The sequence below is a fragment of the Salvelinus alpinus genome, chromosome 6 (assembly GCF_045679555.1).
Source record: "Salvelinus alpinus chromosome 6, SLU_Salpinus.1, whole genome shotgun sequence".
Taxonomy (NCBI): domain Eukaryota; kingdom Metazoa; phylum Chordata; class Actinopteri; order Salmoniformes; family Salmonidae; genus Salvelinus; species Salvelinus alpinus.
Genome location: NC_092091.1, coordinates 59,833,154 through 60,121,511, shown reverse-complemented (window position 1 = coordinate 60,121,511; position 288,358 = coordinate 59,833,154). Strand labels below are relative to the sequence as shown.

Here is a 288,358-nt window from a genome sequence, read left to right as displayed (position 1 = left end):
GCTTTTCGGCGAAAGCAAACAATGCTATTATCTGAGGATAGCAACAGAGTAAACAAAGAGAGAGAAGCATATTTCAACCCTGCAGGCACGACACAAAACGCAGAAATAAAAATATAATTCATGCCTTACCTTTGACGAGCTTCTGTTGTTGGCACTCCAATATGTCCCATAAACATCACAAATGGTCCTTTTGTTCGATTAATTCCGTCGATATATATCCAAAAGGTCCATTTATTTGGCGCGTTTGATCCAGAAAAACACCGGTTCCAACTTGTGCAACGTGACTACAAAATATCTCAAAAGTTACCTGTAAACTTTGCCAAAACATTTCAAACTACTTTTGTAATACAACTTTAGGTATTTTATAACGTAAATAATCGATAAAATTGAAAACGGGATGATCTGTGTTCAATACAGGATTAAAACAAACTGTAGCTAGCTTTCTGGTCATGCGCCTCTAACAAACAGTACACTTCAAGTGACCCTCGTTCAAGATGGCCGTACTTCTTCATTACACAAAGGAAAAAACCTCAACCAATTTCTAAAGACTGTTGACATCCAGTGGAAGCGGTAGGAACTGCAAGAAGGTCAATTAGAAATCTGGATTCCCAATGAAAAATCATTGAAAAGAGAGTGACCTCAAAAAAGAAAAATCTGAATGGTTTGTCCTCGGGGTTTCGCCTGCTAAATAAGTTATGTTATACGCACAGACATGATTCAAACAGTTTTAGAAACTTCAGACTGTTTTCTATCCAAATCTACTAATAATATGCATATCTTATCTTCTGGGGATGAGTAGCTGGCAGTTGAATTTTGGTATGCTTTTCATCCAAACGTGAAAATGCTGCCCCCTATCCTAGAGAAGTTAATGGCGACAATGGCGTTCACTATGACCCTGTCCTTCACCACTTCTACCTGAAAACCGAGCCAGAGACCCGTGCACAGCATCCAGTCGAAGCTATCAACTGGCATTTCTCTCAGGAGTGCGGCATGAGTCCGCATGGAGAGAGATACCATCCAAACTTCTCTCATGCTGATGGTGTACTGGTTGGAAAATGGACAAAACCCAAAAAGGACATCTCAGTTTCAAGGTCTCAGCTTGGAGAGAAGAAGCCTTGTGCAGTATTGGTCGGTCACGTGCAGGAAACAAACGTTAATGATGAATAATAAATAATGTGAATCATGCAAATTTAACTTGTCTTTGTAAGCAGTATATAAAAGAACTAACGGGACTTAGCTCTCAACCGACGTGTACTACGGTGCATTAAGTTTGTTGGAACCTCTCCAGCTTGCTGATAAGAAAGAAGGATTAATTTAAGTTTGACTTTGAGTCCCTGCTGGTAATTTCCACGACACTGCTCCATTTTAGAATAGTTTTCTGTCAGTTCATTATGTATGTGTATATTACAAGCATAATAATATTATTCAATCCATCACAGTCTCTCTTTCTCTCTGTCTTTGTCACTTTCTCTCTCTTTTCTCCCTTTCCCACCCTCCTTTCTCTCCATCTTTTCCTTTGTATGTGTGTGTCCAGGTACTGATTGTCTCCTGCACTCCGTTCACCGTTGTGCTTGCGCTCAACTACCAGTGGGACTACACGGTGTGGGTCCTGCCCCTGCTCATCGTCTGCCTGTTCTCCTGTCTGTCTTTGAGATCGTGGTGGACATGCTCTTCCTCTGCTTTGCCGTGGACACCAAGCACAACGACGGCAGCTCCGGCTGAGAGTTCTACATGGACAAGTCCCTCATGTTGACGGAAAGGGAAGCGAGGCTGGGTGGGAGGCTATGGCTACGTCCTGATTCTCCACCAGTCATGGATTTAAAAGGAATGGATTGGTGTAATAATTGGCTAGTGGGAGTTTCCACCATTGTTAAATTGATGTCGTACATTCTTCGGTAGAAGGTGGAGAACCGGGAGGTAGCCTTATTTTGGTCTCTGTTCCATTATCCACACTAGCATTCCAATGTATCAGGCCATACATTCTAACTGGTATGCTAGTTTATACAATGAGTGGGTCTAATCCTGAATTCTGATTGGTTAAAACCGCATTCCAGCCGGTCTATTCCACAAGTTACTAAATCTATTACATTAAAATGCCTATTTAATCTGTTTCATCTGACTGCGCAATCCACTGTCTCATCAGCCCAGCCAAGCAATTTATAAACTTGATCTCCACTACAAAAAGCATCTCGACATTATCTCATATTTCTTTTAGACTAACATTTAGTTTTCAACAGCGGAGATTAGTGTAAACCTTGTCTCTCCGACATTTGCAATATTGTTTCAATATTCAAATTTGATCTCCAGCTGTCCCATAGTAATGAACGTGTCGGGACAAGACAAACAGGCAGACAGCGTTTCTCAGCCAGTCGAAATCATGAATCAGCTGCCATAATTTTAATGGATATACACAAAGAAATATCAATTGAAAAAAAGGTCAAACGAAGACGAAGTGCAGCTAGTTTGTAATCTTTCCAGCTTTAGTTTGAAGTGATTGTTATAGCTGTGTTGTTGGCTCCTCTGAACAACCGTGTTCTGACGAGAGAGCACATTTTCTATGCCATGCGAAATCGTGCCTCATTAGCTCTTTGTTATGGATGTATCCAAATAAATGTCACTAGAAAACCATTTATGCAAATGCAGCTACTTTGCTGTTATTCTGGCTACACTTTTTTGACGTGACTGTAAGTTAGCCTTCAGTTGGCTAGCTAACAAGTAAGGGATAATGTTGCCAGCCAGTATGGCAATGAAATATTTAGAACGAACGACTGGGTCACGTCCATAGATACAGAACAAAAAGACTGAACGACTGGGTCACGTCTCTAGGAAACGATGGGTAGCAACCCTAGATTTGTGTCTGGACTATATATTGTGGAAGGGTGAAATAGTATGAATCAATTAATCAAAATAACGTTTTTAATTAAAATATTTCAGTCTTTATTTGAATATGTTGGTAACCCGTTGTATAAAAGTGATAATGTCCCTCGAACACCGGCTTCTCGGGAGGTTACCACTTCAGTGGATAATGGAACATAGCCTTTGCTTTTACCCAGTGCTACTTTTACTACTTTTCTATATGGTAAACGGTGTTCATGCACATATTACACTAAATTAGACTTGCCCTCTATCATCTCTACACACACACACAGTCACTCTCTCTCTCTTTTTTAGGTGTTAAGCCTGTGGTAGCCCTTTACATTCGTACCCGTATACAGGTTGACAATTCCAGCACTGATAAGCACTTAAATTGGAACTCAGTGGCTGTACACTAACATGCTATAAATGGCGTCAGAGCTCAGGCTCTGCGCCTTGCAGTGCTGTACGGGTTTTGACTGACAGCCGTTCTGAAGTTCAACACCACACACGACAAGTAGTTGCCTCCATCCCTCCCGTTAATTGGGCAACTTTTGGTTATTTGTGTGAGGGAAATGCTGTAAATTAAGAGGACTCTATGAATTTTTGAAAGATGAGGCATTGAGGATTATAATATATACTTCTTTGATGTCATACAAACAAGCCAAACACCTGTAAATGTGCACTTTACATCTCCATATCCTACAACTCATGTCTATAGAGTGACAATGTTTATGATCACTATGTGTGATGTACAGTTACAGGATGACGTGGCGTCATACCCTGTTCTGAACAGAATCTATTTGTCTATTGTGAAGGAAATTCACAGCAGGAGAAGCACCTGAATGCACTCATGGCTCGTTTCTATGTTCACCAAAATGACAATCTGTTTCTCTGAATTGCCTTGCGAAAGCCTAACACTGCAAGATGATATTTTATAACCTAGCTAGTCATGTTGGCAGTAGAACAAGCTTTCTTTTTGGACTGCATAAACAACAACAGCAAGTGTGTGATGGTGGGGATGCAGAGTTGTGTTCCAAACAAAACAACTACTCTAGTTCCGCAATGGCACAGCTAGGAGAGCCTAAAAAAAGCACCTTATAGTTAAAGACTCTTCTTTGAGTCCTAAATATGCATTGGCAATACTTTGTAGATGTGTGTGGCCACTTGGAGACACCAGTTAGTCCTCTCTTTCAAACCCTTGTCATTTTTAATAATTGTGAAGACATCAACACTATGAAATAACACATATGGAATCATTTAGTAACCAAAAAAGTGTTAAACAAATCAAAAGAAATATATAAGAAGGAAAGAAAGTCTAACTATTTGAATCCAGGCTGCGTCACATCTGGCCGTGATTGGTAGTACCATAGGGCTGTGAACAATTTGGCCGGGGTAGGCCGTCATTGTAAATAAGAATTTGTTCTTAACTGACCTGCCTAGTAAAATAAAAAGCTGGTTGAGAGAATGCTAAGAATGTGCAAAGCTGTCATCAAGACAAAGGGTAGCTACTTTTGAATAATCTCAAATATGAAATATATGGATTTGATTAACACTTTTTTTGTTTAATACATGATTCAATATGTTATTTCATAGTGTTGTTGTCTTCACTATTATTCTACAATGTCAAAAATTGTCAAAATAAAGAAAAACCCTGGAATGAGTAGGTTTGTCCAAACTTTTGAATACTGCTGTAGATGCAACAAATTTTCCACCAACACACAAAACAGAATTAAAAAACACATCAAAAATGTATCTTTCATCTCTCTTAGTTTCTTAATTTTCCTTCAGTACGCAAGTGGCTGAATGTATCTAATCGGAGAAAGCATCTGAGCGAGCGAAACAGCGTCGCTCTGTCTCTATATGTGTAGGCCATCTATCTGATGCTGCCTGGTCCAAAAGAGTATGACATTGTTGCAGCCCGTAGCATCTAATGCAAGGGAAGCCAGTGAGCATTTGGCCTCCCTTGATAAAAAAAAGTATAAAATAATTGCCAATAAGTGTTGTGCTAAACTGAATGAGCTCAACTGTGAATGGTCCTGGAGCACCAAAAAAAAAGTGTCAAGGGAATCCTGTTTGGACTTGGCTTCTCTCCAATAAAATCGCATCGAGAGCATACGTCATTGACAGAAACAACTTGAATTCTTGCATCTCTTTGTGTTGTTGTCCTCCGGTGGCTAGCTAGCTAGCTAAAATTGTCACTTTCCTAAATTAACCATGGATGGAGATAGGGATTTGGACTTGTGGTTTTACTTAATTCTCCATACTGGACACTGATTATAACAGCGATTCTGATCCAACGATAAATTCATACATTGTGCCCATGGCCTGAGAGGATGGAAGTTCGATCTGTAGCTAGATATAGAAGGCTAATGTTACTGTAACTAGCTAACGTTGCCCATGAAATGAAGATAGGCTAGTGAGCAAGCATTTTAGCCAGGTTGCCAAGGACAACAAAACATAGTGTGTACTGTATGACAGAGTGATAAACCGCTTCGTCACAATGAAAGAGAGGTGTATGGCATTGGCATTTCTCTACAAGTAGGGTGAGTCAACAAGTTTTTTTCTACTTGCACGAACGTGCGCACGCACGCACACACACACACAGACACACATAAATCAGAACCACGGACAGCCACCTCATATTTAGCTTACGGTAATTGGACTAAATTGTTTTTGGTATCATTTAGTTGTCACTGTATTAGACTAAGCATAGGTGATGTTGAAATGTTGAAGTTGAAATGGAGCTGGAATAGTGGAGGCAGCTCCTGTTTTCTTTGCATCTTGCGGTAACTCTCCGTGGTTCTAAATCAGTAGTGGTCCCAAAATGTCAGAAACTTAACGTTTCTTTTTTTCTAGCTTGGCTTCCCCGGTGATTTACCGCACAGCTACTGTGCACCACTCAACCAAAAAACAAAGCATACTAACTTCGAGCACTTCAATATCATGGTATGCATTTTCAACAACAAAATAAATAGACTATGTCACTCTCAACAATCATAAAATACATCCCTTGCAACCTTGTAGGCTTACCCATTATTGAAGGCTTGGCTTGTTAATCTCTGAACGTTACGAAACTTTTAAGGTGTTTTGTAACAGATGTCTCTTTCTATTCATCAATTGGCCGCTGCACAGTTTGGATTGATTGATTCTATTTGTCAGTTTAAAAAATACATAAACAAAGATTTTTTTAAAGTGAGCGGGATTGAACAATAAAGTCAGGGACTTATTTCCATAAATACATGTACATATATAATGACATAGATACAGACATATTACAAAGATAGACAAAACATTTTCAACCTCCAGACAGGTAGGAGGGGGGAGTTTCCTACAAGCTTGTTTGGCTGGTAGCTTATTCTTTAGAAGTTTGGGGCTGCTGGTATTAGGGCATCTCTTTATGTCAAATGGCTACCGCGTCTGTTATACAGATATAGATGTAGAGAAGGAGGGTAATTCAAATATTTTCGATCCAATATTTTGTATAAAGTTGAGCATTATATTGTTAGATTATAGGAGTAACTCTGGTTGGCATGAAAGTCTTCCTCACCTCAAATTCAAATTGTCGAAATCAGTTGGAAAGCCGGGGCGCACTGCCATCACATCAAAGGCCTGCAGTAGCTAAAGCTTAATAATAGACAAACCATACCAAATTTCCCAAACGTTTCAAAACTTTATTAGGGTAATATCAAAAGTAAGTCATTGTTTATAGGGAGAATACGAGCAGAATGTGAATGTAAACCAGGAAAAAAATTGCACTACCCCCCCCCAAAAAAAAATAAAACACACATCCATCCCCAAAACAACAAAAAAGGTTTGACAACCCTCCCCTATTTCGGCCCACCTCTCCCCCAGTAATATTCAATCTGTCCCTAACAGAGTGAAGAAGTTTCCATTTTCATTTGATGATGAGATTTCAGAGGACATCCATGGAAAATATAATAATGTGTCATGTCGACTGACTGAATATAATAATTTCTAAATTGATATATTTAATGATTTATTAATGCAATTAATGAATTATCCATTCCCTTTCTGTTGTTTAATCAGTGTGTGCGATTGACAGGAGAGATGATGAGAGGGGCTGAGTTTTGACCATCATCATTATTAGAGGGGCCGAAGAATGGATAGAGTTTCTCTGTAAAAGTGCAGCCAGTGAAAGAGTAGATATGAGACTTGGCCTCCACATCATAAAAGGAGACCAGACCCTCCCCATAGTGCACAAAGACCCCAACCTTCCGGGGCTTCTTTCTCAGGGAGAGGAGGACAGGGGGGGTGGAACAGTTAAGGTACACATTCTCATCCCTTCGGGACACAGTCCAGAGTCCATCCTCAGGTCTCAGTGTGATAATCCCCTTCCTGTCAATGGACTCTCTGGCCACTCCTAAATTCCATCTAGCCTTCCCCTTAACAATCACCTCATAGTAAAATCTTCCTGAGGAGAAGCCATCCTTTCCAAGGACAAACGGATGACATTCAAACCTTTTTGAATTGTATAGAAGATTCTGTGGTGTGTCTCCATGTTTTACTTGTTTCCCATCTTCAGACAGGATGAGCCAGGGGTTTGCTGTATCAGGGTCCAGAGTCACATCCACTGCATACTGCTGAATCCTCTTCAGTTTGACTTCAGGCAGCTTCTCCATCTCTTTATTCAGTGTCTCCTCCAGGTGAGACACAGCTCTCCTCACAGTCCCCACACACAGATCACTGTGATCACTGATCTCAGACCAGGCCTTGGTGGGTGGACGTTTGTACGCTAGGGATATGAAGCTCTGGAGAAGTTGGAAGGGGTCCTCAGTGTGTGAGAGCTGCTTCAGATCAGTGCTTCTCCTCTTTAGCTCAGTGATTTCCTGCTCCAGTTCTTTAATGAACCCTTCAGCCTGCCTCTCTGCTGCTTTCTGCTTCTCCTCAATCACCTCAATCAGCTCAGCCTGGCTTTTCTTAATGGAGTGCACCAGAGCAGTGAAGACCTGCACGCTCTTTTCTATCTCTGTCTCTGCATCTCTCTTGCTGAGATCTACTGAGAGTCTGATCTTTTTAACCTTCTTCAGTCGCCCATTGATAATCTGCTGCATTTCTGCCTCAGTTTTCCCCAGCTGAGCCTTCCTCTCTCCACACTCTTCCTCTATAGGGACAGTGTCATGAGTCTTGTGGTCTGCCTCAGTGCAGAACTGACACACACATGTCTGGTCAGTCCTACAGAACAGCTCCAGGAGTCTTTCGTGCTTCTTACACATCCTGTCTTCTAGGTTCTCCACAGGGTCGATCAGTTTGTGTCTCTTTAAGGGTGGGGCTATCTGATGAGGATCCAGGTGAGTCTCACAGTAGGAAGCCAGACACACCAGGCAGGACTTCAGGGCCTTGCGCTTCGTCCCAGTGCAAACGTCACAGGCAACCTTTCCAGGTTTGGGAGGGGGCCCATCTCTACCTTTGTCTCTCATCTTTTTAAAATTCTCTACAACCTCTCTGAAAGTTGTGTTGACACGAAGCTTAGGTCGTCTGTAGAACTTCTCCTGACACAGTGGACATTGACACACGTCCTTTCTATCCCAGTACTTTGTGATACAGGCCATGCAGAAGTTGTGTCCACATGAAGTGGTGACTGGCTCAGTGAACACATCCAGACAGATAGAGCACAGGAACTGCTCTTCAGACAGGAGACTGCTGGATGAAGACATATCTAAACAGAGAAGGTGGGACTCTAAATTATTCCCTGGAATTATTCAGGTCTTGATAATTGTCAACACGGAAGAGTCATTGTCAACACGGAATTTAGAGACACCAAACAATGTTGATTCAAGATGTTTAACCGTACAACATAAATGATTCTAAGTACAAAATAAAGGTAAACATAGGTACTGTAGTCAAACACAGGATAAAAGAAAACCGGAGAATACAGGAATTCATTCAAATACAAGAATTCACACAGTAGCATTTATCTTCACCTGCCCTTGTAAATATGTACTCACCTGTATCTTTGTGTTTGGACAGAGGGTGGGGTGCTTTCTCAGATTTGTTGATTCTATATACTGTAGAATTAGAAAACGACTGTCTTAGCAGATTTTTCAGAAGAGTTTGAGACCGTTAGCTTGTGTGCGCACATATATAGTATGTCTATACACTTCAGTTTCATTTAAGTAAAGTGACGTTGACATGCTGCTCCCCACCCAGTGCAGCGCTGTGCTCTGGAACAGTTAACTCTTCACGTCTGATCTCTTTTCATTGTTGATACATTGTTGATACAAAAGAAGGAATTACTGCAGATGTAATGAAGGTTTTCTAAAGGCATCAACTACAATATAATTCACAGGGGATGAACAAATACTGTCAGTCGAGGTAGATTTGATCATTAATAACCTTTTACTGCAGTGGGCTAAATCAGGGTCACAGAGTCTTTCTTGTTAGTCTTTAACAAATCAATTTTGAAACGAAAGTATACACCTCACACACATGGCTATGGGCTTAACAAAAATAATACACTTATACCATGTCAGATATAGAGTTGAAATGTAATACATTTTGAGTTTACATAACAATATTACACTTTATATACATCAGAGAAGACTGAAATACAACAAAACTCTTTGACATAGCAACACTGGATTTTAGGCTTGTTGAAACATATGAATAACATTCCACCCATGAGGTCACGAGGTCATTTGACTTCCGGAAAGGGCTACATAAGGAGCAGGAAATATTATTTTCAGATAATTCCTTTAAACATACTCACTTTCAATTCTACCAAGTCATGTCAGACAATGGGTGGAGAACTAAAGCTGAATGTATTTTCTGTTTGTAGGAAACTGCCTGTGTTTGTTGAAATCCTGCATCTGCTGCTTGTGGTGCCTGAAGAAATGTCTAACGTACCTGAATGGTTTTACAGAATACCATTTTAATCTATTTCTATATGGTAAATAGTGTTCTTATGCACATATTACACTGAACTCGACTTGTTAGCATTTACGATACTTGACCCCTATTGTCTCAACAGCAACTCACATTCATGCTCTTTCTTCTTCTTCTCCATCCCTCTTTAGGAGTTCGTAGAGAACAGTAACAATATGGAGGGGAAGGGATCGGCCCGAGGCAGATGGAGACGGTGGTGAGATGAAGTCCATGGTGAGTTAACAGAACGTTTCCTACTGAGAATACCTTCATTTACCTCCATAATCTACAGCCATACTCCCAAAATGATGATAAAGACTCATGGAGGAGGGACTTTAACAGGTTTACCAAATCACTCTAGTCCCAGCAACTACAATATTTATGATAACCTGTTAATTCATTAATGGCACACTTTACATGAAAGCTTCTAAATACTGTTATTGTAGTTTGATTCTATTTTAAAGGTTGTAAAGTATGTTTTGTTTAGCCTCTTGTGGGTGAAAGTATTGTAAGAGATTATTCTAATGCGTTCCATGTCACCACTGTTATTAAGTATTATTACTGTACACTACAAGTGTTTGTACATCAAATGTATTTTTAGATTGTGGTAATGATGTTGCGTTGCTCCTTTTAGTACAATTTTGACAAATACAACTGACCTACATACCAGATGATTAACAGGCACTTCTCTGTCTGATAAAACTCCATTGTGCAAGGTGTTCTCCCACGCCTGCTAACAGGATCATGGTACTACGGTGGATCAAGTATGAAATATCCATTTACTCTAATAAGAATGTTTTATATTACTCTAATGTATGAAATGCAGGTCCTACAAGTACTGAGGTTGTCTTATGTTAAAGGCAACGCATGATCATAACTGACAATCCCTAAATTGTGGCAACATTGAGTCATTACTGCTTACTAAGTTTGTAATACTCTATTCATAGAGCACGGGATTCCTTATGACTGTATCTGTCACGAGAGACTAGGCGGGTGACGAAGGAATCAGGCGCAGAGAGTTCCACAGGGAAAAAAGGTGCACTTTAATAAGGCAACCAAAAAACCACAATCCCAAACACAGGGCGCGGTTAAATAAATTGGACCACCCAAAACACAGGGTGCAGGTCCAGAACATAAACACCACTACCTGACGAACACACGTAACACAAAACAATCCCGCACAAAACAAGGGCGGGGACACATACTATAAATAAGGAAGCTCATCAAACACATACAACAGGACACAGGTGAAACTAATAAGACACAACCAACAGACAACGAAAAAGGGATCGGTGGCGGCTAGTAGGCCGGTGACGACGACCGCCGAGCACCGACCGAAAAGGCAGGGGAGCCAACTTCGGCGGAAGTCGTGACAGTATCTCTATTCTCTTCATGAGTTTTTGTTATATAACAGAATTGTTATTTTTTTTTTAATGCATTTTAATAAAAGAAAACAAAAACAATCAATGTCCTCTTGTCTGTGTGAGATCTGTTGGGCAAGAGATGATCAGTGTCACGATCGTCGTAATGAGGCAGAGTGGACCAAGGCGCAGCGTCATAGAAAGACATCTTCTTTTATTATGAAGACGAACAAACGAACAAAAACAACAAACAGACGACCGTGAAGCTATATCAAACAAAATAGTGCTGACACTAAACACTTCACATAGACAATTACCCACAATAGCCTACTGCCTATGGCTGCCTTAAATATGGTTCCCAATCAGAGACAATGAATGACAGCTGTCTCTGATTGAGAACCATTCAGGCAACCATAGACTTACCTAGACACCTACACTCAACACAAACCCATACACTCTACCAAAACCCCCTATACCATACAACCACCCAAGACGAGACAAATACACACAAACATCCCCCCTGTCACACCCTGACCTAACCAAAATATTACAGAAAACAAAGATAACTAAGGCCAGGGCGTGACAATCAGTTCAATCTTGAACATGGGTTTGTGTCTGTATGTCACTAAGATATCCACTAAGAGGGAGAAACAATACAATAATATACCCAAATGTTAAAACAATAATGTATATTTACCCAACAATAAAAAAGTGTATTGAATTAAATTAAATGCTTGTGATTGTGATGTGTTGAAATGGAAATTGCCCTGTATCAGACCAGGGTTCAAAGTGTATTTTTTATTCTGTCTAGTACGTTAGCTGCACTGATTGAGCTTCCCTGGTGCATTATAACCAATAGAATAATCCCAAAAGTACAACCCCACCAATCTGGCACCATAGAAATATATTTTTTAAATGTCAATGTCTGGCACTCCATATACAGGCTCAATCAAATGCTCAAAGTATCTGAAAGAAAACAAATACTATTGGAATCCAGGTCTGTCCTGTATCAGTTCGACTATTTCCTAACTTCATTTTCCTCTACCCTGTGGTGGATATCAGGAATAAATCCCCGCTGACCCTGACCCCCATCCTGTCCTCTATGCTGCAACTGGCCCACTACCACCTGGGTACCGTGGCCATCCTTACCTAGATCCACAACCAAGTACCTCCTTTATCACATTCACCTACATCCACAACCATCTCAAAGGCTAAGGATGTGCCATATCATTAGCTTCCCTTTGAGAGAGAATAACGGTTGAGAGAAAAAAATACTATCACTTTCTGTCAAAGGTCAGCATTAGACCTAAATGATATTAATAATTAAAGCAAAATAACTTGGATTACTTTTTGATTTCATTTGAGTTGAATGAAGTGACTTGGTTTAGCAACTGCATGACAACGTGAATGTTCTAGAATCCCAAATCGCATTATGCATTTCCAGAATGTGCTGCTCGGTTTCCTTAACCATAATAAAGACAAAGAAAAACAATTTTACCTCATGAATCGAATTGTGCTACTGGCTAAATTTCATATTCATAAATGTAAATTCACTAATAAGAAAACACTCTTCTGTGTTTTCTATATGGAATTTCGAGCAGTACATTAAGACCATTCAACATTCTTCTGATAAGAAAGCTGTTAAAACAATCAATATGTGTGTTTTTTTAAGGTCTTTGTATAATCTGTCATTTGTTGTACCCCCTAGCATATGTTATCATTGTCTATTTGTGTACTTCTTGTACGTATACAGAGAATTCTAGAGTAGCTTTGATGACAGTTGTGTTTGTGATGCTAACATTATCTCACAAATGTCAGGATGTTTGAGATGGAAAAACATAAGCCGTTTATAATGAACAAGTCTCGTTCTTTCAACATTACATTGGCGACGATGTCTTGTATGTGTAACGATTGTCTGTGGTGGTAGAAGGATCGGACCAAAGGGCAGCGTGGTAAGTGTTCATGTCTTTAATATAAATCCAAAACTGAACACAGGAACAAAAACAATAAACTATGATCAAACGAAACAGTACCGTGTGACGACAAACACTGACACGGAAACACCCACAAACCAAAAGTGAAACCCAGGCTACCTAAGTATGATTCTCAATCAGGGACAACGATTGACAGCTGCCTCTGATTGAGAATCATACCAGGCCGAACACAAAACCCCAACATAGAAAAACACACATAGACTGCCCACCCCAACTCACGCCCTGACCATACTAAATAAAGACAAAACAATGGAAATAAAGGTCAGAACGTGACAATATGAATATAAACAAGTCAGAGGCACGCCATGCCAATGGTTAATTCTGCTGTCAATAAAGAAATGGGCAGGTTGTAGGTTGACTCTGATGCTATGATTAGATAGAGCACACTCAGTGCACCTTTTTTCCCATTCACCCTTCCCTTGTTACAATTCTCCCTAGGCATTACCATCCCGTGTTAGAGGCCCAGTAGGCATGACTGGGCATGATTGAAATCATACTCAATCCTCAAATTTCCAGGGAGCGTCATACATTTCCCAGAATCTCGCAAATCTCTGTTTTGAAAGATACTGACTTTATGACAAATTATCCTATGTACCCTTGGTAGTCAATTTTGGAATACTAATAAATGCCACATAGGCCGCTTTCAACCAGAGAAGTTGATTTTTTGGTTCAGCACCCCTTTGTGGGATAGTTTTCCTTCTGTCAAAGAAGGTCAGCATTATGGGTCGATGAAAAGCTATGATCCCTTATTGATATCACTTATTGAATCCACTTCAATCACTGTGGATGAAGGGGAGGAGACATGTTAAAGAAGGACTTTTAAGCCTTGAGACAGTTGAGACATGGATTGTGTACATTTTGCCATTCAGAGGGTGAATGGGAAAGACACAAGATTTCAGTGCCTTTGAACAGGGTATGGTAGTAGCTGCCAGGCGCAGAAAGGTTTTCATTTTAATTTCATTATAATATTTCAGAGGAGGCGTGGCAACAATCCTCACACTTAATTCGTGCAAATACGTACAAAAAGTATTTCAGCAGATTTTGTGCGTTTTCCTGTGTTTTTGTGCGGCTTAATTCGTGTGACAATTTATTTGTGCCACTTCATTCGTACGAAAATACACACAGTTTTGTGCTACGTCAATCATAGGGAAATACATTGTTTTGGGGAAAACATTGGAACATTTTTTTAATTGTTAAGTGATCTAGTGGTGGGAAGCGTTCTGAAAGTGATCTGTCCCTCTGAGTCTGTCTAATTTACGTAACTTACCAGTGTGGACCCAAAACAAACACATTCTACACATGTATAAGCAACCTGTTATTACAACCATGGTGTTATTTTGTTACTGAAGCTTATAGCTGACAACCTGACAATATTCCACATCATATGGGAAAGACAAATAATGTAAGTGTGTCATGCAGCAAAACGCAACTATCCTTTTTTTAGGATGCAAACCAGTAATATTAATTGCTGTTGATCCATCGAATGAAATGGATGTAGGATTTTTTAACGACCTTGAATCGAGGCCTTTCCCAGTCATGAAGGACGAAGCTAGGCCCCTCTTGGTTCTCATTGGTGAAGACTGAACTCAAGTTAGTTTTTATATGTCAGACTCTCCTAAACCACTTTGCCCAACATGTTATACCCCAGAGGTTGTAAATAAACCCTTTTTAAGGGGATATAACTTGTATCATTGTTATAGGGCTGTGAAGCCCATAGCCGAATGTCTTCAGACTGAACATTTCACTCTGGAAATTGCTGCTGACATTGAATATAGCTTAGGGTTGAGGGTATTTCATTGATTTCAGACTCTCCTAAACCACTATTCCCAACATCTTATACCCCATAGGTCGTAAATAAACCATTTTTTAACTGATATAACTTGTATAATTATTAGAAGGCTGTGAAGCCCATAGCCGAATGTCTTCAGACTGAGCATTTCTCATCTTTTATTTACGGAGAGCAATTTCCATTTTATAACAGGTAGTGTCCATTTATTGACAGTAGTGTGTTGATTAATTATTGCTTTATTCAGTAGAAAAACAGATTATGTATGAAAATGCCAAATATTACCAAAAGCTAAATCAAGCAGAGATGTACGACTATTTAGCCATCTTAATCATTACTGAAACATACAAACTACAAACATTTAAAACCAGTTAAAGATAATGAATGCATGACAACTAGAAACAAAGATTTTATGAAAAATTATTCATACAATAGTGATGAGTTGGCTATAACATGACTACACACAAAGTGAGTGTATGCATATGTGTGTAAGTGTTTGTGTGCTGGTGTGTGTGTATTATGGTGTGTATTATAATTTCCCATCATAAAAAAAATATATATCCCCATTCCCCAATCAAATACCTTCATCGATACCCCCCCCCCCCCGCCCCCCTTAAAAAATCCATATTTTTTCTCCATTCTGGCAACCCTCATCAAATTCGACATAGCCTTGTATAAAATGCATTTTGAAAGAAATGGTGTAATGTAAAAGAAAAAGTGGAGCCTTGTATTAAATGCATTATGAAGAAAATTGTATAATGTAGGCGCCACGAAATATGAATATATATTGTGAAGAAAATCCTTTAGGCCTAGTACTGCCTACACGAAAAAAGGGCCTTTCTGACTATCAGTATCCCAAAGTATTAAGTGAAAACAAGCATAGAAAACAGTATTGGCATTAATAATTTTAAAAAATACGTAAGGCTACAATTATATTATCATTATTTCGGTGAGAACTTGGTTGTTAACACGTTTAGTTTTTTTATATAAATAATTGTGGGCCATAAAAAAAGCCAGTGTAGAACACCATTGCCCATCATGCATTGCTTTAATAACTTTCAAAAGACTGTTGAGAAAGTTTTCCCCCCAAAAAATGTATTTTCCTATGAATGAAGTCACACAAAAATATGTCTTGTCCTACGAATGAAGTCGCACAATTTTTGGGGTCTTTTCACATGAATTAAGCCACAACAAAAACTCACAAAAACGCATGAAATCTGCTAAAATACTTTTTGTACATATTTGCACAAATTGAGTGTGAGATTGTGTTGCTTCTGTCGGATCTGACAATTAATCTTGATGGTTGTACTGTCGTCTCAAATGAAACTGTGAAGGAACCTGATCTCTCTTTTGACGAACATATCAAGACTATTTCAAAGACAGCTTTTTTCCATCTACGTAACATTACAAAAATCTGAAAGTGTCTGTCCAAAAATGACGCAGAAAAGTTAATCCATGCTTTTGTCACTTCTAAATTAGACTACAGCAATGGTCCATTTAATAATCTTCAGTTAGTGCTAAACACAGCTGCTAGAATCTTGACTAGAACCATATTTTTTTATCATACTACTCCAGTACAACCAATCTACACTGGCTTCCTCTTAAGGCTAGGGGTGATTTCAAGGTTTTACTGCAAACCTACAAAATATTACATGGGCTTGCTCCTACCTATCACTCCAATTTGATCCTGCTGTACATACCTACACGTACGCTACGGTCACAAGACGCAGGCCTCCTTACTGTCCCTAGAATTTCTAAGCAAACAGCTGGAGGTAGGGCTTTCTCTTATAGAGCTCCATTTTTATGGAATGGTCTGCCTATCCATGTGAGAGATGCAGACTCGGTCTCAACCTTTAAGTCTTTAATGAAGACTCATCTCTTCAGTAGGTCCTATGATTGAGTATTGTCTGGCCCAGGGGTGTGAAGGTGAACGGCCAGGCACTGGAGCGACGAACTGCCCTTGCTGTCTCTGCCTGGCCGGTAACCCCTCTCTCCACTTGGATTCTCTGCCTCTAACCCTCCACATCATAAAAGCAGACCAGACCCTCCTCATAGTCCACAAACACCCCCACCTTCTGGGGCTTCTCTCTCAGAGAGAGGAGGATAGAGTGGGAGGTACAGGCATGGTACACATTTCCATCCCTTAGTATCACAGTCCAGAGTCCATGTTCAGGGCTCAATATGATAATCCCCTTCCTGTCTATGGACTCTCTGGCCACTCCTAAAGTCCACTTAGTCATCCCCTTAACAATCACCTCATAGTAAAATCTTCCTGAGGAGAAGCCATCCTTTCCAAGGACAAATCGATGACGGTCAAACCTTTTGAATTGTCAGGAAGATTCTGTGGTATGTCTCCAGTTCTCACTTGTTTCCCATCTTCAGACAGGATGAGTTCAGGATGTGTTGTATCAGGGTCCAGAGTCACATCCACTGCATATTGCTGAATCATCTTCAGTTTGACTTCAGGCAGCTTCTCCATCACTTTATTCAGTATCTCCTCCAGGTGAGACACAGCTCTCCTCACAGTCCCCACACACAGATAACTGTGAACACTGATCTCAGACCAGTCCTTGGTGGGTTGAGGTGTGCACGCTATGGATAGGAAGCTCTGGAGAAGTTGGAGGTGGTCCTCAGTATGTGAGAGCTGCTTCAGATCAGTCCTTCTCCTCTTTAGCTCAGTGATTTCCTGCTCCAGCTCTTTAATGAACCCTTCAGCCTGCCTCTCTACTGCTTTCTGCTTCTCCTCAATCACCTCAATCAGCTCAGCCTGGCTTTTCTCAATGGAGCGCACCAGAGCAGTAAAGACTTGTACACTGTTTGCTATCTCTCTCTTTGCATCTCTCTTGCTGAGATCTACTGAGAGTTTGATGTCTTTAACCTTCTGCATTCGTTCCTGGATAATCTGCTGCACTTCCACCTCAGTTTTCCCCAGCTGAGCCTTCCTCTCTCCACACTCTTCCTCTATAGGGACAGTGTCATGAGTCTTGTGGTCTGCCTCAGTGCAGAACTGACACACACAAGTCTGGTCAGTCCTACAGAACAGCTCCAGGAGTCTGTCATGCTTCTTACACATCCTGTCTTCCAGGTTCTCCACAGGGTCAATCAGTTTGTGTCTCTTTAAGGGTGGGGCTATCTGATGAGGCTCCAGGTGAGTCTTACAGTAAGAGGTCTGACACACCAGGCAGGACTTCAGGGCCTTTTTGCTTCATCTCAGTGCAGACGTCACAGGCAACTTTTCCAGTGAACACATCCAGACATGTAGACCACAGGAACTGCTCTTCAGACAGGAGACTGCTGGGGGAATCCATATCTAGACAGAGAAGGTGGAACTATAAATGATTTCCTTGAATGAGTCAGCTCTCGATAGTTTCAGTGCCACTGTCAACGCTGCATTTAGAGACTCTAACCAATGTTAATTCAAGTTGTTTAACCATACAACAGACAGTATAAATTAGTCAATGTACAAAATAAAGTTCAACATAGGTACTGTAGTCGAAAACAGGAGAAAAGAAAACCGGTGAATAAAGGAATTCATTAGAATACAAGAACTCAGACTGTGGAATGCATCTTCACCGGCCCTTGTAAATCTGTACTCACCTGTATCTATGTGTGTAAAAGAGTGTGGGCGCTTTCTCCGATTTATTGGTACTGTAGTATAAAAAAACAGACTGAGTAGATGGATGTCTTAACAGATTTTCCAGAAGAGATTGAGACCATTTGCTTGTGTGGTCAATGTACAGTACGTTTTTACACTTCAGTGTCACTTCTGTAAAGTGACGTTGACATGCTGCTCCCCACCCAGTGCTGCTCTGTGCTCTGGAACAGAATTAACCCTTCACATGTCTGATCTCTCTTCATGCTTGATACATTCTTGATACAAAAGTGTGAATCAGAAATGTTAAACAAGGAAATACTGCAGATGTATTGAAGGTTTCCTAAAACCATCAACTACAATAGAATTCACAGGGGATGAACACATACTGTCAGTCTAGGTAGATTTGATCCTTAATTAACCTTTTATCGCATTGGGCTAAATCAGGGTCACATAGAGTCCTTTCTTGTTAGTCTTAAACAAATCCACTTTAAAACACAATTATACACCTCACACACATGGTATGGGCTCAATTAAAAAGAAGACACGTGTACCATGTCAGATATAGAGTTGAAATGTATTCCGTTTTTAGTTTGCATCCCAAAAATTAAACTTTATATACATCACAGAAGAGTTAAATATAACAAAACTGTTTGACATAGAAACATCGGATTTACGGCTTGTTTTTGGAAATAATGTTTATTATGAATTATGAAAGTATGGAAAATATGAATAACATTCCACCCATGAGGCCACTAGGTCATTTGACTGCAGGAAAGGGCTACATAAGCAGCAGGAAATATCCCAGATGTTGCCTTTAAACATATTCCCTTTCACTTCTCTTATGACAACTACCATTTTACCAAGTCAGGCCAGACAAAGGGTGGAGAACCAAAGCTGAATGTATTTTCTGTTGTAGGAACATGTCTGTGCACGCTGAATGCTGAAAGCCTGCATCTGCTATTTGTAGTGCCTGAAGAAGTGTCTAACGTACCTGAATCAAGAAAGGGTTTGATTAGAATCAGATTGATTGTCATCTGAGTTGTTGATTATCTTTACTATTACACGTAATATCATTGACAACAATCTATTTTACTATACAATGGAGTCTCGTTCCAAGATGACAGCAATCACACATTGTTATTGATGATACTTCTGTCTCTTTTTTTGTCTGTTTTCACCACAGAACGCGTACACGGCGACAGCGATCAACAGCACTAGTTTATGTACGTCGGCGCGTGACGTCTTCCTCATCCTAGTACAGAATGTCCTCAGAGTGGCCAACATCAACACCGTGAGGGACTTTGTCCTCTTCCTGGGAAAGGTAACAGCCGCACAGCGACGCCATTTTAGGATTGTTTATTGTCTGTTCATTATTTGTGTGAATCTATTTGTCTATTGTGAAGGAAATTCACAGCAAGAGAAGCACCTGAATGCACTCATGGCTCGTTTCTATGTTCACCAAAATGACAATCTGTTTCTCTGAATTGCCTTGCGAAAGCCTAACACTGCAAGATTATATTTTATAACCTAGCTAGTCATGTTGGCAGTAGAACAAGCTTCTTTTTGGACTGCATAGACAACAACAGTAATTGCATGATGGCAACGAAGCAGGGTTGCGTTCCAAAGAAAACAACTACAAGTGTACTTGCTCTAGTTCCTCAACGGCACAGCTAGGCGAGCTCAAAAAAGCACCTTATAGTTAAATACTTTTCTTTGTGTCCTATAAGTGCATTGAAATTACTTTGGAGATGTGTGTGGCCACTTAGAGACATCAATTAGTCCTCTCATTCAAACCCTTGTCATTTTTTTTGTCTTATGTTGCACCTACCCTACATTTCCAGGAATTTTCTTGTCATGATACTGAATGTAACAAATGAGGCGAAAAATACAGTAATATTTTATCGATGGCAATTTGAATGCACAGAGATACCGTGATGAGATCCTGAGGTCTACTGTCGTGCCATTCATCCACCGCCATGACCTCATATTCCAGCATCATAATGCACGGCCCCGTGTTGCAAGGATCTGAACAGAATTCCTGGAAGCTTAAAATCACAGTTCTTCCATGGCCTGCATACTCACCAGACATGTCACCCATTGAGCATGTTTGGGATGCTCTGGATTGACGTGTACAACAACGTGTTAAAGTTCCTGCCAATAGCCAGCAACTTCGCACAGCCATTGAAGAGAAGTGGGACAACATTCCACAGGCCACAATCAACAGCCTGATCAACTCTATGCAAAGGAGATGTTGCGCTGCATGAGGCAAATGGTGGTGTCATGGAAATACTACACGACATGTCGTGGAAATACTACACAACATGTCGTGGAAATGACCACCAGGGACCCTCAAAGTCAATCTTAAATGAATCATCTTTTATTATTAGCGTTCTGGAGAGGTTCCAACCTACTCTATGCACCACAATACACATGTCAATCAGGAGCTCTGCTGGGGCAGTTCCAGCAGTTGTCTTATACCCGGCTACACACAGACACGTTATATTTTGCATAATTAAGTCATCATTACCATTTTTTTTCATACATGTGACCGACCAAACTGGTTCATAACATGCAACAGACCAATACTGGCACGGATCCCTCCGGACCTTTCATTACGCACACTGGTTTCCAATTCCACTGATTAGTACTTGTATAAGTGTGCCCTTTGGTTTCCATTGGGCTGTCCAATATTGTTACAATGGCCGTTGGTGCGTGTGAGTACCTGTGCTGTGTGTTTTGGCTTTCGTGCCATTGTGGATTGCGCAGATGATTACGCTTCCCGTCCTGTGTGTTAATCATTGTGCTCATGTTTTTTATTTAAGGTACTCCTCGCTCTTTTGTTTTGGGTTTCTACCCTGTGTTTTGTTATGTGTTTGTTTGGTCTTTGTCCCCGTGCCTTTAATTTGGGCTTAATAAAAAAAACTATTACGCATTCCTGCGCCTGTCTCCCGAATCATTTATGCCAACGTGACAAATACCTTACAAGGCTTCTTCTCTTTAAGCTGAGATCTTGAATCTGAGATATATTTCGTTCTCAAAACAAAGTTCTTGGCGTACTGCCAAATTGAAGCTACTGATAGTGAGGATGTCACGATTGACCATGGGAGAGAGAGAGGACCAAGGCGCAGCGTGTAAAGAATACATCTTCTCTTTATTAAGGAGATGACCAAACGAAGCAAAACAACAAACTAGACGACCGTGAAGCTACAACCGAACAAAATGCAAACATGCAACCTAGACACAGACCTAGACAATGACCCAACAAAAACATGATGCCCATGGCTGCCTAAAATATGGCTCCCAATCAGAGACAAATGAAAGACATCTGTCTCTGATTGAGAACCACTCAGGCAACCATAGACATACCTAGAACATTCACTCAACCATAGACATACCTAGAAACATTCACTCAACACAAACCCATAAACTAAACCCAACACCCTCTTTTCCATATAACCAACCAAAACGAGACAAAACACAAACATTCACCATGTCACACCCTGACCTAACTAAAATAATAATGAAAACAAAGATAAGGGGGGACTTTTTCAGTCAGTCACTTACATGAACACAGAAAAAGGTTATTAGAAAAGCACATGAATAGAACACATAAATTAGTTATTAGAAAAGCACAAACATAAAAAATGTCCTGTCACGACTTCTGCCGAATTTGGTCCCTCTACTTGTTCGGGCGGCGTTCGGCGGTCGACGTCATCGGCTTTCTAGCCACTGTCAATACACTTTTCTTTTTCCATTTGTTCTGTCTGTCTTTTCACACCTGGTTTCACTCAACTAATTACTTGTTTATTATTTAACCCTCTGTTCCCCATGTGGTATTTTGTGAGTGGTTGTTTTATTGTCTTTTCGGTCTGTCATAGTGTGCGTGTATTTGTTACTTTGTATATTTGACATTTTGAGTAAAAGTACGTTGATTACTCATATCTGCTGTCCTGCGCCTGACTCTCTACACCAACTACACCTAGGACCCATTACATGTCCAGCACAGTGGTCACAACAGTAATTATTTATCATGAGAGGACAAACAATAACTAATAATGCTGCATACTCCAAGAAAGGTTCAAATCTAATTGGTAAAAATTATTATACATTGCTGAAGTATAGTCACTTTTGAGGACACAAGCTCAAATACACATGTCGTAACGTTGGTCATTATTCTGACGACTGATATTTATTGAATAATTCACTGTGTTTATAATTACGTGATTAGATTAATCAGGCAACCATGAGCTCAGTAACATGGGGCACCATGAGAAGAGTTTGTTTAATGAGTTAACGTTTCCCAAATTAACTCAACGAATATCAGAGTAACGATTTCATAGCAGTCAGCAATTAATTAATTTCCTCTTAAGTCTCGTTCTGGACGTTGCATAATTCTTAAATCTGCACAAACCCGGGTCTCACTAAATGATTATTTATTTACTAACAAGCTAAATAATAATATAAGATACACATACACAAACACACAGTCCAGGCTATTGACTAGAACTTAATACAATGAAACAGGTCCCTAGCGGACCAACACAATATGACATGTGTTACACAAGATGGGGATTTAGAAAGAGAGAGCGAGAGAGAGAGAGAGAGAGAGTGCACCAGAGAAAAGCACACTTGGATACATTTGTAAACTATGCTTAGTTTAGCCCTGACACCTTGCCCCGAACTGCCGCTCTTATGGGTCAGAATTATAATGATGTAATTACTTGTTGAAGGTCTCCGTTGAGTATCTCTTCGTGGACCGAGTTCTGCTTACTGGGCGGTTCGACGAGGCCTTCTCCGATGGAGGCGTCTCCTTCGTTACCAGGTGTAAGTCTCTGATTGTCCACATGATGTCAGTGTACTTCCTCTTAGTGGTCTGTTTCCTTGCACTCGTTTTGTGAGAGTGGACTTCTGAGGAGGATAATCAGCCGTGTCGTCGCTACCAGCTTGGGTAGAAGGGCCGTGTAGACAACCGATGATTTGAAGAGAAAAACAAGCTGGATCTTCTTGAATTCCCCTTTCTTAGATACAGTAATCAACCATAGCCTTGATTGTTTAGAGGTCCTTTGTCCTCTTGCGTTTGTGGGGTTATGACTATCTTAGATCAAGCTGCAGCTGTGGTCCGTTTTAGTCTGGTATGTCAATTCTTAACTCACATGTTTTATACCCCCGGGTCACAAAGGGGCATTTCTGTCTTTATGGCAAGTTATCTGGGGCATATCTAGTTACAAGGCAAGGTATCACAATGTACTATGCTCTCGTTAGACAACTAAAATAATAGTTAATTGTTACAAAAATATTCTCCTTGATCTGGATATTTTCAACACAACGCACAGTATGTAAACATGATGTACATATTATGAAAACTCTTCAAGTGACAATTTTCCCATTATAACGTTGTCATTTAACTCCCTTTCTACCTCTCCCCCTCTGCGGGAGTGTGGGGTGTCTCTGTAGGACTGTGATCCATGGTAACCTGACCTGAACAGGCCAGTCATGATGTGCAGGCATAATTAAACTGACAATGGACTAGTCTTTAGGGTGTCTATAGCTAGGTTTCCATCCAATTGGCCACAGATTTTCATGTGAATATTCTAAAATCTTCATAAAACAATATGCAAAATCAGAGTTTCCTTTAGGAAAACTTGGCGCCGGACAACATGACAGGAAAGATTTAAATTTACCGGACATTTGAGGAATTTTGCTACATCCAAATATTTTGTATAAAGATAAGCATTATATTGATAGATAAAGGAGTAACTCTGGTAGGCCTGAATCAGTCCTCCTCACCTCAAGTTCAACAGTTGAAGTCAGTTGGAGCGCCGGGGCTGTCACGGGTCCCCCTGGTGCTGCTGCTCATTCTGTGCACCAGTTCCGGAGGTCTACGTTGCCGGTCTCTAGGCTTCACTGAACTGTCTCATTAGGCACACCTGGTTCCCATTCCCCCTGATTAGTGATTGTTTGTATGTGCCATTTGTTCTCCATTGTCTTGGTCGATTAATGTTCCCATGTCCGTTGGTCTTGTGAGTACCTATGCTTTGTTGTTTCGGCTTTCATGCTGCGTGTAAGATGCACTTGTTATTTCGGGTTTCGTCCTGTGTATTTATTAGAGGTTTAACCTCGGTCTATTGTTTGGGTTACATCCCTGTGTTTTGTATAAGTGTGTGTTTTGGGGGTTACATCCCTGTGTTTTGTATAAGTGTGTGTTTTGGGCTTCGTCCCCGTGCCTTTTAGTGGCATGTTGTAATTTTGGGTGCAGTATTAAAAATTACGTATTCCTGCGCCTGTCTCCAATCATTTTTACAACGTGACAGGGGCGCACTGCCTTCATATCATTGGCCTGCAGTAGCTAAAGCTTAATAGCCACACCATACCAAACCTTCCCCAAATGTTTCTAAACTTAATTAGGGTAATATCAAAAGTAAGTCAAGACATTGTGTATTTAGAGACAATATGAGAAAAATGGCGAATGTAAACCAGGGACAAAATGCACTACCCTCCCCTGTGCCCTACCCAAAGAAAATAAAGGTTGGACAACCCTCCCCTATTTTGTGGCACCCCTCCCCCAGTAATATTCAATCTGTTCTTAAAGAGTAAAGAAGTTTCGATTTTAAATTCGTTATGAGATTTCAGAGGACATCCATGGAAATTCTAATCACATGTCATGTAAGCTGACTAAATATATTTAATGATTTGTGAATGTAATTAGTTAATTAACTGTTCCCTCTGCATTGTTTAATCAGTATGTATGATTGACAGGAGCGATGATGAGAGGGGCTGAGTTTTGACCATCATCATTATCAGATGGGCCGAAGAATGGAAAGAGTTTCTCTGTAAAGGTGCAGCCAGTGTAAGAGTAGATATGAGACTTGGCCTCCACATTGTAAAAGGAGACCAGACCCTCCTCATAGTCCACAAACACCCCCACCTTCTGTTGCTTCTTTCTCAAGGAGAGGATGAAAGGGGGGGAGATCCAGTTAACATTCTCATCCCTTCGGGTCACAGTCCAGAGTCCATCCTCAGGACTCAGTGTGATATTCCTCTTCCTGTCTATGGACTCTCTGGCCACTCCTAAATTCCATCTAGCCTTCCCCTTAACAATCACCTCATAGTAAAATCTTCCTGAGGAGAAGCCATCCTTTCCAAGGACAAATCGATGAACTTCAAACCTTTTTGAATTGTCAGGACGATTCTGTGGTATGGCTACAGTTCTTACTTGTTTCCCATCTTCAGACAGGATGAGAATGGAACATGCTGTATCAGGGTCCAGAGTCACATCCACAGCATACTGCTGAATCCTCTTCAGTTTGACTTCAGGCAGCTTCTCCATCTCTTTATTCAGTATCTCCTCCAGCTGAGACACAGCTCTCCTCGCAGTCTCCACACACAGATCACTGTGAACACTGATCTCAGACCAGTTCTTGGTTGGTGGAGGTTTGTATTCTAGGGATAGGAAGCTCTGGAGAAGTTGGAGGTGGTCCTCAGTGTGTGAGAGCTGCTTCAGATCAGTGCTTCTCCTCTTTAGCTCAGTGATTTCCTGATCCAGTTCTTTAATGAACCCTTCAGCCTGCCTCTCTACTGCTTTCTGCTTCTCCTCAATCACCTCAATCAGCTCAGCCTGGCTTTTCTTAATGTAGCGCACCAGAGCATTAAAGACTTGTACACTGTTTGCTATCTCTCTCTTTGCATCTCTCTTGCTGCGATTTACTGAGAGTCTGCTCTTTTTAAGCTTCTTCAGTCGCTCCTGGATAATCAGCTGCACTTTTGCCTCAGTTTTCCCCAGCTGAGCCTTCCTCTCTCCACACTCTTCCTCTATAGGGACAGTGTCATGAGTCTTGTGTTCTCCCTCAGTGCAGAACTGACACACACATGTCTGGTCAGTCCTACAGAACAACTCCAGGAGTCTGTCATGCTTCTTACACATCCTGTCTTCCAGGTTCTCCACAGGGTTGATCAGTTTGTGTTTCTTTAAGGGTGGGGCTATCTGATGAGGCTCCAGGTGAGTCTCACAGTAAGAGGTCTGACACACCAGGCAGGACTTCAGGGCCTTGCGCTTCATACCAGTGCAGACGTCACAGGCCACTTTTCCAGGTTTGGGAGGGGGCCCATCTCTATCTTTATCTCTCCTGTTTTTAAATGTCTCTACAACCTTTCTGAAAGTTGTGTTGACACGAAGCTTAGGTCGTCTGGAGAACTTCTCCTGACACAGTGGACATTGGCACAGGTCCTTGCTATCCCAGTACTTTGTGATACAGGCCTTGCAGAAGTTGTGTCCACATGAAGTGGTGACTGGCTCAGTGAACACATCCAGACAGATAGAGCACAGGAACTGCTCTTCAGTTAGGAGACTGCTGGAGGAAGCCATATCTAGACAGAGAAGGTGGAACTTTAAATTATTTAATGGAATGAGTCAGCTCTCGATAGTTTCAGTGCCACTGTCAACACGGCATTTAGAGAAGCTAACCAATGTTAATTCAAGTTGTTTAACCATACAACATACAGTATAAATTAATTAATGTATTAGTCAATGTACAAAATAAAGTAGAATGTAATGTAGAAGAAAACAGGAAAAAAGAAAACCGCAGAAAAAAGGAATTCATTAGAATACAAGAATTCACCCAGTAGAATGCATCTTCACCTGCCCTTGTAAATCTGTACTCACCTCTATCTGTGTGTAAAAGAGTGTGGGCGCTTTCTCCGATATATCGGTACTGTATACTGTAGTAAAAAATATATAGAGACTGCGTAGCTGTCTTAAAAGAATTTCCAGAAGAGTATGAGACCGTTTGTTTGTGTGCGCACATATATAGTATGTCTATACACTTCAGTTTCACTTTAGTAAAGTGACGTTGACATGCTGCTCCCCACCCAGTGCTGCTCTGTGCTCTGGAACAGAATTAATCCTTCACATGTCTGATCTCTCTTCATGCTTGATACAAAAGTGTGAATCAGAAATGTTAAACAAGGAAATACTGCAGATGTGTTGAAGGTTTCCTAAAACCATCAACTACAATAGAATTCACAGGGGATGAACAAATACTGTCAGTCGGTAGATTTGATCATTAATGAATAACCCTTTACTGCAGTGGGCTAAATCAGGTTCACAGAGTATTTCTTGTTAGTCTTTAACAAATCTACTTTGAAACAAAAGTCTACACCTCACACACATGGTTATGGGCTTAACACAAATACTACACATATACCATGTCAGATATAGAGTTGAAATGTAATACATTTTGAGTTTACATAACAATATTACACTTTATATACATCACAGAAGACTGAAATACAACAAAACTGTTTGGCACAGCAACACTGGATTTTAGGCTTGTTGAAACATATGAATAACATTCCACTCATGAGGTCATGAGGTCATTTTGACTTCCCGAAAGGGCTACATAAGGAGCAGGAAATATTATTTTCAGATAATTCCTTTAAACATACTCACTTTCAATTCTACCAAGTCATGTCAGACAATGGGTGGAGAACTAAAGCTGAATGTATTTTCTGTTTGTAGGAAACTGCCTGTGTTTGTTGAAATCCTGCATCTGCTGCTTGTGGTGCCTGAAGAAATGTCTAACGTACCTGAATGGTTTTACAGAATACCACTTTAATCTATTTCTATATGGTAAATAGTGTTCTTATGCACATATTACACTGAACTCACCTTGTTAGCGTTTACGATACTTGACCCCTATTGTCTCAACACCAACCCACATTCATGCTCTTTCTTCTTCCTATCCATCCCTCTTTAGGAGTTTGTAGAGAACAGTAAGTGTCACGATCGTCAAAGGGAGAGAGAGAGGACCAAGGCGCAGCGTGTGCAAAATACATCTTCTCTTTAATTTGAAGAAGAACAAATAAAACAACAAAATGACGAACGTGAAGCTATACAAGAACTAAGTGCAACACATGCAACATAGAACCTCAGCATAGACAATTCCCCACAAACAGCTAAAGCCTATGGTTGCCTTAAATATGGCTCCCAATCAGAGACAACAATAACCAGCTGTCTCTAATTGAGACCCAATTCAGGCAACCATAGACTTTCCTAGATACCTACACTCAACCATAGACACAGCTAGACTACTACATAAACCCAACTACTCTAATAAACCCCCTAAACCTTACAACCACCCTAGACACTACAAAAAACACATACATTCCCCATGTCACACCCTGACCTAACTAAAATAATTACGAAAACAAAGAATACTAAGGCCAGGGCGTGACAGTAAGAATATGGAGGGAAGGGATCGGCCCGGGCCAGATGGAGACGGTGGTGAGATGAAGTCCATGGTGAGTTAACAGAACGTTTCCTACAGAGAATACATTCATTTACCTCCATAATCTAGAGTCATACACACAAAATGATGATGCTGATGAAGACAATAGTAAAGTTTAACACTCCATTTGTTTATTGTTGTAGACTCATGCAGGAGGGACTTTTGCTTGACCAAACCAGAAGACGGAAACCAAAAGACATTCCAAGCGTTTTCTTTAATCCATGTGTAACAGGTTTACCATGATATCACTCCAGTCACAGAGACCACAATATTTTTGAAAACCTGTTTATTAATATATGGCACACTTTACATGAAAGCTTTGTTTTTCTTAAAAGCACAATGCCTTTTTGAAACACCTTTTATATATAACGAAAGTATTTCAGTCAAAAATACTGTTAGTGTAGTTTGGTTCTAGTTTCCAGGTTGTAAAGTATGTTTTGTTTAGCCTCTTGTGGGTGACAGTACTGTCAGAGATTATTCAAATAGTTCCATGTCACCACTGTTATTAAGCACTATTTCCATACACTACAAGTGTTTGAACATCAAATGTAGTTTTAGATTGTGGTAATGACGATCATGGTTGCTACTTGTGCTGTGTTGCTCCTTTTTAATACCATTTTGACAAATACAACTGACGAGCGTAACAGATGATTAACAGGCACTTTTCTGTCTGAAATAACTCCATCACACCTTGTTCAGTCTTCTTGCATGGACATTCTTTTTATTTTAAATTTGTGCAAGCTGTTTTCCCACGCCTGATAACAGGATCAGGTTACTACGGTGGATCAAATATGAACGAGCATCTTACTCTGAGGATGTTTTATATTACTATAATGTATTTAATGCAGGTCCGACAAGTACTGAAGTTGTCATGTCAGAGGCAATGCATGATCATAACTGACAATCCCTAAATTGTGGCAACATTGAGTCATTACTGCTTACTAAGTTTGTAATACTCTATCCATAGAAAACGGGATTCCCAATGACTGTGTCTCTATTCCCTTCATGAGTTTTTGTTACATAACAGAATTGTTATACATTTTTTTGCATATTAATTCAAGAAAACAAATAAATCAATGTCCTCTTGTCTTTGTGAGAGCTGTGGGGCAAGAGAGGATCAGTTTAATCTTGAATATGGGTTTGTGTATGTCACTAAGATATCCACTGAGGGAGAAACAATAAAACCATTTACCCAAATATAAAAACAATTTTATACCCAACAATAAAACCACATATTTGTAACGGCTGTCTTCCGATCCTCTGACGAGGACCAAGGTGCAGCGTGGTAAGTATTCATTATGCCTTTTAATGAAAACGAAACTCGAACGAAACAACAAAACTAATGATAAATGAGAATGACACGAAACGAAACAGTCCTGTCTGGTGACATACACAGACAGAAAATAAGCACCCACGAAACACAGGTGGAAAAAGGCTACCTAAGTATGATTCTCAATCAGAGACAACTAACGACACCTGCCTCTGATTGAGAATCCTACCAGGCCAAACGAAAAAACGAACATAGAAAAACGAACATAGATAACCCACCCAACACGCACTGACCATACAAAACAAAGAAATAACAAAAGAACTAAGGTCAGAACGTGACAATATTGAATGAAATGCTTGTGATTGATGTGGTGAACTGGAAATTGCCCTGCAGACCAGGGTTCAAAGTGTATTTTTTCTCTTCTGTCAAATGCATTAGCTGCACTGATTGAGCTTCCCTGGTGCATTATAACCAATAGAATCATCCCAAAAGTACAACCCCACCAATCTGGCACCATTGAAATATAATTTTTTAATGTCTGTCTGGCACTCCATATACAAGCTCAACCAAACGCACAAAGTATCTGAAAGAAAACAAATGCCATTTGAATCCAGGTCTGTCCTGTATCAGTTCGACTATTTCCTAAATCCATTTAAACTTTTTTTTGGGGTTACTACATGACTTCATGTGTTATTTAATAGTTTTGATGCCTTCACTATTATTCTACAACATAGAAAATAGTAAAAACAAAAACTTGAATGAGTAGCTGTTCTAAAACTTTTGACCAGTATTGTATGTGTATATATATATATCCATTGATTCTTGAAGAATAACTTATAAATGGCTCATGAGCTCAGTTCAATTGTCACACTCCACAAGAACCTAAAATATAAGCTTGTTTGCCTCCAATGTTTGTAAACATTGTAAATGTAAACAAACACTGTGTAGCCTCATATCATGGATAAAACAATCCTTTTTTTATATAATTGATGGTCAGTCCTTGTAACCATAGCTGTCGATTAATCTGAGAGTGTTTACATTTCTCCTTGCCCATCCCACAACTTTTTACCAAAACAGAGGCGGGGAATTCGTTTTGTTATTGTTTCATCTGTGGATTTCCCCTTTAAAGAGCTGCATATTATCAAGATATCAAAGTGGACTGAATCTAACCGTTAACCAGGTTGAGGCTATACAGTGTTTGTTTACGATTAATATAGTGTTTATTATTATATTATTTACAAACAATGGAGTAAAAAAATATATTCTGGGTTCCGATCAGGTACGACAGTTGAACAAAACTCACGAGGCATTTATGAGTTATATTCTTCAAGAATGAATGAGTATTTATACTTCATTTATTGCACCTTTAATGCACGTTGGTGAGTTAATTTACACTGTAAAGGGGTTGCTGAGAATTTGACAGTAACTTACAGGCAGCTGTGGAAAGTCAAATTCTGTAATATGAATACAGTATCAAAGCAAGTACTGTGTAATGACAGTACAATACCGTAACATTGATTATTATACTGCTAAAAAAGTGAATACTAGCGTAATCATAATGAATGATAAAAATGGTTTACTGTAATTACATGGGATTGGTGCAAGCAGGTTTGCTGCTAGGTAAACTGTTTACACATTACAGCATATTAATGAATATTTGGTGTCTTATAACACTTGCACTTCTGGGAGCGTCCAAACTGGCAGCGACTACAGGGGAAAACAGAGCAAAAGGACATGGCAAAATGTGCAACCATTTAAGGTTTAAGATGTGCCCCACTCCAATCTGTCCCCTATACATTTTAAATTGATGGGGCACTATAACCACATAGGACTTAAATTGGTACAGCATTCTCACTCACAGGTGCAATATAGCCTCTTACAAAGCACGCCTCAAATATGTTAATAAGCCAGAAACAACAATACCAATTTTGGAACTCCCAATGATACGGTAATGGTACTGTATTCTGTGGGGTGGAATTACAGTACCACTCAAAATAGAGCAATTATTTCCCCGCCCACAACATTTTCCCACAATGGCCCATCATTTACAGTATGCTACAGTAAAACGGAGTATTTTACTGTTGATAATACCCCAAATTACCGTATGAAGTAGTTTTATGTTACAGTGTAAATCTACTTTGTCTAACAGGTGAGCAGAAGTTCCATGTTATCAGTGAAACCAGGAATACGGTTGAGCTCCAGGACCACCCAGGAGATAACGGATACCGGGAGATCAATGGAAACAGCTGCAAACACTATGGGAATGTTGTCACCAATGGTTACATGGGTGAGTCACGCTTCACGGAAATTCAAAATGAGATGCAATATGTTTTTTCTTTATGTTTCTGTTAATCATACAGTGATTTATTTCATACACCAGAATACTCAACACATTACGTTTCTCTTGTATATACAGTTGGTGTTTCTGAAAATAAAGAAATAAAAGAAAACATTTCTAATGATGCGAAAATCTAGAATTTTCCTCACATTTACTGGATTTGACCCGAGTGGGGACTATGTGTACACTAAGGCGAGCCCTTACGGAGCTGAGAAGTGGATTCTCATGGTGGACGAGAGTGACCAGCGATATGAGAGAGCATTCATCCTCAAGAACAAACATTCTGGAAGGTTATTGGCTGTCCAAAATGGCTGCTTTGTTGGACTAATATGGTACATTGAAGATTGCAAAATGGTACTTAGAGTAAGGAGTACATTGAAAACCAAAAAGTATAGTAAAAATAAAAGCCAACTCGTTTTTGTGTGAATATTCTTCTTTAAAAAATTATGGGAGTTCTATTGATGGGAATATTGACAACAGAAATGAATGACTGTATTTTTTTGTTTGTTGCAAAACTAGAATCTTTTCCTCTTGAGGATCTCCGGTTTCCAGTTGATTGGGTGGCTTTCCTCAGTCTGAAAGAAAAAAACAATCCCATCTCAGTCAGAAACAAGAACTTATGAAGTACTCAAAGTAATACTACAGTTTCATTAGCTGAGCAATGTTTTAGTGACTGTCATTTTCCCTGACTGAATAAACATCCACTTTGTATGAGGTTGTAAATAACACATCCACTATTGAATCACATCTCAAATCAACAAAAACCTGTGTAGCTATACAGCACAGGATAAAAGTCTTTCCCTACCGCGGTGTCGTCCTCTTTGTACACCTTGATGGTCTTGTCGGCCTCGGCCGTGATCAGCCTGCTCTCCGAGTGGTCGAACATGCAGGCGAAGATCCCCGATTCGCTGTCCAGTGAGCCGGGCTGCACGGCGGCGTGGATACGCTGGAAGTTGTAGCCGGTCCGCCAGTCCCACAGGTGAATGGTGCCGTTGTCAGCTAACGAAGACAATAAAAAGATAGAAGGATTAGCTGTATCTAGATCAAGACGTCGGTATAGATAGACAGCAGTGTCTAGGATCTAGCCGTATATAGGATTTCCTATCACTTAGCCATTCAATATATTTGCTTCCAGCCTCTGCAGTTACAACTTCCCTTTCATTTGTTGCCCATCTTTAGTAGTGCGCTTTCGAAGCAACAAAGCCCTTCAGAGTCATTCAATGTACTATGACTAGAAAAAATCTCACCCAATCATCCTGACAGAGGCTCAAAACTGTCTATTTCAATCGCAAGATATTTTTTGTTCAAATTGTTTTTAAACCCATTTTCCTCCCCAATTTCGCTGTATCCAATTGGTAGTTACAGTCTTGTCTCATCGCTGCAACTCCCGTACGGACTTGGGAGAGGCGAAGGTCCTCAAACACAACCCAGCCAAGCCGCACTGCTTCTTGACACAATGCCCACTTAACCCGGAAGCCAGCCGCACCAATGTGTCGGAGGAAACACCGTACACCTGGCGACCGTGTCAGCGTGCACTGCGCCCGGCCCGCCACACGAGTCGCTAGTGCGCGATGGGACAAGGATATCCCTGTTGGAAAAAGTAAAGGACGTTTTCATACCTCCTGATACCAGCACACCGTCTGAGTTGACCGCCATTGCGTTGATGATGGCGTTGTGTCCAGAGAGGTTCTGGATGAAGTTGCCGTCTGGGAACGTCCACTGCTTGATGTTGTCGGCAGAGCCAGAGGCTAAGGTATACCTGTAACATTCAGCCAACGAATGGTTCAGTACCATAATACAAAACGCGGAAATAAAATGAGCGAGCCTATCAACCCTATCATTAACTACAACTAGATACCAGAAGATGACTAACTTGGGTGCAACATATGCACCACCGTTTACTACGTATGAGGAAGTGACGTACTGTCTGGGATGTAGGGCCAGTGCTCTGACAGACTTCTTGTGATTGGTGAGAGTGGCTCTGGTCTTCCCAGCTATCAGATCCCATAGCCTGATGGTAGAGTCGTGGCTCCCTGGAACGGAAAGAGCCGGGTCGTGTTCAGAAGGTCACACCGTAGCAAAATGTTTTGAAACTAACAATAAAACGCTGCGTTCTTATTTGGACAAGTTCAAGTGTTCTATCCTATTTTTTCCCTACTGAACATGACCCAGGAGAAAAGGTCAAAATTCAAAGGTCAAATTTCTCCTCGCGCCAGCTCATAATAGAACGTAACAAGACGATAAGCCATTGATGGTACTTTGGAGTGAGTCAACTAGCCAATATATGAACACAGCAAGGCAAAGCAGTTGTAACATATACTTGTCCGTACCTGTGATGATCTGCGGTTCGGCGGCCTGGCATCTGACTGTGGCCACTGTGTTGGTGTGTCCGGACAGGGTGTGCACGTTGGCTTTGCTCCTGATATCCCACACCTATAGACGTAGAGATTTCATATTGACCTCCCAATACACTCCAAAATGTTCCACTAAAATAACGTTTTTGAAAGTTAAGACAACTAGTCATTAGCAAGACTTACCCTGGCTGTGGCATCTCGACTGCATGTGACCAGCACGTCGATGGTTGGGTGCAGGTCCAAGTCGTACACGGCGCTGAGGTGGCCGTGGTAGTGCCTGATAACCTAAAAGATAAAATAAAAGTGAGGTAGAGCAGTAATGAGTGGGCGTAACTATACTAAATACTTAACTACATAAAAATGGACCAACAGTCCATTGAAACACATCATATAAAGTAAAGCAGAAATGAAAGGGTACTAGTATAATACCTTGTTGTACTCCAGATCCCAGCACTTGACCTGCTTGTCCTCGCCGCAGGAAAACAGGTAGGGGCTCCGGGTGCTCACGGCCACGCCGCGCACCGTGCTGATGTGTCCCGTCAGGGAGAGCTTTAGCTTCCCACTGGCCAGGTCCCAGATCTGTCAGGAGAATGAGAAACAATGGGGATTTGACGTCACGGTCGAACTTATAGCTGACGTATTACGAGATACATGACTAAATGCCACCAGTTGACAGACATTGAATAGATCAAATGGGTGTCCCAAAACCCTTATGATGTCACTTCTTATTATCATATCTACTGTTTCACTGGCTGCACCTTTACAGAGACAATCTTCCCATTCTTCAGTCCCTGTAGTGATGATAGTGATAACAACGTAGAACCAACGTCTCATCATCTCAAATCAAATCAAACAAATTGTCACATCCCTCCTGCCAATCACACACACTGATAAAACAAAGGACTTACTCTTCCTTTAAAGCTGCAATATGTAACTTTTTGGGGGGACCCGACCAAATTTACATATAAATGCTAGTTGTAGATTTCTCATTGAAAGCAAGTAGAAGAAGCGCTATTTCTATGCGTTCCATTCTTAAGTTTCATATTTGCGTCTTTTACTTTCGGTTTTGTACACAGCTTCAAAACCGCTGTTTAGAAGTTACAGATCTCTCGGTCTCTCTCTGTACTCACCTTAATGGTTCTGTCGCCAGCGCCGGTCACAAACCACTGGTTGCCGGGCTCTACGGCAATGGACCTCACCCAGCCAAGATGACCGCTGATGACCTGGAAGGGATAAAGCAAACCTGTATCAGTTACCACACGAAACAGGGAGCAAGTCAATACACCTGAAGTTATCTTAAAACGCATAGGCCTCACATGAAGATATTCTACGATTTTTGTAGTACGTTCGAAGGACTAGGGACAGTTCCTTACAACACATCCAAGCTTTTTGTAAGTGTGCCACGTGCATTTGATAAAGTGTGTGGACTGTAGAGGAAGTAAGTGTATTAAAGAAGCCCTTGACATGACAAAACGACATCCTTTACCCGAAACAGCTTCCATGGAGCGTGCCACTGGGGCTTGGGCATAGTAGGGGCTTTTCTGGCAACGAGGGACGAGTTTTTGGTGCCGCCTCCTTCCAAAAGAGACTAGAAAGAAGACAGAAAAGTATTATTATTGATAGTGGTAGCCTTATATCATACAAGACTGAATGGAATGTTGGTGCAGAAATGCATGCGAAGTGTTAGCAGACGCAAAAAAAGGTATGTAGTACTACTGATACATATCAGAGAGCGTTACCCCACCATAGCGTGTGAGTGAGGAGCAGGAGACCTCTCTGCCCCCCCTGCGTGTCTGTGAATGTCCCCGACACCGGCTGCAGTGCGACTGGCGTCCAGCCTGCAATTACACACACACAAAAAATGGTTGCTGGATGGTCTCAAAGTGCACTCTAAGATAGGCAACCCCGTTGTAGTCCCGTGTTGCTTGGATACATTAACACTTTGTTCATGTCTCTAACATCTGGGGTCCGTACAGGAGGTTGTGGTGCTACGGAATTGTGGGGAAGTACTGCGTCAAACAGTGTCTGATGTGGACTTTTGAATTCCGTTTGCTCTGGTGTCTTCTCACTTCGACACATCTACCGTGCATCATCTGAAGGAAGTACCTGGCTTGTGATGGCGGCAGGGCAAGAGCCATGGCTTGAACTCCCCCCTTACTGGGGTTCCTATGTATCTGAGTGTCTGCCGTCAGAGCCAGCCCTGTGGACGACAATACACAGCGCTATAAAAGTCACGTAACACCCCCGAGGACACAATATGAATGAATGTGGTTTTACATGCAACAGTAGCATTACATGGGGTTAGACCAGAGGGAGGGTTCTCCAAGTCTGGTCCTGGAGTGATACTGGGCGTGCAGGGTTTTGTTCCGGCCCATCATTTAACACACCAGATTCAAAACAGCATGATCTTCAGCCATGATTCGCTGAAATCAGGTGTGTTAGGATAGGGCTGGAACGAAAGCCTGCACCCCCAGTACCTCTCCAGGACCAGAGTAAGGGAACCCTGGGTAAGACTGTTGTAATTACCAGGTCCTGAGGGATATGCGTGGGTCCCAGTGATCAAGTACTCTGGATCATCACCTGGAAGACCAGAGGGTTATAAATGAGAAATACTTGGAGGTTTTGCTCTTATTTGTTGCTCATGAAATCAATAATGATTTGTCAACGATTGATGTTGAAGTGATGGCATTCTTACCAGGTTGGAGAGAGGTTTGATTGCCATGCATGTTGGAGCCCAGTGGTCTGTCCTTGCCCTCTTTTAGAACAGGCATGTGTAGAACGGCACTGTAGTCTGCCCTCAGCTTCGCCGCCATCTTCACCTTGTGACTACGAAGGGAAACGCTAGTTAACTCAATTGAACATATCAGAGCATGAAAGTAGGGGTGGGCGATATGGCCTAAAAATCATATATTGATCTTTCAAATGTATAGGTGATTCACAATATATATACACAGTACCAGCCAAAAGTTTGGACACACCTACTCATTCAAGGCTTTTTCTTTATTTTATACTAGTTTCTACTTTGTAGAATAATAGTGAAGACATCTTAACTATGATATAACACATATGGAATCATGTAGTAGCCAAGAAACTGTTAAACAAGTCAAAATATATTTCATATTTTAGATTCTTCAAAGTAGCCACGCTTTGCCTTGATGACAGCTTTGCACACTCTTGGCATTCTCTCAACCAGCTTTACCTAGAACGATTTTCCAACAGTCTTGAAGGAATTCCCACATATGCTGAGCACTTGTTGGCTGCTTTTCCTTCACTCTGCGGTCCAACTAATCCCAAACCATCTCAATTGGGTTAAAGTCGGGTGATTGTGGAGGCCAGGTCATCTGACGCTACACTCCATCACTCTCCTTCTTGGTCAAATAGCCCTTACACAGCCTGGAGGTGAATTATTTATTGAGTTATTGTCCTGTTGAAAAACAAATGATAGTCCCACTAAACCAAAACCAGATGGGATATCGCTGTAGAATGCTGTGGTAGTCATGCTGGTCAAGTGTACCTTGAATTCTAAATATTCACCAACAGTGTCACCAGCAAAGCACCATCACACCTCCTCCTTTATGCTTCACGGTGGGAACTACACATGCGGAGATCAAAAATCTCAAATTTGGACTCATCAGACCAAAGGACAGATTTCCACTGGTCTAATGTCCATTGCTCGTGTTTCTTTGTCCAAGCAAGTCTCTTCTTCTTATTGGTGTCCTTTAGTAGTGGTTTATTTGCAGCAAATCGACCATGAAGGCCTGATTCACACAGTCTCCTCTGAACAGTTGATGTTGAGATGTGTCTGTTACTTGAACTCTGTGTAGCATTTATTTGGGCTGCAATGTCTGAGGCTTGTAACTCTAATGAACTTACCCTCTGCAGCAGGGGTAACTCTGGGTGTTCCTTTCCTGTGGCGGTCCTCATTAGAAACAGTTTCATCATAGTGCTTGATGGTTTTTGCGAATGCACTTGAAGAAATGTTCAAAGTTCTTGACATTTTCCGGATTGACTGACCATGTCTTAAAGTAATGATGGACTGTCATTTTTCTTTGCTTATTTGAGCTGTTCTTGACCTAATATGGACTTAGTCTTTAACCAAATAGGGCTATCTTTTGTATACCACCCCTACCTTGTCACAACACAACTGATTGGCTCAAATGCATTAAGGAAAGAAATTCCACAAATTAACTTTTAACAAGGTACACCTGTTAATTGAAATGCATTCCAGATGACTACCTCATAAAGCTGGTTGAGAGAATGCCAAGAGTGTGCAAAGCTGTCATTAAGGCAAAGGTTGGCTACTTTGAAGAATCTCAAATCTTTTGGTTACTACATGATTGCATATGTGTTATTTCATAGATTTGAAAATAGTAAACATAAAGAAAAACCCTTGAACGCGTGTCCAAACTTTTGACTGGCACTGTATACTTTAAAAAAAAGCTTTGTCGTACAATTAAAGGTAAAATGTGTCGGCCAATCAGCTCCTATGTTGTTCAATGAGACGTGTCATTCCATAATGGCTGTGTGGCTACTGCTATCTAGCATGATGAAAACGTCAGTTTACTTAAAAACGAGTTGTTCAATCTTCTGCTCCCAAGTGGGGCAGCGGTCTAAGGCACTGCATCTCAGTGCTAGAGGCACCACTACAGACCCTAGTTCGATTCCAGGCTGTATCACAGCCGGCCACGACTGGGAGTTCCGTAGGCCGGCGCACAATTGGCCCAGCATGGTTCGGGTTAGGGTTTGGCCGGGGTAGGCCGTCATTATAAATAAGAATTTGTTCTTAACTGACTTTCCTAGTTAAATAAAGGTTCAATAAAAAATGTAACATTGTGTAACTCACATACGTAGTACACTGACACCCCAACACACATACTTGTTTTCACTAACTCCCCTATGAGCACACAGTGGACTCTACCTACACACTCCAACACATACATACACCCACACACATGCATACTGAACCACACACTTTCACACTCACCACTTACACTGCTGCTACTGTCTATTATCTATCCTTTCGCCTAGTCCCTACCTATATGTACATAGATCTCAACCACCTTGTATCCCTGCACATTCTACTCTGTACTGGTACTCCCTGTATATAGCCATGTTATTTTTACTCGTTATTGATATTCACTGTGTATTTATTCCTCGTGTTACTATTTCTATTTAATATTTATATCTTTAATTCTGCATTTTTGGAAAAGACCTGTAAATAAGACCTGTAAGTAAGCATTTCACTACACGTGTTGTTTACGAAGCATGTGACAAATAACACTGTATTTTATTGGATGATGGGACAATTCGGAGTAGAACGAATTTCTCATCCCTGGGTGGAGGCTCCCGGTATCTCAATATAAACATAAAGCCTGTCCGACCCCTGCGCAGCTGTAAGCAAGTGTAGGGTCGGAAACTTATGTCTATCCTGGACCCACCCACATACCGCTTATCTTTATCTCACACAGAAACGAGTAGCTAGATGGGAGAACAAAGACAGCATATTGTTTTACAAAACACGAGTACCTTGTTTCATCCAAGGAGACTGGTTTGGCATGGTCAGCTACAAACATATCATGAGTTCTCTTGAGGGACCTGAACACGAGCGTGTGCACAGAGTGCTTTTGCACATCCTGAAAAATGAAATGGACGGAAACATTACTTTCGACAACAGCAATATTTGTCATTACTAGTTACCTACTGTAGCTACATATTCATGATGCATGCTAGCTTGCCAAGTATATCTCAACTCCACGATACCACATCCACAGGATGTTACTTAGGCTAGATGTGTATATATAAAGTTGATCCGACTAATATTAATTTCACAAATGGAATTATTTTACGTGCGCTTCAAATAGGCTAGGCATAATTTAACGTTGCTAGCTATCATGCTAACGTTAGGTAGTGGCGCGTCAGCTACACCTATTGTTATTTCAGCTTTACTGACATAAAGAAGCACACACCTCAGTCATTTCTGACGTTATTTAGCCAGATACCTTGACGATCTGTAAAAAAAAAACTTTTGATAAAACAGGTGTAGAAATTTAGCTAGGTCCAGCTTTCTAAACAAACGCAGATGCTGTTCTGATGCACCGGATGTAAACAATACGGTTCAACGTGTTCATTTCCGGGTCAAATTTGTTTTTCTCCCCCTGACGATGAGCGCCACTCCATGGCCACATCTAGTAACATTTACGATACAAGTATTTGATGAATTCTGCAGCGCTGCTTAACCCTACATAACAATTCAGGCCTTATTTTCAAGATACATTTTAGGCCTTAATCACATGTAAAGCCCAGGCCCGTTGTTTTGTTGTTGCTTTCGGACACTTCAAATTGTCTATTTGGATTTCATCCTGACTTCAAATCAAATCAAATGTTATTGGTCACATACACGTGATTAGCAGATGTTATTGCGCTTCTAGCTCCAAAAGTGCAGCAATATCTAAGAAGTAATATCTAGCAAATTACTCAACATATACTCAATACACACAAATCTAAGTAGGAATGAATTAAGACTATATACTGTACAGTATATGGACGAGCGATGTCAGAGCGGAACGGACTAAGATACAGTAGAATGGTATAGAATACAGTATATACATATGAGATGAGTAATGCCAGATATGTAAACATTATTAAGTGAATGAGATACCGTAGAATAGTATAGAATACAGTATATACATATGAGATTAGTGAATAGTGTTCCAATCCTTAAAGTGGACAGTGATTTCTAGTCTGTGCCTATAGGCAGCAGCCTCTAATGTGCTAGTGATGGCTGTTTAACAGTCTGATGGCCTTGAGATAGAAGCTGTTTTTCAGCCTCTCGGTCCCAGCTTTGATGCACCTGTACTGACCTCACCTTCTGAATGATAGCGGGGTGAACAGGCAGTGGCTCGGGTGGTTGATCTTTTTGGCCTTCCTGTGACATCGTGTGCTTTATGTTCTGAATACGTCAACACTGCCTTTTGAAAACCTCTGGAAACTATTGTACTTGGACAATGTTTGCCAAGGAAAGTACACTGATTAATATGTGTCTAATACTCTCAATTCTAAATTACCCCCATTCAAGACCCACCTCTGCATTTGGCAATTTTCAATGTGTATTTCAAATCAAATCAAATGTCATTGGTACAATACACATATTTCGCAGATGTTATTGTGGGTGTAGCGAAATGCTTGTGTTCTTAGCTCCAACAGTGCAGTATTATCTATCAATTCACAACAATACACACAAATCTAAAAGTAAAAGAATGGAATTAAGAAAATATAAATATTAGATTGAGCAATGTCGGAGTGGCGTTCAGTAAAATACAGTAGAATAGAATACAATATATAAATATGAGATGAGTAAAGCAGTATGTAAACATTATTAAAGTGACTAGTGTTCCATTATTAAAGTGGCCAGGGATTCCAAGTCTATGTATAGGGCAGCAGCCTCTAAGGTGCAGGGTTGCATAACCGGGTGGAGGCCGGCTAGTGATGGCTATTTAACAGTCTGATGACCTTGAGATAGAAGCTGTTTTTCAGTCTCTCGGTCCCAGCTTTGATGCACCTGTACTTACCTCGCCTTCTGAATGATAGCGGGGTGAACAGGCCATGGCTCGGGTGGTTGTTGTCCTTCTTGTGACATCGGGTGCTGTATGTGTCCTGGAGGGCAGGTAGTATTTCGATCACAATCAAGAACCAAACAGAAATCTCTAAATCTCTACTGTAGATTCTAGCATATTTGTGTTATTTCCCTGCAGTCCAATGCTTCGAAAACATGATTAAGCATATTGCAGCTAACATATTTGACTCAATATGAGTAACAAGTATGAAATGTCTGTCAGAGACGTGGACTTCTATTCAACCAACATCGATACTACTATCCAAAAGTGTTCCCTAATCCCATTTATCTCCTGGATGGAAAAGTGATTGTAAATTGATGACAATTGCAGAAGTACGTTATGAAATACATTAATTTACAAATTTTTTGCTTTTGGTTGACTCCATAAAAATGCTGATTGGAAAATGCAATGCATGTTGGGTAATATTGACATAAAGAGTGTTCACATAGGGGACCTGTGCAATGTACAAACAAAGACAAATAAAAAACCACACATAGCCTACTTACCAGTCAGCAGAAACCCACCCACCCACCCACACACACACACCCACCCACCCACCCACCCACCCACCCACCCACACACCCACACACACACACACACACACACACACACACACACACACACACACACACACACACACACACACACACACACACACACACACACACACACACACACACACACACACACACACACACATAAGCAAACATGCACCCACCCACCCGTACACAAGGCCTTTCTGAGATCCCTATGATTAGACAGGAGAAAGAGAGAGAGCCTCAGAGTCTTTTTGGTCATAGTGTCATATCTACCGAATTACATCCAAATATGGTTTTGTCCATACACAGTCAAGTAAATCACGTGACAATGATTACAACATGTTCTTCTCAAAACATGTATGGACAACATTTGTCTTGATAATGCCACGCACCAATGGGACAACAACAGTATAGGTTCTAATTCCTGTACTGTTGGTGTTGTAGGAAAGAAAAGATTGACTGAGACGTATGTTCAGGTAGGTATTTATTTTGTAATAGAACAGCATAAAGGACATAACAGGATTTTTAATAGTTTCACTCTGTTTCAGAACGTTTTGTCCATACTGAACATGACCCTGGATTTGGTGGGCAAAACACACATACCCTCTTTAATACGGTAAATTCCTACTTAACATTCCTACCTAATAGCGTTAGTTTGTTTCCCCGTTGACACATCCTCTCAGAATTCAACCCAGGACATTTGAATATTGGTTCAAAGAACTTCCAATAGATGATTTCCAAGAACTTCTGATTAGCAGAATAATGAAAATAGCAGTGAATCAAAATAGCTTCTAAAAATCGTTGAACGAATTGATTGAGTTTGGTCCTCCCAGCACAGTGCCTTCCATTTAAAAGCCTTTCAATGCCGCCACCAACTTCCAAGGTTATTTAATTTATCATCCGATGCCTATGGGCAATTCATCATATACTGCTTGTTCGATTTCTAAATTAAATGTATATCATATAAATGTGGGTATCATTTATCCTATTTAGCACAATTACAAGTGGTACCAGGAATGGATATCAGGGAAAGTACAATAAAGAAATTGGCATGGTCACCTCTAACCGAGGTGATTCGGTACCTTGGTCTGAGACCTGAAGACTTGCGTTATGTCCCTGAGGTATTGGCTTTTAGCTTAGAGGGCTTACACAGTTTTATGGCTTTCAGACCACCCAGGTTCAAACCCTGTCTTAGATCATGTAGTCGGGGCAGGGGTATCTAAAACCAGCACAAAATACATCTTACATGTAGAAAAATACAACCTTTATTCATTGGTTAAACCAACCAGATCTAATAAATCTCATTAGACAGTAGATAAAGTTTGTTCTAACATGGTGCTAAATAGAAGAAGTCCAACCAATCTTCCAAGGTCCAACAACAGCGATTTGATCATAGACAATATTTTAGGCAAGAGGGCAAAAAACGAAATTGATCGAACCAATAAAAAAAAGTTACAAAACAGAGGGCCATTTTCCCAGACACAGATTAGGCCTAAAGTTAGTCCTGGACTACATGTTTAATAGAGATTCTCCATGTGCTTTTTAGGACTTGGCTTAATCTGTGCCCGGCAAAATTCAAGGAAGTTCTAGCTTCCTTGAACTTTCCCGGACACAGTATGTGTTTTAGTTGTCTCCCAGGCCTCCAAACTGTTTGACCCCTCCGGCCTGCTGTCCGTCTCCCGCCGCGATCCTGTTGGTGGGGATGATCATCATGGTAGTCTCCTTCATGGAGTACCAGCGGCTGTGCCACGTGGCCCAGATGATGCCATTGTCGTAGCCTGACTCGCCGGCGTCCTTCGCCGTGTACTTCCCACCTAGGGATGGAAAGATGGAAAGACAGAAGTGTCAATGAAAAGTTTGTTACAAGTAAGAAAATCACAGTGTTGGGCCTACTCCTAAATGTGGCCTTCTTGGAAAGGTAACAGTAAAAATGTCAGAGAACCCCCAAAACTGACATTGGTATAGGTTGGTAGTGACTTGCATAAATGTATAACTGCAGTATGGTTCATGTTACTTGGAGAGTAGTATTCTTTAAAAGAAAAACTGAAAAACACAAGAACGTGCATGTGTCTGTGTGTGAGAGTGCGCACGTGTCTGTGTACGTGTGTGTCCTTACCCTGGTAATATTTCCCGTTGAGGTGGGCGGCGTGGCATCGGTTCATCCACCAACCGGAGCCGTCCTGCTTAGCACAGTTACCCTGGAACTTGTCGTTGTCCTTGTCGCTGGTACTAAACTGCATGCCGTTGTGAGACGTGAAGAACTTGTCGCTGGGGTCATCTCCGAAGTCAAAGCCGTCGAACGCGTCGCCCGCGTCACCGCCGAAGTAGTAAGCGTAGGTCAGGCGGTACATGTCGACTTCCGGCCCCACTTTGAACGCGGCGTAGTCGGCATGCCTAAAGAAAGAAAAGAAATACATTCAATTTTTTACGCGTGTGGTTTTATTGAATAAATAAGACAAGAAAAGCAGGAGCGGCGCAGGTCAGAAAGGCATTTGAACCCATATCTACTGTGGTGTGTGTACCGGGGTCCGCTGCACAAAGCACTAGACCACACAGGCCACAAAGTATTCATTTAAAATGCAGCATACTAGCCTGACGGCTTGGGTCATGGCCTCCAAAACCAGTGACATGAAGTAGAATACGTTGTTTGCTTTGATTGTGGAGGTCAGTTCTTTCAGCTATGTAACTTGGCACCAGAAAATCTATTCCACAAACTAAAGTCCAGAGGTTTGAGATGTGTGGAAAAACATGCTATTTTGAAGTTAGACACCTCACCAAAGAAAAGGCTTACCCCTGCTTATTTCCACAATTCCTCATATAAAATAGCACTAAATGGCACTCCATTTTTCAGCACTAAATATATTAAAGGGGCGAATCCTAACTTCCACTTAAGTCGAATTTCAACTTAGTCTCTTATTGACATGAATGTCTAAGTGAAAATTTGACTTGCTGAAATATTTCATTAATTTAGTGCAGACAATTGCACAAGTAAATGTGTCATATAGGCAAGACCAATGATGCCAAGCCCCCAATACCTTTGAGGGGGAATTGATAATAGCAAAATCTGGTATTTATAGCATTTCTATAGCGTGAAACCTAGACACCACAGAATTGGATTGGTAAGCAATGATGCGTCAAGTTGGTTGCAATGATGTCATTATAACGTCCTTACAACGGGTTGCAGTGACATCACTAGAACCAGTTTTACCTGCTGGGATAAGACTTTGAGCTGTTCCCACTGCATTTTGAACACCATTTTCTATTCAGGAGGGGGGAATGTGGGCCCTAAGTGTTCACTAGTAGTAGCCTTAGTAGAGAATTTAGTAGTACGTACTTCTTGTTGCCCAACCAGTCGGTGAGCTCGATCCTCAACACGTATGGGATGGTGGCCTGGGTGGAGAGCAGGTGCATCTTCTCATTGCCCAGCCAGAACTCGGTGGTGTCATCTGGGCTCAGGTAGCCGAAGCCCTCCTTATACTGGATCCAGTCCTTGTTGAAGTCCACGTTGCCATTGCGTCTCTGTGGAGATATATGTTGGACGGTGGTTATGGTCATAATACAATATGTGGTTCCAATCGGGTTTGGGTCAATACCATTTCACTTTAGTCAATCCGGGAACTGAAATCCCAATTGGAATGTTTACTATCTGAAATAACTGAAATGGAATTGCCCCCAACCCTGGTTCCAACTTCCAATGTCTCAGTGGGTTGGAGCCTGGTGGGTTTGGAGGTTTGAATCACTGCATGGGCCAACCATGATGAATATACTACGTGTCACTTGCAAGGGAAGAACACACGTACCCGCTGCAGGACGGTGAAGCCGCGGCCGAAGCTGTCGATCTCGCAGTACACAAGGAACTGCTCCTTAGCCTTCAGTGGCTTCACGTAGTACAGACCGCTGGTTTTGGCACCCTTGTTGGCAATATCCTGGCAATCTAATACGGGGAAAAACGACATGCCATGACCATGTTGTTACGTGTTAATAACAAAGATTACTGTTCCCATAAGGCAATGCGCTATGCACAATGTTTTTGTAGTGTTTATAGCCTGTTCCTGGACTACAGATGGAAATGAGCTCTGGCTCTATTACCTTGCTGATTATGTTCTTATGATCTTGAGCATTGTTGATTTATTGTCCCTTGTACCTGGTAAAGATCCACTCTGTGGTATTTATTAACAGCCCTCTTTGATCATTTCAATGAAATTAAAGCTACAGTATACCTATTTATGGAAGAATCCCTTATAAATGCCAATAAATGATGTAAACTAATTCATTCAACTAATCTAAAGTGCATCCATATAACTGAATTGAGACAAATCGTCCCAGCCTCTATTGATTGATGCCATTGATTCGCTTCTGACTGAACAAGCAACAAGGGCAAATGATGGGTACGTAGAGCGAATTCTCCGGGAGCAGGAGTGAGCAACCTCTCTGATGAAATGGGGAACGACCTACAGAACGTCGTCGATTTTACCTTTCCCTGTAAGGGGTTTGATTTCCACAGTATCCTTGCAGGGATCTTGGCATTTCTGATCCAGCTGAATGGACATCTGTTTGAGGTCTAACATCCTCTTCTTATTGGATTCCAGCATCCCCTGGAGTTGACTGAGCAGAAGAGGGGAACAGAATGATAATGTTTCTTAGGTGATTTGGATATAAACTTAGATTGCGGTTTATATCGTAGGTCGGCGGGTGTATGACTTGACGATCAATGTGTTTGAAGTACACAGCATTTGACACTTGTACCCTTACTTAGTCCTGGTATTTCCAATTTTAGCAGGTAATTCGTCCCCAGCAGGGAATGATTGTTTGTAATGATGTCATTGAATGGTTTCAACCAGCTTAAGCCGCTGAGAGACACAAGCATCGGGGTCAATTCCAATTGAATCCCAATCAATTCCAGAAGTGAATTGCTCTACTAAGGAGAAGTTCCGAGTCCAATTGTAAGTGAATTTAGACCAAATTAGATTCTGATGTAAAAAAAAAAAAAAAAAATGGTTTAAAAGAAGGACTTACTATATTTGCTCCTCCTGGGAGACGATGGTCTTCTCAAAGCGCAGGACATCATCCAGTATGCTCGCTGACCTTTTGTAGTGGACGTCTGCGGAACAATCACAACACCTGCTTCAGTTACAGTAACCTACATGAATTACCAGAGTCTATTGTTCTTTTGAAATTAGCCCAACTCCTGGGTGTCTTCAGTAGGGCAAACTGTAGAAAGTTCAGACACTACCTCCCGGATTCACTATGTTTCAAAATGTTTTCTCCCTATTGAACACAACCCTGATGAAGGTTACAGACAAACTGTTTGTGAAGTGATATAAAATAAATCAAATAGCAATGAAAAGCGGAGTGTGCCACATTGATGTATTCCTTTAACGTTTCGACTTTTCTGCTACTGACTTCTCCCACTTCTTAGCACCACATCTAATAGTGTTGATTTGTCTTTTGCGTTAGCTAGTTTAACACAGTCAAGTAACCCAAGATACAGAGAAGTCAATTACCTCCGCCAGACTTCTGATGTTGCGTTGCTGAATCCTTCATATAGGTGACTTTCTCTGTGGCCCCCGTGGTAAGGTTGGTTATTCTATACAGGATATCCTCCATTTCATCAAGGTCCTTGTCCACCTTCGGCTTGTAGTTGTTTAGGTAGTCAGCCACGCCACATGTCGTTGGGCAGTACTTGCCCTACAACAGGCACAGAACACAGATGCTTTCATTTGAACACTCTGCGAGAGATGCGTCTGTGTCGCAAATGACACCCTATTCCCTTTATTGTGCGCCGACCTTTTGACCAGGGTGCATTGATCTTTGGTCAAAAGTAGAGCACTTTATATGGAATAGAGTGCCGTTGGGGACACATATTTACAATATATTGTTATATTGTTACAGTGGATGTGTGAGTATTGGAATACGTCATTGGATTCAAAGAAACTAGAAAATGTTTAATTACGTGTGTTCTTGAAGAGGCACCAACTAAATTGGTTGTAATACCCCAGAATTAACTACATATCATATGCGTGAGAGGAATATAATTTAGCAACAAATCCATCTAAATAACAATGTTAGTAAGTATACAGTACAAAGAGGATGAAATAGCAAGACGGGGAATTTCGTCCTGTACACACGCCGCTTAACGAGTTGAGTAGAGTACATAGGTGCGTCCATCTACAATCATACTTACAAATCCGTCCCTTGGTGTGCAGTCCTCGGAATAGTCTCCCCTCGTTTGCTGTGGAACAGAAGCAAAACAGCGCAGCCTGTTATCTTAGTAGATGCTACTGTGTCTCTTGTTGCCGCAGAACCCTGTTGATGAGAACGCGTTCAATTCAAACAGGCTCATTGAAATGTGACACTTACCGCAGAGGAGAGGGAGAATAGCAGAAGAACGCCTGCGGCTGTGGACAAAAGTGAAGGAGCCATGTTGCTAGCCTTTGGTACACCAGTCGTGGTGTCGTCCAGTTGGAGAATGAAGAGCCTCTGGTCCCCTGATGGTATATTTATCCGATCAAGGTCCTCCTTTTCGTAGCAGATAAGGGGTCCGCGTGTAAACAGAACCGGGTCATCCAACTCATGTCCTAGTAGATGACTCAATGTTGGGACAACGTTATGACTCAAATGTCCTACTACTTCTCATTTCCCAGATGTGACAGGGATTGATTGACAGGTTCGGTGTGGTTTCTTCCGTGGCTTTGTGATCACAGGGAAAGTCGTGGGCAGCAGGCTCGCGTGATGACCTTCGTTGGGGTCAAAACAACACTGGGTCAATCATGCCATATCATTACCTTGCAAATTCCAATCCAACCAGTATAAAACATACGACAAGATACTACATTAAATATTATATTAGAGTGTTTTCTAAATGAAAGGTCTATAATTAGTGCGTCCCCTTTAAGGTTCTTTTAGGACCGCAATCACGCCTCAAGTTACAGTCCTCTACCTTTTGGCTGTTTTTGTGGCGAGAGAGATGCACTATATACACAAAAGTATGTGGACACACCTTCAAATTAGTGGAATCAGCTATTTCAGCTACACCCGTTGCTGACAGCTGTATACAATCAAACACACAGCCATGCAATCTCCATAGACAAACATTGGCAGTAGAATGGCCTTACTGAAGAGCTCAGTGACTTTCAACGTGGCACCGTCATAGGATGCCACCTTTCCAACAAGTCAGTTCATAAAATTTCTGCCCTGCTAGAGCTGTCCCGGTCAACTGTAAGCGCTGTTATTGTGAAGTGGAAACGTCTAAGAGCAACAACGCGAAGTGGTAGGCCACACAAGCTCACAGAACGGGACCGCCGAGTGCTGTAGCGCGTAGTGAGTAAAAAATAATCTGTCCTCGGATGTAACACTCACTGACGATTTCCAAACTGCCTCTGGAAGCAATGTCAGCACAATAACTGTTCGCCAGGAGCTTTATGGAATGGGTTTCCATGGCCGAGCAGCCACACACAAGCCTAAGATCACTATGCGCAATGCCAGGCATTGGCTGGAGCGGTGTAAAGCTCGCCGCCTCTGGAGCAGTGGACACGCTTTCTCTGAAGTGATGAATCACGCTTCACAGTCCAATGGATGAATCGGGGTCTGGCAGATGCCAGGAGAACGCTACCTACCCCAACGCATAGTGCCAACTGTAAAGTTTGGTGGAAGAGGAATAATGGTCTGGGGCTGTTTTTCATGGTTCGGGCTAGGCCCATTAGTTCCAGTGAAGGGAAATCTTAATGCTACAGCATACAATGACATTCTAGATGATTCTGTGCTTCCAACTGCATGACAATGCCCCCGTGCACAGGCGAGGTCCTTTCAGAAATGGTTTGTCGAGATCGGTGTGGAAGAACTTGACTGGCCTTAGATGTTGGAATTAGATGTTCGACGAACAGGCGTCCACATACCTTTGGCCATGTGGTGTATAAGCTTTGTTTGTAAACAATGTGATTGTAAACAAAGGCTGTGTAACCTTAAAACATGGTTAAAACTATCATTTGGATATCATGAATGGTCAGTCCTTTCATCCATAGCTCTGTCTATGAACTTGAAAGTGCCAACATTTCGCCATGCCCGTCCCTCAGCTGTTTACTGAAACAGTGATGGCTTTGTTATCGTTTCATGTGCAGATTGCCCCTTTAACCCCAGATCCTTCCATTAAACATTAGGAGAGTAAAAGAAGACCTAGTCCTGGATCAGCAGTTGGGAACAACTTGATCCATCCTCCCCCAATACCAACAGAACTTGTGGGCACAAAGCCACTGTACTCTAGGCCGCCTCAAGCTAATGATTACCGCCGATGCAATATTTATTTTCCAAACATTGGAAGGTAGTGCCTGACTGTTCCTCTCGTCAAACCTTCCAACAAGATGTGAAAATGAAACGGAGAAACAGCAACTTCATTTGAAGAGAGTTCAACTTATAGTAGTTTCACTAGCACTAGTAAGACAAACTCTGTGACTGCGTTGTTACAACTGTTGTATAACAGCGATTGTCGTACAAGCGGCGTACATTTCAGACGTGCTCGTTTGTAACAGGCTGAAGTTGTTCTCTAGCGTTAATGGAGACTCATTTGTGTTAATATTACTAACCAAGTATAATCTGATAGGCAATGCTGAGGCAGACAGTTGGAGCAATGTTGCTGATGCTATTTTGTTTCTTGCTGATGATTGCAGGAGACATTGGTATGCATCAATGCTCTGGCATACCATAGGAGAATCTCAATTGGATACTTTTTGAGACTTCGGGCTTTCTGATCCAATGGGTTTTGAAAAGGAGCTGAGGAGAGTCGAAGTAGGAATTACTATTAACCACAGATCAGATTATCCTTGACCCCCCCCCCCCCCCTAATGGAAGGGGTCACTTCCCCCAATACTAATTTTAACAAATAGGGGGATGAAAGGTATCTGTAATGATGAATAATAACCAGAGGTGTAAAGTAACTAATTACAAATACTCTCGTTACTGTAATTGAGTAGCTTTTCCGAGTACTTGTTAAAAAAAAAATAATGTATTTTTCAAAGTCAGTCATTTTATTTCTAATTCAAGTAAAAGTACTACTTAAGTAGGATATTTCAGTACTCTTTCCACCCCTGGTGAGGGAGGGAGGGAGGGAGGGAGGGAGGGAGGGAGGGAGGGAGGGAGGGAGGGAGGGAGGGAGGGAGGGAGGGAGGGAGGGAGGGAGGGAGGGACTGTTAATGAGTGAGTGAATGTCAGCCGGTCACATGGACATGTAACAAGTAACAGAGAGATGAATGAGGGATTGAATGGTTGACATTTTAATTGAGTAAAATGTCATTAAAGTAACAGTACCTCTACTTGAGTAGGATATTTCAGTACTCTTTCCTCCCCTGGTAATGAGCCTCTGTCAGTAGTAGGGCGGGCAAATTTGTCCTATTCCAACCATGGCTGCATTTCTTAGGATAACCACCAGAGGGAGATGAGCTACCATGATCTGAGGAACAATTCAGCTGTTGGGTGAAGTTGCCTTCAGATGCTGATCTGGGGTCAGTTTAGCATTTTCCATACTAATGGTAAAGGTTAGGATTGAGGGAGAGAGAGCTGATCCTAGATCTGTACAGAGGGGAAACTTCACCCAGGAGCTACAATTTAAGACAACGGTGTCCATATTATAACAGCCTCAGTTTGGATCTCAGCTTCTTACAGACAGTTACAAAAAGAGGGAACATTCCTACATCCCTTCTTTCTACAGACATAGAAAAATAGGAAACATTACCACAAACATTCTTCTTACCGACACTGAAAAATAGTAAACGTTTTCACAACTATTCTCAGAAAATAGGAAACGTTCCCACAACCATTCTTTTTACAGCCAGTGAAAAAGAGGAAACGTTCCCACAACCATTCTTTTTACAGACAGTGAAAAAGAGGAAACGTTCCCACAACCATTCTTTTTATCAGACAGTGAAAAAGAGGAAACGTTCCCACAACCATTCTTTTTATCAGACAGTGAAAAAGAGGAAACGTTCCCACAACCATTCTTTTTACAGCCAGTGAAAAAGAGGAAACGTTCCCACAACCATTCTTTTTATCAGACAGTGAAAAAGAGGAAACGTTCCCACAACCATTAACAGGCCTGTGATTCACAGCATGACAGAGACATCTCTTTAACCAGTCAATCTATCTGAATGAGCGTTGTTAAGTCTATAAAGTGAATCAAACTTAATGAACAAACACAAATAATGTTTATGGTACTTCTGAAAAGACTTTTGTGTTCCGTTGAGACAGAACGAGGCGGGAAAAGACGGCACGGTCGGTGGTGATGCATGTCAACACAGTCTTCCACGTCAGTATCTCACTCTCATTAAATGATTGTTTTACGAGAGGGCCTTGAATTATAGTTTCAGTAACATGTGGGCATTAATTGTTAGTTTGGCTTCGGCCTGTTGGGCAAACACATTTCCATGTGTTGATGTTGCGCAAAAACCAAGCAGCTTTTTTGTTGTTGTTGAAGAGCTTAAAAGTTTTTATTTTGTATTCTTGAGACACTCTCACATAAACAATTAGGCTATTGGGACTTTGTGATTTGAATTGGAGCCTAGCAGGGCACGTAGGGGATAAATAGGGTAGAGAAAAGTAAGAATGGAGGCTACTTCCAATGCTGTACCCCCCCCCCCCTAAAAGACCTGCCTACGTACATTGCATGCAAATGTCCCCACTCGAAAGTCACAGGGACAATGCAGTACGTTCAAGAGTGCTTTTTTGACGTCAGTGAATTGTAGCAAAAGCATGCCTACTGGTAAGAGAGCGAAACGATAAGAGGTTTCTTTTGTTTCACAGTTAAGGTGAGCTACAGTCAGGTCCAAAATTATTGGCACCCTTGATAAAGATGTGCAAAAAAGACTGTAAAATAAATAATACACATACTGAGCTATATTGTATGCTCAACATTTTTGGAAAATTATATTATTAAGTAATGTTTTTTATTTTTTTAAGATAGAGTTCAAAATGATTGGCACCACTGTTTTCAATACCTTTCAATACTTCACCTTGAGAGGATAAAGACACTGAGCCTTTTTCTAAAATAGTTAATTGACCACAAAATCAACATTTTGCAAAGGCCATCTCAGTCTCCGGACTTGGACCCTATTGAAAACCTGTGGTTTGAATTGAAGAGGGCAGCCCATTGGCGCAAATGAAGGATATCAATGATCTGGAAAGATTCTGTATGGAGGACCTGTAGCACTCACGTCTGTAGCCATGAAGTGCTTTGAAAGGCTGGTCATGGCTCACATCAACACCATTATCCCAGAAACCCTAAACCCACTCCAATTTGCATACAGCCCAAACCGATCCACAGATGTTGCAATCTCTATTGCATTCAACACTGCCCTTTCCCACCTGGACAAAAGGAACACCTATGTGAGAATGCTATTCATTGACTACAGCTCAGTGTTCAACATCATAGTGCCCTCGAAGCTCATCACTAAGCTAAGGACCCTGGGACTAAACACCTCCCTCTGCAACTGGATCCTGGACTTCCTGACGGGCCGCCCCCAGGTGGTAGGGTAGGTAACAACACATTCACCACGCTGATCCTCAACACGGGGGCCCCTCAGGGGTGCGTGCTCAGTCCGCTCCTGTACTCCCTGTTCACTCATGACTGCATGGCCAGGCACGACTCCATCATCATCATCAAGTTTGCAGGTGACACAACAGTGGTAGGCCTGATCACCGACAACGATGAGACAGCCTATAGGGAGGAGGTCAGAGACCTGGCTGTGTAGTGCCAGGACAACAACCTCTCCCTCAACGTGATCAAGACAAAGGAGATGATTGTGGACTACAGGAAAAGGAAGACATAGCACACCCCCATTCTCATCGACGGGGCTATAGTGGAGCAGGTTGAGAGCTTCAAGTTTCTTTGTGTCCACATCACCAACAAACTATCATGGTCCAAACACATTAAGACAGTCATGAAGAGGGCACGACAAAGCCTATTCCCACTCAGGAGAGTGAAAAGATTTGGCATGGGTCCTCAGATCCTCAAAAGGTTCTACAGCTGCACCATCGAGAGCATCCTGACTGGCTGCATCACTACCTGGTATGGCAACTGCTCAGCTTCAACCTCAAGGCACAACAGAGGGTATTGCGTACGGCCCAGTACATCACTGGGGCCAAGCTTCCTGACATCCAGGACCTCTATACCAGGCGGTGTCAGAGGAAGGCCCTAAAAATTGTCACCCTAGTCATAGACCGTTCTCTCTGCTACCGCAAAGCAAGCGGTACCGGAGCGCCAAGTCTAGGTCCAAAAGACCTCTTAACAGCCTCTACCTCCAAGCCATAAGACTTGTGAACATCTAATCAAAGGGCTACCCAGACTATTTGCATTGCCCCCCCTTCTTTTACACTGCTGCTACTCTCTGTTTATTATCTATGCGTAGTCACTTTAACTCAACCTACATGTATATATTACCTCAATTACCTCGACTAACCAGTGCCCCCGCACATTGACTCTGTACCTGTACTCAGTATATAGCCTCGCTCTTGTTATTTTACTGTTGCTCTTTAATTATTTGTTACTTTCATTTTTCTATTTCTTACTTATCTATTTTTTACTTAACACTTTTTTTTCTTCAAACTGCATTGTTGGTTAAGGGCTTGTACGTTAGCGTTTCACTGTAAGGTCTACACCTGTTGTATTCGGCGCATGTGACAAATACAATTGGATTTGACGGGTCTAAGATCCCCTAAAACATTTGAGAAAAAGGATCAGTGCCGTTATCCTCGGAAGGTGAGGTCTCGTACGGTATTGAAAACAGAGGGGCCAAATTATTTTGACCCCAATCTTTTTGAGAGATTTAAAAAAAACTTGTTAATCAAAATCAATTCTTCTGAGCAACTGTATTAGTTTAAAGGTGAAATCCTTAATGGTGAAACAGCCACGTCTGTTTGCAATATTACCACAACAAAGAAGCTGCTGTAAACAACGAACACTGTTTTTTAGCATGCAGTATAGAAGAGCATACAGTAATACTTTTGACTATACAGTGCGACATCTCCACAGCTCGGCAACAAAAACAATAACAATGGTGGTGGGGCGGCCGTGGCGCTGTTTACTCCTACTGCGTATTCCATCTTTAAATAATGGAATCATACAGTAGCAGTCAAAAGTTGACACTATAGACACATGCTAAAACTTACACACTTTTGATAGTGTTAGGGCTGACGCTTTCCTCATCCTCAGATGAGGTGAGGAGAGAAGGATCTTCTAACCAAAATGCGGAGTCAGGGAAATATGCCATCTTTATTACAAATAAGACGTCGACTAAACAAAACAAAAACACTTTCAAAACTTACAAAATAACAAAACGTAACGAACGGAACCTGAACATAAACTTACATAGACAAACGTAAACTCACGAACAGGAACGTTACATCAAAACACACGAACAGCCAAACAGCTCCGAAAGTGAAAAACAAATCGACAACGACGAAGACATCACAGGAGACAATCACCCACAAACAAACAGTGAGAATGCCCTACCTAAATATGACTCTTGATTAGAGGAAAACGCAAACCACCTGCCTCTAATCAAGAGCCATACCAGGCAAACCAAAACCAACATAGAAACGAATAACATAGACTGCCCACCCAAAACACATGCCCTGACCATAAACACATAAAAACAACATAAAACAGGTCAGGACTGTTACAGTACCCCCCCCTCAAGATGCGCACGCCGGGCGCACAAGCACAAAGTCCAGGGGAGGGTCCGGGTGGGCAGTTGACCACGGTGGTGGTTCCGGCTCAGGACGCTGTCCCCATACCACCATAGTCACTCCCCTCTTCTGTCTACCCCTTCTACTGACCACCCTAACACTACCTTCCCCTAAATAAACAGCTAGCACCGGGACAAGGGGCAGCACCGGGACAAGGGGTAGCACCGGGACAAGGGGCAGCACCAGAACAAGGGGCAGCACCAGGATAAGGACCATCACCGGAATAAGGGGCAGCACCGGGACAAGGGGCAGCACCGGGACAAGGGGCAGCACCGGGACAAGGGGCAGCACCGGGACAAGGGGTAGCACCGGGACAAGGGGTAGCACCGGGACAAGGGGTAGCACCGGGACAAGGGGCAGATCCCAGCTGAAGGACTCTGGCAGGTCCTGTTTGGACGGCTCTGGCAGGTCCATGCAGGCTGACGGCTCTCGACGCTCATGGCAGACTGACGGCTCTCTACGCTCATGGCAGGCTGACGGCTCTCGACGCTCATGGCAGGCTGACGGCTCTCGACGCTCATGGCAGGCTGACGGCTCTCGACGCTCATGGCTCTCTGACGGCTCTGGCTGCTCATGGCTCTCTGACGGCTCTGGCTGCTCATGGCTCTCTGGCGGCTCTGGCTGCTCATGGCTCTCTGACGGCTCTGGCTGCTCATGGCTCTCTGACGGCTCTGGCTGCTCATGGCTCGCTGGCGGCTCTGGCAGATCCTGTCTGATTGGCGGCTCTGGCAGATCCTGTCTGGTTGGCGGCTCTGGCAGATCCTGTCTGGTTGGCGGCTCTGGCAGATCCTGTCTGGTTGGCGGCTCTGGCAGATCCTGTCTGGTTGGCGGCTCTGGCAGATCCTGTCTGGCGGGCGGCTCTAGCGGCTCCTGTCTGGCTGACGGCTCTAGCGGCTCCTGTCTGGCGGATGGCTCTGTAGGCTCATGGCAGACGGGCGGCTTTGCAGGCTCATGGCAGACGGGCGGCTTTGCAGGCTCCTGGCAGACGGATGGCTCAGATGGCGCTGGGGAGACGGATGGCTCAGATGGCGCTGGGGAGACGGATGGCTCAGATGGCGCTGGGGAGACGGATGGCTCAGATGGCGCTGGGGAGACAGATAGCTCTGTAGGAAGGAGAAGGAGAGACAGCCTGGTGCGTGGTCTAGGCACCGGCTGCGCTGGAGAGGAGGAAACAGCAGGAGAGAGAACCCGGAGAGACAGCCTGGTACGGGGGGCTGCCACCGGAGGACTGGTACATGGAGGTGGCACCGGGTATACCGGACCGTGAAGGAGGACACGTGCTCTTGAGCACCGAGCCTCCCCAACCCTACCAGGTTGAATGAACCCCGTAGCCCTGCCAGTGCGGCGAGGTGGAATAGCCCGCACTGGGCTATGCAGGCGAACCGGGGACACCACCTGTAAGGCTGGTGCCATGTACACCGGCCCGAGGAGACGTACTGGAGACCAGCTACGTTGGGCCGGCTTCATAGCACCCGGCTCGATGCCCAACCTAGCCCTCCCAGTGCGGCAAGGTGGAATAGCCCGCACTGGGCTAAGCACGCGTACTGGGGACACCGTGCGCTCTACCGCATAACACGGTCTCTTACCAGTACGACGCCTTCTACCTCCACGGTAAGCACGGGGAGTTGGCTCGGGTATCCTACCCGGCTTTGCCACACTCCTCGTGTGCCCCCCCCCAAGAAATTTTTGGGTCTTACTCACGGGCTCCCAACCGCGTCGTCGCGCTGCCTCCTCATACCAGCGCCGCTCAGCCTTCGCTGCTTCCAATTCCTCCTTTGGACGGCGATATTCCCCTGGTTGAGCCCAAGGTCCTCTACCGTCCAAGATCTCCTCCCAAGTCCAGAAGTCCTTATTGCTCCGTAGAGCATTCCCATACCGCTTGGTCATATTTTGTTGGTGGGTGATTCTGTTAGGGCTGACGCTTTCCTCATCCTCAGATGAGGTGAGGAGAGAAGGATCTTCTAACCAAAATGCGGAGTCAGGGAAATATGCCATCTTTATTACAAATAAGACGTCGACTAAACAAAACAAAAACACTTTCAAAACTTACAAAATAACAAAACGTAACGAACGGAACCTGAACATAAACTTACATAGACAAACGTAAACTCACGAACAGGAACGTTACATCAAAACACACGAACAGCCAAACAGCTCCGAAAGTGAAAAACACATCGACAACGACGAAGACATCACAGGAGACAATCACCCACAAACAAACAGTGAGAATGCCCTACCTAAATATGACTCTTGATTAGAGGAAAACGCAAACCACCTGCCTCTAATCAAGAGCCATACCAGGCAAACCAAAACCAACATAGAAACGAATAACATAGACTGCCCACCCAAAACACATGCCCTGACCATAAACACATAAAAACAACATAAAACAGGTCAGGACTGTTACAGATAGACTACTCATTCAAGGGTTTTTCTTTATTTTTACTATTTTCTACATTGTAGAATAATAGTGAAGACATCAAATCTATGAAATAACACATATGGAATCATGTAGTAACCAATAGATTGTTAAACAAATCAACATATATTTTACATTTTAGATTCTTCGAAGTAGCCACCCTTTGCCTTGATGACAGCTTTGCACACTCTTGGCATTCTCTCAACCAGCTTCACCTGGAAGGCTTTTCAACAGTCTTGAAGGAGTTCCCACATTTGCTGAGCACTTGTTGGCTGCTTTTTATTCACTCTGTGGTCCAACTCATTCCAAACCATTTCAATTGGATTGAGGTTGGGTGATTGTGGAGGCCAGGTCATCTGATGCAGCACTCCATCATTCTCCTTCTTGATCAAATAGCCCTTACACAGCCTGGAGGTGTGTTGGGTCATTGTCCTGTTGGAAAAAATTGTCCCACTAAGTGCAAACCAGATGGGATGGCATATCGCTGCAGAATGCTGTAATAACAATGCTGGTTAAGTGTGCTTTGAATTCTAAATAAATCACCAACTGTGTCACCAGCAAAGCACCCCCACACCATCACACCTCCTCCTCCATGATTCACGGTGGGAACCACACATGCAGAGATCATCCGTTCACCTACTCTGCGTCTCACAAAGACACGGCGGTTGGAACCATAAATCTCAAATTTGGACTCGTCAGACCAAAGGACAGATTTCCACTGGTCTAATGTCCATTGCTCGTGTTTCTTGGCCCAAGCAAGTCTCTTCTTATTATTGATGTACTTTAGTAGCAATTCGACCATGAAGGCGTGATTCACCGTCTCCTGTGAACAGTTGATGTTGAGATATGTCTGTTACTTGAACTCTGTGAAGCATTTATTTGGGTTGCAATCTGAGGTGCAGTTAACTCTAATGAACTTATCCTCTGCAGCAGAGGTAACTCTGGGTCTTCGTTTCCTGTGGCGGTCCTCATGAGAGCCAGTTTCATCATAATTTCAAAGTTCTTGAGATTTTCCGGATTGACTAACCTTCATGTCTTAAAACAATGATGGACTGTCGTTTCTCTTTGCTTATTTTAGCTGTTTTTGCCATAATATGGACTTGGTCTTTTACCAAATAGGGCTATCTTCTGTATACCACCCCTACCTTGTCACAACACAACTGATTGGCTCAAACATATTAAAGACATTCCACAAATTAACTTTTAACAAGACACACCTGTTAATTGAAATGCATTCCAGGTGACTACCTCATGAAGCTGGTTGAGAGGATGCCAAGAGTGTGCAAAGCTGTCATCAAGGCAAAGGGTGGCTACTTTGAAGAATCTCAAATATAAAATATATTTTGATTAGTTTATCACTTTTTGGGTTACTACGTGTGTTATTTCATAGTTTTGATGTCTTCACTATTGTTCTACAATGTAGAAAAGAGTCAAAAAATAAAGAAAAACCCTTGAATAAGTAGGTGTGTCCAAACTTTTGACGGGTACTGTAGCTCATTATATTATTTATTTTGTATAGTCTTTTTGGATCATCTTTAAAAAGAGCAGGGGAGAACGACTGCCCCCTCTCATTGAAGCCACGAGGTTCAAGGCCGACCTCTGTACTGCAGGCATTGTTAGAAGAAACCAGGATCCCCATTATAGTGAATGGGAAAAGGTCTTCATATAAATATACACCATTTTCAAAGACAATCATGGTACTAACGTTTGTTTCCAATACACCAGATGTATGTCCTTGAACCAATTATTTTGAAATCGCACACATAACAAGTTGATAACTGCTAATCTCAGCCTGCAGCACAAACTGTTCCGACCGGCGACGCCATCTTAACCGACTTCATTTGGCTTCAATGCGCTATCGAGTCTTCACATAGGTATGAATGGCGTCACCTGATAGATGGCTTTGTCTATTCATAAATGCATTCATTGATCAAGGGTGCCAATCATTTGGGACTTTACTGTATTTCAATGTATAGGCCTTACACATTGATTCAACAATAATTCCTTGTTTGTTGTGGAAAGTTGGTAAAGCATTTAGCCCCCTGGATATATTACAAGAGGTCATTCACTATTTATATTCCGGAATATCCATGCATCTCTTGCCCTGTCTAAAAGAATAAACATCACTGTAGCCAGTTCTTGACCTAACATGGCTTTGAACCTCCTGAGAAAGTTTTTCCAGACATACTGACACACCAAGTTTTACTATGAGTCAGGATGTGAAAGCTATGACACATTTGTCCAAAATCAATCACTGGTCTGTATTCAATTACTTTAACAACCATTGTAAAAACAACCATTCAAAAATGTTGTGACAGTCCTTTTCATTGTGGTCCTCCTGGGAAGAGAGTTGTTCCGAGCTACAAACATTGTTAGCCCCGAAGCTAACACTGAAGCTACACACATTGTGTGTACTGTGTAGCCCCAACGCTACACACATTGTTAGCACAAAGCCTATGAACAAAAACAAGGCTTCCAATGGGCAATGTGCTGCTAATTGGCTGCGGTATCTGGTATGTATTTTTAAAGAACTTTTGAAGGATGGAACCAGATGGCCATTTGTTTCTGGCATCGAGACCATAAACAACACATCAGTGTCCTCATATGTCCCAAGACTTGGAGAGGAATACTTGGTTCATTTGAGGCCATGGAAGAGACAATATTTCCTGTTTGTTTCTTAAAGGCCTACTACTGAATATGAACCATCAGGGCGTTCTAGGTCTTTGTTATTTCAGTCGATTATCAGCCTTGACCCAAGCCTAAACGGTCTGGTTATGATCTCCAGAAGTATGTCATTTAGCAGACACGTTTATCTAAAGTGACTTAAAGTAGTGCCTCCATACATTTTTCGCATGGGTGGCCCAAGCAGGAATTGAACCCACGACCCTGGCGTTTCAAAAGAGCCGCAAGGGGGGTTTCCCTGTCACCGTTCGCTATATTGGGGTCAGAAGTGGGATGCTGTCTGCGAGGTCATCGGTGATTCGTGTTTATGTGAAGGATTTGGTATAATGAAACGCAGTGTCAAGACCATTGCCTGGGTAGGCTTTCGATCTGGGAGACCAGGGGTTCGAGACCCACAAGGGACATTCCCCTGTCGCTGTTTGTTACAATACGATACAGCAATGTACTGAGATTCCCAACTAGACTTCAATAAAGGTGACTAGGAATGCCATCTCAATGTCGCAGCTCTCACGTGCTTTTATTTGACCATGGGCAAAAGAGTCGTGGTGAAAAGAATCCGGAACGAGAGTTTGATTGAATTGAACTCGGTGTTCTGATACGTTGGACACCCCTCTACGCTGTTTTCCAGGGGATTTCAAGCATTCAGGGGGTTGAGAAATCGGAGGAATTGGGATCTCTGACTGGGCAGTAGTTCTGCTCTGAGCACTGCCATCTGAATGCAATCAAAGGTTTAAACGAAGACAAACTGTGCCATTGCAACCAAAACACTCATTTCAGATTTGTTACTGAGGGGAGAAACTGTCACATCTCGGGTTTGTCGCGGACAGTAATGGGTCGCTTATAGCGTTTCCACAACGGAATGTATTCAAAGGTTTAAATGAGGACAAACTGCGCCAGTGCAGTCAAAACACCTCAAACTAATTTCAGATTTGTCTCTGTCTCAGACAGTAATAGGTTGCTTGGAGCGTATCTATGTGGTTCTGTTGGGATTTGTGTGGTTGCGTGTTCCACCACATAACCCTATACTTGGAATACTTTTTGGGGGTATCTTTTTATGCTTCATTTAGACAGATTAGAAGAACAGGGGGAGATAGATGAAGGAGATAGAGTAGGTAGGGTGGACATGGTAATCGAACCCCCAGTGTCAGGGGTTGACCTACACTGAACGTACAAAATATTAGGAACACCTGCTCTTTCCATGACATGGACTGACCAGGTGAATGCAGGGGAAAGCTATGATCCCTCATTGATGTCACTTGTTAAGTCCACTTCAATTAGTGTAGATGGAGGGGAGGAGACGGGTTAAATCATTATTTTTAAGCCTTGAGACAGTTGAGACATGGATTACGTATGTGTGCCATTCAGAGGGTGTATGGGTTTGACAAAAGATTCAAGTGCCTTTGAACCGGGTATGATAGTAGGTGCCCGGTGCACCGGTTTGCGTCAAGAACTGCAACGCTGCTGGGTTTCTCATGCTCAATAGTTTCCCGTGTATATCAAGAATGGTCCACTACCCAAAGGACATCCAGCCAACTTGACACAACTGTGGGAAGCATTGGAGTCAACATTTGCCTAGTGACTTGCCTAGTTAAATAAAGGTTAAACAAAGGTTAAATAAAATAAATACATTGTGGAATGTTTTTGACACCTTGTAGAGTCCATGCCTCAACGAATTGAGGCTGTTCTGAGGGCAAAAGAGGGTGCAACTGAACATTGAGAAGGTGTTCCTAAGGTATTGTACACACAGTGTATATATGCTAGGAGTAGTATGTTATAGGGTAGGGCAATATTTGGGGAGACCTCTTCTACGATGTGCTTCTCCAAATATCGCCATATCTGATATAATCGTTTTGCACCGTTAATGACCACATCATTCCAGACTGTACAATTATTGTCCTTATTTACAATATTATAGTCACACTCATTAAATTATCTTTGTGTGGTGAAAAAATAAGGCTTAGATACAACTTAGAACAGCACAGTTTTGATTTGTAAAGTTCAAATAGAGTATAGTCTTCCACGTTGTCAATGTCAAATATCACAATATTCGATTTAGTTATATATCGGCTGAGTCGGCCCAGCCCTTGTCTGTTACCACTAAAACACAGACCATAGGCCGCTAGACCACATAATGAAAACGCTGTTCCTGTGAGAGATCTGGGAGACCACTTTCTCGGAACTGCTTTCGCCCAATAGGGGCCCATTTTATTCAACATACGGTATGCTGGGAGGTCAGTCGTGGTTCGGTAAGCCCGGCTGTGCTCCTCTACTTCGTCCCACTTCCACCTATAATACCCGGCATTCTCAATGGTATTCCTCTCTAGAAAACGCACTCACTGTTCTCTCAAGAACTTGGCTATACTGTGGTGGCACTTGCCTGTACTCTTGTACCTATTACAAAACCAGGGCATTATAATATTTCTCGTCTAAAGAGCGCATTGCAATTGTTTTTATTTGTACAAATAGGCCTATACATATTCACCCAGGCAGTGCTCCAGCATTGTCTGATTTCCCACCAGGGTCTTGATTGACGGATCACTATGTAATATGCTGTAAATGAACCGTAACTGACACTTCTAATATCACCATGCAGACCACCATAAACACAATGCTGGTTGTATCTTATTTACTGGTAGCCAGGCTACATTTCTGGCCACGGTGTCCTAGATCATCAGTTCTGTTTTGCTTTCCACACCAAAGCAAACAGTTGGCGGAGTCATAACGATACCTAGTGGGTTATAAAGCTACATCTGTAGCCCCCGTATGTTGACATGGGTGATAAATCACACCTTGGCTACCCCTCGATGACCCACTTTTACTATGGGAAACAACACGTGAAACCCAGGCACCCAGACAGATAAGGCCTGGCTGACCTGGGAGTCAACTGTCGGGCCCCCAAACCTAAACAACAGTAAACTCTCCCTGAACTCTCGTTGAACTGCCCTCTTCCTCCTCCTTGAAACTGGAGAGAGACGCCAGATGGAAAGTGTTTCCTAGTGCTCTCGTGCTCTCTCAAGTGCCAGGAAAAATGCTTATTTTCTAGGCTTGGGACCAACTGATTAGATAGGGCTTGGATGCTCTGTCATGTGTTGGTGTGACTGTCTGTTGAAGGGAATTTGTGTTGGAGAGTTTTCAGTCACGTATGCATTAACATGAGAAAACAGAACACCTCTTCTAGTTTATTAGTTAGTTACACTGAGGTAACTGTATGGACATTTTGTCACGATCGTTATAAGGAGTGGACCAAGATGCAGCGTGGTATGGTTCCATCCTCTTTATTTTGAAGAGAAACTCAAAGAAAAACAATAAATCGCAAAACGAAACGTGACGCTACAATAGTGCTCACAGGCAACTATACATAGTCAAGATCCCACAAAGCACAATGGGGAAATGACTGCCTAAATATGATCCCAAATCACAGACAACGATAAACAGCTGCCTCTGATTGGGAACCATACCATGCCAACATAGATAACCCACCCTAGTCACACCCCAACCTAACCAACATAGAGAATAAAAAGCTCTCTATGGTCAGTGCGTGACACATTTGAACCTGCAATCTGCCCTTTTCCAGTCCTGTATTTAGTCTGCTGCACCCACTGATGTGTATAAACCGTGGATGACTGTCAGGGGCGCTGTATTGAAGACACCACGCAGCCATTTTGGCGGTACGCCTCCATTGCAAATTTTTGTTATTTGCAAATCCATTGCAAATAATTTTCTTAATTCCTATGGAGGGACTGCTCCTTCTGGGGGTACCAATATGGCGGCCGACGGCGTCAAAGCCTCTCATTGGCCATTACATTGGCTTCACCACAAAGAGATAGCTGTGTTTCCTTTTTCATTACATATACAGTACAGTTAGCTGTTCAGTCAGTTAGTCTAAGAATTTTAACTCTCAGTATGGGGGGGGGGGGGGGCTTGAACTTCAGTCAAATGTTAATTTAGTCTCCCAATGACATCAATGCATGACCAAGTGGAAAATCTGCTTAAAGATGGAATCCGCAGGAGGGGGAAAGAGCGCCACTGGGGATTTGCATTGTCACGCCCAGACCATAGAGAGCCCTTGGTTCTCTATGGTGTTGAGGTCAGAGCGTGACTAGGGGGGTATTCTAGTTTTCATATTTCTATGTTGGTGTGCTTGGTATGGTTCCCAATTAGAGGCAGCTGGTAATCGTTGTCTCTAATTGGGGATCATATTTAGGTAGCCGTTTTTGCACCTGTGTTGGGATATTGTTTTTGAGTTAGTGCATGTTGCACCTCAGTACTGCACGGTCGTTGTTTTGTTTCTTGTTTTGTTTGAAAGTTTCACTATAATAAAGATGTGGAACTTTATTCACGCTGCGCCTTGGTCCGTCTCTCCACACAGCCGTGACAGGTGACTGCTATAACTATGGGGCCATTTGACTGGGGAGTAAATCTCTGAGTGGGGAGAGGCCAAAGGTTTGTTTTAATGCCACCCAGGAGTTCAGTTTATGGTCACGAACTGTAAGCTCATTCAGCTGGACGTGGAACGTGAGAGCGCTGGTTGACATGTGGTTATCATAATCTTCTTCATTTTTATACCACATTCTGCGCATGATCATTTCTTAATAATATATACAGCCATGAATAAAGTTGTTATTCACAAATAAGTAAGCCTATGTTTCATTTGTAAATCCAAAAATGTCATGCAAAATTGATGTAAATGGCATAATTTAATGTAAACTTCAAGATTTACGAATCACTCCAACCATGTTTCCACCCACAGTTTTTATGCGAGTAAAGTCACACCGTGATGGAAGCAGGAAGTTTTGGTATAATTTTATAAATGCCGACAGATAATTTGTTCATTCGACATGGTGGGATCTTTTTGTGACTGTAAAATTACTTATGAAAGAAATGGAGGTGGAACGGCCTTTATGCACAAAAATTGATATAATAACCAACATGTCGAAGTAAACTTGGAATCACACGATGACATGGTGTGTGTTCCTCCCACTACGACTCGGGAAAACATGTATTTGATTAGTTTACAGATTAAATTAATCGTGCACTTCACAGGGTGGTGAAAGTGCACTGTGATGAGCTTGATACTCCTTTCCAATACGTGTTGAGGGTCTTATTCTGGTGAGGTGATGATCGATGCTTGACTGAAGTTTGATAAATATAAATATTCTCATCATGTAGGCTATTGTAGACTAACCTACCCGCAGAGCCTACCCACACTGTATCTGCAAACTGATGGCTAGACTAGACTAGGCACATTGCTAATTAACACAACAGTTTTTGTGACAAAACTATCGGTAGCGTTGAAAATGCAATGGAAACATATTGAACATTAGATTTGTATTTGGTACATGAAAACTTAAGCTAAAAAGTACATTTTGTGTTATCAGGCACTGATTTTTTATCTGCAACAAGTCCGTTTTGTGGAAACACCACTGGTGGGAAAATCTGGATTTTTGAATATTTCACTCGAAAATCTGTCGCCGATCGGATGGAAACCTAGCTATTGTTGCCGTGGATTTCGTCGCATGCACAATTTACGATCAAATCTGTGCGCCTGAGCGTTTTACAAATGAAGCCCTTGGACTCTCATTTTTACCGTTACAAAATGTCACGTTACTTTCTAACACAATGGGAGCAGGGTGCATTTACACAGGTTCTGCGCGTGTGTTAGGATCGTTAGGATCGTTAGGATCGTTAGGCTATCTATCGATGTGGTTCATGATAAGTCTACCACTTCTCCAGGCACTGTCAAGATCTGAACATCTGTCCAGACTTAGACCAGCACTGAACTGCAAATCCTGTTGGATTTGATATTTTAAGACGCCAGTCAGTTAGGGTTGAGGGGAGTTTGATGTCAACAGTCTCTTGACTTGCCCTGGATGTGACCACAACACGACCCGTTTCTGACCCCAACAAGACCACGTCACATCTGCAGTCTTCCAACGGTCAGTGATGGTCAGACCTCAACTTTTAACCCCAAATATGTTGGTTGATAAGAGGGGGGTTAGAAGTTCGTGCAAGACATTTCGACCCCGTCGTTGTTGACTTTTGTATTATACAACATCGACCCGCTTTGGAGCCTTTCATCTGTCCAGACTTCGAGAAACACAGGCAGTGAACTGCAAATCCTGTTGGATGTATTATCTTAAGACGCCAGTCGGTTAGGGTTGAGGGAAGTTTGAGGTCAACAGGCTCTTGACTTGACCTTGATGTGACCACAACACAACCCTTTTCTGACCCCCAAAAAGATCACTTCACATCTGCAGTCTTACAGAGGTCAGTGACGGTCAGACCTCAACTTTCAACCCCAAATATTATAGTTGATAAGAGGGGGGTTAGAAGTTCATGCAAACACATTTCAACCCTATCTTTGTTTACTTTTGTATTTTCCAACATTGACCCACTTTGGAGCGTTTGTCATGGACCTCTAGTTAATGTACAGTTTCAATGATAACATCATAAGTCACTAGTTTTGGGGTTGAGGGGGGTCGTTGGAGCAAGAGCGAAGGCATACCGAAACTGGACTGTCAGTGATTGCACGAAATTGCTGAGAAAATGGGGTAAAAGTCCAATTGTAGCACAATGCTTGGCAGACAAGGTTAATTGACTTAGAATACAACAACTGTAAAGATCCCTGAGTTAGATTAGATTAAAAGACAATATAGGCCTAATTGGCCAGACAAGGTGCTCTTCAAAATGTTGTCTTGACTGTCACATAGGGCCTACTGTCATTGTAAATAAGAATGTGTTCTTAACTGAGTTGCCTAGTTAAATAAAGGTTAAATAAAATACAGAATAAATAATAAAGTCAAATAATTTCAAGAATCTAGGCACAAGGTCATTATTTTTTTATTAAAAAAATCTGCCTTTATGATTATAAAATTGTAAATAACAAAATCGAATGTATTTGTTCAATATAATTCCAATGAGCCTGTAATTATAGGCTTATAATATAATATTTGATTTATATATCCTACATATATAGATCAACGTACACCTTAAGCATAAACAACTTATTAAAAGTAAAGTCAACAATATGCCATTTTCTGTAGACTAAAGAAAAACGCCATACGTGCCATAAACACCATGGGAATGTCCTTTGTGGCCAATCGTGTCTTCGGGGTTTACCTTTAAACTGCACTAGTCCCCTCCTAGTGCGCATATAAACCCACTTCTCCCAGACAACTCTCAGAAAACTTTGGACAGGAACTTTCACCATGCTCTACTCGTTGACATTTCTCGTCGAAAAGCTATCCCTTCTCTCGAACTTCAAACTTTTTGAGTTTAAATGGACGGACGGGAAACGCAAAGAGGCGGGATGCACAGAGCGCACGACATATAGTCATACAGTCGCGCCGTTGTCTCTCCAGAGAGGGGACCTTTTGGAGGTGCCGAGAACTTTGTTCACGCACTTCGGTATCTACTTGGGTGACAACAACGTCGCTCACCTGATCCCTGATATCATGCCCGTGCTAACCAATGATAAGATGATAATCAAAAAAGTTATCACAAATAAGAGACTCATCATGGGTTGCTTGTACAAGTGTGCCACGGTGCGCGTGGACACCTTGGATGACTTTGTATATGGCTCAAACATATTGGTGAATCATATGGATAGAAAATGCAAGGCGCAACAACCGTTCCCAAATGAAGAGGTTGCCGAGAGGGCAGAACAACTCGTCGGCGCTATCCCTTACAGTTTACTATGGAATAACTGTGAACATTTTGTTACATACTGCAGATACGGTTCAGCGAAAAGTCAGCAAACGGAAATGGTAATTTTATTTTCCTTGAATTATATATATTTTATTTTCAATACAATCACGTTGTGCATAATTCTGACCCCTTAACCTTTACGCTACAGGAGATAATGTGGTGTCTTCTTAGAATATTTTGCATATGCATGACCTGTATCACAGCGAGGACTGTTATCTTTAGATTATGGCATAGATGTTTTCAGAGATTTGCATTTAGATTAAAATTATTACAAATGCATCGGATTGAATTGTTGATTTAGGTTAGACCTGGTTGTAATACTTATTGGGCACAGCATCTTCATCCTTTGATATTTCCAATCCCAGATGTTGTATTTATATTCATGACAATGCATCTCCATTTTCAATTATACTATGCCATGGGTAATTTAATAGGCAACTATATTCAGAAACATTGTGTTTTATTCAGTTTTACTGAAAATACATTTCTTTGAGCTTTGATTTGTTGTTTTGGTGTTGTGGCATCCAATCTTCTTCTCTCTTTTCTTCCATAATTCAAACAAGTTTAGATTTATAACATAAATACATTAAATACGCCTAAAATGAATTGTTCATAAAAATCCTAAACCTACATGGGTAATAATTATTTATCTCCTTTCTTTGCAGTTTTGTGGGTGCCTGAAATCAATCATCCGAGACCAGAGGAGTGTCTTTCTCAGTGTTCTCCTGGGAATGATCTACATCATCTGCTTTGGCCTGGCGCCTTCAACTACGTTACCCACAATCCTCATCCCCTTCACTCTGTGGATGGCCGGCTGAGAAGCCAATGTTCAAAGCCTTCAAACACTCCTCTATGGACATTACAATAGAAACTATTTGGGATGGTGTCTTTTCATTGGTCCTTGCAATGACATTACTTGGCACCTCCCAACTCATTTGCCTTTGGTATAAGCCTATAGTGGAATATCATATAATAGGCCATTGTTACAGCAAGAGCTACCTTGCCAGCCAAAAGTAAACATAGCGCAATGTGGCTGCAGGCCTAGTAATTTACATGTGAGTGTTCATGTCAACACTTACTGTATTGTATGTAGGCCGTTAAGGCATTATAAAGTCTTTATAAAGGCCATATGATCCCTCTGTGACCAATGTATCATCCATATTTCCCCCAAAAGATTAGCCAAGGCGCATTTTCTACTTTTTATCTTACTGTGTAAGTCACTGTAGTCTAATCTGTAAATAATGTATTTTCTTCAATGATGATACTGTTGTATACTTTTTTTAAATAGATACTTTCAGTTTGAAACTCTAAGAGTACTACGCTGATTAATACAATACTTGTGTGTTTTGAGAGCAGATCATTTTGTTTTCAATCAAATACATTGTAAATATCAGAAATGTTAATAAAGATATTGGAAGTTATCATTTGGTTTGTTTTGGTCTGGTTCCAGGAAATATGTTAACAAAGCATTTTCCCACACATTTTTCAATACAGTTCGGTACATGCAATCACAGTGCATCTTAATACTGACATTGCATCTCTGTCAATACCACCCACAGCCTTTTCAAATGATCATCTTATTGACATGATTGGCCACATAAAATCCCCAATATATCCCCGTAATATTTCCAAACCCAAATATTTCATCATATAAAGTAAATTTACGCAAAAGTTACATTCATAAAATATACACGTTCTCTGGATAATATTGCTGAGTAATGTCTATGCATTATTCTTTTCTTTCTACTGTATGGGGTATTCACAGTTCCAGACATATTGAGAGTGAGTCAGCATTATACGACTCAACCTGACTGTTTATTCAGGCTATAAGATATTCTTGACCTTTTAAACTGGGGGTTGTTTTTCTGATTTGCCAATGAAAGCCACATAACCGGAACACATCCCCCGATTAAACTCTCCCAGTTGTGAAATTAAGCCGCCCTTGAAACCACACGATTAGTGGAAAGCTCCTTTATTTCTGTCAAAATTGCACTGCAAAGTTGAGAAACCTCGAATCCCACGTGCGTGGCTCCTCCCAGACCCTTAGCCTCGATAAAACGGCCAGGTGTCAAATTATAGTTTAGTGATTCCCTTCCTCCAACTCCTGAGCCGCTTCTTCATTGCTTCTAAAGTGGATGAAGAGGACAAGGACAAAGACTCTAAGTATGACCCGTCCCTGTACAAACGTGGCGACCTTTTGGAGGTTCCTAGAACTCTCTTCACCCATTTCGGCATCTACCTGGGCAACAACCGGGTGGCGCACTTCATCCCGGACATCTTTCCGGTCTTCACCGATAACAAGGGTGCCATCGGCAAGACGGTGACCAACAACCGGCTGATTCTAGGGGTGATCGCCAAGTCGGCGAGCGCCAGGGTGGACTCGTTGGCGGATTTTGCTTATGGCTCGGAGATCCTGGTCAACCACATGGACAAGCTGTGCAGCCAGCCCCCCCTGGAAGGGGACGAGGTGGCCAGGGGGGCAGAGAGGCTCATAGGCTCCATGACCTACAGCTTGCTGTGGTACAGCTGTGAACACTACGTCATGTACTGCCGTTACGGCATGGCCATCAGCTACCAGACCTACCAGGTGGAGTATGGGGTTCTCCTTTGTCAAAGGGCACTGTTCTTACACGTTTTGGGGTTCGTATGTGATCGGAAAATCGATGGTGATTTCCCGGACGACTAAGATCAGTCACTGCAAACTTCTCCGAGTGAAGCCCTCACGTGACCCCCCCCAGGGCACTGTAAAGGAGGGTGTCACTTTAGACAATAGGGTTTACCAAACATCCTCTCAACTGTCAGTCCACTGATTTGACCTATCCCAGTTTTAGCACACCTGATTCACCCTGTCAATCATCAAGCCCTATTATAGTTGTGTGCTGGACTAGTACTGGATTAGATCAGTGGAATGACTGGGGGTACTCAAGGAGATGCTAAGAAAACAATGCTTTATTTGAGACTGTAGGAATAACATTGTGAACCATGCGCCAATAGTACACTGTAGTACTTGGTATTACATAATGCGCAGGGCAATGAACCAATGGTGGGAGGAGTTTTTTTATTTAACCTTTATTTAACTAGGCAAGTCAGAGTTACTGCTGGTTCAAATTACGGTCAGACAAACTTGTTGTAATACTATTCATATACTATTGAGTGAAGAACCTACTGAGACATGTTAAAGTGAATTGCTGCCGATAAATACGCCGGGGAAGCAAAAACTACAAAAACATGTTGTTTAATGACTTGCAGTAGTGCATTGCTTTGTTGTTAGAGCGTTAGGCTACACAATAAATGTTTGTTGGAAGGAATCCGGCATGTGGGTTACGTGGGAAATATGCCAGATATTTCAATGGATTTTATGAAACAAAACACAGATTACGGGACTATCAAGTGCTGTCGTTAAATTGACCTCCGTCACCTCACGTGCCAAATCGGGAACATAGGTAAAAGGGAAACGCATAGGATGAAATCTTTCTTCAACCGTCAGATATGTTTTGGTCTTCCAAGTAAAAGTGCTGTTTCACGCTGACATCGACTGACTGTGTTGAAAACTATGGTGAAAACTCCTTTGGTTTTGAGAATGGATTTACAATGTATCTCGTTTATAGCAGCCTACTTTGGAGTGCTTCAGATGACGGAGGTTGGCATACACCAGAGGTGGCTCGTTTCTTTCCAGCCCAGCAGTAAAACGCCTGGTTCAAATGATCAACGGATCATGATTCATGGACATGCTCCTCAAAATCTCTGGAGCATAATTAATGAGTGTCATCAGGCACCATATTTATAAAACGTCTCAGACTAGGAGTCCTACTCTGTAATTAGATCCCTGCTATCCATTCATTAGAATCTAAAAGTCAAAGCTGGTAATAATGGCACACCTAATCGCTCTTATGAATACGGGTCCTGGTCTGAGTTCAGCAGGGCACAGTGTTGTGGAACCCTCAGAAATATATTGGGTAGAACAGACATGCAACCTCTCTGGCATGTAAGTAAGGAATCGGGGTAAGCTCTAATCATGGCATTTCTATCTGAACTCGACACAGGTGTGCTGGTACCAACGTCTAGTCTAGACATGCTGTGGTCACCCCTAGCTCAGACAATAGCCAATCAATGTGGGAATACTGCACACTGATGCAAAGTACTGTCTGGTGAGAGCGGTTGAAAGGGTGTACATTTCTCTGAAAAGGTCAGATGATTGTGTTTTGCTGTGGATAGATTGCTTTTAGGCCAACGAAAAGTGAACTTAAAGGCTGCATCCCGGTTCTCTACCCTTCTCCAAAAGTGTGCACTTGCACACTCCCCATCAATGGATTCAAAAGCATCTGATTGGTGTAAGCAGTGGCGGAGGGATGGAGTTACTAACATTGGTTAAATCCATGAGAGAACGTGTGCAAGTGGAGAATTGGGACAAAACCACACGCTTGTCGAGTTGGACCACAGTGCACTGGTGAGCAGCACCATCTAGTGTTAATGCATTAAAGGCCCCCATGCATCGCTGTTTGGCTGCGGCTGTTTACCAAAACAGTGGATGGGTACCCACTTTGCTGTTGTTTGAATCCCAGATTGCCCCTTTAATGTAGACACAGGAAGTCCTCATTTTAAATAAGAAATGCATTGTAATATAAATCAAAGTAATGATAATGCAGGATGGAATGCCAGTCGCCCTGGATAGGAACCATTGCTACACAGTACTTTATAGAATAGAGGTATTTATGGTTGAATCACGATGTTCTGTCATATTAAGACATCTCATGCTGTTTCATTAATTGTTGCATCGTCATTGTACTTCATTTGTATGTATGATTGGGATGCTGCCTCTTGGCCAGAGCTCCTTTAAAAAGAGATTTGCATCTCAATGGTTACAAATGGACATGGGATGAATAAATAAATAAAATTAACAATAACAATTAACCATTAGACTATCAAAGGCCCCAATTCAATCAAACAAAGACGAAGGCTTTCAAAGACAAAGGCAAAGAGCACTCCTCTCTTTCACTCGATGTTAACGCGATGTTAAGATTTAAAGCACTCACAAGCTTTTATTCATCTGGTGGATAAAAAAAAAACATGTAAAGGATGCTTACTCTTGTTTCATCCTCTCTCCTGCAGTTCTGTTTGACAGTGAGGAAGATCATCTGCAGAAGGATGAACGCCTACCTCACAGCTCTGTGTGGAACGGGCACCGTGTTATACCTGGGCTCCCCAACGTTGCTGAACACAGTACCCACCCTGCTCGTCCCCTTCGCCATCTGGATGGCATCGTAAAACAAAATGGCCATGACATACAAAGACACTCGTTGAAATGACTGCGGAATATGGAATCCTTAAACGACGTCCCACTATCGGTATCACTGCATTATCATTGTACATGACATTTTTTTTTAAAGCATTATGGGAAATGTCATGTTGGTGGTGATAGTAGTTTTTTTTCTCCAACTTCCGTTATTTTATTAGTTAAAAGTTTTGACAGTTTAAAGAGAAGTAAACATCCTACACATCTGGTATATACACATACATCTGTGTATAACAGTCTATAAATGGACAGCAATATATACACTGCTCAAAAAAATAAAGGGAACACTTAAACAACACAATGTAACTCCAAGTCAATCACACTTCTGTGAAATCAAACTGTCCACTTAGGAAGCAACACTGATTGACAATAAATTTCACATGCTGTTGTGCAAATGGAATAGACAAAAGGTGGAAATTATAGGCAATTAGCAAGACACCCCCAATAAAGGAGTGATTCTGCAGGTGGTGACCACAGACCACTTCTCAGTTCCTATGCTTCCTGGCTGATGTTTTGGTCACTTTTGAATGCTGGCGGTGCTCTCACTCTAGTGGTAGCATGAGACGGAGTCTACAACCCACACAAGTGGCTCAGGTAGTGCAGCTCATCCAGGATGGCACATCAATGCGAGCTGTGGCAAGAAGGTTTGCTGTGTCTGTCAGCGTAGTGTCCAGAGCATGGAGGCGCTACCAGGAGACAGGCCAGTACATCAGGAGACGTGGAGGAGGCCGTAAGAGGGCAACAACCCAGCAGCAGGACCGCTACCTCCGCCTTTGTGCAAGGGGGAGCACTGCCAGAGCCCTGCAAAATGACCTCCAGCAGGCCACAAATGTGCAGTTTGATTTCACAGAAGTGTGATTGACTTGGAGTTACATTGTGTTGTTTAAGTGTTCCCTTTATTTTTTTGAGCAGTGTATATATTTTTTAAATTGTTGTTCCTGATAAAGGCATTGTTTTGACAGTATATAACGGACATCATGGCCTTGATGGTCAAAATTATACAGACAATAATGACATTAGGACAGGATGGACAAGTTGCAATTTGACACTGTTATTGCCATACTCCGACAGGGTGAATGTACTGACCTATGCCTTTCAATTAAATTCATATGCCAACTCTTCCTTGTGCAACTTTTCAATTAGCCTATTGTATTTGTCTTTAATACTATATTGTGCTAATTTACTCCCCCTGTTGTTGCCCTTACCTATACTCCCAGTAGATAGCACTGTAAGTAACATTGCCATACTTCTGAATGAAATGCATTCTTTTGGAATACATGGAGAGGTAAGTCTACGGGGAAATCTCCGGCTCTGAATATAGAAGGCACAGAAATATCCTCAGTTGTGCTCAATTCTTGTCCATTATTGTTTGTGGTGGTTTCAGCATGGTTCAAGCATGGTTGGAAGTGTCCCTACTACTGTAGTGATAAGAAGCAGTGTTTTCTCAGTCGGCGATATCCTTTCCATCCAATTCAGTCTCCCACTGGCCTATTTAGAAATAATAACAAACCATTAAATAATTCACTGTAAAAATGTAATTTCAGAAGTAATCTGATGCCAACAGTGCTGGCATTGCTTTTCCTAATATGGCATATTGGATGGCAAATTGAACTAATGACTGCAGCAAACATAACGTACATGTAAACATTCGATTTTAAGGATGATTAAACATTCAATTATGAAAGTATTTGCGGAATCGGAGGAGACAAAACATTGAGATTGCATTACATGAGTTTGTGGGTAAATTTCTTCTGCTGTTACTGAGGACACTAGACATTCACGTTTAACTGTGTAATACATGCGTTGTTAAGACAGTACTGGGACACACCATGTGCCCAGAAACACTCATTTAAATGAGCATTTAACCAAAAAATATTTATTCAAAAAAATATATATACAGTGGGGAGAACAAGTATTTGATACACTGCCGATTTTGCAGGTTTTCCTACTTACAAAGCATGTAGAGGTCTGTAATTTTTATCATAGGTACACTTCAACTATGAGAGACGGAATCTAAAACAAAAATCCAGAAAATCACATTGTATGATTTTTAAGTAATTAATTTGCATTTTATTGCATGACATAAGTATTTGATACATCAGAAAAGCAGAACTTAATATTTGGTACAGAAACCTTTGTTTGTAATTACAGAGATCATACGTTTCCTGTAGTTCTTGACTAGGTTTGCACACACTGCAGCAGGGATTTTGGCCCACTCCTCCCTACAGATCTTCTCCAGATCCTTCAGGTTTCGGGGCTGTCGCTGGGCAATACGGAGTTTCAGCTCCCTCCAAAGATTTTCTATTGGGTTCAGGTCTGGAGACTGGCTAGGCCACTCCAGGACCTTGAGATGCTTCTTACGGAGCCACTCCTTAGTTGCCATGGCTGTGTGCTTTGTGTCGTTGTCATGCTGGAAGACCCAGCCACGACCCATCTTCAATGCTCTTACTGAGGGAAGGAGGTTGTTGGCCAAAATCTCGCGATACATGGCCCCATCCATCCTCCCCTCAATACGGTGCAGTCGTCCTGTCCCCTTTGCAGAAAAGCATCCCCAAAGAATGATGTTTCCACCTCCATGCTTCACGGTTGGGATGGTGTTCTTGGGGTTGTACTCATACTTCTTCTTCCTCCAAACACGGCGAGTGGAGTTAGACCAAAAAGCTCTATTTTTGTCTCATCAGACCACATGACCTTCTCCCATTCCTCCTCTGGATCATCCAGATGGTCATTGGCAAACTTCAGACAGGCCTGGACATGCACTGGCTTAAGCAGGGGGACCTTGCGTGCGCTGCAGGATTTTAATCCATGACGGCGTAGTGTGTTACTAATGGTTTTCTTTGAGACTGTGGTCCCAGCTCTCTTCAGGTCATTGACCAGGTCCTGCCGTGTAGTTCTGGGCTGATCCCTCACCTTCCTCATGATCATTGATGCCCCACGAGGTGAAATCTTGCATGGAGCCCCAGACCGAGGGTGATTGCCCGTCATCTTGAACTTCTTCCATTTTCTAATAATTGCGCCAACAGTTGTTTCCTTCTCACCAAGCTGCTTGCCTATTGTCCTGTAGCCCATCCCAGCCTTGTGCAGGTCTACAATTTTATCCCTGATGTCCTTACACAGCTCTCTGGTCTTGGCCATTGTGGAGAGGTTGGAATCTGTTTGATTGAGTGTGTGGACAGGTGTCTTTTATACAGGTAACGAGTTCAAACAGGTGCAGTTAATACAGGTAATGAGTGGAGAACAGGAGGGCTTCTTAAAGAAAAACTAACAGGTCTGTGAGAGCCGGAATTCTTACTGGTTGGTAGGTGATCAAATACTTATGTCATGCAATAAAATGCAAATTAATTATTTAAAAATCATACAATGTGATTTTCTGGATTTTTGTTTTAGATTCCGTCTCTCACAGTTGAAGTGTACCTATGATAAAAATTACAGACCTCTACATGCTTTGTAAGTAGGAAAACCTGCAAAATCGGCAGTGTATCAAATACTTGTTCTCCCCACTGTATATATATTTATCACATATTTCAAATTCAACTGTACCTATTCAGTCCACCTGAATAATAATAATGATGTGTAAGAACATAATAATGGTGAGCTGATGAGAAATATCTAGAACATTTGGGAAACACACACTATTTTAAAGGTGCAATATAAAGAAATTGCTCCACCATTGCCTGCTTGCTAAAATACTAATAGTTTGCCTAATTTCAGTTTGTACCATCCAAACAATTTTTTTTTCAATAACCAAAAATATTGTATTTTCAGCTGTTTGAAGCTGGTGTAAAAAACGAAAGTAAAAGACGCTAAAACTAAACTTAACAATGGGAAGCATAGAACTCGGGAACAGATCTACAGCGTCTTAGACAGCGTCTTAGACACATTTCTATGTGAATATGTTCAGGTCGCCCAAAACGTTACATATTGCAGCTTTAAATGTCAGTTATTTTAAGTAAAATTCCCCTTTAACACTACCTCTCAAAGATACACAAATGACATGAATCATCAACGAAAAAATGTCTTTCCTTTTCCCTCACTGGAAATAGCAATACTGTCTTGTTTTTACAGTGCTCAATCATCGAGGTATAATGAAAGAAAAAATGCCAGTGGGTGGTAGTTGACTCTCAGTGGTAGTTGAGTGGCCACCTCACCAAGTTCTCATTGATGAAGCAAATGTAATATCATTTCTGTGGAAGATTCTGGCCACATGTAATGGACCCAAATCTCTCTCCCTTACTCCCCTGTCTCTCTCCCTTGCTCTCCCTCATATTCTCTCCCCATCTCTTGCTTCAGTCTTTCACTCCCTCTCCCTCGCCCTCTCCCTCTCCCTCTCCCTCTCCCTCTCCCTCTTCCTCTTCCTCTCCCTATATTACAACCCAGGCAGATGGCTGTACGCTGACTGCAAAGTAGAACATTGCATTTGGAATAATCAACCTTCTGTCCCCCTGGGGTCTTTGTGGGACAAACAGTGAGGGGTGATATAGCCTACTGGTAGTAGTGTGCAACCGAGTGGTCTCGTGGTTCAATAACCAAGCAGCGACTCGCTCATTCTATACGTGGATCATCTGGGGATTTTTTCATGACAGCTGGATCCAGAGTTCGTCTGTTGTTATTTTTAACCATGAAACCTACAGGTACAGTTGAAGTCGGACGTTTACATACACTTAGGTTGGAGTCATTAAAACTCGTTTTTCAACCACTCCACAAATTTCTTGTTAACAAACTATAGTTTTGGTAAGTCGGTTAGGACATCTACTTTGTGCATGACACAAGTCATTTTTCCAACAATTGTTTACAGACAGATTATTTCACTTATAATTTACTGTATCACAATTCCAGTGGGTCAGAAGTTTACATACGCTAAATTGACTGTGACTTTAAACAGCTTGGAAAATTCCAAAAAAGGATGTCATGACTTTAGAATCTTCTGATAGGCTAGTTGACATAATTTGAGTCAATTGGAGGTGTACCTGTGGATGTATTTCAAGGCCTACGTTCAAACTCAGTGCCTCTTTGCTTGACATCATGGGAAAATGAAAAGAAATCAGCCAGGACCTCAGAATTGTTTTTGCAGACCTCCACAAGTCTGGTTCATTCTTGGGAGCAATTTTCAAACACATGTTGGTACCACGTTAATCTGTACAAACAATACTAAGCAAGTAAAAAAACACCATGGGACCACGCAGCCGTCATACCGCTCAGGAAGGAGACACGTTCTGTCACGTTCTGACCATAGTTCTTGTGTGTTGTGCTTGTTTTAGTGTTGGTCAGGACGTGAGCTGGGTGGGCATTCTATGTTGTGTGTCTAGTTTGTCTGTTTCCATGTTTGGCCTAATATGGTTCTCAATCAGAGGCAGATGTTTTGTGTTGTCTCTGATTGGGAATCATATATAAGTGGCTTGTTTTGTGTTGGGCATTGTGGGTGGTTGTTTCCTGTCTCTGTGTTTTCTCTGCACCAGATAGAGCTGTTTCGGTTTGCCACGTTTGTTATTTTGTTAGTTGTAAGTGTTCACAGTTTCGTCTTGTTTATTAAAAACATGTTGAACACGAGCTACGCTGCGTCTTGGTCCGATCCCTGTTACACCCTCTCTTCTCGTGAAGAGAGGGAAGGCTGCCGTTACAGAACCACACACCAAACTCAGACCAAGCAGCGTAGTAACGGGCAGCAGCGACAGCAGCAGCAGCGGCCCATTACACAGGACTCCTGGACATGGGAGGAAATTCTGAACGGTAAAGGACCCTGGGCTAAGGTTGGAGAATATCGCCGCTCTCATGAAGAGCTGGAGGCAGCTAAAGCCGAGGAGCGGTGGTATGAGGAGGCAGCACGGAAGCGTGGCTGGAAGCCCGAGAAGAAACCCCAAAAATTTCTTGGGGGGTGGCTAAAGGGGAGTGTGGCAAAGTCAGGTAGGAGACCTGCGCCAACTTCCCGGGCTTACCGTGGAAAGCGAGAGTACGGGCAGACATTGGTTGTGCGGAAGAGCACGGTGTCTCCTGTACGTATGCATAACCTGGTGCGGTACGTCCCAGCTCCATGTATCGGCCCGGGCTAGATTGAGCATTGAGCCAGGTGTCATGAAGCCGGCTCAACACAGAAGGCTGCCGTTACACGTTCTGTCTCCTAGAGATGAACATACTTTGGTGTGAAATGTGCAAATCAATCCCAGAACAGCAGCAACGGACCTTGTGAAGATGCTGGAGGAAACAGGTACAAAAGTATCTATATCCACAGTAAAACGAGTCCTATATCGACATAACCTGAAAGGCCGCTCAGAAAGGAAGAAGCCACTGCTCCAAAACCGCCATAAAAAAGCCAGACTACGGTTTGCAACTGCACATGGGGACAAAGATCATACTTTTTGGAGAAATGTCCTCTGGTCTGATGAAACAAAAATAGAACTGTTTGACCATCATTATGTTTGGAGGAAAAAGGGGGAGGCTTGCAAGCCGAAGAACACCATCCCAACCGTGAAGCACGGGGGTGGCAGCATCATGTTGTGGGGGTGCGTTGCTGCAGGAGGGACTTGTGCGCTTCACAAAATAGATGGCATCATGAGGAAGGAAAATTATGTGGATATATTGAAGCAACATCTCAAGACATCAGTCAGGAAGTTAAAACTTTGTCGCAAATGGGTCTTCCAAATGGACAATGACCCCAAGCATACTTCCAAAGTTGTGGCAAAATGGCTTAAGGACAACAAAGTCAAGGTATTGGAGTGGCCATCACAAAGCCCTGACCTCATCCTATCAAAAATTTGTGGGCAGAACTGAAAAAGCTTGTGCGAGCAAGGAGGCCTTCAAAACTGACTCAGTTACACCAACTCTGTCAGGAGGAATGGGCCAAGATTCACCCAACTTATTGTGGGAAGCTTGTGGAAGGCTACCCGAAACGTTTGACCCAAGCTAAACTATTTAAAGGCAATGCTACCAAATACTAATTGAGTGTATGTAAACTTCTGACCCACTGGGAATGTGATGAAATAAATAAAAGCTGAAATAAATCATTCTCTCTACTATTATTCGGACATTTCACATTCTTAAAATGAAGTGGTGATCCTAACTGACCTAAGACAGGGAATGTTTACTCTGATTAAATGTCAGGAATTGTGAAAAACTAAGTTTAAATGTATTTGGCTAAGGTGTATGTAAACTTCCGACTTCAACTGTAACTGCCAAAATAAAATAAACACTTACATAAAGAGTCTTAAGAGGGCATTGGGCCACCACGAGCCCGAACAGCTTCAATCCACCTTGGCATAGAGGAATGATGTGACACCTTTCTTCCCTGAGAATTTCCATCATATGGTGTTTTGTTGACGGTGGTTGAAAACGCTGTTAACAGACGGCCACGGCATATGGTTTACATCATGTTCATGCTCATCAAGCCATTCAGTGACCACTCATGCCTTGTGGACGGGGGAATTGTCATCCTATGGGGGCAAAGCCATGGTAGCCAAAATAATGGTCTGCCCCAGCATTTTTATACGTGACCCTACGCATGATGGGATGTTAATTGCTTAATTAACTCAGTAACCACATGTGTGTGGAAGCACATGCTTTCAATATACTTTGCATCCTTCATTTACTCAAGTGTTTCCCTTCCCCATGGCAGTCAATTGTCATTCAAGTATTATACACAACATCGTTCAACTCTCCCTTGGATAAGAGAAGCAAGGCTAATTGAATCTACCTTCTAATGAGTTTGTTGTGAAATCTGTTTCATTCCTTAAAGCTTGACTCCATAGAGGTTCAAACAACAAACAATATTTTTTCCCATCATTGCACATCACTGCATGACACTGTGCTACTATTACTAATTTGGTTGGTATGATGCTGGATGCTCTTTCCTCAAAACAATAGCAAATGCGCCTCGGGCGGCCAGCGGTTCTGTTTCGCTTATCGTGGATCTCAGCCTAAATCGCATGTGAATATTACAGACAGTCCCAAGGTCTTACCATATCAATCTGAGTTTGTTGAAGGTCTTCCAAAGTAACTTCACTGCAGCGGGAACGAGGGGGATTTTTGTTAGATCCTGCTATTTTGATTGGCTGGATTAAGTGCGATATCCCCATCAAACATCTAATCTATTTAAGCCGTCACGTTTCAGAACTCTAGGTGAAATTCAGGACACACAAATCGACTCTCTTTGGCAAAGGAAAACCTAGTTATCACAGTGCAAATGCCTGCTATTTACATCTGGCTGCTAGGCCCATAAAAGGGTATGCATGACATAACCGCATCTCCATATCAGCTCCAAACCTACAATGTATTGTGATTTATAATTTGGTATAATACCATCTTATTATAAACGTGTCTTCCTCCAATCATCGCCCTAGGTCCAGAAAATCGAACACATGTCAACATTTTACTCCTTCCTATGGTCTTATTTACCCTACCGAGCAGACTGTTAAAGACTGTCAAAGAGTACTGATAAAAACCTGCCAGGTGTATGCACCCCCGCAGACCTCTGGTGGAGGCAGTCAGGTAGAGAGCACCGATTGTCACGTTCCTGACCTGTTTTTGTATGTGTTAGTCGGTCAGGGCGTGAGGTAGGGTGGGCATTCTATGTTATGTGTTTCTATGTTGGTTAATTGGTGACCTGATATGGTTCTCAATTAGAGGCAGGTGGTTTTCATCTCCTCTGATTGAGAACCATATTAAGGTAGGTGGTTTCACATTGTTTGTTGTGGGTGGTTGTCTTCGGTGTCTGTTTGCACCACATGGGACTGTTTCGTTTGTTCGTTCGGTTTTTGTGTAGTCTATTTTCCTGTTCGTGTGTTCTTCGTGTTATGTAAGTTCGTTTGTTCAGGTCTGTTGACTCCGTTTATTATTTTGTAAATTCTCAAGTGTTTTTCGTGTTCGTCTTGTCTTTAATAAATATCCATTATGTCAAATTACCACGCTGCATATTGGTCATCTGATCCTTCTCGCCTCTCCTCGTCTGAGGAGGAGGACAAAGTAGAAGAGCGTTACACCGATAATAAGATATCATTACCTCCCCACGTCCAGGCACGAATCCGGGAGAGAGCCACACATACTATTGATTTGGTGGTTCTGTGGGTTGTGCCTACAATTTACTGGAACCATTTGGAGGGAGGGCAGTGCGGTAACAACCTCTTCTGAGTTGGAGTGGAAATCCTGGGGCCTCGCCACGAGCACACTGCCCTTCTTGTTATGTCACCTAGATACTGTGCGTCTTCCATTCATTAGAGCCACTGTGGGGCGAGTGGAGGCTGGAGTCCCTATTGAAATACAAGGCTTTGAAACTGTCTCCTGTTCTTGTTTGTCTTCTTCTTCAATTGTCATTGGGCACGATGAGATTCTTCTGTTTCTCTTATATGACTGCCAACTCTATGGCAGCTTTAAGGAAGAAAACTAGGTTTAATGTAAGAGTTGATTCTTGGGGAGCTGTCCTCAAGCAGCCTTCTGAACCATTACAGATGAATGAGGTGTCAGGCCCCATGCTGTGTAGCCGGGGTGAGGGCCGAGGAGAAGGTAATGAAAGGAATCCTATCACGGTATCACTCCCATTTAAATAGACGCTATTGTGGAAATGTGATTTCTGTTCCGTATCACAGTTGTGTGTTGTGCTATCGACCATATGCCTCTGGTGATCTCAATGCTCTTGGCACATCATTTTAAACCAAACCAAAGCCAAGGTAAGATTAAGTTTAAAACCCACTGACCTGCTTTGAACTATCTATCTGGCCAATGATATTCGAATAAATGTCTGTCAGAGATGTTATATTCACCTAATATCATACACAAGACAGTATGGCGTCCATCTAACATGGACGAGTACATGATAAATACCCATCTGGCAAAAATGGAGAGTCAAACACCTGTTTGTAAATGTCAACATTTACAAGCAGGAATGTGGTTAAAATATGCAAAGTAGTCAGGTCACCTTCATTTGGCCTGTGGCTAATGCAAAGCTGCTAGTAATTAAACGTGAATATGGTAATGTAAATTGATTTGAAGCGCAAACATTTTCTTCGCATTAGGCTAATGATTCAATTCTCCTGTCGACATGTCTCATATAAAAAAATACATACAGTATATCACAAAAGTGAGTACACCCCTCACATTTTTGTAAATATTTGAGTATATCTTTTTATGTGACAACACTGAAGAAATGACACTTTGCTACAATGTAAAGTAGTGAGTGTACAGCTTGTATAACAGTGTAAATGTGCTGTCCCCTCAAAATAACTCAACACACAGCCATTAATGTCTAAACCGCTGGCAACAAAAGTGAGTACACCCCTAAGTGAAAATGTCCAAATTGGGCCCAATTAGCCATTTTCCCTCCCCGGTGTCATGTGACTCGTTAGTGTTACAAGGTCTCAGGTGTGAATGGGAAGCAGGTGTGTTAAATTTGGTGTCATCGCTCTCACACTCCCTCATACTGACTGGTCACTGGAAGTTCAACATGGCACTTCATGGCAAAGAACGCTCTGAGAATCTGAAAAAAAGAATTGTTGCTCTACATAAAGATGGCCTGGGCTATAAGAAGATTGCCAAGACCCTGAAACTGAGCTGCAGCACGGTGGCCAAGACCTTCATTTGGCCTGTGGCTAATGCAAAGCTGCTAGTAATTAAACGTGAATATGGTAATGTAAATTGATTTGAAGCGCAAACATTTTCTTCGCATTAGGCTAATGATTCAATTCTCCTGTCGACATGTCTCATATAAAAAAATACATACAGTATATCACAAAAGTGAGTACACCCCTCACATTTTTGTAAATATTTGAGTATATCTTTTTATGTGACAACACTGAAGAAATGACACTTTGCTACAATGTAAAGTAGTGAGTGTACAGCTTGTATAACAGTGTAAATTTGCTGTCCCCTCAAAATAACTCAACACACAGCCATTAATGTCTAAACCGCTGGCAACAAAAGTGAGTACACCCCTAAGTGAAAATGTCCAAATTGGGCCCAATTAGCCATTTTCCCTCCCCGGTGTCATGTGACTCGTTAGTGTTACAAGGTCTCAGGTGTGAATGGGAAGCAGGTGTGTTAAATTTGGTGTCATCGCTCTCACACTCCCTCATACTGACTGGTCACTGGAAGTTCAACATGGCACTTCATGGCAAAGAACGCTCTGAGAATCTGAAAAAAAGAATTGTTGCTCTACATAAAGATGGCCTGGGCTATAAGAAGATTGCCAAGACCCTGAAACTGAGCTGCAGCACGGTGGCCAAGACCACTGGTCTTGGCCACCTCCAAGACGTCACCTCCAAGACGACCACTGCCTTGCTAAAGAAGCTGAGGGTAAAGGTGATGGACTGGCCAAGCATGTCTCCAGACCTAAACCCTATTGAGCATCTGTGGGGCATCCTCAAACGGAAGGTGGAGGAGTGCAAGGTCTCTAACATACACCAGCTCCGTGATGTCATCGTGGAGGAGTGGAAGAGGACTCCAGTGGCAACCTGTGAAGCTCTGGTGAACTCCATGCCCAAGAGGGTTAAGGCAGTGCTGGAAAATGATGGTGGCCACACAAAATATTGACACTTTGGGCCCAATTTGGACATTTTCACTTAGGGGTGTACTCACTTTTGTTGCCAGCGGTTTAGACATTAATGGCTGTGTGTTGAGTTATTTTGAAGGGACAGCAAATTTACACTGTTATACAAGCTGTACACTCACTACTTTACATTGTAGCAAAGTGTCATTTCTTCAGTGTTGTCACATGAAAAGATATACTCAAATATTTACAAAAATGTGAGGGGTGTACTCACTTTTGTGATATACTGTACATAGCTCAAATGTATGTAATGCCTGACAATATTCCTGAAATAAATGGCTATGACATTTAGACTGCAGGGTGGCCAATGGTTCCTTATTCGGCTTTTTTTTGCCACCGAGCCAAAGATTTGGCAATGATATAATTTAAATTGTGATGCTGAGTAAAAACCCTAACCTTTAACATTCTGTCATGAAGAGCACATGTTCAACTTGACAAAAAACATTTTTCCCATCACAAGAAGTTAAAAAACTAAATGACTATAGTAAGTGCCTCTCTTCAGCTTAATTAAATAATGAAAAAAATTGGGATCGGGCACTAGGATGGTTTTATTATTTATTTTAGTTTGTATCGATTTAAACAAAAACTATACATCGTACAACACTCCGCAATATGTCAAAGTGTAGATCTAGGTCTTGTGCTTCCAATGACTGGTTAGTGGTGTCATAGTGCGTTCATAACCAAGTGGGAAGTGAAAATGTAACACATTTGGGAAAAATCCACTTGAACGGCTCTTGAACTGGTGACAATAAAATAACTAGGGCTTTACAATGACGGTAAAAACTTGGGGGTATTTTGGGGGGTTAGTGGGTTAAAATCTTCCGAGAAGTAACAGAGGGTATATGGAGGGACACTCATACTGTCTTTATTCATATTGAAAATCATATTTATTGAATTCACCATGTGGTATATATTAAAGGGAACTTAATTACATATAACAGGCTTTTAAAAATGCAATATTGGTGCACAATTTCTACTTAACATACCAAAGGGATGCAAAAGACACTAACAGTACAATGAACGGTACACTGACTGAACTAGCCTGGTCCTATAATGCTCGTGCTATTAGTGCGTGGTTTTTATATCATTGCATTTTAAATGTGTGTGATTGTCCTTGTCTGTCAGTGTAAAAGTGTTTTGTTACTTGTCATGTTTTGTGCTTTTTGGTTAACCTCAGGAAGAGTAGCTGCTGCTTCTGCAACGGGGATCCAAATAAATAGCAGATTGAGGAGGGCCCCTGGCTCCACGCCAGCCAGCGTGGGAGACATCCTGCTGCCACTCCCTTCCATCTGTACCGCATTCAGGAAATCCATCAAGCCCAACGAGCCCCTTCCTGCTTCCCCTCATGACACACACACACACACACACAGTCTTGTATAACTAACCTTGACACACAATTCAGTCCCATTCAAAATCCTATTTTCCCTAACCCCTAAACCTAACCTTAACACAACACTATTTCTAACCATAACCCTAAACCCCCTAGAAATACCATTTGACCTTGTGGGGATTTTTTTTTTTTTAAATCCCAGTTGGTCAAATTTTTGTTCTGGTCCCCACAAGTATAGTTAAACAGGTACACACACACACACACACACACACACACACACACACACACACACACACACAACCTCCTTTATAAATAATTCCAGCACTATCAAATCCACTTCACTTTTCTTGTTTACACTAGAGCATTGGTTCTCACACTGTTTTGCTTCGTGACCCACCATAAGGGTTGAGCGGTGAAAAAACATACACAGACCAAACAACATTTACGAATAATACAATCTTCAAAACAAACATTTACAGGAATGTGAATGTAGATTTGAGAAATGGAATGTGTAATAATGAAATTATTTGTAACACATTTTTCTGCATAAAAAAGTGGGCTTAGGTGGTGGGTGTGACAGGGGGCGTGAATCTGTGGTCTGTGCGGCTGAATTCTGTCCGGGTCCCGGACAAGAACATTTGACACCATCATCTTGGCAGCTGAGAGAAAATGTTGCTAAACATGCTAACTGACTGACTATGTAGTGAAAATGTGTACATTTTTTTTAGCGTAGGCCTATTTATTTCTGCAACAACACACTCACTCACAAATTGTAAGCAAGCTAGTGACAGTGTCTCTTAAAAACACGATTGACATCGGGAAAAGAGGGTAGGCTATCAGCTGATCACTGATGTTGATGATTTCTGTAAATCTGCTAGCTAGCTAGCTCAATACTTTTTTTTTTATCAGCAACCATCACTCCTGTGTTCCAATGGCACATTGTGTTAGCTAATCCAAGTTTATAATTTTAAAAGGCTAATTGATCATTAGAAAACCCTTTCGCAATTATGTTAGCACAGCTAAAAACGGTTGTTCTGATTAAAGAAGAAATAAAACTAGTTTGAGAAACAGACGCCTCACAAGTCCTCAACTGGCAGCTTCAATAAATAGTACCCGCAAAACACCAGTCTCAACGTCAACAGTAAAGAGGCGACTCCAGGATGCTGGCCTTCTAGGCAGAGGTCCTCTGTCCAGTGTCTGTGTTCTTTTTCCCATCTTAATGTTTTCTTTTTATTGGCCAGTCTGAGATATGGCTTTTTCTTTGCAACTCTACCTAGAAGGCCAGCATCCCGGAGTCGCCTCTTCAGTGTTGACATTGAGACTGGTGTTTTACTGGTACTATTTAATGAAGCTGCCAGTTGAGGACTTGTGAGGCGTCTGTTTCTCAAATGAGACACTCTAATGTGCTTGTCCTCTTGTTCGGTTTTGCACCAGGGCCAGGGACTCCTCTTTCTATTCTGGTTAGAGACAGTTTGCGCTGTTCTGTGAAGGGAGTAGTACACAGCGTTGTACGAGATCTTCAGTCTCTTGGCAATTTTTCGATTGGAATAGCCTTGATTTCTCAGAACAAGAATAGACTGATGAGTTTCAGAAGGAAGTCTTTGTTTCTAGCCATTTTGAGCCTGTAATCGAACCCACAAATGCTGATGCTCCAGATTCTCAACTAGTCTAAAGAAGGCCAGTTTTATTACTTCTTTAAACAAAACAGCAGTTTTTAGCTGTGCTTACAGAATTGCAAAAGGGTTTTCTAATGATCAATTAGCCTTTTAACATGATACATTTGGATTAGCTAACACAACGTGCCATTGGAACACATGAGTGATGGTTGCTGATAATGGGCCTCTGTACGCCTATGTAGATATTCCATTTAAAAAATCTGCCGTTTCCAGCTACAATAGTCATTTACAAAATGAACAATGTCTACACTGTATTTCTGATCAATTTGATGTTATTTTAATGGACAAAAAATGTGTTTTTCTTTCAAAAACAAGGACATTTCTAAATGACCCCAAACTTTTGAACGGTAGTGGATATAACAAAACATTAGGAACACCTGCTCTTTCATGACAGACTGACCAGGTGAAAGCTATGATCCCTTTTAGATGTCACCTGTTAAATCCACTTCAATCAATGTAGATGAAGGTGGAGAGACAGGTTAAAGAAGGACTTTTAAGCCATGAGACAATTGAGATATGGATTGTGTGTGTGCCATTCAGAGGGTGAATGGGCAAGACAAAATATTTAAGTGCTTTTGAACAGGGTATTTTAGTAGGTGCCAGGCGCACTGGTTTGTGTCAAGAGCTGCAACGCTACTGGGTTTTTCACGCTCAACAGTTTCCCGTCTGTACCAAGAATGGTCCACCACCCAAAGGACATCCAGCCAACTTGACACACCTGTGGGAGTCCACATGGGCCAGCATCCCTGCGTAATGCTTTCAACACCTTGTAGAGTTCATTCCCCCGACAAGTTGAGGCTATTCTGAGAGCAAAAGTGGTTGACACTCAATATTAGGAAGGTGTTCCTAATGGTTGTACACTCAGTGTATATAATAATGGACACGGCCGGTGGCCCATGAGCCAGTTTTTTTTTTTATTACTTTTGCGCTATTTCTCTGTTGTCATAATCGTCTATATCAGTGGTTCCCAACCAGGGGTACTTGGCCCATCCACAGAGTGTTTTTGAGAAGACACATAACACCATAGACTTACTGGTAAAATGCTCATGAGGGGGTACTTCGGGGTACTCCGGGCACAGCAGAATTCAGTTGGTGGTACAGGAAAAGGTTGGGAACCACTGGTCTATAATGATCATTTGGCTGACCAGTGGGCAACGGCCCGGCACCTCTACCAAGATGGGCAGCCCCGGTTCTCTGATTGGCCGGGCTGAGATGGTGCAAATTCACATTCAAAGTCAAACGTGCATCATCAAAAAGAGTGAGACCCGCTCTGACTGTCAGTCATTCAGTCAAAACAGGGTGGTGGCGAAAAAGAGACCAAAAAAGTGCTCGAGGCCTACACCGCTAAATGTGGGAAATGACCCAACTTATTTGCTAAAACATCCGGTTCTACTGGTCCAAGTGCTGTGTCTGTGGTGCAGTCGAGGTAGGAAGAAAACAAGAGAAAGACACACTCAAGCACACTGACACAGATCATGTAGCCTACTACTGTCAGTTAGGCCTAATATTTTGGCTGTATAATGTATGAAATATACTTCACACCTAACATAGTAAGCTAATTAGGGAAGGTGGATTGGGGGGAAATTTAAACTACTTGTCACGTTCTGACCTTAGTTCCTTTTTTATGTCTTTATTTTAGTTTGGTCAGGGCGTGAGTTGGGGTGGGCATTCTATGTTGTTTTTTCTATGTTTTGTTCTGTGTGTTATATTTCTATGTGTTTGGCCTAGTATGGTTCTCAATCAGAGGTAGGTGTCGATCGTTGTCTCTGATTGAGAATCATACTTAGGTAGCCTGTTTTCCCACTATGGGTTGTGGGTAGTTGATTTCCGTTTGAATGTTTTCACCATTCGGGACTGTTTCGGTTTTCATTTTGATTCTCTTGTTCTTTTTGTATTTTGTATTCATTTCTCATTAAAAGGCTATTATGGATACGTACCACGCTGCATTTTGGTCCTCCTCTCCTTCCACCAACGAAAGTCGTTACACTACTAGGCTATAGCCTAACAAGTCATTAGATTGGCTTTTACAGTATAACAGATAGGTAAGGCAAAAGCCATCAACTAGACATTTATACAGTGCTTTTTACTGAACACAAGAAATCACGTATTACAATAAAGGTCAACTCGGGGACTCTCAGCATATTTTAATAGTTTATCAATGTTATTCACTTCTGAATCTCAGTCTCTTCCGCCCAGCGAGTGAGTTTATGAGCTGTATTAAAAAGTGAGACTCTGGTGTTGGATTACATTACATAACCACAGCATTAAAGGCTGGAAAGTCCCGCCTATCTCCCGCCCATTTCATTTGCCGAAAGGCCTGTCACTTCTTGGCAGAAAGATGCGCATTAACGTGTGGCACTGTGAAACACTGGAAATCTACCCGCATCCACATTAACTAGTCCAGGCATCGTTCTTTGACAAACACAGAAGGTTGTATACTGAATTCAATAGAAGAAAACAGAGAGAGAGAGGAGAGAGAGAGCCAGCCAGTGCCTTAACGTAGCCATTGGCTACAACCAAGACAATAAGGAACTGGCAGTGTCTCTCTCTCCTTCTCTCTCTGTTTTCTTCTATTGAATAATATGCAGCCTAATGTTTAAACACGTATATAATGTGGGCAGGGGGGAACACTTAAAATACACTCATTTGAAATATTTAGTTAGGCTGTTCTAAGATATTATGGGCACTATTTTAACAAGCCTAACGCGCTGGTCAATCTAAGCGTTGGCGGCAGCACTATACAGTGCATTGGGAAAGTACTCAGATCCTTGACTTTTTCCACATTTTGTTACATTACAGCCTTATTCTACAATGGATTAAGTAGTTTTTTCCCCTATTAAAAATAAACAACTGAAATATCCCATTTACATAAATATTCAGACCTTTTACTCAGTACCCTGTTGAAGCACCTTCGGCAGCGATTACAGTCTTGAGTGTTCTTGGGTATGACGCCACAAGCTTGGCACACCGGTATTTGGGGAGTTTCTCCCATTCTTCTCTGCAGATCCTCTCAAGCTCTGTCAGGTTGGATGGGGAGTGTCGCTGCACAGCTATTTTCAGTTCTCTCCACAGATCTTCGATCAGGTTCAAGTCTGGGCTCTGGCTGGGCCTCAAGGACATTCAGAGACTTGTCCCGAAGCCATTCCTGCATTCATCTTGATGGTTGTACAGTCATCTCAAATAAAACTGTGAAGGACCTCGGCGTTACTCTGGATCCTGATCTCTTTTGACGAACATTTCAAGACTGTTTCAAGGGCAGCTTTTTTCCATCTACGCAACACTGCAAAAATCAGAAACTTTCTGTCCAAAAATTATGCATAAAAATTAATTCATGCTTTAGTCACTTCTAGGTTAGACTACTGCAATGCTCTACTTTCCGGCTACACGGATAAAGCACTAAATGAACTTCAGAAAGTGCGAAACACGGCTGCTAGAATCTTGACTAGAACCCCAAAATTTGATCATATTACTCCAGTGCTTGCCTCTCTACACTGGCTTTCTGTTAAGGCAAGGGCTGATATCAAGGTTTTACTGCTAACCTACAAAGCATTACATGGGCTTGCTCCCACCTATCTTTCCGAGTTGGTCCTGCCGTACATACCTACACGTACGCTACGGTCACAAGACGCAGGCCTCCTAACTGTCCCTAGAATTTCTAAGCAAACAGCTGGAGGCAGGGCTTTCTCCTATAGAGCTCCATTTTTATGGAATGGTCTGCCTACCCATGTGAGAGACGCAGACTCGGTCTCAACCTTTAAGTCTTTATTGAAGACTCATCTCTTCAGTAGGTCCTATGATTGAGTGTAGTCTGGCCCAGGAGTGTGAAGGTGAACGGAAAGGCACTGGAGCAACGAACCAACGAGCCCTTGCTGTCTCTGCTTGGCCGGTTCCCCTCTCCCTACTGGGATTCTCTGCCTCTAACCCTATTACAGGGGCTGAGTCACTGGCTTACTGGTGCTCTTCCATGCCCTTCCACTTGAGTGGGTTGAGTCCCTGACGTGATTCCTGTCTGGGTTGGCGTCCCCCCTTGGGTTGTGTCGTGGCGGAGATCTTTGTGGGCTATACTCGGCCTTGTCTCAGGATGGTAAGTTGGTGGTTGAAGAAATCCCTCTAGTGGTGTGGGGGCTGTGCTTTGGCAAAGTGGGTGGGGTTATATCCTGCCTGTTTGGCCCTGTCCGGGGGTATCATTGGATGGTGCCACCGTGTCTCCCGGCCCCTCCTGTTTCAGCCTCCAGTATTTAGAGGCTGCTCTCTCTCTCTCTCTCTCTCTCTCTCTCTCTCTCTCTCTCTCTCTCTCTCTCTCTCTCTCTCTCTCTCTCTCTCTCTCTCCTTCTCTCTCTCTCTCTCTCTCCTTCTCTCTCTCTCTCTCTGAGGACCTGAGCCCTAGGACCATGCCTCAGGACTACCTGGACTGATGACTCCTTGCTGTCCACCTGGCCGTACTGCTGCTCCAGTTTCAACTGTTCTGCCTGCGGCTATGGAACCCTGACCTGTTCACCGGACGTGCTACCTGTCCCAGACCTGCTGTTTTCAACTCTCTAGAGACAGCAGGAGCGGTAGAGATACTCTGAATGATCGGCTATGAAAAGCCAACTGACATTTACTCCTGAGGTGCTGACCTGTTGCACCCTCGACAACCACTGTGATTATTATTATTTGACCCTGCTGGTCATCTATGAACATTTGAACATCATGGCCGTGTTCTGTTATAATCTCCACCCGGCACAGCCAGAAGAGGACTGGCCACCCCTCATAGCCTGGTTCCTCTCTAGGTTTCTTCCTAGGTTCTGGCCTTTCTAGGGAGTTTTTCCTAGCCACCGTGCTTCTACAACTGCATTGCTTGCTGTTTGGGGTTTTAAGCTGGGTTTCTGTACAGCACTTTGAGATATCAGCTGAAGTAAGAAGGGCTTTATAAATACATTTGATTTGATTTGATTTTCTTGGCTGTGTGCTTAGGGTCGTTGTCCTGTTGGAAGGTGAATCTTCGCCCCAGTCTGAGTTCCTGAGTGCTCTGGACCAGGTTTTCATCAAGGATCTCTCTGTACTTTGCTCCGTTAATCTTTTCATCGATCCTGACTGGTCTCCAAGTCCCTGCCTCTGAAAAACATCCCCACAGCATGATGCTGCCACCACCGTGCTTCATCCCCACCGCATTCAGGCCAAATAGTTTAATCATGTTTTCATCAGACCAGAGAATCTTGTTTCTCATGGTCTGAGAGTCCTTTAGGTGCGGGCTGTCATGTCCCTTTTAATGAGGAATGGCTTCTGTCTGGTCACTCAACCATAAATACCTGATTGGTGGAGTGCTGCAGAGATGGTTGTCCTTCTGGAATGTTCTCCCATCTCCAGAGAGGAACTCTGGAGCTCTGTCAGAGTGACCATCGGGTTCTTGGTCACCTCCCTGACCAAGGCCCTCCTCCCCTGTTTGCTCAGTTTGGCCGGGCGTACAGCTCTAGGAAGAGCCTTGGTGGTTCCAAACTTCTTCCATTTAAGAATGATGGAGGCCACTGTTTTCTTGGGGACCCTCAATCCTGCAGACATGTTTTGGTACCCTAACCCAGATCTGTGGGTTAGGGTACCAAACACAATCCTGTCTCGGAGCTCAACGGACAATTCCTTCAACCTCATGGCTTGATTTTTGCTCTCACATTCACTGTCAACTGTGGGACTTTATATTGACAGGTGTGTGCCTTTACAAATCATGTCCGATCAATTGAATTTTCCACAAGTGAATTCCAATCAAGTTGTGGAAACATCTTAAGGATCATCAATGGAAACAGGATGCACCTGAACTCAATTACGAGTCTCATAGCAAAGGGTTTGAATACTTACACTTATGTAAATAAGGTATTTGTGTTTATTTTTAATACATTAGCAAACATATATTTTAGCTATTTTCACAAACACAATTATCGGCACATTTGCTGGCGTTGGGGCGAAGGGCCTAGGTTTTGATGAATAAACAAGTTGTGGGTGTGTTGAGGTTTGGCCCCTCACTGGCCAATCAGAACGTGCTCCATGGCTAAATATATTGTTGCTTCAAGTTGTGTATTTATGGTCTTTTATGTATTGCCTTGGAATCAACTCCAATTCCAATGTTAGTCCGTTATCGTTTGTTAAACAGCTTATAGAAACAAAATAACTGTCACGACTTCCGCCAAAGTTGGTCCCTCTCCTTGTTCGGGCGGCGTCCGGCGGTCGACGGCACCGGTCTTCTAGCCATCGCCGCTCCACCTTTCATTTTCCATTGGTTTTGTCTTGTTTTCCGCACACCTGGTTTACATCTCCTCATGATTACTATGTGTATTTAGCCCTCTGTTCACTCCATGTCTGTGTGGGGTATTGTTTATTGTCTAGGTTGGCACGCTTCCGGCTGGTTTGCGCCGGGTTTTATTTGTACCCGTGATTTGTGGCAGCCGGTACTTTGTACTTCGTTGTTGTACTTTGTGCTGCCTCACTTGTTCTTTGGGCATTTGTTTTTGTGACGCGGTTGCGTTCTGTTCTTACAATTGCCTCAGTAAAGTGCTTCTTTGTTCTATGTACATATTGGAACCATCTAACAGATTGCATTTGAACCTCTCCAGAAGTAGATATGCATGCATGCCACGGACGTTCTCACAATAAAACAAGGACAGTGAATCATTCTAATAAGTTTGGTTTTGATGGGTTCGGATTTCTAAACTTTAAATATTGTTAATCATCAGTTATACTAGAGACATGAGGAGTGCCATAGTCTGGTTTATACACCAGAAGTAATGGGTATCTGTAGGAGGAAAGTATGTGGTGGGGTCAATGAAGGTTAGATAGGACCCAGGAGGCTTTGGAATGTACTGAGTAGAGGAGAGGCAATCACATGATTGCAGCCACTGATAATGGTGGAGAGATGTGGTTTAGTGAGGAAGGGGGCCGAGGTCAGGTCACGTTAAGGGAGAAGGAACAGTTTATTGCCTGCATCACTGAATTTCCTGCCTAGCGACAAAGATGTCACGTTTAGAGAGAAGGAAGGGAATTTCACCCCAAATTGGGGTATATATACTACCACTGGTGGAACCATGTCTTTGTCAAATGCAGCTGTATGACCCAATGGGTGAGTAAACTTGGTTTAAGCTTTACTAATCGTCCGGGAAATTTTTTAACCTTCATTTACAAATGAACAGTTTTAATACAATTCAATGAAAAACAAGCCATCTGTTCGTTTTTTTTTCATAAACAATAAATACATGTAAAATGTAATGATGTCATAAAATCAGCAGCATATAAAAAGACAACGCATTGCTGTTGAACCAGCCTTCGTTGTAGCAGAATATGAAATGGAAAAATAACTTCTAAATACGAGGTTCACCGGTATTCCCAGCGGTTCTCATCTCTCGTTTCATGATGGGCATGGACACGTCACCTACATCACGGAGGGGGTTTTACACGCCTCCAAAGGACGGCTAAAATAATGTGGGCCTGCCTACGATGCATAGATAAAAAGGGAATGTCAGCTCACTGTTTTACTCCTCTCAAACTTAATATTTGAATAAAGCTTTGGTGATTAAGATGCATTTCTCAGCGGTCTCACAAGCCAAAAACTTCATCGTCGGTCTTGACTAGCCTACTTGATTACGTTGGGCAGGACAAAAAGAAAACAGAATTCATTGAGAGTGGAGGCTATGCTTGGTTTTTAATCAAATAAAACGAAATGGGGAAAAAACATTTGTGTTTTTTATGTTTCTAAATACGACGTATACAGGCACCAAATCACATTTTGTTCCATGAGCATATGGGCAGTGTGCGTCACGGCTGGATAGGCTGTGTTTCCGCTGTCAAAATTCATTCCATATCCAACTGCATTTATAAATTGTGTTCACCATTTCTTAATCATTACTCCCACATTTAAAAAAACATTTACTAAACATTAGTAAAGGATTTTTGCAAACCCTAATCAAAAGTGAGCGCTATTTTAACTTAATAAATGTTTTGAGTTACCAGTGTAATTTCTCACAAAAAGATGGGCATGCCATTGGTAGACATTCCTGCTGTACCTGGTAAAAGAACAAACACACAACACAGGATGTTTAAGGAAATGTATATATGTGTGAATAACTAGCTTACTAAAAATGTACAAATGGTGAGTAAAGGGTTTGTAAATGCCTTTAAAATAAAGTGTTACACTAGGGGGTTGTTGGGCCCAGCACAGGCAGTGTGATCCCCTGGTCTTCTGGTCCCGGTGATGCTAGGCTGAGGCAGTCAAGTGTAGTGGATGTTGGGAGAAAACAGACATGCAGAGAGCGAAAGAGTGATAGAGAGTGAGACACATTTTGTTTATATTTTGGCTCTACATTATATATGACTATATGTAATACTAATGAACCATTGTGTATGACAGCCAGACACTTCTATTTGCAATATAAGTAGTTAGGCTTTCATGAGCCAATGATCATCTATTAGGTATTCATTCAGTAGTCTTTCTTCTTTATCTAATAAATGTGTTTATTCATTCACAACTAGGATGTCGCTGGGCCCAGCACAGGCAGTGTGGTCCCCTGGTCTTCTGGTGCCTGTGATGTGGTTAAGGATGCTAGGCTTAGCAGAGACAGCTCGGAGGTGAGTGCAGAGGAGGTTGGAAGAAAAAAGAGACACAGATGTACTTCCAGTTCCTTAATATGTTGGCTCTATATGTAGTAGCAACTAACATGCTGACCACAACGCTGGCGTTACGTGCGCGAGCGTTGCAAAATAAATGTACACATGCATGTTATTCAATCATCTCGTCCATCAAGGCGGTGGCCCGTTCCTGTAGGTTCATGCTCTACAACATCCGCAGAGTACGACCCTGCCTCACACAGGAAGCGGCGCAGGTCCTAATCCAGGCACTTGTCATCTCCCGTCTGGATTACTGCAACTCGCTGTTGGCTGGGCTCCCTGCCTGTGCCATTAAACCCCTACAACTCATCCAGAACGCCGCAGCCCGTCTGGTGTTCAACCTTCCCAAGTTCTCTCACGTCACCCCGCTCCTCCGCTCTCTCCACTGGCTTCCAGTTGAAGCTCGCATCCGCTACAAGACCATGGTGCTTGCCTACGGAGCTGTGAGGGGAACGGCACCTCAGTACCTCCAGGCTCTGATCAGGCCCTACATCCAAACAAGGGCACTGCGTTCATCCACCTCTGGCCTGCTCGCCTCCCTACCACTGAGGAAGTACAGTTCCCGCTCAGCCCAGTCAAAACTGTTCGCTGCTCTGGCCCCCCAATGGTGGAACAAACTCCCTCACGACGCCAGGACAGCGGAGTCAATCACCACCTTCCGGAGACACCTGAAACCCCACCTCTTTAAGGAATACCTAGGATAGGATAAAGTAATCCTTCTCACCCCCCCCCCCCCCCTTAAAAGATTTAGATGCACTATTGTAAAGTGGCTGTTCCACTGGATGTCATAAGGTGAATGCACCAATTTGTAAGTCGCTCTGGATAAGAGCGTCTGCTAAATGACTTAAATGTAAATGTAAATGTCCAAACTGCTTGCGAGCGTCCGCGTAGCCAGGTGCTAAAATAGAACTTGGTTCTATTTTTGACACTTGACGCGCTGCAAGTCCCGCCTCTCCCATCTCCTCATTGGTTTCAAGGAGCATATACCCACGTGGGTGATTGAAAGCTGAACTGAGGTCCACACTCCAGTCCAGTTGGTGGTGGCAATGCACCTTAAAGTTGGTTGCCAACCGCCATACAAAGTCCAAAGAAGAAGAAGACCGAAGGAGAGATTACTACAAACTAACTAGGTCTAGTTAATATAGGTGGTTCAGAGTTCGTTTTGATATTTCAACCTGTGCGTCCTGATGCGAGTCTGGTGCGGATGGACAAACTCAACATGCGTGCCCTTGCCCAGTCTAGTCATGTTAGGAGTGACAACGGAGAACAATGAGAATCACAGACAGACAGAGTGACAGAAAGAGTGACAGACAGACGGACAGAAAGAGTGACAGACAGACGGGCGGACGGCCGGACAGAGTGACAGCAGAGAAGATGCAGAGACAGACTGCACAACGGAGAACAATGAGAATCACAGACAGACAGAGTGACAGAAAGAGTGACAGACAGACGGACAGAAAGAGTGACAGACAGACGGGCGGACGGCCGGACAGAGTGACAGCAGAGAAGATGCAGAGACAGACTGCACAACAGGGAGGCAACAGAGGCCCAGTTATAGTGTTGAGTTGTATGTCCAGTGGCGCTTTTACATGTTGTATTTGTTTTTTAACATGAGCTGGTTAAAAAAGGAGGAGGATTATGTTTCACCAGTCACTGGTACAGTAAAAGTTGAGAAATGCTGTACTATAGTTGCCTATGTTATGTGTCAGTATGTGTGTGTGTGTAAGTAGCGGGAGGGGGGACTGAAATGCCAGGGCTATATTTTTGTCCCTGTCCACCTTTAAAATAAAGCACTGCATGCATACCTTTGAATTTGCTTAGCGGCATGCATGTCGCAGTAGAGTTGAAGCGCTTACAGAAGTTGCACACATAGAAAACACATAGAAAACACATAGAAAACACATAGAAAACACATAGAAAACACATAGAAAACATTTTATGGTCCGGGAAACCTTTTACCTTTTTATAAACACCTCATGCAATTCTACTCGACTGGAGACTTCGGACTGATATTTTTTTAATACCGGCACAAATGATTGAAACGATAGGCTACGTTGACAAACTTTCAAAACAACCTAGTCTTGAACCCATCAGGTGTGTGGAGACACATATTGTAGGAGGACCTTGTAGTCCTAAGAGAGACTTCCAGCTGCACTGACTCACCCAATGATGCGCAGCTCACTAGCCGGCGATGGCCAATGTGCGAGTGCCAAAAGCTTATCTCGCTCCTGTTTAACTTCGTAAAACAATGTTCGCTCAACAGGCCCATTTGGAAGTTGATATAATATTTTGTTCGTCTACAGCAGACATATTAGAGTCTTCTCTTTCCAGCAGGAGCCATTTGCTTCCCGCGATTTTATTTGAAATATTGCGGAAGGCCTGTTTTGTGTTCATGCTGTTCACTGACATATTTGCCTGCCGTTCCCGACTGTAGGCTACGCCTTGTTATTGGGATAGCTATTGATCCTCTGTGGCCAAATTCTAGGCCTAATCATGGTGTAGTAGGCTATTCTGAATGATTACATTTATTTCTGACAGACAGCAGTAACGCTATAACTTTGGCTAATGTATTTCAGTTCATGGGGGGTGCTGCAGCTCCTCCAGAACCCTTTATGTGGCTATGATTCTATAAGGAAATCAATTATGAAGTGATATTTAAACTAGGTAGCTTGCTACACACACACACACACACACACACACACACACACACACACACACACACACACACACACACACACACACACACACACACACACACACACACACACACACACACACACACACACACACACACACACACACACACTCGACCGGTGACCGCAGCTCAAGACATGCACGTTTGGATACCGTGTGCACGCAATCTCCGCACAGGGCAGACTGGAAAAAGGCACAACCGGGCCCAGGTGAGCTCTGTACAGGGCAGACCAATGGACGGGCAGGGATTGGGGGGTGGAACATTTGGGAAAAGTGGGTTCAGAACAACAATGACAAAAACTGTATACAAAAAAAATACAGAAACCCAAAAGGGCACTTGGGAGGGCAAAGGGGCAGGTGTTCGGGAACAGGTAGACCCCTATCTGTGCACGTACCTGCTCAAGGCACTCCCAGACCATATGAATTAAGGTTCCGGGAGCACCCTGAGTGCATAGAGAGCATTTCGGGCTTGGATGTATTTTCATTTTGAACAGTCTGTGTGGGGTAAGATAAGATCTTTATCACGGTTGTAGTCCTTTTTGTAGTCATTGTATTTTGACAAAATCTATTGTAGTGGCAGGAGTCTATTGGAAAGACTTGGAGGCGTGGCTTGTTGAGGCTTTTTGGCCTCCCATGAGACAGATTGTATTGGGTTATGTTGTGTTCTGTAATACATATTTTAAATCAAAAATGTTTCCCTACGGGTTCTTTGTCTGGTTGATTTGCGTGGTTAAGCCTTATTAGGTGAGCTTGTTGAGCTTGTTCAAAGAGGGGGAAACTGCAAGACTTTGAGCAGGTAATACCAGTTAGTGTTGACGGTTTAATCTGAAGAATATCAAGACGCCGTATTCACAAAGCCCTTAGCGAAACGTTTGAAGCTTTGGTTCCCCCACTACAGAGGCTTCTAGCTGTAACTTCACCTCCCTGAACAGCATTAATACAAACTCCTAGTTTCCTCCATGACCGCCATTTTACAGCTTTCACATTAAAACAATGAAGATGGAGCGCTAATTCAGACACAGTTTCTAAAAAATAATATTTAGAACCCCTATACTACTGTAGGCTACCTGATTTAAGCCTGTCACACACTTCATTCACTAGGAATTTCACACACTTCATTCACTAGGAATTTCACACAATTCTTCACTAGGAATTGCACACAATTCATTCACTAGGAATTTCACACACTTCATTCACTAGGAATTTCACACATTTCATTCACTAGGAATTTCACACACTTCCTTCACTAGGCATTTCACACAATTCATTCACTAGGAATTTCACACACTTCATTCACTAGGAATGTAATACTTCCTAGGACACCCCGATGTTTTGAAATTCGGGACATGTTTTAAATTATATTGGGGGCACAATTTCAATAATCTGTGGGATCCCGTCAGTTATACGACCTATCGGTTCAATACATCCAAACATCCTTGATATTCTCCACTGTCCTTGAAACGCATTCCATAAATACCCAACTGTCTAAGGTGAAGTCGATGTGAACGCCGTGCATCTGGCGAATTGGATATTCAAACTCTCTCAAGTGCCTTGTGATGTGAAAGGTAATGCAACCATACATCGTGTTACGCAGCTCTGGATGAGTCATAAAATGCCAACCACGGTGATCTTCTACGGAGGCCATCTTTCTAACTGACAATTTACCTGTCCAATTTACCTGCTCTTAAAAGGAAACCGAGCGTGGTGGATTGCCTACATTTCGCCTTGACACAGAGAACCAGGAAGTGGCACAAAAGGTGAAAGATTTGTCGTGGCAACCTTAGTTATAATCTGATTCCCGCCTCGTGTTCCCTGCAGTCCCGCATGATGGACTGGTCCGACTGCCTCAAATCCTTTCAAATGGAGGCAGTGCGGCTCGCTTTCTGCCGCGGCTTTATTAAAAGCGACGGGTAAACGCTGCACGGCCGCAGTGGCAGTAATTGTAATGCATTTTGTGCCTGAGATAAGGTCGGCCAGACAGCACATAGCCCATTAGCCCCGGCCATGAGAAACCATGTGTATGGTAACACTAGGCTAAACTGATTATACACAACCTAGAAACACGGTAGAGTCGCTAGCGATGGACACCGTTCATCATGTTATGGATGCAAATTTGCCAGTTATTTTTCCCTGATGAAGATGATTCAAGCTCTGTCGTCGAGATGATTCAATTTAGATTCAACAGAGTAGAGCCTTGGAAATTGGAGGGGATGGAGCTAAAGTGGATTAACACGGCGTAAGCCTCAAAAACCTGCCTAAATGTCCACACTGCTGTATGAAAAGACAACACCTTGAATTTTTCATTACGCTTGAGCTCAGAAAACTCTCAATCGATATCGCTTGAGAGGTCTCGGCCAAAGTTGTCATCAGAGAACAGCTGTCAAACTGACATGAAGTGTTGGCGGTATTGTGTAAGTTCCTATCACGTTTGCCCCAAGAGCATTAGGTGTACCTGCTGATGTCATAGGCCTCTTGAGCAATCTCTATAAGAAAAACCCAATACATTGGAAATGCAATGAAAGCAGTCAGAGCAATATGTAACACATAAAACACAACATCCATCTTGAACTGTAGCGACCTTCACCATTCATAGCAGTTAGTCTGACAGATGTAAAAAAAGAAATAGGAATACCGCCCTGTACATCTTATTGTTCAGGCCGTGTGTCACATCTGTTAATTTTGATAGACTATAGGCCTTCTGAGAATCGATTTAACTGTTTACTGTACATCCCTTGTGCTTAAGTCCTGTTCTCTTACATTTGAGCCCATTGATAGCGATCCATTTTTTCCCCCATTCATTTTCTTGCCACAAATTACAATCTATAGCGTCATACTGCCGCCTACGAGGACAATATATTATAGAACTCGCAGGAGATAACAGGCTAAACAAGGCTGACTTGCAATCTGCTAAAATTGTACCGGCAGTTCTCAGTGAGTCCAGTGGAGTTTTAGCCTGGTTCCAGATCTGTTTGTGCTCGAGTTGGCCTCAAAGCACAAACAGACTGACACAGGAGGGGATACAACCTTTTCCCCATTCCACTTGTTCACCTACATTAGCATGGAGACCATAATTGAACCCTTCATTAATGACAGTGGACAGAGGGAGGCGGCATTATAGCTAACAGGTGATATTGCAGAATTGTAATATTTAATGGACTAGATGATGATTAAGAGCCCCTGACACCAGGGCTACCGCGGTGTTGGGAATATTGATGCTTGGTAGTACTTAGACAAATGATGAATTTAGTGCCAGCCAGTACACAGGGAGGCAGCCTCAAATGCCATCGAGGGCATTTACTGCAGCTATGCTTCAGCCATGGATGGAAATGATTACCGTCTAGATGGGAGGGGAATCAATAATGGATTTCTATTCTGTGTCCGAGGGACAGACATGGTATATTGCGGTCTATTGCTGATGGATGGCTAATGGCTATACCTCCAAGAAGTCTGACTAAAAACAGACACTTGAACAATGATGTTGTTTCACCTGCTTTTCAGGCCTATGATTATTAAGAAATATTGGGCATAGCTAAGTTCTATAAGTTATTTTTCACAACATCTACAGGACGCTAGCTCTCCAGGAACAGGGTTGGGGATCCCTGGATTAGTCAGATTTACAAAATTGTGGCTAAATCACATGGAGACATAGTTGCTGAAACTTGTTTGTAGCCAGTGGCTAGCAGGTTTGCAGCATCTGCCTAGCTGGCCTGCCCTGAAGGGGCAGAAGAGCTTCCCTGTAGAGACTGTGGCCATATCTGTAATCTGTGCTTTACATTACAATACATTACAATATCGTGTGTTAACCAAGGCTTCTAAAATGAGAAAATGGGGCTTCTTGCTCGCGACTTGACGTTCACTTTAAAACAAGGTCACCAACCATGTGCATTTGTTTAAGTGGTTTGCAAGCCAGTCAGAGGAATTTTCTGGAGCCTATGGGCTCTAATGCATGTTATAATTGCCTTGGGAAGTGCTGAAGCTCTCGAAAAAATAAAGAAAGTTCTAAGTATGCCCCATGTATTCATAATTTCACAGTTTGTTTTATTATTTAACCATCTGCGTATTAGCACCAAGGGCTTTGGCTATAAGGAGGCTGGCAGACACTAACTTAATTTGAGAGGCCACGTGAGGTCTTGAACCATAATGGTGGCAACGGAATTAGAGGCGCAATTACCTGCGGCACGGTCTGATATGGATCAACTCCATGGTTTCCCTTCGTTAGATAAACTCTCATTGTCTTCCTGATTATTGCATTTCCTGTCAGTAGTCTATTTTCAATTCAATTTTATTTTATATAGCCCTTCGTACATCAGCTAATATCTCGAAGTGCTGTACAGACACCCAGCCTAAAACCCCAAACAGCTAGTAATGCAGGTGTAGAAGCACGGTGGCTAGGAAAAACTCCCTAGAAAGGCCAAAACCTAGGAAGAAACCTAGAGAGGAACCAGGCTATGAGGGGTGGCCAGTCCTCTTCTGGCTGTGCCGGGTGGAGATTATAACAGAACTATGCCAAGATGTTCAAAAATGTTCATAAGTGACAAGCATGGTCAAATAATAATCATGAATAATTTTCAGTTGGCTTTTCATAGCCGATCATCAAGAGTTGAAAAACAACAGGTCTGGGACAGGTGGCGGTTCCATAACCGCAGGCAGAACAGCTGAAACTGGAATAGCAGCAAGGCCAGGCGGACTGGGGACAGCAAGGAGTCACCACGGGCGGCAGTCCCGACGCATGGTCCTAGGGCCCAGGTCCTCCGAGAGAAAGAAAGAGAGAAGGAGAAAATTAGAGAGAGCCAAGATTTTCAAAATGTTCATAAATGACAAGCATGGTCAAATAATAATCAGGAATAAATCTCAGTTGGCTTTTCATAGCCGATCATTAAGAGTTGAAAACAGCAGGTCTGGGACAGGTAGGGGTTCCATAACCGCAGGCAGAACAGTTGAAACTGGAATAGCAGCAAGGCCAGGCGGACTGGGGACAGCAAGGAGTCACCACGGCCGGTAGTCCCGACGTATGGTCCTAGGGCTCAGGTCCTCCGAGAGAAAGAAAGAGAGAAGGAGAAAATTAGAGAGCGCCAAGATTTTCAAAATGTTCATAAATGACAAGCATGGTCAAATAATAATCAGGAATAAATCTCAGTTGGCTTTTCATAGCCGATCATTAAGAGTTGAAAACAGCAGGTCTGGGACAGGTAGGGGTTCCGTAACCGCAGGCAGAACAGTTGAAACTGGAATAGCAGCAAGGCCAGGCGGACTGGGGACAGCAAGGTGTCATCATGCCCGGTAGTCCTGACATATGGTCCTAGGGCTCAGGTTCTCAGAGAGAAAGAGAGAACGAAAGAATTAGAGAGAGCATACTTAAATTCACACAGGACACTGGATAAGACAGGAGAAGTACTCCAGGTAACCAACTGACCCTAGCCCCCCGACACATAAACTACTGCAGCATAAATACTGGAGGCTGAGACAGGAGCGGTCAGGAGACACTGTGGCCCCATCCGAAGAAACCCCCGGACAGGGCCAAACAGGAAGGATATAACCCCACCCACTTTGCCAAAGCACAGCCCCCGCACCACTAGAGGGAAATCCTCAACCACCAACATTACAATCCGGAGACAAGGCCGAGTATAACCCACAAAGGTCTCCACCACAGCACAAACCAAGGGGGGGCGCCAACCCAGACAGGAAGATCACGTCAGTAACTCAACCCACTCAAGTGACGCACCCCTCCTAGGGACGGCATGAAAGAGCACCAGCAAGCCAGTGACTCAGCCCCTGTAACAGGGTTAGAGGCAGAGAATCCCAGTGGAGAGAGGGGAACCGGCCTGGCAGAGACAGCAAGGGCGGTTCGTTGCTCCAGAGCCTTTCCGTTCACCTTCACACTCCTGGGCCAGACTACACTCAACCATATGACCTACTGAAGAGATAAGTCTTCAGTAAAGACTTAAAGGTTGAGACCGAGTCTGCGTCTCTCACATGGGTAGGCAGACTGTTCCATAAAAATGGAGATCTATAGGAGAAAGCCCTGCCTCCCGCTGTTTGCTTAGAAATTCTAGGGACAATTAGGAGGCCTGCGTCTTGTGACCGTAGCGTACGTATTGGTATGTACGGCAGGACCAACTCGGAAAGATAGGTAGGAGCAAGCCCATGTAACGCTTTATAGGTTAACAGTAAAACCTTGAAATCAGCCCTTGCCTTAACAGGAAGCCAGTGTAGGGAAGCTAGCACTGGAGTAATATGATCAAATTTCTTGGTTCTAGTCAGGATTCTAGCAGCCGTATTTAGCACTAACTGAAGTTTATTTAGTGCTTTATCCGGGTAGCCGGAAAGTAGAGCATTGCAGTAGTCTAACCTAGAAGTAACAAATGCATGGATTAATTTTTCTGCATCATTTTTGGACAGAAAATTTCTGATTTTTGCAATGTTACGTAGATGGAAAAAGCTGTCCTTGAAACAGTCTTGATGTGTTCGTCAAAAGAGAGATCAGGGTCAAGAGTAACGCCGAGGTCCTTCACAGTTTTATTTGAGACGACTTTACAACCATCAAGATGAATTGTCAGATTTAACAGAAGATCTCTTTGTTTCTTGGGACCTAGAACAAGCATCTCTGTTTTGTCCGAGTTTAAAAGTAGAAAGTTGTCAGCCATCCACTTCCTTATGTCTGAAACACAGGCTTCTAGCGAGGGCAATTTTGGGGCTTCACCATGTTTCATTGAAATGTACAGCTGTGTGTCATCCGCATAGCAGTGAAAGTTAACATTATGTTTTCGAATAACATCCCCAAGAGGTAAAATATATAGTGAAAACAATAGTGGTCCTAAAACGGAACCTTGAGGAACACCGAAATGTACAGTTGATTTGTCAGAGGACAGACCATTCACAGAGACAAACTGATATCTTTCCGACAGGTAAGATCTAAACCAGGCCAGAACTTGTCCGTGTAGACCAATTTGGGTTTCCAGTCTCTCCAAAAGAATATGGTGATCGATGGTGTCAAAGGCAGCACTAAGGTCTAGTAGCACGAGGACAGATGCAGAGCCTCGGTCTGACGCCATTAAAAGGTCATTTACCACCTTCACAAGTGCAGTCTCAGTGCTATGATGGGGTCTAAAACCAGACTGAAGCATTTCGTATACATTGTTTGTCTTCAGAAAGGCAGTGAGTTGCTGCGCAACAGCTTTTTCTAAAATTTTTGAGAGGAATGGAAGATTCGATATAGGCCGATAGTTTTTTATATTTTCCGGGTCAAGGTTTGGCTTTTTCAAGAGAGGCTTTATCACTGCCACTTTTAGTGAGTCTGGTACACATCCGGTGGATAGAGAGCTGTTTATTATGTTCAACATAGGAGGGCCAAGCACAGGAAGCAGCTCCTTCAGCAGTTTAGTAGGAATAGGATCCAGTATGCAGCTTGAAGGTTTAGAGGCCATGATTATTTTCATCATTGTGTCAAGAGATATAGTACTAAAACACTTAAGTGTCTCTCCCGATCCCAGGCCCTCGCAGAGCTGTGCGGATCCAGGACAGCTAAGCCCTGGAGGAATACGCAGATTCAAAGAGGAGTCCGTAATTTGCTTTCTAATGGTCATGATCTTTTCCTCAAAGAAGTTCATGAATTTATTACTGCTGAAGTGAAAGCCATCCTCTCTTGGGGAATGCTGCTTTTTAGTTAGTTTCGCAACAGTATCAAAAAGAAATTTTGGATTGTTCTTATTTTCCTCGATTAAGTTGGAAAAGTAGGATGATCGAGCAGCAGTGAGGGCTCTTCGGTACTGCACGGTACTGTCTTTCCAAGCTAGTCGGAAGACTTCCAGTTTGGTGTGGCGCCATTTCCGTTCCAATTTCCTGGAAGCTTGCTTCAAAGCTCGGGTATTTTCTGTATACCAGGGAGCTAGTTTCTTATGACAAATGTTTTTCGTTTTTAGGGGTGCAACTGCATCTAGGGTATTGCGCAAGGTTAAATTGAGTTCCTCAGTTAGGTGGTTAACTGATTTTTGTCCTCTGATGTCCTTGGGTAGGCAGAAGGAGTCTGGAAGGGCATCAAGGAATTTTTGTGTTGTCTGAGAATTTATAGCACGACTTTTGATGCTCCTTGGTTGGGGTCTGAGCAGATTATTTGTTGCGATTGCAAACGTAATAAAATGGTGGTCCGATAGTCCAGGATTATGTGGAAAAACATTAAGATCTACAACATTTATTCCATGGGACAAAACTAGGTCCAGAGTATGACTGTGGCAGTGAGTAGGTCCAGAGACATGTTGGACAAAACCCACTGAGTCGATGATGGCTCCGAAAGACTTTTGGAGTGGGTCTGTGGACTTCTCCATGTGAATATTAAAATCACCAAAAATTAGAATATGATCTGCTATGACTACAAGGTCTGATAGGAATTCAGGAAGCTCAGAGAGGAACGCTGTATATGGCCCAGGAGGCCTGTAAACAGTAGCTATAAAAAGTGATTGAGTAGGCTGCATAGATTTCATGACTAGAAGCTCAAAAGACGAAAACGCCATTTTTTTTTTTGTAAATTGAAATTTGCTATCGTAAATGTTAGCAACACCTCCGCCTTTGCGGGATGCACGGGGGATATGGTCACTAGTGTAACCAGGAGGTGAGGCCTCATTTAACACAGTAAATTCATCAGGCTTAAGCCATGTTTCAGTCAGGCCAATCACATCAAGATTATGATCAGTGATTAGTTCATTGACTATGACTGCCTTTGAAGTGAGGGATCTAACATTAAGTAACCCTATTTTGAGATGTGAGGTATCACGATCTCTTTCAATAATGGCAGGAATGGAGGAGGTCTTTATCCTAATAAGATTGCTAAGGCGAACACCGCCATGTTTAGTTTTGCCCAACCTAGGTCGAGGCACAGACACAGTCTCAATGGGTATGGCTGAGCTGACTACACTGACTGTGCTATTGGCAGACTCCACTAAGCTGGCAGGTTGGCTAACAGCCTGCTGCCTGGCCTGCACCCTATTTCATTGTGGGGCTAGAGGAGTTAGAGCCCTATCTATGTTGGTAGATAAGATGAGAGCACCCCTCCAGCTAGGATGGAGTCCGTCACTCCTCAGCAGGTCAGGCTTGGTCCTGTTTGTGGGTGAGTCCCAGAAAGAGGGCCAATTATCTACAAATTCTATCTTTTGGGAGGGGCAGAAAACAGTTTTCAACCAGCGATTGAGTGCTGAGACTCTGCTGTAGAGCTCGTCACTCCCCCTAACTGGGAGGGGGCCAGAGACAATTACTCGATGCCGACACATCTTTCTAGCTGATTTACACGCTGAAGCTATGTTGCACTTGGTGACCTCTGACTGTTTCATCCTAACATCGTTGGTGCCGACGTGGATAACAATATCTCTATACTCTCTACACTCGCCAGATTTAGCTTTAGCCAGCACCATCTTTAGATTAGCCTTAACGTCGGTAGCCCTGCCCCCTGGTAAACAGTGTATGATCGCTGGGTGATTCGCTTTAAGTCTAATACTGCGGGTAATGGAGTCGCCAATGACTAGGGTTTTCAATTTGTCAGAGCTAATGGTGGGAGCCTTCGGCGTCTCAGACCCCGTAACGGGAGGAGTAGAGACAAGAGAAAACTCAGACTCAGACTCCGACTCGCTACATAATGGGGAGAACCGGTTGAAAGTTTCTGTCGGCTGAATGAGCGACACCGGTTGAGCATTCCAACAGCATTTCCCTCCAGAAGCCATGAGAAAGTTGTCCGGCTGCGGGGACTGTGCGGGGGGATTTATACTAACGTTACTATCTGTACTTACTGGTGGCACAGACGCTGTTTCTTCCTTTCCTACACTGAAATTACCCTTGCCTAACGATTGCGTCTGAAGCTGGGCTTGTAGCACAGCTATTCTCGCCGTAAGGCGATCGTTCTCCTGTATATTATGAGTACAGCGACTGCAATTAAAAGACATCATGTTAATGTTAGTACTTAGCTTCGGCTGTTGAAGGTGTTGACGAACCATGTCCAGATAAAGCGTCCGGAGTGAAAAAGTTGAATGAGGGAAGAAAGTTGCGATGGAAAAACTAAAAATATAAACGGTAATTAAAAACAAAACAAAAAAAAACGTAAAGTTGTCAGCTAGCAAAGTAAAGTAAAGTTGGCAGCAAAACGCACAGCAACACGTCTGCAGACTCAACAGGTAGTCAACAGGTAGTGACGCAGGTGGTGTCACTGCGGTGACAAAACACTTTAAGTAGTGTCTACAGAGGATTCGTGCAGACTCAGCAGTGGCTTTCACATCAGTACCGGTCATTAGAGGCACATTTAGAGAAGAATGGGAAATTAGAAAAATGGGAAACTGTAAAGTGGCTGTCAGCGTGAAATAAAACCGAGACAGCCATGTAAACAGAGAATATTATATATTATTTGACTTTTGAAACTTTGCATACTATATTTAGATTACAAACGCCTAATGTGAACTTTAAGATCTTATGTTGCAGGGCTCGCAAACTATCCCAGATTACAAAGGGAAACCCAGCCGCGAGCTGCTCAGTTACACAAGCCTACTAGATGTGGTCTGCTACATCCGTGAACAAAAAGTTATACATTGAGATCATTTTGACTGGCTAAATCACCGATTGGTATTCTTGGCATCCATTCAAAAAGCACTACAGAGGGTAGTGCGTACGGCCCAGTACATCACTCGGGCCAAGCTCCCTGTCATCCAGGACCTCTATACCAGGAGGTGTCAGAGGAAGGCCCTAAAAATTGTCAAAGACTTCAGCCACCCAAGTCATAGACTGTCCTCTCTGCTACCGCACGGCAAGCGGTACAGATACACCAAGTCTGGAATCAACAGGACCATGAACAGCTTCTACCCCCAAGGCTAAAAAACTGCTGAATAGCTACCCGGACTATGTGCATTGACCCCTTTTGCACAAATGTTTTAACTGATCACATACACTGCTGCTACTGTTTACTATCTGCCACTTTATTCCTAATTATATGTACACACAGTACATTTTGTTACGTTACACCCTTATTCTAAAACGGATTAAATAGTTTTTTCCCCCTCATCAATCTACACAGAATACCCCATAATGACAGAATACCCCATAAACAGGTTGTTCAAATTTTGTGCAATTTTTTGTAATTTTTTTAAATATGAAAATATTACATTTACATAAGAATTCAGACCCTTCACTCAGTACTTTGTTGAAGCACCTTAGGCAGCGCTTACAGCAAGTCTTCTTGGGTATGACGCTACAAGTTTGGCACATCTGTATTTGGGTTCTAATGTTCTATCGGGTTCAAGTCCGGGCTCTGGCAGGGCCACTCAAGGACATTCAGAGACTTGTCCCGAAGCTACTCCTGCGCTGTCTTGGCTGTGTGCTCAAGATCGTTGTCCTGTAGGAAGGTGGACCTTCGCCCCAGTCTGTGGTCCTGAGCGCTCTGGAGCAGGTTTTCATCAAGGATCGCTCTGTACTTTGCTCTGTTCATCTTTCCCTCGATCCTGACTAGTCTCCCAGTCCCTAGCGCTGAAAAACATCCCCACAGCATGATGCTGTCACCACCAAGCTTCAAAGAGTTGAATCTTGGTTTCATCAGATCAGAGAATCTTGTTTCTCATGGTCTGAGAGTCTTTAGGTGCTTCTTGGAAAACAATTACCATAAATGTCTAAAAACCTGTTTTCGCTTTGTCATTATGGGGTATTGTGTGTAGATTGATGAGGATTTAAATGTATTTAATCCATTTTTGAATAAGGCTATAACGTAACAAAATGTGGGAAAAGTCAAGGGGTCTGAATACTTTCCTAAGGCACTGTATTTACCTCAACTACCTCGTCCCCCTGCACATAAACTCTGTACCCATTGTACATCACCATAGTCATTGTGTATATAGTATTACTTTTATTATTACATGTTTTACTTTTCTATTATTTCTCTATTTTCTTTCTCTCTGCATTGTTGGGAAGGACCCGTAAGTAAGTATTTCCCTGTTAGTCCACACCTGTTGCTGGCAAAGCATGTGACTAATACAATTTGATTTGAATTAGATGGTTGCATCAACACAGCCCCTAGGTGCTTTAAAAAAAATATATATGCTTGCTGCATGCTGATAACTTCCAACAGGTAGTTTACCTCAGGCATATCTTTTGGATGATATTAGCCATGACATTGTCATACTAAGAGCCTGAGTTTCAACGTGTGTGTTGTTTGTTTGAACTGGAGATGGATCTGAAATAATCGTTAAGGCATAGACTTTCTCCCTCGAGGCAATGGGGGGGGATTTGAGTAATCTGGCCCGGGTTACACCGGCCTATGGCCCATCACGTCATCGGACGAAAGCGGGGAGAGTGCAGCGCCCTTCTCAAATCGAACAGTAATCTGCCCGCAAGTCTGGAGAGCTACTGGGTGTGCAGGCTTTTGATCAAGCATTGCTCAAAAACATCAGAGTTTTTCAAGGTCCGGTTGAGCAGCTCATTACTAAAATGTGGTTTGTTAGAGGGGGGCTGGAATAAAAACCTGCACGCCCATTAGCTCTCCTGGAGGACGGTTGATTACCCTTGATGTAAAACATTGTAACATTACAATCAAATACGTTTCATGCCTTTTGAAATAATTCGGCTCATTCAATATATCGAAGATCAAATGGCTATGGCAGGCAATTTTTATTCAGCTGAAGCAAGCACACACATTTTCAGGAAATGTACCTTTGCTAGCTTAGTCATATTTATCTTAGCTACCTTAGAAGTATTTATTTTGCAGGCTGACAACCATCTATTCAGTTTCAATGTCCCATACACTGGATACTCAAATCAACTGGAAGTATCTACAGTGCATTCGGAAAGTATTCAGATCCTTGACTTTTTCCACATTTTGTTACAAACTTATTCCCCCAAAATAATTTCCTCATCAATCTACACAAAATACCCCATAATGATAAAGCAAAAACAGGTTTTTAGAAATTTTTGCTAATTTATGACAAATAAACAACTGAAATATCACATTTACATAAGACCCTTTACTCAGTACTTTGTTGAAGCACCTTTGGCAGCGATTATAGCATCGAGTCTTCTTGGGTATGACACTACAAGCTTAGCACACCTGTATTTGGGGAGTTTCTCCCATTCTTCTCTGCAGATCCTCTCAAGCTCTGTCAGGTTGGATGGGAAGCGTTGCTGCACAGCTATCTTCAGGTATCTCGAGAGATGTTCGATCGGGTTCAAGTCCGGGCTCTGGCTGGGCCACTCAAGGACATTCAGAGACTTGTCCCGAAGCCACTCCTGCGTTGTCTTGGCTGTGTGCTTAGGGTCGTTGTCCTGTTAGAAGGTGGACCTTCACCCCAGTCTGATGTCCTGAGCACTCTGGAGCAGGTTTTCATCAAGAATCTCTCTGTACTTTGCTCCGTTCATCTGCCTCGATCCTGACTAGTCTCCCAGTCCCTGCTCCTGAAAAACATCCCCACAGCGTGATGCTGCCACCACACCTCACCATAGGGATGGTGCCAGGTTTCCGCCAGACGTGACGCTTGGCATTCAGGCCAAGAGTTCAATCTTGGTTTCATCAGACCAGAGAATCTTGTTTCTCATGGTCTGAGAGTCTTTAGGTAGCTTTTGGCAAACTCTAAGCGGGCTGTCATGCGCCTTTTACTGAGGAGTGGCTTCCGTCTGGCCACTCTACCATAAAGGCCTGATTGGTGGAGTGCTGCAGAGATGGCTGTCATTCTGGAAGTTTCTCCCTTCTCCACAGAGGAACTCTAGAGCTCTGTCAGTGACCATCAGGTTCTTGGTCACCTCCCTGACCAAGGCCCTTCTAACCCGATTGCTCAGTTTGGCTGGGGGCCAGCTCTAGGGACAAACTTGGTGGTTCCAAACTTCTTCCATTTAATAATGATGGAGCCAACTGTGTTCTTGGGGACCTTCAATGCTGCAGTCGTTTTTGGTACCCTTCCCCAGATCCGTGCCTAGACACAATCCTGTCTTTGAGCTCTACAGACAACTCCTTCAACCTTGTGGTCGTAAATGTGACTTTTCTTTTTTATATATATACAGTTGAAGTCGGAGGTTTACATACACTTTAGCTTTAACTTCCTGACTGACGTCTTGAGATGTTGCTTCAATATATCCACATAATTTTCCTCCCTCATGATTTTATCTATTTTGTGAAGTGCATCAGTCCCCCCTGCAGCAAAGCACCCCCACAACATGATACTGCCACCCCCGTGCTTCACGTTTGGGATGGTGTTCTTTGGCTTGCAAGCCTCCCACTTTTTCCTCCAAACATAACAATGGTTATTATGGCCAAACAGTTCTATTTTTGTTTCATCAGACCAGAGGATATTTCTCCAAAAAGTACGATCTTTGTCCCCATGTGCAGTTGCAAACCGTAGTCTGGCTTTTTTATGGTGGTTTTGGAGCAGTGGCTTCTTCCTTGCTGAGCGGCCTTTCAGGTTATGTTGATAGGACCTGAGCGGTATGACAGCTGCGTGGTCCCATGGTGTTTATACTTGCGTACTATTGTTTGTGCAGATGAATGTGATAACTTCAGGCGTTTGGAAATTGCTCCCAAGGATGAACCAGACTTGTGGAGGTCTACAATTTGTTTCTGAGGTCATGGCTGATATCTTTTGATTTTCCCACAATGTCAAGCAAAGAGGCAAAGAGTTTGAAGATAGGCCTTGAAATACATCCACAGGTACACCTCCAATTGACTCAAATTATGTCAATTAGCCTATCAGAAGCTTCTAAAGCCATAACATCATTTTCGGGAATTTTCCTAGCTGTTTAAAGGCACAGTCAACTTAGTGTATGTAAACTTCTGACCCACTGGAATTGTGATACAGTGATTTGTATGTAAACAATTGTTGGAAAAATTACTTGTGTCATGCTCAAAGTAGATGTCCTAACCGACTTGCCAAAACTATAGTTTGTTCACAATACATTTGTGGAGTGGTTGAAAAACGAGATTTAATGACTCCAACCTAAGTGTATGTAAACTTCCGACTTCAACTGTATATACATTGGCAGCAATTTCTAGAAACCTGTTTATGCTTTATCATTATAGGGTATTGTGTGTAGATTATTGAGGATTTTTATTTATTTAATACATTTTAGAATAAGGCTGTGACGTAACAAAATGTGGAAAAGTCAAGGGGTCTGAATACTTTCCGAAGGCACTGTACAAAACAAGTTTTGAAGGCCCATATTCCTCAAGAAAGGCTACATCTAATGTTTTTCCTAAAATGTATGTTCACCGCGACTGAACCGAAACCCAACTAATACAATGGCGAAGTTAATACTTCCTTTCGTCAAAAAAAATTGTTTAAATGAATCATATGAATCGTTCAAAAAAGTAAATCCACTTTTTATGGCCTTATTCGTGAGTGTCGGTGGAAAGGTTTTTGGACATGACGAAAACATTAACAACGCTAATAATAGGTAAACAGTTATCTAGAAGGTACAATATATGTTTTCAATTGGCTAATTAATCTGTTCTCTTTCATATTTTATAGGCTAGTCCTACCTGCTGCTACAAAGTCCGACTCGCTCTCTTTCCTTGAGCAACTGCTCACTAGTCTGGCACTACGCAGGTGATGCGCTCAAATAGATGCACTAGTGTTATTCTGATCCTGGCTGATATGTTGATTTTTATTTGATTGATTAAATATTTTAAAACTGTGGGCACCTTTCATCCAAGCTACTCAATACTGCCCCTGCAGCCATAAGAAGTTAAGATAAATTATTAAATTCCTTCCCATGACTTTTCCAAAACTTTTCAGATTTGAACATTTTCCAAAACTTTTCCAGGCCTGGAAAACACCATTTTTTAAATTACAATACTTTTCCAGGATTCTCATGATGTAAGAACCCTGCATCAGACAGAGCTGGGCTCCTGGCTCATGCCCGGAAGGCAGCCTAGTTCCAAATCAAATGCAATCAATTTTCACACCTACATGGGCGCCCAGGCGAGATTAATAGAATCACCCCAATGTTTATATCTGTCAGGGTTACACCCCCTCTCTGCCATTAACGCGCTTCATATAATATCCCAATCCTTCTCTGTCTCCTTCTTGAAACTGGCCACAGAATATGCGCGCCTTCAAAGGAATCCACCGCGTGCGCAGTGCGCTCGTCTTGTTGCGCGCATACCTCTGTAGAAAAAAAGCCATGCAATTTTACCAAAATATATCTCCAGTCAGTTAGTTAGCGGCTTGTTGTGTAGTTTCCTAAATATGTCTATGTACAATACAATCAAAATGTATTTGATATCACAGACATGGGGTGATTTAAAAAATGCTGCAACTTGAAAAAGGGAATTATGTAACTTTCAAATAATGTTAAAAGACTGATAAATTGCTGAGAACCTATCATAATAACGTTATTTGACAAAAACTGGTATTATTGCAAGTACAACCAAATTCCCATGTGGTCTATATTAAACGGCACTTAATTTTAATATAATAATATACATTCAATATTAGAACACAATTTCTACTTAAAATATTAAAGGGCGCAAAAGGGACTAATTTCGTGGAATGACCCAGGCAGTTTACCCCAGGCATATCTGTTGGTGTCTTGTTTGTTTGAACTGGAAATGGATCCGAAATCATTTATAAGGCATAGACTTTCTCCCTTGAGGCAATGTTTATTTCTGTCAGGGTAATACTCTGTCATTTAGCGCGCTTCATCATCTCCCCCTCCCCCTGGCGCACACTCTCGAAGCTGGCCACACATAATATGCGCTCCTTTCAAGACAGGACTCCACAGCGTGTCTTGTTGAGCACATACCTCGTAGAAAAAAAACGTGGAGTTTTGCCAATATATATCACTGTTCAGTTAGTCAGTTGCTTGTTGTCTAGATTCCTAGATATGTCGACTACTTGATGTGCGATACAATAAAATGGCTTGATACCTAGGACATGTGATGATAAAAAAAAATGCTGCAACTTGAATATAGGTTATTATTTAATGTTAACTTGAAAATACTAATACGCTGCTGAGAACCTTGACAAAAAGGGTTATCATCGGAAGTATAACGAATGCGTCTGTTACAGATCAAGGTGAGTCGGTTATTCTATAGCAGTTACTTGCCGATGCGAAAATATGCTGATCATTTGTTTAGTTAAGAATTTATCAAATGTATATCCAATTTAATCCTATATTCTTTCTTCTTCTAGATATCAGTATCATGAAAGATTTCTTATGTCATATTTTCTAACCTTCTATAGGTTGTACACAAATGAAATTAATTTAGGAACGCCATAAAATGTCTATGACGTGAGAAATAAATTCCTGATAATCATTTGAAGAAAAATCGTATAGAATGCACTAAGATATTGTGAATGATTTCCAAAGTAGACAGTCTATTTCTTGGTGTATCATACAGGATGCCAGTATATCAACTCTTATCATCGCTCTTCATTCTGATTCCGTTGTCACAGGAAGCAATAGGAATTTTTGGTATGAGTTCCAAGTCATGTTATCATGAATTGCCAAAGTTTGTCAGCCAAGAAGTATTAAACGCAGGACTGTTTGAAATCCCAAATTCACTCCTAAAAATACTGCCATTTAGAAAAGCAGCTAGACATATACAGCTTGAGAGCAAAATGAAATTGATTGATTTAAATATAACTTTCATTTTAACAGGCAGGTCAGGAGATCCTCAGAATAGGTCATAAGAAAAAAATCTTATTTACAGACACTAGGACATGCTGCTCATTAATACCCCGTACACTCTGGCAATTAGCCTATAGGGATAAAGCAACATTTAAATGTTTCTAACAAAATAACAATACAAAGCATATACATGACCAAGGTAGCAATTGAAAGTTAACACTTTGGAGATTATGGCGAAGTTATCAGACCAAAAGGTGAGGTCACAACAGCTCACCTGACACAAGACTGAATCCAAACATTACACTTTTGATTTGATGTGCATTTAACATTTACTGTACTTTTCACAGCATTTGTCAATAGCAAAATCTGAAAGTACTCTGGATACATTTAGTAACATAATAAGAACATTCAGTGCATTTTTGGAGTGCAAAAACTATTACAAAGGTTTGAGTGAGAACCGGTGTCTCCAAGTGGACACACACCACTCCAAACTGTGCACAGTACTTCGTTTTTTGTGCACTCCTAGCTTTGCCATTGAGGAACTGAAGCAAGCACACTAGTAGTTTTTGGTTTGGAACGCAGACCCGTGTCCCCACCATCAGGTGGGCATCATTTGAAAGCTTGTCCTTCACTATATGACAAACATAGGCTCATTCTGTTCAGGACAACCCCGGGTATAACGCGTGTCATCCTTGTAACTGTGGATCGAACATAGCTATCATAAATCGTTGCTACTGTAAATGACATGAGTTTTCAAATATGGAAATGTGAACTGCACATATGGACTCATGGGTGTGGTTTGCTTGTGTGACATCACGGGTTTTTATTATAATCCTTAAAGTCTCATCTTTTAGAACACATCGACTCCTCTCAATTTACAGCATTTCCCTCACTCAGACGATAACAAATGTGCAAAAGTAGCCCAGTTAGCGGGAGGGACGGGGGAATCTTCTTGTCGCGTGCTGAAGTTTATAATGGCTGTCAGTCAAAACCCATACAGCACTGTGAGGCGGAGAACCTGTATAGCATGTTACTGTAAAGTCACTGCGTTCCAATTTAGGCACTTATTAATTATAAAAATCTGCCATTTTCAACCCGTATAGGCTTCACTATGACTGCCACAAACAAGACATGATCTCGGAAACAATAAGAGTGACGAATACTGGAATAGGCTACTACCCTCGGTTTTTCCATATGTTTTCCATGCAGGTTATACATAATTTGATAGTTCATTTACATCTCCACTACATGACCAAAAGTATATGGACACCTGCTCGTCAAACATCTCATTCTAAAATCACGGGCATTAATATGGAGTTGGTCCCCCCTTTGCTGCTATAACAGCCTCCATTCTTCTGGGAAGGCTTTCCACTAGATGCTGAAACATTGCTGCGGAGACTTGTTTCCATTCAGTCACAAGAGTATTCGTGAAGTCGGGCACTGACGTTGGGCGATTAGGCCTGGCTCGCAGTCTGCGTTCCAATTTATCCCAAAGGTGTTTGATGTGGTTGAGATCAGGTCTCTGTGCAGGCCAGTCAAGTTCTTCCACACTGATCTCGACAAACCATTTCTGTATGGACCTCGCTTTGTGCACGGGGGTATTGTCATGCTGAAACAGGAAAGGGCCTTCCCCAAACTGTTGTCACAAAGTTGGAAGCACAGAATCGTCTAGAATGTCATTGTATGCTGTAGTGTTAAGATTTCCCTTCACTGGAACTAAGGAGCCTAGCACGAAGCATGAAAAACAGCCCCAGACCATTATTCCTGCTCCACCAAACTTTACAGTTGGCACTATGCATTGGGGCAGGTAGTGTTCTCCTGGCATCCGCCAAAACCAGATTAGACCGTCAGACGGTCTGGTGGTGAAGCATGATTCATCACTCCAACATGTTTCCACTGCTACAAAGTCCAATGGCGGCGAGCTTTACACCACTCCAGCTGACTATTGGCATTGCGAATGGTGATCTTAGGCTTGTGTGCGGCTGCTCCCGAAGAACAATTATTGTGCTGGCGTTGCTTCCAGAGGCAGTTTGGAACTCGATAGTGAGTGTTGTAACCGTGGACAGACGGTTTTTACACGCTTCAGCACTCGGCGGTCCCGTTCTGTGAGCTTGTGTCGCCTACCACTTCGCGGCTGAGCTGTTGCTGGTCCTAGACATTTCCAATTCACAATAACAGCACTTACAGTTGACCAGGGCAGGTCTAGCAGGGAAGACATTTTTGCAAACTGAAAGCTGGCATCCTATGACGGTGCCACTTTGAAAGTCACTGAGCTCTTCAGTAAGGCCATTCTACTGCCAATGTTTGTCTATGGAGATTGCAAGGCTGTGTGCTTGATTTTATACACCTGTCAGCAATGGGTGTGGCTGAAATATCAGAATCCCCTAATTGGAAGGGGTGTCTACATATTTTTGTGTATATATATATATATGTATATATATATATATAGTGTATTTAAACCTATAGTGGTAAGTAAGATGACCCTTGGCTATTTGATCATCAAAGGGCAACAGTAGGATGCAGGATGAGCAATCCCCTGCAGCAATGTAGGTAATCGTATAGCTGATTTACAGCTATATCGCCTACACTCACATGACTGTGTTTTGTTGACAGTGTTAAGGCCTGTACAAAGCTAGGTAAAAAAAAAAAAGAAGCTCCTTCCACTTGGAACAAGCTATAAAAGGACATGAAATTGCAGGATCTGGTCTCTTTGAATGAGTTTAAAGCTAAGGGAAAAACTATGGTGGACAGTGAAGTTGGGGGGCTATCAATGTTTTCACCCCTAAATGCACCACACCTCCCCAAAGCGTCTTGCATGCTCAATGTGTAAATTAATTTTTTGAATGTAGTCCTTTGTGTTTTGTTGTAAATGTATCTGACATTTACTGCTATTTCATCCAGCTGTCTCTTGTAGAATAGATATTTAATCTTACCTGGTAAAATAAAGGTAAAATATAAAATCTATAAATGAATACAGTATTGAGACTAACAAGTTTTGTCAGGTGATCCTTAATACAATGTGCTGTGAAACAACTGAAAGAGAACACAAGTCATATTTTATTCAGTGGCTTGGGGGTGAGAGGAAAACTAGAAAAAGGTTGTTGGCATGATATTTATTTCTATGCTGCAAAATTCAACTAGTCTCCGGCTGCGAAATTCAACTAGTCTCCGGAGTTCAATGAGTCACTGTGATAGGGCGACCTCATGTTTCTGCCCTACCCTCGATGTTGCAGGAGATTTTGTATGCACACCCCCGTTCAAAAGTTTGGGGTCACTTAGAAATGTCCTTGTTTTTGAAAGAAAAGCACATTTTTTGTCCATTAAAATAACATCAAATTGATCAGTGTAGACATTGTTAATGTTGTAAATTACTATTGTAGCTGGAAACGGCAGATTTCTTATGGAATATCTACGTAGGTGTACAGAGGCCATTTAGTGGACATTTTTTTTGCCTTTCTTTCAAAAACAAGGTCATTTCTATCAGTCACGATCGTTATAATGATGAGACCAAGGCGCAGCGTGAGTAGAGTTCCACATAATTTTAATAAACTGAAACTCACCTAACAAAACAAACTAAATATGATCCCCAATCAGAGACAACGATAAACAGCTGTCTCTGATTGGGAACCATATCAGGTCAACATAGAAGGCTCCGGACCGGGGACCGTCGCTGGAGGCTCCGGACCGTGGACCGTCGCTGTAGGCTCCGGACCGTGGACCGTCTCAGGAGGTTCCAGACCGTGAAACGTCGCCGGAAGCTCCGGACTGGGAACTGTCGCCGGAAGCTCTGGACTGGGAACTGTCGCCGGAAGCTCTGGACTGGGAACTGTCGCCGGAAGCTCTGGACTGGGAACTGTCGCCGCAAGCTCTGGACTGGGAACTGTCGCCGGAAGCTCTGGACTGGGAACTGTCGCCGGAAGCTCTGGACTGTGGAGGCACACTGGAGGCTTGATGCGTGGGACCGGTACCGGTGGCACCGGGCTGATGACACGCACCTCAGGGCGAGTGCGGGGAAGAGGCACAGGACGTACTGGACTGTGGATGCGCACTGGAGGCCTGATGCGTGGGACCGGTACAGGTGGCACCGAGCTGATGACACGCACCTCAGGGCGAGTGCGGGGAAAAGGCACAAGACGTACTGGACTGTGGATGCGCACTAGAGATCTGGAGTGTAGAGCTGGCACAATGCGTCCTGGCTGGATGCTCACTTTAGCTCGATAAGTTCGGGGCGCTGGCACAGGACGCACTGGGCTGTGAAGGCGTACTGGCGATACAGTACGTAGAGCCGGCGCAGGATATCCTGGTCCGAAGAGGTGTACTGGAGACCAGGAGCGCTGAGCCGGCACAACCCGTCCTGGCTGGATGCCCATTCTAGCGCGGAAAATGCAGGGAGCTGGAATAGAGCGCACCGGGCTATGAATGCGCACTGGAGACACCGTGCGCATCACTGCACAACACGGTGCCTGACCAGTCACACGCTCCCCACAGTAAGCACGGGGAGTTGGCTCAGGTCTAAACCCTACCTTCTCCAATCTCCCCATGTGCCCCCGCCAGCGGCGATACTCCCCAGCCCTTGTCCAGGGTCCTGCTCCATCCAGGATTTCTTCCCAAGTCCAGGATACTTCTTCTTCCTGGGCACGCCGCTTGGTCCTTTGTTGGTGGGATCTTCTGTCACGTATAGTTGCCTTTTTGCACATCAGTAGCTTCACGTTTCGTTTGTGCTTTTGTTGTTTTTTGTTTAAGTGAGTTTCTCTTTATTAAAATTATGTGGAACTCTATGCACGCTGTGCCTTGGTCTCATCATTACAACGATCGTGACACTATGTGACCCCAAACTTTTGAACGGTAGTGTATATGTCACAGGTATGCCTCACACTTGATGCTAGCAGCTTATACAATGGTCTTTAAACCTCCCAACAATTACATCATTCTCTGCAGTCTAAAATATGAGAAAGGCAAGGAGCTTTAAAAATGTTTTGTAACCCAAGACTATGTTCATAGATGTAAACAAGTGTATGTCCTCTGTCAAAATGATCTCCCTCCTCTTATTGCAGAATTTGTGAGGCCCGGAGGGGAACGATACCAATGGATAATGCAAGTCAAGTAAACATAACTCCAATGGAGGACTGTGCGAATTCTTCTAGACTTGCTGGTGAATTCTCAAACTGCTACAACACCTTTCCAGACCTGGAGGACAGCACCAAGCTGGTGGGAGTGCAAGTGATCCTCATCCTGGCTTACAGCACCATCATCCTGTTCGGAGTCATCGGAAACTCCCTGGTGATATACGTGGTGTACAAGTTCAAAACTCTGCACACCGTCACCAATTTTTTCATCGTGAACCTGGCTGTGGCGGATCTGCTGGTGAATACTCTATGTCTGCCCTTTACTTTGATCAATACTCTCCATGGAGAGTGGAGGTTTGGCCAGGCGTTGTGCTTCATACTGCCCTTCTCCCAAGGCATGTCCGTGCACGTTTCCACCATCACGCTCAACATCATCGCCCTGGACCGCCACCGGAGCATCGTCTACCACCTGGAGACCAAGATGTCCAAGGAAATGTGTGCCGCCGTCATCGTCATGACGTGGGCCATAAGCGCGGTCCTGGCCAGCCCGCTCGCCGTCTTCCGGGAGTACGGGACGTTTGACCTTTCGCCCGAGCAGTCCATTCAGGTTTGCACGGAAAAGTGGCCAGGGAGCGGCATGGACGGGACCATCTATAGTATCTCCATGCTCCTGCTCCAGTACTGCCTGCCGCTGGCCATCAACTCCTTCGCCTACATCCGCATCTGGAGTAAGCTGAAGAACCACGTGAGTCCGGCAGGGAGGAACAACCGCAACCAGCGCAAGAGGAAGACCACTAAGATGCTGGTGATCGTTGTGGTGGTGTTTGCAGTGAGTTGGTTGCCTCTCCACGCCTTCCAGCTGGCCATTGACATTGACAACAGTGTCTTGGACATGAAAGACTTCAAGCTGCTTTTCACCATGTTCCACATCGTGGCCATGTGCTCGACCTTTGTCAACCCCATCCTCTACGGGTGGATGAACAACAACTACCGGACTGCGTTTCTGTCCGTGTGTAAGTGCAGCCAACCTGTCAATTCTGGGTCGAGGAGCATCATGAGCAGAAAGACACTGAGGGAAAAGGACATGAGCGATACAGATTTCCAAGCGACTAAAGTCTGAATTCATAATATCAACTGAAATGTGAAATTGCTATTCTGTGCAACCTACTGTAAGGGTGAATTATGGGTAAAACATTCTGCTTTTTCACATTAGTTTATTGTCAAAAGGTTCAGTGAAGAACCAAGTGTGTTCAAAATGTGTAAATGATTTCATGCAAGTGCCAAATGCATTGCTGAATTGTGCCATTGATAATCAAGAGCTTATGAAACTGCTGTTTAAAACTTGCTGCTTCTTACAACTGGACTACTTTGGCCACATGCAAATGTTGATATTTAAATGTTGATCGTGGGACGAAATATGTTGACATTGCCTTTGTGAATGCTACCATAGTAAACCATGTGGATCATACTTTTTCTTTTGAAATGGATTCCGAGGCCTTGTTTTGATAGATGTGCTTTAATTAAAAACAACACATTAGTTCAGAACGCAGGTTGTAATTTATTGACACCTAATAGTTGCAAATTCAGCGTGTAATGATAGAAACTGACTCATTTAATCAAGCTGTGTGTCAGTGCTGACATTTCCAAATTCAAATCAAATCACATCGTATTTGTCACATGTGCCGAATACAACAGGTGTAGACCTTACTGTGAAATGCTTACTTACAAGGCCTTAACCAACAATGCAGTTCTAGAAATAGAGTTAGAAAATATTTACTAAATAAACTAAAAGTAACACAAAATAATAAAACATAACAATAACGAGGCTGTATACCGGGGGTACCAGTACCGAGTCAATGTGCGGGGGTACAGGTTAGTTGAGGTAGTTTGTACATGTAGGTTGGGGTAAAGTGACTATGCATACATAATAAACAGCAAGTAGCAGCAGTGTAAAAACAAAAGGGTGGTCAAAGTAAATAGTCCGGTGGCCATTTGATTAATTGTTCAGCAGTCTTATGGCTTGGGGGTAGAAGCTGTTAAAGAGCCTTTTGGACCTAGACTCGGCGCTCCAGTACCGCTTGCCGCGCGGTATCAGAGAGAACAGTCTATGACTAGGGTGGCTGGAGTCTGACAATTTTCCATACATGGTGGATTTTGGATAGATGGATGGTCCTAACTAGAGCTATGGCTACTGTAGAGCATGTTATGTACACAGTGTACAAAACTTTAGGAACACCTGCTCTTTCCATAACAGACTGACCAGGTGAATCCAGGTGAAAGCTACAGTATGATCCCTCATTGATGTCACTTGTTAAATCCACTTCAAATCAGTGTGGATGAAGGGGAAGAGACAGGTTAAACAAGGATTTTTAAGCCTTGAGACATGGATTGTGTATGTGTGCCATTCAGAGTGTGAATGGGCAAGACAAAACATTTAAGTGCCTTTGAACAAGGTATGGTCGTAGGTGCCAGGAACACCGGTTTGAGAGTGTCAAGAACTGCAACGCTGCTGGGTTTTTCAAACTCAACAGTTTCCCGTATGTATCAAGAATGGTCCACCACCCAAAGGACATCCAGCCAACTTGACACAACTGTAGGAAGCATTGGAGTCAACATGGGCCAGCATCCCTGTGGAATGCTTTCGACACCTTGTAGAGTCCATGCCCCGACAAATTGAGACTGTTCTGAGGGCAAAAGGGGGTGCAACGCAATATTAGGATGTTCCTAATGTTTTGTACAGTCAGTGTATATTGCAACTCTGGCACATATATATGCACGCTATATTATTAGACAGTCCAGGACAGATCCGGAACCCCTCCCTCGCCTTCGGTTGCAGGAAACAGTCTCATGTCCTCACTATATTTCTGGATCATTTAAGAGGCTGTCCTTTCTTCCTGTTTCTTAGTCCATCACCGCGGTTGTGTGGCGGGGATTGGTTCAATGCCTCTGTTTTTAGTAACTCATTCATGGGCCATTCAGCACGTAAGCCAATAATGGTTTATCAGGCTGTCGAAAGTTATTGACCTGCGGCTTACAGAGAGCGGAGCCCGGGGGGGAGCTGCCCCCGTTCTAAATCAAGTCTGAAGAACATGAGCAATGGGGTTTAAGACGTATGTCATTTCCCCTTTGATACTGTCTGTGTTCACTACGGAATTACATTAGGATGCAAGCAGTAAAGTTGATCACTTACCACTTTGCTTTCCATCCATCTAACATTTTGAAGTCAAAGTCTATGAATCCATTGACAGAATGGGAGTTATACATTTGTGAAACAGAATCGATATCAAATGCCCATATAATATTTTCTTACGACAGATATACATTAAAGAGTTATTAATTGACTCACATGCTGACTGTAGCATGAAATGACTGCAGCAGTTACATCAGTGAGAGAATGAATGTCATGAGATGAAAAATATGTTTCCCGGGACACATAACAAAAAAAAGAAAAGTATTGATTCTGTCAAACGATGGAGTTCTTACTTTGTGAAATTACCCAATGGACTAAAGTTGCTCAGGATAAGTGGCCTGATGACAACGCAATAGATCGGTCCTTCTGCCAGACAAATGGGTATCGGACAAGTCAGGAAGTAAAACATGTTTTCGGGTGGAGAAAAATAAATATGTATTGATTCTGTCAAAGAATGGGGTTCTTACTTCCTGGAAATGACTAAATAGACTAAAGTTGGCAAGAGTAGCTAAGCATAAGTGGCCTGATGACAACAATGCAACACAACAAACTCTTTCTGCCAGACAGATGGGTAGCGGACAAGAATGAAAGCCTCAAGAGACGCTGAGATGCGAGTCATATAGTCCCACAAAAGCCATCCAATGATTAGCATGGCATGGCTAGCGGGGTATACAGAATCCCAATGTGCTCATCTGCCATCTGTGTAACCATAAGGAGTCAAAACGGGTCACACCTTATTAGAATAGTGCAGATAGTCCATCTGTAGAATCTCTGCAGATCGTTATGCTATACTGCTACGGTTAGGAGATTGTTAGTTGAAATGTTACTGATAGTCCATCTGTAGATGCTCTACAGACTATCCAAATAAAGTGTTAACTCAAATGGTGGGTTTCCATCTGACTTATTGGGTCTTTGGGTGCAAAATAGCAAACACTAATACTAGGCCTGCCTATAAACAAGGGAATCAAATATAAAACTTCACCAACTGGATTGTAATGCCCAGTGCATGTTTATTAGACATGTTAGTATGAATGATGCATACAGCAGACTACATACTACCAACATAAACTGTGATGACCCCTTTTGGCTGTTGAGGTCTAATAGAGAGGTGGCTCATGAATGATACAACAGCACCCCCTACTGTCCAAAAATATCCTGACCTTCTCCAAATGAAACTACATGGAGTATGTGCTGCACAACGGCAACAAATAGAGCCGGGATGCCATTTTTAAATTTTTTATTTAACTCGGCAAGTCAGTTAAGAACAAATTCTTATTTACAATGATGGCCTACCCCGGCCAAACCCCGAATGTGATTCAGCCTGGATTCGAACCATTGCCTCTTGCACTGAAATGCAGTGCCTTAGACCGCTATCACAATATTTTTTCCCCATGACAGAAATGAAAACATGAAGCAGACCAAACTCTTTGGTCCTTTAAAAACCTGTTAGATATAACATTTTATGTGCTATAGCTTGGAAAATAAATACATGTGACTCTGGATGACAACATAATGATGTTTGTTTCCAACATCAGGGCTGTTTTCCTAAAGAAGTGAAATCCGCTTCATGTTTTGTTTCCTTGCCACATTACTAACGAGTATGGTAATACTGGCATCGTCCCGACCCTAGCCACAAATAGCCTTGATATGCCATTTATCTACAGTAGCTCGAATTCTCAAGTAAAAAACATCAGAAATGATAACACTGACAAAATATTTTGAAAAGCATAATATAAAATTAGGGAATTCAAATCTATACAGTGCATATGGTACATGACTTTGTGACGGGCATATTGTTGGTGAAGTGGTGCAGAGAGCTCTACGGTAAGCTACAGTATGTTTGACACCTCCTGACTCCTCTGTCACACAGGACGTGGTACGGGAGGTAGAGGTCAACATCAAGTCTGCCTGGCCCACTGATCCAGCTACAGCCTCATTCATTCTGATTGATGATGTTTTTGTACCTCTGGGCTCTCTGCTCCTCCTCGAAACGCTTCCTTATATGGTCAATTGCCTCTCCGCCTACACAGTCCAAAGAAAAAGAAAGTCATTCAAATGATGAGCTCCAGGACGACTAGTGGTTATGTCTCTACTTTTAAAATGGTCATCTTCTGTTAGCTTTTAACCTTACTCACAGGGCCATCCAGCATTTCTCTGGTAATAGGGCTGCTGTTCAGAGGCTGCCTTGGACTCTCTTGCTGCCTGGCTCCACCATCAATCACCTCATGTGACCCTGCTAATATCCCGGTAGTGGTGACGGTGCTCCTCTCTCTGTTGCAGCGAGATGCTACTGCTGAGATCAATGTACTCCTGGTGGAGCTGCCTCACCTCCAGCGTTAGCAGGTCTTTCTCCTGCTGCACCGTGAGCAGGCAGCTTTCCAATATGGCCTGCAATTCCCTCAGCTGCTTGGCACTGCCCTCTGCCTCCTCACCCCTCTTGACACTCTGCTTGAGGTTCTCTCGTAGTGTCTTGTTCTCCTCTTTGAGATGGGCCACGGAGCCCGACATGGCCTTGAACTCTTTCCCCACGCTGTCCAGGATGCGTTCGGCTGGGTGTTTGTTGCCCGACGAGGCCAGAGGGCTGCCGTCCCTAGTCGTGCTTCCCTCAAGGGAGCTTCTCCTCCTGGCCCCCGGCCGATGGAGTTCGGCCCAGCTCATATCCAGCTCGTTCGTGAGGCGGCTGACCTCCCTTGCCAGCGAGGCCATTCGGTCCTCCAGTTTCCCTCCTCCAGTGACACCAGAGCGTTTTTCAGTCTGTCCACCGTATTCTCCAAATCGACTATCATCTCAGATGTATAGTTTGTCACGAGAGCTCGGTCTCCTGAGTCACTGCGTCTTGGGGAGCAGGCAGAGTCGAACGCCGTCGCTGATTGCCTGTAGGACGCTCTACGCGTCTCTGATCCATTTGTTTCTTTCATCAATGAAACATTGTTAAACTTTTCTGAAGATATCCCTGATTTGCTGTTACAATTACGAAGAGGCTGTGTTATCTCCATGTGCTGTGAAACCAGTGTGCTCCACTCAACCTGAAATGAGTGCAAGGAATGAGTGAGGTCAATAATAAAATATTATCGTGGGTTTAACACAGATTTGTACATACATATTCAGCAGCCATTCTTAATTAGCCTACTCTCCAACAAGTAGACTTAGCATATCGAACACTTGACGTATTTCATAATGAAAGCCTAGGCTATATTCTTTGTAACTATCATCAAACAATGTCATAACATAGAAATTCCTAGCTTAAATGCAGGACATGATATGTCCTCATTATTAACATTCAACCTTGTTCTCTTGGAGACAGAGGGGCCTCGGGTGTGCAGGAGCCTTCTCAAGCTGCTGATGCTATCTGGGGTGATAGCTAGATGACAGCACGTTTGGTCCCTGAACAGGAATGGGCCTTGTATTGCAGTCATTGACAGTAACCTAAAACATTAATGAGCAGGGATTAAATGCCATTTAATTTAGGATAGCTTAGCTAATGTTCCAGCTAGACCTCTCATGTTAAGACTCAAGGCTATCAACATTACTGGGTTAAAAAGCCAGCTACAAGGCGACTGTAGATAGCTAAAGTTAGCTAACTAACTTAGCTAGCTAACGTTACTGTAGCTAGTCAAAGCCAGTCGTTGTTTGCTAGGTAATTAGCGAACGTTATAGTAAAACATAGTCAAACGGTAAATCAATAATAACTTACCCTCTGCAGAAACTCTGTTTGCTTGAACATGACACGTTCAAACTGCTAATTAATAATCGTAGCTCATTAGTTTCAAGACTTGCTAAACTTCGTGCTCCCTAATATATCATAGCGTAATGTTACCATGGTAACCGGCGTTCTGGTTCCAATCAGAGTTTGGATAGAATTTTAGGGAAATCAGAACTCCGATTGCCATGGTAGCATTACGCAATGATTTATTAGGGAGCACGAAGTTTAGCATCAACATTTCTTTCACACACCATTTTTACACCCTTCTCAATTTGTGACTTTTGAGACTGAACCTTTTGCCATTTTAACAAGTCATGTCTAATCTATACATATGCTTAGTCTCTTCTTAAGAAATATCTGTATGCTTCAAATTAGATATTGTTCTATAGTAGGCCTATTAAAGGCCTGTTTACAACATTTCATGGACAACTGGGCTGTTGTATTTTGTGCCAACACTTCTCAACCTTATGCCATGTTGTAATACAGACGCTTGCCAAGGTACCCTTTTCCTTTTACGGTTATAGCCAACGGGATCAACTTACCTGTGATCTCACCCTGTCAAATGTCTGTGATGTTTTGCCCCACTGAGAAAACATCTGGCGTCATCTAGAAAAAGAGGGACGTGACACTTGAGCCCACCTAAATGTGTGGGAACTGAAAAGTGATCTACAAAAGTCACACAAGATGACTTTTTTTTATCAGTGTCTGATTCACTGGGCCGATGGTACATTATTTAGCTGGGGTCTTTGGGTTATTATTGGAGCCAGGGCCGGTTTTATAGGCCTCTCACAACTGGTGGAAGGATATAGGCTACATCACTGTCGACTTATCTCATAACCCCTCTCCGAGTTAACTTTTTTGAAAAGAGCACGCAAAACAAAAATGTCATTGACTGTTATTGTGACTTCATTTACACTTCCAGGACCAACGTGTCTTTTCAGACTACTACTTCATATCCATTAATTCCTTCACCCACACAGCTGTTGGGATGGCTACTGAACACTAGGGGAAAGTATAGTCTCTTCGGGATAAAGGTTTAAATAATGTAAGCTAGCGACATGAATTAGGTTCACTTCACTTCAGCGACATGCACATAGTAGGTGTATGACAAGCTCAACCAACAGAAGACGTGTAACTTTAAAAAAAATCTCATTCGTTTTTGTCTAATCACAGTTGTCCGTCCTCGCGTTCATCCCTTTCAGCTGTCACCCAAACACTTGCTGACCTTACAACTCATTCATTGAGGCTCACCGTCTGGCCGGATGCCAAATCCCAGATCGTAAACAGATAGTACCCTTTATGCCCACCGTGACACCCCGTGAGGAATAGCAGCTGACCCGGGGAAGGTGACACATTCAAAGCTCCTCGCCGTCCACCCTCTTGAGGGGCTCTCAGTGCCCTTTGTGACACTGTGACGTGCCAGCACTTCATCTAGTGTGTCTGCCTGTCAGTCAGTCAGTCAGTCAGTCAGCCAGCTCAGGAAAGGGATGAAGAGAAAGACCATATGAGGCATTTCCACAACATGGAGTCAAAACCCCCTTTATTTGAAGGAAGAGAGTAGTATACATGTAAGTGTATTCACAAACAAATGCACTCTCAGGATTTGTGCAAAACAGAGCATACAGACAATAGAGAACACAGAAGAACACAGACACAAACAGTTACAATCAAAGGTGCCTCACTGGCAGACAGAGTTTTTAGGCTGGTGCGTGTGTGTGTGTGTGTGTGTGAGAAGGGTCCTATGCCGAGGGGAAAGCGGTGACAAGGTCATGGCCCTCCGGGGGTCTCGTTCGGGCTCGAGCGTGGGTCTCGCAGTACAGTTGGCCCTCCACGAAGAAGTAGCCCTTCTGTTTAAGGTTGACGTCACAGTCGGTGCACACGAAGCAGCCAGGGTGACGGAACTTGTCCCTCGCTTTCACCACTGTGCCCCTATAGGAGAACAACAGAGTTAACAACAGGAGTAGGCTGAAGTTACCGCTGACGCTGATCCCCCCTCCCCCCCCAAGTTTGCTGGATGTTCTTTGGGTGGTTGACCATTCTTGATACACACGGGAAACTGTTGAGCGTGAAAATCCCAGCAGCGTTGCGGTTCTTGACACACTCAAACGGGTGCGGCCGGCACCTACTACCATACCCTGTTCAAAGGCACTTAAATCTGTTGTCTTGCCCATTCACCCGCTGAATGGCAAACATACACAATCCATGTCTCAATTGTCTCAAGGCTTAGAAATCCTTCTTTAACCTGTCTCCTCCCCTTATAGCTTTCCCCTGGATTCACCTGGTCAGTCTATGTCATGGAAACAGCAGGTGTTCTCAGTGTACATTGTTGTCAGCTATGTTGCTCCTCACCTGATGACATGTTTTCTCATACATATTTCTCATATGCCAGTCTTTAGTCTAAAGACTGGTAGAAATATTAAAAAGTACAACCTCAAATTCCAACTTCCCCTTTAAAGGCCCAGTGCAGTTAAAAATATGTGATTTTCCTGTGTTTTATATACATTTCCACACTAAGAGGTTGGAACAATACTGTCAAATTGTGAACATTATGATAATGCCCTTTTAATGTAAGAGCTGTTTAAAAAGACTGCCTGAAATTTCAGCCTGTTTCAGTTGGATGGAGTTTTGGCCTGGTTTTTCCCAAACCTCTCTGCCAATAACAGCTAGTTTTCAGTTTCCCCCTCCCCAATCAGACCACTCCCAGACAGTCCTAACAAAATTATTGCGTGAGAAATTCCTCTTTACTAAGAGTTTATTATGACTATTTTAAATGAAAACAATCACAGTAAGGTACTTAATTGTTGCCCCAAAAATGTTTTGATAATGAGATAAAAACAGCCCGCATTGCACTTTCAAGAGGCGACTAGTTTCTGGCAGAACTTTTTAGGTGTAACTCTTCTGGCCTGGGTAGCAGTTTGTTTCTGCTATCATTATACTCCTTGCCACTCTTTGTCTGACCAAACACTGATGATTAACACAATTAAGCAAACTCTCTGTAGAAGAAAGATACTGTTCGACAACACAGGAGGTTGATGGAACCTTAATTGGGGAGGACTGGCTCGTGGTAACGGCCGGAGCGGAATTGGTGGAATGGTATCCAAGACATCTAACGTTCCGACCGTTATTATGAGCCGTCCTCCCCTCAGCAGCCTCCTGTTCTTGGCAATGACACAGAATAAAAGGAGTGGAATGTTATCTCAAAACAGGTTCTGGATTTCAGGCCGTAACTCTTCTTTTAAGTACTGAAAGAAATGGGTGCAACTCAATACCAACTTTTTATATGACATTCTCAGAGCAGCTTTGTCTTCGAAGTACTCACACAATGCCGTTTCCACACTTGTCACACATGGGCAGTTTCTGCAGGTTTCCTGTGGGCGCCGGTGGCTTAGTCATGGGCGCTCTCACTGTCCTCGTCACCATGGGGCGAGTCCCTGGACAACACATGGGACACACACTATTGGTACCCTATTCCCTATATAGTGCACTACTTCGAGCAGGTCAATACATAGGGAATAGGTTACCATTTGTGACAAAGAATACAAAGAAATGATACAAATTAGGAGCACACTTTACATGGAGTATATTAAATTATTTTAATATTGAAATACAAAAGGGAGCAGAGCATTAGAGACAAATATGATGTCACAGATATGATGACACCATAGCACAGTATATTGATGATGTCACTAAAGCACAGTATATTGATGATATCACCATAGCACAGAATTTGAGAGAAATAAGCTTTTTGTGCGTATGGAAAATGTCTGGGATCTTTTATTTCAGCTCATGAAACATGGGACCTTACATGTTGCGTTTATGTTTTTGTTCATAGGCCTTATATAGCACTTTTCTAAAACCCAAAGACCCTTTACAATAAACAACAAGTAAAGATATCAAACCTGGGTCATCAGTACCACTCAAGGTGACCATGTTAGCCTGCTGAACCAAAGCCTAGACATGTAATCTGTTCCCTACTAATTCATTTGTATATAGAGTTTACTCCTTGTATACCCACTTTCCAAGATCAGAACAACGTTCCACTTTGTCTTACAAAATTAATGGCCAACAAAATACTGATTTCAAGTCATATCTTCCTTTTGATTGTGGCTCTTTCCAAAAGTTTTTTTCTTGGGGTCAAAATGTATGCCATGTTGATAGCTAGAGGTTTTAATTCAACTATAGGTCCTGAAGTGTGTGAGGGGGAGTGAGCTAGCCCACACTGACGACGCCTTCAACACCGACAGGTTCGTCCTTGATATGTCTCATTTAGAAATAATACATTATTATATGCAACCGTGAAGCTCTTCTTGAGTGCGGGACTGCAGCATTATAGCCTGGAATCCACACTGAATGATGATATCATTACCCACCCAAATCATAATGAAAGAGAAGATATTTAGTGGAGAACTGACCGTCGCTGTCGACGAAGTCCTGCAGGGCCTTGAAGGAACCTGATTGCCGGGGCTCCTGGGGCTCCTCCTGGTCTTTCAGGAGCATGCGGTACACATCAGACTCCTCGATGGAGCTCAGCGTCTTGCTACTACAGAGACGGACACACACACACACACACACACACACACACACACACACACACACACACACACACACACACACACACACACACACACACACACACACACACACACACACACACACACACACACACACACACACACACACACACACACACACACACGAGCAAAAATACACAGACACAGAGGTGAGCATTAATAACAGATGCGGCACGCGCTCACAAACACACACACAAATATCCCACATTTTGTGGAGATTAAAAAAAGGGGGAAACCTAGTCAGTTGTACAACTGAATGCATTGAACTGAAATGTGTCTTCCACATTTAACCCAACCCCTCTGAATCAGAGAGGTGCAGGGGGCTGCCTTAATCGACATCGACTGCACCTATTCCATCCGAGATCTGCGGTTACCATGGAAAGCACTGTTCATCTAGCCCAGCAGACACCAGTGTAGTCATAACAACACTATCCTCCATATCAGATTTAACATCAGAGTCGTATTGAGGCCTGGGGGTCCAGACCTCCCCAGCTCCAGGTTTAGGGACGGGCTGTAAGTCACGGAGGGAAATGATGCCTGCCAGCTGGGGCACTCTCACCACAGGGCCCTGAGGCTTTTGGTTATCGTAGGCCGCATCAGGCAAAAGGATGCTCTCCAGACATTACAGAGACCAGACCTGGGGTCAAATACTATTTGAAATAATTTCCAAATACATTATCAGTGCTTTATTGAGCCTGCCTGGCTTAATGGACCAATAAAATAGTCCCAAAATGGCAAACCCCACCCATGAGGTACTCCAGGCAGGCTAGAGCAAGCACCCAAAGTATTTGAAATATTTCAAATAGTATTTGAACCCAGGTCTGACAGAGACACACATAACACAGGCATCAGCAGACATCCATAAAAGGAAGTGAAGAGAGGGAAAAAAAACAGAGAGGAAGAATGGACGGGAGGAGAATGGAGAGAGGAGGTTAGAGGTGATGAAGCATGAGTGTGCAGATGCCTTTCGTATACACAACTCTTTTTATAGTCACCGCCCATAGCCAGAACACCAAGTCATCTAATCAGAGTTTTCTGAAAGAGATCAACAGGTCTATAATACTAAACATGGATTGAATATGCTATATTTAAGCAATAAGGCACCTCAGGGATTTGTGGTATATGGCCAATATACCACGGCTAGGGCTGTTCTTATGAATGACGCAACGCAAACCCCCGAGGTGCCTTATTGTTACTATAAACTGGTTACCAGTGTAATTACAGAAGTACAAATAAATGTTTTAGCATACACGTGGTATACGGTCTGATATACCGCGGCTGTCAGCCAATCAGCATTCAGGGCTCGAACCACCCAGTTTTTAAGTGTATATATACACTGAGTGTACAAAACATTAGGAACACCTTCCTAATATTTAGTTTAACCCCCTTTTGCCCTCAGAATAGCCTCAATTCATCGGGCGGGGGACTCTACAAGGTGTTGAAAGCGTTCCACAGGGATGCTGGCCCATGTTGACTCCAATGCTTCCCACAGTTGTGTCAAGTTGGCCGGATGTCCTTTGGGTGGTGGAGCATTCTTTTTTTTATACATACACTACCGTTGAAAAGTTTGGGGTCACTAAGAAATGTCCTTGTTTTTGAAAGAAAAGCACATTTTTGGTCCATTAAAATGACATCAAATTGATCAGAAATACAGTGTAGACATTGTTAATGTTGTAAATGACAATTATAGCTGGAAACGGCTGATTTTTAATGGAATATCTACATAGGCGTACAGAGGCCCATTATCAGCAACCATCACTCCTGTGTTCCAATGGCACGTTGTGTTAGCTAATCCCAGTTTATCATTTTAAAAGGTTAATTGATTATTATAAAACCCTTTTGCAATTATGTTAGCACAGCTGAAAACGGTTGTGCTGATTAAAGTCAAGGGGTCTGAACACTTTCCGAATGCACTGTATGTGTTTTGGAATAGTGCTAGCTACAGTAAGAAAACTCTGGCAGAAACAAATGAACAGAGGCTTTCATAGAAGACGACAGTGGAAGCTTATACAGCTTACTGATATCACCATGACGACAGATTGAAAACAGACAGACAGACAGACAGACAGACACCCACCCAACCCACCGACCATCTCACCAACCCAGCCAGCCAACTCACCCCTCTGGCTTGTCCTGGACCAGGCCCCTCATCTGTCCGTGCATGGCGTCCTGGATGTTGCCTGAGGAGTAGAGGCCTATGGGGGTGTTGTAGGCTGTGCTCACCACCTGACGATGGTCGTCGATGTTAGCTGCAGCTATAAAGGGCTGGGCCTTGCGGTTGTGACCCGTACCAATGGGTTTGACCTCCTGAACGGAGAGAGAGAGAGAGAGAGAGAGAGAGAGAGAGAGAGAGAGAGAGAGAGAGAGAGAGAGAGAGAGAGAGAGAGAGAGAGAGAGAGAGAGAGAGAGAGAGAGAGAGAGAGAGAGAGAGAGAGAGAGAGAGAGAGAGAGAGAGAGAGAGAGAGAGAGAGAGAGAGAGAGAGAGAGAGAGAGAGAGAGAGAAAAGGACAAGGAGGCCTTATGTGATGTTCTCTGACTTTTTATTCTAGTTGTATATGTGTAATTACACACACAAACCAGAACAGATGTAGACACAAATATATATAGACAATATATATAGACAACTAAAACAAACAAATACACACATACAAGCTATGCAGGTACACACACATATACTCACGCACACACAGTCTTTCTCTCTCACCTGCTGCTCAGCCTCCAAGTTGATTTTGAACGGGTTGGCTTTCCCGTCTTCCGTGACTTGAGGCGACCACAGCCTGGTTTCTGGTCTGGGAACAAGAATCGGGTCACAATCAAACAAGAGCTCACTGTCAACTCCCTCGACCGCAGGTGAAACGATTATGGCCACAGACAAAACATCAGTTTACATGGCGGCTGGGCCACGGTGCGCTGAGCACTCATAAATCAAACCCAACTTTATAGACTTCCTTTGGTGTGTGAACAGTATAAAAGCGTGTGTGTGTGTGTGTAGGAGAGAGTACTTGTGTGAGTATGTGCGTGGGCGTGTATAAGTGTGTCTCTATTAGAGAGTGGGTGTGTGTAGCTCCTTTCTTGGCGTTGTTGGGTATGAAATCAAAGAACAGGAATGCCAGAGCTCGTCTTTTGCCAGCTCTGGAACATTCTACATAAGATGGAACGTTCTACGTGTGTGTTAAAGGTACCTTGGGATTCATCAAGTAAGTTCTGTAGTTAGTCCAACATGAATGTGTGTTTGACTAGCTATGTGTGTCATAGGATACACCCAACCAGTGACAGTTTGTTGACTTCATTGGTAGTCACTTGTGTCAGTGATGTTTGTACACCTGTCTCAATTGTATGGCGTGCGCTTTTATGTGAGAGGCGCGTGCGTATTGGCGTACGTGTATGTATGTGTGTGTGTATGTGTTTATGTGAGACGACTAATATCCGTGTGTGCATTCCTGTGTGTGCATGCGAGTAGTGTGACCCCACAGTGTGACCCCTGACCTCTGGACGGTGAGGGTGAGCTGGTAGATGGCGTCTTTGATCTTGTTCTGGGCCTCACAGTGCATCATGTCCTCCGCCGGGACGCCCTCGATGGCCAGGATGACATCACCAGGACACAGGTTGGCCACCGCCGCCTTACTGCCCGGAGTGATCTGCCCAGAGAGAGAGAGAGAGAGAACGAGAAGAGTGGACACATGAGATTGATCATTATTAATTCCATTGTCACAAATGATTCTAATAACGGTTGCTGTTATTAGTGTTGTCTTCGTTTACTTTGGGGAAGTAAGCCAACGTCTTCACTTTTCACACTGAGAAAGTGAACTGAACTGAGAGAATGAGGGAGAGGGAGATGGAAAGAGAGAGAGAGAGAGAGCTTGAAGTGAGAACCCCGGCTGCTGCCAAGGTATATTTTTACGATTCTCTCCCGTATGTAACTCGGTATGACTTGTAAAACCCGATCATTCAGACAGAGAGAGAGATGGAGAGAGAGATGGAGACAGAGAGAGGAGAGGGAGAGAGAGAGATCAGTAAGGAGCAGGTGCATGCGGCTGTTAATAATCTACTATTAGCCAGGCAGAAATGTGTGCCATATTTGTGTGGTTCCGTAGTCACACAAACAACATGGGGATATCCTTCTTACCTCACCACACAAGCATGCCATCTCCATCTCACTCCCTTCCTCCCTTGTCCCCTCCCTCCCTCACTTCCCCATCTCTCTCCCTATTTCTGTCTCACACTCCACCTCTCTTATTCTCTCTAACACTCTCTCCTTCCATCTCTCTCCTTCTCCCTCCATCTTGCACTCTTTCTTCATCACAATCAAATGGCACTTCAAAAGGCATGTACTGTCCCATGTAAACAAAATGAATGAACACAATGTAGTTAGGTTGGTCTGCTGTATATCAGTGCTACCTCGTCATCTGTCTGTAGTTAGGTTGGTCTGCTGTATATCAGTGCCACCTCATCATCTGTCTGTAGTTAGGTTGGTCTGCTGTATATCAGTGCTACCTCATCATCTGTCTGTAGTTAGGTTGGTCTGCTGTATATCAGTGCTACCTCATCATCTGTCTGTAGTTAGGTTGGTCTGCTGTATATCAGTGCCACCTCGTCATCTGTCTGTAGTTAGGTTGGTCTGCTGTATATCAGTGCCACCTCGTCATCTGTCTGTAGTTAGGTTGGTCTGCTGTATATCAGTGCTACCTCATCATCTGTCTGTAGTTAGGTTGGTCTGCTGTATATCAGTGCCACCTCGTCATCAATCTGTAGTTAGGTTGGTCTGCTGTATATCAGTGCCACCTCGTCATCAATCTGTAGTTAGGTTGGTCTGCTGTATATCAGTGCCACCTCGTCATCAATCTGTAGTTAGGTTGGTCTGCTGTATATCAGTGCCACCTCGTCATCAATCTGTAGTTAGGTTGGTCTGCTGTATATCAGCACCACCTCATCATCTGTCTGTAATTAGGTTGGTCTGCTGTATATCAGTGCCACCTCGTCATCAATCTGTAGTTAGGTTGGTCTGCTGTATATCAGTGCCACCTCGTCATCTGTCTGTAGTTAGATTGGCCTGCCCTTAATCAGCACCACCTCATCATCTATGTGACTGATTGTAGTTGAACAAATCTCTTTGGGCCTAATTGATACGCTAGTGAGGTAGACCACCTTTAACCACTTCTGGTCGATAGAACCTCTAATAAAAGCATAGATTTGCATGATTCTATTTCCTCCTAACACGTCGTTGCATATAGATTGGGAGAAGGTTGGTCATGAAATTACCATATGGCAAAGTTTTGACGACCCAATTTTGTTGATAGGGTTGCTGCATTTTGTGCACAACATCCCACAACTATATGCTCTGTATGTTCATACAAATTAAAAGCGATACCAAAACTCCAACTCAAAAGTAGATTTCGTTGCAGATTTTGCAGTTTGTTTTTAGTAGCCTGTCTACTTGACAGTGTCCTGGCCTCCAAAGTACATGGCTGAAACCTCTCTGTGTATAAAGTCAGGAGGTAAACCTCTCTCTCTCTGTATAAAGTGACTTGCCCTCGCTGGTATTTGAGCTCGTGCTCTCTCTCGTGCTCGCTCTCTCTCTCTCTCTCTCTCTCGCTCTCTCGTGCTCTCTCTCTCTCTCTCGCTCTCTCGTGCTCTCTCTCGCTCTCTCGTGCTCTCTCTCGCTCTTAACTCATAGGCCTATAAATAACCCAGGATGAACATTTGTAACTTTGGCTTTTTCCTAGACAACCATCTGCATCTCCTTGGGATGTGCATCATTTTTACTACTCTCCTATCCATTCCAACAGTCAGTCACAGATTGCTCCCTAACTCTTCATTTGGCCCTTTAAACGTTTGCAGATCTGTAAGGTGAAAAGCAATATTTTTATTTTTTATTTTTTTATTTTACCGTTATTTTACCAGGTAAGTTGACTGAGAACACGTTCTCATTTGCAGCAACGACCTGGGGAATAGTTACAGGGGAGAGGAGGGGGATGAATGAGCCAATTATAAACTGGGGATTATTAGGTGACCAAGATGGTTTGAGGGCCAGATTACCGGGGTTAACACCCCTACTCTTACGATAAGTGCCATGGGATCTTTAATGACCTCAGAGAGTCAGGACACCCGTTTAACGTCCCATCCGAAAGACGGCACCCTACACAGGGCAGTGTCCCCAATCACTGCCCTGGGGCATTGGGATATTTTTTAGACCAGAGGAAAGAGTGCCTCCTACTGGCCCTCCAACACCACTTCCAGCAGCATCTGGTCTCCCATCCAGGGACTGACCAGGACCGACCCTGCTTAGCTTCAGAAGCAAGCCAACAGTGGTATGCAGGGTGGTATGCTGCTGGCACAATATGGCGGAAGCTTCTCCACTACACTGGAACCTACCCACTCTTCAGATCTGCAAACATTGAAGGTTTAGGGCCAACAGTTTCCTGCATGGATGGACACCTGGGTTGTGTTCAGGAGGGAGAAAGCAACGATTTGAAACAGGGAGCTACTACAATAACTCATTTCTATTTCGCTATGCTGTACACACGCTACTGAACACAGCCACTAGTTTCTTCCCTACTCAGCTTCCAGTCCCAGCCAAAAATGCACGGCCGCAGCTAATTTAACCACCACTCGTCATCCGTCCTGGAGATAGTTTACACTTTCATTTGGAAACAAAATCCGACGAAGAAGGGGATGTTTTTGACCAAAATGGCCCGGGAAGATGAGGTTGAGACAAGGTCGAAGGTCGGGGTTCAAGCTCTGCGAGCGAGAGGAATGTGGCAGTGGCTAAATCTCATTACAAGTGAGCAGCCCTTCGAACGAGAGCTGATAAAACCACGTAGAGAGGTTTAAAAAGCTTTGATCAACGGCTGCTTTGTGAGAGGTCGGGAGTAAAGTGATGAGAGCATGTCTAGTGGGTGGATTATGAAGGGATACGTGACACACGGACAGGGTCAAGGGTATGTGAGGAGATTTAAATCAATCAGCGGGAAAAAAGTGAAAAGTGCCTGAAACTGACTCAGACTGTACTTCATCCCCCTGATGGTTAAGGTTAAATTTAGGGATTGGGTAATCTGACCCTAGATCTGTGGTTAGGGGCATCATCCACCTGCAGTGCCTTTGAAAAGTTATTTGATAATAAACACTTCATGGCAGAGACCCCAGTATCTGTCCCTCCCTCCCTCTCGGCTGCCTGCCCCCCTTCCTCCCTCCTCTCCTTCAGCTTGTGGTTCTCTGCTCACACAACAGGTGTGCAGTGGCCCCCAAGGGTCAGTGATTCACAGATCTCCCCAGTAACTTTTAGCCCCCTGCCCTGGTGTCAGGCCTAAACTTAGACACACGACAGGGATTACTGATACTCCTATGGTTACACACGCGCACACACATACACAAACACACGCACCTTGCCAGTGTTAAAAACTCCAACATATACGCACACACAGAGACGGACAGACACACACACAAACAAACACACAGTGCTAACACAAACACATGATGATGCTGCTGATCACACACACACACACAGTTTAATGTGTTGACTTGAGCTAAATGGAGGGCATTCTCTGGATAACTCAACCTAGATGGCTAGCCAGGAGACTGCGCTTTGATCACCAGCTATTAATCCATTCCCGACCGTCTGTGTTCATTCAGCTGCTGTGTGTGTGTGTGTCAGTAGATGATGCAAACAGCTATTTCAAACTAAGCTGCAGATATGTACTGGAACACGGGTGTGTGTGTGCATGTACGCGTGTGTGCGTGTGTGTGTGTGTGTGAGGATGCTCCCACCCCATGGAAAGACCCCTGCTGTATCACGCTTCAACACACACATCCCCAAAACACACATTCACAATCCATTGATCTTTCCCTGTAAGTATCTGAGCTGTTCTATGTTAGGGAACGACCGTGTCCAAATTGCTTCCTATTCCCTTTATAGTGCACTACTTTTTTACCAGATTCCTATGGGCCTTAGTCACTATATAGGGAATATGTTTTCATTTGGGATGCAGCCTTTTTGGCAAAATTACTGCACAGTCAGTCATGTTTAATACACTGAGCTCTTCCATGCTGTTTCTCATCTTAGCGCAGCTACTTAACTGAGACAAGAGGGTAAAGGGAAGGTGAGCCAAGTATGCTGGCAGTGAGAGAGAGAAAGGGGGGAGGGGGGAGAGAGAGAGAGAGAGAGAGAGAAAGAGAGACACACGCACACCATAGGCTAAGACATAGCGGATCAACATAACCCTCTACACACAGAACACAATGGTGGAACGGTTGAGTACTGTATATCGGACTGTGTGCGTTCACTGTAGGAAGACACACACACACACACACACACCTCCCTACGACTGCCTCCTCACCCACACAAACACCTAGCACCAGGCCCACTCAAAGATGCTCGAACACACATCACACATGCAACACATGCTGTAAACACACAATCACCCACCCGTTGTCAACCTGAACGTATCAGGTACACATGCTCTTACCCTGGAGATGGTGAGGGGCTGGTTGAAGTCCTTGCCCCCGGTCAGTCGGAAACCCCACGGGGCCGGGCCGTTTAGGACAACGTCCAGTGGCATGTCCCCCTCTCTGTCCCTTGTCCCTGTGTCTCTGTTCCTGTAGCTGGAAGTACACTGGTGTGTGTGTCCCAAACACAGCAGGGTTCTCATAAACAGAGCAGCGGGACAACTTAGTCATGTACCCTTTTATACTAGCAGAGGGGTGGGGGGGAAACCCCACCCCCTGAGTGAAGTCATTGGCACGACTCAGGACCAGAGGCAGCTCTCCCTCCCTCCCTCGCTCTCTCATTCTTTTTCTCTTTTGGCTGGCGACACTTTCTCCTGCTTTCCTTTACTTCTGTTTGGACTCCCTCTCTTTCCACCTCCTTCTCGGACATAGTAGCTCTTTCGCTGTTTCTGAACATGATACTCGTTACACTTCAACTCATCCAACTCACGTAGCGTCATTCTTCTCCAGCAGTGTCTCGCTCTCTTGCTCCACCTGTATGCCTGTGAACATCCAGGGGAAGAGCGGCGATAGGCCAGTGTCTGTGAGCAGGCGGCCCACTTGTCTCTCCTTGTCCCTGGGTTGCCTCGGAGCCCGACTGCCCCCCTCCACACTCTGGTTCTCCGGCTGCTCCTGCCCTTATTTGGTCTGCCGGCGCAGCTCCTTGCTCAGGCCCTGGAGGTCCCCCAGGCGCAGCAGCATTCCAGGCCCTATTGATCTGGAGCGGCCCAGAGCCAGGGCTCTCCTCCCCGCCTCTCTTTCGCGCTCTTCATTTAATTCGAGATCTCTCTCTCTCTTTTTCTGTTTGTCTGATCTGGACATGAACCAATCTCCATTCTGTTCTGAACGTTTCACGTTCTCTATTGTTCTTTCTCTATCTCTACACAGTGAGTGTTTAACAGAAACGAGGTCAGAGGTGGTTACATTCCCATTAGCGGAGGCAATTTTTCTTTCTCTCGCTCACGCCTACCTGAAACCGTTACAGAAATATCCAATGCAATTAACTCATCCGTCAAACACAAGCAGTTATTATGTGTATATATGCATAACAACTTTAACGCACAGTAAGCATTGAAGCAAGACAACATAATCTATTCAAGTTGTCAGCCCTCCGTCTGTGCATTAAGTCTGTTTCCATAATGTCTACGGGCGAGGAAGAAAGCCAACGAACACAATGGATGGCCAATTATGATGATTATTATTAAAGTCGTTCGTTCTCCCCTCAGTGTCGATCTCCTGAAACGGCTAACATACCTCCTTCAAGACGTATCAGTCCGGGTTTGTTTGTACAGTTGCCACGGGGACAGGTTTAGGGAGGAGCTGACTCCTACACAAATAAAGGATGTCTGGGATGGTGTGTGTATGTAGAAGGAGCGTACGCACACACACACACGTCTCCAAATACGTACCTACTTCACATAGAACAATTCAAATCGTCTTGATCCAACAATACAGTCCAATACATATTGGGGCAGAGTGAACTTTAACCTTTCAGTTTACCAATAGAAAAGACGTATACCCAAACGCGCTACAGCCCAGCTTAAACAGAAGGCTCTGATGGAGACGATTTATGCCGAAACATAAGCCTTTTGTTTGTTTGTCCGATCAATAAATCTATCAGATTTACCCAGCAACAAAGGGTTCCTTTGTCTTTATTCTGATAGTCACCAGTTGAAGTATCCCGGGGCAAATTATGTTTTTTGGGATAAATACAGTTTAATTGCATACAGTATCAAATGTACAGTAATTCCTACGTGGACAACGGCACTACTTAACTACTGTATAACCATGTTTTTGTCACACCAGTGAGAAAAGAAGTTCGCCTGCTTTCACAGACTTTCCAAGGAGAGAAAAATAATGAAATTATCAGGCATAATTTATTAGGAATACATACAGTCCCCAAAAATCGTAAATTATCGCAGAAAGACTTGTAATAAGAACGTCATTGCAATGCATCCACTTGAGTTTACATTTGGACAAAGCTAAGAATCCGCACTTGTAGGCCCCCCTTTCAGATTCAATATAAACAACTCCAATCTGAGCGGAGGATCCTCCATGTCTCCAGTCCAAAACCTTTAAAGTCCCCGAAAGTGGTAGCAAAGGCAGACTAGAAATATGTTAAACGTTACAGTCTATCCTTATTAAGTTGTGCGCAAAGTACATTCCCTTATACTCAATTTTGTTCTCCAGAGCGGTTATCCCTGGTAACACTACAAGGTACCACTTTACATTGAGGTACCCTTCATAAAGAGAACCTTAAAGTAGTGTAACCCACTACAAAAGTTTTCTGTTTTTGCATAAATGTTGTTTATTTATTTTTGCACCATAGGGATATGGCGGTATGGCTGTTTGAGGCGAATGAGGTGGATGTAGGAAGAGGTGGTGTGAAAAAAATGACAAGCAGAAAGAAAGGCAATTCAAACTGATGGTGGGTGAGAAAAGAAGTTTATAAAGCAGTGGATCGTGTCATCGATTTACAGCTCCATACAAAAGACGTAAAAAAAAAAAAAAAAAAGCCAACATACACGCAGTACTCTCTCATGCCAGGGTCGGGTTCATTAGGGATAGCAACGGGAAACGTTTGCAACAGAACATGAAAATGTGCATTTCTTATTGGACATGTTCAGGTAGTCCGTTTTCTTTTGGTGCCTAATGAACACGACCCAGGGAAAAGTGAATGAAAAGGGGATGGGGAGAACAATAAACTAGAACAAAACCAACCAAAGACAGAAACCAAAAATAAAGTAATTACATATTTAAGGTGCTTAAACGATTGTTCTGCGGGCAGTGTCCTTCCTATATGAATACATACTCATTTACACACGAAAAAGGCAAAACAAATGTCATAAATCATATTCATTGAACACAAAAAGTATGCCTAACAAATGTTATTCAAATACATTGTTATAAGCTATTGCCGTGACACTCTCTCTAATCGTTTCATTCATCCCGGACAGTAAAAAAGTTCGCCGTCAGAATTACCTATAGAGGAAAAACAACTCCAGGAACATAACTGTATAATTCAATCACATTCATTTACACTGCTTATCTGATTATATTAGAGTGAAGTAAAACATCCCATTTGGACAAAGGCAATGAATGTGGCAACAATCCTAATACGGTACTCAACAGCAATCGTAGAAAGAAAACCTCGTCATAGAATAAAATAACACCATTTCAAAAAGGAGGGTTGTTTTATTGTTGAGACCTGAACGTTTGTTGTATATTGACAAAAGTAAAATGTCAGACTTGACTGGGAACAAATGTGAGCTATTGTCTCGTTATCTTAAACATGGCAAGGGGATTTGCTGTGGTTGAAATGAGCCAAAAGTACACTTCACTTTAGGCCACTTCAAATAAAAGAAAGTACACAAAGTAAGCTGAGAAACTGATGTTGCTCCATCCATTCCATGAGTTATATCTATGGACGGAGACATCTATCTGACGTTTTACCAATATTCAATACTTTTCCCATTATAAACATCTATACATACAGAAAAAAGTGGGAAAACTAGTTGCTTTTGCATATGTTTTTCCAACGGTATCAAACTCCTAAAGCCCTGTCGACAATCCGATTCTAGCTTTCACTTGTAAAATCCGTAGTGTACTCAGACATTTTACGTGAGAAAAAGGATAAAACGCCAAGTCAACCAATCAATAAAATCCCAAATCTATAAATATTATTTTCCATCAAAAGTACAAAATGTACTGTACTTGTTCAAACAGAAGGGTTCAAAATAAAATATCAACGATTGCCACTTCCACATATGAAATAACTCATCCATATAGGAGTTTGCAAACACTATAATGAGAAACTGGAATTGACTGTAGACCCATAGCGGGCAGATATCCAGAACCTTCCAGTGCGAATAGAAGGCTCTGGATGGATGGATGGATGGATGGATATATATATATATATATATATATATATATATATGTGCATTCAATATCAATGTATTTGCCTCCAAACATGTCATACCCTATCCCGTGATATCCAGCAACACTTTTGGGTATCATGGATTACACAGCATCAGCGTTTTCACTGGGGAAATAGGTGAGTGTTCCTGCGTTGGTGTATGAAATGTAACATCTGATGAAGATTTCTTGACTAATAATGCTGTGGTTGTTTCGTGTTGCTTATTGAAAGGCGATGTGGATAAGAGCATTTGCCAAATGACTGAACACTGAAATGTGTTGCAATGTCCTATGACAATACTGCTCTGAAAATACCAACAAGCCCCTCTATTACAGATAATATGCTTAGGGGGGGGGGGGGGGGGGGTCTCTGTATTCATTTAACACTGAGGAAAAAGGGAAAAGAAACATGGCTGACATGATGATGTCAAGGCAATCCTGAGTGGCAGTTTACTTGGCATCTTTAACTCTCTCTTTACCATATTTGACCTTTCGGAATGTTACACAATCAACTTATCAATGCAAGTTATTACATTACCGGGTCAAAATAGATCTAATGAATCAAATAAGAGCAGATGTCAACACTAAAAGGTGGCCATCTTGTTTGGCTACCCTTCCTTCCGTATCTGAGGCGACAGGAATACAAAAGTATGGATCTTCCTCAACCTCTCCTCCATCATTTAGAAAATAACCGTTTAGTTAGTGGAATAGTCTCCTGTAAGAGTTGGCTAGTTAGAGCTAAAACAAAATACTTGTTGTGACGTTGTCGCACACGCTTGTGAAAGGCTTCTTGGATGACCCGACATAGTGGGGGGCGTGTTGTTCCGGGGTGAGGTTTCCCCTAGGTACAGATCTAGAGTCAGCTCCACCTCCCCCAATCCTAACCATAACCAATTGCTGGGGAAAGTGCAAAACTGACCCAAATCAGTGTCTAGGAGCAACTTCCTTTTACTCCGGGTTGGTTGTGTCCAATATGGGTTGTGCTGGAGATGGAAGGGTCCAAGGAGGGTGCGGGGGTGGACCGGATTCATCATTATAGTTTCTTGACATAGTTTCCTGGGAAGGTTCCAAACTGCTTGCTCCGTCGAGAAGTCCCTTTGCAAAAACACAAAAAACAGAGATGACATTTTCCACTGTATGTGGACACCCACGGTGACACAACGAAACGTCGTTGTAGGTCGTACATGTAAAAGAGAACGTGTTTAATGAAGGCTAATAATAATCAACAATCGAATGTGTCCGTTTACACAGCTCACTAGAAGTGATTCAGTGGTTCTTATACGCAGAGAAAACTAGCCAGATAATTTCTGTATTAAACACTGTATTCAAATATTGCAAAAAAAAACACAAATGATTCCCTGCACTTTTAAATACATTCAAAGTTGAGTTTTTCAGCAGCTGTGCCTGTCTAGATGGCAGCATTCCTACCACACTGCAATGTACTCAATATCCAGATCAGGAAACTAATGATCTCGTCCAGCTAAACATCCCATTGCAACATGGCTGAACTTTTAGGAAGGAAGGAAAAACAAGGACCTAGAAGAGGAGGGGGAAATGCATTCTCAGTGCAACCAGTCTTTAGTGGATAATACTGCCGTTTGGTATCCGGCTGAGTTGTCAAAATGGATTAAGTGGACATTTCAGAGTGGGAGAGGAAGTCCCTGTTCTGAAACAACTCCTAGCCCCTAGGCACTTCCCCTAGCTCCTAAGCACTTTCAGGATGGGGCTGAAGTGTGTTGTACTCAGGGCACAGGCAGTAGAACTAAAGGTAGTAGATCGCACAAGGAACTCGAGCACCACCAACTGGTGAGAGTGGGGTACAAGTTGAACATAAATGCCATTATAGTATCCACTGCTGCAAATCTACTAGCTGCAGGGCTCTCCATCCCTGTTCCTGCAGAGCTACCGTCTTGTAGGTTCACGCCAACCCAAATCAAGCACACCTGATTCTAATAATCAGCTGGTTGATGAGATGAATCAGGTTTGTTACAATTGGGGTTGGAGCAAAAACCTACAGGAGGGTAGCTCTCTAGGAACAGGGTTGGAGAACCCTCTACTACAGCCTACCAGAATGTTGCGCCCTTCGAACCTCCTTAACCATGAAACTATTTCCAATCTTCTGTCATGACTCGATAGAGAACAGCTTAGCTTTTCAACAACCAAGTACTGTGATTCTGTGAGGAAAAGTTGAAGACTTTATTTTCCTCTCTTACCGACAAACCAGCCATCGTCACACTTCTCCATAACGTCCACGACGTCCCCCTCCTTCAGCTCCAGCTCGTCCTCGTTACGGGGCAGATAGTTGTACAGGGCCTGGAACCTGGGGGGACACAACCAGGGCTGTGTGAGAAACGTGGCCCACGCCACTATAGCTTTGTGATGAGATCATTATTGATGGTTGATGTTGATGTAGGCAGGTAGCCTAGCGGTTAAGAGCATTGGGCGAGTAACCGAAAGGTTGCTGGTTCAAATCCCAGAGCGGACTAGGTGAAGAATCTGCCGCGTTGCCCTTGAGCAAGGCACTTAGCCCTAATTGCTCTGAATAACAGTGTCTAGTAAAATGTTGATGATAATGCTGATTGTAAAAGTATTTAGGAGGTTATGCTGACAGATAATGTCAGACTCCAAATGAAATACATGTAAACGTAGGACATCTGAGATGATGTTGATGAAGATATTGATGATTACTAGAATGACTGATGGGGCTACAACCATGGAAATATAACCCACATAGCTACAGTCCTATGATAAGAATATTATTGTTGTGACGATGATTGAGATTCTGCTGTTACTTACGGGTCTCCTCCACCATGGAGCGAATCCTGCACAAACCTCTGAGAGAGAGAGAGATAAGTCGTTTGACAAACAGTTGATATGGTGATATAAATCCACTGCTTTGAGAGTCACACTTATCAGAATCAAATAAACCCCCAAATCCATGAACAAAAACACACCCAATCTTAATGCTCAATCCCCTACAAAGAAACAAATGCGCTACAATGTAGTCAAACAATATCATGCACCGAATACAGGTGTAACCAACAGGGTGTTATTAGAGAACAAAGACTACATTCCCCACAATGCACAGCTGCTAGTGTCACGCCCCTACCCTTCGACCTCTAACAGGTGACATACAGGACCTTCGGGTCGTGACGGGGCTACGGGGGGGGGGGGTTTACCATCGACCGCGAGGAGGTCGTGCTTAAAAGGAGGCTGAGAAGCAAAAATGCGACACAACAACAAGGCAGACGGCCGTCAGCCTCCATTTTCAGAAAGAACAAGAGCAGCCATTTTGACCACAGAGAATCACTGGTATTGTCCCAAAGGACAATTCTTATTCCCTATATAATGCTTTTTTTTTTTACAAAGTTAAAGTTTAGTGCATTATATAGGGAATACATTGTAATTTCATACAAAATCACTTTAGTTGCAAACTCCTGAGCACTCATACTGTATGCAAGAGCTGTTTTCCCATATATACAAAGACATACAGTTGAAGTCGGAAGTTTACATACACCTTAGCCAAATACATTTAAACTCAGTTTCACAATTCCTGACATTTAATCCTAGTAAAAATTCCCTGTCTTAGGCCAGTTAGGATCACCACTTTATTTTAAGAATTGTGAAATGGCAGAATAATAGTTGAGAGAATGATTTATTTCAGCTTTTATTTCTTTCATCACATTCCCAGTGGGTCAGAAGATTACATACACTCAATTAGTATTTGGTAGCATTGCCTTTAAAATTGTTTAACTTGGGTCAAACGTTTTGGGTAGCCTTCCACAAGCTTCCCACAATAAGTTGGGTGAATTTTGGCCCATTCCTCCTGACAGGGCTGGTGTAACTGAGTCAGGTGTTTAGGCCTCCTTGCTCGCACATGCTTTTTCAGTTCTGCCCACAAATTTTCTATGGGATTGAGGTCAGGGCTTTGTGATGGCCACTCCAATACCTTGACTTTGACTTACCTCGACTCCAAACATAATGATAGTCATTATGGCCAAACAGTTATATTTTTGTTTCATCAAACCAGAGGACATTTCTCCAAAAAGTACAATCTTTGTCCCCATGTGCAGTTGCAAACTGTAGTCTGGCTTTATTATCGCGGTTTTGGAGCAGTGGCTTCTTCCTTGCTGAGCGGCCTTTCAGGTTATGTCGATATAGGACTTGTTTTACTGAGGATATAGATACTTTTGTACCGGTTTCCCCCAGAATCGTCACAAGGTCCTTTGCTGTTGTTCTGGGATTGATTTGCACTTTTCGCACCAAAGTACGTTAATCTCTAGGAAACAGAATGTGTCTCCTTCCTGAGCGGTATGACGGCTGCGTGGTCCCATGGTGTTTATACTTGCATAAAATTGTTTGTACAGATGAATGTGGTACCTTCGGCCGATTTGAAATTGCTCCCAAGGATGAACCAGACTTGTGGAGGTCTACAATTTTTTTTCTGAGGTCTTAGCTGATTTCTTTAGATTTTTCCATGATGTCAAGCAAAGAGGCACTGAGTTTGCAGGTAGGCCTTGAAATACACCCACAGGTACACCTCCAATTGACTCAAATCATGTAAATTAGCCTATCAGAAGCTTCTAAAGCCATGACATAATTTTCTGGAATTTTCCAAGCTGTTTAAAGGCACAGTCAACTTAGTGTATGTAAACTTCTGACCCGCTGGAATTGTGATACAGTGAATTATAGGTGAAGTAATCTGACTATAAACAATTGTTGGAAAAATGACTTGTGTCATGCACAAAGTAGATGTCCTAACCGACTTGCCAAAACTATAGTTTGTTAACAAGAAATTTGTGGAGTGGTTGAAAAACGAGTTTTAATCACTCCAACCTAAGTGTATGTAAACTTCCGACTTCAACTGTACATAGTTTATACTGTATATGTCACGCCCTGACCTTAGAGATCCTTTTTATGTCTATTTGGTTTGGTCAGGGTGATTTGTGGTGGGTATTCTATGTTCTATTATTTGTATTTCTATGTTTTGGCCGGTGGGTTCTCAATCAGGGACAGCTGTCTATTGTTGTCTCTGATTGAGAACCATACTTAGGTAGCCCTTTTTCCCACCTGTCTTGGTGGGAAGTTGACTTTGTTTATGGCACATAGCTTTAGCTTCACGGTTTGTTTTGTCGTGTTTATTGTTTTGTTCGGTGTCATTTTTAAAATAAACGAAAATGTACGCTCACTACGCTGCACCTTGGTCCAGTTCTTTCAACGGCCGTGACAGTATGGGTGATTTATACACCTCTTATAGGCTACACACAATACATCTAAAAGAAGCTAGTCTGCGTACACACACTGCTGCTCTCTCATTAACACTGAGCATCTGCAACCAGGCGTCCAACATGCTGCTAATTCACGCATTGTCATCACACAGCCGCACACACACTTCACTGGTCCAACAGGTGATTAATACAGATGAATTAGGCCACAACACACACACACAGTCCGTCAGGGTTCATTTTAGTTAGCGTTTCTTATAAGTTTCTATAACGCAATACGAGCACCTGCAGTGTCTTTTACCTTGATCTTAGGAGACCTAGGATCTGGAAAGGGTACAGGTGGAGGGGAGAGAGGGAGAGGAGGAGAAGAGGGTGGAGGGGAGGATGGGAGCGCCTGTTGTGCATCAGGGATGGGGGAGGTTGGAGGAGAGGGTTGGAGAGGAGGAGGGGAGACCAGGGGTTGATGTGAGGCCAAAAGGGTGGAAGATGGAGGGGTGGGGGGAGGAGGAGTAGAGGATGGGCGGGAGGTTGGGAGGGGTGAGGTCGTGAGAGGCGGAGAGGCGAGAAGGGGAGAGGAGGGTGAAGGAGAGGAGAGGTAGGATGTAGAGATGAGGGAAGTAGGGGGAGGAGAGCAGGGTGGCACAATCTGTTGCGAGGAGGAGAGGGGAATTGGGGGAGGGGTAGGAAGATGGGACAGTGGATAGGAAGAAGGCATAGCCAGGGCTTCAGCTGGTTGTGAGGCAGAGTAAAAAGCGGGGGATGGTGAGGAGGGAGGAGAGACAGGGGGAGGGAGGAGGGTGATGGGTTCCAACTGTGCCGGGTTGCACAAAGTGCTGTGACAGCGGGACAGATAGACATCAGCCTGGGAAGGGAAGGAAAATGTGACACCAATCACACCCAGCGTCAAACCTCGAGCTGAATCAACATTCCAAAATGTAGGTTCCAGTATCGAAGCATTATTCTGCAAAATCAAGTAAAACGAGGCAGAAAAGGCAAGATGATGAAACTACGGGGGTTAGGGTCAATTCCATTTCGATTCAAGACTGAAAAGCCCCCATATATCCAAATGTACCAAAGCCCTGGCTAATCCTGTACGTTTCATTATAATAATTGGGGGAGGGGTAAATAATAAATCTTAATTTATTATCAAACTGTGTAAAACTGCTTGGAATTGGCTCGGGTTAGGTGTTAGCAAGCATGTGTGTATGCTTCAACTGAGTCTGAAACTGGTCCACACATCATGCGCTACCTCTGTTTTCAGCCCCTCTCTGTGGACAGTTGTAGTACCACAGTCTACATCAATGTTCCTTTCTTCTTCCTTCTCCTCTTCTTCCCCTCCTATAGCTTCCTCCTCTTCCTCAATGTACAATGTCATCGGCCTCTGAGACCCTGCCGTCCGCCTATTCACCCTTTTTGATTGGCTGTCCTGCGTGATGGACAGGGCCTGCGTATTCACAGGCCTATGAAACTCCGCCTCTAGCCTAACCCTGCTCTGTGATTTGTTGGTCAGTGCCACGTCCGGCCTGAGAATCTCCCCCCCATCTTCGTCACACATGGGCTGATCCAGGATCATAGACAACAACTGATCATAGGGATCTTCCACTTGCTGCTGAAGAGAGGGGGGTTCCGTTTCTAGTTCTAAGGATACTGGCTGAACACTTGGCCTGTACCACAGCAACAAATCTGCGGGCGTGTCCCCCGGCTCGGGTTCAGTGCAGAAGAACCGCCCTCTGCCTGCTAGGGACAGTGGTTCGTTCTGTTCACTGTCTCTTAGGCCCCTCTCTTCAAGGTATCCCAGGAAGGAGTCGGGCACGGGGGTGGGAGAGGAGGAGTCAGGAGGAAGGGGCGGAGAGAAAGGAGGGGCTGAGGGGGGGGAGTCTAAGTCAAACAGCCACTGCTTGACAGCCGGGCGGGAGGCGGCGAGACAACTGGATGCATTTCGTGGCGGAGGGGTGAGCCCTCGTTTGGGTGGCGCGGGAGGGGTGGCCCTCCGTTCTTGATCTTCAAGGAAAGGGAGGAGGCTCGGGGGGAAGGGGGGCGGCGTGGGTGGTACGGGGGTATCGGAGGAGGGGGGGCTGAGGGTGAGGGAGAGCCACTCGCTGGTGACGGCCTGCAGACGGAGGGTCTTCACAGGAGGAGGAGGGGTGTGGGGGGAGGGGGGTGTGGAGCGAGGAGGATGGTGGTGATGGAGGGAAGGGGGGGTGGGAGTGCTGTCGAATGGCTCCGGAGGGAGAGAGAAAGAGAGAGAGGAGGGGGGGGGTAAAAAAGTGGAGACTTACACACCAGGAGTGGAGAGGTGTGAGGGACTGAGGGAAAGGAGATGCACACAAACTCATCCACACTCATTCTCCCCTGCCATCCAAACCCAACAGTACCCTCTCTCCATCTCATTTCATTTTCTCGCACGAACACACACACACACACACACACACACACACACACACACACACACACACACACACACACACACACACACACACACACACACACACACACACACACACACACACACACACACACACACACACACACACACACACACACACACACACACTTCACCAGGCTCAAATTTTCTAAATGCATCTGGATCCAGTTGTGTGAAGCCTCTCCGTTAAAGGGATAGTACAGAGATTTGACATATTTAGGTATTTGTTTCCTTACCGTGAAAGCAGTCTATGGACAAGGAGGGACTGTCATCCACGCTCAAAATCTCTACTAGCATTGAAATGCTATCACTCTGCATGAACAGGACTTCCTCTTTAAGCCATAGCATGTCGACAGCCACTTGAGACAGCATGGTACATACAGTGGGGAGAACAAGTATTTGATACACTGCCGATTTTGCAGGTTTTCCTACTTACAAAGCATGTAGAGGTCTGTAATTTTTATCATAGGTACACTTCAACTGTGAGAGACGGAATCTGAAACAAAAATCCAGAAAATCACATTGTATACACTTCTCACAGTTGAAGTGTACCTATGATAAAAATTACAGACCTCTACATGCTTTGTAAGTAGGAAAACCTGCAAAATCGGCAGTGTATCAAATACTTGTTCTCCCCACTGTATGTAGGTTTCTTAAAGGGGAGTAGGATCCCTAACGCATTTACAGCGCTTAGGAAAAGCTTTACACAACGTCCAGAAAGAGGAAACTGTGCAAGTGACAAGACTTGCTTGAGTTTTAGGCTGGATATCTTCAAAACACTGTGACAACTGCTGATGTAAAAAGGGCTTTATATATTTTTTTTTGGGGGGGGGGGGGGGGTTGATTGATTAAGGGTGGGTTGCACCAACATGGTTTAAATTCATCTAGGATTAGAGCGAATCTAGGTTTTGTAAATCTAGGTTTATAATTAATCAGAGATGTGTCGCACCACTTCATTCGAAATCTGGATCAGTAAATCTATCATTAAAGGTTTTAAACTATGATTAGTGACGTGTTACACCAATATACGAGGTATTCCGTGAGTGGAAAACGAAGTAGCTAGCCTACTTGACAAATGAGGCCACAAAGTTGCTGTTCCCTGATCAAATAAACGATGTAACGTTAGAACTACTATTGCTCCATCGTGAAAGGTTCTCACGGGTTGGCTGATTTGAAATAAAATCTGTTATTTGCCCGTACTAGACAGAAAACTAATTTGTTAGCTACTGCAGCTAGCTAGTTTATGAACCAAGCTAGCTGGCATACAATATCATGTATTATTGTCATTACTTAACGATATTTAGCCTTTTATTATTTGTCTGCTAGTCACCTGATCATGGCACATCAAATAAGTGTTTTACCCCCAAGCCATAAGACTCCTGAACAGGTAATCAAATGGCTACCCAGAATATTTGCATTGTGTGCCCCCCCCCAATCCTCTTTTTACGCTGCTGCTACTCTCTGTTTATCATATATGCATAGTCACTTTAACTATACATTCATGTACATAATACCTCAATTGGGCCGACAAACCAGTGCTCCTACACATTGGCTAACCGGGCTATCTGCATTGTCCCGCCACCCACCAACCCTCTTTCACGCAACTGCTACTCTCTGTTCATCATATATGCATCGTCACTTTAACCATATCTACATGTACATACTACCTCAATCAGCCTGACTAACCGGTGTCTGTATGTAGCCTCGCTACATTTATAGCCTCACTACTGTATATAGCCTGTCTTTTTACTGTTGTTTTATTTCTTTACTTACCTATTGTTCACCTAACACCTTTTTTGCACTATTGGTTAGAGCCTATAAGTAAGCAATTCACTGTTGTATTCGGCGCACATGACAAATAAACTTTGATTTGAAGTTCAAATTTCTCCTCTTATGAAAAAAAAACCCTCGTCAGAGCTGATGGAGGAATTTAGTAACGTACCGGAGGATAAAAAAAAACAGACAACACTGTCAAAAAGAAGGAAGACACCTGGGCCATTTTAATCTAGGTTTAAAGTGAAAACTAAAGTTAGATTAGGGAAAGGATTTCATTTACCTAGGATTAATTTAAAACTAGGTTTAAAATGTGGTGCAACAAGATTAATAGATAAAACCTTGATTTAACCCAGATAATCCATGTTGGTGCAACTCACAGTAAGACTTAAAGGAAGTTTCAGTGATATGACATCATTATACACAGCAGGGAAACTTGCTGCTCACTGACATAAAAAACAACAGACTGTCCACTATTGGCTTACTCCAGTTTGGACTAAGTCTTGTATGGACTAATAAAACATTCTTCTTCTCCTGTCCCTACCTTGGTGGGCGTGGAGCCCTGTGTCCTGTTGCTGGGGTAGCCGTGTGGGTCTGGGTGGTGGGAGGGGGCGGGGCTCTTGGAGGGCGAGCGTTTGACGATGTCTATGTAGGAAGCAGGGAAGATGCCCTGCTTGGTGGTGTCTGGGATGTTCCCCTCGTACCAGTTCTGGTCCACCTGTCTCAGCAAGACTACCCGCTCACCCTGGAGATTATATACACACACACACACATGGAAATGAAGACACGTCAGTGAACAGCCATGCGCATTGAATCGTGCACAATCACACCAACACACACGCACAAATTCGTGCACACACACACACACACACCTCACCTTGCGGAGGGACAGCTCCACGTTAGTGTCAGCGTTGAAGTTGTAACGGGCCACCCCCTCCCCGATCTCTTTGACGTGTGCTGGTGGAGGAGGCCTAATCGGCTGCTGCTTCTCTGGCAACGCCATCTTCTGTGTGTGTGTGTGTGTGTGTGTGCGTGTGTGTGTGTGTGTGTGTAGAGAGTGGGGAAAGCATAGGTCCAAGAAGTAATCAATTAAACTGCACACAAAGCTGGGTGGTGACAACACACACACACACCCCTAGACATTCACATTGACACACAACATAATCATTATCGTCTGAAACACACACACACACACAAAGGTCACTGGTTCAATTCCCCCGGGACGGGGAGAGATATAGCCTCGAGCAAGGCCGTTAACCTCCAACAACTCCTCTCCGGCGCTGATTCAGAGGGGTTGGGTTAAATGCGGAAGACATTTCGGTTGAAAGCATTCAGTTGTGCAACTGACTAAGGTATCCCCCCCTTTCCTTTCACCTCATACACACTCAATGTGCTCTACCTCTATGTAGGAGATGGGGAAGATGCCCAGTCGTCCGTGGTGCTCCCCCTCGTACCAGTTGCTGTCAATCTGTCTGATGATGTTCACCGCGTCGCCCTTCTTGAACGTCAGCTCTCTGAAACAACGGTCACACGATGCTTCTTAACCCCCAAACACCTGTCTCAATGGGCCCGTTTCCCAGATGAAGCAGTCCTGAACTAAAAAGGCATGCTTAATGGAGAATCTCTATTGAAATTGCTTTTCAGTCCAGAACTGGGCTTGGTCCGTGTTTGGAAAACCGGCTACCAATGACATGTATTGACTATATGTGGCCCATGCAGGAATCAAACCCAAAACCCTGGTGTTGGCAGCACTGTGTTCTAATGGTACAAACATTAAGTCACTGGAATCATCAATGTGACATTGTTAACCAGCCAGGCACTAGTCTCGAGCCCAGACTCTAGGCGTGTTAAGCCGGAACATTGGAACATTGTGGGAGGCAACCTCGATGTCTAGAGAGACTAGCCAAGCACCATTTTAGTATGAAGAGCAATGGGGGCAACAATCGTCCATGCATGCCTTTCAAGGTAGGGAAATGAGGGAAATGGGAAAAGCAGGCGGATGTGAAGGTAAGCAAGTCACTGCTTTTTAACCTAAAATGCATTACCCACTGCACCATACCAGTGTCTATAGTATGGGAACAAAGTAATTTTCTACGTTCCCTAGTAAAAAACACAAGGAGGAAGAGACCTAGAAAACCGATTTATCTTTTTGATAAAACATATCAAACCACAGTTTTCACTTGTAGACACTGGAATGGGCTGGAGATAATGAATATGAGGTTATTGCCCATAACTGAGGTTAACTTTGGCCACCTCAAAGAAAAGCGGACTCTCTGTTTCAAGCGTCGTGCATGCCCAGCCTACATGCTTCCAAACCAGTGCAGCACATACCGAGGTCCCTGAACCTCCCCTCCACACACGCATTTCATTGCATTCAGTCACTCTACTCACTTAGCAGTCTGTGCCTTAAAGTCATATATAGCTCTGGCAGGCTGTTTCTGATGGAGGAGAGAGAAGAGAATGAGTTGGGTCATCTGCTTATGGGAGACCTATGAAGATGAGAGTGAGAGTGAGAGAGATATAAGAGAGAGACAAAGAGAGAGAGATATAAAGAGAGAGCGAGAGAGATAAAGAGAGACATATAAAGAGAGAGCGAGAGAGATAGAGAGAGGGAGAGAGATATAAAGAGAGAGAGAGATAAAGACAGAGAGAGAGAGATATAAAGAGAGAGATATATATATAGAGAGCGAGAGAGATAAAGAGAGAGCGAGAGAGATATAAAGAGAGAGCGAGAGATAAAAAGAGAGATAAAGAGAGAGCGAGATAGATATAAAGAGAGAGCAAGAGATATATAGAGCGAGAGATATAAAGAGCGAGATATATAAAGAGCGAGAGATATAGAGAGAGATATATAGAGAGGGAGAGAGATAATGAGGGAGATATAAAAAGAGGGATATAAAGAGAGAGAGCAAGAGGGACAGAGCGAGAAAGAGAGCAAGAGGGAGAAAGAGAAAGCGAGAGGTAAAGAGAGAAAGACATAGAGGTAAAGAGAGAGAGAGAGAGAGAGAGGGAGAGAGAGCGAGAGGTAAAGAGAGAAAGACGTAGAGGTAAAGAGAGAGAGAGAGCGAGAGGTAAAGAGAGAAAGACATAGAGGTAAAGAGAGAGAGAGAGGGGGTGAGAGCGAGAGGTAAAGAGAGAAAGACAGAGGTAAAGAGAGAGCGAGAGGTAAAGAGAGAAAGACATAGAGGTAAAGAGAGAGAGAGAGGGAGGGAGTGAGAGCGAGAGGTAAAGAGAGAAAGACGTAGAGGTAAAGAGAGAGAGGGAGAGAGAGAGAGCGAGAGGTAAAGAGAGAGAGAGGGAGAGAGAGAGGGAGAGAGAGCGAGAGGTAAAGAGAAAGAGAGCAGCCATGTGTTACTAGATATGATACAATTATGTTGAAATGTAAAGGTTATCAGGACAGTGAAATGATTCTTATTGAATCAATCAAGTACTAGGTAGAGAAGAAAACAATCAGTACTTCTGCCCCCTTTGGGCCAGTGGTGTAATAGCCTGCTAAAAATAAAATACATATTCTAAATAGGAGTACAAGTGTTTCCCCTTGCATTGAATAGACTAGCTAGCTCTTTGGACCGCACCTAAAAGAAAGTGGCTTCAATTGATTTCAATTGAAAATGTTGCAGATTTAATGCGCCCCGCCTGCAAAATAAATAAACTAAGGGAAACACCGGGATGTGCTGGTTTAGCTAGTCTCGTGATGCTATACTTCCATGTGTCATTCATCATCAAAGTTAGTCTGGAAAATCAAAGTTCTGGTTTGGCTACCTCTCTGTCAGGGGTGGCTCGTTTGGTCTGCCCCCCTCCCCCGTCGCTGGTGGTTGTGTTGTACCCCCTGGAGGCATCCTGCTCTGTGAGGGAGAACAGCACAGGGGTCAAAGGTTATCATAAGGGTCTACAAAACAGTGTTGCCATGGCGATGGGACGACACGTGCACAGCGACGCCAGGAGGCATGTTCAGAAGGGCGAAACCGTTACAGCATGCTCAGATAGAAATGTATTGTGCAGAAACTGACATGATTGTCTTTTATGCAGAATATCATGTTGGCTCTATCCGTTACATTTCCCATGGGAGGATTCAGAAGGGTGAAATGTGCAGAACGTTGCAGGTGGAAATGCAACATTATAGAGCTGACACAATTGTCTATTCCCCATGATCAAAAGAGGAATGTCTGTTCTAGTCAATATATTCCGTGTCTTAGCGTTCTGTAGCGTTGCACCTCCCTGAGTAAAACCACGTTGGTTTACGCAACGGGTGATGATGTCATTCAGGGTAGTGATGTCATCCAGGAAATGAGTGTCGGGCAGGAAATGACAAAATAAAATGATAATAAATGAATTCAAATGCATTTGATTTCCATTTCAGGGAAAACACATGGTTTGGATAGTGTAGCACAGTATGATCAAAAGGAAAAGCATGCACGTCACAAAACGAGAACAGAACATTTGAACAGGAGAGAACAGAAGGAGAAGTCATTTATACCAGCAAGTGCATACGGTGAGCTCCAAAAGTATTGGGAGAGTGACAATTGTTGTTGTTGTTGTTTTGTCTCATGGTCTGACAAACACCGCTGCAGCTCGGCCACCTTCCACCGCAGAAGGCCACCGTAGGCGGATGCGGTGGATTGAGACGCAGCCCGTGCAATATCTCTAACTTAGGCCTTCGAATTTCGACGGGGATCCTTTTACTATGCTACTTAGATTGACGAACGGGTGACTTTTTTAGACTCGTAAGGATTAAACTCATAGTCATTGTATCATTTCAAATCCAAAAGTGTACACTCGCTGGAGTACAGAGCCAAAACAGCAATGGCGTCACTGCCCCAATACTTTGAGCTCGCTGTACATTCCAAAAATATACTCATCCAATTGATAAACCATCCCTGACAAAATCATAAATGATTTTCAACGTAACAAGGCACGTACCAAAGGGGAGTGAAACAATACACCAAAAACAACTGGGAAACAAGCAGCAAAAAGAGAAATACCGACAATAACACAACATACATCTCAGTGAACAACACAATCCTTTAACCACATAAGGGAATGAAGAGGAAGCATGCGGTCCCTGGGTGTCTTGAGGATGAGCCAATAGGAACAGGGCTTCTTTAACCTCAGCTCTGTTCATTGGCCCGTTGCTGGAGCACAGTGACTGGTAGGAGGGGAGGTGGTCACAGGCAGGCAGTACTGGGGGGAGTCGAGGAGGGAGATGATGGACTGAGGGCTGGTGTGTGTGCGTGTGTTTGTAGTACAAGTGTGTGTATATATGTGTGTGTGCGTGCTCCACCTGCGTTGCCGTTGCCTGGCTCCTCTCCATAGTCGTTATTGGAGGCGTCTGTACGGAGACTGTAAGAGGTACTTAGCGGCGACTGTAGCTGCGGCGACGAGCCATACCCTGTTGGACTCTCGTCGGGGTACGAGGAGCTCGAGGAGGGACCCCCCTTGCGGCTCCCCCTCTGTCCCCGCAACGAGGAGCTCCTCTCGGGCACATCCGGGAGGATCTCAGCCAGTAGCCTCCGGAGGATGCTATCGTCTGGTAGCCTAGAGCCACTCCGGCCTCGCTCCGCTTGGATGTGTTCGTAGATATCCCTCAAGGCCGCATCCAAAGCTTCATAGACGGCTTCTTTAGACTTGGGCCTGGTACTTCGACCTCCACTACTCCTTCTCGAAGTGGGTGGAGAATCCCCCTTTTTCCTTCGGAAAGGCACAGGACTGATGAGGAAGGCCAGTTTGGACATCCCCTGCTGGGTTTGGGCTGCTTGGGACGAGGGGGGTAGGGCATGGTGGTCCCCTCCGCTCCCTCCCCTTCCCCCGTGTCTGGTTTGCTGTGTCTGGGGGGGTTTCTGCCGGAGCTCCTGGCGGGCCCGCTCCCGCTCGTGGCGCAGCATGGTGGTGAAGCGGGTGTTGGAGGCCGGGCAGCGTCCTTTACACGAGCTGATGAGGTGACGGTGCTGGTAGCCCTGACCCTGACCGAGGGACTGATGACTGGGGTTGTGGTGGCTGTGGCTGTGGTGGTGGCGAAGGTGGTGGTGGGAGGAGGGGCCGTAGAAGCTCTCGACTGACGAGGTGAGCGAGCAGTGGTCGAAGTCGCTCTCGCTGCAGAAGGAGGATCCTTCGACTTGGACAAAGTCACTGAGGTCCGAGGCGGCTGCATCCTGCTCCGACTCAGAGTACTCGGCCCCCGGGACAGCTTCGCGTCGATAAACGAGGGGGTCGGGGAAATCGCGGTGGTGGGGGTCCAGGGCGAGGCGGGGCTGACCCTCGGGCGGGTTCCTCGCCCCCTGGTGAGTGTGATGGTGGTCAAAAGTGTGATGGGACGTCCCGTTCCCATTCCCGTTGTTAATGTCCTCTTCTAGCAGAGACTCAATTGAGAAACGGCGTTTGGGGTACCCGGGTGGCTCCCTGCCCCCGCCGCCTCCTCCCCCGCTACTACTGGCACGGGACGATGACCCACCGGGCGTGGTTGCGCCAGATGGGACCTCGCTATCTCCCAAGTCGGGCATGGACTTGGACTTCTGGATGAGTTGCTCGTACGTGGAGATGCGCATTGGCACCGTATCGCGAGGGACCTCCAGGCCCCACGACGGCCCCCAGGGGGAGAGTTTTCGGGGGAAGAGGTGAGGCTGGCGCTCCAGCTCCAGGATGCGGGCACGGACTGAGCGGATGACGTCAGAGGGCAGCAGCTGGGCGCGGTCGATGTGGTGCATCTTGCGGTAGAGCTTCAGGAAGCCTGGCGCGTCGTGGGCACGTCGCCGGTGCGGGCGAGGCAAGGAGCGAGTAGAGGACGATGCGGTTTGCCCCAATGGGTTGTCGAATACCAGTGACCCGGCGCTCTCCGAACGGGTAGCCTTGTGCCCGCCGGTGCCCACTGGGTGCCCGTCGTTGAGCAGGTTGTCGCAGCTACGCGACTTCAGCTTTGCGGGCGGCGCCTCTTCTGTGCTGCTCCATGTCTCGGCGTCCTGCCGCCGCGTCTGCCAGCCGTTCTTGAAGCAGACGGCGCGTTTGAGGGGCGAGGAGGGTGAGGAGGCTGCCCCCGGGTTGGCATCATCGTCGTAGCGACGGTGGGCGAGGTTGGAGGGCATGGGGGAGAGAGGGGAGCGGAGGTACGGGCCCGGGGAAGAGCTCAAACGGGGGGAGTAGGTCATTTCGCACGTGTCCCCACCTTTCAGACGATCCCATAAACCAGAGCAGCGTGGTAGAGAGGAACAGAGGAGGAGGATATTAACAACGCAGAGAGAGAGAGGAATACAGAGATAAAGAAATAGAGAAGGAGAAATAGAGGCTATAACAGAACACTTGAACATACTGTAGCCTTCATCATGCAATGGTGGAGAGAGGGTGAGAACGAGAGAGAGGCTAAAACGGAGCACTTGAACATCAGTTCCACTGTGTCAAACATAGGAGGACAATGGTGGAGAGAGAGAGACGGAGAGATTTACATTTACACATCTCACATCCTTTTCACGATATACTATACACTGAGTGTACAAAACATTAAGAACACCTGCTCTTTCCATGACATAGACTGACCAGGTGAAAGCTATGATCACTTACTGATGTCACTCGTTAAATCCACTTCAATCAGTGTGGATGAAGGGGAGGAGACAGGTTAAAGAAGGATTTTTACGAGACATGGATTGTGTATGTGTGCTATTCAGAGGGTGAATGGGCAAGACACAAAATGTAAGTGCCTTTGAACGGGGTATGGTCGTAGGTGCCAGGCGCATCGGTTTGTTTCAAGAACTGCAACGCTGCTGGGTTTTTCACACTCAACAGTTTCCCCGTGTGTATCAAGAATGGTCCACCCCCCAAAGGACATCCAGCCAACTTGACACAACTGTGGGAAGCATTGGCGTCAACATGGGCCAGCATCCCTGTGGAACGCTTTCAACACCTCGTAGAGTCCATTCCCCCGACTATTTGAGGCTGTTCTGAGGACAAAAAGGGGGGCTGCAACTCAACGTTAGGAAGGTGTTCTTAAATGTTTTGTCAGTGTACATGCAACAGGGACAGATGTTCAACTGACAAAGGCAGACAACGGAAAGATGACAAAACAGTACCGCTAATCTTTTCTGTGGTCACCCCACTATGAGAGAGGAAACCTGTGGACATAATGAGCGTAATTAGACAACACTACACAACAGACTTTGTTTCCCAATCCATTCCTGGGGGGATCCCGATGGGGTTTCATTTTTCCCCCCCCCCAGCCCAGTACTAACACACCTCATTTCGACTAATCAACAGCGTAGTTACATGTTGATTTGTCGATTTGTTTGGGACAAGTGTTAGCGCTAGCCTGGAACCCTAGCGGATTTGCTCTGTTGGCTATGTTAGCGCTGGGCTAGGACAAAAATGTGCAACCCCTGAATTGGAATGAGAAACACTGAGTTAGAACGTTCCCATTAGCTCGTGGAACATGGTTGTTTGTTTACAGCGTCAACACAAGGCTACTTAGACTGGGTTGGATGCTCCTTGACCTGGAAGAGGCCCTCAGCATAGCGTGAAAAGAGGAAATTTGTCGCTCAGTGGGCTTGTGTACTGTCTGATTGCTGTCGGGTATAGAGTGAGGGAGCGCAGAGAATGTGTGTGTGTGTGTGTGTGTGTGTGTGTGTGTGTGTGTGTGTGTGTGTGTGTGTGTGTGTGAGTGTGTTTATGAACGCTTGTACATCTGCAAGAGAGAGGTTGTTAAGATTGTGTGCGAGTGTGTTTTTGTGTGTGTGCGTTTGAGAATGCTTATACATCGGAAGAGAGAGGTTGATTGTATTGTATGTGTGTGTGTGTGTGTGTGTGTGTGTGTGTGTGTGTGTGTGTGTGTGTGTGTGTGTGTGTGTGTGTGTGTGTGTGCGCATCTGTATCCTTTATGGGTTTCTCATTCATGGCCAGTTTCCTCAGGGTGCAGGCTCTATAGGGATCCAGTGTGTGTATATGCCTATGAATGTGTGAGTGTGCGTGTGTACATACGTCTCTCTGTTTGCATTGTGTGTGTGTGTGTGTGTGTGTGTGTACCTTTGACTTTGGAGGGGGATGAGGGGGAGGAGCGGATGGCAGGTTTCCTCAGTGTGCTGCTGCCTCTGTAAGGGTCCGGTGGTTTCGGGGAGACCTGGTTCTTGCCCTGGTCACCTGACGGCTCCGACTTCCTCCTCTTCCTGTAGTCACTGGCAGCGCTGGAACACAAAGTGATAGAACACACGGTTTTAAAGTCACCTTCCACAGTCTGTCACCTGTTCAGCCATTATTTCTAAATCAGTCATTACTTCAAGGGAGGAAGTACGTTTTCAAATGATTCGAACAGGGCCTGTGTTTCAGCCCAACGACGGCCCCGCCACTTTGTTTGGAACAGAATGAGATACATCGATGGGAAACGTATGCCAAACACCCTCGCACTTAATTCATATTTCAATTCAAGGAAATATTACAGATTGTTCCTTTGACCCAGTTCATTTAATATCCTGGGTTGTAATTCCCTCTGGTATAATAGTGTTCATCGCCTGTTCGTGGTTCAACAAAGAGACCCTTAAGGAACAAAAGAAAGCGGTAAAATAGAGCTTTAAAAGAACAAAGCTAAATTTGTTGAGCATTACCAACTCATCAAAAAAAAACATTATCGTCACCGTCAATTCAATTCACACTAGGATGATGTAGCATGACTGCTATTGTTCCTTAAAAACGCCCTAGACCTGCGCCAGAGTCCCGACTCCGGACTACACATGACCCCTGGGGACGAAAGAGTCGAACCCAGGGTCGCCCGACTGGCTGTGCCTTTCCTACATGTAAACCTCTCCCGATCTAGTTCTTAACTGCCCCGTCAATAAATAAAAAGATCAAGACTTCTAGTGTGGGTTAACCAGGCTACTAGACTTTCAACTATACTGAATACAATCCCTGTCAGCCTGCCATGAATAACATGGGTTATTCATGACATCCTCTTTTCAACCATCCCATTCACTCAGAGCAAATAGAACCGATTAAGCCTAGCATCTGTGAAAGGGAATGGGAGGAGGAGGGGAGGAGAAGAGAAGGGGGACAGGGTTGAAGGGCAGAATCAATAGGCTGAGTGGATAATGTATGCAGGGTTGGGGAGGAGGGGGGGGGGGTATGTGTGGAGAGTCACCGTCACACGTCACAGAGAGTTTGGGACACTGCGCCGCAACACGACATGGCCTACTGCTGGTGTGAAAGAAAGAGGTCGAGAGGGAGGAGGGGGAGAGAGCGATGCAGAGAATAAAAGAAAGAGAGAGAGAGAATTGAAGACTCACCTCGCCGGCCTCTCTGGAACCCGGTCAGCAGTCGGAGTGAAGTACAGCGACGTCTGAAAGAGGGCAGACAACAAAAGGGAGGGAGAGGAAGAGTGAGCGCCCCGCGAACAAAGACTGGTGGAGGAGGTGGCGGTGGGACACACAATGCTCAGCTCGCACGCCGCCTCCACCGCCGCGCCGTGGTAGGTTCCACATGGCGTGTGTATGGAATCTCGAATGGGCCTACCGGTTGGCGCTGAGAGCTGCGACCGCTGATTCTGTTGATCTCTGACCGTGGTCTGTTTGAGGGGTTCGTTCAGGAGGGAGAAAGGGCATGAGTGAAGTGATGCACTAAAGGGTAGCGTGAGGGAGGCGCTCTATCACGCTTTCCGGCTTGGAGATTAAGACGCGCCCCTGGAAGACCCAAAACGGACTCTTTGGATCATAGGATTGGCTCCATGTGGTAACAAAGCATAAAGCACAGCCGTTTCTACCCTATGCTACAGACCTGGGCCCTTTGCTGATCTAGGATCAGGTCCTCCCTGTCCATATCATCTTATTCGTTTTGATTCCAACGGGAAAACTGATCCTAGACCAGCAGATACATATTAAATCCCAAAGCTTACCTACTCAAATATGACCTTTATATCTGACATGATATACATGGGTTGATAGCAATTTATACAGTCTTAAAATTCACGTCAATAATAAGCTGTCAATAGATGAATTAGATAGACAGATAGTGAGAGATAGCGAGAGAGAGAGATACATCGATAGACAGATAGTGAAGAGAGATAGCGAGAGAGAGAGAGATACATTGATAGACATAATTGATAAGACGAGAGCGAGATCATGATTAGAGCTAGATTTTCTTGTGTAACGGTCATCCATATTGGAAATTCATAAGAGCAGTACTGTCTATGCTGTTATATTTAAGAAAGAAGGCCAGAGCAGGTGTGCTACTGTACATGGCCAATATACCACGGCTAGGGGCTGTGCTTCGGTACGACACAACGTGGAGTGCCTGGATACAGCCCTTCGCCGCGGTATATTGGCCACAACCCCCCCTAGGTGCCTTATAGCTATTATAAACCGGTTACAAACTTAATTAGAACCGCCAATCAGCATTTAGGGCTCAAACCACCCGGTTTACATCTAGTAATAACACAGTGAATTGAGTCACTAGCAGAGAGGCCGTTGTAAATACAGATACAATAAAGAGATGACTGACTGACAAATGACATAGGACTGATACGGATGCTGAAAGATGAGGCCATATGAAAAGGTCCTGCTATGGTGTACTACACATGGCGACAACTGTCCCCAATCAGTCATCTAGTTACATGGTTACATTCGGTGCTGTGTAATTACAGTGTAGGTACACATTGTGCCTGTGTTGACGTACGGTAGCCTAAGAAAATGTATAGTCACAGTACGTCTGGTAGTTTTCATCCAAATCACACAATACGCAGAGTTTAGTAATAAAGCAATCTAAGACCACAATTGTTTAGCAAGGTTTGCGTTAAACTCTGCCAGTCTGTTTGTACTCTCTTGCCAACTCCTTATGGAGTTGCCGTGTCTACGGTTGCAAAATTCCGGGTCTCTTTCCCAAAATCCACTAGTTTTCCAGAGATCCTGGTTAGAGGATTCCCGGATTTCCCGCTTATTCCCTCGATATTCCAGGAATCTTCCAACCAGGATTTCTGGATTTTTTTTGAATTTTGGGGAAAGTTACCAGGATTTTGCAACCTTAGTGATGCCTAACATGTTTGGCGTGACAAGGAGTTGGCAAAACAGCACAAAATTATCTGGAACCAGGCTATTCAACTCCCACCCAATCCTCCCATTCCCACGATGCTCATGAATGCCAACGTTTACCTCGGTGAGTCGGCGAGGGCAGATGTCTGGATTATAATCCAGACGTTTTTTAGGAGGCTTGAGCCCCAAGCAGCGGTGAGGAGGAAGAGGAGGAGGAAGAGGAGGAGGTGAAGATGGAGTGGTGGTGGAGGAGGAGAGGAAGTGGCGTCATGGGGAGGAAAAAAACAACAACAAAAAAACAAAAGAGGAAAGTGACATCCGTTAGAGCACACAGAGGAACTGAAGACTGACGAGTTTCAGACGCGCTGCACACACGCACGCACACACACACACACACACACACACACACACACACACACACACACACACACACACACACACACACACACACACACACACACACACACACACACACACACACACACACACACACACACACACACACACACACACACACACACACACACATATATTGCAGTAATGATTAAGCCAATTTGAACACATCTAGTACATTATGTTAGCTCCAACACACACTCACTACTGCTAGGCACATCTACAAACCCATAACCACAAAGCAACACACACACACACAGATTGTGGGAGCAAGAGGCAGAAAGCAGAACTAAGGACATAAGGCACTACAGAGCAGTGATTCGGTTGTGAAGACGGACTAGCTAAAACATGACATTGGCGGAACCATCCGTCTCAAAACTAACCTCCAGCCATGTGCATTAAGGAACCTTTCCTATCTTTCTCAGAGTATGTTGTCTTGGGTTTATTCAGTAGTGGGGTCAGGGTGCAGCAGAAAGAATATTACAGCTAGAAATAAAATCTGATCATTCCGTATTCTGCATGACATCAGAGTCGTGTCTTTTCTAGACTGCATATTTCTAGCTGAACATTCTGAATAAGTCCATTTCCTCAACCTAACAGACCGACAGAGTGTTTCTCACCCTTCTCCCCAAAGTGTGCACCTGTACACTTCCTCTCGTGGATTTCAAAGGAATGGGACTGGTGCAAGGAATATGGTGGAAAACAGGAACTCAATCCAGCCCAAGTTTACACCAATCCAATACCTTTAATGCCTTAGGTTGCCTAAGGTTTAGGAGGAGTGACCGAGTTGAGAATTTGGGAGAAGGGGTAGAAACCAAAATGTCTAAACTGGCTAACAGAAACAAACCACACAAGCTGCAACATACAAGAGGAGCATGAAGAACGGTGCAGAACGATGCTCTGACCAGACGCTGCTGATTCATTTGGCGATTTTAATTTGCATGTTATTTCAATTGATCTCTGTTCTGCTCAGTTCTACCGGCTGCTCCACTAGCTTATCAACAGCGTTAAGCACACACTGCAAAAAGAACCTGAATTTTGTTGGTGAAAAATAGGAAATTATACAATGTAGGAAGAGAGGTATCCCTTAGTAGGAGGATTTTTGTGGTAAAAGGACCAATCCATGTTAACTAGGGACTTCGTTTTGTTTTGCAGTGTTTCGAGCTTTCAACGTGTCGCGAGGCCAGCTGATAACGAGACAGCCACACTATGCAAAACCAACTCACCAAGATGCAGAGACACAAGAAGACCCGTCACAAGGAGCTACACAACAGGCGACCACCACAGTGACCACCACAGTGACCACCACAGCATCCAGCAGCATGCCAAAGCAACTACAACAGGAAGGACCACAGACTCCAGACCCCAGACACGCCTTTGTTCCAACTCAGCACTAACACACCGGATTCGACCAATCTCTGTCCAGACTGAAGAACGTTGACTCATTATGCGTTAGTGTTGAGTTGCGAAATAAAACAAACAGCCTTTCGTTGAATCAGGTGTGTTACTGCTGGGCTGGAAGAAAAGCCTGCACACCCACTAGCTCTCCAGTCCGAGACGTGGACAACACCTGGACGACATTATTACCACCCAGCTACAGCGGTGTGAAGACTGAACAGGTAGAGGGGAGGGGGGGGTATACCTAAGGCTGGGGGTGCCTAGGTGGGAGTTACGGACCCTCACTTACCGGACGGCCGAACTCCAGCTCGGAAAAGAACTTATACCAAGGCTCGTTCTCTAAATCTATGTCATCTGGGTTTAGCTTATAGGTCTAGAGAGAGCGGAGAGTGACAAAGAAAGAGGGAGGGAGAGAGAGGAGGAAGAGAAAGCACAGAGCGATATGGATCTCATGGCTAGGATAGGGGTGTGCAGCGCACGGCTGCAGGGGTTGATGGGTAAAGAAGAGTGGGTCCAGATGGAGAGTTTAACACCAGGGGTAAAGAGACAAAAACAGTGTTGTTACCGGGGCACACCCACCATTACACAAATCATTTTTGGGGGCTAACTATGACGCTCATCACAGAAAGCATTGTTGTGCAATTCATTTTACCGAGCTACTTGTCATAGCTCTCATTCAAATAATAGGAAAAACGGATAAAAAGTTGAATGGGTTGTAGGAGAACGGTCAATTAAATTGAGCGGTAAAGATATAACATTGGCTCATGAAGTGTCCTGAGGTTAAGAAAACAAACTGCATCACCATCTGTTGAACAGTCCTGTATGATGTGTCTTTGCTGCCTTTAGCTTGTGACGCCACACAGTCATTCACTATAAAAGCGCCAAAGCAGAGCAGAAAAAAGTGTTGTAATGTGTAAACTACTCCAGCAGAGGGCAACATCTTCCTGTCATAAGCCCCGTACAACTCTGGTTCATTTCAGCACACCTGGGCCACGTTCAAGTAACCAAACATTATCAAACGTTGCAGATAGAAATTCCACGAACAGAGCCAACGCAATTCCTTATTCTACATGTCAGAGAGTCACGTTTATTCTACAAAGTACATTTCTATCTGGATGTTTCAAAACGTTAGGTCCTGCCGAAACGCGCCCCCCAGTTGAGCGCCAAACGGTCTTTTCGAGGTTCGTTTGCTCTCGTTCGGTGGGTGTGACCTGATCAATATGGTCGTGACCATTTTGAAATTGTGCAGCACACCATACGAAATCCCCCTCTGGGCAATTACAATCACACCATTCAACTGAATGTTCAGAACAGCACCATAGCCGTAGAATTAAACGTTCCACACCACTGTATCCTGCTGAACGTGGTCCTGAGTAAGTGAGGTAAAAAAAAGGAACGTTGGTTTAACTGTTAATAAATTATTTGATTCTTTCTAAAAGTCTCATTCAAACCTCCAACATGTACTCTGCCCAATACTATGAGCGTAATATTAAAAGTGAACTTTTACACCTGTAGCAAAACTCACCATAACTGAACATACAGGAACTCTCGCTCTCCCACCTCCTCTCCCGAAGGACTACAGAGTGCTAGAACGACTCCTACGCACCAGCCCTGGGGCTTATTCCTCAGTCACTTTCCAAGAGGTTTACTGTGGAGCGGAGGAGTGATTCACTGCAGTGCCCGGCACACTGCAGACTGGCAGTGACATTTACCACCCGTGTCTACTGGGGAATGTAGTATATGAGCTGCTGGGGGAAAAGGCTTTTTGTATTGGACTTGCAAAACAGCTACTTTAGCTCAGGAAGAGGTGAATTGCGCTGTGGGGGGGACTGTACTATGTCTAATTGGAGTATATCTGACCTCCTTAGGCGGTCGATAAAATGAATAGGAAGGAGCTGAACGGGAGGCGCCTCTATGTGGGCCGTGCCCATAAGAAAGTAGAGCGCCTGACGTAGCTGAAGAAAAGGTTTACAGAGGTCAACCAACTACCCTCCTCCCCCTCTGGCTACTTCATGCCACAAGGCCAAAACGCAAAACGACATGGGTGACCCATGTCCAGGAGCCATTTAAAAGGGATACTTTGGGATTTTGGCAATGAGTCAGACGAACACGTGTGATACCATTTTTATGTCTCCGTGTCCAGTCTGAAGGAAGTTAAGAGGTAGTTTCGCGAATCAACGGTAACTAGCATTAGCGCACTGTCTGGAAGTCTATGGGTACAGTATCTGCTAGCATGCTAGTAGCTACCCATAGACTTCCAGTCATTGCAGTGATCAGACTACAATCCAAGAAGTGGACCACACGATGTTAATAATAGCCTTCTTTATGGAAGGCCATATCCAGAGGCGTAGATGTGTGTGAACTAGTTTTTCCATCAGCAGCGGAGAGACCCACACCGTGACCAGAAACACACACGAAGGTGATGTGAGGAAGGCTAGAAACATGGTTTAATCGTGGCTTTCTTTCGAGAAACGGGGAGAGAGACAGCGTAGTTGGGATGCATGAGGAAGCCTATAGCTCACCCTGCATTACAGACATCCCTGACTCATTGATATTCCCCACGCCTGCTCCTCTCCCTTTGCTCGACGTGGATTGATTCCCACATTAGGGTGTGCGACAAATGGCTCCCTATTCCCTACACTATACCATTGCTATAGGGAATAGGGTGCCCTTTGGGAGGAAGCCATGTTGTTCTGGAGAACTTGTCTAAAGACGTTAAAAGGTCCAATGCAACCGGTTTTATCTCAATATCAAATCATTTCTGGGTAAGAATTAAGTTCGTTACTGTGATTATTTTTGATCATTTTAATTGAAAACAAACAAAAATAGCTTCTGAGCAAAGAGCAATTTCTCAAGCAAGAACTTAGCTAGTTGTCTGGGAGTGTTCTGAGTGGGGAGGGGGAAACTGAAAACTAGCTGTTATTGACAAGAGGTTTGGAACCGTCTTTCTTATTGGTCTATCAACTCATTTGTCACCAGGCAGGCCAAAACTCCATCCCACCAAAACAGGCAGACATTTCAGGCAGCCTTTTCAAACAGCTCTTACACTAAAAAGAGCGTTATCATCATTTCCACAATTGTACAGTTTTATTCTATAGTGTGGGACTGTATATAAAACACAGGAAAATCATGTTTATGATTGCAGAAACTAAACACGTTTTTGACTGCTTTAAGCTGAACAACGTCCTTAACTTCAGAAGAGTTCGCGTTCACCCCCCTCCTCCTTCACCTCCCTCTCTGTCCTAAACGATCACCCTCAAGTCCATGGAACATACAGACTAGCACGTGGGTGGCCGACCCTCCTCCTGCAAGATGTCGCTCCAAACCGAATCAGGTGGGTTTACAACAGGGTTGGAGCAAAACCCTGCATTGCGACAGGCTCTCCAGGAGGATGGTTGACCAGTCCAATACAGCTTACCCAATACACAACTATCCCCTCACGTCACCTCTTGCCCTCAATTCCATGTAGCAAACAACCCCAGCCTCACCAATACAATGGGTGACACACAGATAGGGAGTGAAAAGAAGATTCCAACCCTTTGCCTTTGTGGTCCATTTTAAAAAATGTTTAAAGGTCACTGAAATGCTTTATAAGGAAACACACTATAGCATGTAAATTATATTATATTACAATTCTATTCTACAAGGGGTTGGTCAAAACAAGCATTGTGATTGGTTGAGACGCGTTCTAAGCCATACAAAAACAGTTTAGCATTGGTAAGCATTTGACGCAAAAACAGGCATTTTGTTTTCTGTTGCATCTGAGAACTCCCTACGCATTCACTGTCCCATCAGCCCAGCCAGCCAATTCATTAACCTGATCTCCACTGTAAACGCATCTAGACATTACTTCCCCTTGCTTCTAGCCTACACAATTGCTTGATTTGGGCACAACACCACAACACAAAACCGCCGCTTCAGTTTTGACGGCATCGGGAAGGGGATTGCGTGAAAAGGAAACCATTTAAAGGGAATGAACACCGTCCGTTGAATACATGTAAATAGGTACACTTTATGGAAATCCAAATATAAGCTTGCTTCTAGGTCTACAGAGCATTGGGAAAGTATTCAGACCCCTTGACTTTTTCCACATTTTGTTACGTTACAACTTTATTCTAAAATAAATTGTTAGTTTTTTCCTAATCAATCTACACACAATACCCCATAATGACAAAGCAAATATATTTCATTTTAAATATGACATTCACATAACTATTCAGACTCTTTACTCAGGACGTTGTTGAAGCACCTTTGGCAGCAATTACAGCCTCAAGTCTTCTTGGGTATGACGCTACAAGCTTGGCACACCTGTATTTGGGGAGTTTCTCCCATTCTCTGCAAATCCTCTCAAGCGTTGTCAGTTTGGATGGGGAGCGTTGCTGCACAGACATTTTCAGGTCAAAAAGCTCAATTTTAGCCTCATCTAACCAGAGTACCATCTTCTATGTGTTTGGGGAGTCTCCCATATACCTTTTGGCGAACACCAAACGTGTTTGCTTATTTTTTATCTTTAAGCAATGGCTTTTTTCCGGCCACTCTTCCGTAAAGCCCAGCTCTGTGGAGTGTACAGCTTAAAGTGGTCCTATGGACAGATACTCCAATCTCCGCTGTGGAGCTTTGCAGCTCCTTCAGGGTTATCTTTGGTCTCTTTGTTGCCTCTCTGATTAATGCCCTCCTTGCCTGGTCTGTGAGTTTTGGTGGGCGGCCCTCTCTTGGCAGGTTTGTTGTGGTGCCATATTCTTTACATTTTTTAAATAATTGATTTAATGGTGCTCCATGGGATGTTCAAAGTTTCGGATACTTTTTTATAACCCAACCCTGATCTGTACTCCTTGGTCTTCATGGTGCCGCTTGCTTGGTGGTGCCCTTTGCTTAGTGGTGTTGCAGGCTCTGGGACTCTTTCAGAACAGGTGTATATATACTGAGACCATGTGACACTTAAATAAACCTGTGTGCAATCTAACTAATTATGTGACTTCTGAAGGTAATTGGTTGCACCAGACATTATTTAGCAAAGGGGTTGAATACATATGCACGCACCACTTTTCTGTTGTTTTTTTTATTTACATTTTTTAAACAAGTTCTTTTTTTCATTTCACTTCACCAATTTGGACTATTTTGTGTATGTCCATTACCTGAAATCCAAATAAAAATCTATTTAAATTACAGGTTGTAATGCAACAAAATAAGAAAAACGCCAAGGTGGATGAATACTTTTACAAGGCACTGTAAGGCTGAAAACAAAATGTGTAAAATGTCAAGGGGTCTGAATACTTTCCGAGTGCACTGTATATACATAAATGTGCATATAAAGCACATGGGACATTAATATTCTTAAATTCGTTTTATGACTAATTTCAGAATTGACATTAATACGAAACTTCACTAACAGAAGTTCACTAACAGAACATCTATAAGGCCATTGCCTTTCTAAAAATACACATTCAAGGATAAGTCCCTCCTCGGGCTTAAAATGACCACTGTTATATAATTGCTTTCCTACTCAACCTTAACAAGCATATCAGCCCAAAATAGCAGTCAGTCAGTTCAACCACTTCAGGACACGTAATAGAAATATCTTTATCCCCCTAATGGTTGAGGTATAGCACCTCTAAAGGCTTCTCCCTAGGTCAGGGGTCTCCCAACTCTGTTCCTGTAGACAGAGCCTTTGTGTGTAGAGGGTTTTGTCCCAACCCAGCTCTAATAACACACCTCTTATTCACTCTGGATCTTAATATCTGAAATCGGGTGTATTCGTGCTGGGCAGGAACAAAAGCCTACACCTCCATTTAGCTCTCCAGGGCCGAGAGTTGGAGATCACTCGCTTATTCGGAGACGAGGACGCTGTAGATTAGAGGGTGATTATGGGGAGTTTTAAATGGCGTAGATAATGACAGTGTAGGCCGGGGGTGTCAAACTGGATTCCTGAAGGGCTAAGTGTCAGCGGGTTTTCGCTCCTCCCTTTGATTAGTTAGGAACTCCCCTCACCTGGTTGTTGGATTCATTTATTCACTTCTGGCAGTCTAATTGGACACCAATTGAAAGGGAATAACAAAAACCAGGAAACACATGGCCCTCCGGGAATTGAGTTTGACACCCTGACGTAGGCTAGTAAAAAAAGTGACAAGACGTGCTTTTGGGCACTCACCGGCCTCTCCTGCTCCAGAACGGATGATTTCCCGGGCTCGTACTCAAAGATACTCCTGGGTTCAGCGCGGTACTTTCTAGTGTCCACTTTCCTATCGGGAGGGCCCCACTGATTCCTGGTGCGAAAATAAATAAAAAACATCAGTGTGATCTTGGACCTAGTTTAAGATGATGTCAAAGGCACACCACTAGCGTAGGTCTAGGTTCTAGGTCTAAGGTAACACCTAAGGTGAGGGTCTCAAGTGACTAGGCCTGGGTAAGGACAAAGCCTATGTCTAGGCCTACATTGCAGACAAGGCCTAAGTCTAAGCCTAAGAGATGTAGACTAACAGGCCATTGGTCTAGGACCAAGCGAAAGAAAACCAGATCGCGGTGTCTTACATGGGCGAGTCTCGCTCCCGGTCGCTGTCTCTGGACCTCAGCTGTAGGAGGGAGGGCTTGGGCGGGGGTGGCGGTGGCACGGGGGAGGGCTCCCTGAAGGTCCCGGGGCCTCCGTTGTCCGACGGGCTCTTGGCCAGGGGCCGGTACGTTTGTGTCCTGGGGGGAGGGTAGGCCACGGTGGGGTTGGAGGACTGACTATATGTGTCTAGAGAGAGAGAGAGAGAGAGAGAGAGAAAATAGAGAGAAAGAGGAGGAGGAAAAATAGAGGAAGAGGTGGAGGAAGAATAGAGAGAGAGGTGGAGGAAGAATAGAGAGAGGGAGAGAGAGAAATGATGGGGCGGGAAAAATAGAAAGAGAGCGATAAAGACAGAAAGAGTGAAAAGAAAGGAGAAGAAGGGGGTGGTAAACTAAGCATTCTTGTGAGTCAGGTGTTTTCATTGTCCTTGAACACAGGACAACGTGACGAGCCAGCGGCATACATTTGAATCTTCAAGAAGAGATCTTAGAGACTCTTACCACTGTCACCGCTGACAGTGTATGTGGCGTTGTACGAGTCGGCGTAGTCGTCATCTGTAGAAACACGGAAGAAGGTGAGCAGAACACACACACCCTGCCGAGAGCACCCTTTTCCCTGCCTCCATTTGTTCACACACACACACACACACACACACACACACACACACACACACACACACACACACACACACACACATACAGATTCCCTACCTCCATTACTGCAGAAATATTCTGCCCGTCTCAGGGAAAACCTCAGTGGGCACACTAAGGCTCTCTAGGTAGCTTATCAGCAGGGTGAATACTGAAGATCAAAGTATAAGGACCAAGGATAATGAAGGGCTGACTATTGACGTTATCCTTTGAGAACTACAATAAGCTGTGTGTGTGTGTGTGTGTGTTGTTAAGAACAAATATGCCTTGTATTGACTATGTGATTTGGTGAAGCCCACACAACGGAGCAGAGATCGCGGCAGTGCATCTGTAGGTTCGATTAGACGCCGCTTCTCCCACTCAATCCCTCCCTCTTCTTCCTCTTTCTATTGCCCTCCTTGTATCCGTCTCAGTCTCTCCCCTTCTACACTCTGTCTCTCTGTCTAATGAGTTCTGGCTCAACAAGGGCACACAGAAAGAAACCCACACACACAAAAACACAATACATGCATGTCCATCCACACATACACTACATGAAACAAAAGTATGTGGACACCTGCTTGTTGAACATCTCATTCTAAAATCATGGGCATTAATATGGAGTTGGTCCCCCCTTTGCTGCTATAACAGCCTCCACTCTTCTGGGAAGGCTTTCCACTAGATGTTGGAACATTGCTGCGGGGACTTGCTTGCATTCAGCCACAAGAGCATTAGCGAGGTCGGGCACTGCTGTTGGGCGATTAGGCCTGGTTCGCAGTCGGCGATCCAATTTATCCCAATGATGTTCGATGGGGTTGAGGTCAGGGCTCTGTGCGGGCCAGTCAAGTTCTTCCGCACCGATCTCGACAACCCATTTCTGTATGGACCTCACTTTGTGCACGGGGGCATTGTCACGCTGAAACAGGAAAGGGCCTTCCCCAAACTGTTGCCACAAAGTTGGAAGAGCAGAATCGTCTAGAGTGTCAGTGTATGCTGTAGCATTAAGATTTCCCTTCACTGGAACTAAGGGACCTAGCCCGAACCATGAAAAACAGCCCCAGACCATTACTCCTGGCATCCGCCAAACCTAGAGTCGTCCGTCGGACTGCCAGATGGTGAAGCGTGATTCATCACTCCAGAGAGCGTTTCCACTGCTCCAAAGCCACTCTAGCCGACGCTGGCATTGAGCATGGTGTTCTTAGGCTTGTGTGTGGCTGCTCAGCCATGGAAACCCATTTCATGAAGCTCACAACGAACAGTTCTTGTGTTGACGTTGCTTCCAGAAGCAGTTTGGAACTCGGTAGTGAGTGTTGCAACTGAGGACAGACAATTTTTACACACTCGGCGGTCCCGTTCTGTGAGCTTGTGTGGCCTACCACTTTGCGGCCACTTTACAATAACAGCACTTATAGTTGACCGGCGTGAGATCTAACAGGGCAGAAAATTGACACACTGACTTGTTGGAAAGGTGGCATCCTATGACGGTGCCACGTTGAAAGTCCCTGAGCTCTTTAGTAAGGCCATTCTACTGCCAATGTTTGTCTATGGAGATTACATGGCTGTGCGCTCGATTTTATAGACCTGTCAGCAACGGGTGCGGCTGAAATAACCGAATCCACTCATTTGAAGGGTTGTCCACATACTTTTGTACATATAGAGTACATACATGATGCACACACACACGCACACGCACACGCACACACACACACACACACACACACACACACACACACACACACACACACACACACACACACACACACACACGCCCCAGGTGACCAATCTAGGTGAACAGCAAGTAATGACATACTGTAAAGTAAGCATTTCACAGTATGGTACACTGTACACTGTACAATCTCCTCCAGTCTACTGTACATCCACCCCACCTGCTTTGTGAACCATGTGGATCTGCTTGAACATGGTCTTGTACCAGTCCTTCGGCCTATCCACCGTCTGTGGGGAGAGAGAAAACAATCAGAAATCAATGTAGGCTACGGACAGACGGACAGATAGGCAGGCAGACAGACGGGCGGGCCATCGATGGATGGATAGATGGACGGACAGGACACGTGCAAAGAAAAGTCTGTGTGCATAGCCACGTGTTTTTGTTTGTCACGCACACGCACTCCCACACACTCAGTCATCTGTCATCGGCTGACAGGGGAAGTTCATTTCTTGGCCAGTCGATAACATTGACCGCCACTGCGACCTGACTAGGCAGAAAAGTGTCTGTTTTGAGTCCAGAGTGTGTGTGCGTATGTGTGTGTGTGTGTGTTTGACCAGACGTACCCAGATGGCCCAAGCCTGGCTACACCCCCGCTAATACCATGGTTACCAGCGAGGGGCCAGAAACTTTTTCCGCACAGCGCATCTGTCTCTCTCTCTGCCTCTCTGCCCTTCTCCATGCTCTTCACAATAGAGCGAGGACTAGTGTCTGAAGTACTGTTATTGACGGCTGAGATACATACACACTTGGATGTGGGTACACACACACACACACACACACACACACACACACACACACACACACACACACACACACACACACACACACACACACACACACACACACACACACACACACACACACACAGAGACAGAGAGAAAGGCTGCTCATTGCCCTGTAGTACAATAACGAGGACTTTGACTAAGTCCCTAATTATAGCTAGCGGACATAAAAAAGGTAAGGAGAGAGAAAGGGCTCTGAATAAGGGGTCTAAAGCTGCTGACATCTCAAAAGCATTCCTCCCATTGGGCCCTGCTCACATATCAGACAGCAGACAGGGATAGTCAGGGCCAGAGGTACTCCACATTCCCCAAGGAAAAACACAACGGTGAGTCATGAAACTCCACAACACACATTGGGTGCATCCCAAACGGTCCCCTGGTCCCTACATAGTGCACTACTTTTGGCCAAGCTACATAGGGTTCCGGTCAAAAGTGGTGCACTATAAAGGGAATCGGGTGCCGTGTGGAACAGAGCCACTGTCAACGACCACCAGATATGGAATATAGGCTTACTGCTCTGTAGCGAAATTCATCCTACTTAAAGTGATACAGAGCTTTTAAGCCTTCTTAAAATGTCTTCTTAAAGTATGTCTCGAAAGAGTTTGTTTTGTTGCACTTGTCTTGTCGTCTGTTTGCCTGCGTGTGTATGACTGCGCGGGCCCTCGCCTCACCGTGCGAATGGCGATTGGGATGCCCGTGTCATCCACGGGGCCGATGCCCTCGTAGTGGGGCGCCTTGATGACCGACACCCTCTTCTCCTCCTCTGAAAAGCGGGCGATGGGCACCGTGCTGCTCACGCTGGTGTGGCCCGACGTCACCGACTCGGAACCTTCTTTATGGTGTGTGTGTGTGTGTGTGTGTGTGTGTGTGTGTGTGTGTGTGTGTGTGTGTGTGTGTGTGTGTGTGTGTGTAGTGTAGTGTAGTATGTGGAAGGGGAGAGAAGAGAAGGAAAAAAGGGATGAATAAAGGGATGGAGGAAGGAAGAGAGGACAGTGAACTGATGTGAGTTATTTGGATGGGCTGGCCCAGAAAACACACAAACGTACACGCTCTCCTTATAGTCTCCATTTCATACAGACGCAGTCACACGCACACAAACAAATGTACGAAACAGCAGCCCCTCACCACACACACACTCTTATCCACAATGTTGGTTCGCCAAGCACTTCAGAGTAGTGGGGAAACAGTTTATTAGAGATATCCACTGAGTATACCAAACATTAAGAACACCTTCCTAATATTGAGTTGCGCAGCCCCCCCCCCCCCCCCCCCATTTTGACATCAGAACAGCCTCAATTCGTCAAGGAATGAACTCAGCGAGGTGTCGAAAGCGTTCCACAGGGATGCTGGCCCATGTTGACTCCACTGCTTCCCACAGTTGTGTCAAATTGGCAGGATGTCCTTTGGGTGGTGGGACCATTCTTGATACACAAGAAACTGTTGAGCGTGAAAACCCCAATTGTCTCAAGGCTTTAAAAAAAATCCTTCTTTAACCAGTCTCTTCCCCTTCATCTACGCTGATTGAAGTGTCATCAACAAGGGATCATAGCTTTCACCTGTGTCAGTGTCATGGAAAGAGGTGTTCCTAATGCTCTGTACACTCAGTGTGTATACAGTATGTCCAGTATATCATAGTAAATGTAGGGCTGTGCAACGCTGATGCGAGTTATGCGCCGATAGGCATATTCCCACTGCCCAGGTCCACTTTGTCAGCCATTCATTTTCCACTGTGCTCCCCTATCGATTAGGTCCCGTCTGCCTCTAATGGGTGTAAATACATCATATCCTGCAAACCTCAATAGTCCCGTTACATCAACTAACTAGACAAGTGCATTAAAGAGCCATTATCTCTGGGCGGTAGTAATAGTGAGGGGGATCAACATCAGAACAAAGTCAAAGTATGGGTTGAAGTAAATCACCACAGTGGCGTGACGACGCGTACATTCACAGACATCTGAATACCGGTAATCAATTGGCGTACTTTGTGTGGAGGCGTACATTGTGGTTCAGGATCGTTCTTAGCGTAAGAGTTCTTGGTTATGTAGTGGTTGATAGATTTTTTTTGTTGTCAAGCCTTATTCTGTGCTCATTATTTTGTTAAAGGTAGACTCAGCAATATGGCATTGTGGTTCATAGCAGAGCAAATGCCTGCTTACACAAGTCAACAAAAATTCTAAAATCAGCCCAGGCTGACAAAGGTCGGGATCCCCGCTCTCACCTGCGCTCCGACTCTGCATGTGAACCCCCCCTGGGCTGAACGAGGCGGGGAGAGGGGGGTAGGCCGGGGGTGAGGAGGGCCTCTGGGGGTGGGGCGCACTTCCATTCATAGCCACTTGAATAGCTTGGCCCTGGAGGGGAGAGAGAGTGAGAGAAAAAGAGAGAGCGATGGGGAGATGAAGAGTGAGAGAAAAAGAGGGAGAGAAGAGAAGGACAGACAGACAGACAGACAGACAGACAGACAGACAGACAGACAGACAGACAGACAGACAGACAGACAGACAGACAGACAGACAGACAGAGACACAGACAGACAGACAGACAGAGACACAGACAGACAGACAGACAGACAGACAGAGACACACAGACAGACAGACAGAGACAGACAGACAGACAGACAGACAGACAGACAGACATCAGAACCAGAGGGTAAACGTCTATAGCTGTCAAAACTGATGAGACAGACACCCACATAAATGTTATCAGCTGGTTAAGAATCAAAGACTCGCTACTAAGAACCGCTGAGTCTGTAATAAGAACAGGCTACCAGTAAGACTGAAATGACTATACGAGTAGATTTTAAGGATCAAAGTGAAATAGGTCAATCTGATTGTTAGGAGAGGAGTGCAACAGACAGTACTGGAAAATTGTGCTGCGTCAGAGAACACATAACAGGTTAGTTCAAAGGAAGTAGTTGAGTAGCTGGAAATGAACAAACATGGGCTTACTTCAAAACAGGGATGTCCTTATTGGTTAGAAACGACACAGTGCAAAACACAGAAGACTGTGTCACATCACTGTCACATTGAAAGACCAACAGTCAAAACTCCCACAGTGATTTAACAGACATAGGAAAGAAGTTGTTGTACCTAAGAGTTAATGACAGTTGGACAAATCCTCACATTATGGTACGTGAGAAACACACACAAAAGACACGTTACATAAGTGGGATCACGGTGCACAAAGACGTTGTTAGACTAAACCATCAGAAGAGTGCGAAGGGAGATGTTATGACAGTGGGACAAGGGGGTAGGGCATACAAGAGCGCCTCACTCAAGACGGGTGAGTGGATTAGTTGGAGGAGCTTGTAAACACTGGAATGTCTGGATGGGTAACAGGTTTGGGGGTTGGGGGGGGGGACTCAAGCTTCCTTGGTGTAGCCAGTAGTTAGCGACGTTGTGGGGGTGGAGGGGGATAGTTACGTTAGTGGCAGCAGCGGCGGAGGTTAGCGGCGGCGCCTCGTCGTTGCCCGTGGTGGACGGGGAGGTCGACGTGTGGCTGAGGGTGGGCGAGGGTGTGGGAGACACGCCGGGGGAGTCTAGGCTGCAGATCTGGAGCTCCTCCAGGAGGCCTGCCGTGGAGGATGAGTATTGGCTGAGCGCTGACACTGTCACTGGGGAGAGCGAGGGTGACATGCCCCCCATACTAACCACGCTAAAGCTAACCCCGCCGGCTATGCCAATTTTGTCCATTCGGTCCCCCCCACCGCGCTCCAAGGTGGCGTATGGGGATGGGGCGTACGGGGTGGGCGACAGGGCTTTGAAGCCCGCCAGGTAGTCCAGTGAGTCGGCGCTTTGGCGGTTGTAAGGTGAGCGCCGGGCTCTGTGGTCGGGGAAGCAGGGGTGAGGAGGTGAGCCCTGGTAGGATGGAAGGGGGTTATGGAGGAGGAAGAAACGGAGGGTGAGAGAGTTTAAACTGATGCGGCTGTGCATGGTTGGGTGGTCCAAACAGGACAGGAAGTGACACTGTGTGACAGGAAACAATGTGGTGTTTTGTCACACTGCATTATAGTGGGCAGACTGTTGTTACCTTCACTGTGGGGTAAGAGATTGGATTAGTGCAATCACGGTGTTTGAAGATATCGGACACTGAACAAAACACACTGTGCTTCTAAATCTGGCCCTCCCCCTGACAAACGCACAAGCACACGCACACAGTCCCGGTTAGTCTGGTTGGTTGGTTGTGCCTGACAAACCACAGTGGTGCTGTTGAAGAATAACTGACGGAGGTTGATTAGGAAACTGGAACTCAGTTATAGTACCACCACATTCGCTGCGGACGGTAGAGGTGGAACTGGAGGTGGGGCCTTCACCTTCCTGCCCTCCCCAGGGTCAGAAGCTGGGGCTGGGGCCTTGGGCTCCAGGGTAGGAGCCTTGGAGCCCGGTGGTTTGGGGTTCCGCGGGGCCATCTGGACGGAGAGGGAGGCTGTGTGCTGGCTTTGGGGGCAGATGGAGGAGTCTCTACGGGGGGGAAGGTTAGGGGGAGGAAGGGAGGTGGTGAGAGTCTCAGGCTGGGGGATGGGTTGGTGGGAGGGGGGATCAGGGATGGTGACGGGGGTGAGTCTGAGGGAGGACACCTTGCGCTCTGCAGCCTGAAGCTGGGTGGTGGTGGAGGAAGTAGCAGTGGAGGCTTTGACCTTGCTGGTGTCATAGGGGGTGGGGCTGGCGAGGGGAGACTGAGGGTTTGTTTGTGGGGGCTGGGGTTTGGGTTCGGGTTCAGATTGGGGTTGAGGTGCAGAAGTGGTGGTAGTACTCTGATGGTGGGAGTAAGAAGACCTGCTCTTGACTGTGTACGACTCTTTGAGGATGGCCTTCTCGTTGGAGAGGGCTAGCATCCCGGGTCCGAGGGTCTCGGCTAGGAGGGAGCTGTAGGAGGGGGGGATAGCACCTGTGGCGGGGGAGGGGTAGCTCTCTCTCCTAGGGGGCGGGAGGGGGACCTGATTGACAGCCTGCGCAGCCAATTAGAATCAGAGAAAACAGCAAACAAACATTGTTTATCAATGGAATGATTGAAATAAATATATGAGACAGACAAAATCCAGACCTAAGTATAATACAAGAACAATAAACCCTTGACCGGAATATATTCATTTTTTCCCTCTCTGTTGTAAACATTTTATGAGGTTGTGGTGCGATTTATTTTCCACTTTGAAGCCAACGTCATAAAAATGTGGCCTGGAATCAAATAAAGATCATTTTAGAAGATTGAAGAGATGTGTGGAGCAGACTGCTTCCTTGCTGCGTTTATTATCTTCCTCAAATGACGCATAAACACCGAACACACACTCCTCTGGAGGATAAAAGGAATCTTTGATTAGTCTCTTTACAGCCGCTGGAAAACAACATATCAACTTGAATCAACAGAAAAACTTCACGGGAAATGATCTGGAGGCACTGGTGGTGAAGGAATGAAGGAATAACACTGTAGGATTTATTCACATTATAAACTCCCTGATAAAGCAGGATTCATACTGCTTTAATACTACGGATTCAACAATGATAGCTTTGCCACCGAAATCAATCAGTGTGGTGTGAATACTCTGGTTAAACTGATTAAGCACATTAAAAAGCTGTATAGGGATTCAACAAGGCACAGTATGTGTGTGCGCGCGCATGTGTATTCACCTGTGTGGGGGACTTTTTGTCTTGCAGGTTGGGCCTGACGCTGCGGAAGCCCTTGGCAGCCAGGGAAGAACTGACGTCGTCGCCGTTCCTCAGGCCGTCGGTGCTACGCGACCTCCAAGCATCTGGAATACACACACACACACACACACACACACACAATTACAGGTCACAGTCACATCTCATAATACAATTATAGGTGACAGGCCTTACATAACAACTAGACCCCTTGACGCCAACACACGGTGTATCCCTTTTCACAGCTAACAGTCCAAGATAAATTGGATATGAGAATTGTGTCAAGACGTACTACATTGAACGGTAGTTACCTGAATCTGATGAGTGAGACTCACTCCCTGTGAGGAGAAAATAAACACACATTAACATGTGACTTTTGGTATGCATGATCGTCAACAATATGCAGCAAAAGAGACATTTGAATGGTGGGTTCAGTAGTTTGAATACATATCCAAATGAATGCGACAGACTGCTGAAAGAGGGTGAGAGGAACATTTAGGGAAGGAAAAAGGGACAACTCAATGATACATAGAAGGGATACAGTTAATATAGAGTGTTGTCAGAGGCATGTCTGTTCTACACAATCGATTTCTATCAGAATGTTCCCCAAGGTTGTGTTCTACACAATCTATTCTCATCTCAACGTTGTGCCCTTCTGAACGCAGCCCTTACAAAAGCCAATGGAGCCGAGACACAAAGCCGGGACATTATGACCCAGGGTACGCGAGAGAGATAGAAACCAGGGTCGTGCTCATTCAGCACCAAACGCAACACATCAGAGTGAAAGGGGGAGGTACCACCTGAATATTCCCAATAAGAAATGCTTGTTTTCCGTGGCAAAACGTTTTGCCACGCTGTGCCCTATTGAACATGACCCTGTGTTACCGTCCACATATCCCAACTGCTATTAACTCGATTGTCACTCAAGGGGATCAGTGTCAAATAGAAGACTTGATTATAAATCTATTATTAGAGGTAAGAGGACATATAGCAGCTAACCAGCTAGAGACACTCAACGAGGCCCAAAACAAAGTAACACGGGCTAACTGACAAACAGTTATAGCTACCAAATAAATATTTGCAGTTGCTAAATGTAATTTATCAGATAACACCAGACTGACTATGTAGCCATAGCCAAGCTGCATACTGACACATGATAGTATATGATGTGGTTCTATCTTCTAGCACAACGGACTAAACTAATTACCACTGGAATAGATCAAATATGTGGAACTGGGGCCGCTCGATGAAAGGCAAAGGAAACACTACTCTAGAAGACGGGAGAGGTTTGTTGTCGGGGGGGGGGGGGGGCCTACTGAACACAGACATACAGTACATCAGCCTAACTAATGTGTCTATTTCAAACCCTATAGGTTTGACTATGGTTGGCTTCGGAGAGAGCAGCAGAGTGGGAACTGATGACAGAGAAGCCAACACAAAGCCAGAAAAGAAAAGGAATCTCCCGACCAGTCAGAATACAAAGTCTTTAGAGGCTTGGCTAAGTTAGCTCTCTCCTACTTATTAAACTGATATCAGAAATACATTAAAAAGGGGATGAGACAGTCGGGGTCGGGGAGATGAAGTGTGTGTGTGTGTGTGTGTGTGTGTGTGTGTGTGTGTGTGTGTGTGCCTGTGTGTGTGTTGCGAGAGTGTTTCTCTGTGCATGAGTGTTTGTGTGTGCACGCCCCTGTGTCTGTGTCTGTGTGTGTGTTTGTGTGTGCACGCCCCTGTGTCTGTGTGTGTGTGTGTGTGTGTGTGTGTGTGTGTGTGTGTGTGCGTGTGTGTGTGTGTGTGTGTGTGTGTGTAGCCGGAACGAGCGTTGAAAATTTCATGAGGTGCGGAGGGTGTTTTGATATCCCTGGCCAGGCTTAATAGCTCTCGCCCGCTGCACGCCATCACCCAGGGAATTCTGGGTATCCGGAGATATTCGGCGTTGAGACAGGATATGTCGTTAATAGCTGATGCCGCCGTGTGCGAAGCCGTCGCTGCCTTGCATTGTAATTTCGGGGGAAATGTCTTTCACTATGTTACCCATGAGCCACGGGGGGGAGTGGTCCATTACTTTTCACGGCAGGGAAATGAACACGCTAAAGTCTCCTCTCATGTGGTTTCACCCCCTATGGAGCGCTAGCTGGGTTCCTAAGACAAACAGCCTGAGGCAGGCCGCACTTCAATCTGTCAACTTGTTCTATACAGCAGATTTGAGGTAGAAGTTGTGCTTAAACACAGACCTAGGATCAGATTATCGTACATCTCAATCCTGGTTTTAGTCATAGGGGATGGCATAATATCTGATCCTGTATCAGTGATTAGTGCACCAGACTAGGGTTTGTCAAATAGGTTTGGCCTCGGGACAAATTCTTTTCTGAGCTAATAGTCGGTGGGCCAGAACATAATTAGCATATAATATTAGCACAGTTAATTGGCCTACACTACAAATTGAACAACATTTTTAACACGTCTGATTAGTACATAATACATTCGTTTTGGGTTTTGGGTGGCCTGCTCAGAGGAATACAGCACAAAAATAAAGAAACTTGCATTTTATGTGCTAACAATGACTACACCTGCAAGTCCTCATTTTTCTTCCATGAACGCAATATAGAGTCACGATAGGCACCGGCATTCACATAAGTCAATCGAGGACTGCCTGCGCATCAAAATTACATCCATCTCACCCGACATCCAGAAGATTGCGTCCGAAGGGGAAATTAAACTTTTCCCATTGAGTAGGTAACTTAGTAGCCTATATAACTGTATTTAGTAAATACTAACATTATTGATATTTAAGTCTCAAGCTGACAGTATTTTATGTTTGTTCTGTCGTTACAGGAGCAGGCTATCCTGATAGACATTCAGACACAGACAGCACCTTTCTTTTCTTTAAATTATTGTTTTGTGTAGGATGCTACATTTTTGGTCAGTTGCCATTGTAAGTAGGCCTAATAAAAAAAATCCCATCCCACTTGTATTGGGCCATATTTTCTTTTCTTGTGAAAGATGTTAGCCTCACAACTGGCTGAGGTAGGCCAAGTTATTTTATTTAGGCCTAGGCTCTGAAGAAATAGACTCCAATTATGCCCTCTTGTTGTTTGTAAATTAAAATGAAGATTTTTGTTGAAATCAATTACTCGACTGGTGTAGTTCTTCTCCATCTGTTGCTGTGCAAAACTTGCATAACAAGTTAGCTATATTTTCAGCACCAGGCACTGTTCACTTCCTATTGATTGCGCTGCGGTTGCAGCTTTACGTTTCAGCACCACAAAATGGTCCGCTGCCTGCTTTATTAGTTGACTGTCTTCTTCAATCTCTCTCCTCATGATTTAAGTTAAATGTAACTATTGCATTATGTAGGTAGCATAAATTATATTTGTGGCCAAATAATATTGCTGGCAGGCAAGATTTGGCCCGCGTGCCACCAGTTGGGGAACCCTGATGTAGACTGTACAATACAAGCAATATTTGTGTTTGATGTCAGTCTATGAATTAATAAACACACAAAATCCCTGTCGGTTTCTCACTAGATCCAAGCTCAGAGCCGAAATGATAAGAGTGAGTCGGGGTTGCTATGGTTTCGAGCCACCACAGTACCATTTTTAGCGGTCACGCCCAACCGTGTACACTGCACACATCCGCTGCAAAGCACGTTGGGAATTCCCTCTTGACTCAAACAGAGCCCAGTCTTACCCAATCACAGCAAAGCTCTGAGAAACTGACATGAGGAAAAGAAAGTGATACTGAGTGATAGCAGAGGAAAAAGGAGACGGAACGGAGTGACAGATAGTGAGAAGGATGCTGGTCCCGGAGGGTGATAAACGACGGCTGTCACAGGGAGTCAGACAAGTGAAAGCAACAGGAAGTGAATGATGTCAAGGCGGTGGAAGGGATGAGGTGGACATTTGAACAAAGGGGCCATTTTATGTCTTGATAGATCATGAAACCCCACCAAGTGCCATTAAATAAAATGGTATGGTGTCTTAACAAAATTAACAACTGTTACAGTAATTTACTCAATTACAGTGCTTTCGGAAAGTATTCAGACACCTTGACTTTTTCCACATTTTGTTACGTTACAGCCTTATTCTAAAATGGATTAAGTCGTTTTTTTCCTTCATCAATCTACACACAATACCCCATAATGACATCACAGTACCCCATAATGACATCACAATACCCCATAATGACAAAGCGAAAACATGTTTATAGAAATGTTTGCAAATGTATTAAAAACTGAAATATCACATTTACATAAGTATTCAGACCCTTTACTTCGTTGAAGCACCTTTGGCAGCTATTACAGCCTCGAGTCTTCTTGGGTATGACGCTACAAGCTTGACACACCTGTATTTGGGGAGTTCCTCCCATTCTTCTCTGCAGATCCTCTCAGGCTCTGTCAGGTTGGATGAGGAGCGTCGCTGCATCAGCTATTTTCAGGTCTCTCCAGAGATGTTTGATCAGGTTCAAGTCCGGGCTATGGCTCGGCCACTCGACATTCAGAGACTTGTCCCGAAGCCACTCCTGTATTGTCTTGGCTGTGTGGTTAGGGTCAGTTTCCTGTTGGAAGGTGAACCTTCGCCCCAGTCGGAGGTCCTGAGCGCTCTGGAACAGGTTTTCATCAAGGATCTCTCTGTACTTTGCTCCGTTCATCTTTCTCTTGATCCTGACTAGTCTCCCAGTCCCAGCCACTGAAAAACATCCCCACAGCATGATGCTGCCACCACCATGCTTCACCGTAGGGATGGTGCCAGGTTTCCTCCAGACATGACACTTGGCGTTCAGGCCAAAGAGCTCAATCTTGGTTTCATCTGACCAGAGAATCTCGTTTTCCATGGTCAGAGTCCTTTAGGTGCCTTTTGGCAAACTCCAAGTGGGCTGTCATGTGTCTTTTACTGAGAACACACATCTACCATAAAGGCCTGATTGGTGGAGTGCTGCAGATATGGTTGTCCTTCTGGAAGGTTCCACAGAGGAATTCCAGAGCTCTTTCAGAGTGACCATCAGATTCTTGGTCACCTCCCTAACCAAGGCCCTTCTCCCCCAATTGCAGTTTGGCTGGGTGGCCAGCTCAATGAAGAGTCTTGGTGGTTCCAAACGTTTTCCATTTAAGAATGGTAGAGGCCACTGTGTTCTTGGGGACCTTCAATGCTGCAGAAATGTTTTGGTACCCTTCCCCAGATCTGTGCCTCGACACACTCCTGTCTCGGAGCTCTAAGGACAATTCCATCAACCTCATGGCTTGGGTTTTTGCTCTGACATGCACTGTCAACTGTGGGACCTTATATAGACAGGTGTGTGCCTTTCTAAATCATGTCCAATAAATTGAATTTACCACAGGTGGACTCCAATAAAGTTGTAGAAACATTTCAAGGATGATCAATGGAAACAGGACGCACCGCATTGTTTTTATACATTTCCAAAAATATGATTTCATTATGAGGTATTGTGTGTAGATTGATGAGAAAAATGGTATAATTAATACATTTTAGAATACGGCTGTAACGTAAGAAAATGTGGAAAAAGTCAAGAGGTCTGAATACTTTCCGAACGCACCGCACGTCTTATTTCCGTATAGTCAAAAGTTGCATTGCTCGACTTTGTTAGCATGTCCTTCACTTCCCCCCTTCAACATCAGTGTGACTCAATGGTACAGTAGCCTGTACAGGCCTGTGTATGCGTGGTAGGCATAAGGGTTGTGTTCTTGTGTGTGTGTGTACCTGTAGCCAGATTGGGGACGCTCTGGACCCGCTTCATGTGGGAGAGGGTGAGTACCAAGGCAGCGCTGCTGCGAGCGCGTCCTCCACTATCTGGGAGAGCACAGCCAGCAGCCACGGCAGCAGAAGCAGCACACACACACATGCACGCACACACACACACGCCAAAGCCCACAGGAAAGAGGCAAAGCACATGCATTACAATGGCTCCATTCTCATAAGCAGTGGGGACGGGAGGAGGACAGCTCATATCAAGATGGATGGAGGGAGTCAACTGTACTGACAAACATCATAGTAACCTATAGTTACCCCGGCAATGTAGACTAAGCAATATGATACCGTCATACCCAGTGGGGCAACTGTCTGCTATGTTGTGGTTGGTCTGTCAGCAGGAAGTTGCCCAATGTGATGTCATATCGTTGACTCTACCTTTAAAACCGACACGTTTGTCTGTTTATGTGTCCACGCTCTTAGGTTGTCAATACCGAACATAACCAAAACTATAAACAAGACTCTAGAACAATCATCGGCAAAAACCTATCTTAAACGATTTTTTGTTTTGTTTACATTCTGGTTGAGTCAGGCATGCAGTAAAACACACAGCAATTCAAAGTCCCCCTTCCTGCTTCATATGAACTGTGACCTCAGCGCAGCTTGACGTTCATGCTTGCGTGGTCATCGACGTAGGAGTAACGACACGCTGTTCATTTCTCCAAGAGGCCACAGAATCCCTCCGCATGCAAAAGGTTTCAGCACACCCTGCCATTACGAAGGTAAGGGAATCAAAAAGGAATCCCCACAACAGGGCAATGTTCCGTAGGCAAACACTGTGGAACGTTCCGTGACTCAGTAACCCGTGATGTAAACATTTACCAAAGCTGGGGCAAAACTCTGATTGCAATGTCATGGAAACGTAATGAGAGCATATGCCTGGTGGACTTGATAAGAGCATTCTAGATTGTGCGGAGGCTATTGGCACCTCGATAGATCTTGTGCTGGAAACAATTACCATAGCAGGAACAAATCAAGACTTTCATTTGGCAGAGTAACAGAGGGCGTGGGAGTGTAATAACGCTAAGTGAATGATTAGTCATCATAGCTACTGTAGTGAAATACTCTATACATTTTGGGATGCGGGCCAAGTTTAAGACGGAGCTTTGGAGGCCGATTTATGAATGAGAGGAATTAAGTGGGTGTATAAGACCATAAAGCAATTCAATATGTGTAATGCCTCTATGATTCTACATTATAGAGCAGGGGAGGCCATCCCTCCTCCTATATAGCTTTGCGGGGAGGCTTTTGCTTCAACCCTATTGTAACACAAGGTCCTGTGAGCAGCTGATTGGTTGGGTTTGTTACAGCGGGGTTGGAGCGAAACCCTGCAGGAGAGTAGCTCTCCAGGAAGAAAGTGTACTCCCTTTCTATATAATGTTGAATTGATCAAGCGCGGAATCGCCCGTCTTTCACAAGATGTCCATCCTCCAACAGCTCTAAAAACCTTCAAACAGATCATTTGTTATTTTTTGCGAAACAAGAGGAGGAGCTGTTGCGAACTTACTTCAATCTGAATCTTCAAATCAAATGAGTTGGTTGAAATAAAAAAAACGATGAATTAAATGTTAAGTTTTGCTTAGCTATGCAACTCCGGCAGCAAGCAATATTCAACAGCTGGCAAAAATAAAAAATGGATATGGATGGTCAAAATGATTCAGATCAGACACAGCGCAATGTCTCGAGTTCAACATCCTAGTGTGTGTGTGTGTGTACATGTGTTGCGTAGTGTTTAAAGAGGCATGTCATATACCTGTATTCATGTTGAAGAGCTCTCCTAACAGTTCTACCGTAGCTGGGTACACTTTCCTGGAATAAAGGAAATCAGAGATAGAGGTTAGATTATTACCCACTGTAATGCCCTCAGAGAAACAGAAATCCTACTTCTCTTTCACATTACCTGGTGCAAGTCAGTGTGACATGCCATGTCAACTGCCAATGTGTATTTGTGAAATGGACATTGGGAATAACAAATCAATTCCATCAGGAATAACTTGAGAATCTACTCAAACGCTAATGTCTTTAAGGGGGAGATTGTTATTACCAAAAGCAGTGCGGTTCTAAAAATAGACAATTTCCTCAAATAGTTCCAACATTCATTCCTTCCATTGACGTTATGGCAGCAGTTTTAGTCCAGGCTCAATAGGGCTTGTAGACTAAAATGAACATTACATTTTGTGTTTGTGTTTGTCTTGACTTCTGAATCAGGTGGACACCAGTCCAGTCATACCGTAGCTAGGGAAGCAGTATCTTTCAGAATTTTTGAAATTATATATATTCTTTTACTCTGTTTTCTCCCCAATTTCGTGGTATCCAATACAGTCTTGTCTCATCGCTGCAACTCCCATACGGACTCGGGAGAGGCGAAGGTCGAGAGCCGCGCGTCCTCCGAAACACAACCCAACCAAGCCGCACTGCTTCTTGACACAATGCCCACTTAACCCGGAAGCCAGCCGCACCAATGTGTCGTGTCGGAGGAAACACCGTACACTGCACTGCGCCCGGCCCGCCACAGGAGTCGCTAGTGTGAGATGGGACAAGGACATCCCTGCCGACCAAGCCCTCTCCTAACCCGGACGACGCTGGGCCAATTGTGCGCCGCCTCATTGGGTCTCCCGGTCACGGTCAGCTACGACAGAGCCTAGACTCGAACCCAAAATCTCTAGTGGCACAGCTAGCACTGTGATGCAGTGCCTTAGACCACTGCGCCACTCGGGAGGCCCTATCAGTATCTTTATAGAGTAGCTCCTGCATTCGAGTATCACAAGTAGGTAGTCGTGGAATGTGAAATGCTTTAATATATAATTGTGTGAGGAAACCCCCTTGAGTTCTGTAGCTCATTTCCCAGGGGGACCTAACAAGAAACAAATATATACAATTTATTGTTGTAACAAAATAAAAATCCAGGAATTTCAGCGACTATGTGGATGATATGAATATTATACATGGAAAACTGAATTAATTCATTCATCTATAAATATTGTATAATATTATAAGCTAAACATAGACCATCACACAAAAGACCAGACAAAAAAATATATACTTCCTGCTTCACTGAGCACAAGGGCTCTGTCACAAGTTAGATCCACAGATACATAACTAGTTATGACAGAGTGCCAAACAGAGGGACGGGCAGAAACAAACTGGTTCACTTCATGGAGCATTGAGCTGATCAAAATCAATTAGTGTACCTCAGATCCGACACGTCTTTATGTATCCTCCCTGCCTCGCTGTTGACTGGAAACAAAGCTAACCTTACGTTTGATGAGGCCATTTCCAACTTACAACAATAGGGTAGGTATCTTCCGCAGAAAATCCCTGGCAGATGGAGCCAAATATCACCTTTGTATGACAGATATTCCCTTTGAGGAACATATAAACGGATAAGGAGACACTCAATGTCCATGCTGTCATACTGGCATAACATCCTGATAAGGGACTGATAAATGGTACAGGCCGACAGTACAGCTACTTAACTGTACTGTATGTACCCGTACCAAACACACACTGTGGCGGCCCCTCCCTGCTCTGTCTACTGGGTTTTGCTGCGCTTACTTCCTGCTGGAGATTGGTGGGCGGAGCTGGGAGGGTCGTCAGTGCTGATGGGGCACACCTGTGAAAGATCAGCTGTGGCATAAAGCCACTGTTTCCCCATTCAGCAAGAGAATCCTCTCTCCATGCATACCTTTGGTTGTTTTGTCGTGGTTTTGGCAGGTGACACCTCATTTACCGACCGCACAACCAGAGCTGGGACCACCAGGCTATACAATAGGTAAGCAGGGGCAGGAAATTAGAACTTCAGGAAGATGGTGACAATAGCAGCATTATAGATCAGGTCTGAGATGTATCCGATGGAGGTCTGGGGGCCCACCTGAGGATGATGACCCTGTCCTTGAGTCACATCCCAGTACATCTGCTGCGGACGGGAGGGGACAACCTGGTCCACTGAGGTTTGATGACCATCTTACCTGTGAGCCAGCTACAGTCTGTGGCTTAAAGTTCCTATACCCAGAGGTGCCCACGCAGGGCTGGTTGAACCCAACCCCGGTATGGCAGTGAGAAGTGCGCTTGCCTTCCAACGGGTGCAGTGGTAGTAGCAAGAGATTCCAGGTGAGATCGGCAGCCTTCCTCCCACAGTAGGGATTCTGCCAGGTTTGGGGAGACGGGTGTAAGCTGATGAGACACAGGGTTGCTGTAGCGACGGAGCCAGTCGGAGTACAACTGCTGACCATCACCACGCTGAATCTGATCTGGTCGGAACATCTCCCCCATTGTGGTTGTGTTGAAGGAGGGACCAGGGGAGGGGACTATTGGGCGAGGTAGGCTCTTCCAAAAGTTGGGAGTGTTTACTTTTTATGGAATAAATTCATTTTTGTTATTCCTTTACTCAGTGTGTGGTTTCCCATTGCAACAAACAAACAATCTTGAGCCAGGTTGTAACAACACCAAATGTAATTCCTTAATACTGTAGGGACATGGCCGACATGATAAATCGGCTCTGAAAATACCCTTGTCCATGATTGACATGGAAGAAAGGCCCTGTTTGAAAGTTCAGGCCTTACCCGACTAAGGCGACAGTCGGTGTGCGTGCACGTATGAGTACGTGTGTGTGTGTGTGTGTGTGTATATGTACAGTGCCTTCAGAAAGTATTCACACACCTTTACAACACCGCATAATGTCAAAGTGGAATTTAGAAATTAATAAAAAAATTAAAAGCTGAAATGTCTTGAGTGAATAAGTATTCAACCCCTTTGTTATTGCAAGCCTAAATAAGTTCAGGAGTAAAAAATAAGAAGTAAAAAAGCCTGTACAGAATAAAAAATATTCCAAAACATGCATCCTGTTTGCAACAAGGCACTTAAGTAATACTACAAAAAATGTGGCAAATTATTTTTGCGTCCTGAATACAAAAGAAAATCCAACACATCACTGAGTACCACTTTTCATATTTTCAAGCATGGTGGTGGCTGCATCACGTTATGGGTATGCTTGTTATCAGTAAGGACTAGGGAGTTTTTTAAAGATAAAAGTAATACAGCTATAAGCAGAGGCAAAATCCTAGAGGATTACCTGGTTCGGCCTGCTTTCGAACAGACACGGAGACAAATTCCCCTTTCAGCAGGACATTAACCTAAAACACAAGGCCGAATCTATACTGGAGTTGCTTACCAAAACGACATTGATTGTTCCTGTGCTTGAAATTCAGTAGTTACAATTTTGACTTAAAATCGGCTTGAAAATCTATGTCAAGACTTGAAAACGGTTGTCTAGCAATGATCAATAATCAACTTGACAGAGCTTGAAGAATTTTTTTAAATAACAGAAATGGGATAATATTGTACAATCCAGGTGTGGAAAGCTCTTAGAGACTTACCCAGAAAGATTCACAGCTGTAATCGCTGCCAAAGGTGCTTCTACAAAGTATTGACTAAGGGGGGTGTGAACTTATGTAAATTAGATTTCTGTAATTAATTTTCAATAAATTGGAGAATATATATATATTAAAAAAAAACATGTTTTCACTTTGTCATTATGGGGTATTGTGGGTAGACAGGTGTGACATTTTGGGGGGAATTCAGGTTGTAACAAAATGTGTAATAAGTCAAGGGGTATGAATACTTTCTGAAGGCACAGTATGTGCATGCATATGTGCGTATGCATTTCATTACTGAGGCTATGGGCGTGACAGATCCAGCTAGTGTCAGCTCACGGGGTCTGTGGCGGGGATCATACGTGTCTGATATGTAGATGGCTGCAACACACGGGCGTGCATCCCGATAATGACACTCGCATGTGTTCAGAGATTAGCCTTCATGGCTTTTGCTGATAGGTATCATTCCAAGATGTGTTCAAGCGCATGTCCCCATGTTTGAGGAGGCACAATCTGTACAATGTTCTGCTCTTCAATGGACATTTCAAGTGATGTGAACCTCGACTCATAATAATAGGCCCGTACACCAATTGATTCTAGAAGAATAGAATTTGTAAATGCCTTATGACAAACACCTAATTCAGCTACTTAACTATTCACCCAGACCCACTATTAGTTTAAATGAGAACGTGTTAGTGCTGGGTTAGAACTAAAATGTGCAACCTGGAGGGTACCCCTAAACCGGAGTTGAAAAACACTGTACTATGAAACACCATCACACCATTATTTATAGCCAACCATTTACAGTAAAGCATGGTCCACAAAAGAAGCTAAACAAAAGGCAATGCACAGTAATGTCTTAAATCACAAGCCTTGTAAACGTTTTGTTTACGAATGCACAAGTTAGCAGTCGTGACACAGATGATTAGGTTAGCCACAGAGAGATGTTACTAGGCAGAAGGCACAGAATTGGCACGAGGAAAGCTGCCACGGAACCATTTAGTGCACTCAAAGTTTGCCGATCAAAATAAAGTGCTTTTTCCTCCCCGAGCTAATTTAGAGAAAAATCTTCATGTACCAATAGCCTCCAGTCAGGCTAGAGCAAATATTCAAGCTCAAAGTATTTGAAAGATTTCCCATAGTATTGTAACCTAGGTCTGCATGCTGGTCCTTTTCATTAGAAATGACAGTATTGTAACCTAGTGTCACGCCCTGACCATAGAGAGCTGTTTATTCTCTATGTTGGTTGGGGCGTGACAGTGACTAGGGTGGGGTATCTAGGTGATTAATGATTTATGTTGGCCTGGTATGGTTCCCAATCAGAGGCAGCTGTTTATTGTTGTCTCTGATTGGGGATCATATTTAGGCAGCCATTTCCCCATTGTGCTTTGTGGGATCTTGACTATGGATAGTTGCCTGTTAGCACTATTGTTAGCTTCACGTTTCGTTTGAGGTTTATTGTTTTGTTGTGAGTTTCACTTAGTAATTAAAAGATGTGGAACCCAGATCACGCTGCGCTTTGGACCACTTATTATAACGATCGTGACAGAAGATCCCACCAACAACGGAACCAAGCAGCGTGCCCAGGAGGAAAGCCAGGAGTGGAGGACATCCTGGACGTGGGAAGAGATTATGGCAGGAGACAGAAGCCTGCCATGGAAGCAGGCGGAGGCAGCGAGGGAACAACAGCGACGACGCCAGGGTTCGCGGCCAAGACACAAGCCCAAAAGACAGCCCCCCAAAAAATGTTGGGGGGGGCACACGGAGTGGTCGGTGATGCTGAGGGGTGAGTCAGAGACCGAGGAGGAATATTGGGACAGATTGAGCGAGGAGTGGGCGGCGAAAGTTGAGGGGAGTGAACCAGAGCCACCGTGGGGAGCGTGTGACCGGTCAGGCACCATGTTTTGCAGTGATACACACTGTGTCTCCAGTGCACATTCACAGCCCGGTGCGTTCTGTGCCAGCTCCTCGCACTTGTGCTAAAGTGGTTATCTGTCCGGGATGGGTTGTGCCAGCTCAGCGCGCCTGGTCTCCAGTGCGCCTCCTCGGTCCAGGATATCCTGCGCCGGCTCTACGCGCTGTATCCCCAGTGCGCCTTCACAGCCCAGTGCGTCCTGTACCTCCTCCCCGCACTCGCCCTGAGGTGCGTGTCACCAGCCCGGTGCCACATGTACCGGTCCCACGCATCAGGCCTCCAGTGCGCCTTCACAGTCCATTACGTCCTGTGCCTCCTCCCCGTACTCGCCCTGAGGTGCGTGTCACCAGCCCGGTGCCACCAGTTCCGGCCCCACGCACCAAGCTTCCAGCGACGGTTCCCGGTCCGGTGCCTCCGGCGACGATCCACGGTCCGGTGCCCCCGGCGACGATCCACGGTCCGTGGATACACGGTGCCAAACAAAAAACAAAGTTGAACAAAATCATATAAAACTCTATGCACAAGGACTAATTTGAACAATTTCCACTGAACATTCACGCAAAAGCACATTTACGGGAAGAACTGTGCAGATGCAAAGTTTGGAAACAAAATATATGTAAAAATCTCCCTCAGTTCTTTGTGTGACCATGTTTTCCAAAAACTCTTATATATCTGCTCTGAAATAAGACTCAAAGATGTCAGCAGAAAGAATGGGGTGTCAGTTATGACATGACACCTTGACTTTGAAAACATCTCTTTTGGTTATTGAACTACAGTAAGTGAAGAGGATTTACACCCGGTAACCGAATTACATCATGGGTCCCTGATCTGTACAGAAATGCATAATTATGAATTTTCCTTCTTTTGCATATTTGGGTATTATTCTACACACTGGCTAATGTTGTAATGAGCTCCGCTCTCAAACGAGACCACATTTGGTTGTGCCTGCCCATACCATAACCCCACCTCCACCATGGGGCACTGTCAACGTGGTGAACATCAGCAAACCACTCGTCCACACAACGCCATACACTCGGTCTGCGGTTGTGAGGCCGGTTGGACGTACTGCCAAATTCTCTAAAACAACTTTAAAGGCGGCTTATGGTAGATAATTGAACATTCAATTCTCTGGCAACAGCTCTGGTGGACATTCCTACTGTCAGAATGCCAATTGCACGATCCCTCAAAACTTGACATCGGTGGCATTGTGTTGTGACAAAACTGCACATTTTAGAGTGGCCTTTTATTGTCCCCAGCACAAGGTGCACCTGTGTAATGGCCATGCTGTTTAATCAGCTTCTTGATATGCCACACCTGTCAGGTGGATGGATTATTTTGGCAAAGGAGAAATGCTCACTAACAGGGATGTAAACACATTTGTGCACTTTTATTTCACCTCATGACATGTTGCATTTATAACACTTGACATATTGCATGTATATTTTTGTTCATTGTAGTTGGCAGAGGTCTTTACTTCAGCATTACTGCATTTCTAATCCCTTTGAAATACGTTTTCTTGTAGATGTTGTCTAAGACCCCTTTTCCGTCTGTTTGACTAGAAATCAAAGCCTTTAAATACCAATAAATATCAAATACCTCACTTTAGGTTGGAAAATGGTTGAAAAATGTATATATATGCATTAATTTCTCAAAAATATTGACTCATAGCTTTCATTTGACACCCACTTTGACATGCTCCTACGAACTTCACATATTGGTTCTCATGGGTCCTTTACATGGAAATGCCCATTACCCACAATCCTTTCCTGGCAGCCAGTACAGTACATGGCAAACCACTTAGCCTCTATGCAGCATTGAAAATAGGCAAAAGGTGGCTAAAAATACAGCAGGTGAAAATGGACCCGGGGAGGTTGAGAACATATTACAGCAGGAAGATGATGACTATACCAACACCCTGTCTGACTGACTGGCTGACAGGGGAAGTGTTGCATTCTGGTCACGACAGGAGCCAGGAGGACATCTCAATACACCATAGATGGTCTCCACATCTGCACTGGCATTAAAGAGCTGAACAAGTGAAAGCAACTTACAAAAGCAGGCATCCTCCACATTGCCTTCACCCATCCTGTGTTTTCAGAACATCGCAGGGGGTGAGGAGATGAGGGGAGGAAGTCACTTTTGAAAAAGGTTTATGTCCACACACCGTTTGTTTGCTGCTCCCACAAGTGATGTTTAACTAAAAGCTACAGAAACAGCGTCTCCTCTGGCATGGTTGTCATCAGGTAACCAAACCCACATGACACACAGGGAAGAAGCCATTTTTAGACTTTTGAGATATGTGGGAAAGAGCCATCACCGGGTGACGACTCCTCCACACATCATGTCTACAAGTTAGTGACACACCACACCACACTTGTCACACGGAGGGGACTGGAAATAGAACGCTCTTATACATCCATAGGAAGACGTGAAATGACAGTAAATACTCTCACAGTTCAATATAAGCGTGTTAATATGCAAAACCTCCAACTAACTTTCAGGTGTCTCAACTTACCCTAATTAACATATACAGTAGGATTAGGTTGTTCGTGGACAATACTTTAGACAGTTGACTACAAACGTATATTTTCGATATCTGATACAAAGTTGCTCTGCTAAAACCAAAGCAGCTCAGAAATCCCCAAATGCACCATCATGGATGGATTAAAACAAAGGGTACTCTCAATAATCATTTAATGGCAAAAACAGAACCTATCGATTTTGGTCCTTTTTAGAACGCTAACAGATAAACAAGCTCACAGACAGCCGATAAAGCCCATCCAACAACCGAGGCCACCTCTGCTTAGACAGCGAACTGGAAAATTTATTTCTCTCCATTTTAAAGAATGTGCGAGAGAAGCACTTAGGACTCTATTGATTTTTAAAAACACACGCCATATGTCTTGCCAACACAGCCAGTGTTGGTGGTGTTAGCCAAGGGTCTAGCACTGTGATGGGTTTCTATAGAGCGCCAATGATACTAGATGGTAAATGCTGCTATAAAATGGCTAGTTGTCTGTCCATTTAGAAATCTTACACGGCCACACACACACGCACGGCCACACACACTGGGGTAAATCACGGCACCGGCGTCGTGGCTTGTCGCCATCCAAACCAGGGCCAGATTAAAAGGATCATGTTTCCGGGGGACAGACCAGCGGCGACACAGCAGCTGTGGCCACCACGGCCCACAGGGGAAGTGTTATGGTGGGACACTGGATCCGAGCACGCGCTCTCTCTCTCCCCCTCCCTTCTCTGAATGGAAATGAATGGTATTCAAACCTTTTCAGCTATAAAAAAAACTTTAGAAACTTGTGTCCAATAGGAAGACATTGTTTTTGTCTAACCCTTATTTCACAAAGCAAGTTGACTGAGAGAACAACTATAATTCACAACTTGTGTCCAATTGGAATCTGGGAATACGCAGGTACACCTAAAATGTCTTTCCACACCGAGCCCCATATCCACCTGCAATTCCACTCAGTCCCCTTTGGGGGGCAGTGTCCTACACTTTGCCTAGCCTACCTCTGACCCAAAGAATCAGCATGGAGCCATTCCAATGTCTAAAGCTTTAATGGCTATAAAACAAGTCACAGTCTTCGTATCAGACGGTCATGGGGACGGTTGTGACAGCGGCTGTAAATATTGAGGCCTGGCGCGTACCGCTGTGATTAATCGGCGAGTGTGGCGGCGCTGTTTATTAGCTGCCAGCACCTGATGAATCCCCAGACGAGCACATCGCCACACATCAACGGAATCATTTATCGAACAGGAAACGAGTAAGCTGGATGGGAGGATAAAAAGAGGGAGGGAGAGGGATGTGGGATCACTGCTTGATGCTCTCACCAGAGCTCCTTATTCCATGGATACATACACACACAATGTCTGAACCATTACATTCATAAAATGAGACTACCATGTTCGAATCGTGCCATTCTCTGCCACTGCAGTGACCACTTAACTTTGCGTCACGTGAACAGATATGCTCAGCCTCAGTGTTGCATTTCGCTGGGTCCTCACTATACAAATGTCTCCGCTTTGCGTCGACAAACAACCGAGCTCCCACGCTGTTCCCCTGTGCACTTCTCATGACAAAAGGAAGACACTCCAGCACACCGCTGATCTTTGATGACCCACAAACAATGCATCTCACTGCGACATTTTGGGAACTTCTCAAAATAAAACCCTCTGAGCTTCTCGGATGTCCGATGCGTCACACCCCTTGGGAGCATTGGGGTACGCAGTCACACACATACGCGAACAAGTGGTGGTGGGGGGGGGGGGGAATTTCCCTATACAAGATGTCTTCGTCCCAGGTGATGTGCGTTTGACTATGTACGCTAGTAGGTCTTGGGAAAAAAACGTATATCTTCTGCAGACTCCTACCCAATTTCAAATGGACCCCTTTTTACCCATAACCCTGAATGTTTTGGTCCGGTTTCCGAGACACAGATTAAGCCTAGTCCAGGACAAACAAAATAACACATTCCAAATGGAATTTCCAGGACTAGACAATCTGTGCCAGCGAAACCGGCCCATAGGCCTGGGGTCCCCCTGGGTGCATGTTTAGTTTGTTGTCCTACACAGCTGATTCAAATAACCAACTCATCATCAAGCTTTGACTATTTGAATCAGCTGCGTAGTGCTAGGGCAGGCATGGGCAATTATTTTCCATGGAGGGCCACATTAGAATATATTTTTGCCATCACGGGCCAGAATCATATTACATGTATATGACTGTGTTGACAGATATATCTACTGTAAATCACATCCAGATATGCTACTTATTTTACTTTTTTAACATGCACAGAAATAAACCACATCCATGTTCTCCTTTTGGTCAGTATTTTCATTATTAAACATGCAGTGACCTACACGGAGGGAAAAGTACACTGTGCATTCAGCACCACGGACAGAACTCTTGTTCACGGGTATGCACAAAAACACAAGAAAGAGAGAGAGCTCAACATTACATTTCAACTACTCAGTGTGAGGAGTGATGTCTCTGATGGGCATTGACTAGAGCAGTGAAGTCAGGTAGTTTCGGATGTCGCTAGGAGTAGGATTGCTGAGAGGTGAGTCAGTAAGAGATCTGTGCCTTGACTTGTTATATTTCATCCCTGAAAATGTCTGTTGACCCAAAATGTACATATTTGGAAAGTTTTGTTCATTAAGAGATGCAAAGAACCTCATCAGTGACATTGTTTTGAATAGTTCTCCAATCACTGCATCAGAGTAAAGATCAATAAGCTCAAGTTGCAGGTCAGCATTACAGCATGTCATTTTCCAACACTTAGAAATCCTCAAAACAATGAGAAAACTCACCGTTCAAAGCACGCAGCAGTGATGTATACTTCTCCCGCTGGTCATCTGATAGGGAACAGACTAGTCGTGTCGGAAGGTGGGTGAGATTGTTGGCTTCTACTTGGCCGGTCAGGATGAGAAATTTTCCTTTGAATGCTTTGACAAGGCTGTACATCTGATGTACAAAAAGGCCCTTCCCTTGTAGTTTGGAATTCAGTTAATTCATGAGGGCCATGATGCCCACGGTGAAGGCAAAATCAGCCAACCATTCTTTATCTCGCAGTTGAGGGAAATCCACATATTTTCCTTTCATTTGTAAAAACTCAGCAATCTCTGACTTCAGGTCCCACACCCTTTTAAGCACCTTCCCCAAACTCAGCCATCTCACGTTTGTGTGGTAGGGGAGATCTGCATGACCCGACTCTGTCTCTTCCAACAGTGAGACAGTGATTTAAAGATTTTTCTGTTATGAAGTTTACCACTTTACTATCGAAAATTCATTATGTGATCTGAGCATGATTCCGCGGGCCGTATTGAATCAGGTTGCGGGCTGCCCGGGCCGGCCTTTGCCCAGGCCTGTGCATCAAAATTCCATTAAGAATGATTTCTTTGTCCTGGACTAGGCTTAATCTGTGCCTAGTCCAGGGGTGGGCAAAACAGTTTGGGAAACCTTGGTGTAGAGGATATATTGCATGGATCGGATAGTTGTCAGTCTAAGAGAGCAATGTGGAGCTATAAAAATGTTGCTTAGAAGCAATGGTACCTCAAATTTTCTTCAGCATAGAGCAAATTTCAGGTCTGCTGAGCACAAACTTTAACATTGTGAAAATTCTGTGCCACTTTCTGTGTTCGTTTACTGTGAACACTGAGGCTGTACCCGCTTTAAGTTACAGTTTCAGACTGTGGTCAAGTAGGCTACTGTGGATGCTCATAATGTAGGCTAACCAGAGAAAACGCATCCCATAACATGGAAATAGCTGTTCATTCAGCCTACATTAGCAGCCAATGTGGGCCTATATTCCTTTTGAAAAAAAAAATGCAGGGCTAGACATTAACCTGTTTATCCACTTGTCCTTCAGACAAGGAGATGACTGAAAATGTTGGTGTGTAGCTTTATGCAAGAAACCACTTTACAAAATAAAATGCATTATTATTCCCATACCATAATTAGAGGATCAGACAAATTGTGCTACCCTCTGCCTATTGTCTAAGCTTATTCAAGTCCATCTCAAAATACAACACTGCCCCTTTAAGACAAAAAAAAAGCACTTTACCTGACTCACTTTTCAAAGATGTCTAGAAATGTACACGTTTTGTGCTCTTGTAGGAAGAAATCACTCCCCCGTTGCTGACTACAAATGATCTATAACTCACACACTAGCAAAGGCTATGAACAAAATGTGCACACATGGCTACATGCAGCTTTCACATTGATCTCATAACAAGCGCATCTACTCATGACCACTCGCTCATGCTGTAAACACAGTCCAGTTCAACGTAAATGGCACAGATCCATATATGGCAATGGTCTATTTGCATATAGGCCTACTGCAGCTCAGATTTTTTATGGCGCACCGGTCTGTGTCGAGTAGGGGCCTGAGTCATGCAATAGGCTCCTACTCCACGCATTCTGAGGGAACTTTGCTTACGCCTCGATCACAATGACAGCGTCATTGCATTTTGGTACAGCAGAAGTACATTCATTTCCAATGGAACGTTGTGTTTGCCTTGCAGCATTGCATTGCAGAGGCAGTCGCAGTGCGTTCTGTGTGGTGCAAATGTAACGGATGTGAACTGGCTAGCTAGTTAGCGGGTACGCGCTAATAGCATTTCAATCGGTTACGTCACTTGCTCTGAGACCTGAAGTAGGGTTTCCCCTTGCTCTGCAAGGGCCGCGGCTTTTGTGGAGCGATGGGTAACGACGCTTCGTGGGTGTCAGTTGTTGATGTGTGCAGAGGGTCCCTGGTTCGCGCCCGGGTCGGGGCGAGGGGACGTCATAAAGTTATACTGTTACACATACCTTGGATTTATCGAAAGTATGAGTCAAACTATATGCATAGACGGCTTGACAGAAATGGTAGCAGAAGGTGAATGTTGAACTTTTGTTGCACACATACCCAGATGATGCCGCGTACTATTTTGCACAATGGCGCTGTCGGTGTGATCACGGCGTTTAAAAGGTGTTTCACACTTGCAAAAGTGGATGTGAAACAATCCGTTAGAGATGGTAATTTAGGCCTTGTGAGTATGAAAGCATTGTGAAAATCACTCTGACCAGGTGGTTCCTTTCAGTTGGATACATTCAGACTCTTCCATAAGGGATAAGAAATGATACCTTTGCCATGAAGTAATTTGATTAATGGCATTAAAAGGTGGATTAGCCATGAGTTTATTGGTTTAGTCAGAGTCTAGCGGGGCACATTATCACCCGATTGACACTGCACAGTTTTCAATTAAAAAGGGACTATTTCCATTTTAAAATCGAGTTATATTTTGTAGCCTTAAGAAAACAGATGCGCTGAATCAGGATGGTGGTTTAAGTTATGGTTTATGATGTACTGAAGTTTATGGCAAAATGTTATATTTCTATAAAGATTCACAGCCCCAGTCCTAGGAACACGTCAGTCTACCTTTATCGGAGGGCAATAAAAACACTAAACCTCATATCAAGGGACCTACTGTACACAAAGAGCCACTATCAAAACGTCGACAACAAAAATAATGTCCATAATAACTTCCAATTGTGCTCCGGGGCAAACAATGGGACTGTAGTTCCTTCCCAAAGTTAAGACATAAAATGCCAGAGACTCCAGCTCGCATAAATATATATATATTTTTTACTTCTCTGGAGTTTTTGTTGGCTTGTTCTTGGGGAAAAACTCGTAACTTTCAGAAGTCTATTGACATAGCAGCACTATGCGCTACTCCCATACTCCCGTGCCCTTTGAGGATAGAGTAAAATCTCATTTTGACTAAAACGTCTGGGGTAGGCTTATAAATCATATCCAGCTGACACTTGTGGTGCCACCGAGCATGTTATGAGTCTAACTTCGCTCTTTTATACCACAGATGTTTTGAATGATATAAAAGGCGATTCAATCTGAGCCTAATGTAGAAGCTCTGTATGGATAAATAATGCATTTCCTTAAACTCTATGTGGGAAAATACTCTCATACTTGAATTTCTTCAGTTCTCAGCTTTGCAATTTATTGAATCCTCCCCCAAGAGTTAAAATAAACTAAGCTAACTGCAACATCTGTGGCTAATGCCGAGCAGAAAGCCTGGAGAGGAGGAACTGCAAATCTCCAAGAAGTACTATTCCCTTCTTCCTCTGTTTTCAAGCCCCAAAAACATACGTTGAGATTGCCTAGAGCTGTTATATTTTATTGGGTCACAGTGGTTTATCCGTAGCTTGTAATTTAGGTGTTGGTGGAGACCTCTGGAGAGTTGTGTATATAATTACTGAACAAAAATATAAAACCGCAACATGCAACAATTCCAGCGATTCTACTGAGTTACAGTTCACAGAAGGAAATCAGTCAAATGAAAAATTCCTTAGGCGTAATCTATGGATTTCACATGACTGGGCAGGGGTGCAGCCATAGGTGGGCTTGGGAGGTCATAGGCCCAACTACTTGAGAGCCAATCAGAATGAGTTTTCCCCACAAAAGGGGGTGGCTCCTCAGTTTCATCAGCTGTCCAGGTGGCTGGTCTCAGACAATCCCACAGGTAAAGAAGCCAAATGTGGAGTTCCTGGCTGGCGTGGTTACACGTGGTCTGTGGTTGTGAGGCTGGTTCGACGTACTGCCAAATTCTTTAAAACAACTTTAGAGGCAGCTTATGGTAGAAAAATATACATTAAATTATCTGGCAACAGCTTTGGTGGACATTCCTGCAGTCAACATACCATGCTCTCTCAAACATCTATGCCACTGTGTTGTGTGACAAAACTGCACATTTTAGAGTGGCCTTTTGTCCCCAACACAAGTTGCACCTGTGTAATGATCATGCTGTTTAATTAGCTTCTTGATATGCCACACCTGTCAGGTGGATGGATTATCTAGCAAAGGAGAAATGCTCACTAACAAGGATGTAAACAAATTTGTGCACACATTTTTTGAGAAATATATTTTTGTGCATATGGGACACGTTTCAAACATTTTCCATGTTGTGTTAATATTTTTGTTCTCTATAGTTTCACTGGGTCTCCAGAGACACAGCCCAGAGCTAGCAATGTCTAAGCCACAGAAAGGCCCCCGGTTCGCCCCCACGAGACCTGTTGAATTAAAATAGTTTGTTGATGAAAATAGTCATGGCCTCTAAACCTTCAATCTGCATACTGGACCCTATTCCAACTGGACCCTATTCCAACTGGACCCTATTCCAACGGCTCCATATCCAACGGATGTGGACCAAACTCATTAAAAATAGGCAGTAATAAAGCCTCTCTTGAAAAGCCAAACCTTGACCCAAAATTTAAAAAAGAAGAAAAAAATTGGCCTACATCAAATCTTCCATTCCTCTCAAACATTTTAGAAAAAGCATTTTAGAATGCAGAAAAATCTGTTGCACAGCAACTCACTGCCTTCCTGAAGACTAACAATGTATACGAAACACTTCACTCTGGTTTTAGACCCCATCATAGCACTGAGACTGCACTTGTGAAGGTGGCAAATTACCTTTTTAATGGCGTCAGACCAAGGCTCTTCATCTGTCCTCGTGCTCCTAGACCTAAGTGCTGCTTTTGATACCATTGATCAACACATTCTTTTGGAGAGACTGCAAACCCAAATTGGTCTACAAGTTCTGGCCTGGTTTAGATCTTATCTGTCGGAAAGATATCGGTTCGTCTCTGGATGGTTTGTCCTCTGACAAATCACCTGTAAATTTCGGTGTTCCTCAAGGTTCCGTTTTAGGACCTCTATTGTTTTCACATATATAATATATAACCTCTTGGTGATGTCATTCGGAAACATCATGTTAACTTTCACTGCTATGCGGACAATACACAGCTGTACATTTCGATGAAACACAATGCAGCCCCAAAATTGCCCTCCCTGGAAGCCTGTGTTTCAGACATAAGGAAGTGGATGGTGGCAAATGTTTTACTTTTAAAAACTCTGACAAAACAGAGATGCTAGTTCTAGGTCCCAAGAAACAAAGAGATCTTCTGTTGGATCTGACAATTCATCTTGATGGTTGTAGAGTCATCTCAAATAAAACTGAAAAGGACCTCGGCGTTACTCTGGACCCTGATCTCTCTTTTGATGAACGTATCAAGACTGTTTCAATGACAGCTTTTTTCCATCTACGTAACATTGCAAAAATCTGAAACTTTCTGTCCAAAGATTAAAGTGATTCTGTCCAAAGTGATTATGCATATATGATAAACAGAGAGTAGCAGCAGCGTAAAAGAGGGGTTGGGGGGGCACATCATGCAAATAGTCCGGGTAGCCATTTGGTTACCTGTTCAGGAGTCTTATGGCTTGTGGGTAAAAATTGTTGAGAAGCCTTTTTATCCTTGACTTGGCACTCTGGTACCGCTTGCCATGCGGTAGTAGAGAGAACAGTCTATGACTGGGATGGCTGGGGTCTTTGACACCGCCTGGTGTAGAGGTCCTGGATGGCAGGCAGCTTAGCCCCAGTGATGTACTGGGCCGTACGCACTACCCTCTGTAGTGCCTTGCGGTCGGAGGCCGAGCAATTGCCGTACCAGGCAGTGATGCAACCAGTCAGGATGCTCTCGATGTTGCAGCTGTAGAACCTTTTGAGGATCTCAGGACCCATGCCAAATCTTTTTATTTTCCTGAGGGGGAATAGGCTTTGTCGTGCCCTCTTCACGACGGTCTTGGTGTGTTTGGACCATTCTAGTTTGTCTTATCCGGTGTCCTGTGTGAATTTAAGTATGCTAATTCTCTCTCTCTTGCTTTCTCTTCTCTCGGAGGACCTGAGCCCTAGGACCATGCCTCAGGACTAACTGGCCTGATGACTCCTTGCTGTCCAGAGTCCACCTGGTCATGCTGCTTCTCCAGTTTCAACTGTTCTGCCTGCGGCTATGGAACCCTGACCTGTTCACCGGACGTGCTACCTTGTCCCACACCTGCTGTCTCTAACTCTGAATGCTCGGCTATGAAAAGCCAACTGACATTTACTCCTGACCTGTTGCATCCTCTACAACAACTGATTATTATTATTTGACCCTGCTGGTCATCTATGAACGTTTGAACATCTTGGCCATGTTCTGTTATAATCTCCACCCGACACAGCCAGAAGAGGACTGGCCACCCTTCAGAGCCTGGTTCCTCTCTAGGTTTCTTCCTAAATTCCTGCCTTTCTAGGTTCTAGGGAGTTTTTCCCTAGCCACCGTGCTTCTACATCTGCATTGTTTGCTGTTTGGGGTTTTAGGCTGGGTTTCTGTATAGCACTTTGTGGCATCGGCTGATGTAAAAAAAACGTATAAATACATTTGATTGATTGAATGAATGACCTCCAGGGATCACCAGTCACTTTCTATCAGTGGATCGAACCACTCCCGACGCACAGGGGTGTTAAATGTTAAATGCACTCAAAAGATAGATAGTGACTTGTGTGAAGAGCGTCCTCCCACCGTTCTCCACTTTAGAGAGTCCTCGTCGGCGTGTGCTGATAACTGGGGAGAGAGGTGGTGACTATTAAAGCGTGCTCTTCCATCTGTGGCCGTTTGAGGTGTTCCCTCTCCATCTCCCCCGATGACTTGGCACTTTTCCGACCTGTCGGAGCTAGCGTTATAATAATGATGATCTCAACAAAACTTATTGGCCACAAATTTTATTTGAGTAAGAGAGAAAGGGAGAGTGATCGCAGATGCTTTACATGGGCCCTCAAACGCATTTAAGCGAGCGGGAGATTTCTTTTTAAATGGCTGATTTGATGGAAATCAAGACAGGCCTGCTTGTCAAAGCTAGTATGACCGAGTGGGATATAATGGACTTGGCTGCAGCCTTGAGGTAAATAAAACAGAGCAGAAAATGAAACTAAGCTTAGCACCATCCGCTAGCATCACTCAGTGACAGTAAATATAGGGGAAGTCTATTGGAAACAGACTCAGGTTGTCTCCCAAAATGGCACCTATTGGCCCTGGTCAAAAGTACTGCACTAACAGCAAATAGGGTGCCATTTGGGAGGCAGCCTTATACGTCAAGGAAAATCTCGGCAAAGAGACTGAGGGGAAAAACATTGCCAATGTCTCCAATCTCTGCCTCTCCAAATACGGACTTTTCAAATCAAAGATCTAATCATATTAGAGGCTACGGTTATATGTCTCAAAGGAGCTGGTTGGTGTATTTTAGTGGAAAGGCCTCATGAAATAATGGATGCAAAAGAGACATGCTATATGCCGTTTGACGTTCGTCAGTGTCCGTGACCAAGGTAATACACTGCAGCTGCGCTCAGTGTCAAAAACGGAGGCATAATGTTTGCCATTGAAAAAAGTCAGGTGCAGATGTTGGTTTCGATCTCTGTGTTTCTTGATACACACGCATGTACACACACATTCAAACATACAGCGTTTCAAAAGAGGATTGATTGTGTGTCTGGTTATGTTTTCAGGTTGGTTAGTGTACATGGAAGGTTCCTGTGTGTGTGTGTGTGTGTGTGTGTGTGTGTGTGTGTGTGTGTGTGTGTGTGTGTGTGTGTGTGTGTGTGTGTGTGTGTGTGTGTGTGTGTGTGTGTGTGTGTGTGTGTGTGTGTGTGTGTGTGTGTGTGTGTGTGTGTGTGTGTGTGTATCTGTGTCAGTTCAGGTTAGCTGGTGAACATGGCCCGACCGTTTGAATTCGTACAGTATGCGTGAGTGTCTGTATGCGTTTGTGTGTACGCAGACGCATGAGCGACTCGGATGGCCGCTGTTAGATAAGCTGACTATGGTCTCCTCTACAAGGGGCCATGACCCCACAGTGGCCACACACACTAGCAAGAGGTCAGCAAGTCCTAAGGGGGTGGGGGAAGGGCTATTTAAAGACGCACACCAAAAATGAAGCCGATAGCCTTTTTTGGGTTGAGTCTATTTTTATGCACGCATAAGGATTACTTAAACTGTCTGTGAAAATGTTTCTTTGGCTCTGGTGCTAATGGAGGTTGACTAAGTACAATATCCGGAGGTAAATGTGAAATTAGTTCATTTTATTATTACCGGTAATTGAAGCCCCAGAGATAGTTTCAAAGTCCCAGTTAATGTACTGTGGGGTTGAGAATAAACCATAGCCTGGTAATTTGGTGAGGATCTCGACGACAGAGAATGAGAGATGGAGACCAGAAATGTAAAAGCAAAGGAATGTCCGTCAAGTCCAAGTAAATCTCAGTCAAGACATGGTGAGTCTGAGGCTCCCCTTAAATCGTCCGATGCCGACAGGGCACCTCAACGCTTCGCCAAAAAAGGATAGAATCCACAATTACTCTCTTCCACAATTAACTGAATTGGGGCCAAGTTATTTTAGTGGTGTATTTTTGTGGGAAATATGTGGGGAGCTCGGGCCGGTGGCACAGGAAAAGAGACGCTTGGGAAACAAAATAAGACCTTGAGAAGGCTAGTGTGCTTTTGGTGGATACGGTCAATTTTTATGGGTTGCTTGGGGTTTTAGCTGCGGGTATTTTGGTGCGTTACTTCAAAGCACTGTTGTCAGAGAAAAAGCATGATTTGCATTCAGCTTTGAAAGAAAATCAATAAACCCAAATCAGTGAACCAAAACAAAATACAAAAGCAAAGAGAATGTAAAAAGGTCAAATTGTGGTTTCAGATGTGTGTATTTTAGTGCGGCACTTCTAAGCGGTATTGTCTGAGGAAAAGCATGATTCCCATTGAGCTTTGCAATAAAAATCAGATAAACCCGAAACAATAAACAAAACACAATACAAAAGCTCCACTGCTGTACTGAACAATTCCTGAGAAGGAAATAGATGAAAATGTCGGTCGTAATCCAGGATTAGAACAGTTTATTCAAATCAAATGTATTTATATAGCCCTTCTTACATCAGCTGATATCTCAGTGCTGTATAGAAACCCAGCCTAAAACCCCAAATAGCATGCAATGCAGGTGTAGAAGCACTGATCCAAAGTCAGTAAAACCCCACTGCTGTCCACACAGTCAACACGTTCTCTAAGAGCAACATCTGATCTAGAAATGTGTAAATTAAAATGTGCCCATCAGCTAGCTCCTGTCATGCAAAAAGCAAAAACAGGATTAGACATTTTTTTTTACTTCTATGGCTGGGGGCAGTATTGCCGTAAAGCCTATTTGAAATCGGACACTGTGGTGGGATTAACAAGAAGTGTATCTTTAAAATGGTGTGAAATACTTGTATGTTTGAGGAATTTGAATTATGGGATTTCTGTTGTTTTGAATTTGGCGCCCTGCACTTTCATTGGCTGTTGTCATATCGATCCCGTTAACGGGATCTCAGCCATAAGAAGTTTTAAATAACAATTGAAATATCACATTTACATAAGTATTCAGAGCCTTTACTCAGTAATTTGTTGAATCGCCTTTGGCAGCGATTACAGCCTCGAGTCTTTTAGGGTATGACGCTACAAGCTTGGCCGATTAATCGGAATGGCCGATTAATTAGGGCCGATTTCAGGTTTTCGTAACAATCGGAAATCGGTATTTTTTGGACACCTTATTTTTACACCTTTATTTAACTAGGCAAGTCAGTTAAAAACACAGCCTAGGAACGGTGGGTTAACTGCCTTGTTCAGGGGCAGAACGACAGATTTTTACCTTGTCAGCTCGGGGATTCGTTTTTGCAACCTTCCGGTTACTAGTCCAACGCTCTAACCACCTGCCTTACATTGCACTCCTCGAGGAGCCTGCGTGGCAGGCTGACTACCTGTTACGCGTGGGCAGCAAGAAGCCAAGGTAAGATGCCACCCGTTAGATAAAATTCGGAACGGTTCCGTATTTCACTGAAAGAATAAACGTTTTGTTTTCGAAATGATAGTTTTCGGATTCGACCATATTAATGACCAAAGGCTCGTATTTCTGTGTGTTATTATGTTATAATTAAGTCTATGATTTGATATTTGATAGAGCAGTCTGACTGATTGATGGTAGGCAGCAGCAGGCTCGTAAGCATTCATTCAAACAGCACTTTCCTGCGTTTGCCAGCAGCTCTTCGCAATGCTTCAAGCATTGAGCTGTTTATGACTTCAAGCCTATCAACTCCCGAGATGAGGCTGGTGTAACCGATGTGAAATGGCTAGCTAGTTAGCGGGGTGCGCGCTAATAGCGTTTCAATCAGTGACGTCACTCGCTCTGAGACTTGGAGTAGTTGTTCCCCTTGCTCTGAAAGGGAACGCAACTTTTGTGGAGCGATGGGTAACGATGCTTCGAGGGTGGCTGTTGTCGATGTGTTCCTGGTTCGAGCCCAGGTAGGGGCGAGGAGAGGGACGGAAGCTATACTGTTACACTGGCAATACTAAAGTGCCTATAAGAACATCCAATAGTCAAATGTATATGAAATACAAATGGTATAGAGAGAAATAGTCCTATAATTCCTATAATAACTACAACCTAAAACTTCTTACCTGGGAACATTGAAGACTCATGTTAAAAGGAACCACCATCTTTCATATGTTCTCATGTTCTGAGCAAGGAACTTAAACGTTAGCTTTTTTAAACGTTAGCGTCTCCAACACTTTGTTTTTGCATTATTTAAACCAAATTGAACATGTTTCATTTTATTGATGTATTATATTAAGTTAAAAATAAGTGTTCATTCAGTATTGTTGTAATTGTCATTATTACAAATACATTAAAAAAGTTTTTTTTTTTTTTTTTTAATCGGCTTATTAATCGGTATCGGCTTTTTTGGTCCTCCAATAATCGGTATCGGCGTTGAAAAATCATAATCGGTCGACCTCTACTTGGCACACCTGTATTTGGGGAGTTTCTCGCATTCTTCTCTGCAGATCCTCTAAAGCTCTGTCAGATTGGATGGGGAGTGTTGCTGCATAGCTATTTTCAGGTACTCTGGCTGGGCCACTCAAAGACATTCAGAGACTTGTCTCGAAGAGACTCCTTTGTTGTCTTGGCTGGTAGCTGTCTTGTTGGAAGGTGAACCTTCGCCCCAGTCTGAGGTCCTGAGCGCTCGAGTAGATTTTCATCAAGGATCTCTCTGTACTTTGCTCCGTTCATCTTTCCTTCGATCCTGACTAGTCTCCCAGTCACTGCCGCTGAAAAACATCTCCACAACATGATGCTGCCACCACCATGCTTCACCGTAGGGATGGTGCCAGATTTCCTCCAGACGTGACGCTCAGCATTCAGGCTAAAGAGTTCAATAGTTTTTTTTTACCCCTTTATTCTCCCCAATTATGTGGTATCCAATTGGTAGTAGTTACAGTCTTGTCTCATCGCTGCAATTCCCGTACGGACTCGGAGAGGCGAAGGTCGAGAGCCATGCGTCCTCCGAAACACAACCCAACCTAGCTGCACTGCTTCCACCATGCACATCCAACCCGGAAGCCAGCCGCACCAATGTGTCGGAGGAAACACCGTACACCAGGGGACCTGGTCAACGTGCACTGCGCCCGGCCCGCCACAGGAGTCGCTAGTGCGCGATGAAACAAGGATATCCCTGCCGTCCAAACCCTCCCTGACCCGGACGACGCTGGGCCAATTGTGCGTCGCCCCATGGACCTCCCGGTCGTGGCCGGCTGCGACAGAGCCTGGGCTTGAACCCAGAACCTCTGGTGGCACAGCTAGCAGATCACTTAGACCACTGCACCACCCGAGAGGCCCAAGAGTTCAATCTTGGTTTCATCAGACCAGAGAATCTTGTTTCTCATGTTGTGAGAGTCCTTTAGGGTCACCTCCCTGACCAAGGCCCTTCTTGCCCGATTGCTCAGTTTGGCCGGTCAGCCAGCTCTAGGAAGAGTCTTGGTTGTTCCAAACTTTTTCCATTTAAGAATGATGGAGGCCACTGTGTTCTTGGGGACCTTCAATGCTGCAGAATTCTTTTGGTACCCTTCCCCCATATCTGTGCCTTGACATAATCCTGTCTCGGAGCTCTATGGGCAATTCCTTCAACCTCATGGCTTAGTTTTTGCTCTGACGTGCTATGTCAACTGTGGGACCTTACATAGACAGGTGTGTGACTTTCCAAATCATGTCCAATCAATTGAATTTACCACAGGTGGACTCCAATCAAGTTGCAGAAACATCAAGGATGATCAACGGAAACCATTTAGAGTATCATAGCAAAGGGTCTGAATACTTATGTAAATAAGGTATCTGTTTATGAATGCACTGTAAATCAGCACTCTGACTTTTTATTCAGCCTTTAAAAATCAGGAATTGCCAATGAGATAAAGAATCCCTTTTCCAAGAATTCTCAATATTTGGTAGCTTGTATTACTACACTGAACAAAAATAAAACGCAACATGCAACAATTTCAATAATTTTACTGAGTTAGTTCGTATAAGGAAATCAGTCAATTTAAATAAATGCATTAGGCCCTAATCTATGGAGTTCACCTAATAGCTTTTTTGCACTGTTGGTTAGAGCCTGTAAGTAAGCATTTCACTGTAAGGTCTACCTAGACCTGTTGTATTCAGCGCACGTGACAAATAAACTTTGATTTGATTTGACTGGGAAAAAAGTAGGAGCGTGGATCAGAAAACCAGTCAGTATATGGTGTGAACACAATTTGCCTTATGCAATGCGACACATCTCCTTTACATATAGTTGATTAGGCTTTTGATTGTGGCCTGTGCAATGTTGTCTCACTCCTCTTCAATGGCTGTGCAAAGTCGCTGGATATTGTCAGGAACTGGAACACGTTGTCGTACACATCAAACCAGAGCATACCACACATGCTCAATGGGTGCCATGTCTGGTGAGCAGTCAGGCCTAGGACATTTTCAGCTTCCAGGAATTGTGTACAGATCCTTGCGACATGGGACCGTTCATTATCACGCTGAAACATAAGGTGATGGCGGCGGATGAACGGCACGACAGTGGGGTCTCAGCATCTCATCATGGTATCTCTGTGCATTCAATTTGGCACCGCTAAAATGCAAGTGTGTTCCTTGTCTGTAGCTTATGCCTGCCCATACCATAACCCCACCACCACGGGGCACTCTGTTCACAACTATGTCAGCAAGCCGCACAACCACACGACACCGTGCATGGCGTCTGCCATCTGCCCGGTACAGTTGAAACCAGGATTCATCTGTGAAGGGCACGCTTCTCCAGCGTGCCAGTGGCCATCGAGCATTTGACCACTGAAGTCAGTTACGACACCGAACTGTAGTCAGGTCACGACCCTGGTGTGGACGGCGAGCACACAGATGATTTTCCCTGAGATGGTTTCTGACAGTTTGTGCAGAAATCCTTTGGTTGTGAAAACCCACAATTTGCAAATCCACAAATCTGTGCACAAAATGTGAGAGAAATAAGCTTTTTGTGCGTGTGGAAAATTTCTGGGATCTTTTATTTCAGCTCAAAAAACCAACACTTTACATGTTACGTTTATATTTTTGTTCAGTATACATAGTACATTTATGATAACTCGGTCAAAGGCCTAGCCAAATAGGCAACTCCAGAATTCCCAGAATCCTTATACTATTTATTTATTTACAGTCCTAAAGTAGTATTCACTAAACAGTATGTAGTATGACAATTCAGTCACAGCCCCGGCCAAATAGGCAGCTGAAGTGTAGAAGACTTGAGAACACCTTTAGCCCACGCCACTTTACTAAAAGAGCTATAAGATGCTTTGGGATAGTAAATCTGTCCATGTGCCCTTGAGCAAGACACTTCACCCTTATTGCTCCTGTAAGTCACTCTGGATAAGAGCGTCTGCTAAATGACTAAAATGAAAATATCAAACTGCTTAGACCCCATATCACATTTGATCCCCAACAAGCCCTCCACTGGACTTAACAGTTTTAAATAAAATTATATCTCCCTGTTACATGGGATGTGTTTGTTCAACCTCTCTACTCATTAGCGGACCCCCCTCTGTGTGAACGAATGAGCCCGGGAGGGGGGGGGGGGGGACAATACGCTGACCCCCTCGTTCCCAATACCCATACTGGGTCCGAGGCAACAACAGAGCCCGGTGTTGTCCAGCAGGGTTGCATCACATCATTGCTATGGCGGCCAACCGCCAACGAGCAGTAGCCACTGCCCTGAGAGCGCTAATGTAAGCTAATGCAATTACGCAACACAAGGCCATGCTCTGTGGCTGGGGGGAAAAGCAATTGGATATGACAACCTGCGGTGTTGCTTCTGTCCAGTGTGGGTCCGGGATTATACTGTGCTACTGTTATTGTTATAGAGCAGCAGTAGAAACCTATGGAGGCACAGGAGGATGATTAGAAGAGTGAGGACAGAAAAAGTGAAAGACAGAAAAAGTGAGAAAGAAAATGGAAAACAGGGAAAGAGGCAGAGGGAGCAAAGTGACAGAGCGAAAAAGCATGACGACAGAGAACGAGAGATAGAAATAGAGACGGGGAGCAGAATAGGACTCGTTCAGGTCACCACTCCATCCCGTCAGGCAGAAACAGAGAAAGGGCATTAGCGTTAGCAATAGCGCTAGCTACGATTAGCATGGTAGCGTTATGTAAGCTGTATGGCAGAATGGTCCTCTAACAGTGAACAATACCTCAAGAGTTGCCTCTGCGGTCTCCTCTACCCCACTGGACCATGGCCATAACGATTAACAGTTAGCGCTAACGGGAAGTAATTGCAGTATAGAGATGGCCTGCTATCCAAAACCAGATCGAACCGGTTCATCAGAAAAGTAGGGAATTATCATATGAGTAATTAGTATGCATTCAAAATGCGGTTCCCTACCAATGTGTGGAGATGTGGATAGGGATAAACAAGTCAAGGTAGCCTGGAGTGAAAGGACTGCCCATAAATCTTGCTCAATGTGGCACTCTTTCTGTTGTTCTGTCTGCCCGTCTCTGTCATTCTGTCTACCTGTGGTCCTGTCAGTCCCTCCATCTCTGTAGACCTGCAAAGTCTGCAGTCTGGCAGGACTCTCTCTCTCTGTGTGTGTGTGTGTGTGTGTGTGTGTGTGTGTGTGTGTGTGTGTGTGTGTGTGTGTGTGTGTGTGTGTGTGTGTGTGTGTGTGTGTGTGTGTGTGTGTGTGTGTGTGTGTGTGTGTGTGTTGGTGCGAGTGGACATGCTGGAGGAGCCTCGTCAGCGGCGGTATTTCAGCTCAAATCATTATTCTACTGAGGGACTGTCTGTCCACAGGCCATCATGTCCATATTGCATACCCTGATGAATAGACCTGGCAGACGTTGGCACCATGTGACCTCACAAACAAAACAGAAAAGAGTGGAGTCAGTGGACTGATAGTATGACGGAGCCCCAATGTCGACCACTGTCTCGCGATCATATTTCACGTGTCAAGTGCCATGCTCAGTCCTATGGAGTCTCGTGGAATCGTCTACTTGAATGCTGCAGAAATGGCAAAACAGTTTATTTCAGATACAATAGTCAACAATTCTCTGTCAACTATGTTCAAAACCATACTTCTCATTTTCAACCCATCTTGGAATGTGACAGGGCCTTCGATCGCTCTGTGTGACACACTGCATGGGCTGACTGTCAAAGCAGTTTTGTTATCTGCCCTGCCAGATAGTCTCCACAAAGAGACTTTCTCTGTAAAACAGCAGGCATTCCTGACAGGCCAAGGTTGGTAAGTCAAAATCAGTGAAAAGTCACTGCTAACCATCTGAGAAGGGTCCTAAAACAGGCCACTGCTGAGAAGGGTTCTAGGTTCTGAAGTCCTAGGAGGGCATAGGGCGCAGAACTTTTCAACTCCATGCTTGGAGGGCTGAGCCCCAAACACTGCCGGTGTTCCTCATCTGCGCTTTAAATCGTGACACGAATCAATCCATTGGCGAGCAACTAGGTGGAAAAGGAAACGGAAGCTCTGCAGGCCTGCAATTAAAAAGCCTTGGTGAGGGCTTCTATACCGTCTTTCCATCTCTGTGAAGCTGACCTGACATCCATTTTAATAGGCCTGACATTTCCTATTCGCGGCTAGGCGGTGCGGAGGAGACAGACGTTATGGGGGAGTTGGGAGCGAGAGCACCGTCTGTTGACTGGGTGTTTAGCATTGGAAAGAAGACCTTTCGTGACGTGCGAAGAGCTAAATAGCCCCACAGGGGACCTGCAGAGTCTTTGGACAGCAGGCTAGAGAGCCTTGTTATTCTAAAACACTCCTATGCTAATGCTACCACTAACTGCTAACGACTTTGAAGGTGGAGGGAATGTGGTAGTAAGAGTGAAGCAGCTAGCCTAGCGCTGAAGGAAATGCCATTTCAGTGTGGAGGATAGAGAGGATCATTATTCAGGCAGGCTCAATGCTAATGCTACATCACTAATGATAATAGCTAACTGCTAAATGTTTTGAAGGTGGAATGAGGGGTGAAGCAGCTAGCGCAGAGAATTGAGACACGTATGAATTCAAACTTTCTGGCTCAATGCTAATGGTTTTGAAGGTGAATGTGGCTATCTGCGGGAATTAACCAGTAGGGGTAATGTCATGCTAAGACAATTTCTCTTCAACTGCAAAGGGGGACAGCGTTCCCTGCATCCTTGCAAAAGACAATTTAGCGGTATGGCTAATGAATTACCCCACTCAATGAATACATCGTGGATATAACATTGATATTCACATAACCTACAATCAGGCTACTAGACAAGCATGATTAAAAAGAGAAGTAGATTTCAACATAACAAGATTGACTCGATCAGCTGTAGCTTATACAGTATTACCTCCCCATAGATGGGACGGAATTCCCCAATACGGTATTACCTCCCCATAGATGGGACGGAATTCCCCAATACGGTATTACCACCCCATAGATGGAACTGAATTATCCAATACGGTATTACCTCCCCATAGATGGGACTGAATTATCCAATACGGTATTACCTCCCCATAGATGGGACTGAATTATCCAATACGGTATTACCACCCCATAGATGGGACTGAATTATCCAATACGGTATTACCACCCCATAGATGGGACTGAATTATCCAATACGGTATTACCACCCCATAGATGGGACTGAATTATCCAATACGGTATTACCTCCCCATAGATGGGACTGAATTATCCAATACGGTATTACCACCCCATAGATGGAACTGAATTATCCAATACGGTATTACCACCCCATAGATGGGACTGAATTATCCAATACGGTATTACCTCCCCATAGATGGGACTGAATTATCCAATACGGTATTACCACCCCATAGATGGAACTGAATTATCCAATACGGTATTACCTCCCCATAGATGGGACTGAATTATCCAATACGGTATTACCTCCCCATAGATGGGACTGAATTATCCAATACGGTATTACCACCCCATAGATGGAACTGAATTATCCAATACGGTATTACCTCCCCATAGATGGGACTGAATTATCCAATACGGTATTACCTGCCAATAGATGGGACGGAATTCCCCAATACGGTATTACCACCCCATAGACGGACTGAATTCCCCAGGTGCCAGCGTGAACTGCGTGGAGTAGGATAAGGTGGTCTAACGAGGGGCGAGTGGGTTATACTTACATCCCTTAGACAGGCCCTTTGCCCTCCAGAGGGCTCTGGAGCAGAGAGAGGTCTATTTACATTTTAGTCATTTAGCAGACACTCCTATCCAGAGCGACTTACAGGAGCAATTAGGGTTTAGCGCCTTGCTCTATCAGGAGGGGACTTTATAGGATCTGTGTCGGAGAGGGTAACACTAACCTCTGCGAGTTAAGATATTCCCAGGCCAGGATGCTTTACTGTCGGATAGGCACTCTGTAATGATGCCACATTTAACTTTTTGAGTTGAGTTTCGAGTCGTTGTCCTTAGACACTGATCTAAGATCAGCTTAACCTTTGGAGGTGAGGGTGGAGTAGGGGTTAGGGGGTAATGCAAAATTGTCTTCTGATCAGCTTCAAGGGGCAACTTCATAACACTCTGAAAGCCCCCCGCGAGATCGTAGGGCAAGTGGCTCAAAAAAGGTCACAGATGCAAACAAAGTTTATAGACTCAGAGGTTAAAGTATATGGGAAAGGTGACAGTCAAAGGCTTGACATGTAAAGAATGTCAAAGACAAACTCTTGGTGTGTATAGTTGGACTGGAGAGCCCTTGTTTTGGTACCAGTCTCAATCTTGTGGGGTAGACTGTGTACCAGAAAAATATTTTAAGTACCCTCCTGGTGTTTTGGGCTCTTGTTACAGACAATTATACTTCTATTTTCATTGCCGTCATCAAATAGCAACAGGCCTAAAGAGTTTAGCTGTGACACAACCCTGACACACTACTCGCCCAGCTAACGGTAAGCAATAGCAGACATTACATAGCACTGAAAATGAGTGTGTGTGTGCAGGTCTGTGGGTGTTGTTGTGCTTGTGGGTTTCTTTGCTGACCTGTGTGTGTGTGTGTGTGTGTGTGTGTGTGTGTGTGTGTGTGTGTGTGTGTGTGTGTGTGTGTGTGTGTGTGTGTGTGTGTGTGTGCGTGTGTGTGTGAGCATGCAACTGTTTGTATGCGTGTGGTTGTCGTTATGCATGCGTGTTGGTGTATCTGTGCATACGTGTTTGCTGAGTTTCACTTTCTGACACGGCCTTGTAACTCAAGAAGCTTGTTTTTCACTGCTTGCTGCAAAGCAATCTTTGGAAGATCTTTTGTCTTTGTGTACGACAGGGCCTTTTAACAAATGACCCTAAACGGCATGGTATGAGGAAGATAAAAAAACAAGAGTTGCCAAACCAGACACATTTATCTTCAACATTTTTCAACCTAACCCGAAATCTGCTAATACTTCAACTGAGTCCTCTTGCCTATTGGTCAGTCAAGCCCTCCTCTTCCTGAACTAAATTGAAATCCTTTGCCTGTAAATAAAACTGAACCACATTCCATCCATTAACGCCCTATCGATTGATCACTGTGGACACTGTGCGTACACAACCCTGTGAGGTGAAATCGTCACCCGAAAGTGTGGTGGTGGTGGGGGGGCAAAAATGTCCTTGTACCATTCGCCAATGGGCATGCAACAAAGCGTCCCTGTGTGTGTGTGAGGTCAGGGGGAACAAGGACCAAGGGAGCTGCGCTCTCTCTCTCTCTCTCTCTCTCTCTCTCTCTCTGCATGTGAGAGTGTGGACTCAAGGGGTGGGTGGGGTCAAGGTGGCATTCCACAACACCTCAGAGACTGGCCTAATGGACTGATAATTGTGGAGGGGAAAAAGAGCAGGACGAAAAAGTGAAAAGGGTAGAATGAAGTAGGAGGGAGAGAGAGGAAGAGAAAAGGCAGGGGAGGGTTTGGGAAATTGGTTGGTTTCGGTTGTCTTTCAATATGGGTTCAAATTAGAGTTATGGAAGCCTTCCGGATACTACACAAAACTCAATCCATGTCACTCTCTCTCTCTCTGCCTCCATCTTCCCCCCGTTCTCCATCTCTTTCATTATTTTAGCCATGTTCTATTTGCAATATGATGGCACATCAGGGTTCAAGACAGACAAGTGGCACGGGACCAGCGAGGCTGTGTAAACATGATGAGCATTGACAAGACTGCAGAGGCGAAAGCCCTAAAGGCCATACACCATTTTGACAGGCAGCCGACGTGTTAGAGGTGAAAATGCAAGCAACGTATTGTTTTTTTGTGGCTATATTGTAGACTATTTGAAGAGCCTGGTTTGGGTTAGACATTTCTATGTTCTAAATGAAAGCAGAGTACAGTTATTTGTCAGGCTTTTTCCTGAGGTTAGAGGTTCGGGAAGAAAAATCCTGGTTTTAATTTAAACCATTTTCGTCCTGTCCACTGTTGGGTTTGGCTATGGTGTAGTGCTGGGATGTAGTGGTACTGTTCTGTTCCAACAGACAAAGAGTATCCGATCTAATCATATCACAATTATGTTTTTAAGTGCATGTTCTCAATCAAAAACAAATGACTAAAATCAAATACTATAATGCAAAAAGCAAATAGACTTAAAAAAAAAAGTACAAAATAAATACTTGTTTATTATTCATAATTTTGGAGTGCACATAATTACTGCTGGACTATTCCATTCACTTTGCCCTCATTGTTGATTTTATGACAACTTATGAATTGTTATCAAAATCATACATCCAGTCCACTGATACGCAAGTGCTCGACTCCCAATGGTTTGTGAGGCATGTCCGTTCAAACAAAGCCTACTCTGACTGACATTACACCTGCAAACACAGCAAAAACTCATTACCTTTCATGTACAGACAGCTAGTGCAAGAGTGGCAAAAAGAAAAATCTTACCGTCATAAAAATCAAAAGCTGGGAGACTTATTCGGGAGAGACGGGCATCGGGGATCTCAATTCTTCCCTCGTTCCGGAGAATTCCGCACTCCTCCTCAGGCTTTAAATCCAGAGCCTAGTCTGTCCGTTCCTGGGAAGCACCCAGATGCAACAGAGAGAAGAGGAAAACAGAGTTAGAGAAGAGAGCGAGAGAGTTCCCTGTTTAGGTGAAGCAGTGATGAGATATGGCTATTTTGAGACACAGACATGCTGCAACTACAGGACTGGAAAGTTACCCCTAGAGTAGGTGGGTCAGAGTGTGTGGGAATGTGTATGGGGGGGTGGATAAAGTGACAGGATCTGCTTCTGAATATATATGCCTACATACATACATACATACATACATACATACACGTAGCCATCACGCAGTTACAAACCCACACGCTCACACACACACCTCCACATCCCAGGCATGAGCAACGCCAGTGGGGCAGCAGCTAAGTACCAGACAGGCATTCCTCTGTCAGGATAAGCAGCAGAGTCAAAATAAATGATGGATAGACTAGAAGGGGGACGGAATGGGCAGACTGCGCGGAGTGAGGTGTCAAATAGGTAACGCACACCCATCTCTCCCCAAGCGTCGCTATTTGAACGATTATGTGTGTGCCGTTAACTTATTGGGGGCCATGTAAAGTGGAGTTCCCACACAGAAATTATGTTGAGCAACAAGCCACATTTGATATAGCCCATGCATGACACAAGCTTTCGCTCGCTGCTGTTGACGGTTTGATCATCTGTCAGAAAAGTTGGCCCGGCTCAGTGTGATGATCCGCGAGCACATAAACATTAAGCACACACACACACACACACGTCGCGCACACCCTCCCCTCCACCCTATCCCGAGCAGCTATTCGCAGGCAAGTGATATAACTAGAGCTATATTCACCTTGCATTTAGAGGCTGGTCATCGCATGCCGTAACACAGCTACTGGACAACTTCCACCTCTCTAAGCGCAGCAGTAAACCAAACAGACACAAATAGATGCGGCAAGGGACATACACGACATAACACAAGCTTCATCCGCCTGGTCCCTGAGATGTTCATTAAGTTCCTTTAATGAACCCCTTTGGATGAGTCGAATTAAAAACTCACTGGTGGTCACTGATGAGGTAGCCAAGACTGATAAATTATTCAACATATTTAACAAAAGGAGTTAGTTATCGTGGACGATAATTCACTACCGCAATTTCTCCGGTGAACTTCACCGGCTCACACTCCAGTGCTCTCTCATGGGCTTCGTCCCAATATACTGTAATACATGGCTTCATTTCCTACTTTCCAATCAAAACAGATGGATGACAAGACTGGATATGTTTTCAATTAAATGTTTTCATCAAGATGAGTAATTTAAAAATCAGTGGCCATGAAGGAAATGAGATGAGGAAGCTTTCAAGGAAATAGTGGGATAAAGAGATTGATGTTTCACTTGTTACCATTTTGAGGCAGAGGCTTCCATAACAAACATGCCTACAGAAACTGCTGTGCCAACCACTCCCTTTTCTTGTGGATTTTGGGTGTCTCCTACACTTGCCAACCACAAGAGCTACTTTGGCCATTTGGGGTGTAGCTTTGTGTGTTGTGAGTTCTGCGATGCATTTCTGCTGTTTACAGAAAGGCACATTGACGTACAGCACAGTGTCTATTATGGGGTTCCCACTGTGAACGTGCTAAGGGAAATGGAGAGTTTCATGTTGTTGGAGAGATGAGGACAATGCTATCCCTATCTGTGATGTGGTAGGAAAAATAAGTTGTATTCCATCCACTGCTAGAACTTCCTCTTGCGTTAAAATGGCTCCAATGGTCTGCATAGATTACTTCCGAACTTTAATTAACATCATGTATTATTGAGCTATAAATATGGATGCCTCGCATGTGAATGTACCATACAATACATAGACTACTTTCATTTCACACAAAGTATATTTTTCTAATTGTAAAGTTAACTTCTTGTGGCTGGGGGCAGTATTGAGTAGCTTGGATGAATAAGGTGCCCAGAGTAAACGGCCTGCTACTCAGTCCCAGTTGCTAATATATGCATAGTATTAGTAGATTTGGATAGAAAACACTCTGAAGTTTCTAAAACTGTTTGAATGATGTCTGTGAGTATAACATAACTCATATGGCAGGCAAAAACCTGAGAAGAAATCCAACCAGGAAGTGGGAAATCTGAGGTTGGTCGTTTTTCAACTCATTCCCTATTGAAGACCAGTATCCCTTCTTTCTTTTCTCTCCAAAACTCTTGAACGTGCCGTCCTTGGCCAGCTCTCCTGCTATCTCTCTCAGAATGACCTTCTTGATCCAAATCAGTCAGGTTTCAAGACTAGTCATTCAACTGAGACTGCTCTTCTCTGTGTCACGGAGGCGCTCCGCACTGCTAAAGCTAACTCTCTCTCCTCTGCTCTCATCCTTCTAGACCTATCGGCTGCCTTTGATACTGTGAACCATCAGATCCTCCTCTCCACCCTCTCCGAGTTGGGCATCTCCGGCGCGGCCCACGCTTGGATTGCGTCCTACCTGACAGGTCGCTCCTACCAGGTGGCGTGGCGAGAATCTGTCTCCGCACCACGTGCTCTCACCACTGGTGTCCCCCAGGGCTCTGTTCTAGGCCCTCTCCTATTCTCGCTATACACCAAGTCACTTGGCTCTGTCATATCCTCACATGGTCTCTCCTATCATTGCTATGCAGACGACACACAATTAATCTTCTCCTTTCCCCCTTCTGATAACCAGGTGGCGAATCGCATCTCTGCATGTCTGGCAGACATATCAGTGTGGATGACGGATCACCACCTCAAGCTGAACCTCGGCAAGACGGAGCTGCTCTTCCTCCCGGGGAAGGACTGCCCGTTCCATGATCTTGCCATCACGCTTGACAACTCCATTGTGTCCTCCTCCCAGAGCGCTAAGAACCTTGGCGTGATCCTGGACAACACCCTGTCGTTCTCAACCAACATCAAGGCGGTGACCCGTTCCTGTAGGTTCATGCTCTACAACATTCGCAGAGTACGACCCTGCCTCACACAGGAAGCGGCGCAGGTACTAATCCAGGCACTTGTCATCTCCCGTCTGGATTACTGCAACTCGCTGTTGGCTGGGCTCCCTGCCTGTGCGATTAAACCCCTACAACTCATCCAGAACGCCGCAGCCCGTCTGGTGTTCAACCTTCCCAAGTTCTCTCACGTCACCCCGCTCCTCCGCTCTCTCCACTGGCTTCCAGTTGAAGCTCGCATCCGCTACAAGACCATGGTGCTTGCCTACGGAGCTGTGAGGGGAACGGCACCTCCGTACCTTCAGGCTCTGATCAGGCCCTACACCCAAACAAGGGCACTGCGTTCATCCACCTCTGGCCTGCTCGCCTCCCTACCTCTGAGGAAGTACAGCTCCCGCTCAGCCCAGTCAAAACTGTTCGCTGCTCTGGCACCCCAATGGTGGAACAAACTCCCCCACGACGCCAGGTCAGCAGAATCAATCACCACCTTCCGGAGACACCTGAAACCCCACCTCTTTAAGGAATACCTAGGATAGGATAAAGTAATCCTTCTAACCCCCCCCCCCCCCCTTAGAGTTAGATGCACTATTGTAAAGTGGTTGTTCCACTGGACATCATAAGGTGAATGCACATACTTGTAAGTCGCTCTGGATAAGAGCGTCTGCTAAATGACTTAAATGTAAAATGTAAATGAAGATACAGTGGGATATTGGTCATGTTGCACTTCCTAAGGCTTCCACTAGATGTCAACAGTCTTTAGAAACTTGTTTGAGGCTTCTACTGTAAAGGAGGGGCTCATAAGGGCTCTTTGAGTCAGTGGTCTGGCAGAGTGCCACAGGCTCGTGACGCTCGTTCACGTGAGAGGTAGCTTGCTTTTTCTACAGACAAAGGAATTCTCCGGTTGGAACATTATTGAAGATTTATGTTAAAAACATCCTAAAGATTGATTCTATACATCGTTTGACATGTTTCTACGGACTGTAACGGAACATTTTGACATTTCGTCTGCTCCTAGTGAACGCGCTTCGTGACTTTGGATATGTTTACAAAATGCGCTAACAAAAGTAGCTATTTGGACATAAATGATGGACATTATCGAACAAAACAAACATTTATTGTGGAACTGGGATTCCTGGGAGTGCATTCTGATGAAGATCATCAAAGGTAAGTGAATATTTATCATGTTATTTCTGACTTCTGTTGACTGCACAACATGGCCGATATCTTTTTGGCTGGTTTGGGCTCTGAGCGCCGTACTCAGATTATTGCATGGTTTGCTTTTTCCGTAAAGCTTTTTTGAAATCTGACACAGCGGTTGCATTAAGGAGAAGTGGATCTAAAATTCCATGTATAACACTTGTATTTTTGATCAACGTTTATTATGAGTATTTTTGGAAATTGATGTGGCTCTCTGCAAAATCACCGGATGTTTTTGGAACTACTGAACATAACGCGTCAATGTATACTGAGATTTTTTTATATAAATATGAACTTTACCGAAACAAAACATACATGTATTGTGTAAAATGAAGTCCTATGAGTGTCATCTGATGAAGATCAAAGGTTAGTGATTCATTCTATCTCTATTTCTGCTTTTTGTGACTCCTGTCTTTGGCTGGAAAAATGGCTGTGTTTCTGTGACTTGGCGGTGACCTAACATTTACATTTGTGGTGCTTTCGCTGTAAAGCCTTTTTGAAATCGGACACTGTGGTGGGATTAACAACAAGATTACCTTTAAAATGGTATAAGATACATGTATGTTTGAGGAATTTTATTTTATGAGATTTTTGTTGTTTGAATTTGGCGCCCTGCACTTTCACTGGCTGTTGTCAAATCGATCCCGTTAGCGGGATCTCAGCCATAAGAAGTTTTTAAGGTCATGCAACCTGAATTGCAAGTCTTTATCATCCACATGCTTTGAGACACAGAAATCCCTGATAATCGAATAGGTGTTTAAATGATTCTGATGCTAACTAACTAATGTGATGCTAACTAATACCACATAGTTTCTAAACCCAGTAGCGCGACATCGCAAGACTTCCGGGAACATTTGTGAAGCCAACCAAGCAGACCGGGGATTGTGGTTTGAGAAGTCAATGTGAGAAGTGAAAAATTCTTAAGTTGTTAATTTTCTCGAAATCTAAAAAAGGCACAACCTAGATTGGAGCCAATGTCTTGAGTAGTCGTACATGTTATTACTCCAACTTCGTGAAAGTTGCAAACTGGCACGTTTTTATTTTCGTCAAGTTCGGCGCGAGACGACCGTTAGACCCGATGACGTGTTTCTGCACATGAGCTTAGCTAGCCAATGTCACACTGGGAAGCAGTTACAGCCTGTCTTCATACTGTGCGGTCTTTGCTCATACTTTCAACTAGTTAGCTTGATGCTAACGGATACTAACAACAAGCTAACTCCTAGCAATAGAGCTAGCAACAAGTCAACCGCGAACTGTGCTAACAACAACAACCTGGTGCTAACTGATGCTAACAACAAACTAAGTCCAAGCAATAGAGCTACCGACAGTTGAGCCGCTACCGCTAGCTAGCTCAGTGCTAACAAGAAGGCCCAGAGAAACTCTCCTCCACCTGCATGTCCAGCAACTATGCAGTGTGACAAAAAGGTAAATGGAGCATCGATTCAGCCAGCTGCCCGTCCTGGATCAACACAGTCCGAGTCCCTCTGTCACCCTGCCAACGATGAAGTGGTAACGCTCAAATCCCCTCTAAAAAAGGTACCGACGGCCACCATGGAAATAAGCAGCGCTGACGACATGATAACATGTCTCCTGCCACTGAAGTAGTCCCATTCTAAGCCTGGCACCTTGAGGACCACGGCGATTGGGGCGTCAGCTGTCATGATTAAGCGGCAACTGGCAGCGCTAGCTGCGGTATCTCGATGAGCTGAGAATTGACATGTGCTAATGATGTAACCTTGGTGGGGGGGGGGGGGGGGGGGGTATTCAGACAGATCATGGACCTAAAAGGAACAGTCTGTCATTCTGTCTGTTATTCTGAGGGCCAGAAAGAGAGTAATTTTCAGCCTGTTCCATTTCAGTTCTAGTCATGAAGATAAAAATGGGACGTTTTCATCCAACCTGGTACTGCTCAGTCTTACGGCATTTAAACACAAATTGGGCATTGTCGCTGATTACTGTTCAGGTAGAGACTTCAGTAATACATGATTGTTAAAGGGAGAAAATAATAAATATGTTGCCCAAACAGCTCTGGAATTATCACATTAAAGTACCAGAGACGAAAAGCTGGCGCACACACAAACCTGAGCCAATCAGGACTAGACGGGGCACGTCAACATTGTCTCACCGGCCTGATTTCAACACCCAATTCATTATCAGCACCAATATGGGTCCAGCCATTCCCAGCTAAGTAAGTGACAGGTTATAAAAAGCAGAGAGGAGCAGGATAAACACAAGTTACAGTGGCACAATGTCTGCGTCCCAAATTACACTATTCCCTATAGAGTGTACTACTTTTGAACAGGGACCCTATAGTGCTCTGGTCAAAGTAATGCACTATCCCTGGAATAGAGCGCCATTTGGGGCACACCCAAACTCAGTTTCGGGGTGGACCAAAAATATAAAAACAGGGCCCTAGGCCTATATTTCACCCCACTAGCAAACATCCCAGAAAATAACCTTAAGCCAGTGACTTTTATTTTTGGGTGGTTGGCTTCATACAAATATAATTACTCTATGGTTGGCTTAATGTATGTCACCTACAGATAACAAGGAACACTGTCCTGGTATGTTGATTATATAAAACCTGTTATAATAGCCTATTTAAACTAGGCCTAAGTTAAATCATATAGATAGCTATAGCTACAGTATACAGTAGTAGGTTATGTGACCTTTGCCATGTAAAGGCTAGACACAGCCATATAAGATTAATGACAAAATGGCCCCAAATAGAATTCAAAGTAGGCTGTGGCTAAAGTTAACATACCCTTCACATATAAAATAAACTGCATCCCACTGTTGAGCCTGAACCTTATCGAAAGTTTCGGGACGTGAAGTGTTGGGAGATCGATGTCATAAGTGGGAACATTATTCTCCGATGATAGAGTGCCGTAAGAATGTTATGAACATTATGACACGAGTCATCCATCAACCCTGCTCAACCTCTCCCAGACTCCTTCACACCTCTGCCCTGGGACCCCACCAACGGGCCCATTTCCTACCACCTCGCCCGGCAGCCAATCGGGCACCCACGCTCACTACTTCCCTCGCATTCTGCCCGGTAACGGGATCCAAACTGTTGACGGCGGCGCCCAGGCATTTTGGCTTAGGACGTGTCAACCCCGGGATTTACACATACTTGACTGGTGCAGGGTTTAGAGACGGGAAGGCTTTCTTTAGCGCTATACCTCTCATCAAACCGGAGAGACAGAAGCAAGGGAGGGAAAGAGATAGGTGGTGTGTGTGTGTGTGTGTGTGTGTGTGTGTGTGTGTGTGTGTGTGTGTAGCCCTTACTTCCTCTACATACCCCAACGCCAGTTCCGCCATATCGGCATCTATTGCAGAGTCGTTGGCGCAAACTACTCTCGCAGCTGGTGCACCGTCTGGTAGCGTATGTCAGCACGACAATAGAATACACAGAGAGAATGAGAGAGAGAGCAAGAGCGCGCGCGAGAGAGAAAAAGAGCGAAACGGATGTAGGATTGTCATTAATACTTTCCTCCTCTGTAATCCGTACCGCTCATTTTCACAGCTTATCCCGGGCCCACAGAAAGGTCACAGAGGAACAAGCCTTGGGCCGGGGCCAGAGGGGCACCACCACTGTGCCTTTTCAGAGAGAGCTTGACCTTTGACCCCCATGAATCACAGCACACTTTTTCCACCGCTCGCAACAAACAGGACGTAAACAAACGAGACCCGGGAAGGGAGTAGCTGGTTTGACACTTTGAAAACATAACGGTCTTATAAAGAAACGTAGGCTTCGTACATTCAATAACCTCAGAAAGAACTCCTACATTTGAAAACACTGCAGGCATAAGCTTTCAGTACTTTATGTTGATATCTACAATATTCTACAGCGCCCTAAAGCGTTATAGAGGATTTGCTTAACTCAGCGATAGCTGTTTCTAGAGAGGGGGGGTCAATTCAAACCAACAGTAACTTTGTTCCCCACTGAAGCACTTTAGAAAAGTACAATAGTCCTGCTACATGTAGAGAAAATAGCTTGTTTGTGTGTCCTCTTTCACACAGAGAAGATCTGCTGGTGTTCCAGTGACATCGACCCCTCTTGATGCTGTGAAAATAGCGCCTGGCTCCCAAATGCCACCCTAACCCCTATATAGTGCACTACTTTCAACCATAGCTCTATGAATAGGGTGCCATTTGGGACACTCAGCGTGTCATATCCCGCTGCCTAAGGGTAAAGGTCAATGGGGTCCTTTGTCACAAAGAACTCAGCCGTGGGACTTCCTTATCCAGGTCATTTCCATGTAAAGGACCCATGAGCACCAACATGTGAAGTTCATAGGAGCATGTACAATTGGGTGCCGGATGAAAGCTAAGAGTCTATGAAGACATATACACTGAGGGACATTGACTGACCAGGTGAATCCAGGTGAACGCTATGACCCCTCATTGATGTCACTTGTTAAATCCACTTAAAATCAGTGTGGATGAAGGGGAAGAGACAGGTTAAAGAACGATTTTTAAGCCTTGAGACAATTGAGACAAGGATAGTGTATGTGTGCCATTCAGAGGGTGAATGGGCAAGACAAAATATTTAAGTGCCTTTGAACGGGGTATGGTCATAGGTGCCAGGCGCACCGGTTTGAGTGTGTTAAGAACTGCAACGCTCCTGGGTTTTTCACACTCAACAGTTTCCCATGTGCATCAAGAATGGTCCACCACCCAAAGGACATCCAGCCAACTTGACACGAGTGTGGGAAGCATTGGAGTCAATATGGGTTAGCATCCCTGTGGAATGCTTTTGACACCTTGTAGAGTCCATGCCCCAAGGAATTGAGGCTGTTCTGGAGGTCAAAAGGGAGTGCAACTCAATATTAGGAAGAAGTGGATACTTTTTATAGCTACTGTTTACAGGCCTCCTGGGCCGTATACAGCGTTCCTCGCTGTACAGCGTTCCTCCCTGAATTTTATATCAGACCTTGTAGTCATGGCAGATAATATTGTAATTGCTGGTGACTTCAATATTCACATGGAAAAGTCCACAGACCCACTCCAACAGGATTTCAGAGCTATTATTGACTCAGTGGGTTTTGTCCAACATGTCTCTGGACTCATTGCCACAGTCATACCCTGGATCTAGTTTTGTCCCGTGGAATAAATATTGTGGATCTAAATGTTTTTCCTCATAATCCTGGACTTTTGGACTACCATTTTATTACGTTTGCAAATCGCAACCAATAATCTGTTCAGACCCCAACCAAGGATCATCAAAAGCTGTCCTATAAATTCTCAGACAACCCAATGATTCCTAGATGCCCTTCCAGACTACCTCCACCTACCCAAGGACGTCTGAGTAAAAAAAAATATTTAACCACCTAATTGAGGATCTTAAAAACCTTTTCTCAATACAGGGGGTGCTGTTTCCACTTTGGAAAATATCGTCTCCAAATTAAACTGCCTCATACTCAATTCCTGCTCGTACAATATGCATATTATTATTACTATTGGATAGAAAACAATCTCTAGTTTCTAAAACCGTTTGAATTATGTCTGTGGGTGAACCAGAACTTTTCTACAGCGAAAATCATGACAGGACATGCGAAGCTCTGAAAAATAGTCTCTGATCTCGGATCAGTTTTAAGCTCTGTGTGTGCCCTATGGATCGAAATGAACTGCACCCGCCTTCCCCTGGATGTCAGTAACCAATGAGAAGTGGAATGGCGTCTCTACGTGTTTCTCAGAGTTTATAAAAGGCAATGGAGTGAGATGTCCCTTCTTTTCGACGCTCGCCAGGACGCAAGGGAGGACATCAGAATGGCATGCTCAAAAGCTCTCGTTATTGACCAAAGATCTATCCGTCTGTGATTTAATTCGATATAGGTGTTAGAAACATCATAACGAAGTTATTTGAAACCGATTTATATCAGTTTATGCGAGTATATTGCTATTTTTCGGAATTTCCTTAGTATTGCGTTTGAGGATTTGGACATGTGTGTGCCGTGTAGCTATCGTTAGCTGCTAGTTCCGAAGTTGAAGAGGTCGTTTTACAACAAAGCAACGATTCTTTTGGACAAAGGACACATTGCCCAAGATACTGATGGAAGCTCGTCCAAAAGTAAGAGTTATTTATGATTTTATTCCGTATTTATGTGGAAAAATGTAAACGCAGTTGTCGGCCATTTTTTGCGGCACTAGTCTGGCTGTAACTCACAATGTATGTCTTGTAACGTTAATTTAAAAAATCTAAATCAGCGGTTGCATTAATAACCAATGAATCTTTCATTAGCTGTCCAACCTGTATTTTTTTAGTCAATCTAATCGATAAATAATCGTAAACATAGGTGCCTTTCCAAGATGGCGCCGGCCAGAATGCATGCCATGTTTTGACAGATTACATTGCATAACCACGATTTGTGATGCTAAATATGCACATTTTCGAACAAACTCTATATGCATTGTGTAATATGATGTTACAGGACTGTCATCTGAAGAATTCTGAGAAGGTTAGTGAAAAAATTAATATATTTTGGTGGCGATAACGTTATCGCCCCTTTTGCATTGATTCAATGCTGGGGTGATGTTAGCTCATGTGGTATGCTAATATAACGATATATTGTGTTTTCGCTGTAAAACACTTAGAAAATCTGAAATATTGTCTGGATTCACAAGATCTGTGTCTTTCGATTGCTGTATGCTGTGTATTTTTCAGAAATGTTTTAGGATGAGTATTTTGGTAATTGACGTCGGTCTCTGTAATTATTCCGGCTGCTTCCAACGCTATTTCAGATTGCAGCTGCAATGTAGAACTGTGATTTATACCTGAAATATGCACATTTTTCAAAAAAAACATATGCTATACCATAAATATGTTATCAGACTGTCATCTTATGATGTTGTTTCTTGGTTAGTGGCTATATATATCTTTATTTAGTCGAATTAGTGATAGCTACTGATGCAGGAAAAAAATGGTGGGAAAAAAAAGTTGTGTCTTTTGCTATCGTGGTTAGCTAATAGATTTACATAGTGTGTCTTCCCTGTAAAACACTTAGAAAATCTGAAATATTGTCTGGATTCACAAGATCTGTGTCTTTCGATTGCTGTATGCTGTGTATTTTTCAGAAATGTTTTAGGATGAGTATTTTGGTAATTGACGTCGGTCTCTGTAATTATTCCGGCTGCTTCCAACGCTATTTCAGATTGCAGCTGCAATGTAGAACTGTGATTTATACCTGAAATATGCACATTTTTCTAAAAAAACATATGCTATACCATAAATATGTTATCAGACTGTCATCTTATGAAGTTGTTTCTTGGTTAGTGGCTATATATATCTTTATTTAGTCGAATTAGTGATAGCTACTGATGGAGTAAAAAACTGGTGGAGTAAAAAAAGTGGTGTCTTTTGCTAACGTGGTTAGCTAATAGATTTACATATTGTGTCTTCCCTGTAAAACATTTTAAAAATCAGAAATGATGGCTGGATTCACAAGATGTTGGTCTTTCATCTGGTGTCTTGGACTTGTGATTTAATGATATTTAGATGCTAGTATTTACTTGTGACGCTATGCTAGGCTATGCTAGTCAGCTTTTTTACTGTGGGGGGTGCTCCCGGATCCGGGATGAGTACCAAGTAAAAGTTAATTTAACCTTGCGTAATACCCTAGATGCAGACACACCCCTAAAAACTAAAACATTTGTCACAAGAAATTTGCTCCCTGGTATACAGAAAATACCTGAGCCCTGAAACAAGCTTCCAGAAAATTGGAAAAGAAATGGCGCTCCACCAAACTGGAAGTCTTCCGACTAGCTTGGAAAGACAGTAACATGCAATATCGAAGAGCCCTCACTGCAGCTCAATCATCCTATTTTTCCAACCTAATTGAGAGACAATCCAAAATGTATTTTTGATACTGTCGCAAAGCTAACTAAAAAGCAGCATTGAATCAAATCAAATGTTATTTGTCACATACACATGGTTAGCAGATGTTAATGCGAGTGTAGCGAAATGCTTGTGCTTCTAGTTCCGACAATGCAGTAATAACCAACGAGTAATCTAACCTAACAATTCCACAACTACTACCTTATACACACAAGTGTAAAGGGATAAAGAATATGTACATAAAGATATATGAATGAGAGATGGTACAGAACGGCATAGGCAAGATGCAGTAGATGGTATAGAGTACAATATATACATATGAGATGAGTAATGTAGGGTATGTAAACATTATATTAAGTGGCATTGTTTAAAGTGGCTAGTGGTAAATTTTTACATAAATTTCCATCAATTCCCATTATTAAAGTGGCTGGAGTTGAGTCAGTATGTTGGCAGCGGCCACTAAATGTTAGTGGTGGCTGTTTAACAGTCTGAGGCCTTGAGATAGAAGCTGTTTTTCAGTCTCTCGGTCCCTGCTTTGATGCACCTGTACTGACCTCGCCTTCTGGATGATAGCGGGGTGAACAGGCAGTGGCTCGGATGGTTGTTGTCCTTGATGATCTTTATGGCCTTCCTGTGACATCGGGTGGTGTAGGTGTCCTGGAGGGCAGGTAGTTTTCCCCCGGTGATGTGTTGTGCAGACCTCACTACCCTCTGGAGTGCCTTACGGTTGTGGGCGGAGCAGTTGCCGTACCAGGTGGTGATACAGCCCGACAGGATGCTCTCGATTGTGCATCTGTAGAAGTTTGTGAGTGCTTTTGGTGACAAGCCAAATTTCTTCAGCCTCCTGAGGTTGAAGAGGCACTGCTGCGCCTTCTTCACAACACTGTCTGTGTGGGTGGACCAATTCAGTTTGTCCGTGATGTGTACACCGAGGAACTTAAAACTTACTACCCTCTCCACTACTGTCCCGTCGATGTGGATAGGGGGGTGCTCCCTCTGCTGTTTCCTGAAGTCCACAATCATCTCCTTTGTTTTGTTGACGTTGAGTGTGACGTTATTTTCCTGACACCACACTCCGAGGGCCCTCACCTCCTCCCTGTAGGCCGCCTCGTCGTTGTTGGTAATCAAGCCTACCACAAAAGAGGGTAGCGTTCACTTCAGCAGTGATAAACTTCTTTGATGAAAAGATCATGATCGTTAGAAAGCAAATTACGGACTCCTCTTTAAATCTGCGTATTTCTCCAAAGCTCAGTTGTCCTGAGTCTGCTCAGAACTGCCAGGACCTAGGAAAAATGGAGACACTCAAGTTTTTAGATCCTGTATCTCTTGACACATTCATGAAAATAGTCATGGCCTCTAAACCATCAAGCTGCATACTGGACCCTATTCCAACTAAACTAATGAAAGAGCTACTTCCTGTGCTTGGTCCTCCTATGTTGAACATAATAAATGGCTCCCTATCCACCGGATGTGTACCAAACTCACTAAAAGTGGCAGTAATAAAGCCTCTCTTGAAAAAGCCAAACCTTGACCCAGAAAATATCTACATTGGCTTCCTGTTAAGGTTATGGCTGATTTTAAGGTTTTACCGCTAACCTGCAGTACGTACCTACACGTATGCTACGGTCACAAGACGCAGGCCTCCTTACTGTCCCTAGAATTTCTAAGCAAACAGCTGGAGGCAGTGCAGGCTTTCTCCTATAGAGCTCCATTTTAATGGAATAATCTGCCTATCCATGAGAGAGATGCAGACTCGGACTTGACCTTTAAGTCTTTACTGAAGACTCATCTCTTCAGTAGGTCCGATGATTGAGTATAGTCTGGCCCAGGGGTGCAAAGGTGAACGGCAAGGCACTGAAGCAACGAACTGCCCTTGCTGTCTCTACCTGGCCGGCTCCCCTCTCTCCACTGGGATTCTCTGCCTCTGACCCTATTACGGGGGATGAGTCACTGGCTGTCTAGTGCCCTTCCATGCTGTCCCTAAGAGGGGTGCATCACTTGAGTGGGTTGAGTCACAGACGTGATCTTCCTGTCCGGTTTTGCACCCCCTCATGCTCATGCGGTGGAGGAGATCTTCGTGGGCTATACTGAGCCTTGTCTCAGGGTAGTAAGTTGTGGTTGAAGATATCCCTCAAGTGGGTGGGGTTATATCCTGCCTGGTTGGCCCTGTCCGGGGGTATCGTCAGACGGTGCCACAGTGTCCCCCCGACCCACCCGTCTCAGTCTCCAGTATCTATGCTGCAATAGTCTATGTGCCGGAGGGATAGAGTCAGTCTGTTATATCTGGTGTAATTATCCTGTCTTATCTGCTGTGTTGTGCGAATTTAAGTATACTCCCTCTAATTCTCTCTCTCCCTCCCCTCCAGAAGCACCTGAGCCCTAGGATCATGCCTCAGGACTTCCTGGCCTGATGACTCCTTGCTGTTCCCACTCCACCTAGTCGTGCTGCTGCTCCAGTTGCAACTGTTCTGCCTGCAGCTACGGAAACCTGACCTGTTCACCGGACGTGCTACATTGTTTCAACACTCTCTCTACCGCACCTGCTGTCTAACTCTGAAAGCTCGGCTATGAAAAGCCAACTGACATTTACTCCTCAGGTTCTGACCAGTATCACGCTCTACAACCACTGTGATTATTATTTGAACCTGCTGGTCATCTATGAACATTTGAACATCTTGAAGAACAATCTGGCCTTAATTGCCATGTACTCTTGTACTCTCTACCCGGCACAGCCAGAAGAGGACTGGCCACCCGTCAGAGCCTGGTTCCTCTCTAGGTTTCTTCCTAGGTTCCTGCTTTTCTATGGAGTTTTTCCTAGCCACTGTGCTTCTACATCGCCAGCCGTTTGGGGTTTTAGGCTGAGTTTCTGTATAGCACTTTGTGACATAGGCTGATGTAAAAAGGGCTTTATAAATACATTTGATTGATTGATTGTATATACAGTCCCAATCAAACATTTGGACACACTTACTCATCTAAGGTTTTTTCTTAATTGTACTATTTTCTACATTGTAGAATAAAAGTGAAGACATCAAATCTGTCCATCATTACTTTAAGACATGAAGGTCAGGCAATGTTGAAAATTAAGAACTTTTAAAGTTTCTTCAAGTGCAGTTGCAAAAACCATAAAGCGCTATGATGAAACTGGCTCTCATGAGGACTGCCACAGGAAAGAGTTACCTCTGCTGCAGAGGATATGTTAGAGTTACCAGCCTCAGAAATTGCAGCCCAAATAAATGCTTCGGAGTTCAAGTAACAGACACATCTCAACATCAACTGTCCAGAGGAGACTGTGTGAATCAGGCCTTCATGGTTGAATTGCTTCAAAGAAACCATTACTAAAAAGGACACCAATAAGAAGAGACAATTTTTTTTAAATTGAATATCCAAAACATACAATATACTTGCAGTGAAGCCGCTCAACAACTACACCACACCAGTCATCCAACAGACTCCCATTTAGAGCGACACACAGAAGCATCCAGGGTCAGCGCCCTGCTCAAGGGCACGTTGACAGATCTCCCACAAGGCAAAAAACGTGAACCCTAACCTTCCAAGATCCCCCCACAGTTCTCCAATAGCTGTCCCTCAACCACCTGAGACCCATCCCACAGTCAAAAAAAAGGACATCAAGGACAACTAAAATCATAACAGCAAAACCAACTGTATATTTTGAGTGCATGTCTGGCACTATTACATGTGTATGCGTGTATTTGAATGAGAGTGTGTGTATATGCATGTGTATAAACACCTGCACGTCATCAGCCTCAGGCAAACCAGCATCAGCTGTAAAAGCACTGCCCTTCAGTGTCATTCAAACTTACTTTTTATCATGTTTTATTTTGACTTATCTTTGACCATCATTCTATCTCCCGCAAAGCAAATCCACTACCGCTTGACTCCAATTCCACATCCCAGCCCATTCCACCTATCTCTCTCTGCTTGTCACCCTCTTCGGGAATTCTACACGGAAGAAGAGACTTGCTTAGGCCAAGCAATGGACATTAGACCTGTGGAAATCTGTCCTTTGGTCTGATGAGTCCAAATTTGAGAATTTTGGTTCCAACTGCCGTATCTTTGTGAGACAAAGAGTAGGTGAACGGATGATCTCCGCATGGTTCCCACCGTGAAGCATGGAGGTGGTGGTGTGATGGTGCTCTGGCTGGGCCACTCAAGGACATTCAGAGACTTGTCCCAAAGCCACTCCTGCATTGTCTTGGCTGTGTGCTTAGGGTCGTTGTCCTGTTGGAATGTGAACCTTCGCCCCAGTCTGAGATCCTGAGTGCTCTGGAGCAGGTTTTCATCAAGGATCCCTCTGTACTTTGTTACGTTCATCTATCCCTCGATCCCTACTAGTCTCCCAGGCCCTCCTGCTGAAAAACATCCCCACTGCATGATGCTGGCCTTAGAATCGGGTTAACCCTAACCACACTGCAAACCTTAGGGTCAGGCTACCTTTAAATTCAGACCAAAAAGCTCCTGTCTGCTTTCATGAACTTATACGATATAGCCAATTTTGACTTTGTGGCTGTTTTATCTAGTGGAAACCCAATTGTAGGCTACAGAGAAAAGTGGTTCGGCTTTCAGACAACTTGCGAATAGGAAGAACTTACCAGGTGTTTCTGATTAATAAACAGTGCCACGCTGGTGGGTGGTAACATTTAAATAAATAAAACCCAGCCTTGAAATGAACCGTAATCTGAAAAGAATTTGCACGTAATCTCATAGGAAAAGACAAGTAAGACTCACAGAAACATCTGAAGTAACACATTCGGATTTGGCACTTCCAAGTCCAAATAAATCATACTTTGACTAAACCGATGACTTGACTTACATCATAGGTAAGCTCTGTCCATCGTCATTTATCTTGAAAAAGTGGATTTCTACTGTTGTGGGCGATTAAGATATGTTCTAATTGCTCTCCCTCATGAGATGGGAGGAAAATTAAAGTTCACAGAAGTAACAAGTAAAGTTAGACATATCATGTAGTTAGTGTTTTCACTGATATCAATTTTTTTATGAAGTGATTAAAACTCTAAATTCCGTGACCAAATCGGTAATGGAATTTCAGAAAAATCTGAAAAGGAATTTCTGCAATTGAATTCGCTACAATGGGAAATCATATTAGTCACAAATCACAGTTGGGTTCACAAGTTTGGACAGCACAGTACAGTGCGGTACAGTACAGCACAGAAAAGTATAGTTAAGTACAGTACAGTACACAGTAGAGCACACTAATCTACTGTACTCTACCGTGCTGTACTTTGATGTCCAATCTTGTGAAACATTGTCACGATCGTCATGGGAAGAAGTGGACCAAAGCGCAGCGTGTTACGCGTTCATTGTATTTATTTATTTAATGAACACCGACAACAACAAAACACGAACGTGACGTTCTGCAGGGCAAAACAAAATAACAACCAATTAAAAAATAAGATCCCACAAATGAAAGAGGGAAAAAGGACTGCCTAAGTATGATTCCCAATCGGAGACAACGATAGACAGGTGCCTCTGATTGGGAACCACACTTGGCTAAAAACAAAGAAATAGAAAACATAGAAATAAAGAAACTAGAATGCCCACCCCACATCACACCCTGACCTAACCAAATAGAGAAATAAAACGGCTCTCTAAGTTCAGGGCGTGACAAACATAGACGCGATGTTCGTTTAAGATTTGGTCCGACCCGGACCAATCAAAGTTGGTCTTGTTTGGAAGAAGAGCTCATTAAAATAGCTCTTAGAATACCCAAATATGCAAAAGAGGATATTGCATATTTATACATTTGTGCATCAACTTAGTATTCATCATGAAGAGAATGACATTCATATACATAATTAAGCATTCTGTGTAGTACAGATTAGGGACCAATGATGAAATTCCGTTACCGGGTGTAAATCCTCTTCACTTACTGTAGTTCCATAAACAAAAGAGATGTTTTCAAAGTCAAGGTATCATGTCATAGCTGACATTCCATTCTTCTGCAGACATCTTTGAATCTTAATTCAGAGGAGATATTTATAGGAGTTTTTGGAAATTCTGTTACCAAACTTACTATCTGCACAGTTCCTCCAGTAAATGTGTTTTTGTAAAATGTTCAGTGTAAATTATTAATGGTAGTTCCTGGTTAGAGATCGACCGATTAATCGGAATGGACGATTAATTAGGGCCGATTTCAAGTTTTCATAACAATCGGTAATCTGCATTTTTGGACACTGATTATGGCCGATTACATTGCACTCCACGAGGAGACTGCGTGGCAGGCTGACTACCTGTTACGCGAGTACAGCAAGGAGCCAAGGTAAGGTGCTAGCTAGCATTAAAATGATCTTATAAAAAACAATCAATCTTAACATAATCAATAATAAACTACACATAGTTGATGATATTACTAGTTTATCTAGCTTGTCCTGCGTTACATATAATCGATGCGGTGCCTGTTCATTTATCATCGAATTTAACAAGCGCATTTGCGAAAAAAGCACTGTCGTTGCACCAATGTGTAAATAACCATAAACATCAATGCCTTTCTTAAAATCAACACACAAGTATATATTTTTAAACCTGCAATTTAGTTAATATTGCCTGCTAACATGAATTTATTTTAACTAGGGAAATTGTGTCACTTCTCTTGCGTTCTGTGCAAGCAGAGTCAGGGTATATGCAGCTGTTTGGGCTGCCTGGCTCGTTGCGCACTGTGTGAAGACCATTTATTCCTAACAAAGACCGTAATTCATTTGCCAGAATTGTACATAATTATGACATAACATTGCACAACCTTCAATGTAACAGCAATATTTAGACTTAGGGATGCCACCTGTTGGATAAAATACGGAACAGTTCTGTTTTTCACTGAAAGAATAAACGTTTTGTTTTCGAAATTATAGTTTCTGGATTTGACCATATTAATGACCTAAGGCTCGTATTTCTGTGTGTTCTTATATTATAATTAAGTCTATGATTTGATATTTGATAGAGCAGTCTGACTGAGCGGTGGTAGGCAGCAGCACGCTCATAAGCATTCATTCAAACAGCACTTTCCTGCATTTGCCAGCAGCACTTCGCTGTGCTTCAAGCATTGCGCTGTTTATGACTTCAAGCCTATCAACTCCCGAGATTAGGCTGGCAATACTATAGTGCCTATAAGAACATCCAATAGTCAAAGGTATATGAAATACAAATGGTATGGAGAGAAATAGTCCTATAATAACTACAACCTAAAACTTCTTACCTGTGAATATTGAAGACTCATGTTAAAAGGAACCTCCAGCGTTCATATGTTCTCATGTTCTGAGCAAGGAACTTAAACGTTAGCTTTTTTGCATGGCAAATATTGCACTTTTACTTTCTTCTCCAACACTTTGTTTTTGCATTATTTAAACCAAATTGAACATGTTTCATTATTTATTTGAGACTAAATAGATTTTAGTGATGTATTATATTAAGTTAAAATAAAAGTGTTCATTCAGTATTGCTGTAATTGTCATTATTACAAATATATATATATATAAAAACCGGCCGATTAATCGGTATCGGCTTTTTTTGGTCCTCCAATAAATCGGTATCGGCGTTGAAAAATCATAATCGGTCGACCTCTAGCCCTGGTGCATATTGTTTGTTAAACTTTGAAATTAATGTGGCCTCCGGAGTGGCGCAGTGGTCTAAGGCACTGCATTGCAGTGCTAGCTGTTCCACTAGAGATCCTGTGTCTCCTTTTGGAATGGAATGCAGCCCGCAGTCCGTTATGATTCTTATTTTGATTCCCATTAGCTGCTGAAGAAACGGCAGCCATTCTTCCCGGGGTCCACACAAAACACAGGACACTAATGGAAAAGAACAGCAACACAAATTTAAACTAAGAACACTATGACTTAAGAACAATATGACTATTTAAAAACCAGACAAGAGACCATTCTCCACTGATCTAGCCTTGTGTGACTGTAATCCCACTATCGCTAAATCAGGCTACGGGCAAAAGGGCAACTCTGACCCGCTTACTATGAGGGAAGCCTTAAAGTCCACGGCATGCAACCTTCAACTTCACTTCTCCATCATTTCGAACAATTACTGTGATACGCAGTCGTTTAACTTACTTCATTTAAATTCACTGACTAAATCACTGTAAAATGAGAGTGTCTGTTAAATGACTAAAATGTCCATTTAAACTGATGGCAAACACAGTAGATAGTTGGAAGGGCTACTAAGATGAAAGTTTCTGGGGAAAACTACAGTATGTCTGAATAAAAGGTAATTGAGTTGCTGTATTGGAGACCAACCAATATCCTCCACAGCACTTTTATCAAAAGGGTTCTGAGAAACAGGTCAGGCAAGCTTTTCAAAGACAGACCACTTGAGCCATGACATCAGCTCTTCTTCTAAAGCAGGAGAGAGAGAGAGAGAGACAAAGGAAGAGTGAATGGGCAAACAAGGGAAATAGAAAAGGGAGAGAGTTGGAGAGAAGAGGTAATAAAATAGAGAGGGGGAGAGAGAATGTGCGACCCCTGTTCTGTACTTTCGAGAGAAACCGTATCGCATTCTCCAAATCCCAGATGGCCCGCCTAGATCCTGCACCACTCCCCTCAGTAACTCTAACTGGCAGGTAGCAGGTGCAGCCACATAGCTGTAGTGGCGGGACACTGTAACGCCATCCCTCCCTGGGTAATCAATCAAGTGAAAATGCGATGATTGTCCCATTAATGTATGGTTATATTTAAGCCGCCCCTCCGGACTGTTTATTGGCTAGCTCGTCTTAGTGGCATCCATTCAAACGCCAAGTTGCCAACTGTTGATTCCCATTATGAGTTTCATTGGACTAGGTTGGATTTCTCTCTTGTTTACACACAAACACACGTTACAAAGTAGTTTCCAAATACACACACCTACCTCCAGAATTACACACAAACCCACACACTAACACTTCTGCAAACACGCAAACACGCAGACACACACCCCAGACTCGCTCGCAGGTACACGGTATGCGGTTCCCGTAGTGATAGCTGTCAGGACCCGGTGCGAGAAACAGTCACTAATAATCACCAGAACCCAGAAGATGAGGCAGACACAGTAGTTCTAGAGATGGTGGTTTAATTAAAGAACAAAATCTTCAGGCCAAAATCTAAATCCACAATGTCCAAAATAAAGCCAAGAGGCACAAAATGGATATCCTCAAAAATACAAAGAAAACTCCACAAAGTGGTAAAAAACAGCAGGGAAAAACAAACCTCAAAAGACTACTCAAAATTACACAAGAACTAAACCAGAGAACCTCTGGAAAATCCAATCCGAGAAATATATGTTTCACACAAAAAGGCTTGGTCTGGGGCTGGGTGCTAACATACAAACACTGAGCAAAGAACTGAGGAACACACAGGGTTTAAATACAAACAAGGGAACGACCTACAGGTGCAAACAATAAAAGAGCAAGGAAAAAACAAAAGGTTCAAAAAAGGTGCAATGGGGACATCTAGTGACAAAACCAGAACAGTCCTGGCCAAAACCTGACAGATAGCATTACACAGTATTCATCAAAAACAAAACACATCGGAACTGAACAGGAAGAGGGGAAGGCATTAAAATGAGTGTGTGTGTGTGTGTGTGTGTGTGTGTTTGTACGTGCATGTGTGTGTCTAAATGACTAGACTGACAACGGGAAGTCACCACAAGGCCTTTCACTTTTTCTCATTACGTCATCCCTTTAATGGTGGGTGGGACCGAGTTACAGTAAAAAAAGGGATTCAATCCTCTTGAACATTTCCTGTCAGATCGCTGGGCATGAGTGAGCTCACTGAGCTACCGTATGTCAGACACAGTGGCTGTGAAAAGAGACTACCGTATCGTGTCTGACTTAAATAGCCTTCATGACAGTTCAGCTGTTCTATGTGGCGGCATTCATTTCACCAATTGAATATGCCATGAAATGCCATCAACTTTCTTAAAAAAATTAAAAATCTAATGTAAAACAAGTCATTTATTTTGTGCTACTGCATATAACAAATAGAATTGATCAACTAATGTGATGCAAAACACCCTGATCAAGGCACAGTGATGCCGAAACGTTGGTAAATACCCATTAAATTGCTGGGAGTTTATACATGGAGTGTGCAAATTTATTTTGATAGTTTATGCAAAACATAACCAACATCATATGATCACCATCAGGCTGATAATTATTATAAGTTTAAGACTAATCAATAACTGCCTACTATGGCAAATGTTAAGACTGATTGCCATTGTTGAAGGGCATAGCAGTGAGTGAAGGAAGTGAAACCCCAGTAATGCTGCAACAATTGGCCAGGGTAATCTTCTTCATGTGCACTAAGCCTTTTACGCCCATGCAGTGGGGGTGGTGTAATGACACGAGTCCATTCTGCTAGAGCCCAGTGAGTGAAGGGAGGTTAATGAGCATTTGAATCCAAAGGAAGGTGTTTTCTTCAGTGAAAGTGAATGGGTGACAACAATTTAAAATCCATTTTGACACTGTATTAATTTTAAAATGTTCAAAGGAAGAAGAGGGCATTATTTGGTAGGTATGAAAACTGGAGAAAACATAACTTAATTTACTCAATGTCTGGTTTTCCAAGTAGGCTATAATCGTTTCACTCAATATCTCCTACACAACTTACAAAGTAAACATGGATGGTGTTGATTGCTGGCTTGGCTAATGATCACCTAGTCCAGGGTTTCCCAAACTCAGGCCTGGGCACACCAGCACCCTGGGTGCATGGATTGGTTTTTGCCCTAGCACTAACACATCCGATTCAAATAACCAACTCATCATCAAGCTTTGGTAATTTGGGGTTCAACATGGGTTATTCTAATAGCTTTAAAGTTCTTTGAAGAACCTTAGTGTTCTTGGCACTGACAATTGCCCCCAAAAGGTTCTTCCATGGGAGGTGGGGTTCATCGGGGAACCTCCTTAGTTGGTGGGGGTTCTTGCAGGAAGCTAACACACCAGAGGATATACCCATTATATTTGGGGCTCTGTGGGAGTTTACCTCATATTTGGATTTTTTTATTCTGCTTTGCCACTAAAATCATAATAAACACTGACAACTAAAATATGTTATTGTTATGCGTAGTATTATTATTAAGGGGTAGGTAAAAAATTTACCCAAAAAGGTTATTCGAGGAACCATTAAAAGGGGTTCTTAAAAGGGGTTCCCCCACAGTTTCAATTTGAAGAACCCCTAAAGGATACTCCAGGAACCTTTTCTTAGAGTGTAGGGCAAAAATATAAAAATGTACACCCAGGGGCAACCTGGTCTCAGAGCATTTTGTAATATTCTGTATGTAAACCCGAGATCCTTCAATTAGTATGATATGATACGTTTTGTATGGTATGTATTAATTTGTGGATGTCCATCCCCCATCACGTATTTATATGTTATGAAATACAATTTGTATTATATGTTACGAGTTTGCAAACGTATGATATCTTCAGAATTCTAGCTAGGTGGCTAACGTTAGCTAGGTGGCTAACATTAGCTAGGCTAGAGTTAGGGTTAAGTTATGCGTTCACCCATCCAATACTTTAAATTTTGCCTTAAGTAAACATCTGTTTTATGTAACCATAACAAATGTAACATATTACACTAATTTGAGTGTGCCGGATTTACATTTACTATGTCACGTCTAGTCTATGAGACCAGGCTGCCAGCGGGGGCACCGGGACCGAGTTTGGGAAACACACAAGCAAGAACAGTGCAACAATGTAATTATTGTATTCAACAAGAAATCCACTTTCTACTCACAACCCCCTGGGCCCGTCTCCACTAATGAGTTTAATGATGGTCCTTGTCTAATTGTTATGTTAATTAACGTGGCCAAATATTGGCGCATCAACTCGAGAGCATCCTTTCTTGTTGAAGAAGGTCACGCTAGACTGGGTTACCGTAAACCTTCTTATCCATTGCCAAGAACTTGCAACACCGGTCCATTGGAATGTGATCAAACCCACTTAGATCGAATTGAAGTCGAGTCGTGTTATCTAGAAGTTGACAAGGAGAAACTTTTCAAATTTTTTGTTCAAATTATGGTGAGTGTTTTATAAATATGCTACAATATAGAACATTAATTGGGATACGTAACAACAACCATTCCGCTATGGCAGAGGACATTTAGGCTAAGCATCAGCACTGTTGTTTTCGTCAATGCATTCCCAAATAAGCAAACCGCAAAACATGATGTTCCGTTAATGTTGCCTTACTTTGAACATTGGCCACATTGCAGCCTTTTCTCAGGATATTGGATAATGTTTTGTCTCTGATATGAAACTCTGTAGATAACCTAGCTACAATAGCTGATGTGCGTTAATTGCAGTAGCGATAGCTTGCAGTGGCTGTTGCAATATTGCTTACCTCAAAGCGAACGCGGAGACATCTGAAGAAATTCGCTCTGCAACAAAATACTGTATCAACCTCGTCGACAGGAGCCTGCTTGGCCGGAATTAAAGTCCATACAAATCTGATATGAGACGGGAAAATGGACAGGGTATACGCTTTTGGCCAGCAGAATTACAAATGACACCGCACACCTGCCTCGTCGTCCTCAATTGGCTCGGTCCAATTTCAAATAAGCAAACGCGCATGGACGTTGATACCGCACCGTGCACGGCCAGGCAAAAGCAAGGCAACACCCTTTCTCCCGGGTCACTTGCTCTCACTCGGAGCTATGGAGATAGCATTGCAGTAAAACTGTCCCTTTACTCCTGACAAAACGCCGTCTCACCACGACAACACCTCTTGACTGAAGAGGGGCTAGCTGAAGAGGAGGAGACGAGAGCTCACATTGTTCCCGCATGATCGTTGCGCGTAGCGACGCGGCTGGGTGCCGCCAATCTGACAGCCCAGGAACAGCTCGCGTTTATCAGATATCATCCAATGGCTCGAGCCTGCCTCCTTGTTTCCCAGCGAAAAGGCGGTTGTATGCGAGGATGATGCTATATGCTGTGTGCACCTCCATGTGTAAAATGGCCTAGTGCAGTAGCCTATGGTGCAGTTCATTGGCCCCTTCCGTAGTCATGGCAACGACCCTGGTTCAATTATGTGCTCTTCTGGGAGGATGGAATGGAGATGAGAGATGTGCAGGTCACCTATAACAGGGCAAAATGTCATTCCCCTACCTCTGCATATAGTTTGCAAAAGACCAGCACATGTGCTTACAATGCAGTGGCCTATATTGGAGCCTGTAGCCTATACGGCCTGTTTCTCTGCACTACTGGTTAGGATGCACAATGAGCCTGCAGTGTATGATCCATAGCTAGAGAAATAGAGCACCTGCAGAAGATAAGTTATCTATCAAGATTTGCATTTTATCAGGCATTGCAAACACACACACACATACATCCATATTGTATCACCATGGCCATCAAAGTATACCAAAAATATTACATGTTGTACACACAGTGAGTTTTGAAAGCATGGTATAGCCTAACTCACACACACACCACTGAATTATTCAGATGAAGTGTAAGGGGGTTGCCCATGACCCATATAGATGTCCTCTGTGGTGTCTGGTCATGGCAGGGGAAAGCACATTGCTTTGAGAGCAGGGTTGACACATGCTGCATACACACAGTGGAAGCTTCATACTCACTTCCATTACCTTGGTCACTGTCCAAATGTCTTTGAAAGCTATATGCTCTGAATTAAATTAGATACGATACTCCCTGTGAAACATTGGGCATAATTTGTGTGAAGTGTTTCACAAAATGAAATGACATTGTACATTTCAGATTTTTGGGGGGGATACGAGTGTCTGTGACCAACCAGCTATCGAAACCCAGGCTTCCCAACCAGCTCAAGAAGGTAAGGTGACAACTTTATCAGTCGCTATACTCTGCCAGCCTTCGATACATCACTCTGGGCCATTCAAGTGATAGAGATGACCTCAACTCCAGTGATTATTATTTGACACTGGTGGTCATCTATGAACATTTGAAACATTTGAAGAACGATCTTGCCTTAATGGCCATGTACTCTTATAATCTCCACCCGGCACAGCCAGAAAAGGACTGGCCACCCCTCAGAACCTGGTTCCTCTCTAGGTTTCTTCCTACACTGTAAAACTTTTCCCTGTAAATTTACAGCATTATACTGGCACCACAGTTGCCAGTTTAATACTGTAATTTTGCTTTACAGCAGTGATTCTGTAATAGTTTATAGTATTTTCCATAATATAAAAAGATATTACAGCATTCCTGCAGTAAATTTACAGCAAGGATGCTGTAATATGTTTTACAGTAAGGAAAATCATGCTATAAACTATATTACAGCATCACTGCTGTAAAGCAAAATTACAGTATTAAACTGGCAACTGTGGTGCCAGTATAATACTGTACATTTACAGGGAAATACATACAGTAATATACAATTATTTTACAGTACTAAGCAGCATTGCAGGTTGTCTTTAGAAGACAGCTCCCTGAAATGTAATATTGTAAGAAAAACAATACGTGTACAAATATATATTTATTCAATTTCATAACATGAATTTCATATGAATTGCACTTAAACCACAAAGAACAACATTTGAAAAGAGCAACAGTACAACTCCAGATAGTAGGGGAGAGAGATATACAGTGATAAAAACATTGACAAATACTAGCAAATAATGTACTTCACCATACACAAACCAAGACATCAGAATAGGTCATTCTTGAAAATACAGGATTATGTAAGAAAAAAATTTAATCTAAACAGATCAATGAAAAATAGGAAAACAACAATTGAACAGGGAGACATTTTTACAAAAAACTATAACAAGAACTGCTTGCCTGCCTGTCTTTGAGAGAGAAATGACAAAAAGAGATTGAGAAAGAAAGAGGCTGAGAGAGAAGGATGGATAGAGAGGAGCGAGCAGGGCTAGACTGGAGCCAGAGTAGCACGCTACCGCAAGCCAACGCGGGCTCCGGGATGGCACAAGCAGATCATTTGCTGACCCAACCCGCATGGCAGGATTTCTGAGAGAATGAGAGATGCAAACAAGTCTCAAATAAATCTCGGTGGCAACTTGGTGGCATGCAGATTATCACCCCAATCTTCCTAACTCTGATCCTACTTAGAGAGAGAGATTGCTATTACTATCACTACTATCAATACTATCAATACTACTACTATCATCAATACTACTACTACTACTACTACTATCATCAATACTATTACTACTATTATCATCAATACTACTACTATCACTACTACTATCAATACTACTACTATTACTACTACTACTACTATCAATACTATTACTATCGCTACTACTACTATTACTATCACTACTACTATCAATAATACTACTATTACTACCACTACTACTACCAATACTACTGCTATTACTATCACTACTACTATCAATATTACTACTACTATCACCGCTACTATCAATAATATTAATATTACTATCACTACTAATACTATCACTATCACTATTACTATCACTACTACTACTATTACTATCCCTATCACTACTACTATCAATACTACTACTACTACTATCAATACTACTACTATCACTAATACTACCACCACTAGCAATACTACTGCTATTACTACCACTACTACTATCAATACTACTACTATTACTACCACTACTAATATCAATACTACTACTAGCAATACTACTACTATTACTATCACTACTACTATCAATATTACTACTACTGCTATCACCACTACTATCAATACTATTAATATTACTATCACTACTACTACCACTATCACTACTACTATCACTACTACTACCAATACTACTATTACTATCATTAATACTATAAATACTATCAATACTACTACTATCAATACTACTGCTATTACTATCACTACTACTATTAATACTACTACTATTACTACTACTATTAATACTACTACTACTGCCACCACTGCTACTGTCAATAATACTCCTACTACTATCAATACTACTACTATTACTATCGCTACTACTATCAATACTACTACTATTACTATTACTCGCTAGGTAAAAAGGCTATTACTATTACAACTGACAAATAAAGTTTGTGTTCATCAGGTGTGTGTGTTTGTGTACTCACATGTTGGAGTTTTTCCACTCAAACTCCGTCAGGTCTGCGAGAAAGCGTGTAACACGTGGGTCAATTGGCAATGGCTTCCTCTGAACGACCTTTCCGGTATTGCGGATCACTCCTGCTTTCACTGTGTATTTGGTTCTCTCAGGGGTTATTCGAGCCAGGAACCTGCACAACCCAACATAGAATATATTAAATCAGTTGAGGCATTGAAAAAATAACAATAAGAAATATCATTGCAATGTAACAAACAAATGCTAAATGTAAGTGTTGGATGAATGAATGTTCAATGTTTACCTCTGTATCAGCTCCAAGGTTGCAGAGGCCGACTTCTGGTATTCTATGCTAAAAACATAGAAAGTGCTGAAGAGCACAGAGGGCAGCAGCAAAGTTGGACTCATTGTCCAAAACACAGACCACTCTCCCCTCGATCGACACAATCCATTTTGAGGAAACCCAATAGAGTATTTCTTGAAATACACAAAAGTAAGGGTGTTAGTGTATACTTACTAGACATCTCTAGATAGGTACCGCAATACTATACACAGTTGAAGTCGGAAGTTTACATACACCTTAGCCAAATACATTTAAACTCAGTTTTTCACAATTCCTGACATTTAATCCTAGTAAATATTCCCTGTTTTAGGTCAGTTAGGATAACCACTTTATTTTAAGAATGTGAAATGTCAGAATAATAGTAGAGAGAATGATTTATTTCAGCTTTTATTTCTTTCATCACATTCCCAGTGGGTCAGAAGTTTACATACACCCAATTAGTATTTGGTAGCATTGCCTTTAAATTGTTTAACTTGGGTCAAATGTTTTGGGTAGCCTTCCACAAGCTTCCGACAATAAGTTGGGTGAATTTTGGCCCATTCCTCCTGACAGAGATGGTGTAACTGAGTCAGGTTTATAGGCCTCCTTGCTCGCAGACGCTTTTTCAGTTCTGTGCACACATTGTCTATAGGATTGAGGTCAGAGCTTTGTGATGGCCACTCCAATACCTTGACTTTGTTGTCCTTAAGCCATTTTGCCACAACTTTGGAAGTATGCTTGGGGTCATTGTCCATTTGGAAGACCCATTTGCAACCAAGCTTTAACTTCCTGACTAATGTCTTGAGATGGTGCTTCAATATATCCACATCATTTTTCTTTCTCATGATGCCATCAATTTTGTGAAGTGCACCAGTCCCTCCTGCAGCAAAGCACACCCACAACATGATACTGCCACCCCCGTGTTTCACGGTTGGGATGGTGTTCTTCGGCTTGCAAGCCTCCCCCTTTTTCCTCCAAACATAACGATGGTCATTATGGCCAAACAGTTATATTTTTGTTTCATCAGACCAGAGGACATTTCTCAAAAAATTACAATCTTTGTACCCATGTGCAGTTGCAAACCGTAGTCTGGCTTTTTTATGGCGGTTTGGGAGCAGTGGCTTCTTCCTTGCTGAGTGGCCTTTCAGATTATGTTGATATAGGACTCGTTTTACTGTGGATATAGATACTTTTGTACCTGTTTCCTCCAGCATTTTCACAAGGTCCTTTGCTGTTGTTATGGGATAGATTTGCACTTTTCGCACCAAAGTACGTTCATCTCTAGGAGACAGAACGTGTCTCCTTCCTGAGCGGTATGACGGCTGCGTGGTCCCATGGTGTTTATACTTGCGTACTATTGTTTGTACAAATGAACGTGGTACCTTCAGGCGTTTGGAAATTGCTCCCAAGGATGAACCAGACTTGTGGAGGTCTACGATTTTATTTCTGAGGTCTTGGCTGATTTCTTTAGATTTTCCCATGATGTCAAGCAAAGAGGCACTGAGTTTGAAGGTAGGCCTTGAAATACACCCACAGGTACCCCTCCAATTGACTCAAATTATGTCAATTAGCCTATCAGAAGCTTCTAAAGCCATGACATCATTTTCTGGAATTTTCCAAGTTGTTTAAAGGCACAGTCAACTTAGTGTATGTAAACTTCTGACCCGCTGGAATTGTGATACAGTGAATTATAGGTGAAATAATCTGTCTGTAAACAATTGTTGGAAAAATGACTTGTGTCATGCACAAAGTAGATGTCCTAACGACTTGCCAAAACTATAGTTTGTTAACAAGAAATGTGTGGAGTGGTTGAAAAACAAGTTTAATTGACTCCTATCTAAGTGTATGTAAACTTCCGACTTCAACTGTACATATATAAAAATATTCAAATCATGTGTAATAGTACAGTATAAACACCATTAATCATATTTTTACATTTTTTACATTTAAGTCATTTAGCAGACGCTCTTATCCAGAGCGACTTACAAATTGGTGCATTCACCTTATGATATCCAGTGGAACAACCACTTTACAATAGTGCATCTAACTCTTTTAAGGGGGGGGGGGGGGTTAGAAGGATTACTTTATCCTATCCTAGGTATTCCTTAAAGAGGTGGGGTTTCAGGTGTCTCCGGAAGGTGGTGATTGACTCCGCTGACCTGGCGTCGTGAGGGAGTTTGTTCCACCATTGGGGTGCCAGAGCAGCGAACAGTTTTGACTGGGCTGAGCGGGAACTGTACTTCCTCAGAGGTAGGGAGGCGAGCAGGCCAGAGGTGGATGAACGCAGTGCCCTTGTTTGGGTGTAGGGCCTGATCAGAGCCTGAAGGTACGGAGGTGCCGTTCCCCTCACAGCTCCGTAGGCAAGCACCATGGTCTTGTAGCGGATGCGAGCTTCAACTGGAAGCCAGTGGAGAGAGCGGAGGAGCGGGGTGACGTGAGAGAACTTGGGAAAGTTGAACACCAGACGGGCTGCGGCGTTCTGGATGAGTTGTAGGGGTTTAATGGCACAGGCAGGGAGCCCAGCCAACAGCGAGTTGCAGTAATCCAGACGGGAGATGACAAGTGCCTGGATTAGGACCTGCGCCGCTTCCTGCGTGAGGCAGGGTCGTACTCTGCGAATGTTGTAGAGCATGAACCTACAGGAACGGGTCACCGCCTTGATGTTAGTTGAGAACGACAGGGTGTTGTCCAGGATCACGCCAAGGTTCTTAGCACTCTGGGAGGAGGACACAATGGAGTTGTCAACCGTGATGGCGAGATCATGGAACGGGCAGTCCTTCCCCGGGAGGAAGAGCAGCTCCGTCTTGCCGAGGTTCAGCTTGAGGTGGTGATCCGTCATCCACACTGATATGTCTGCCAGACATGCAGAGATGCGATTCACCACCTGGTTATCAGAGGGGGGAAAGGAGAAGATTAATTGTGTGTCGTCTGCATAGCAATGATAGGAGAGACCATGTGAGGATATGACAGAGCCAAGTGACTTGGTGTATAGCGAGAATAGGAGAGGGCCTAGAACAGAGCCCTGGGGGACACCAGTGGTGAGAGCACGTGGTGCGGAGACAGATTCTCGCCACGCCACCTGGTAGGAGCGACCTGTCAGGTAGGACGCAATCCAAGCGTGGACCTTGCCGGAGATGCCCAGCTCGGAGAGGGTGCATATAAACTTTATAAGTATAAAAACACTATTCCTTACATCTGCCAAGAGGAACAGAGATTCGTCCTTCTCTTTGAAGTGGGTCAACAAAAGAATGGCAGCAGTGGCTGTTAGATCGTCATTGCCTTTTATGTAACCGACGATTTTATTGAGAAGGCACTGGAACTCTCTCCTCAATTTGGTCTTTTGGCTTTTGATAAAAAGTTGACAATTCTCTTACCCTTGTTCAGGAGAACTTGAGTCAGGTGACTGTCAATCACGAGTATTGAAATGGTTGCAGAGCCATAACTTGGTGAAAAGGAAAGGCCACTGTTCCTGGACGTCACTGATGCTTGGAGAAGGACAAGTGTCCTATCCATTGTTACAAATCCTATCCCTTCTTCATTTTCTTAAAAAAAAATACAAAGAAAAAAACTGTTAGGCTATGCGCTGCACTCCATATCAGCACAAGAGGACAAACAAACAATTCACAGAAACATTTGTATATTTTTGTACTTTTATGTATTTCCGTCCTTTTTATTGCATATGCCTCGCTCCCTCATAGCATAAACCATTTATTTTGAGGGCAAACAAACAAACTATTTACAGACTCTTTTTAACCTTGTGTGTGTGTGTCACGATCGTTATAAGGAGTGGACCAAGATGCAGCGTGGTATGTTTCCATCCTTTTATTAGGAAGAGAAACTTAAAGAACAAAAACAATAAAGCGAACAAATGAAACGTGAAGCTCAGAGTAGTGCTCACAGGCAACTATACCTAGACAAGATCCCACAAAGCACAATGGGGAAATGGCTACCTAAATATGATCCCCAATCAGAGACAACGATAAACAGCTGCCTCTGATTGGGAACCATACCAGGCCAACATAGACATATAATTCCCTAGATAACCCACCCTTAATCACATCCCGACCTAACCAACATAGAGAATAAACAGCTCTCTATGGTCAGGGCGTGACAGTGTGTGTGTACACTCTTAGAAAAAAGGGTTCCGAAAGGGTTCTTTGGCTGTCCCCATAGGAGAACCCTTTTTGATTCCAAGTAGAACCCTTTTGGGTTCCATGTAGAACCCTCTGTGGAAAGGGTTCTACATGGAACCCAGAAGAGTTCTACCTGGAACAAAAAAAGGTTATACCAGTAACTGGAATCAAAAAGGGATCTTCAAAGGGTTCTCTTATGGGGACAGCCAAATAACCATTTTAGGTTCTAGATAGCACCTTTTTTAATAACAATGACATAAATATGTTACATTTATGAATCAAGATCACACCTCTTTGGTTGAAGGACTGAAGCAATTCCTGGCACTATATCGGCGTCAAATTGTATTTTATGTCCTCCGGCTGAACATATTCAAGGTCGTTAATATTCTCCACTTGTAACGGCTGTCCTCCTCCTCTTCATCCGAAGAGGAGGAGCAGGGATTGAACCAAGGTGCAGCGGGTTGTGAATACATAATGAATTTATTGACAAGACGAAAAACGAACACGAACTACACTTGAAATGATACAAAATAACAAACGACGTAGACTGACCTAAACATGAGAACTTACATAGACACGAAGAACGCACGAACAGGAACAGACTACATACACACCGAAACAGTCCCGTGTGGTACGAAATAACATACAGACACGGAAGACAACCACCCACGACAAACAATGTGAAACAACCTCCCTATGTATGTCTCTCAATCAGAGGAAAACGAAAACACCTGCCTCTGATTGAGAGCCATACAAGGTCAATTAAACCTGACACTTAACATAGAACAAACACAGACTGCCCACCCATCTCACGTCCTGACCCACTAAACACAACAATACAAAAGGAAAACAAGGTCAGGAACGTGACAGAACCCCCCCCTTAAGGTGCGAACTCCGGACGCACCATAAAAAAAAGTCTAGGGGAGGGTCTGGGTGGGCATCTGTCCGCGGCGGCGGCTCTGGCGCAGGACGTGGATCCCATCCCACCATAATAAATCCCCGCTTCTGTGGCCTCCTCAAGGTGGCGACCCTCGCCACCGACCTTGGACTGGGAACCCTAGACATGGGTCCCGCTGGATTTAGGGGCAGCCCCGGACTGAGGGACGGCAGCTCCGGACTGAGGGACAACACCGGACTGGCTGGCGGATCCTGGCTGGCTGGCTCTGGCGGATCCTGGCTAGCTGGCTCTGGCTGGTCCTGGCTGGACGGCTCTGGCTGGTCCTGGCTGGACGGCTCTGGCTGGTCCTGGCTGGACGGCTCTGGCTGGTCCTGGCTGGACGGCTCTGGCTGGTCCTGGCTGGACGGCTCTGGCTGGTCCTGGCTGGCGGAAAGCTCTGGCTGGTCCTGGCTGGCGGAAGGCTCTGGCTGATCCGGTCTGGCGGAAGGCTCTGGCTGATCCGGTCTGGCGGAAGGCTCTGGCTGATCTGGTCTGGCGGAAGGCTCTGGCTGATCCGGTCTGGCGGAAGGCTCTGGCTGATCCGGTCTGGCGGAAGGCTCTGGCTGATCCGGTCTGGCGGAAGGCTCTGGCTGATCCGGTCTGGCGGAAGGCTCTGGCTGATCCAGTCTGGCGGAAGGCTCTGGCTGATCCGGTCTGGCGGAAGGCTCTAGCGGCTCCTGTCTGGCGGACGGCTCTGTAGGCTCTTGGCAGACGGGCGGCTTTGCAGGCTCATGGCAGACGGGCGGCTTTGCAGGCTCATGACAGACGGGCAGCTTTGCAGGCTCATGACAGACGGGCAGTTCAGGCGCCGTTGGGCAGACGGACAGTTCAGGCGCCGCTGGGCAGACGGGCAGTTCAGGCGCCGCTGGGCAGACGGGCAGTTCAGGCGCCGCTGGGCAGACGGGCAGTTCAGGCGCCGCTGGGCAGATGGGCACACCTGTAGGGAGGAGACGGAGAGACAGCCTGGTGCGTGGGGCTGCCACAGGACCCACCAGGCTGGAGAGACCTACAGGAGGCTTGATGTTACGAGGCACCTGAAGGACCGGGCTGTGGGGGAGTACTGGAGCTCTGGTGCGCAGCCTTGGCACCACTCCCCCAGGCTGGAATACTACACCAGCCCGTACCCTCCAGAGTGCAGGCACAGGTTGAACCGGGCTGTGGATGAGCACTGGATATCTAGTGCCTACTACACGCACTTCTCTCTTAGGCTCTACTACCACATTTGCCCGGTACGAGCGGAGCGTAGGCATAGGACGCACTGCACCCTCCCAGCGCTCCGGAGACACAGCACGCAGAGCCGGCGCAGGATACCCTGGACCGAAACTGCGTACCGGAGACCAGACGCGCTGAGCAGGCACAATACGCCCCGGCTGGATGCCCACACTCACTTGACACTTTCGGGGGGCTGCCCTATAGCGCACCAGGCTATGGGCACGCACTGGCGACACCGTGCGCTTAACCGCATAACACGGTGCCTGACCAGTGACGCGTTGCTTATAATAAGCACGAGGAGTGCGCTCAGGTCTGCTACCTGGCTTAGCCACACTCCTCTCTAGCCCCCCCCAAAAAAAATTCTGGGGTTGCCTCTCGTACCTGTCCCGCTGCCGTGCTGCCTCCTCATATCGCCTCCGTTCAGCTTTCGCTTTCTCCAGCTCAGCTTTGGGGCGGCGATACTCCCCAGCCTGTGCCCAGGGTCCTTCTCCGTTCAAGATCTCCTCCCATGTCCATGAATCCTGGGATCTCTGCGGTTGCTGTCGCTGCCCTTTTCCCCGCTGCTTGGTTCTGGTAATTTGGTGGGTGGTTCTGTAACGGCTGTCCTCCTCCTCTTCCTCCGAAGAGGAGGAGCAGGGATTGAACCAAGGTGCAGCGGGTTGTGAATACATAATGAATTTATTGACAAGACGAAAAACGAACACGAACTACACTTGAAATGATACAAAATAACAAACGACGTAGACTGACCTAAACATGAGAACTTACATAGACACGAAGAACGCACGAACAGGAACAGACTACATACACACCGAAACAGTCCCGTGTGGTACGAAATAACATACAGACACGGAAGACAACCACCCACGACAAACAATGTGAAACAACCTCCCTATGTATGTCTCTCAATCAGAGGAAAACGAAAACACCTGCCTCTGATTGAGAGCCATACAAGGTCAATTAAACCTGACATTTAACATAGAACAAACACAGACTGCCCACCCATCTCATGTCCTGACCCACTAAACACAACAATACAAAAGGAAAACAAGGTCAGGAACGTGACACCACTCCTACATTTGCCCTCAGATGCTCTGACAAAGATCTCACCACCTCGGTCTCCAACTCGGGCAATTGGTGTTTAATTGCATCTTGAAGACCCTCCATGCCTACACTGGTTTAAGGAGAACACACTGAGTGATGCAGGGAAACAACAGAGAAACCTGACACTTTATAAACTGGTAGTGGGTGAGTAATTATTAGACTATCTTCATTAACACACACATAATTAATCTGAGAATCTGGTATAAAATGAACCCCGAGATCGACCAGTGACACAGACAGATACACTCCAACAATTAAATGAACCTGTGATTCTGTGACCAGAATCTGTGAGATCTTTCCAAATGTGTATCCGTCATCATTTTCTCCCATTAAAACAAGGCCTTTAGTGTAAGTTTTTACTTTGTATAAAATGTTTGACACCTCTGCAGTGCTTTGCTTTGTGAACCCTTTTGACTGTACAGCTCCCTGAATGGCGTTGTTATATAATTGCTCCTCACATTAATTCATGACACCAACAACTTCAATGCTATGTGGAAACAATTGGCAGCTGCATAAGTAAGATTTACATTTACATTTTAAGTCATTTAGCAGACACTCTTATCCAGAGCGACTTACAAATTGGAAAGTTCATACATATTCAACCTGGTCCCCCCGTGGGGAATGAACCCACAACCCTGGCGTTGCAAGCGCCATGCTCTACCAACTGAGCCACACGGGACCGAAGATTGGAGTAACTGGTGGCACTCGGGCAAGTTTTCTGGCACACTCCTTGAAGTAGGAGTGCTTGCTCTCAAACCTCGGTGTCCACAAACAAATGAGTCGCCCAAATTGCAGGATGAGGTCGGGGTAGTGTAACAAGTTGTGATGCTTTGGTGCAATGCTACCCCACAAGCAAAACTGTAGTTTGCCACATTATGTTTTTTTGCATGAGTAATGAATGCTTTAATATTTAGGAAACAGAAATTGCAGGATTTACACCTGTACATTCCCAATACAGCTACTTCCAGCTACCAGCAAGCCTGCAATATCAAAATTACACTACCCCCCAGCCACCAAATTGCATGGACACACGAAGAGAGCTATCAAGCTATACGTTACCATGCAACTCGTGCCAACCACACAATCTAAAAAATAATATTATAGACTACAAGGATAAATAAAATATCAGTCTGTGCCTGATGTTTCAGAAATCATTAATATAACGTTGCCTAATTAATGTTTGGATAAGGATCACTTCTGAAAAATTAGCAAAACCACATGGGAAAATGCCACGACCATCGCCCTGAATAATGCTTGCAAGCTAACCACACAATCTGAAGAAAACTGAAGTAAAAGAATACCCTGCAGGGTGAAATATCAGTCTGTGGCTGTTGTTTCTGAATTAATTAATTTAACGGACTAATAAGGGCAACAAAAGCAAAGGGGGAATATTCCAGTACACTTTTGCTAAATCACACGAACCCCGAGACTGAATAGAGTTAACGTTAACCAGAGATATTTAGAGAAAGGTGTCCAATGGAGTTCCTCATCTCTGAGCTATAGCTAACGTTAGCAAGCACAATTCCCATTTCATCTGAGCGCTTCCATTCCTCTCATTCCAACTACAGAATCACCCATCACCCAAAGAGTATACGTCCCAATGCAACAACATGTCAGTCCGTGCCTGCTGATAAACTGAAGGCGTATTCGAAATAGCTAAACTCTCGCTCCCTCTCGCTCCGAGCTGTATTTTTGTCCGGTGAAGCCTACGACCACTTTGCCACTAATACCATAGAGTTAGCACCATGTCACCCATGTCATGCACCCACCGGTAAAATCATTTAGCCTATCCAAGGAAACACACATATGGATTTCTGCACGTTGTTAATACTAAAATGATTTGCTCTATAGCTACGATATCACTGATTATTTTACCAGCAAGAAAGATCAACATAACAAACCGACATGTCAACTTGGCTATACTGTTAGCTAACACAATCCAAACAAGCTAACGTTAGCTAGCTAGTTGCTTAGAGTTAAGAAAACATGCAGTAGGTATTTACAATTATATAGTATATGGAATTAGTACATACCTAGCAGCTTCTCAAAAATATTTTGGCGACTTTTGCACTAAAATACAAAATAAAATAGCTCGAGTAGAACAGAAAGCGTATATTCTCATTAGTCTTCCCTCACAGATCGTTTGGCGCGGAGCATCGCATTAGTGGAAATCAAGTCTGTTCTCAGGGCAGGCCTGTTTGTAGATAGGTTCGTGTCACGTCGGGGACATAGTTAGCATTTTAGCTTTCCCTAACTTTCCTAACCTGCTGCGTTAATTCTCGTAACCTGCTAAGAAAAGCAACTTCTGCTAGTCAAAACCGACAGACCTGCCCTGAGAACAGTATTTGTTTCAACACTGTGATACAACTCTCTTTCTCTCACACACACACCACAGAAGTTTGGCGCCGCCAACTACAGCAGTGTTTGAGTACTACTTTTACAGGTGGCTTACAATGACAGTTAATAACAGTATTTTTCAGCATTTTACCCATAATGCAGTGTAATCTACAGCATGAATGCTGTAAAACACATTTAAGGTAGTTTACTGTGCATTCTACAGTGTTTTACTGTTGAAATTACAGAAAAGTCTTACAGTGTAGGTTCCTGCCTTTCTAGGGAGTTTTTCTAGCCACCGTGATTCTAGATCTGCATTGCTTGCTCTTTGGGGTTTTAGGCTGGGTTTCTGTACAGCACTTTCTGACAAATGCTGATGTAAAAAGGGCTTTATAAATACATTTCATTGATTGAACAGATAAGGAATCATTTAGCCTTAGAGCCCAGGGCTATTCTTTCCATTTTCTGCTTCATTACCAGTTCTATAGCAGACGCTAGACCGCTGGTGTTTTGCTACACTTGCCCAGACAGTTGTAAACCCTTAACAGGTGTCGTAGTGGAATAACATGAGTAAGAACAAACCGAGTTTACATGGAGTACTAATGCATCGTAAACACCACTGGGACAGAAATGAATGAGACTAACGGAAAGGGGGCACACACACACACACACACACACTTGCACACATGCATGCACATGCAGGAACCCATATCGCTTATGCATTTTTAAAATGTTTTTCCAGTGTAGGTTGTTATGAACAGTCTAGTGGGCATATCAGTGGGTGACGACCTCATAAGGAAGTGAAGACATATATTAAACATTATCAAGGATAAAATCACAACAAAGCTTGAAGACTTATTTCCATTGTGGTCCTTTGAATGGAGTTGGCAGAAGTTGCCCCAACCACTGATCTAGGGTCAGATGTTATCATCCCCCTGATGGTTAAGGTTAGGATTGGGGTTCAGGGTAACTGATCCTAGATCTGTGGTTAAGGGCACGTTGTATATGAAGCGTTTTGAAGCTTCCATCCAGTTTGGTGTCCCCCGCCCCTCCCTCTACACAAGGTCAAAGATGGCCAAATATAACCATTCGTTGATAGATGACCTTTGAGGGGTGGTAACAACATCAAAGAGTGTGTGTGTGTGCGCGCAGGCGTGTGTGTGTCCAAATATGTGTGTGTGTGTGGGGTCTGTTTAGTTTCTGCTACCATCTTGAAATAATATACTCATACTGCAAAATCCAAAAGCATCCTACTGTTGTCAAGTGGAGCCCTTCTTTTAGGGGGGGGGGGGTGTTATCCGCAGGGCATAGTGGGCCCTTAAATAGCACCCTTATCCCGTCAACTCCAGGGGGACAGACATGGGACAGGCCCCTCGCTGGGTCTGGAGAGAGAGGGTGACGCTGCGGTGGCGTCTAGTATGCAGGGACCCGCCGGTGACAGGGACACAGGAAGATATACTTAGGGGTGACGGCTGGGGCCATTGCAGTACACTGGCGGACTGGTGGTTCATGGAAAAAGCCAGCTAGTTTCATGGAGGTCAGGCTTGTCTGCTGGGTCTCTTGGCTTGATTTGCTTTTAGCTCATACCCAGCCAGGATTGGAACTAGGCCTCACTGAACCAAGGATTTAGAAACTGTAAAATGCATCTTTCTTTTCTTTCATGGCTGGATAGGTAAATACTTCCTATCTGACCCCAGAACTTGTCCAATCATCTCAGCCCAGTAGTCACTTCAATGTGAGGAGGAAAGGAAGGAAATATGTATTTTCGAATTATTGGGACAAGGCCTGAGAGTCTAAGAATTCAATGTTTAGAAATAAACCCTTGGTTCTTGGGCATTCACAGACACCCTGCCTTCATGGTGTCTGTGAATGTCGGAGCTAATAGCTGAAGGTTGATTCATAAACATAAGGGGTCCAGCACAGTCTGGCATAACTAAGGTGTGACATATTTTGGCACCGCCCATCCCACCTCTCACAATGTGGCGTAGCGGTCTAAGGCACTGCATCTCAGTGCTAGAGGCATCACTACAGACCCTGGTTCGATTCCAGGCTGTATCACAACCAGTGATTGGGAGTACCATAGGGCGATGCACAGTTGGCCCAGCCACGTCCGGGTTAGGGTTTGGCCGTGGTAGGCCATCATTGTAAATAAGAATTTGTTAACAGACTTGCCTAGTTAAAAAAAAAGGTAAAATGTATATATATTTTTTTTAACAAACGCAGTGAAAAGGGGGGCTCCCTGCCCCCGTGTCTCTCTTTAATTTTAACGTCCAAAGGGTTAAACATAGCGCCGTGCCTCGTCTGTGGTCGTTCACACAGCCCACAATAAAAGAGCTAGAAAGGTCGACTCGACACTCCATAGGACAAAATAACTTCTTTATCTGAGATCTTCCTCTCACATGGCTGTTTCCTTCTGTTGGCTTCCAGAGGGGTACACATAACAAACATCCGATATTGTCTTTATCGGTGGCCTGGCGAACGTTAAGGGCACTGCCGTGTGGTGCTGAATGGATGGTTGGCAGGTATGCAGAGAGGGCACAGGCAGGGACATTGTTGGGGCATTACACTATGTTGCCACTTCCACTGTAAATTCCAGACAGACTTGTCTTTGATGATATTGCTTTGAGGGCTGGCCACGTCAAGTGCCTGACCAGAAATGTGATAGACCAAGGTTGCTGACGCAGGTCCTTTTAGGGTATTGTAATACAAATAATTAATGTACCCGATTTAGTGTGACTCATTTGGAACACAGTTGATCGGGTCTAGGCAAATCCAATATCTCCTGAATCGTCATGGAGTTGGTTGACCATGCTACGTTTTACCTTTCAATTCAGGACCTGTATTATACATTGTCCCTGTCATCTAGACCCTTTTATTTTCCTGTCAGACCCTAACCTCCCTCCTATATGCTTCATTACCTGGTCGTAGTCAGACCTCCATCACTATTAAGAGGGAATGGCTCCTGCCAACATTCGATTAAAAACCATTAAAGCTGGCATCGATTTCCACCTCGCTCCGGTGGAGTGGAGGGGATAGAGATGCTGATTCTGTCACCCGCCCACCTCCCTTGACCAGCCGAGCACAGATTATGCCCGCTATTCCTTTCCCCAAGCTCTACCCCCCTGCCTGCCTGCATTAATCCACACAGCGGGCACTGCCAGCTGAAAGTGCCAATCTTATTCATGGCACTGCATTTCACATTAGGCCAGCTGGCATTCTGGTGTTATTTGATGCACGTCAGTAGGGGACAGACAGAGAGAAATAATGAGACAGAGACAGAGTGAGGGAAAGAGAGAGGGAGAGAGAGAGACACCGACAGTGAGAGAAAGAGAGAGAGAGAGAGGACGAGAGAGAGAGAGAGAGAGAGAGAGAGAGAGAGAGAGGGAAAGAGGGAAAAAGAGAGAGAGAGAGAGGTGGATGGATGAATGCCTTCGGATAACAGTGAGGATTTTGAAATGTGTCGTAACCACCACTTGTCAGCCATAGAGGGACATGCTTGTCAGGCCAAAAAACACCTGACTGTAGCATTGTCCTAAATCTCTGATGCAAACGACAACATCCTTTTCTCAAAAATAATTAGATTTTTTTTAAATAAATGCATTTAAGCATCAACTGCAGTTGTTAACTAAAGTTTACTAAAGCATTTCTGAAATGCTTATGTACTTGTAACAAAGCCGTCACCCCGCCTCCATTTTGGTAAAAAGCGAAAGGAATGGGCCTGGAGAAATGTAACCACTCCCAAATTCATAAACAGAGCTATGGATGCAAGGACTGACCATCCACAGTACAAAAATAGTTGTTTTAGCCATGTTTTCAGCAACCAGATACCAGATATACAGTCTCATGTCAGAATTAGACGTTGATCCATGTTTCTCAAACATCATATTTCGAAGTTGTTCCAAACGTCAAATTGTACAAAATTAAATTCAGTGATTAACTCCAAATTCTTAAGGTTAGCCATTAACTCTGAATAGTTAAGGTAATGGTTAGGATTTGGAATAGGCTTAAAACAAAAATATCAAAAACTACTTTCTATTGCTGGATTTGAACTTGCAACCTTTGGAATCAGAGAAAGATGCTTAAATTTCATGCCTTAGTCAAACCGAAAACTACTTGAAGGAAACAGCGCTCACTGTTGCCCCTAGTGGCCGGTATCCACGTTATCTACCGATGTCCGAGGACATAAACTCAGTTAAAAAAGGAACGTCCTCTCACTGTCAACTGCGTTTATTTTCAGCAAACTTAACGTGTAAATATTTGTATGAACATAAGATTCAACAACTGAGACACAAACTGAACAAGTTCCACAGACATGTGACAAACAGAAATGGAAAAATGTGTCCCTGAACTAAGGGGGGGGGGGGGTCAAAATCAAAAGTAACAGTCAGTATCTGGTGTGGCCACCAGCTGCATTAAGTACTGCAGTGCATCTCCTCCTCATGGACTGCACCAGATTTGCCAGTTTTTGCTGTGAGATGTTACCACACTCTTCCACCAAGGCACCTGCAAGTACCCAGACTTGGCCTTAGCCCTCACCCTCCGATCCAACAGGTCCCAGACGTGCTCAATGGGATTGAGATCCGGGCTCTTCGCTGGCCACGGTAGAACACTAACATTCCTGTCTTGCAGGAAATCACGCACAGAACGAGCAGTACGGCTGGTGGCATTGTCATGCTGGAGGGTCATGTCAGGATGAGCCTGCAGGAAGGGTACCACATGAGGGAGGAGGATGTCTTCCTGTAACGCTTCCTGTAATGAGTTTGCCTGCAATGACAACAAGCTCAGTCCAATGATGCTGTGACACACTGCCCCAGACCATGACGGACCCTCCACCTCCAAATCGATCCCGCCCCAGAGTACAGGCCTCGGTGTAACGCTCATTCCTTCGACGATAAACGCGAATCCGACCATCACCCCTGGTGAGACAAAACCGCGACTCGTCAGTAAAGAGCACTTTTTGCCAGTCCTGTCTGGTCCAGCGACCGTAGGTTTGTGCCCATAGGTGACATGGTTGCCGGTGATGTCTGGTGAGGACCTGCCTTACAACAGGCCTACAAGCCCTCAGTCCAGCCTCTCTCAGCCTATTGCGGACAGTCTGAGCACTGATGGAGCGATTGTGCGTGTAACTCGGGCAGTTGTTGTTGCCATCCTGTACCTATCCCGGTGTGATGTTCGTATGTACCGATCCTGTGCAGGTGTTGTTACACGTGGTCTGCCACTGCGAGGACAATCACCTGTCTGTTCTGTCTCCCTGTAGCGCTGTCTTAAGCGTCTCACAGTACGGACATTGCAATTTCTTGCCCTGGCCACATCTGCAGTCCGAATGCCTCCTTGCAGCATGCCTAAGGCACGTTCACACAGATGAGGGACCCTGGGCATCTTTCTTTTGGTGTTTTTCAGAGTCAGTAGAAAGACCTCTTTAGTATCCTACATTTTCATAACTGTGACCTTAATTGCCTAACATCTGTAAGCTGTTAGTGTCTTAATGACCGTTCCACAGGTGCATGTTCATTAATTATTTATGGTTCGTTGAAAAAGCATGGAAAACAGTGTTTAAACCCTTTACAATGAAGATCTGTGAAGTTATTTGGATTTTTACAAATTATCTTTGAAAGACAGGGTCCTGAAAAAGGGACGTTTCTTTTTATGCTGAGTTTAGATGGACGTTGAATACTGACTTGTATCATGGGTGACCTGGCTGGTTTTCAGCCTATTTAGTGTTTGTTTACAATTACATTCATTACAAACATCGGAGTAAAACAAGCTTATATTTTGGGTCCTGATGCGGTATGACAGTTGAACTAAACTCATGAGGCATTTATAAGTTATATTCTTCAAGAATCAATGGGTATACCATTCATTTATAGGTCCAAAAATGGATGTAGAAACTATATTAACGCACACTGTATAATATCTACGATATGAAGAACTGAATGTAGTGAAGAACTGAATAACATCCTTCCTCACATCTCTCAGCACCAGCTCCTATGATAGCAGCCACACAACCACAGGCTCTCCAGGCATCAAAGCCGGTTTATATAAAATACAGTGACTTCATCCTGTATCCAGCCACTGTGAAAAGGCTTGTCCAAGCAGTTCTCAGAACAGCCTTATCAGTAATACTGGGATGTGCTGAGAGGGCTAGTGTCAGAGACGAGGGAATGGCCTGTGGAACCAGACATCACACCTACTGTAAAGGCTGTAATACACTAAATGTGACACGCACACACAATCACAAAAGTGCTTGTGCGCACATACAGGTGTAGGATCTTAATTTGAAGATCCGACATCTGTACACAAAGGAGTACATGAACAAATGTGCACCAGCGTGCACGCGCACACACATGCCCAAAGTCAGGCACGTGCACACGCACACACACACACACACACACACACACACCGAATATCTTTGTGAAATTGTTAGATATTACTTGTTAGATATTACTGCACTGTTAGAGCTAGAAACACAAGCATTTCACTACACCCGCAATAACATCTGCTAAACACGTGTATTTGACCAATTTGATTTGACACACACAAACACAAGGTGCTATATTGTCAACTTCGTGCTCACCTTCCCCGAAACCACAACTTCATAAAACACGTTTACTCTGACAGAATATCAAATGAAAAAGTCAACTCCCATTCCCACTGACAGGAAAGGTTGTACACTCGACCAATGACACCATTTCACCTTCGTCACATTCGCATGGTAATTTAGCTGCAGCCACTGTTTTAGCAATGTATATCTGCCTCTCACACCTCTGCTCAGACACAGATGGCTGGCTCAGTGTGTGTGTGAGAGAGAGGGAGAGAAAGAGAAAAGGAGAGAGGGAAAGAGAGAGCTTGTGTGTGTGTGTGTGTGTGTGTGTGTGTGTGTGTGTGTGTGTGTGTGTGTGTGTGTGTGTGTGTGTGTGTGTGTGTGTGTGTGTGTGTGTGTGTGTGTGTGTGTGTGTGTGTGTGTGTGTGTGTGTGTGTGTGTGTGTGTGTGCGCGTGCACACGCTAACCAAGGCTTTGTTAGCCAGGACCAGTAAGCGTCACACATCACAACCAGGATGCTTCCACGTCTGTCTCAACCACTGTCTTTCTCTGTCTGGACCTTTTTCTCTCGATCTCTTCCTGTCTCTGATGGGAGATGGCATTTTGTCTGACAACTGTGCCAGCAACCTGCCAGTCACTCCCCAGTAAAACAACGAAAGAAAAAGAGGACCTGTCTTGTTTGCGAAATTGCGACGCAACTGAAAATGCCAGAGGCAAACTTTTGACTGATGATTAAATATTAGATTCATAGCTCACATTGTCTCCATCCCTGGTGATACGCCTCATACCGTACCCCACTTACCTCATCACAGGTAATACCTAACTGTAGACAAGTATCTCCAATAACATACCACTCATCAGTAGCATAGCGCAGTTTCGCGGGGCCCCCCACAGGGTTTGAGCAAGGGCCCGACACCAAAGAAACTACATCAGGTCATTTTTTCAGTTAATATCCATTATTGCCAGATTTGTTCATTTGAAACACTTTTTGGGGGAGTTTTAAATTGGGATCCTTTTTCTCCGGACAAGAACTTTTCCAGCATAGGGCCGACATGGAAATTAATAATATTGAAAGTATTTTGAGGGGGTGTGTGCTATGCCAGTGTCACTCATACTTAACAGTTCACAACCCACCTAATACCTCTCGCCTTTTCCTTAGGGGCGTAGGTTACACTTTATTAAGTAACATCCTCCTTCACATTTTCCCATGCGTTTTATTCAGCTTCACTAAGGTCCTGTTCATTCGGCATGGAACGTAAGAAAACTGAAAACAAAAACTGAAACAGAGAGGGACAACCTGGACTTGTCCAATTAGAGAATCAGATTGTCTTCTGTTGCAAAATGTTTTATGGAATATTTGCCCAAATGAACACGACCCAGGACTTCACACCAACACCACTGTTAGATGGTGCACTGTAGTGTAGTTTAGTGACACGTCTAATTCTCAGCCAGGTCTCTTCAGTCTGATTGCTGGCTGGCTCGATAAGTGGGGGTTGCCTGAGAGGATGGGGCATACAGTGCCTTCGGAAAGTCTTCAGACCCCTTGACTTTTTCCACATATATATTTGGGAGTTTCTCCCATTCTTCTCTGCAGATCCTCTCAAGCTCTGTCAGGTTGGATGGGGAGCTGGGCCACTCAATGACATTCAGAGACTTCTCCCGAAGCCAGTTGTGTGCTTAGGTTCATTGTCCGGTTGGAAGGTGAACCTTTGCTCCAGTCTGAGGTCCTGAGCGCTCTGGAGTAGGTTTTCCATCAAGGATCTCTCTGTACTTTGCTTCGTTCATCTTTTCCTCAATCCTGCTGAAAAACATCCCCACAGCATGATGCTGCCACCACCATGCTTCACCGTAGGGATGGTGCCAGGTTTTCTCCAGACGTGACGCTTGGCATTTAGGCCAAATAGTTCAATCTTGGTTTCATCAGACCAGAGAATCTTGTTTGTCATGGTCTGAGAGTCCTTTAGGTGCCTTTTGGCAAACTTGAAGCGGGCCGTCATCTGCCTTTTACTGAGGAGTGGCTTGGTGTGTGCAATTCCAAATCATGTCCAATCAATTGAATTTACCACAGGTGGACTCCAATCAAGTTGTAGAAACATCTCAAGGATGATCAATGGAAACAGGATAAACATGAGCTCAATTTCAAGTCTTATAGCAAAGGGTCTCAATACTTATTTAGAGAAGATATATCTGTTTTTTATTGCTAATGGGGTATTATGGGGTATTGTGTTGGGGTATTGTTGGTATTGCTGGGGGATTTTTATGTATTTAATACATTTTAGAATAAGGCTGTAACATAATATGTGGAAAACGTCAAGGGGTCTGAATACTTTCCGAAGGTACTGTAGCTCGATGATGCAAGGTCTGATATGTGATACCAAAAGAACAGGTGTCTTTTATCATGTTGTTGATGGTATGGGGGGAAAAGAAGATGAGAAAGAGAGAGAGAAAGAAAGAAAGAGAGGAGAGAGAGTGCGTGCGTGTGTGAGAGAGATAAAGTATCAACGAGAGAAACAGAGAGAAACAGAGAGAAACAGAGAGATATCAACGAGCGTGGCTGGTTCAGTAGTGTATCAGTTTGGCTCCCATGGCTGTTGGTTTACGTCTTGTGTCTTCCTCACTTTCACTTTTAGCGGGAACACAAGCACGCACACACAAGCACGCACACACTGTCACGTTCGTTTAGAGATGGATTGGACCAAGGTGCAGTGTGGTAGGCGTACATCTTACTTTATTAAAAATGAACACCGAGAAGAAAAAAAAATAATACAAATGAAACGTAAAGTTCTGGCCTGCTCACAGGCAGCTACACAAAAACAAGATCCCACAAACTAAAGGTGGAAAAAAGGCTGTCTAAGTATGATCCCCAATCAGAGACAACAATAGACTCTGATTGGGAACCATACTCGGCCAACAAAGAAATAGAAAAACTAGAATGCCCACACAAATCACACCCCGACCCAACCAAATAGAGAAAGTAAAAGGCTCTCTAAGGTCATGGCTTGACACACACACACACACACACACACACACACACACACACACACACACACACACACACACACACACACACACACACACACACACTGTGCCTGTGATAAATACGTGGATGCCTGCTGTTGAATTTGGGATGGACAGCATGCCAGCAGTGCCAGGGCAGAACAGAATAGGGTGGCACAGATAGACCCAGAGGATATTGGCATGGGGCATAAAACAAGCACAGGTTGGTGAGGGTACAACCTCAACAGCTGAAGTCGCTGGCTAACTGCCTGGGCTTAGTGCTGTGCATTGGTGCTTTATTGAATCCAGTTTGATCCTGAGTGATTATAAGATCGGTCATGCTCTGTTGAGCAGACTGTCTGAAGGATGTGATGTCAAAGATAGGAATAGAATATTAGTCTCTCTCCCTCGCTCTCGTTACCGGCTGTAGTAGAAGGCATTTCTATGGAAAATCAGCTTTAGCGATCGGCTTGATTTTCCTCTGGTCTGTAATTAAGTAATGGCTCAGTTAATCCTATCAAGCCAATGCTGCCAGGGAGAGAGCAGCTCTATTCAGCTAGAGCCAGAGGTCCACTAGGGAACAAGCCAGGCATAGGCCTACAGTGGTGTTGGTACCAGGGTGAATTCTACATGGCTACACTTACTTTCGGGTATTTTGAAACTTTATTGAGACAGAACGGAAATCAGAATGGGGATACAGGCAGGTTGGAGAAACAGTGGGAAGGGTGGACGTGGGGATTTACCCCGGTCTCTGGTGGGAAGCAGTATGTGTCGGGCCTGAAGTGTTAACACAGCTCTGCACGGCAATGTCCTTTTAAACCCTGATCTCTACCACTGACTGTGCAGCTTTGCAGGTGGATGAAGGTGATGAACAATGCAATCTAGTTTGTCCTAAAGCACCTCAGGTCTGGTAATGCCTGGCTTTGGGGAATTAAAATGTACTCTAATAACCGACACGCGTTAAAGAATTTAAAACGACCCGGAGGCTTATGTCAACTGGGAAAAGGGGGATGGGGGAGCAGAAGCAAGAGAGCTGGTGAGACAAATAGAGAATGAAGCGGGAGGTGAGGAGAGGGAGGGCGGAGAGAGAGCAAAAAAGAAAGACACTGGATTAAGGCAGGGAAAGAGAGACGAAGATAAAAAAATGTATGTGAGAAGAGACAGGCGGTCAAAAGGTAAAAGAGGGAGAGAGACAAATACAAATATGATAGACAGAAGAGGAGAGATGAAGAGGTATGAAATAAATAAATAAATAAAACGGGTTAAAACACCCTCTGCAGACCCACCACAGCCAATGTCTTCTGTGAGATTTTTGGGGACATTTGAGTCTTACAGCATACATTTTTAGGATGGAATTTCAAACATTCCTTTCTCCTCTCCTTTTTCTCCTTCTTTGGTATCAACATTCCCTCACTTCAGAAAAAAAATCTACATCTGGAGATCAGTATTTGACGACATGACAAAGGAAAGTAGGCGCACCATGACCAAAAAGGGCTGGATTCCCTGAAGCGGAATGAAAAGGAAGGAAAATGTTAAGAGTGATGGATTCCTTCTCAGAACAAGCTTCCACATTCCAATCGGAATGAGCCGGAATCTGTTGGGAGGAACCCGATTTGACCGTTTTGTAAATTCCAGCACCTCACTTAAAAGGACTAAGACGTTCAGAAAAGCTAACTGTTCTGACCCCACAGACTGATAAAAGAGAATAAATATCTCTCCTCTTTTGCCTCCTCCGCTGAACAAATACCCCTCCTCCTCCTTTCAGTATGTTTTAATCCAACAGGCTTTGATAGCGCTTGATAGAATGTAATGGAGGTGGCATGATTAATCAATCTGAGACCTGAATAATTGGGTTAAATCCCAGGGCTAATGCCTAGGCTTTAGCTCAGCGGGGTAACACTCTCGTGGTATGCAGGAGACCTGGGTTTGAACCCATACTCTTAGAACAAATGTTTTTTAGTTTTTTTTTACAGATGTTGTGTTGTTTTTTAACACATCCGTGTGTCTAGTTGGAGATGATACATGCTGTGCTCATTTTCCAACACAGTGATCATGTTAAAAGTAACACAGCATGTGTTGTCCCTAACTAGACACAGGCCACCAGACACAGACGTCACTTCTACGTTTAGTTTTGATTTACACTTGGTGGAGTTTAACATACAAAGTCACCATGTCATTGGATTTAGGTTAAAAGTTGGGTGAAAAAAGACGAAATGCCCTGTACGTTGATTGCTTTTATCAGATCCAATCAGTTTCCCCGTTGATTCAACATCATCGCTTGATTTTTTTTGTGTTGAAATTACGTTGAAACAATGTTGATTCAACCAGTTTTTGCCCAGTGGGAGGGGTGTGTCAAAATATGTTTTTTTTTTTTTTTACATATTGTGTTATATTCCACTGTAAAACTATAGCCATTTATTCAATTAAAGTTAGACTCAGTGAAATGACGTTGCCCACGAGCAGCATTGCAGGTATTGAGATGAGTGAGTCACACACAGTATTGGCCCATGTACACGAGTTTGCTTTACGCCGGCCACAAAGTGGAAGCCAGGGAACCAAAACAGCAGAGAAGTTGAGCCTTTCTCTTTGTTGTTGTGGAAACTAACCCACTATGCTGTTTACTTTCTACATCTATGTCATATCACTGAGTACACATTTAATACAGCGTTCCACGTACAGAATTTTACATAAAACACATTTTGTGCATGCCAAATATCCTTCTTGAAACATCTCAAACAATTAATTTATTAGATTTTAGCCAGTCAGATATGCTGTCCAGAAAAACCAACTCAGACAAATTTGTACCTGGGATACAGGAGAATGGACTGAATTTGAATATGATAAGGTGCAAACCCAGTACAGCTTGGAGTTCGTCAATAGCGCAGGTTCTCATCCTCCAGGGGGATGGCGACATTGTCGCCAGTGTTGCCAATTTAGCAACGTTGTCACTATATTTAGCGACTCTTCAGACCCCTCCAGCGACTTTTATTGGTCAAAGAGGCTAGTGACAAATTCAGCTACTTTTCCGGCTGCCTTTGGGGAGTTTTGCCACTGAGGTTTTGATAGCATTTTGAGACTTTCCCCACTCAATTAACGAGAGTGGGAAAAGGTCACAGCAACAGCTCACACACAAGCAGCTCTGTTCCTTCTCATGTGGCTAGCTAACTACCAAGCTGGATATGTCCCAGTACCTTTAGACAAGAATGAAAGTAAAGTTATTAAAATACATTTACTGGGACGCCTCACAAATGTACACTTACTGAGAGAATTAACCAAGCTTCGTGTCAGCCTCACATTTATGAGAGTATATCGGTGTTGGTCGAAACAGTCCAACCAAGCTAACTATCTAGCTAGCTATCTAACTTGACTAACCTAGCAGCAAGTGCAGGAGGAAACAGGATCAAACCCGTCTTAGACACCTAATATTTGTATGAATCAGGGCTAAAGCTTTAGCAATTAAATGTTCACCTCATTGAGATAAGGAGAACGTTTACCTTGTTTCACATTCCTCCTGCTGGCTGGCTCACTCCAGGCTGTCAGTTGAACTTTTCATAGTGTGCTGCTTGTGGGCCACAGTGTGGGGGCCTGGCACAGATGCACAAAGTCGGATTCGGAATCTGATTGGTCAATAATCTAACATATTTAGGGTGTGTTGTGTGGTTTTCAGCTTTTAACACATTACTATCTCAATAGCGGAAACTGGCACAAAATGTGTCTGAGTAATGAAATTGTGCTGTTCAACAACATATATTTTGTAAGAGTCATGCTGGACAGATCTTCACAACGGAAGGCCAGGTCAGTGGAGCAATCTGTCAGGTTTTGGCCATGTCTGCAGAAACACACTCAGGAAGACAACCATGCACTCGTGTGTTCAGAATAAGCAACTGCATGCCATTTCATCAGTGAGTGACGAAGTCCACAGTGCGTGAACCCAGAGAGCAAGATGACATGTACTCTGTGCCAACCATGAGTCAGAAGTGTTGTTCTGCATCACAACTCTTATATAACCTCACAGAGGAAATGTGGGTGTTGACTATGGTTCCACTGCCAACAAACTCAACTAAATAGCCTCCTGGTTGACCAAACCAAAGGACATCAAGACAAATAGGAAAAGGGGGAGGGAAACAAATGTAATTCTAAACTTCACTCAATAATGACAGAGGCATATTGTTTTCACCTGTGCGTCACTTTATTATTCAAATGTCAGATCAGTGCAGAAAAGGAGGCGAGGAAAGGAAGCCACTCTGCACTATTGAGACGCAGCCATTAATGTCGCCAGGTTGACTGGAGCTGGTGGAAAGCTTCCTTCCCCTCACTGCATCCCTAACAGCTGACTGCACATGTCGTGTCATGACTTGACCAGTGCTCAAATTACACATGGAAGTTTTTACCCATAGGGGGAATGACAAAGGTCACCCTCGTGTTCCTCTGTGTTGATTGAGAGAGAGAGTGTGTGTGTGTGTGTGTGTGTGTGTGTGTGTGTGTGTGTGTGTGTGTGTGTGTGTGTGTGTGTGTGTGTGTGTGTGTGTGTGTATGTGTGTGTGTATGCGACTGGCGTGCCTACGTATATGCATACATGGGGTGTGTGTGTGTTAGTGTGTGTGTTGATCAGAGTTATATAACATGTGTTCTGTTGAACATGTTGTTTACCACTCTAGACAGACATCTGTGTGTACAGTCTGAAACACACGGCTCAGCATTACAAATGAACCAAGAAGTTAACCTTGACTTCTAGCCACTTAGCTAGCAAGTTAGCGAACCAAATGCCAGGCTAGAGCCCTGAGCTGGAGATAATTTCATAGGCACATCTTAGATAGGTAACTTTTATAGTTAACAAGGTTTTGGGCACCCCGACTTTTTTGTTGTTGATGGTATTGAAAATCATACCATGTGTATTTCAAAATAACCTGGTATACGGTATATACAGTATACTGCCCAAGCCTAGCTTGGGACACACAGATGGTCAAAACCATCGTAGTTAAACTGTAGCTTCCATTTCCAATTGCCTACTCTATTTGACTTGTAAAAACAGAATATTTCTGCAGTATTTAAACATCATCATTTATATATTAACTGTAAAATGTGTAGTGTTTCAACTTAAAAATAATATTTATTTTCACTGAGATAAAAGTTATGTCAACTCGGGGAATCAAGCTGAGTTGACAGAACTAGGTAACAGCATATGTGTTACATTGTAATGTACATGTTCGTACAACTGAAACAGATCTCATTTTACAGCATGCAGTGGAAAGCAAAAATAATGTTGCAGTATAGTCAGCAGTGTAGCCTAATGGTTAGAGCGTTGGACTAGTAACCGAAAGGTTGCAAGTTCGAATCCCCGAGCTGACAAGGTACAAATCTGTCATTCTGCCCCTGAACAAGGCAGTAACCCACTGTTACTGGCCGTCATTGAAAATAATAATTTGTTCTTAACTGACTTGACTAGTTAAATAAAGGTAATAAAATAGTCAGTCTACTAGACTATTATCTCTGCCACAATGGGCATTTTATCTACAGGTTTAACAGGTTTAACAGTTCATGTTTAATGACAGTGTCACGCCCTGACCGTAGATTGCTTTGTATGTTTCTATTTTTAGTTGGTCAGGGTGTGATGTGGGTGGGTATTCTATGTTGTAGGTCTAGGTTTTCTATTTCTATGTGTTTGGCCTGGTATGGTTCCCAATCAGAGGCAGCTGTCTATTGTTGTCTCTGATTGAGAGCAATACTTAGGTAGCCTGTTTTCCCATTTTTGTTTGTGGGTGGTTATTTTCTGTTTAGTGTTTGTTGCATCTTTCAGAACTGTTCGTTGGTCGTTTTTGTTGTTTTTGTTCGCGTGTTCATCTTTATTAAAAGTTTATGGATACGTACCACGCTGCACTTTGGTCCTCCTCTCCTTCTCCCGACGACAATCGTTACAGACAGTCCCTGTCCATGATACAGTATTTGCATAATCAAATTCAAACACCAAAATGCAAATGTGCACGGCTGCTCTCATGACTCATCTCAGTACCTGACAGATAAGAGCGCCAAACATCTTTTTCCTTGATATTTACAAACCCCATTATTCCTCTCCTATATAGCTCAGTAGAAGAGCATGGTGCTTCTGACGTCAGGATCGTGGGGCTACCCATAGAAAAATGTATGCACGCACCACTTTGGATGTGTCTGCTAAATGGCATATTATTCCAAAAAATCTGTACAATCTGTACAATCTGGTTGGGATATTCTCATGTAACCCTGTCAATGTATGACCAAGAAGTAAAGCAACGGCATCACATGTATAATCATCAGTGGTGGTTTTGTCCAGGGGTTCCTCTTTTTGGCAGAGCAGAGTTGTCCAATAATAAAATACTACAAAAGTAAGGCACTATCTAGGGAATAGGGTGTCATTTGACTTACAAATAACTTTGAAACACATATTCAGTATATTTGACCCATGAAGCAATGAAACCCAGAACCCTAATGTTACCACTCTCCAGCACCATGCTCTAACTACCATCTGCCTACTCCAATGAGATGTCCATGCATCAAGCCCCGACCCGGCTGGTGGATAGACTCTGCCAGGCAGGCAGGCAAGCTAAGGGCACTAAGGATTATGATCTCTTTGGCTTCGGTGCACTAAAGCTGGGGTTGTCTGAGTGTAATCATCCCCTGATAAAGCCACTTGCACCACAGCTAGTTGCTTGGTGCTAATGCCCAGCACTCACTATCACCACCACCACCACTCACTATCAACACCAACACCACATCCACTCACTACCACCACCACCACTCACTATCACCACCACCACTCACTATCACCACCACATCCTCTCACTACCACCACCACCACCACTCACTATCAACACCAACACCACATCCACTCACTACCACCACCACTCACTATCACCACCACCACCACTCACTATCACCACCACCACCACCATCCACTCACTACCACCACCACCACCACTCACTATCACCACCACCACCACATCACTATCACCACCACATCCACTCACTACCACCACCACCAATCACTATCAACACCACCACCACATCCACTCACTACCACCACCACTCACTATCACCACTACCACCACCACCACATCCACTCACTACCACCACCACTATCACCACCACCACCACCACATCCACTCACTACCACCACCACCACCACTCACTATCACCACCACCACCACCACTCACTATCACCACCACATCCACTCACTACCACCACCACTCACTATCACCACTACCACCACCACCACATCCACTCACTACCACCACCACTCACTATCACCACCACCACCACTCACTATCAACCACCACCACCACTCACTATCAACACCAACACCACATCCACTCACTACCACCACCACCACCACTCACTATCACCACCACCACCACTCACTATCACCACCACATCCTCTCACTACCACCACCACCACTCACTATCAACACCAACACCACATCCACTCACTATCACCACCACCACCACTCACTATCACCACCACCACCACATCCACTCACTACCACCACCACCACCACTCACTATCACCACCACCACCACATCACTATCACCACCACATCCACTCACTACCACCACCACCAATCACTATCAACACCACCACCACATCCACTCACTACCACCACCACTCACTATCACCACTACCACCACCACCACATCCACTCACTACCACCACCACTATCACCACCACCACCACCACCACATCCACTCACTACCACCACCACCACTCACTATCACCACCACCACCACTCACTATCACCACCACATCCACTCACTACCACCACCACTCACTATCACCACTACCACCACCACCACATCCACTCACTACCACCACCACTCACTATCACCACCACCACCACTCACTATCACCACTCACTATCACCACCACATCCACTCACTACCACTACCACTACCACCACCACCACTCACTATCAACACCACCTCCACATCCACTCACTATCACCACCACCACCACTCACTATCACCACCACATCCTCTCACTACCACCACCACCACTCACTATCAACACCAACACCACATCCACTCACTACCACCACCACTCACTATCACCACCACCACCACTCACCATCACCACCACCACCACCACATCCACTCACTACCACCACCACCACCACTCACTATCACCACCACCACCACATCACTATCACCACCACATCCACTCACTACCACCACCACCAATCACTATCAACACCACCACCACATCCACTCACTACCACCACCACTCACTATCACCACTACCACCACCACCACATCCACTCACTACCACCACCACTATCACCACCACCACCACCACATCCACTCACTACCACCACCACCACCACTCACTATCACCACCACCACCACTCACTATCACCACCACATCCACTCACTACCACCACCACTCACTATCACCACTACCACCACCACCACATCCACTCACTACCACCACCACTCACTATCACCACCACCACCACTCACTATCAACACCAACACCACATCCACTCACTACCACCACCACCACCACTCACTATCACCACCACCACCACTCACTATCACCACCACATCCTCTCACTACCACCACCACCACTCACTATCAACACCAACACCACATCCACTCACTATCACCACCACCACCACCACTCACTATCACCACCACCACCACATCCACTCACTACCACCACCACCACCACTCACTATCACCACCACCACCACATCACTATCACCACCACATCCACTCACTACCACCACCACCAATCACTATCAAAACCACCACCACATCCACTCACTACCACCACCACTCACTATCACCACTACCACCACCACCACATCCACTCACTACCACCACCACTATCACCACCACCACCACCACCACCACATCCACTCACTACCACCACCACCACTCACTATCACCACCACCACCACTCACTATCACCACCACATCCACTCACTACCACCACCACTCACTATCACCACTACCACCACCACCACATCCACTCACTACCACCACCACTCACTATCACCACCACCACCACTCACTATCACCACTCACTATCACCACCACATCCACTCACTACCACTACCACTACCACCACCACCACTCACTATCAACACCACCTCCACATCCACATCCACTCACTACCACCACCACCACTCACTACCACCACCACCACTCACTATCACCACCCCTCACTATCACCACCACCACATCCACTCACTACCACCACCACCACCACTCAATATCACTACCACCACCACCACCACTCAATATCACCACCACTATCACATCCACTCACTATTAACACCACCAACACATCCACTCACTACCACTCACTATCACCACCACTCACTATCACCACCACTCACTATCACCACCACCACATCCACTCACTATCACCACCACCACCACATTCACTCACTACCACCACCACTCACTATCACCACCACCACATCCACTCACTACCACCACCACCACTCACTATCACCACCACCACCACATCCACTCACTAACACCACCACCACCATTCACTATCACCACCACCACCACTCACTATCAACACCACCACCACATCCACTCACTACCACCACCACCACCACTCACTATCACCACCACCACCACTCACTATCACCAACACCACCACATCCACTCACTACCACCACCACCACTCACTATCACCAACACCACCACATCCACTCACTACCACCACCACTCATTACCACCACCACCAACCACCACCACTCACTATCAACACCAACACCACATCCACTCACTATCACCACCACCACCACCACTCACTATCAACACCACCACCACATCCACTCACTACCACCACCACCACCACTCACTATCACCACCACCACCACATCCACTCACTATCACCACCACCACTCACTATCACACCACCACCACCACCACCACATCCACTCACTATCACCACCACCACCACCACATCCACTCACTATCACCACCACATCCACTCACTATCACCACCACCACCACATCCACTCACTATCACCACCACCACTCACTATCACCACCACCACCACATCACCACACACCACCACCACCGCCACCACTCACTATCACCACCACATCCACTCACTATCAACACCAACACCACCACCAGCAGTCAGTAACTCCACCACCAGTCAGTATCACCACCACCAGTCAGTATCACCACCACCAGTCAGTATCACCACCACCACTCACTATCACCACCAAGCCCTCTATCTGCCCAACAGACCCAGGTCCCACGGCCGCAGCCAAGAGAGCCTAGGCTATGCACAGTGTATGTGTGTGCGTGAGTGTGTGTGTGTGGTTTGTGTGAGGAAATACAGAAACATGCACACACAATCACATGCATTTACTCACAAGCACACATGCACACACACATCTGTCAAAGCTCAGGGTTGGAGAGCCTATGAGAGTGTGGAAAGGAGATTTTTGCTGAGGGCTTGCACATTTTGACTTAGAGAGTGTGTTCCTTAGTCACACATACACCTACACAAACATATGCACCCTAGCCTCACTGTGCATGTGATTCAGAGCAATGATCAATCAAATCAACTGGCCTTTTATCGTTTGATTTGCATATGCATCAAACTGTCTTTTAAAAGGTCCTGCACACAGACTGACATTGAAGTTGTCTGCTCCCGGGCCTAATAGATCAACACTACTGATCCCAGTTCAGTATTAATGTCATTACATTACAGTACAGAGGAAAACACAGTGATGTAGATCCACGGTACTGATCCCAGTTCAGTATTGATGTCATGTAGCACCGATAGCAGATTGATTTGTCAACCATGGTGGGCCTCTCAATTCATTACATTATTTATTGCAATACACTACAGAGGGGAGATCCTAGTACTGTAGATCTACACTGCTGATCCCAGTTCACTGTTGATGTCATCTTATTACAATACATTACAGTGCAGTGCAGAGGGGAGAGCCTAGAGTAGCCACGCTGCTGATCCCAGTTCAGTTATTGATGTTCTGTCGCCCCCCCCAGGGCTTTAGATTGAGAAGAGACCTGACTCAGCACCCGGACAGAGATGGACTGACCATAGGGAAATTCTGGCAAATGCCAGATGGGCTGGTCCACATATAGCCCAGCAGGTCTGTCTAAGTTTGAGTTTTCATGCAGAAATCACATTATTTGGCTAATAATGGAGCCTCAAGGGGAAACAAAATGGGCAAGTGTGGGGCCCTCGAGAAAAAATATTGTGCCAGTGTGTTAGAAATGCCAGGGCCTATTTCTGGTCCCAGTCTGTCGCTGTCCACGAGCCAACAATGAGAAACACACACCATCAGCCATTGTTCAAAATCACTATGCCACTGACCTCATTGATAATAACAGCGCCTACTGGCTACTGTATATGCAGCAGGGGCTCTTTGGTTAGGGTTGATAGCGGATTGGCGGGAAATGATAATGAAGATGCAATACTTTGACCTAAAATGTAAGCTGTATATGATGCAATAATGATGTATTTGAATAGTTTTAATCAAATGAGTCACAACTACACAGTATAAGAAATGGATGGACATGATTTCAGATTTTTGAATATTGAAAGTCACCATATAAGCATAAAAAGTTGCAATGTTTGTATATGGCTATAATCCATTTTCCAGCATGTACTGCCCTTGTTGAGCCCTTGTCACTATGACTAATGGCTATGTCATGCAGTATGGCTCTGAGCACACCATGTTTTTGTGTTTGGATGATTCCAAAATGGCCGCATACTTCCTATATAGTGCACACATTTTGAACAGGGCACATAGTGAACGGCTTTTGACCCGGTCAAAGGTAATGCATTAGATAGAGACTAGGGTGTCATTTGGGACGCACTCTGTGTCCTTGACTTTCTGATCCAGTACTACCCAGACGGTGTCCCAAATGGCACCCTATTCCTTAATAGTGCACTACTTTTGACCTTTTTTGATCTCATATGTAGGGAATAGGATGCAATTGGGAACGCAAGCCCAGTGTGTTCTGGATCCCACCGCTGCTACCTGCCTGTGTCTGATCTCTAAACATCCTCTGTCAGCAAATGAGGAGGGGGAGATGTACTGCAGAGATTTTCCTTTTTTTACAAGGAGAGATAATGTAGTACTGCTGCCTTCTCCCTCCCCCTATCCCACTTTCTCTCACTCTGTCTCTGTTCCCATCTGTCTCTATATCTTTCTGTTTCTTTCGCTAGCCCTCTCTAGTTTCCTCCCCACTCCTGCTTCACCTCTCCCTCGCTCCCCCTTCTCTCCTTCCCCTTCCTAGCACTCTCTTGCTCTCCCACTCCCTCTTTCTCTCGCGCTAAGCTCCCCCCTCTGTCTCTACATTTTTCGATGTACCCCCTCTCTCTTCCTCTCTCTGTCTCTAAACTCTCCACACCCCTCTGTCTCTATCTTCCGCTCTCTATTTCTCGCGTTACTTCCCTCTCTCTTTCCTCTCCTTTCCTGCTTGCTCTCTCTTCTTCTCCCTCTTCCCTTCCTCCTGGGGTTGGGAAATCTGTTGAAGGCTCTATTTACCTCAGCTGTTCTGCTCAGTAGGAACCCTTGTTACAACTGTCAGTTCAATTACCATGTTTACATAGAAAATATACTTTATGCTAACATTATGTGACTTCCCATAAGAAGATAAGAGCGCATGTGTCTTTTTGATTGTTATTTAACTACATTTGCTTATCCGATGTAATGTTCCTAATCCAATTGCAAAGATATTTTTCAGACACAGGTGTAGTATCTTAATTTGAGCCAGTTTGCTACAGCAGGAAAATAATCTTGCAGCAACAGGAAATGTGAATTATTATGTGGATTACAATTCATGGACATTTAGTCCAATTGAAATAACTATTGAACTGCAGGAAATCTTGCAGATTGTGCCTTTAAACTCAGGCAATGCACCATACAGTACATGTTATAAAGTGTTAGGTTGACCACAATGCAATTAGGAAAACACCACTGAAATCAATAGCCAATCACATCGGCCACGGTCGGAAGAGGAAACATGCAGAGACACATGTAAAAATATAGATTAAACTGACTTACTACACAGAAACACAACCATATCACAGACACAGTGACACACACTGAGCACAAGACCAAGTGTGTAAAAACACAAGAGAAGCAGAAGGTAAAACTTTCTGTCATTTGCGTGGTATTCCAGCACCTGAGAGATGCAGTTGGCAACTGACAGAGTGGGGATTTGAACTAGGTTGGGGAGGTCAGGAGCGTGACACACACACACACACACACACACACACACACACACACACACACACACACACACACACACACACACACACACACACACACACACACACACACACACACACACACACACACACACACACACACACACACACACACACACACACACACACACACACACACACACACACACACACACACACACACACACACACACGATCAATGATGGATCCACCACCCCCTCAGTTATCCCTTCTGCATGAGTGCACTCAAACATGCACAGACACACTTGCACACACAAACACACACACTCATGCACACACACTAACCTCTCTTGCAGTATCTAGAACACATTGTGCCTGTCAGTAAATACTACGATTGGGTGTACTCCTTTTCCCACAAGCCCCTGCTCACTGGCTCCAGTGCAAGTCGTTTCACTCCTGTGGGGATATCTGATCCGCATTGGAATCCTGTCAGTTTCCCTCTCTCTCTATCTCCCTCTCTCTACTCTTTTTTCCCCCTCACTGTCAGTTTCTCTCTGTCTTTCTAACTCCCCCTCTCCACTGTCTCCTTTTCTGCTTCCCTCTCCTCTCTCCGTCTCCCTCTGTCTGTCTATCTTTCTAGGCATCTGCCTCCCTCTCTCCTCTTTGTCTCCCTATCTGCCTCTCTCTCTTCCTCTCTGGTCTCCCTTTCAGTATCTCTCTCTCTCGCTCTCTCTCTCTATCTACCTCTAAATCCGCACTCTCTTTTCTTCATATCTCTCTATCGCTGCAACTATTTTGCACAGTTATAGAAACCTGTCTCAGCAGGGCTAGTATTATAACAGCCAACCTCAGTTTTCAATAGCTGGGCACCACTACTGCACCTTGTCTACAAGGTACTGTCCTGTATCCCCAGACACTGACCCAGGGTATGAGGCGCTATGGGCCCTGGTCAAAAGTAGTGCACTATATAGGGAATAGGGTATCATTTAGGATCCAGCCATAGAGCGGCTCACTATAGACGGGCAATCCATCTTATTGTGGCTGTGAAGGCTGCTGAGGGGAGGACGACTCTGTCACACCCTGATCTGTTTCACCTGTCCTTGTGATTGTCTCCACCCCCTCCAGGTGTCGCTTATTTTCCCCAGTGTATTTATCCCTGTGTTTCCTGTCTCTCTGTGCCAGTTCGTCTTGTGTGTTCCAAGTCAACCAGCGGTTTCCCCGTTTTTCTGCTTTCTCCTTTTTCTAGTCCTGCCTGTTTCTGGACTTTGTACCTGCCTGCCTGCCTTGACCACGAGCCTGTCTGCCACTCTGTACCTCCTGGACTCTGATCTGTTTTTTTACCTTTTTGCCTGTCCACTACCATTCTCTTGCCTACCCCTTTGGATTAATAAACATTGTAAGACTCCAACCATCTGCCTCCTGTGTCTGCATTTGGGTCTCGCATTGTGCCTTGTTAGGCTCATAATAATGCCTGGAATGGAGTTTTGGGACTGGAATGGAGTGAATAGAATGGTATCAAACACACAAAAAACGTGTTTGTTACCATTCCATTTGCTCCACTCCAGCCTCTATGAGCCGTCCTCCCCTCAGCAGCCTCCACTATATTGAGGCTAATGTGGATAGTGTAAGTGAGAGTGTTTGAAATTGTCACGCCTGCTCCCGCTCTTCTCCCCCTTGGCGCTCGAGGGCGCCAGGCTGCCCTGCATTACACACTCCTGCCACCATCATTACGCACACCTGTCTTCCCTCGTCACGCGCATCAGCGATATTGGAATCCCCTGTTTATTACCTCCCCTATATGTGTCAGTTCCCCAGCTCTGTTCCCCGCTGCTGCATTGCTTGTCATCTGTCTTTGTGTTTCCCAGTTCTGACGCTGTTCCTGTCCTGTTGCATGTCTGTTCCAAATGTCTGTTCCAAATGAAATGTCAACTCCCCCAACTCCCCCGCTTCTCTTCTCCAGCGTCGTTCCTTACAGAGACATGCAACTAAACATTTTGAATGACATGAATTTTCCAACACATGTTGCTGTAATAACATTTTATTCACATTACACATCATGGAGGCAAATGTTCATTTGTACCGGAATCCTAGAAGGGTTCAAGAGGTGCAGGTTTGACCATGGTTCTTAATAACCTCGAACCAATAAAATACAGTATTTACCCCAAGACCTGAAAATGTTCAGTATGTGTAAGTATGATAGTTAGAAATAAAAAAGACCAATAGAGGAACATCTGCGTTGACCTATGGTCCCATTATGTTCCGCTTTTCAGCCACTCACAGCATGGATCACGCCATTTCAGCTCGGTCACGGCAGGAAGTACTGCAACCAGAATTGAAATAAAATGAAATTATTCTACGAGAATGAGAATGAACTTCCTGGATGAACTGAATTGAAATGGAATTGAGCCAAACCCTGGTAGACTACAGTATACACCAGTACAGGCTACTACTCCAAAACCTCCAAGATATGTCCATCAGGTTGGATATACCTGCTTCAAATCACACAAAACATCCCCAAGAGAACCAATGGTGTGATTGTGTTGATGCTTTCCTGCTAGCCTGTACACCAATATAGGCTACTACTCAATGACTTCAAATGTCAGTGATTATCTTGGATATAACTGCTTTTAATAACACAACCAAAATCCCGACAGGGGAACCAACATAGTTTGTGTGATTATGTTTATGCTTCTCCTTCACAGCAACATGACTCAAAGGTTTCTGAAAGAGAGAGCGAGAGAGTGTTTTGACAAAAGGTCACGGTAGGGTCACAGCTCTGAGTGAAAGGTCTCATGGGAGAGATGGAATGATGGGGGGATCATAAAGAGAGCGGGAACAAAAGCAGGTTCAGCTCTCCTGAGACAGACGGGCAAATCGTTGTATCTGTTTAATAATGTAGCAAACAAGTGTTGCTGTACACATGAATAAGTGAGGGAACTTGGAAGCTGTTTCGGAAGGCACTTGAAGGGAGGTGTTCCTCTCATAGACATTTCGAAAAGGAATTATTTGTACAATAAATGATATAGAAATGCCTTTAATGTCAATAGCATTTCTCAAACTCAACTGAAATCTCTAAAGGTCACGTGAAATAGTGATTATAATATTATACTATTGTTGGTTGTGCATGTATGGAGTGTAATGCAATTTTGAATGAAGAACAAAACGCCAACTACATGACTTGTTTACAGTAGTGTAATTACAGTAGCATACAGTACTAATAAGTATGGTGGATAACACTAGTGTTCTTGGTTTCGGCATA

General features: G+C 43.9%; 10 protein-coding genes, 2 long non-coding RNA genes and 1 pseudogene across 14 annotated transcripts; 5 read left to right on the top strand and 8 right to left on the bottom strand.

Moving 5' to 3' along the window:
- Positions 1-5,860: 5,860 nt before the first annotated feature.
- LOC139579036 (E3 ubiquitin-protein ligase TRIM21-like) lies at positions 5,861-8,537 on the bottom strand. The gene has a single exon (XM_071407247.1). It carries the CDS (start codon positions 8,529-8,531, stop codon positions 6,900-6,902), a length of 1,632 nt encoding a protein of 543 aa, XP_071263348.1. The 5' UTR covers positions 8,532-8,537; the 3' UTR covers positions 5,861-6,899.
- Positions 8,538-25,060: 16,523 nt separating this feature from the next.
- LOC139579032 (E3 ubiquitin-protein ligase TRIM39-like) lies at positions 25,061-27,282 on the bottom strand. The gene is made up of 2 exons (XM_071407243.1): positions 27,134-27,282; positions 25,061-26,838 (listed from the first exon to the last, which is right to left on the bottom strand). Exons 1-2 carry the CDS (start codon positions 27,273-27,275, stop codon positions 25,211-25,213), a joined length of 1,770 nt encoding a protein of 589 aa, XP_071263344.1. The 5' UTR covers positions 27,276-27,282; the 3' UTR covers positions 25,061-25,210.
- A 706-nt stretch (positions 27,283-27,988) lies between these two features.
- On the top strand, positions 27,989-29,829 carry LOC139579034 (uncharacterized). Its single transcript, XR_011675665.1, has 3 exons — positions 27,989-28,099; positions 28,227-28,770; positions 28,901-29,829. It is a non-coding gene; the product is annotated as an uncharacterized lncRNA (long non-coding RNA).
- Positions 29,830-31,344: 1,515 nt separating this feature from the next.
- Positions 31,345-40,829, bottom strand: LOC139579033 (pleiotropic regulator 1-like). The gene is made up of 15 exons (XM_071407245.1): positions 40,686-40,829; positions 40,246-40,352; positions 37,415-37,545; positions 37,246-37,299; positions 36,826-36,919; positions 36,464-36,557; positions 36,206-36,307; positions 35,850-35,942; positions 35,149-35,298; positions 34,903-35,004; positions 34,696-34,798; positions 34,290-34,398; positions 33,985-34,124; positions 33,171-33,364; positions 31,345-32,940 (listed from the first exon to the last, which is right to left on the bottom strand). Exons 1-15 carry the CDS (start codon positions 40,692-40,694, stop codon positions 32,881-32,883), a joined length of 1,542 nt encoding a protein of 513 aa, XP_071263346.1. The 5' UTR covers positions 40,695-40,829; the 3' UTR covers positions 31,345-32,880.
- Positions 40,830-43,342: 2,513 nt separating this feature from the next.
- On the bottom strand, positions 43,343-49,468 carry LOC139579031 (fibrinogen gamma chain-like). The gene is made up of 9 exons (XM_071407242.1): positions 49,232-49,468; positions 49,056-49,103; positions 48,376-48,559; positions 47,888-47,972; positions 47,346-47,476; positions 46,672-46,805; positions 46,206-46,390; positions 44,988-45,265; positions 43,343-44,685 (listed from the first exon to the last, which is right to left on the bottom strand). Exons 1-9 carry the CDS (start codon positions 49,292-49,294, stop codon positions 44,495-44,497), a joined length of 1,299 nt encoding a protein of 432 aa, XP_071263343.1. The 5' UTR covers positions 49,295-49,468; the 3' UTR covers positions 43,343-44,494.
- Positions 49,469-68,867: 19,399 nt separating this feature from the next.
- Positions 68,868-70,831, top strand: LOC139579030 (lecithin retinol acyltransferase-like). Its single transcript, XM_071407241.1, has 2 exons — positions 68,868-69,469; positions 70,076-70,831. Exons 1-2 carry the CDS (start codon positions 68,912-68,914, stop codon positions 70,226-70,228), a joined length of 711 nt encoding a protein of 236 aa, XP_071263342.1. The 5' UTR covers positions 68,868-68,911; the 3' UTR covers positions 70,229-70,831.
- On the top strand, positions 70,438-74,981 carry LOC139579735 (lecithin retinol acyltransferase-like). The gene is made up of 3 exons (XM_071408558.1): positions 70,438-70,454; positions 71,490-71,997; positions 74,520-74,981. The coding sequence occupies exons 1-3, from the start codon at positions 70,438-70,440 to the stop codon at positions 74,673-74,675; spliced, it is 681 nt and encodes a 226-aa protein (XP_071264659.1). The 3' UTR covers positions 74,676-74,981.
- Positions 74,982-117,315: 42,334 nt separating this feature from the next.
- Positions 117,316-124,830, top strand: LOC139579027 (neuropeptide Y receptor type 2-like). Its single transcript, XM_071407239.1, has 2 exons — positions 117,316-117,576; positions 123,187-124,830. The coding sequence occupies exon 2, from the start codon at positions 123,218-123,220 to the stop codon at positions 124,316-124,318; it is 1,101 nt and encodes a 366-aa protein (XP_071263340.1). The 5' UTR covers positions 117,316-117,576; positions 123,187-123,217; the 3' UTR covers positions 124,319-124,830.
- A 2,563-nt stretch (positions 124,831-127,393) lies between these two features.
- On the bottom strand, positions 127,394-130,174 carry LOC139579028 (coiled-coil domain-containing protein 110-like). Its single transcript, XM_071407240.1, has 3 exons — positions 130,083-130,174; positions 129,674-129,814; positions 127,394-129,414 (listed from the first exon to the last, which is right to left on the bottom strand). Exon 3 carries the CDS (start codon positions 129,092-129,094, stop codon positions 128,612-128,614), a length of 483 nt encoding a protein of 160 aa, XP_071263341.1. The 5' UTR covers positions 129,095-129,414; positions 129,674-129,814; positions 130,083-130,174; the 3' UTR covers positions 127,394-128,611.
- A 1,429-nt stretch (positions 130,175-131,603) lies between these two features.
- Positions 131,604-143,386, bottom strand: LOC139579026 (PDZ and LIM domain protein 3-like). Its single transcript, XM_071407238.1, has 7 exons — positions 143,125-143,386; positions 138,149-138,300; positions 137,367-137,451; positions 136,782-136,969; positions 134,504-134,631; positions 133,411-133,522; positions 131,604-132,020 (listed from the first exon to the last, which is right to left on the bottom strand). The coding sequence occupies exons 1-7, from the start codon at positions 143,305-143,307 to the stop codon at positions 131,831-131,833; spliced, it is 1,038 nt and encodes a 345-aa protein (XP_071263339.1). The 5' UTR covers positions 143,308-143,386; the 3' UTR covers positions 131,604-131,830.
- A 1,615-nt stretch (positions 143,387-145,001) lies between these two features.
- On the bottom strand, positions 145,002-249,236 carry LOC139579024 (sorbin and SH3 domain-containing protein 2-like). Of its 3 annotated transcripts, XM_071407235.1 has the most exons (27): positions 248,652-249,236; positions 224,230-224,359; positions 193,092-193,147; positions 191,291-191,380; positions 185,888-185,914; positions 185,562-185,683; positions 184,199-184,885; positions 182,159-182,288; positions 180,612-180,769; positions 179,319-179,385; positions 177,304-177,357; positions 176,788-176,992; positions 176,408-176,522; positions 170,549-170,632; positions 168,589-168,645; positions 166,732-166,784; positions 165,482-165,639; positions 164,536-164,577; positions 161,763-163,637; positions 160,244-160,326; positions 158,873-158,970; positions 157,881-157,995; positions 157,359-157,487; positions 157,026-157,226; positions 149,855-149,892; positions 149,272-149,378; positions 145,002-148,153 (listed from the first exon to the last, which is right to left on the bottom strand). In XM_071407235.1, the coding sequence occupies exons 3-27, from the start codon at positions 193,099-193,101 to the stop codon at positions 148,092-148,094; spliced, it is 4,767 nt and encodes a 1,588-aa protein (XP_071263336.1). In that variant the 5' UTR covers positions 193,102-193,147; positions 224,230-224,359; positions 248,652-249,236; the 3' UTR covers positions 145,002-148,091. The 3 variants fall into 3 exon arrangements, with proteins under 3 accessions (XP_071263336.1, XP_071263338.1, XP_071263337.1); XM_071407237.1 differs by lacking the exons at positions 164,536-164,577; positions 184,199-184,885 and adding an exon at positions 183,360-183,794 and having other exon boundaries at positions 180,612-180,772; XM_071407236.1 differs by lacking the exon at positions 164,536-164,577 and having other exon boundaries at positions 145,572-148,153; positions 180,612-180,772; positions 248,652-249,235.
- On the bottom strand, positions 195,129-230,116 carry LOC139579734 (homeobox protein SEBOX-like; annotated as a pseudogene).
- Positions 248,162-260,307, top strand: LOC139579025 (uncharacterized). Its single transcript, XR_011675664.1, has 3 exons — positions 248,162-248,329; positions 250,028-250,100; positions 260,018-260,307. It is a non-coding gene; the product is annotated as an uncharacterized lncRNA (long non-coding RNA).
- The last annotated feature ends 28,051 nt before the right edge of the window (positions 260,308-288,358 follow it).

Coding starts and splice junctions, on each gene's coding strand:
- LOC139579735 (XM_071408558.1), top strand. Junction 71,998..74,519: donor TCAGCTACCAGACCTACCAG/GTGGAGTATGGG, acceptor TCTCTCCTGCAG/TTCTGTTTGACAGTGAGGAA.
- LOC139579027 (XM_071407239.1), top strand. CDS start 123,218: ATGGATAATGCAAGTCAAGTAAACATAACTCCAATGGAGGACTGTGCG.
- LOC139579033 (XM_071407245.1), bottom strand. Junction 36,308..36,463: donor CTCCTCACTCACACGCTATG/GTGGGGTAACGC, acceptor TCTTCTTTCTAG/TCTCTTTTGGAAGGAGGCGG. Junction 35,299..35,849: donor CTGGCGACAGAACCATTAAG/GTGAGTACAGAG, acceptor TTCTCCTGACAG/ATCTGGGACCTGGCCAGTGG.
- LOC139579031 (XM_071407242.1), bottom strand. CDS start 49,294: ATGGCTCCTTCACTTTTGTCCACAGCCGCAGGCGTTCTTCTGCTATTC. Junction 46,391..46,671: donor GCTTCACCGTCCTGCAGCGG/GTACGTGTGTTC, acceptor ATATCTCCACAG/AGACGCAATGGCAACGTGGA. Junction 44,686..44,987: donor CAACGGGAAATATTACCAGG/GTAAGGACACAC, acceptor TTCCATCCCTAG/GTGGGAAGTACACGGCGAAG.
- LOC139579036 (XM_071407247.1), bottom strand. CDS start 8,531: ATGTCTTCATCCAGCAGTCTCCTGTCTGAAGAGCAGTTCCTGTGCTCT.
- LOC139579028 (XM_071407240.1), bottom strand. CDS start 129,094: ATGGCCTCGCTGGCAAGGGAGGTCAGCCGCCTCACGAACGAGCTGGAT.
- LOC139579024 (XM_071407235.1), bottom strand. Junction 168,646..170,548: donor AGCTGGAGTTCGGCCGTCCG/GTAAGTGAGGGT, acceptor TTGGGGCTCAAG/CCTCCTAAAAAACGTCTGGA. Junction 158,971..160,243: donor GAGCCACCCCTGACAGAGAG/GTAGCCAAACCA, acceptor TCATCTTCATAG/GTCTCCCATAAGCAGATGAC.
- LOC139579030 (XM_071407241.1), top strand. CDS start 68,912: ATGCTCTACTCGTTGACATTTCTCGTCGAAAAGCTATCCCTTCTCTCG. Junction 69,470..70,075: donor AAAGTCAGCAAACGGAAATG/GTAATTTTATTT, acceptor CTTTCTTTGCAG/TTTTGTGGGTGCCTGAAATC.
- LOC139579026 (XM_071407238.1), bottom strand. CDS start 143,307: ATGAGAACCCTGCTGTGTTTGGGACACACACACCAGTGTACTTCCAGC. Junction 133,523..134,503: donor GGACTTCGTCGACAGCGACG/GTCAGTTCTCCA, acceptor TGTGTTGTCCAG/GGACTCGCCCCATGGTGACG. Junction 132,021..133,410: donor AAGTGTGGAAACGGCATTGT/GTGAGTACTTCG, acceptor GTTCTCCTATAG/GGGCACAGTGGTGAAAGCGA.
- LOC139579032 (XM_071407243.1), bottom strand. CDS start 27,275: ATGTGCGCACACAAACAAACGGTCTCATACTCTTCTGGAAATTCTTTT. Junction 26,839..27,133: donor TCTTTTACACACAGATAGAG/GTGAGTACAGAT, acceptor TTCTCTGTCTAG/ATATGGCTTCCTCCAGCAGT.